The sequence below is a fragment of the Phalacrocorax aristotelis genome, chromosome 5 (genome assembly GCF_949628215.1).
Source record: "Phalacrocorax aristotelis chromosome 5, bGulAri2.1, whole genome shotgun sequence".
NCBI lineage: Eukaryota > Metazoa > Chordata > Aves > Suliformes > Phalacrocoracidae > Phalacrocorax > Phalacrocorax aristotelis.
In genome coordinates, this window is record NC_134280.1 from 68,767,876 (window position 1) to 69,040,784 (window position 272,909).

The following is a 272,909-nucleotide window of genomic DNA, read 5'->3' on the forward strand; positions in this document are numbered from 1 at the left end:
TCGGCCAGGCTGAGGTTTCTGGCTGTTGCGGGAAACGCGGCAGGAATCATGAGAAAACCTTGACGCCTGACTTAGTGGCGCTGTCTCGGGGAAAGCGTGTCGGGAGTGCTCACGATGACAGGCGAGGTAGGAGCTGATCTAGGAGAACATCTAGAGTCCAGTAAGACTTCTTGTAGGCTGGCTGTAAATCAAGGTGGAAGATAGTAGGCAAAACTAAACTGGATTCTTCAAGCAGACTGGAAATTTACTATTTAGCTGACATCTTTCTAGAGCTGCCTCCGCTGCTTTCCGAAGGCCGTAGCAATCCTTGCTCTCTTGCCTGTGAACTGGGTGCACTGTACTTGCTGTGAGAGCCTTGGAGGATCTGAGCTGCGTGTGTGCCCTCCATTTCTGAGTGGGAGTTGTATTTGAGGAAGATTTTGCTATTTCTACAGAAAACGCGTGTATTCAGTTGAACCGTTCTTTTTCAGGTTTTCCGTATGCATTTTATGATTCCTGGAAGCTTTTTGGATTCCTCTGCCTGTCTATTGCTCTTTGAACAGTAAAGTGGAAAAAAGTCCTCAGATACTAAAATAAGTAGGAGATGTGGATTTTTATTTTTATTTTTTTAACAAGTCTAGTCAAACCACATTTTCCTCTGTCTGTGCTTTCCATCAGTCAAGCTGGGTTAAAATTCCAGCTAGAGTACGGGCTGGCTGAACGCAATCCAGCAACAAAGCAAGGATACATGTCTTTCTGTGGCCAGAAGAGCACTCAAAATGCCATGCAACATAGGAGCTGAGAAGGGGGCGAGTTCTGTATCCTTGAATTTCGGGGTCGGGTTAGTTTGGTCGGTTTTGAGCCCAAGCTTTACTCTGACTAGAGCGGGTTCCTGGTCTCTCCGTACCCGGATCCCGGCAGATGGGGCTGTGCGAGCCTGGCGGAGCCTGGTGTACCGCTAATTGCAGCGCAGGCACTTGACCGTGGGCAAAGCCAGCTCGGGTGGCCGTGCCGCCTCCGTTCCTCGTCAAGGGGACAGATCTTTGCACAACCCTGTAACCACATGCGTTAGTGCCTCGGGCCTTGTTTTAAACCTACAAGGTCAGCTTACGGCCTTTTTTTCAGCACTCCCTGGATCTGTCACGTTCGTGCAGGTTCGCTCTCCTCCTCTCCAGTGCCCGGGCGAGCTGTTCACCTGCAGCGATGGAGCGCTGTGGCTGATCCGGAGGGAAGTGGGAGAGCCACGTCTAGCCGAGCAGCTCTCTGCAGGTGGCGGGTAGATGTGACCTAGTTGTCAGTGGAATCATCCTGCTTGCTTGGAGAGCCCTGAGCGATTTTGACAGCTGGAGCGAGCTGACCTCTGCGAGGTATCCCGGAGGAAGTAAAACCAGTGAAGCTGAGGCTCTTTGCTGCTGCGAGCTGGCTGTCCTTTCAGGAGGGGTCTTGCCTCCCACAGCTGTGTGCGGGTGAAATGAGCTGTCTGGAAAGCAGAGGTTGGTGTATTGGATAAGGGCAGCGTGTAGAAGGGGCAGGAGGGCGTATGTCTTTTCCATTTGGCCATTGTGATATTGCCTTGGGAGTCTTTTTTTTGCTTCCACAGCTGGATTTTTGTTTGACTGTGTCACTACTTCTCTGTGTAGTCTCTGAATCACGAGCCTGTCTCTTGGTAAGGGCTCAAAGCGACAGGCATCTCGTGGCGTGCGTTTTCTAACGCCTGCGTGCTGTTAGCAGGCATGTGAAGGCTGAGGATGGAGAGAGGTGGCAACAGACACGCTTCGCCTTCTGCCTCAGCTAAACATGGAGACCGGAGCGTTGGGCCAAATCCCATGCTCGGTGTAGCAAGCCGCCCGCCCAGCGAGCGTGGAAGTGAGCAGCGAGCTCCGACTGCGCTGTGCGTGAAGGCAGTACTCTAGCCGAGCAGCTGTGAACTGGCCCGCTCGTTTCTAGTCACCAATGGTAGGAAAATGGACAGCACTGAAATGACCCCAGCTCTCGGGGGCCGGGCGTTGCTGCTTAGCAAGGCCTTTTTTCCCTGCTGTGCTGTGATTTATTTTTTTTCCCCATCATACAACAGAACCCTTTTTTCTGCCTCTCTCTTACTTGAGCAAATAGCGCCGACTGCAACATTCTGTTTTCTTTTCTGTGGCTTAATGGATCCCTTATACTCAAAGCCGCCCTTTTGGGGAGGCAAATCTCGCGTTTGAGTCCTCTTCCCTGCCCCCAGCAGCGGTGACAGCAGCTTGCTGCCCCGGCTCCTCGAGGCAGTCGCCACTCCCCTCTTTCCCCCGCTTGCGTCCCCTGGGCTGTCCCCGTTTTGGCAGGTGCAGGAAGCCGGGTCTGTTGCTCGGGCAGCATTTCATGAGGGCAAAGGGCCAGGTAGTAGCAGTGCTCCATTAGCCAGCGCTTGCCTGCTGTGCAGAGGCTTATTGTAAAGCAAAAAAAGGTTTTCTTTTACCCGGAAAGTCATGGAGCACGTTCAGGCAGATGTGTGAGCTCTGTTTATTCCCTCGGCACCATGAAATTATGGCCCGCAAAGTTTTGTGCTTCCCCAAAGCTGGATGAACTCTGCTATGTTACTTTCCAGGGCTCCAAGGGCAGCGCTGCATAAAACAGAGGCGATCTGCAACTAGTTTAATAGAAATTTCTATTTAATCTACTTCTTAGCGTAAAAGTGCTCCAAAGGGACCGTCAGGTGTTTGCATTCCATGATTCTTGAGAGCAAGGCGGGGTGTGCGTTGGTGGGTTTCCAAGCGCGCCATGTAATGGCATGACACAAGAGCCAGCAGCCCTCATGCGCCCGGCCCAGCAGCACTCGCTCAGGTGACGTAAATCAAATGCTAAGACATGCTTGTGACGGTGGCTTATCATAAACTGCATTGCAAGCCCTGCCGCACCAGAGCGATACGCTGCACGGTTCCCTTTCGTTATGTGCGTGGTGGGAAATCGCAGGAAAGCCGCGATTACAACGAGCTTCTCGGCAGCCAGGTACAGGTTCTGGCTGTATTAAGGGTTTCCTCTGCAATGTGTCGTGAGAAAGCGTTTTGAGTCCTCTAGAGGTAGCACCAAGCCTGGAGTCACAGCTCGGCCATTACCCCCAAACTCGGTAGGGGTTTGCAAGGTTTATGGGGTAACCTTGGGGCAGGGAGGAGGTATTTCTGGGTCGAGTTCTTGCTCCAATAGCAGAATTAAACCTGGATACCTCTTACCTCGCAGATAAATGCCCTTGGTTGCCACGCTGTCGCATGCTGACTGCGTGTGGCTGTCAGAGCGTTAAATGCTCTTTGCGCCGACACGAGCCCGGCTACTGCCGCAGCGAAGCGCCCGGCGCCGCGCCCCAGCCAGAGCCACTTCAGCCTCGTGGGCTCCGAGCGACTCGGAAAGGGAGCGTTACCTGCTCCTCCCCGTTCTGTTTGGGAGCATTTGGGAGGGAGTGAAGCAGATGTTCAGCTTCTGAGGTGTGCTTGAGTCCTTTTACGTTAATAGTTGCTTTAACCTTCTCTATCTCTTCTGCAGAGAAGAATCCTAGAATTAGGATTTTTCTGGAACACTACCCTCTGCTGCTTTTTGAGGGAAAGCAGGTGAACTTGCGTCAGCTGGGAAAAATGCAAGTTAAACTCTTTTTTTTGAAGTAAGAAGTTTGAGCCTAGGAGGGGGAAATGAATGCCTCTCTATCCCTTGGTTTGAAGGATAACATTAGGTGTATATATCCCAAACCAAATTAAAGATGCTAAAACTGCAACTGCCTTTTCCACCGAAGAGTCGTTAAATATGGTTTTTCTCTTTTTTTTTTTAGAAGAGCAGAATAAATAACAGCAGCTGTGTATTTTAAAATTACGTTGTTAATAAAACCCTGATACATTTACATAAATGACAACATTAATGTACAATTAACAAAGCGTTGTAATATTACAGCAACAAAAGAGGACCTACGTATCTGTACAGATAGCTGGAGCAGCTACTTGAAAATATTTTCCAAGATAAAGCCTTTTGTGGTATTTTTTAGGCGGACCAGTGATAATTTTGAAGCACCTGTATGGCTTTCTGATAATAAATAGGGTTATTGAAGCTGGTGATCTTCAAAAACTGGCTGTGTCCCTAAAGCACAAGTGGCGCGTGCCCTGACCAACGTGCCTGTCCGCGTGCCGAGCCCAGGTGAGTCGTTCGTGTCCTTGCATGCAACTCGCCTCTGCTGTAAAGCCCTTAAGAATGAGGCGATGTCAGATTTGGATGGGTTTGCTGGGAGATGCTGTAGTTCATCCTCCTTCCCTTCGTCTGCCTCAACCACGTCTACATCGTGCTTTGGAGCTTGGGCCCAGCTGAGCCTCCTCCTTCCAGTGTGTTTAGTTACAGAATTAATTGTTGAATTTCTAAGAGGCAGTAATTCTCCACTGAGACCTTGGCTTCCTCTTCTCCTTCACCCACCTATAACAAATGAAAGCGTCTCAGGCAAATGCTTTTGGCAGGTGCCAACGAAGGTCAGTGGGAACAGCTGAAGGTCTTTCCTTAAAGCTGTTGCTAAGAGCGAGGTCTGTGTTTTTACACAACTAACCGCCTTCCTACGGTTGGGATTATTCAAAATAAAAAGAACCACACACAAAAACATTGCTTCAGACCCAGAACTGTAGATTGACCTGTCTCCTCAGTCAGCTAGAAGGCGGCCTAGAATGGGCCCTTGTGGACCAGAAACATCTGCCTGCTGCGAGCAAAGGGAAAATGTGAATCTTATGTCAATCTTGGGCATTTGAGGTGAGGCATCTGGTTTAAGTGCTGCTGCCTAAGTGTTAGACTGCAGCCTACCTGCAGGAGCTGGCCGGGTGTGCGCTACGCCCAGCCCCTGCTGAGGCAGCCTGTCTGTGGAAACAGCATCCCACGGATGAGGCTGTGGAAGTGGAGACTAGAGGTCAGAGCTTTTAATCCCAACTGGCTCCAGAGAGAGGCCAAACCATCAAGCGCTACGTCCCTCAGACTCTGAGGGAGATTTTTATTGCTATTTATGCTATTGGACACTTTTTCAGCATAGTGCTAGCTCCTGCTACACCTGAGTCTTTTAGAAAGCATCTTTTATGGTGTTGGGTCTCACAGATAATGTTCAGAAACAGGTTTTTAAGATGAAAGTGACTGGGACTATCAAACCTTAATAGTGAAAGGGTAAACAGTCTTTTTTTCCCCTCCTCAAAATGGATCCAGATTAACAGACAGTATTAAAAAAATAAACCAATTCTCCCCTCCCTGCCCCAGCTTGGTTCTTCATATTGGGTTTAAAGAGTCATTTCAGAGTTGGTATTAGTTTCTACTCAGCTTTGAACATCTACAAAATCTCTCTCTCTCTCAAGGTGCAAATGGTTTGGGGGGAAAATTTATGTTGGAGTCTCTTGACAGTGTAGAGACCGGTGTTTATTACTACAGCGAAGTAGCTTGTGCACACCAGCCTTTGCGCTCAGGCAGGTGACTCGTTGGACGGGCAGTGGTCCGCAGGATTAGGGAACTCCTTCTACGCAGCCTTTTTACAAGTAAAACACCTACGCGTATGAACTAGGTGGCCATTGCGGTGTGTAGACAGACACGTAAGACTACAAGTTAGGTGTTGGGCCTAGGTAAATCGCCTCGCTTCTCTATAGCCCTGCATTGTGCTTGTGTAAATGGCAGCAGTGATGGTCTCTTCGGTTCAGGTTCTTCGCTTGCACCCGCAGTTCGTGGTCGCGCTGTGACAGTGTTTCTGTGACAGTAGCAGCACAGAGAAGCCAGCTCCCGCTCCGTCAGTGGGACGAGGCGCAGCACCCTTGCCTAGGGGGTATCTGTTGTAGGGGACGTTCAGCAAGATCCGGAAGGCAAAGAGGAAAGCCACAGCTTTGCCTGACGACACGTCCCCGCGCAGTGTGAAGCAGCGCTCCTGCCGCTGCCTTGTTCCTGCCTCACACCCTGGAGGTGACGTACACGGAGTGCAGGCGGCCGGCCAGGGCTGTCTGCAAGTCCCGCAGAGGGTCCAGGCCTTGCACTTTGCTGTTCCTGCTGTAGATCAGCTGTTTGAACGAGTCCTGCTCTAGAAGAGAGCTCATGTGCTTGAGGAAGAAGCCTTCGCAAAAAGAGGCTAGTTCAGGCGCGTTGTGAATCTGCGGGAGAGAGGGAGATCAATTAGCCTTTTCTGTATGTCGCAGACCTGAAGGACATGCCTGAGCCTCTTCTCGTTTCTAGTGTGTTTCCCTTTGATGTTTTCTAAGACAGAAGAAGGACGGTAATAACAGTAGAAAAGCACTGAAGGTAGGACCAGGGATGGCTGATAATTTCTTTTGGTGCTTTTTGCGGGCACAGGTGTGCGCAGGGAGGCATTCAAGCTCTTTAATTCCTTCCCCTGATGGCCTGCTGTTGGCAGAGCCACTGGCCTGCGCTCCTGCCTCTTCCTCTTAAAGGAGCAGAGCAGCTGGCTGCTGACGTGGCCAAGATACCTGTTTGGCCGCGCAGGCGGGGAGTTCGTGTGCCGTAGCGTGAACCGCTGCGCTGCCAGATGGCGCGCACAGCTCATGGCGGTAAGAAGATGGTTCACAGGATGCAAGCCTAACTCCTAGAAAAAGGAGCTGAATGTAGGGGAATAGGAACGTGACACTTCTAAAGCACGTTAGGCGGATTTCTGGCTGTGATCTGGTTCCCTTTGCTTCAGAACCAGAGGGGGAAGCTCAGTAATAGGAGGACAATGAAACTCAAGGTTGGGATTAAGCACTGTGCACACGCGCACGCACAGAGCTGTTTCTGAGGACTTTGTGCAAAGAGTAATTTAAGGAAAATTACTAAAGGACAGTAGGAAATGCTCCCTGCCCTCTCTCTATCACTGCATACTGTACATTCTAGGTCCTGAAAGAAACCAGCCCGAGTTCTGTGGAAAAAAAATGGCCCAGCGTGAGAGGCAGGAATCGAAAAGGATCGGTGCGACACTACCCACGAAGTAAACAAGCCTGTCGTTACCAGCCCCTGCTGTAGTCTTTCTGCTTGTCTTTAAGGGCTCTGCTGCTGCGGACTTCCAGGAGGGGCAGAGTGTTTCTTCGTGATTTAATTGATAACATGGATTATTTGCTACAGAGGCGAATATCTGTGTCACACAAAGGAGTACATGCTAGTTCTGGAGCTGTAAAGAATATGTTTTAGCAGCAGGAGTGCTAGGAAAGGGTTTACTACTTAGCTGCTCTACTACGATCAGTCGCCCCTGCTGCTCTGAGGATTTGAGCCTCCTGGGCTTTGCTGGACGATGTTGCTGTATCAGCCAGCTAAGACGCCTCTCCCCTGCTCTGTAGGGACCTTGCATCAATTTCATACATGATTGCTTTAGACAAGAAAACATACTAGGGCTGTGCAGGACTTTACAGAGTGGAACCTGAATACATCTCACTCGAGGCTGCGGTGGGGGTAGAGGTACCAGCACAGCAGGTGCCCGCTCCGTGCCTGTTGTATTTAGTTACCAAAACGAGACCGCAGGAAGCATATGTCCTGTTTCATCGGGATTCTTAAATAAGGCGGTTTGGTGTGTACCTTTGCATATTTATAGATGTTAACAGAGTTCTCCATGCTGATCATCTGGGCACAGAGGATTTCACAGTGTCTCTGGAGGCCGTCCAGTTGAAACAGGCTGGCAGCCGACAACAGCTATCAAGACAAAAGAGAAGCTATTTGAGATCATGAGCCTTGAAAGGCTTTTAGGGAAGGGAAAAGGACAGAACCGGTGATTTCCTCTCTTACCAACCTCCGACTCCCTGTTTTAATGGCTGAGGCCTCATGAGAGCAGAAAGACTGCTCAATGCCTAGCTAAGGCGACTGGCAGATTACCTTTCTTAGCAAAAATATGCTTCTCCTGCAGGAAGTGCTTTTGTGCTACCTTCTATCACCATGATGTATGAGCTCCAGGCTGCTCAAAGCTCCCTCTCCTTTCCTCAGAACAAAATAAATAGTTGTGTGTAGTCTTTAGCTTAAAGCTTTAATTTCACCAGACTACTTGTGACCGAGCAGCATTATTGTAAAAGGGCCCATCTGTAACACAGAAGTGCTCTTAGTCCAGTCTTTGCAGCACCATCAGCTGCTCTGCAGAAGTTCAGCTTGAAATCAGTCGTTTCTCTACAATCTTAGACTTGAGGATCCTAGAGATCCTTTCCAACCTTAATAATTCTATGATTAATAATTCTATTATCTCTAGCCCCTTGGTGTCTGGCCTGCTGTGGGCACCAGAGCTGCTGAATCAGCTGCGCCGTTTCTGTGCCCCAGCACAAGTGCAGCACGCCTGCTTCCTTCTCCCAGGACAGAGGGGACATGGTGCAAACGAGGCTCCCACCTGCCTCTGGGTACCAAAAGCACTGTCATGATTTCCCTCCCTGCTGCTGCCTCCCCCCATCCCAGCATCTCATGGACGTAACAAAACATGGTCGGTAGCTCTTTATTTCTGAGCAAGTGTTTTGAAACTTTAAGCCCATTTCAAAGTGTTAAGTATACTCTGGGATCGGAAGCTTGCTCTTATAGCTCCTGGATTTTGCCTTTCAAGCTCAGTTTGCACCCCAGTGCACTTGGCAAGACGTAGAAGACAACACTCTCACCTCCAAGATATCACTGGTGGGAATTTCCATAGATTCTGTTCCTCCATAGTATAAATACTGCATCAGCATCTGAAATGGGAAGAAGGCCAGGCATGAAGCTGTTATCACTGAAGTCGCAAGGGGCTGTGAATGGCTGAGCAGATGGGAATCGCGCGGTATGCTGGCTCTTGCCTCCACTGTTGGCTTTTTTTTTCCCTAGTGTTGCAAATCTGCAGCTTTCTAATACTCTTCTTCCTCGGGCTCTGAAAAGGGTCCTGTTGAGGATTTTAGGCCGAGGGGTGACAATGTGTCTCTAAGCAACACAAATGTCCTTGTAAAATGGTTCCTTGGATCCGGTTTTGTAAAGCCTTGCAGGCTGGTCGCACGCAGAGCTGCCAGCTAGCTGGAGCACTGAAACTGCTGCGCCGGGAGCATGTGTGTCTCGGGGACCTCCCAGCCACTTGCCTCCCCTGCTGTGCTTCTAATCAGCTTCCAGCCCCTCATCAGGGCCAGAGGAAAGGACCTAATTGTTTGCAGGGAGAGCAAGAGGCAGCTTCTGCTCTTTGATCTACATGTGTGCACCCCCAGCTAACCCAGTGCTGTCTTATCTAGGGAGCGACTAGATTTGGTGTTGGAAAGGAAAGCCGTTCCAGTGTCCTGGGTGGTGTGTGAGAAGGGGTGGGGATTGCATGCTGTGCTTACCATTTCTCACTCTAGTGGTAATAAAACTAAGCTACTACTTTTAATATTACCTTATTTGTATAACAGAATTACGGGGGAGCAAAGCTGCTTTCCAGTAGAGCCCTGAGCAGAGCGCAGAGCTCTGGTGGCTCAGCGTTCTCCACACACCATAACTGAGATTGCTGTAGGATGCCATCATCTCCTTACCTTGTCTGATTTTATTTACCATCAGATTGTGTAATTCCATGAAGTATTTCACTGATTTAATTCTTTTTGATTTGTTGCTCTCTCCAGAGAAGCAAAAGCTTAGCTTTAGAAACCTTTTGATGTAAAAATGTTATTAAGGAGGCTTGTTTCAATCTATTTTTTCTGTCGTGGCCTGAGCTGCAAAATGTGGATGTCATCTGTGCAACGCAGAACTTGTATAGCCCCTTGCAAGCAGAGCAAATCTGTTCTGGTCAACTTCATTCCCTCTACAGGCAATGAGGGTCCTGCGACCAACAGCTTTGCTGTGTCATTTGCTTATCAAACGAGAAAAAGGAAAAGCCTCAACCCTGCAGTGGGACAGTTAGACCGCCTGTTCTGCGCTTCACATTTCCCTGTTCTGTACCTTTCTTCCAACTCTTATTCCAGCTTTCCAGATCTGCATTTCACTTAACTACCACACTTCACTGGCTTGTTTTTCTCCTTGGGTGTGTGTTAAGTAACCTGCTTTCTCTCCATTGTGAATGAACCTCCCTTAGGTCCATTAAATATAGAAACATCATAAAAGCAAAGTGCAATTCAAACTTTTGAGCCACTCTTGAAAGGGACACCACTGATTTCTGATCAGCTGATTAGGATTAATATGAAGCCTGGCAGTCTACGTGCTGTAAATAAATCTACTTTTTGCTTAGCACAGCCTGAAAATGGTATCTTAAAAGTACAAAACCACTTTCAGCAGACGGCCAGTCTCTCCGGCTTTACAGAAGGGTCAGCTGCCTAGGAAGGGAACAGGCTGGAGGTTTCTGCTTTAAGGTTGGTCCTGGCTGAAAAGTTTTGTCAAAGATCAGAATACTCCTGAAATACAAGTGCGGCAAAATGAACTCCATCTCTACTTACACATTACCTGCGATACTAAGCCTTGGCCCTCTTGGCTTCCAAGTACGTGAGAAGGTGAAAAGAGTAAAGCAAGGCAGAGTTACATACCTTGAAAATATTGTATTTCATATCGCTGATTTCAACGGTCTTGCTGCCATGGCTGTCGTGTTCTGTTTTATTGGTCATTAGCGTCTTAAACCTGAGAATGGTTTTAACAGATCTCTGTATTAGTGCTTCACATGCTAATTACCTATTGACAAACAGCCCAAGGAAGGGAAAAATAAAGATGCTTCCCCGCTCTTGTTTCCATTTTCAACTTGCAAACATTTCTTTCAATTTAGTGACAGTTCAGAACTTTAGGGACAACTTAACCTGTAAATCGGTTGGCTCTGACCCAGTCCCACCCTGTAACAGTTGCAAAACACTGTTACTGTGCCAGTAACAGAGAAAGGAACGACTGCAAGTGTGCCAGGTCAGGGGTGAGAGTTCCAGGCAATCTGGAGCAAGCGTAGCTCTAGCTAGCAAACCCTGAGAGGGGGAAGGGAGGGGCGGTGGGTGGCTGGATATGTACACTCCAACTGCAGCACAGGTGTTTTGGGATAGTTACTGGTCGGTTAATGTCAGCAGAGCTCTGCAAACCTCTAACGCATACAAGGACTGGCTAGAAAACCACATCTTTACTCTCTTACTATTCTTAACAGTAGCAAAGATGATGTGGCTTGGTCCTGCAGACCTGAATTATGGTCTGGAATCGTGCCCTTAGCAGCTGCCTTACTGCAAAGGGTGACTGGCAGCTCGTCACACAGACGAGAGAAAGGAAGGTTTGGGCCTTCAGTAACACTTAGCTGTGGAAAGCGACTCACCTGTTAGATGCAGTCACCAGCAGGACTTTGTGTGCGTAAAATAGCTTTCCTTCTACTAAGAAAGTTACATCAGACATTTCTTTATTGTTTAGAAAGTGAGGATCTGGTAGGGTAAGAAAAAAGAAAAGGAGGGTCATTATTTTTTGAAACTGTGGATGCTTTAAAAAAAAAAAACAACCAGTGACGAGAATGTCACCGTTCAGGTGAGAAACTTACCTAGCCGAGCTGGCAGTGTCTTTCGGATTTCAGGAATGCTGGGTATCGGACTGCTGCCATAGCAGTGGGTGAAGATGGAGGCAAGCTGCTGATTGATAGAGTCGTTCTGTAAGGAGGGCGGAACAGGAATCAGTGGGCACTCTGTATCGACCAGGTTTCAAACGTGCTGTGTAACAGTTCGTCTGAGGCTAATAGCGACTGCACCCTACAGAATTACCTCCAAAGGGAGGGACAAGCGCGCGGTCTGAACAAGCAGAATGCTCTCAGCAACAGTTGATGGGCCAACCTCTGTCAGGGGAAAGAGTCCACCAGCAGAAGCTCATCCTTCCACTTGCTCTGTAGCACGTAAGCCCCCTCAGCAAGATTTGATTCATTATATTAGCTCAGTGTCGGATACCAAGTTCCAGTTCCTAGTCTGCAATTGGTTTTAGTTAGCCAGTTTTATCTCTTCCTTTTAATTTAAAGGACACTTACGGTGTATGTTGCAGTGACCAATTATGGGGAGATCAAGAGCTGTACATACTCCTCAGCTTCCCCTGTTCGTGCATTTCAAACGTATCCCGCCTACAGTCAGAAGGCAGGCATCCCCCTCCTCACATGGAGGACAACAGCCTCTTGGAGGAGAACGTGGTAGAGACCGAGCGAATTTATCTGCAAAATGGGACAGCTAAACTATATACCATGGATCAAATCCGTTCTAGACGTGCCTTGAAAAGCAAGGGGAAAAAAAAAACAGTCACAGGCAACCTTTAAATAAAAGGAAGATGTAGAAGGAAAATGTTGCTGAACAAAGGCATTGTTCAGAGAACTCCTAGAAGACACTGAGAGAACCTGAACTGCCCAGTGCTGTACTGGTAAATCTTCCTCTTACATTCACATCATTTCAAAAGCCAGTGGCTGAACGGGCCTTTAACAGAACAGCTTTCATTTCTGTTGAAATTAATGCCTTTGCGGGCTGGAAATGAACTGAGCTAAATGCTACCAGGGCTGTTCTCATACCGTAACTCATTAGGGACTTCGCACAGGCATTCACGTGTGCTTGCTGTGCGCTACCTTCTCCAATAGCAAAAACCAAACCACTTGATTTTGATGCTGTTACAAAACTCATAATTACTTTGCTGGTTCTGAGGATGTCAAACATGAGCTGCAACCCTTCGTTAACCAATTCTTCATTGTAGTCCTCTTCCTTAATGGTGACGAATTCCCGTAAGAGGGTCTGTACGACTGAGTAACGGGACTGGTAGAAGGTTGTCCGTAGTGACTCGATCCACACGTGGAGCTTCCATGGGACTCCTGTAGCCACAGCAAAAAGGGCAAAGATGATGATTTGCTGAAGCACCTGTGAGTAGATGGTTCCGCTGCTATTACTAACACTTAGCGGCACTGAACTACATCTTTACATGCACCCTAACAGCTGATACATTTTTGTCTTACTATTAAAGGTGACTGAACTGGGTCACTGACAGATTAAGTGATGTATCTACAACAGCAAAGGATTGGTACCAGGACCAGAAGTTGGAACTTTCTGCTGCTTCTAAGGACCAGAACCTCCCTATTGTGTATTTAAGCCTCTCGATTAGTCAGAACTACAAAATAAATTTGAACTGAATCCATGAGAAAACCCAACCCTATGCAAACATGGCGCGAGGTCTTTTCTTCTGGTTACCTGTAACAGTCTAGACACACAAGCTTCAAAGCTTCTCTTTCCTACCTTCAGATCAGATCTGCTCTTTCACCTTAAATGACTGAATCGCTGATGTTATCTTTGGTTTTGAGACCAGCCTCTTTCTTTAACACTGAATTTCAGGTGTCAGAGTATCTGAGGAAGGGACGTGGCCTTTGCTGTTAATACTTGGGAACAGAGGATCCAGCCAAAAGTAAGGGACATCCTCGATCAGTGGGAATTTGCAAAGAATTGTGAGGAGCCTTAAACACTTTTTAAATTAAATTAGACAGCTAGTTTCCCATAAGCTTGGGATAGCTTTGCAGTTGGGTTTACAGATTCTTCTCCAAGTGAAAGGGGTAGAGGAAAAAGCTTTTCACACCTTAACAGTGCACAATGCTTAAAATAAACACCTTACCAAGTGCTCTGAGCTCCATGGTGATGTCTACGTAGCCGTGCTCAGCACTGTAATACATGGCCTCCTGCAGAGCCTTCATTCTGGTTTTACAGAGCCTGACTTGCCCCTCGCTGGAGCTGCCCTGGCTGGAGGTGTCACTCTCCACTCCCTCAGCTAAAATCTCCTCCAGCGAGAGGACATCTCCCTTCAGTTGTTGGGGCTGGGTCAGGAGCTTGCGCAGAACGTTCCTGAGGAGGAAGAAGAGATACCACTTATTAATAAATGAAATATCAACAATTCAGACAGGGCTATGGTGAGTTGGGTTTAGGGATCTGGCTTAGGAAATAATAATTTCCTTCCAAAAGACAGACAGCTGGCAGATACGGAGCAGTATTTAAAACGCTTGTCCTTCCCTATTCCGTGTTCCACATCGAAATTGATGCCCTGGTAGGAAGGGCAAAAGAATGGAGTATGCTCGGGTACCTTAGTGCTACCAGGGCATATTTCAGAGTGTTAGGGCAAACTGGTTTGTACTGCAGTCCATACTTTGGCATAGAAGCACGCTTCCTTCCGCCAGACCTCAGTGTGGTAACATCTGAAGCTCTGACGTAAGATTTACCAGAGAGCATCTGTTAGAACCCTTGCTGTTTTCCCAAATGCCCATCTCCAACCAATTGTTATGTTGTTTTAGTCAGACTCGCTTCCTGTGTCAGTAAACAGAAACCATTAAAAAATGATATTTCTGCATCGCCAAATCCGGGGAGAATTATTTTCGCTTTGGAATTTCACACAGCAGTTGCAAGGAGGAGGCTTGCTTGTTTGTGTCCAGCCACTTTAGAAAGCTTGCCTCCCTGGTGTCCTACAGGCAGCTGGAGCCATCTGCAGCAGTCGTTCCCCATCCCAGCACGTCCACCCGAATGCTCAGCTGTGACACTGAACTGCCACTAGCTGGTGCTCTGTTTGCACCCACACTACTCAGTATGAATTAAAAAAACCGTTAATTTTGTGCTTTAGGATCACCCTGCCCTCTCCGATTGGAGAATAAGCCTTCAATTTCACAGTTTGCACGGTTAGAAGTTGCAGAAGTCTGTGGGAGGAGAACAGAGCTGGGAACAGAACCGTGTTTGTGTAGTTTTGCACTGTAAATAACCGCATTAGGCCGTTCCAGCTTTGCAGAGTTTGGGCCTTATTTGAGCTTGGGATATTTTCCCCAGTGTATCCAGATGTGCGATGTACCTGGACGTGCAGTTCTGGCACCGCTGCAAAGCACAGCTGTGTTCAGCAAAGGTGGTAGCTACTATTTAAGATGCTACTGGAAGGGCCAGCTGTACTGCTGTAAGACCCTGTGGCTCACTCTCAGCCCATCGACACGGGCGGTTTCAGGGCTGTTTTAATTGGCTTGTTACGCTAACATTTTCTTCTGGGAACAGAAGGATTTCTGGATGAGTTTGTAAGTAATGTCTTATTTCTAAATAACTACCCTGAAAACAGGGTTGGAAAGCCCAGGTTGGCTCTTCAGCATTTTAATGACTGATCTCTTGGTCAGCCAGCTGAAAACCAGAGGTGCAGTCAACCCAATTCTGCTGCAGATTATTTCTGCAATCATTAATGCAGTTAGATTCTGTCTCAGAACACGAACCACAATCTCATAAGGTGGAACTTAGTCTGCTCACGTGTGGCCCAGAACCAGCTCCTCACCGTTAGTGCTGCAGAGCTAGGCCAGCAAGTGAGAGAATAAGAAAAAGCAAGCAAAGATCTCTCTCCTGTATTTTGTGCTTTTGACTAAAATATAATCCCTTTCTTTTATCAAAGTTATAGCTGCTGAATAACAAAAGCCTTGCATCATTTTTTTCTCAAAGGGATGTAACAGAGAGCAACTACGAGTTTAAAGAATCTTTTGGTTCCCCAAAATGCTCAAAAGGCGCTACCTGCATCAGAATCGGAATAGTCTGAGAAACTGCACTGCACTAAAAACGGGTGCTATCAGCAGAGTCAACACCACGAGGATTTGGGTATAGGACACACAATACAAAGTCACATAAAAGTACCTACAGCGACAGCCTTTGGCAAAAAAAAAACCCTGTTCTGAACACGACTGGAGCTTCACCTGTGCCCGTGTGCAGCCGAGTGACTGAAGCAATTCATATCTTCATGAAGCGATGAAGACATACCGTTGACTTCCAACATACTCAGGAGTGGGTCGGCACCCCTGCTGAGCAATAAGCTGACCAACTCGTAGTTCCCTAGGGAAAAATGGACAGAAAAATAATGGTGATTCCATGTCTATTACCTCTTTGAAAGCATACAGCGTAGGACTGGTAACAGACTGTACCGGCAACTCTCATGCTACCAAGGCTTTCAGAGCACCCTGCAAGCATGCACGAGGCTTTGTAACATCTCCGAGAGAGAAACTGAATCACAAAGCACTTAAAGAACACGCAGCTAGCCAGAGGCAGACTGAAAAGAGAATTAAACTGGTCTGGCGCTTCCAACACGCACCAGCAGAGATGTACGCAACCAGCTAACTAGGAAGAGAGTCTTGGCCCTTCAGCTGGTGGATGAGGTTAACAGAGAAGGCTGGACGGGCGCTGCTCTACGCTGCACGTGCTGACCACAGCTTCATAAAACCACCCCGCAGACAAGTATATCGGTGCAGTGTTGAAGAACACTTTTAGGCTAGCCCAGACTCGTTCACAGAATGCTGAACTTGTCTCATGACAGTTAGGTAGAAGAAATGCAGAATTTTACTTGTATTTAATAAATTAATAAACCTAATTTCTTTATATAGCAGTTATTTTTCCCCAGGCTGAATTGAAACTTGTTAATTTTTGCATCTGGAAGTTATTTAGATCCAGGACATGCCTAGACTAGACAGTAGCTGGTTTACGTTTCTCGACAGCGCAAAGGAGTTGTTTCAGTCAGCTTTACTATGGGGGCTGCTGCGGGGAGGTAAGTGTTGGGCCTAGGTGCAAAAGCAGACGCCCATTTAGTGCCCATCAGGCTCTTGCCACGTGACGACAGCTGGTAGTCGCTGCCAGCCCTGACGGGGATCCTACCAGTGTAGGAACTGTAGCATGCTAGTGTTTAGAAATGAAAAAAAATGCTGACTTTTTGGTAGCCAGCTCACCACGCCACTCATCGGATCTCTCCTCTACCCACGGTACCTTAGAATGCCGTGCAAAGTGACTCCTAACACGTTTTACAGACACCGGACCCACGCGTGAATCGGTTGTGGTTATTGTGTGGTAGCAAGAGGCAGAGCGTGCTGAGGCTGCGCTGAGCTTACCTGCTGCTGAAGCCAGCTGAAGCGGAGTCTCAGCGTAGTTGTCTTCCCCACTGTTAACGGCAGAGCCCTCAACATGGGCACCAGCATCCAAGAGCAGCTGCAAGAGGCACAGGAAAGACACGGAGTTGAGAAAAGAGCAATTCAGAAAGACAAGACAGAAGAGGCTGTGTTCGAAAGGAAAACCAGTAGATTCATAGGGAAGAGCCCATGCGCACAAATGGACCATCTCAAAGGCTAAAGCAAAATACCTATTGCAAGCCAAATTTCTCTCGCGTTTCCTCACTCAGCCTAGGGCTAAATTCTCCGCTTGAATGCCAATCCCCAGCTTTCGTATTTTCTTTTGCTTTACGGTGCTTTCAATAGCGAGTTTGTGCTGGAAAGGTGCTCAGCTGGCAGCTTGGAGGACATCACCTACTATTTTTATTAAAATCTCCTTTATGAACATGGTTTTGCAATTGTAACTTCCCAATTCTAAAGAGCTCTGCAATCAGAGCTTCTCTTCAGCGCAGGAAGTCCATCCTATTTAGCTTCACGCTGTGCTCAGGAAACGGGGTTCCTCCAGGGAATTAGCCCTGGAGGCCAAACATACCTCGCCGAGCCTGCGTGAGGAGGCCCTGGCAGCTGCAGTGATTTGCCACACACAGAACCTGCTTTCACTGAACGCACCGAGCTGCTCACAAGGGAAATTACCCCCCTCGCAGATGAAGGCGAGAGGGTTACAACGTGATGGGGACCCTTTATGGCCAGGTAGGGCTGGCAGACGGCATCGGGGCACCCAGAGCACCGCTTGCAGGTGCAGGCTGGTGGGCGAGCCCTGCCTGCGTGTGCATCCCCAGTGCTTGGCTGCCGGAGGCTCCTGCGCTGGCCGTAGGAGTCCAGCTGGCTGTATTCCATGCGAGCATTGCATGGTAGACCTTAACTGGAAAGGCGATTTTTTACACCGATTTCAGCAAGAGCTGGCATCTACCCTTTTAATAATAGTTGCCAAATCAAAAAAAAAAACACGTATGCAATCTTTAGAAGTTTTAACCAAACTACAAGAAACAAACACCGTGGGTAATGCAGTCCATCAGGAGCTTTGATATGCTTGGCTGCATCTCCTGAGAGAATCACGCTCTTATCTCACACGTAAATTAAAGCTGTCCGACCTCTGTAATGCCAAAGGCTGCCCTGGCAATTTGCCAGGTGGCATCTCATCTTTGTAATTATTTACAAATGTACACAAACAAAAAATGAGCCTGTGCAGCCTTCATTCGCCTACATATTCCCGCCCCCTTTAGCAGAAGGTAAATTAAATTCACCAGCAATTGACTATCTCCTGTGATGAGTCTTGAATTTCAGGTAGGGTTTCCAGGCCTCCATCCCATTCTGCTTCCCCCCCATGTTAATTCCACAGAAAAGGGAGCGGGAAGGATGCGAGAGGCTCAATTCCCACGACAGCTTAAGTCTTGTTCATGCAATTCTCAAGGATGATAAAGGAAGTTACAGATGATTTGCTGCCATTAGAGCAGAAATCGGCATACACTGAGTTTTTGCACATGTAAATGTATAAACCAATTAACATCTGATGTCAGAAAGCATCCTGATCAAGCAGTCTACCTGTAACCACTCCACACGAAGCAGTAGTTTATCTAATACCAAAGAAATGATTGTGCAGCATTGCTCTGGAAGTGGTAAGCCTTGGACCGAGACCGAAACCAAACAAAAATAAGGAAACATGCTGGGTTTTATTATCAAGGCCTCGCTAGGAACTACGCCATCAATTCACAGGTCTGCAAGAAAAGCATCGGTTACGTTCTCCTCATTTTCCAAACATACAATTTTTCACTGGTTTCTTAGAAAGATTCCATCAAACTGCACGTGGAGCCTGCGACGGACCCGGGCACAGGAAGCCTGATGGCGAGGGTGCTGCCCTGCACTCAGCTCGCAGGGCTGCACTTCAGCCCCTCTCTGTCTCCTGTAAAGCCCCCCAGCCAGGGGATTTCTCTGCTTACCTGAACAACAGAGATGTGCCCATGTAGCACAGCGAAGGTGAGGGCAGTCCAGTGCCGGCTGTCGGGATGGACTGAAGGGTACCGTGGAGAGGTGCTGGGAACCTGCGAGAAAGGAACCAGGTTAATTACTAACCACTGCAGTCTCTGTCTGCCATAATCTTTAGGCTTGTACATAACTGGCTTTTTTCTTTTTAAGTGACATCCCCAGGGAATGGTAACTTAGGCCATTTAGAGAACACTGCCAGCACTAGTCACTCTGCCCAGTCCCCCGGGCCTTTTTAATGGGCTTATTGGTTTCTCCCAGTGGCAGCTCTTCCAGGAGGGAGGCCCCTTTATCCCCACCCATGCCTATTAGACTTGCCGATGCCAATCATAATTGGAGCCACTGAGCGCTCCAAGAGGTTTTGAAGGTTTTCTTCCCCCCTCCCAAATCCCTGAAGCAATGGATTCTGAAAGGAGTGGCTTGCTCAGAAGCTTCCAGAAACGAAGCCCTCAGTTGCTAGAAGAGGTTTCATAACTGCTCTTGCTAGTTAACAGGTGAATAATTATGGGGGGAAGGTCCCCTATTACTCACTGGTATATCTAAATTTGCTCCAGCATCTATAAGCATTTGGACCATGGCTTCATCTCCAGCAGCACAGGCGTACATTAGCGGGGTCATACCCTTCAGGAAAAGGAACAAAAAAGAAGTTACCTTTCTATACCTATCAACAGTGAAACAGTGACCGACAGGGCAAGCTGGAATCTTAACGTATAGAAGAGCGTGTGTGCAGGCGTGCACGTGTGTAGGGACAGCGTGAGCGTATGCTCAAAACGATTTGGTTTCAATGCAGAGCGGGCACAACGCGCTAGTTCTGGAAAGTGACGTGGACAAAACGTCATGGGACAAGATTGCAAGAAGGCAAAAGGGATCACTGAAAATCCCAACCGTGTATTGTCCGCAATTCTTCAGCTTTCTCAAGGCTGCCAAAAAAGAAATACCATTTCTTGGATCGTTTGTGGCCAGATGAAGCAAAAGCAGAAAACAACACAAAAATAAAAAGATTAATTTATTTGGCAACTTATCCCCATTGCTAAAATCCTATTTGCTGTAATATTTCAGCATTTCAATCCCATAAATCTCTCTCCTTCTCTCTACTTAACCAGCAAACCATGACAGCTCAGAGATGAATTATGAGAGAAATGAGCCTTACTTACAGAGTTCATTCCAGAAGTAGCCAAGGACAGAAAGGAAATGGCCTCGTAAAATCCATTCCTGCTTACGCCCTACAGCCTTACCCCCCCCTTTAATTATTATTGTGAGCGTTCGAATTCTTCTCTGCGGCTCGTTGTTTAATACTACAGCTTCATCTTTAGAGACAGACACGTGTCGTAAAACAGAATTAACATCTCACACCGAGGAGTTCTATCTTTTATCTGCAAAGGTGTCTTTTCAAAACAGCCACAATCCCAGCCTCCCTGCATCTGACGCAGTTACATTCGCAAAGATGTTTCAGGGGCGGGGGGGGGGATGGTGGGTTTGGCTTTTGGGGGCCTTGGGAGGATCCACTCTCATTATAGACAAGTAAACTTAACTGGGAATTCAAAACTAGGGTCTGCAGGCACAAACCCTGCCACAGTCAGGGTTCTAAAACTAACAGGTTTGTATAGACTTAGCTTGCCTTGTTTTTTAATATTTTAAAAATTATTTTTAATATCAGTTTTGCATTCCCTGCTTGTTCCTCAGTACGCAACGGGAAGAACAGATTGTTTTCCTAAACACCTCAAATCCTGCGACACCAGAGCGCTGCTTGGCACCCACTAGAAGCGAATACAGGGTCCTGCTCCAACCTCATGTTTCTGAAGACACGTTCCGAGTTCTCTCCCTCGCTCTAAAGATATCCCCGTGCACATGCAGGTGGAAGGGGGTTGGAACACGCACCTCGGCGTTGGACACGCTCGCATTCTGGGAGCGGTCTAAACGTGAACCTGGATCTAAAGCCTAGATGTTAAATTAGTCCAACAGTTCTGTCTATTGTAGGATTTACAACAAAAACTGTTGCGGTACTTGCCAGGTGAGAGATGGTCACACCTGGCTGCGATGCCTCAGAGGTGCCTGCCTACTGTGCGCTGTTGTAAGACTGATTCATCGGGAGCTAAAGAAATCAAGATATATAAACTGAGCTTCACCAGGTGCCAGTGGTAAATGTCCTGTCCTACAACAGGACCCAGAGACCTGCTTTCTGTTGCCGTGCCTATGTCTGTTGTCCCAGGTTTGGGTATACTGGCTTTAGCTCTTTCCTTCACAGAAAGGGCAAAAGCAGCTGGCTGTGAAGTTCAGCTTTGGTTTCGTATTCCAGCTACGGCAGAGTCACTGCCAGAGCTTGGATTTAACGCTTCTGTGATGGGTAGCGCAATGGAGGACAGCTGCTTAGCTGCAGAGATGAGTTGCTCCAGAATCACTTAAATGGAGAATTTCAGAGCAATAACATCTCCAGAGGGAGCCTGTCCTGCCCTCCTCCGTCAGTGCCAAAACACTGCTTTTGAGACATGGGAGCAGCATTCTGCGAAGAAGAGAGAGCCGCCAGCACACCGCGACCCTCCTGTTCGCAGTAGGACTGGCTACCGGATGACAACGAGACCAGAAATAAGTGACAGCAGAAACTCCTCAAACCTTCCAATGGGTTGCCTACAGAACGCAGGGTCTTTCGGCGTACAAAAGCCACAGAGCTCCCAGTTTGCTGGCTGGCTGAAGAGAGGTAAAAAACATCCCGCTGTGAGGAGTGATGGTCTCGGCACCAGCATCTTTGGTGTTAGGATAGCAAAGCTCACAATGCAAAATAATCTGTTCTGAGAAAACAGAAGGCCCAAGGCTACAGAAATAGAACTGCAAAAACTTATGAAAAGGAAATTAAAATAAGTAAGCAGCAGACCTTCGTAATATAGATCTGCTCCCTTTAACACTTCAATTAAGTCAGCATCGAGGGCACCTGGGATGTGATACCCCACCTCTGTGACCACAAAGCTCCTTGTATTGGATATGTAAACGAGGGAACTACATACCCAAATATAAGCCTGTGCACGAGTAGTTTCTGCTTGTATTTGTGCACACATTCACATTTCCTTTAAAACTGCAGGATGGTGGAAAGTACCACGGAAGATGTGCCGGTTTCAGACTTTAGTCTGAAATGCCACTGCAGCAAAATGCTGTGTGTGAGAAACCCTCTCTATTTGAACGTAAGTCCTCCCTGCTGCTGAATATCCTATTGTTTCTGAGACATGACAGCTCATTCTCATTGCTGTGACAGCTATAAGGAGTGTTTATTTGGGAGAGGTTTAGAATGGTTTTATTTTTTAATTAAAAAGGTTATTTAAATTAAAAGCTAATTCAATGCACTGAACGATGCCCTAGAGAACAGACTCTGGTCTTACTTGATGGGACTGACAGCACAAGCAGAAGCACCTAAAGACTCCCCAGACTACCAAATCCCTGCGGTTCAATGCAGCTGAGCGGGGAGAGATAAAAATGAAAAAACAGATGCATCAGCACGACGGACTTTCAACAAAGCTAATACCGACTGATACCAACAGCACTGGGGTTCTCGGAGCCGCTTCTGATACGCCAGACTGTACTGAGAACGTGTAACTCCGCACAGGCAGCCCGTAAGCCATCAGGCAGTAACGCCTTTTGGTCACTCATCGCTGACCCAGCCTGGATTCGGGCTGTTGAACCAGAAGAGAGCGTCGCTGGGAAAACCCACTTTGTTTTGACGTTGTCTTAGCATTAAGACAACACCAGACTTTCCATTCGCCGCCAGCGTATTAACCTGTCTTCGTCAGTGCCTGAGAGAGGCCGTCCAAGGAGCAGGCCTACATTCCAGCTGATAAAGAAACAATTCACTCCAGGCTTTGCCTGGCTTTTGGGGGCGTTATTTTTCTGTTTTTAATGGATCCATTTTCAGACTAAAACACAAGCTAGAGTTAGAAAAGGCTAGGAGAGAGGCAACTAACATGACCTCGCGTATTGATTTGCCACGCAGAAAGGAACATGCAAGCTGTTCATGCAAACAATTTTTATACGGCGTACCTGATCATCCATGGTGTTAACCCCGTCAGGTCCCAGTGCATCGATTGCTTGGTTGATCAGATCCGTCCTCCCACAGTTCAGCATTCGGAAGCCCAGATCCTGCTGGAATTTTTCAGTAGCAGCCTTAGCATCCAGTCTCCGGAAGGAACTAAAGCAGCACTCAGGTCTGTGAAGAACAGAATAATTTCTGGATATTTTTTTTAAATTTTTTTTTTTAAAGCCCCAGCTCCTAAGAAATCAGTCTCATGAATTTTCATTATTTTACCTATCGTATTCCATCCCTACTGCACAATCATTTCTGAAAAACCTGGCTAACTTCACTCACACTGAAGATAGAAGTTTTAGTTCTTAGAGAAAGACACTAAGTTCACGTAAACACTGCAAAAAATATTTTAAAAAAGGTGTCCAAGTGGAGAAACCTTGTCGGTGCCCTCCTCCGAGGAAAAGGCAGGGAGAAATCCTCACTCCTGGTCAAAAGTGGTAGTTTCCACCCAGCCCTTCACTACAGCTGGTGGGTCTGGACCAGGCACCGCTCCTGCTACATCTTACCCAGCAGAAGTGAAAGGGGGTGCTGGAATATGCCCGAACCATGATGGGCAGCGAGCGACTGGGGTTACTGCAGCAGCGAGGTTATTGTGGTGGGGCCAGTCACAGGCTGCAGACCTGCAGCAACCAGGTTTCCTTAGTTCTGCTTGTCACAAAAACCCCCACCAAAATCTGGCTGCTTTCAGTAATTAGCTGTATATATTTTCTATACCGTGTTTGCATTTTCCCGCTTGTTATAGGATAGCATCCATCGAACGTACACAAAAACATACTGCAAGGTGAAGAAGGAGATGGAGAGAAAGTGATCTAATAAAATACCGGTGTAGTTCTAGGATGAAACAATTTTGCTGTCGGTCTATCAGACTAGGTATTATTTTGACATAAAAGGCATTTCTGAAAGAAGATAACAATTCTTTTCTGGGAGAAAAAAATCAAAATAAAAATGTGAAATAAAAATCAAATTCGGGGAGTGGAACATTCTCAACTTCTTTTTAATGCCCCAGTAAAAGGAAGCGTGTTGACATTTCTATGAGGCTCTGTTAAATCCTTAATCTTTAGATGACTATCAAATGACCTTTACTCATTTGGAAGGAGCCCAGGGATTACTGTAAATCCTCTGGTTATCTGCTCAGGGACTTCTGAATTCCAAACCTCTAAGGGTATCTCCTTTGTTGAAGAAACGTTGCCAAACTGGAGGTGTTCCCTATCTCAGCTGGGCACTGATATGGTCAGCCCTTTGATGTTATTTCAGGGTGAATGCCTTCTCTACTAGTTGCCTGGTTTTCAACACAGGCTCTTGTGCAAACTCTCAGCAAGTCAGATATCAGCCTGCCAAGTTCTTCTGAAAAATGAGATTCTTTCAATAAGGCTAAGCTCTTCTGGAAACTTGGTATGGCCTGCCAGGTAAGTAAAACGCTCATCACTTCGTGTAGAAGATTCAAGATGAATTTTAGTCAAGTTTCAATTCAGCTGGTCATCTTTTAATGCTCCTGAACTTGCCTTGATGGTGGATGACAAATGGTGAGCAGATGCTACGAACAATATGCTGAGTTAACAAAGATCCCTCCGCAGCCTGGTGACCAGTCACACTGTACTGGGGAAACCAGCATCTCACCGCAGCTGCTTTCAGAGGGGAACTACATCAGGGTACAATTGGGGAACAGTCAGCAGGGAAGCAAAGTACCAGTCTTGGAGTCAGTAGCTCTTTGGAGATACATCTGCAAATCAAATGTGTCTCTGAGGCAGCCAGGTACATCAGAAGACAAGATCTCTGAAGCACCCAGACACTCGATGAGGACACATCCAGTACAGAGCACAAGAGGATAGTAAGGCAAAAGGCTTAAAGCTAGACACATACAAATCTTAGGGCTAGGCTAGTCCATTAATAATCTCGTTCTACTAAGGTAGTTGGTACAGTATTGTGATGCTACAATATTATGTAGAATGTGACGCAATGACTTTGTATAATAATGATGAGAAGGAGAAGCATCTATGCAAAAGAAGTGAAGTACAGTGACATCCCTTGAAATCCAGTGACCTTCAGAAAATAGAGGTTTTTGGAGGAATGATACCTCTCTCTGCATATCGCTTCTATTTTACTAACAGGCACGATTCCACCCAGTGCTATTTACAGGCACTGTCGGAGCAAGGGTGGCGGGGGGACAATTCACCGACGAGCCCTGCAGAGCAAACAGCAAAACACAACAGTTGCACAGAGCTGTCAGAGAGAGCCAGCAAAAAGGTGGCCGGTGGTTCTTGGTGTAGAGCTGCCAGGAGGCAGCTGTCAGGAGGCCAGTTCACACGCAAGAACTTGAAGTTATAATTTGTGAGCTTTACTCCTGGGGGACCTGCAGGCTCAGCCCATACAGAAGTTACCGTACGCTTGCTGTTCTGTAGCGGTACCTTGACAACATGCTCTTCTACCATAGATGCAAAATAGCTTTTTCTTTTAGAGTGTGGTAAAAGTTAGAGCATCCTACAAGAGCTGGCAGGGGCAGAGCTCACATACGCACAGCTGCTGTGCGGCAGCTGTAACCTCAGCAGGTTTTCCATGGGTGAGTTGTTATCCTGTGGAGAAGAGAGGCAACCTCTTGCACGCTTCCTAGAGTAAAGCCCATGCTCCTGCAGTTGCTCAGGTAGCACTCCCACGTACACCCAGCTGAAGAACTGAAGGTGGACGGAGAGACATCGGGGAGGCAGGGCCCAGAGAGCAGGGAAAGGGATAGGGCTGAGGTCCTTGTTTGGGAAGGGGTAGCTTGATGAGGGAGCAGGAGCCTGCTGTGCTCTTTGGGTTTCATAAGCAGTAACCACCACTACAACTACTAGTATCGAACCTTTTAATAACAGGTGGGAAAGAAACACAGTTCTCTGGAATCTAGCATTTCCCCAATTATATTATTTCACCAGTAAGAGTTGAGCACTGCAGATGTTTATAAATCATCTGGCAGACATAAACTGAGAGCATCCTATTAGAAGGCTTCATCCACTAAGACATAAACAGTTTTTGCGGAAGCCTATACTGCCCAAGCAGTCTGTGTCAGAGAACAGATATTAGAGGTCTGAATTTCAGGTTATACTAATTATACTTTGTTCTTCTGCACAACTCCTCTTTCAGGGATTTCAACATACCCTTCCCTGATGCATCACCCCTGCAAGGAACTATCATTATATGACTTTTAGCCTGTGCATCATGAGGAAAAGCGGGTTGTAATTTGCCTATAGTCACAGAGGGACCCAGGGATAAATTTGGCTTCAGTTCCAAGATTTCCTTTTCCCCTAAATGTGCTCTAAAGGCTGGATACAAATGGCTGCCTTAAAGGATCATATCATGGGCACGGGAAATGAGGCACTGCTCTCTCCTCATGTTTTTTTTTTCAGTTAGTTTAAATCTGTCATGCAGCAAGAAGACAATGCTCTTTCCCTCATACCACACATCACAGAACACCCTTAGACCTCTGAAAATAAAACTCAGGCAAGACAGTTCAGAACAAAGACCTGATCAAACTTAACTTTGATTTTTTTTGTCCTCTACTACAGAGATGACGTTTATTACTTTAGAGCAGAGGTTGATTCACCTGCAGGGAAGGCACACTGCGTGTAGTCCCTACGGAGGAACAGTTTGGTGAGGTAAAAGGTAGGAAAGGATCTTAGTTTTCTTACAGAATTGCCTTTCTTTCTGTAATAACAACAAACTGGACAGACACCTCTAACATACTCCTTCCCTAGGCTAGTACTGCTAACCCTTAACAATCCAGCCATTGAATTATCTTATGCCTGAGTATCCCGCATGGTGGGGCTGAGGCCCTCTATACCTGCTTCTCACTTTTATTTATTGCCTACATTATTTTGGACTTCCTGGGTTTCTCTTGAGACCTTCATTTCATAGCTGTATCATGATGGCTTCAGTTTTCAGTTACTGAGATGAACCCCATTTTCACAAAGGCTGTCTCTAAGCGTTTCCTTTTAGCTCACATAAGTGGCAAATCAAGCACCCAAATCCCCGCCTTCTTTTTTGTTTGTTTTTTAAGGTATACAATCTATAAAGTAAGGGGCTACCTGTGCTTTGTACATTAATGCACATGAAAAACAGTGCAGCGAGAGGGTGGGATGCCTTTGAAGTGGAAGGTTTGGATTTAGTTTTGAAATCAAAAGCTTTCCTAAAGGAGAGACTGAAAGAAAAACCACGGAACTGACTGGAAGTACTTGTGATTAGGTCAGTCTTCTGGGGTACTGTTCATCAAAGAATTTCAAAGGTTTTGGCAAGCATTAGGCACATATGTAAAATTAGTTTAGCCCACATGAAGCTGCCTACACTAGCACCTACCCTCCACACGTTAAGCCAGAGTAGCCTGTGCTTTAATTGACACAGAGCACACGTACACTGGCAGAAAAAAGGCAGAAGGAAAGTGTTCCAGGAATAAGTGTACAACTACCGCTTTGTGGACACCAAGTCCAAGCTCAGCTGCTCCCTCCCAGTCTGAAGCCAAGGGGTTTAACCAACTGCTGAGGATCATCTGTGGAACTTTACTTTTAAAAAGACTGGCAGCACTCTCAGTCAGTCAGGTACCACGTCTCAGGAGAAAGGCAGGAACTGAGAGCTGGGAATAAGACTAGGAGTCAGCGGCAGCCACCGAAACATTCAGTCATCTAATTGCACCGGCGTGCTCGCCGACTTATTTAGCTTCGTGTTAGGTTTTGTGGGTAATAAGCACTACCCTTCAGTTCACAAATGGGGAGACAGAGATGCAGCAAAAAGCAAGAGCCTTTCTGGCTGCCAGAAGGAAAAGGTAAAAAGCAACAAAACCAGATGCAGGAGTCCTGATTAAAAGCCTCTTGTTGCTTTTATTGTTCATGAAAAAATAATTCTAAGAGTAAGGGTGTATTTTTATCTTTTCAGGTGATCATTTCATCACTTAAGACCATGAGAAAGTATTATTTATTGTTATTAATGTGTCCCGCCCAGTCATTTATCCCCCAGATATACGAGGGAGAAAATTCACTCAAGAAGCAAGAATTTACCTTATACTAAACTTCAAGACGTAACCCTGATATCAAAAGTGGTGCTAATGACAGCAACTTAAAGAGCTACAAACCTGAGTAAAATAACTATGATGTGCTAATGAACCAAGCTAATTATAAATCCCTGTTCTCTAGAGATATATATATATATATATGAAGGGGAACTTGTAAGAGGTACTGATACTTTTCATCAAGGTACCTCAAAAAGCAAAGACTAATCTTGTAATTAAGGCTGAGGAATAAAAAACCCCAAATACCTGTATTTCAATCTGTCTCATTCCTCCTGTGTAACTTTTGGCCAAACAAAATCTTTCTACCCCAGCTGCGGCATTTGGCCAACGTTTCTTTATCTCTTGGAGTACTGAAAGGTTAAACATGTATTGCCTGCGTAGTATTTTGGAATCCGGCTCCCATGAAATACAGTAAGAAGAACATTGTAAGAAGTTGCAACTACTTTAGCTGCTTATAAAACTTAGTGCACATACTTGAGCTGCCGGGGCTCGCAGTCCAGTCCAGGTAAGAGCAGTCTGGCTGTCTGTCTGATATCATCGCTGTCCACAGTTAAACTGCGCCGGTGCTCGGCGTAGGTGATAGCCACTCTCATCCACTCCATCAGCGGCGGCAGAAGCATGAAGGGTCTGTGCAAACAAGGAAAAAAAAATCCATCATAGTTAACATTGGCCCGTTATCTTGTATTGCCAAGCAAAAGCACACTTCATCGCTTCCTGGGCATGCTTGTGGGAGGCTGGCATGGATAACACCCACCTGCAGGGGCTAACTCTGTCCCTGTGCTCAGCAAGACTGGCAGGTCACAGCAGGTGGAAGGAACTGGAACTGCTCAGCCTCGGTTATCTGAACTGCTTCTTACCCAAAATGGGGTCATTCTGGGACATGCTGGTTTCGTGCAAAACATTTTACCCCGTGGGAAACAGGGCCAGACTGAATATAAGGGACCTACTTCTGCTATTAGCTCTAGGTCAGGCCCCTCTAGCTCAAGTGGCCAAGGCTTTGCCTTGGGTCTGAAGGGCTCTCATCTAAGGAGTACAGCCTTTGTAACGAGTGTGTCTGTTATTCTAAATAATCCATATGCACAGGCTGCTCCACTGCTTACTTAGGAACACTGAAAATATTGTTCATTATTTGAAGCTTCAATTAAACTGGACTAATTCAGTACTACCTCCATTGAGTTTTACGTTACATTATCATTATCCGACAGCTTTTCGCATCCTGCATTTCCCACATGCAGAACTCAGGCCTTCATTTCTGCACAACTGACCCTACAGACCGCAGCAGAACTGATGCAGCTACGTTGTAACATGAACCGTTTTGCCGGGGAGGAACGAGTGGAATCAACGAGATAACAACTAACAGGGAGACATCTCTGTGCAAGAATAAATGTACATTACTTAAGTTGTAAATACTTTGTGGGAAAGCAATCTATCTGTTCCTAATTTGTACAGCATCCAACACAGTGAGGTTTTACTTGACGTGAAGGGTTGCAAGGCGATAAAGGAATAAGGTAATAATATCCACAACAGCCATTTTGTACTCGCTTATGAAGAGGCCCCCTCTTACTCCTGCTGTAAGAATAAACACAGTACTGAGATTACACATTAATATATGGGTACCATAACACCCTCATACACAACATATCTCATCCTTCCTCTCAATATACAGCCAGACTGATCCATTTTGTGCTTGATTTTTCCCCCAAGGATACCTGCCACCCTGGTGGAAGGCTCAGAAGTGCCGGCTGTAATTGAAAACACCTTTCCTATTTCCAGTAATGACTTTATTAACGTTGGAAAAAAAAAGCCCTTTTCATTTAAGCATTCAAAAGAAAATAACTGAGGGAAGAAGGTATCAATTCCTTTACAAAGTTCAGAGAGAAAAAAAAGATACATACCAGAAAATATAAAATCATTTTGGCATTAATGAAAGCAGCTCAACACATGAAAGGCACTTTCAAAGCTGTGCTTGTGTATGTGTGCGCACATATGCGAGCACAGTAAGAGTAAGCAGCACCAATCCCGTTAGAAACCATTTATCAATAATGGGATTTGCAAGCAGAACTGCCTCTGTATGACTTTGAACATCCTTCAGGGTGGAATAACTCCACTCTGTCAAATATGTGCCATCTGCCTTCCCTTTGGCCGGTTGCAAGGTGTGCTCTAAAACGCCACCATTATCTCTTCACAAACACGTGCGCTCTTTTCCCCTCTGCTCCTTCTCCTGAGTAGCAAAGCAGCATCTACAAAATCAGAGGTCTTTTTAAACATCCGATCAATCCTGGATTGCCAATCGAGGATGTTTTTAACAGGGCATCTACTTAACTGCTTTTACCAGCTTACTTCGATGTCAAACAACCATAATATCAGAAAATTACCCAGTAGCTCATCAGTTGAAAGACTTTCTGGAAATCCAGCGTGAATCCCCCAACCCGTCTAGGCTCTCTAACTTGTCCCACGCACATGGGATGGGGTGAATCCCTCCAGCCCAGCCAATGCAGAGTTGCCCGACTCCCCTACGGGAAGGGCAGCAATCCGAGGCAGGCGTTTGAGAGATGCCTGTCAGCAGCCTGTCCCAGAGAACTTCAACCCTCACCCGGCCTACAAAAGAGGCATTTACACCTTTTAAACTGAGGCACTTAAAGGAGGAGCCTAAATTAACTATCTAGACTTTCTACCTACCCAGCAGAGCCTCTAGTGTAGGGTTCAAAGCTCCCGAGACATGGTGAGGACAGAGAGGCAGGCTAAAAGCACCAAAATTGAATACTCAAAAGTTAGACAGCGTAAACATCTCAGGAGCAACACAAAAACTCATCTTACAAATGATTATATCTACAACCTTTCGGGGCAGATAACTCTTTTAGGCCACATCACATCTTCCCTGACACTTTCATGGTGGGAACGCTACTGGGCAGAGACCTGCGTGGATCCAGCAGAGTCCTGATCGTCCCACCAGGTAACGAGCCAAACCTTGCTAACTGTTACACACGGCTCGGGGCAGCAAGAGACTGTGGTCAGCCAACAGAAAATAGCACTGAGTCTGCACCAGAAATTACACGTACCATGGAGAAATTTCCATTCTGTAAAAAATTCACGTGTGCCAGGGTTATAAATGGCTTGCATGCACAAGCAGACCCGGAATGTGGAAAACCTGGTTTGGGAGGAAGGAGAAAGATTTGGGTTTTTTGTTTATTTTTTTTAATCTCAAACGATTTTTCCAAAGGCTTTAAAACCCACAGCTCAACAGACTGCCTTGTTGCCCTGTGCCTGAAGGACAGCAGACTTTGGATTGCAAAAAGAAATATCAGGAAGGATGTTTCCCTCATACTGCCATCCTAATTTGTCCAAACCCCACCACTCGCATTCCCAAGTTGGATAAATCTTTCTATCAGGAGTGACTGTAACGACTTCAACTTCTATTTTGCTGTAAAAGCTTTACTTGTCTTGAAAATTTCTACTTTGAGGACGGGCTTTCTACTCTCCCCCCGACACACACGCACACACTTCTTTTATCTCACTATTTCCTTTATTCACACCACGGGCATGCTCGCAGGAGCGGCGCTATCTTACTTAGCTCACTGACACGGCATCAGATAAGCAGTATTATCGCGATCTAAGCAGAGAGAGAGAGATGCAGTTCAGCTGAATGAAGCGCCAACATTGGGCCGCATTGCACTAAGAAAACAGATGCAATTATTCATTTTCTAGCAAATAAACGCAATTCTTATCCCTGTGGCCCTTAACCTGGGCGTCTCTCTGCCTCTGGGGAAACACTGATCATTTCACACTCTGAAAAACACTGGAGGAGGGGAAGGGGAGAAACCTTCATGGAAAATTAAATGGGAGATGCTGCAAGCTAAAGAATTAATTTCTGTCTCTACATTTCTGTCTGTGCCGTGTTCTGTGCTGTGCATTTTCCTCTGGACTTTCTGACATTTAGAAGCATTTGGCAGCTCATTAAACCCTGCACATGAAGTGATCCATCCCTGGGAAGCTGTCATACTCGCAGCAGCGGTTCACTAGGGACACATACCCTCTGATTTCTAGGAAGAAGAATGCCACCGTTGCTTTGTCCAGTTTCTTGCCACGAAGTTGTCTTCAAGTGATGCCACATGTAAACTGGGGAAGTACACAGCAGTGGAAAGGAAGATGGACACTGCTCATCCACTACACACCTTGTAAAGGATAGCAGTAACGTCCGATATGGCCATGTGCTGTCAATATTTTATCCATCGGTTCTTTGAAATTTTCTGTTTAGAACTGGACAGCTGTTCCACTCCCAAGGGGATCAGCCTGGAGCTGGGCGAGACGTGCTCGGAGAAAGAACGGACTCTATCGTGGGCTTTTTCCCCTCATTTGAACTAAAACTTGTTTTATTTAGACATAACCAAGAAGGACGGTGGCAGCAGCACTTGGCAGAGGATTTATAGCAAGCTGTAACTTTGTCTTGGAATATGTACTACGCTCATTTGATTAGAACAGCCTAGGACACGACCGGCGTGTGGCGATCATGTGCGGCAGCCCTTGAGGAGGTGCCGCGGGATCCCAGACTCTCAGTGTTAACTCATGCCTCACAAAGAAACTAGTCCCCAAAGTGAGCTTGTCTGAGGGTTTTTAAGAGCGCAGGGGCCAAGCCATTTTTGGCAGAGGGAAGTTAACTGTATGCAAAAACGAAAGAGCTCCAGAGGAGTTAGAAAATTGTGTCATCCTTCCTCTGCACTGAATGCTAGAACAACACACTTGGAGCTTGACTTTCAGAGGTGAGGAACACCTGCTGTCTCAGGTGAAAACAGCAGGTCCTCCCAGAAGAAACAGCCACGCCATCAAATTCCTCCCTCCCGCCTGGGTCCCCAGGAGGGTCCAGTGACAAGACTGCAGAAGGAAGGGGCAAGGGGAGGAGACGACATTTGCCCTGCAGCCACCTCTCTTCTCCTCCTGGGCTGTTTTTCATCTCTTTCTCTTTTGCTCCAGCAAAACAAAGAGGGAGCCAACAGTGACAGCAACAGCAAGAAAGAAACCCTTATTCTTCTGAACAAGAATCTCCTTCTTCTAAAGCAGGAAAGAAAATACTGTCCTAATGGCAGCAGGTGAGAACGGCAAAATTTGTCTCCCTCTTGGCAGTCCGAGCCGGTCCTGAGCCACACGTGCAACGGGCAGTCTCCCATCCAGCCTGTCCCACGTTCTTCTAAATGGTTTGACTAGACAAGCTTTCTCTTCCCTTCCTCTGTAACAACTGCTCTATAAGCCCCTGCTAACATTTCAAACACATGTAAACTTTAGCATCACAAAACACATGTAAATATCGGAATACCTGTGGTTAGAGTAGGGTAAGCCACGACAACTCCAACTGAGTAAATCCAATATTGGATTTACTGAAACTATACAGAGGCTACCTGCAGAGAAGAACCCCAGATCTTTAGAGATCATTGTGGTTTTTTGCAAGGGACTGAAAAAGCAAGGCTTGCAGTGCAGTGCAGTGAGCTGATGTTTGAGTTTAATGCTGGAATCAAACTCTGTGGTTCAGTCCCATTTTACCCTAAAATGACAGAACCCAAAGTCGCTACCACAGAGCGAGTTAAGAACAGCTATAAAAAGCTATAGCCTAGCCTCACCTGATCTCTCTTCATTTGTTTTTTTTTTTGAAGGAATAAGCTTAAAAGTCACATTGTGTGTGTGCACATGGAGTAAGGTGACTAGCAGAGATACTGGGGGTGCTTGCTGGATTGCCGAGTAAGCCAAGCCAGCTTCTTCCTAGCTTTTCAATGCTCCTAGTTAGGGGTCCTGGGAGACCCACATGCAATAAGCAGAACTATGTAGGGGAAAAATGGTGGGAATAAGACTAATCTGCAACAAAAGGGTGAATCAGGTAGGAGGGTGGCTAGAAGGAGATGCGTTGTTTGAACTTGACACCAAGATGGAAAAATCCCAAGGATGGCAACAGAGTCAAAAAGAAAACAGCGAAGTCTCATTAATTGGAGAAAGGAAAAGACTCTGAGGCAAGACAGAGCATCCAAAACCTAAACCATGTCATGTTGATGTGGAAAACAGTGGCATATTTACAGTTCGGATTCTCAAACACTAAACCCCTCTTCAAGCTACAGAAAAAAAAAAAAAAAGGTCTGAGTATATAGTTATACATGAATAAAATAACATCAGAAATTATGATTTTAAAAAAAAAAAACCCACAAAATCTTTGCTCCGAAACACAACCAGTCTAAGTCAGGAGCCTTTCAGATTGAAAATATTCTACTGAATTTCCAAAAACCTCCCACATTTACAGAGAAAAGATAGGAATTATCATGCTGGATCTGATTCAAGAATCATCTCAACAAATGCCACGTCTTTCAAAGCAGACACTCCCAGATCTTCACAGAAAAGGAGGAGGAAATTTAATCACAGCCAACTGGCCCACAAAGAAAGTTTTCCTCTGAATTCCCTTGAAACAATGACTGGCTCACATCTAAGAAGATAAAAGTTCTCAGTTTTTAGTGGATCGTTATAAAGGTACTAAGGTCTTGGCTTGGATATGCCATGACACTAACTTCCACAGTTTAGCAAGTTATCCTTCAGTCAGACACTAATGGAATAAAAAACATCTGGTTGGTATTATATTTATTGGGATCTTTTCTCCACTAAATCTGCCTTCACAGTTTCCTCTGCTTATAGAATATAAAATGGTACAAGAACAGTTTAAATCTAGGACTGGCAGCTCTGATCTCTCTTAGCAACCACAGACAGAAATACCACCTTTTCCACCCTCGCTGCAAACCGCGCTTAGAAATAAGGTGCAGCATCAGACAGGTTGTACTTCATGTTAACTGCAAATCGAAGTAAAAAGTAAATTCAAGCTCACAAAAAAAAAAAAGGGCCCATGAAGTAATCATCAGGAACTCACTCTGAATCTTAGAAAAGTCTGTGGTTTATTTATTATAATCACATTTTACAAACTGTTTTGATGACAGGGGAAAGATTCCATTTTCAGGCTGAAAACAAGTACTTGTGCTGCTCTGGAATGTGCCATGTGTCTCATTAGAAAAACATATTTGTAACATCTGTGTGCTGTGGCAGAAGGAACTCTTGGTTTCTAGACAGACAGAAAATAATTAAAACCAACTTCAACTGTATATAGTTGATGATAAGACTCAGATAGATATACATGATAGTTTTAACTACAACAATATGGTCAGAGTTACGTGGTCAAGGATGTGACTGCCTTCCATCTGCTTCCCCCAGATGCACACCAAGCTGTTTGATCCCTGACAGGCACTGCGAGTAGCCACCTCAACAGAAGAAACGCGGAGGAAGGGAAACCACTGATCATGCTCCTCTTGCTCCCCCCAACTCCTCGATGTCCTAAAACTTCCTGTAAGCTGAAAACTATGGCAAACAATCCGGGACATGAACTACTCTTGCATGACTCTGGACAAAACTGCAGCCTTGACTTCAATTAATATATAGCTATATGTTTAAATCCCTTGCAAGATCAGATGCAGCTATGAGGACTGACTTGCTGTTACATCTGCTGAATTGGGCACAGAAAATAGCACTTGCCAGTGACCTGTGTGCGTCAGATTGTACCACCAGACTTGCAGAGGTCAGTTCTACAGATCTCCCCTGAAGGACCTGGGCCTCAAACGCCATCTCTGACCTGCCGAGAGCATCTTCACATCGTCACTGAGACACAAGCTCTTCCCACCACAGAACGGTGGCTCTGGCCAGGTCATTTCCATCAGATCTGTTAAGCCTTTCCCAGCTCTTATAGAAAGGTGACTACCCTGGTTTGCAAGCCTTCCATTCTGCAAGCACAAAGCGCTTTCTGGACAAGATCTAGCTGTGGCCCAGCCCTTTCACACCAGATGCTCTGAAGGAAGCAGTGCTTGCGCCTGCTGGGCAGGTGGGGTGGGAATACGTCTCGCTGCTGCCCTGCAGGCCTACCCAAACCCGCAGAAAGGATGCTTTGCATCTGCACGCCCCTCAGAAATTGCTGCCTGTCATTTCTGCTTTTGCAGTTTAAGTTTCTAAAAGCCCAAATGTGCTTGTGCTGAGTTACGCAGCAGGTCAGGTCACAAACTGCGCCTCAAACTTCAAAATCAACTTACGTGGAAAATCTTAAAAAGTCCCTTTATGTCCTTGTTTTAAATACTACAACCTTTTTTTTTTTTTAATTAGCACCATTGACTAACAGAAAATAAGAAAAGAGAAAGGCCGTTCTTGGGGATTTGCTGAGTTAGTTGGTGAAAAGGGTGCAGGAGACTTGCAGGACCAGAAATGGCCGGCATGTCGTGTTCCCCCCCAAAGCAGTCTGACATTTGGAGGCCCGCTACCCACGACCCGCCCCAAGGAGACCGACCCGAGGAAACCTTGCCACGTGCGACAACTGCTCCTGCAAAGGAAAACACCAGAATGGGACATGAATACAAACTACATGTGTTAAAGAAACGAGCCTGTAATAGGCAGAGATAAACACGGGCAGAGAGCCAGAATGGGTTGTCTGCTATTCTTGGATTAGCCTTGATCCTGTGGGCAGAAAAACCGAGAGGTAACTCCTATGGTTCATTCCAGCAGTGACGCTGGCAAACTGAAAAAACCATTGCTATCTGCAAGCAGATTTATCCGGGGTCAGTGTGGTTCTTCACTATCCAGTGCTGTTACTACTCCTCCCTCATCATTTTTTTGCCCATTATACTTAATTCCCAAAAGCACTAGTAGAATTGAGATAACAGGCCTCTTAGTTACGACTTCAATATGATTTGCCAACATGCATATGTTAAAAACATATGTTGATTCTGAAGCCAAAACCGATCTGCCAGATTAAATCACAGAACTAATTTTCAGGGCCCAGTTGTAAAATCCTGAAGGCAGAACATTGCCATGCTTACGAAAATTGCCTGAAGCTCCCGAGTTACATCTGTGTGAACAAAGAGCCAGAAAGATAAATATTTTTGTGCAGCCCTGGAATACTGAAAACTGTTTAATTAATTAGAACTGCAAAAGTTTGTTCAGCTAAACAGAGACAATCCTCACCAAAGCAAAGGGTTTTCACAATGAGTAGGGAAATGTTTCATATTTACCTTGCAGCGCAAGCCAAAACCTAACTAATGTTTCAAAAGAGAAATTTTCAAACACAAAATAATGGTATCTAAACCATTATTTTGGTATTATTATGGTATTATGGTATCTAATATATCTAATATTATGGTATTATGGTATCTAAACCAGAGGCTAAACATTTCAAGGTTAAAAACGGATTCTTTCATTTTCAGGACTACAAAAAAGTTGATGAAACTTCTATTTTTCTAATGGCTTGCCTGATGTTACACTTCAGCGCCACGCCACACCACCGTGAGCAGGGCCGTCGTATGACGTGAGTCTCACCTGGTGCTGACGTCAGGGTCCTCTTAATGAACACCTAAGTAATCTTTTGGCTTTTCACATTCCTGGCATCTGAGAAGTTCCAGAAACTAATTTAGCATGAAGGCATGAGGAGCATGCCAAGATGTACAGATGAAAAGAACCGATTTTGGAGCTCTCTTGGGTACAGTAACGTAATGCGTGCACTCAAATCAGGTACCCACTCCACCCAACAGTGTGATTATACAATCCCGGTTCTGGCTGCTGTATTACAATCACAGAAAGTCTCAACAGAACAGCCAAAATTGAAGAGTCCATTTTCTTGAATAAAAGGGAATCAAGCCCACAGGACGTAGCATTTGGGAATGAACAGGCAGGAGTCGTCTCCCTAAGTCGGTGCCAGGTAAGACACATAACATCTGTCTTTAATGAAAGATTAGGAGGAGCAACATCACTGCTGGATGAAATAGATGCCAGCAAGGCATTTTTTTAGTTATTATTTTTGCAAGAGAACATCACTTTGTCCTAATGGCAAGCTGCTCATTGAACATATTTCACCATCATCTCCAAGGAGCTTCTGTTTTGTTCCTCAGTTTTTGTCTCAAAATATTGAAGAGTTGCTGGGCAGAAAGGAAAAGAGAGTGCGGTTTCATCCAAAGGTGTTTGGTACCAGTGGTGAATGAAGACGTTTCGGTCCTTTACTGGAAAGCGCAATGAGTTGTATGTTTGCATTTTACCTTAGATAATTAAATAAATAGTGTAATGTAAGTGTATAGATATGAGAAATATAAGCAACAGAATTGTCCTAAATATAAAGAAAACCACTGTTGTGATGAATTCTGTCCTTCTATGCCAGACTAGAAACCCCCTCACTCTTCCATTTTGTGTTTAATATTGTGTAATCTCACAGTTTCAAACTCTTTATGCTTCTATCACCGTGATTTTTATGGTCGTATCAGTGGGTATCCATGAACCTAAGCAGCACTACAAACAGCAGGCAGAACTTAGCTATGGGATTCTGATAAGTGGACTTAACTGGTAAAGCTCAAATTCTTTCCGTTTCCAAATATCCTAAATTTAGAGCACGCATGCATTAAATTTCAACATTTGGAGCTGTAGCCCTTCTCAGCAGATGCCACAGATTCCAGCTATTAACTCTGCTTTCAGCACGGTTACTTAGATCTGCCTGCACGGCTGCTGAACAGTCTCTTGCTTGGACTGTTACAGCGTATGAACTTTCAGTGATTTTAAAATAATAATATTATGTTCCAATACCTCAGGATATACCTGCAGGATATTTTTCAGCAGGGAACAGTTTGATCTAATCAAGAACGATACAGACAGGGCACACACAAAGTTAAGCTAAGAGGATTTTGCCACCTCAGGTATCAGTAGCCTCCCGACATCTCTACTGAACCATAACTGTGTTGGTTTCTCTTAGAAAAAGGTCCACAGATCTAAGGCCAGAGTTGTAGAGCCGCTATTATAATGAATTTGCGTGCTGCAGACAATAGCCATAGCTGTCAAAATATCATGAACTTTGACAAGTCTGGTCTCAAGTCTTTCAAACGCTGTTGGCCCATAAAGCTAAGTCACTTAACCGCTCTCCCAGTTTCTCCAGGAGGACAATGTTATCCACATATGCATTGCAGAAGCTAGCAGGTAACTTCAACCATTCCTCAAGACACATGCCCATTCTGCACCAGAAGTAGGGGGAATCTTGCAAAGGAGAAAGGTAAAGGCACTGACGGTCAAATCTCGACACCACCACACGCAGCTGCCGAGCCTCCTAGCACAAACAGGAGGCCAGCAGCATGCACAGCGGCATAAGCAATGCTTTCCTACAAAGCAATTCGTTACTCTACCCAAGTTTTATATCTCATGTACTCTGAACCACAGAGTTGCAGATTTTATGCTGAGTTTGCAAATGACTGAATAGGACACTAGCAATGCTTGTTTGTACCCGTGACATCTGCAGGACAGACCAGGAGGTAGATTAAAAAACCCAGCTGTCATACAACTCTGTGTATCAAGGTTATCTCTTACCCCATCTTGCTCTCTAAAAGGGCACACTTCAATAGCCTTATGTTACTAGATGAGATAAATACTGTAATGGGGGGGTAAGAGAACGGAGTTTTCTTACGCACAGCTAAAACCCGTTCTTGCAACAGGCCCAACCTGCTTCACTTTGACCATTGCAGAGGGTGAAGCACTGTGGTTACTACAGGAACGCACGGAGGAATTTCAAGCTCCAGCTACCCACTCCGCTAATGACTAGCGTGACAAGATGATAATTTTTGTTTCTAATACCGAATTACAAGGAATTTTTTTTCTTCTCAGCCCCGTTAAAATTCTGCTGCCAGAAAGCAGATCTAAAACCACAGAAGCATTGATGAATGCTATGTTAAAAATGACAAAGTTAAACATGCACCAACTCTAACACCAAGCACAACATGCACAATTTTTTTTCAGCTAGTTGAGGGAAAAAAGCTCATTTAAAATACTAATCTTCTCTACGCTTCATTACCTGTTGCTTGAGTAAACCTTTCTATCAACACCCAGTGCTCTGCGTTCCAAACATGACGGAGGAGTAATCAACAAAATGTTTACGAAACATGGGAAATTGATATCTTTCTTCCCAGAGTTTTTACCTCAAAGAAAACTGAAGAAACAAAATTATTTGAGAAATAAACTCATTTTCGTTTGCCTTTCTTCACATCAGGTACCTCTGAGCCCTGAGTATGTGAGTAAAGCCGCACATAGCCAAAACTGTAACACATCACTATACGGGGCAAACGCCCCTTCCCCGTGTACAGTCAGATTAAGTTAGTTTGGCCACTTACCCTTAAGTATATTGAGTGTCTCAACACAGACAGTTTAGCAAACTAAAAGAGGTTCCAAAGTGAGTTAATTAAACTATTGTAACTTCTTATGGAAGAATGGGATGCCCAGATGGAAAGTCATTTAAGGAACATATGTTTCTGTGATGTTCTAATGCATCGGCTCTTCAGAGAGATCCTTCCTGAGTAATTTGGCAGCCACAACAGGGAACCGAGCACCAACTACCTGGCACACTGCAGTGCTGCACAGAGGTAACTCTTAAACACACAGGCTGGATGCTGGAAGCAATGTAATTACAACGAGATACATTCTGAGCAGGTTAGATTAGTTACATTAGTAGACCTGTTGTGATTTCATGCTAATACGCTTATATTCCTCTGAACTCGCTTAACTATCTTCCCCCAGTGCTGCATCATGGACAACTCATGCTTTCCTACTAAAAAAGCCTATCAATTCTGAAGCACCTGGCTCAGAAGCAGCCCGTGTTTCTCTGGAAGGATCTTTTGCACTTCTGAAGGAAGCTGAAGAGGTGAAGAATGGCTGAGTGAATTCTTTACAGCAGCAGAGAGTTTTCCAGCAAGCCTAGGAACAAAAACTTACAGGTTCTGTCTTCCCCCTCTGTTCTCTAGCCATTACGATATACTTTCTAATCCACAGAAGAACAAACTTCAGGTACAAACTCTTCAGTGGAACTGGAGTTCCCAGTAGCTTGACTCCAGACTGAAACTACCCCTTTCAGCAGCATCACTGCAGATTTACACCGATAAGCAGTAAGAGCAAAACACAGCTCAGCCTCCTTCCTCTCGAAGCAAACACGTTAGGCCAGCATGCATTGTATCAACACAAAGTTGTTCAGCCCCAGAAGAATCCACGAAGCTGAATCAGCTCAGATATGCAACTCATTTGAACAGGATTTGTCCTGCAGAGCAGACGTGCTTTTTAAAACAGTCAGTTCAGCATTTACTGTAAAAACGTGGTGAAAACAGTTCAGTTTAGCTTCGTAAGTGACCACCAGGTCATGGCGGTACGTGCACTCGTAGGTATGGGACAAGGAGGCGCGAGCTGCCAGGGTCTCCCTTAAAAAGGAAACAAAGCAGAGACATACCAACCTAGGATTACCCCTGGACAAGCTTGGTTTCTAATCTCCACAAGGTCAGAGAGAAAGAATGGTTGTTGCTATTATCATAAATTACACCCAGAAACATTTACTCTTCAGAAGAGCTTAGCTCTTAGTTCTCTGTTACAAAGACGTCAGGAACAGTAAGAGCAAAAACCCCAACCTGCCAGCCCTGGCTGCTGCACAGCAAAAGCTCAGAATTGCGTCTTTGTTTAGCATGGCCTTTGTTAAAGCACCAGCTAACTCCTTCCTCAGGAAACAGGCAAGTTCTGCAAGAGAGGGCCTGTAATTTAGTCCCATAGGAAATAATATTAACTTCAATTGGAAAGGGTAATTACTGAAAAACAAGAAACTTGTTGGCTTCTTACCATCATCGTTCTTTGCAATATGCTCAGAACCTTTCATCCCCAAAGTTACTGCTTTTCACTTGTATTAGTTACAAGAGCACTACATGGGTGTCATGATACTGTCTTTAAGGATCTATGACTAGGAAAAATGGAGACAGGCTGATATTAAATGACAGCAAACCAGCCAGAGTCAAGAAGAGAAACTGAGACTCTCAGTCAGACCTCTGCTATTTCAATGGGCAGCCACAGGTGGAAAAAGAATCCAGAAGACCTTGTCTTACTCGTTTCTGTGTTTCTACAATGCCTTTTTAGTAACACATGGTGTATCAGTTTTGTTTTAACTTTCACTGGATTCTTCTTCCTTCATTTTTGATGCTAGCTTGCTGCTTCTTAGTCTTCTCATCATAAACCAGCAAACAATAAACAATACACAACACAGGGTGCCTACAGGCACTGAAGATTTCTCTTTGTACCAGCCGTGAGAATCCAGGCAGCTAAGCTGCCAGGCTCTCATTTTCTTGCACCTTCTTTTTTATCTGAACAGATGGAAACTTCAGAGCAGAAGCCAAGAACTCAACATGGACATCTTTACAGTAGTTACAGTAATTACTGTAGCTGTAGTTACAGTAATTGCAGGGTGGTAGCGCGCACACACGCACAATGGCTGCCATCTCTTCACTGCTAAACAAGACAGCCAAAGATGATCTGTCTAGTTTTCAAACAGTTTTACAAATAGGGGACATTTGCTAGAAATGGCTTAGGTCAAAGACAGTCTTTTCGGTGATTTCCAGCAAGCACTGAGGGCAACTGTAAAATGCCTATGAAAGCAGAAAACAGTGTTTTTTCAAACAAATGTTTCGTAACTGACAGGACAGACTGTCAAATGCCTTATTACTTCTCTAGGTAGGTGGTAAGGATCAACTACTGCCTGCGGTCCACCTGAACGGCCAGTTCTAGGAAACAACGTACTGATACCTCTCCATGACTGGGAAGCTACCAGGCTGACAAGGTAAATCAACTTTAAGGGACAAACACTGTAATTAGGCCTCAAAAGCACCGAACAGCTGCAGTTGGAAGGCACCCCAGGAGATCATTTAGTCCAAACTCCCTTGCTCAAAACCAGGGTCAGCTACAGCCGGTTGCCCAGACCCACGTGGAATTGCTAACCTGCCAGGGGACCTGTCCCCCTGGATGCTTGTGTCTGTGACATCTGAGGCTTCTCAGACCATCCTTAACTATTGCCCATGGAAACCAGGGCATAAGAAGCAGCAAGGTTTCAAGACAGCCTAAAAGCCTGACTTTTTGGCACATGGCTTCACATACAGCCATTAGCATAAAGTTTTGTTTCACTGTGTATGCTCTTTTTTACCCATAATGCTTTCCCCGTGTGCCAAGGCTGGCATAAGCAGGCAGTCTCTTTACTCTCCGTGAAGTCTGCTCTGTGCTGCTTAATTTTGTATACAGTGAGATTCTTCTCCTTGCCATTTTGCAGAGAATTTAAATAATCTATGTTTGTACCACGCCCCTGCTCCAGTACTGAAAGATCAGAAGATAGAGGCTACTTTGGAAACGCTCCAACGACACTACAAATTGCTTACAGCCAGTAATATGGGAGAAAGGCCAGCCTTTCCCAGGTGTGAGATACACGGAGTTAAAAAAATTTGAGCAGTGTTTGTTTATACAAACAACATAAAAGGAAGGGGGGGGAAATCTAATTCAGAGTAGACTGCATTGCCAGGTTCAGCAGTTACACTTGGATGAATTCGATCCTCAGGGTCTGCTATTAATTCCCTTCACTACTGCCAAGGTCACCCCTCACATTCCAATTTTGCAATCTTTGAACTATAAAGAAAGGAACAATTAAAAAAAATTACAAGACTTAAAAATACCTCAATAGATGATGCCAGGCAAAGGCAGGAATATTTCCAGGAACCCAAATCGTAACTCCTATCTGTCACCTATTGACTTTAACATGACTTGTTTTTAATTCACTTCACATACCCAACGTGATGGTGCTCAGAACATGCCTGGACACACAGACACGGAGTAATAAAAATCTATGACAAATATTTCACCCTGGATCTCACTTCGGTCTTTCAGTTAGGACACCAGAAGCACATATGTAAAGGGAGTCCCACTCGCACAGCATCCGACCCTGTTAAAGAGTCAGCAGTTTCTAAGCGTTCCTGGTGTTTCTGGCTAGATGTAGCTGCTGTAATACGTGCCGAGAAGTCACCATAACGGGCAGGAAGGTGAAAGTTGCTCACCACAAGTGTGATAAAGCTACTGACTCCTCCTGTTAAATGATACATGTTCTCAAGTCTCAAAACTGTGGAAAATAATTATTTAGCAATTTAGTACGGGCTCAACAAATACATAATCCTGCCTAAGGTCAGGAACAGCACCGCCAGTGAACAGTTAATTTTAGTCAATAGATACATGTTGATTGTAGCTTACTGGCCTCTGAAATAGGGCTGTTCATTCCATCTTCCTTGTGAACGAGCATCTCAAAATCACAGTTGAGTCTGACATTAACTGGTCAAAGACTGAAACAGGCAGAAATACAGCTTCTCTCCTTAGCGTTGGTGAAGGAAGCTGATTTATCCATTTATAGCCTGCTTATGCTTCTAATGAATCTACCGAACTAATCTTTCATCAATAGCAAATTTCTTTTCTTTAAAACAAAGAGGGACACATTTTTATGTCCACTCTGAACAAGCAATGCTGTAATGGCACAGTTCAGTGTAAGGCTTTCTTGTGTTTCCCTATATTTAATCAGTATATTTATATCAAAATAGCTCGAGGGGGAAAAAATAAAAATCAATGGCATTATTGCATGGGGGTGGGACTGGAGTATGCTCACTGATACATCTTTCTGCAATCACCCTGTTGACTCCAGGGATACTCTGAGTGGATATTTGTACTGTTAAACATGAATGTATGATTACAGCATTATTCTCTCTCAAGGCAAATGAATCAGGGTCTACTTTTATTATTCCTATATACCTATTCTTGACTGGTGAGGCAGCTGTAGACAGAAGAGAAAGGTATTAAGATCTCTCAGACAAGAGATCCCAGAACTTATTTTATTGCAGACCTTTTCAAAGACACAGCTCATTGAACTAAGTGTATCAAGTTCTGTTCCTGATGCGGCATGGTAACAATAGGATAGGGTTGTAAAATAAAAGAATTCAGACATAAATATATTAAATTTGAATTAGGAACGGCCAGGCCACAGATAAATCCAGCAGACAGACAATGATGTAGCTATGGCACTCAATAAAATTCCATAAACCTGCAGTTAAAAAGAGTAGAGGGGAAAAAAGCCTCATGACAGATCACTGAGAGTCTGGAAATATCCATCTGGAGAAAAGATTTATCCTGAAAAGACTCAGCCAGCTCTGAAAGCACTGATATTTCTCAGTGATGTTGAGGATGCAGCTCAAGCAAGCACAGGTCTCAGCAGCAGGCTCTGCAAGTTATTCCTGATTTTCCTTCCTTTTCTGCCAGTTCGATGCCCATATAACACAGAGCAAGATATTTTGGAGACAATTCACATTAATAACTGGGATGTTTGTATTCTCTTCAGTATGAATTGATATTGTTGAATAAATTTGATCCATCTGTCTCAAGCACCTTCAGAATGACCATTTAGTTGTGCCAAGTGTTTTCTGAAAACGGGAAGAAAGCAGCTAACCGCAAGGGAAAGAGCTGAAGGCTCTAATTATTTCTAATGGTGCACCTAGAGATCATCAAGTAAAAAGGTACTAAGTAAGATCAAAGCAATGCTTTTTCAAAACGTGAAATTTAGAAAATACGAAGAGGCAGCCACCTCCATCAGATGGTCGCTGGGGCTTTAGAAACAGCCAAAGCACAGGGGGGCTCTATTTGCTTCAACCACTGCAAGACTCTTGATAGGGAAACTACGCCAGAAGGCTCTTGAAAGTAGTGCTCTAGGAAAGCTTAGACTGCTTGGAGATGGTTTTACTTTCACTAGAAGTCAGTGGCATGTCTCTGATGTATCAGGACAGACTGAATTTTACAAAGTATAACAGATAAAATAAGGTCATACGGCCACTGCGCTACTTAGGCTGGTGTGAGCATGAGTATTTGAATCTAAACGCATAACAGGCTGAGATGCAAAATTGATCACCACTGAGTCAAGGGATGCTTGGACAGGATTTTGACACGGTATCAGGAACTATTAGCTTAGACCCATCTCTGGTTTCCATGCTAGCCAGAGTAAATTTGGATTATACGCCACAAGGCAAAAAATACCAAGTGTTCTAGCTAATGATGATTTAAATCAATAGCTCAAATATAGGAAGAATATAGTATTTTAGCAAATAGCACTCAAAAATAGCATGGAAGGGCTACAGTCTTTTCTTCTGGCAGCATCAGATGAGTTTTTTGTCCTTTCCCAATAAATAATGTTTCAGAGCAGGCATTGCTGGAAATCCTCCACAGCGAGAAAACCCAAGTAGACAGCTCAGCTCCTTCCTCCTCCTGCCCAGCTAACGCAGCACAGGAGAGTAGGCACTAGGCCGTTTCTCCTGCTTGACCCTATTGAAAAATATGCTGTGCACGCTTAGCCATGGGCCCTGGATCGCGCAAGGTAACAGATGTCACGGGAGGACTCCGAAGCAGAAAGAAATTTTAGGTCACTTTTGAACCTCGCAGATAAAAGCACCCATCCAGCTGAAAGAACAAGCAGCAGCCTTTCTGAAGGATTTCATGTGACAAGGGAGAAACTGAGCGTCCCCAGGTTTGTTTGCAAACACATGACAAAACAGGCTGCTCTAGAGAAGCAGCAAATCTGAGGCAAGCCTTCTAGACGCCTGCACATGGAAAACAGAATGAAGCTTTCTCTTTCCTTATGAGGTGGCCCCCTGTGTGACTGCAGTTGGCTTCTTGCAGTGTCCACAGCTTTTCCAGCTGAAAAGCTGTGAATTTCCATCAAATCGGCAAGCCCTAAATTTTACTGTTGGCAGCTGACAAATCCTATATCAGCTCTGAAACGTCACGAGCGTTTTACTGGATTTTCACCGACAGTCAGCTGGGTACGGTCTGTGTGCTTCTGCTGATGTAAATTGTTTTACACTCATTGACATTTGGAATAAAATAATGCACCAGCAAACTCAAACAATGTGTAAAACTTGGCATGTCTGCAACATGGATAGCTCAGAAAGTTCTGACATGGCTGAATCCACAGGAACTGATGGAAAAGCCCAGAATTACTTTTAGAACGTTCTACAGACCAACAAGAACAACCATGGGCAAACACAATAGGTTTTCTTTTTTTAGAGTACCTGGAAGAGGAAGAAGCTCAGCCTACCAAAGACATGCAGATAATCAGCTGCACAAGGAAGCAGGATCCAACGTTTTTTGCCTATCTTAGGTATTAGATCATGTTAACACGTTAACTTGCCTACACTAAATGCTGTACGCACATGATAACCGAGAAGAGATACGACAAGGGCAGTCAATAGTGTCTATTCCTAGCTTTAAGGCCAGACCACTATCCTGGCCAAGTCAATTAACCTAGGGTAGACTGGTCCACCCAGCTGTAAAATGAGACTTATAATGACCTCGATTTGTGCTCTATGGGGAGCAGACAAACACTCCCTAAGTATCACTGAGAGCGCATTCTTGCCTTGGCACAGCATTAAAAATAAGACAAAAGCTTTATATTTCACTTGGGAAAAAGTGAAGAAGGGAGAAAGAACCTTCGTTTACCTTTGGATGGCCCTTCTCAAGTCACAGTATCCCAAACAATCCCAGCAAACATGCTCTGCTGCTCTGGGACATGATCTCACACCGTGGCAGAGTGCTCCCAAGCTCAGCCAGCCTGACATAAGCAATGGGAAAAAACCCAGAGCAGAAACAGAGCAGAGAGAGAGGGAGTGCCACGCGTCTGCTGACTCTTCATGGTCCAAAACGACATTGTCTGACCTCTGACACAATACAGACTATGATCTTTGAGAAACTCTAAAAATCTTACTGCCCAGCAGAGACACTTTTTTGCAGCAACACAGACAGATGTGCTCTCTGAGGACACAGACAAGCTCTTAGCCTTCAGGCAGTCAGGTGTATCATTACTGAGTAGAGCAGCTTGTTCTCACCTCAGGGTCTAATTAGTTTGCCAAAGTATTGCACAAGTGGCACACTCTATTTGCAAAACACTTCCTCAGGAGGCCTTCCTGACACCAAAGAGCAGATGGTTTGCTGTCCGTGCAGCAAATACGGTCATTTCAGGGTTCAAAGTGGGTCATGGCTTGGTCATACAGCAGCCAGCTGCATTCGCTATGGACGTGTTTCAAATGTTTTGCCTATACCTGGGTGTTTTCTCTCTAATTCTGCCTCCTCTCCTCCTGCTTCAATGCTTTTACCTGGAGGTAAGTATCAGAACCAGATATAACCAACCCACAAACTTTCCAGAGTTTCTATTTATTGGTATCCCAAATCGTTCACATGCTGGAGGCCAAAACAGAAAGCTCCTCTATCTGCCAAGCTCTGGAGAGCCAACTACATCCACCCCATTCCTGCAGGACTCCACAGTTCACCCACCTCAGTTCTTCAGTTGCCAAGGTATTTACCACGGAGAAGGCACACAGCTTATAGGAGTTTAAACTGGCTCTGCACTGGGGTGCCTTGCATACCTATGTGCAAGTGTGGATGTTTTTGTACCTTGTACAGCTTGCTGCAGGATATGTCCAGAAGGTCGGCTAGATTTTTAAAGCCCTTTATGGCATATGACACCCTCCATTAGGCATGGTTTCAGAACCTGAATTCTATGCTTGCCTTCATGTTGGAGTGAAGTACAGTAAAGATCTTCCAGGCCCTACGGTGTTATGATTTTCATAGCACTTTGCATTGCAGTGACACACACGGAAAGCTCACAGAAAGCTCACAGACAACAGAATGCCAAGCAAGATGGACAGTAGGCTGTCAGGTCTCTAGGTGTACTGAACAACTGCAGTTCCTTCCATTGAATCAACGTGGCTCACAGATCTCCTCAAGGTCAGTTTTTAGCAAGTCTGCAGCTCTAAGAGCCTCTCTGCTAAATTTCGAATTGGTGTTCAATACCGACAGATTCATACAGCAGCCTAGAAACTGAAGCACATGCAAACGCAGAATAGGTCAGCGTTACTGTCCTTGTTTGCGACTGAGATTTTTTTCAGTGGAAGACAAAGCGGGATTGCAGCGCACATAACAGGTATATTCCAGAGAGAAAGCATAAATGCACAAAAGAGCAATGCAGAGTTTGCAGCTGATTTAGCACAGCCCTGGAAAGAAGAAAAAAAACTGGGCTGCACAGCTCTGCCAAGTCACATTAGGTGAATCAGTGCCCTCACCTATCATGCCATGAGCCTGGCATCTCACACGCAGCCTCAACCGTCTCTCCTCTTAAGCTAGGAAAGAGTAAACTGCCTCCTGGATAAAGCACTGCTAGCAGTATTTATCCCACTGGCTACACTAAATAACATGTGCAGAGTCAATACAGTAAGACATATACAAATATATCTTGGAACAAATGAAAGGTAGGGTTGGATGTTCATTTCTGGTATACTGGACAATATTAATTTTATTTCCAGCTTTCATAGACTTCTCAAAGCCAATTGTTTAAACCGATAGACCTCAGGTTCTGTTTATTTCCCCCTCATGTCAGTTTTTGCTCCATTTTAATATATCCTCTCTAATTTCCTTTACAGCTAAGTACTGGTCAGAAAAAAATGGCAGAAATTTCCCTTACACCAGCTGTTTTAGGATCTAGTGTGGATTTTAAAACAGAATAGAACTGCAGTCTGCGTTCCAAAAAACCTCCAGTGAACCATGTGAAGAGCATTGTTTGGGAGCAATTGGAGAGATAACTGCACTCCTGACTTAACTCATTTATTATCCTCAGTGTACAAAACAAGTAGCTGCAGTAACATCATTACACTGAGAGTACTGAAAAGAACCCAACACAAAATAGAAAGCTTAATCTATGTTTCTGATACAAGCTGTTTGGCAGCTTCAACTGTACAACTGTGGGAACTAGCGGTACAACTTTACAGAATCTGGCCCCATGAAAACTCATTTTTTTGCCCAGTGTGCTAACATGAAATGCAAAATAAATCATCTTGCACTGGGTAGGGCATTTCAGATGATATTCAAGAAGTATTTGGACAAGGCCCTCAGAGCCCGGTGTGAATTTGGGGTGTCCTGTGCAGGGACAGGAGCTGGACTTGATGGTCCTTGTGGGTCCCTCCCAGCTCAGGACATTACATTATTCTATGATTAAGATTAGTGAACCCAAAAAACAGAACTACCAACAGGCTCCGAGTTGTGCAGCCATGCCTCTTCCTATTCCTATTTTATTCAACTTCACTTAATTCCTCTTGGTTCTTCACAAGTGTACATCAATTCCCTCGGATGCTACAGTTCTGCTCACAGACTGTTCTTTTTGGAAGGATTTGGGGGGAGGATCAGACAAACAGAAAGACAGTCTTTTTTTACTTTGCAAAATAGTTGAGCTCCTGCCAGACTGAGACCTCAAAGAAGTCGGTCCAGTACAAGCTACAATGAAGTACGGAAAGATGGTTCAGCAACCAAGAGTAAATGAGAACAAGCGACCAGTGGAGGTAGCTACGCAGACCAGCCATGTGCAAAATGTTATGGCAGAACAGGCAGCTTAAGAGCGACAACTTTGTATTTTTTTTCCTCGTTTGAAGTTTCCCTTAGCCTAAAGTAACTTACCAAGACTGAAATTATAGAGGCTGCCTTCCATCCAGTGTGTTTTCTCCTGCACCCTGGCCTGAAAATCCAGAGCCCTAAAAGGAGACAGTTCAATCTACTCTTAGTCTCAAGAGGACTTCTCACTCCTGACTAGCCAAGGTCTGGCCATGAAGCCATCAGCCACAGCTCCAGTGGTGGTGAATGCAGCTACAAGAAGCCTTTAGGGCTGCTGAAATCAGCTGGCAGGCTTGGTGCAGGGCAACGTAGGTTTGCATGAGACGGGGTTGACTTGCCACATCAGAAATGCGCAGACTGAAGACACCAAAGTCTGAGAGCAATCACGTGTCTTAATAAAAGAGAAAAACAAACCAAAACAGGCTACCCAGCACGGAGCAGAGGAAAAAGCACAATAATCCCACATGTGCAGAAGAGTATAGAAAGAAAAGAGAAAGGGCTAACTTTTGTAGGTTTTTTAGAATTAATTTTAAGAATTAGTTCTTTGTATGTTACCACTATTTCATACCAACTTTAGAAGCTGGGGCTCGGCACAGTAAGGCCCAAGGTGGGAAGAAGAAACCACGTTATTTACAAAGCTGCAGAGATGTTCTCTTTTCCCTGCTCACCTGTCCAACAAGCACCTTGCTTTTTTTGTTTTGTGAATGTGACCTCCCAACACCTCACCATGCTCTGAAACTGCCCAACCACAGGCTGCTTTTGGGAAGGGTCAGGAGAGAGCCATCGGCCTGATGTCCAGCAGGCTAAAATAAATCCAGAAAGTAAGCTAGCGTAAATGCTGAACCAAGTTAATCAGAAACCAGAATTTCCCATTTAGGCAAGATTTCTGAAATAAATACAAAATTGGATGTGCATTTCAAACTGGGGAAACCTAACAATCCCAGAGAAGCCTGGGTCTCCCCGCAGGATGCTATCAGTCTGTCTTTGAGCTGAGGAGCAGGAGCTGCCTGACCTGTCAAGGAACTCGACTTGTGGCCAGGGCTCTGAGGGCTCCTCAGCTCTCCGCTGCCACCAGCCTGTGAAGGCAGACTGCCAAGGAGCTGGGCAGGAAGGAAATCAGGGAGGTTTCTAACAGAAAAAACATCCCGCTGGAAAATTTCTGACCCACTCTAATAATGGATCTACTTTCAGAGCCAGTTGTGATGCTGGCAGAAGGTCGGGAGACCCGCTGCATTTTCTGTGTAGTTATTGGCTTCCTATATAAATTTCTTTCTATACCAGACACACAGCATCAACTGAATTAATCCTTATGAAGGATGTCCATAAATCCCGTCAAACCTCTCCCCAGCAAACGACATGGCTTTTCCCTAAAATGATGACAATTGTTAATTGGTGCTATTTAGAAGGTAACATTTTCTTTGGTAAGGTCTCTACTGCTTTAGGCAACCACACGTACTTTTGGCAGCATCTCTAGACAAGCCTTGCTGGCAGCACACAGCATATGCCTTGCTCGGAAAGACTGCATGAAAAAACAGCTCACTTTCCAGGTCCAATTCCAAGGCTTCGTAAACTTGGCAAGGCTGACAACATAATCTGGCTTGACTGCAGGAATAACTGATGCCTGATAGGCAGCATCCCACAAAGTGGCCCGAGCTGCCCAAGCGCACGCAGTTACTCTATAAAAGGAGACCTCCTTAGCCTAACTCCCTGACTACTCACAGTCGACCAACCGACATACCGTTCATTGTTCAGGGTCATTCTTGGAGGGTCAAGGTTGGGGTTCTCCATGGACTCCATTTGAGGACAGCGTAGGAAGTAGTAGAGGGTGTGGAGAGCATCGGGGGACCAGGAGATGGGTTGTTGCTGCCGGGTTTGCCGAATGGGGCTCATTCCTGGGCGGATGGTGTTCAAGCACTGCATGTGGTGCATTGCTCGTGATACCAAATCACCTGCACAAAGAGAAAGAATGCGAAAGCATCCCTTTACTATTCATCCACAGTCATCTTAAGTACACTTTTTGAACTAAATAAAATCTCTCGCAGCTAAGAGAAACGTCCTTTGTGTGAGCACATTCCTTTTTCTCCACAAAGGCGCAAGCTGTCCTCAAGCTGCCACTTTGCAGGTTGTTGTATGGGAAATTTAACTTTCTTTCAAATAACAAGTTTTAATTAGAAAATATAGTATGAAACTTGTCTCAGTCACCCTACATTCAGAACAACAGCTTCACAGTGATTTTTCTATCCTGTTTTAATGCTGGTTTTCTCCTCTTTCCAACCACGTGTACCGGTTTCTTGCCTGCCTACAAAAACTACCGATACCTTTGTATGATGTCCCACCTGGGAGGATAGCTTTCACAAGGCAAAGCCAGTAACACCAGTAACAAATAGTTTACTCTCATTGCCAGCATCACCATTTTGTGTAGGAGATTGTTCCCATTTCTTTCAGTTGGGTTATTATTTCTACCCAGGTACTTATGACAAAGAAATGATGTTATATTCAACATGGAAATCCCTTCTTTTAGGGGTCTGCTTCTCTCGTTCTGACTCTAGCTGGACGTTTCTCCAGAATAAAAAGACCTGATTCTCTTATTAAAAAGCCAGCCTTTACCATGCTGACTGTCACAAGCTGTGCCAGACATCTGCCGCTGAGCCTTGTGAGAAGCTCAGTCCAGGAGCTTTCTAGGCTGTTCAGTCCTCTTGGTCTTTGAACTCAAGCCAGCCTGCCTCTGTGTCAGAGGACTGGTGGACTTGACGAGGCCTGGAAGAAGGCGACCTGTATTACACAGATTCTACTCAGAAAGGATTGTAAGGCTGCAGATTTTTAAAAAAGTTCACAGAGCAACGACCCCAAGACAGCAGCTCTGCAGTCACATAAAGCTGGTCTTTGGGTAATGAGCTTGCTTTGGGCACACCCTGTTTGCTCTGCATTTATTGTGGTGCACTACAAACTCTCGAGAGCTTTGCAATAAAGGCTTCAGACACTACATCTTTGAGTAGTGTGACTACCATACCAGTGACCTGAACGATTACTATAGATTACTATACGTAGCTAGGATCTATTTTTTCCTTGGGAGAATCCTCTGTTGCTTTATGTTTTACAGGCCCTGAAAAGTCTCACAGGAAACGTTATTCTATTGTGGCCTACAGTTACAATACTGGGAAAGGATGGAACTGAAATAGTCGCCCCATCGCAAAGCTGGCTCCTGAGAACCCTGAACTTCACCGTGGCACATATGAATTAGTCACGCCTCCCTCTAAAATTCTTAGGGAGTCGTTATTTGTTCATTTATATCTAACAGCAATACATCGAATTTGCCAAACAACCTCCAGCTGAACCCACGGGGTTCTAGCGTTACCCAAGTTAGGGAGGAACCCCCACAAAGCTACTGTGTGTCTAAACATGACAACATTATTGGTGGTTCAGATCAATGGAGTATTAAGAATCTCAGTTTGCAATGTAAAGCTGTGCCACTCGTTTGTTGCACACCACATTCAGCTTAAGGACCCACTTCAGAACGAAAAAACTTTCTAATATCTTTGCCCTTCACTTCAGTAGCTCCTGACTCTCCAGGTTCTAAACGTTTTACAGGAGCATCATGAATCCTCTAGCGTTGGTACCAACACAGAAGTCTGCGCAGTTATAGCAGAAATGCATCTGGAATTCAAATTTTCAGCTCAGAATAACGTTCCTTCTCCTTTGCACACTCACTCTCTTTATTTTTCTGGCAAAGTACAGCAGCATTTAAAAAAAAAAAGTAGGCAACTGTATCAGGAGATCTATTCACTAGATGTAATGACCAAGTTGGCCAAAGCAGGGACGGGGGAAGAGAGAGAGGAAGCTGTATTCAATCTTCAACCCATGCTACAAATGTTCTCTTGTGTTCCAGGATAAATAGAGGTGTGTTGAAGGAATTTGAAAACCTCAAATTACGGCAGGTTGCAAAATAAATGGCGAAACCCACAAACTCCTTGCTGGCCCTGACATTCATTAGCATGCAGATGGTGGAGACTAAGAAAGCGATGCCAGCAGAAATGTTGCAAGGGAAAAGTAGACCGGGAAAACACAAATCATTTTTGTTTACTTTAAAGGGTCTTTGTGAGTAGTCTAGGAGCGAAACACTGCATTTTGTTAGCGTTTAAAAAAAGGTTTTGAAGAAGTTTTTGTCACCAAAGTGCTCTCAGATTTTTTTCTTCCTCCACTTTTTGTTCTTTAAGTAACCAAAAAGCTTTTCCTTGAATATCCGGCACCCTTGACATTTCCACTGCGCAAACACTAACAAAGAGAACCCTCTTCGCCATCTGAGGGAGGTGCCACTGCTGTATTCCATAAATGTGCAAGAAAGCCTCCAGAGGCACCTAGGCAAAAGCATCCATCTTCTGTTGGCACTAACGCCACTAACTACCAAAAGGCTAGAAAAGCCACATCTTATACGCGTCCAAGGTGAATTAAATATGAAGTAGTCTGACGAAACAACCTGATTTTCATAAACAGCACCACGAGGCAATTAAATCTTACTCAACGTTAGCCAAATACTGCGCTCACTGTCAACAATGGCAACGCTCCCACTGACCTCAATAGCGGAGGGACTGGCTCTCCTGCTTCACCGAGAGAATCCCACGTTCCATTACATCTGAAACTTACTCAGTTCAGAGATGCTTCCAACGCAGGTTGCCAACAGAGACTGCTCTAAAGTTCGGAGTTCCAGCTGGGCGTAAGCATCAGCCCGTCCATCGCTGCACGCAGAGCCATCGTTGTATGGGCTAAAGTAGGCAGGCAGAGACAGCACACCTGGGGATGAGAGCAAAGAACAGTCCTGTTATGGGTGAAGTTACAGCAGGGGAAAGCAAGTCGCTCTACTGATAGGAGTGATAGGGAGCTTGAAACACCTTTGCACCTTTCTTGCAGGACCTGAGGCCTTTTGAACAGTTCAAACAAAATCAAACAGCGCTGTAAATACCACTGGAATGGCTGAAACAGTGAAACTACGCTCTAGGGAGTAAGGCTAGATGTTTCTACAGCCTTTAAAAACTAGAAACAAATTGCAGTTAAGATAAAACTACATGAAAAGCTTTAGTGAAGCCTCTAATGTTGTTTGTACAACAACCGGGCTGTGTACACACAGCTTGCTTTTGAACAGCTGTATGCAGATTGCTAGATATAAGGGCCAGATTTTGAGAGGTGTGGAAGATAACCTCGAGTCCATTTAAGGTAAATGGTAGCTGCAACTCCAAAAACAAAACCACGGGCTATGCCAAGTTCTTTGAACCTGCGTGCAGTTTCAAGTGTGCAGACTGTGGTTTCTACATGTGTGAACCTCGGGATATGCCAAACTACGCCCACGAGTTTTGAGGTTGACTATATATTTTCAACTCTATAAATGACCCTTCTATGAGAGACAGAGATTAGAAGGATAATTACATCGCGCACACGCGTTTACCCCACACATACTCCTTCCATTTTATCTCCTTGCACACATGAGCATTAATGCTCAGTAACTGAACAAAACGACGGATCTGCAGGCGGGTTTGCGTCGTCGTTATTGGGACCCCATCCTACTTTGCGTGTATCCCTACAGCTCATTTGCGTTGTCAGCAAACTAGGGACCGTTTGGGCCATTAGCTGGGAACAGTAACGAAGACGCGGATGCTACAAAAAACTGGATGTGGTTTCACATTAAGATGCAGGCAGTCTCTAGAAGGGGCAGTCGTTCACCTCCCCCCAGTCATCTTTTTCACCTGTTACCTTTGGTCAACCATGGCACATCTGCAGCCACGATGCAAGTCAGTGCCACAGAGATCCAACAAAAAAAACCCTGCCTACCCTGCTTTCGTCCCAGAAATCCATCAGTTGAATAGTTTCTCTTCAAATTAGTGAGCTGAATTTTGTTGCCCTCTGGCCACATGATTGCTCTGTGTGGCACATAGGGAAGGGTGGGAACATGACCGCTATTGCTGATGTGAGGTGGGGAGCGCGGGTATGTGATGGAGGCTGGGGTGGGAGAGTGGACCTGCCTCCTCTGGTGGCACCCTGGGGTGGAGCTGATGAAACACAGCGTGACACTGCGTCTTTGGACAGCGTTCGCTGTGCAGGTGGACTCTGGAAAGCCTTCTGCAGCCCACACAGCCAGTGCTCCTGTACCCTTGTGCCTACCATATTTTCAGTTGTGTTCAGTTGCTACCATATTTTCAATTACGGCTCTATCCAACAATTCCAGTAGCACACCCTGGCCCAAATCTTCCGTGATTTCAGACGAGGACACTTATAGCCACGACTGCCTGTGCTCTTACCCTGCTGCATCCTGTATTTTTTCCTTGTCGACTTTGATCCGTGCACAGCCGCTCCAGTAGATTTCAGCTTAGACCCACATTTCCTTCCCACCCTCACCTTCTGACCCCGCTTCAGCCTTAGATGCAGAGATACTTTACTCGTGTCACATAAGTGCTGTGTATTCTTGTGAAACAAAACCCTGCCTGCAGAATGGCAGCGCATTGTGCACGAGCTTTGTTTCTTTTGTCTTGACGTGTTCTTTTAAAATTTTATGCTGAGTTAATCTCTCCTACCCTTTTCACATCCTCTTTGCATCCTGCTTGGTGGCAAAGCCAAGGGCCGCATCAAAAACTTCCGGGATATTTTGAGGATAAGGGAATGATTGATCCTGTTGTGCTTCTTCACTGAGTTAATGGAGAAAACCCTGCCAATGCCCTCTGTAACCTGAATAATTAGGAAATCGAGGCTTTAAGAGCTAACAGAAGCAACGCATGCAAACTAGAAGAGCTTGCTTTAAATACACTGTAGCCTCCTATAGAGAGCCTAAGCCACTTCCTTTTCCATGTTAAAGCTATGAAAGGATGTTTTAAAGACATATGGATTGAATTTATGGCAGAGGGAGAATGAAAATAGACTGATTTGTGAAAAGTTTCAAATAGAGGCATATAATTCTACAGAGGCGAAAACGGAAACTGGCAGTTTCATTACTAAGTCAGGCAGGGAAAACAAAACAAAACAAAACAAAACAAAACGGGGCACATTTTCTCTGCAGCCACTTTCAGTTGGTTCTGTTTTCTATCAAGGGATTAAAAATAAAGATTTGGAGAATGCTTTTTAAGCTGGCTCACAAATGAAACAACATTTTCTCAGTTTTTCAGTTAGCAGCTTGCCAGGTGCTCTGGGTAAGAGGAAACAGGGACAATTTATGTACTTTTGGAAAAATAACTCATACAAGATAGTTGCGGACGAGATTTATGTTCTCACCTGCCTTGGTACAGCTGACAAATACCCTCTATGTACGAGAGAGAAATAAGGAAGTTACTGAGACTCTGGCCACGTGCCGAAGCCCACTGATGCCACCGGGGATCTTCCCTGGGATGGCAGCGGGGTGTGAATCAGGCCCTCATTACATAAGATTTCACAAACGCTCCCGCCACGTCCGGCAGGCCCTGCTAGCTACGAGCAAGCCTGGGAATGAGAAAACACACCTCTCGACACTGCTTTTGAGACAGACGGCGAGCATGTGACCGGACGGGCAGCAAAACAGAAACGTACCCCACAATTAGTACGTCTTGCAGCACGCTAATCGTGATTTCCTCTTCTGTATGTTTCCAGTAACGTAAGTTGGGAAAGCATCATCTTTGCTTTTCAGATCAGAAATTCATCTGCAGTCAAGCTTTGCCCACTGGTATTATAATTAGGAACACGACTTAATCTTTAATGCCAATTAAAAGCCTGTTGTTTGATTACAGGGACAGCTGCGTTGGGATGTCTACCTGTATCCCAAATGGCGGTACCTGCTCTCCTCCCACCCAAATCAAGAAATTTGCAGTCAAAAGTTGTTATAATGGTACAAACCGTAGGGGCAATTTCTATTTCTATCTGGCGTTCACATTTCTGTACTTTTATATTTGTGGCAACGCTGGTTTTAATCATGGCTAGCTAAATAAGCAAAACTGTAGCTGAAATAAATCACTTCATGTCAAAACACACTCTGTTTGAGATCACATTAAAACTGCCGATTTATTTCCTGACGTTCAAGAACACGTTTTCCCCACAAAACAACAATGTGAACCAGCACGTAATTACCGTGCAGGAGCGAACCATTCAGGCATGCACACCACTGTTATTGCAATATTTTCTCTGATGTGGGCTACGCTGTGTTTCCTACACATCCCTGGCTGTATCCTGGCATTCTGGTCACGGGTTTCTTTTATAATTAACCAAGATTTTAAGTATGGGATCCAAGCCCAGGTGAAGTTTGTGAGAGCCTATTAATCTGAGCATGGCTTAGTTCTTAGATCAAACCTCAAGAGCACAAGGAAGTCACCTCTCTAGAACGGCGTGAGGCAGCACCCCGTAGCAGCCCCATTGAAAGCACGTTTGTAGCACTGTAATTAAGGCACGGCTGGCTAACAATTTGTTTCTGATATTTCCATAGCCTTTGAAATAGCAGCTGGAAATAAAGGCATATTTATTCTACCTCAGTTAATACATGAAACCTGTTCACGGGCTCTTGCTGCCAATGATCTTAAAAGGCAGTCACGACTGGGTGGAATTCCAGTTAGGCAGTTCCTTAAACTCAAATTATTCTCAGTGCCTAAAGATTTTGAAATTGTTGTCTGTAATTTGATGCTTTTTAATAGCAACTGAAAATGTTTCCACAGTCTGAGCTAGGTCCAGGGAAAAGTCTGTTCACGGTCTTGGACATCTTTCTGCTTTAAGAGGTGTAGCAGTTCTGCTGACAGCTTTGGCTAGAACATGATGGCTCCCACGAGGAGGGCTGCGCAAAACTCTGCGTGGTTTCCCCGAGCCGGGCCATCGGTGCAGTCCTCAAGCAAGGCAACTTCTGTAAAGAGCCCTGGGTCCATCCCTGAGTGTCCCGTGATATTTCAGAGGCTGGCGTCAAGTTCTTCTCCTTTGATACCAAGATACAAGCAAATGCAGACTTTTACCTGCATTTTATTTTAAGATCTGAATGTTTAAAAACCTTATTTCAAATAATTTTTAGAGTACCCACGTTACCTTCACACTTCATGCTGTTTGCATGCTACATTCATGCAAAAGCACTAGCCACCATTTGTACCTCGCTGTAACGATCTTCTCGGTGCTTTCTCTACTTTAATCTAAATCCTCCACGCTGGGAGACATCATCACAACCCTAGCGATTAACTCATCAGCCATTTGATGACTTTCAAACACTTACATGATGTCTGGAGGTTAAGATGGGGCCACTCGCAAGCGGCAGAGGGCCAAGGAGACTTGTCTGGAAAGCACTCGAATTCTGCTGTCTGGAATTCCTCACGGAAATGGCCCAGGGTACGAACCCCCTCATTTCAGAAACGCACTGGCTGTATTCATGACAGGTTAGGCACAGAATCAGAAATATTCTGATATTCAGAATATTTCAGAATATTCAGACAGGGGCATACACCGTAAACTACTGACACAGAAAAAGTGCTTTTTTTTTTTTTTATTTTTTTAAATAAACCTAGTAAAGTCTATGCGACGATACAATGTATATTGATTTCTGCCTTTGGCCATAATAAAAACAGGTTTTCTGGGCAAGGATTCTCTCTGCGCATTGTGTTTGCGTTGCACCTAAAACAGCGGCAACCGTTACCGAACGCTACCATAATTCAAATTAGCACAACAGGGAGAAATATCTATTTGGCAAAACCAAACAGAAAAAAAAAGCCCTCAAAAAGTTCAGCATCACCTTTCCGTGTTAGAAGTTGTTTCTAAAAACCCCTAATACCGCAAAAAGCCACACGTGAAAAGAGAACTGCTGCGAATGTGCTACGAAAGTGTCTTAGGAAACCAAGTAAGAAAAAATGGTCTTGGTCTCCAGCACCAGCGCACTTTTGCGATGTTTGGCTTGTGATAAATTCTGTCAGAAACATTCTGCGAGGTGAGAGCGATGGCTGACCCCAGTGAGCTGAGCCGTGATTTGGGAGGCCAAAATTCTGCAGGCAGATGGTGACAGCCTGACTACACTGAAGCGAACAGCCAAATCCCACCGATTTCAGTGGAGCCGGTAAAAACCTCACCCAATTGCAACTGCAGTTCCCACACTGGAATTCGGCCGTGACATCAGGAGAGCTGTCACCTTGCACAAAGTCCTGTAATTCTTCATGGCAAGGAGCATTCAAGGCTCTCCTTGTTTTTTGTTTCCCATTCTACCAAGCAACACAATGCCGTGCAGCTCCTTCTTGCCAATCAATTCAGAGTCCAGAGCACCACCTAGAATGAATGCCAATTCCTGGAGCTCTGTTTTCTCCTTGCTGGACTGCCACTGCCAGAAAAGCTCAACTCTTTTATTTTATGAAATGAGACAGAATCGTTCTGACAGAATATAAACAAACGCTCCCCACCCCCCCAAAAGCCAGGCAACCAAAGTGTTCCTGATGTAACTCGCTCAAATCTAAACACATCACGCTCTATAATCAACTACAGTCATGCTATAGATTGTGAGAAAGACTTGTGATCAGGAAACAATGCATATAATTGCTAACATATAGGAAAATAATGTGGCTTCTGCTATAAAGCAGGCAGGCATCTCTCTCAGTTTGTCTCTGTCAGCAGTAAGAAAAATGAAACACAGTTGCTTGTATCTGCATCCACATTAAACAGTAATTCTGTAACTGAAAACAGGAGGACAAGCAGAAGAGGGAAGAGCTTCAAGCAGAGAGATAAGATCTTTAAAACTTCTGCAAGTGCTCAACTGACTCTCTCCATCGAAGCACTGCTGTCCTAATCGGACACTTCTGGACAGATGTGACTCGCACAGCCCTCACGTGGGCTCCCCGGTCTCGGTCTAACTGCTCGCAGAGACAACGTCCCCTTCAAATTAACAAAAGGCAGTTTGCCCGGACTTCAAGAACATCAGCAGAGACGTGTTGCCTTAAAGCATGCAGTCTGGTCCTTCATGTGGCTCAACGTCAACAGGCGTTGCTTGACTGAAGTATCAGAATACCTCAAAGCAGAGTCTTAAAGCACTTTCAAAACCCACTACCCCCTTTTTCTGGGGTGCAGGTCACCTCGTGTTCCAAAATCAGGTGAAAGCAGCAGAGCTCACAGCTTGTGCAGTGCGACGTGAGCTGTACCACCACCCCTCCGTATGCACCGCCAGAGAAAGAGCAGATGCGTACTGACAGTCACTACGAACCCTTAAACGCCTCCTTGCTCCCAGGTAACTGACTGTGCCCCGTCTTCATCCAGCACTTGCAGATGTTCGACGTACTGTGCCTCGCTTTTGCTTTGAAAATGGTGGAATTGGGGTTGAAGTTAGAGGGGAAAAGGTAGGAAGTATCTGTAAGAACTAGTATATTTGAATCCAGCTGTGATATACAGGATGCAAGTGACTATAAATGTAGGAGAAAGGCCTTAGTTTAGTACTGAGTCAGTATTTACTGAGTCATTAATCCCATTTCCATATCCCTGTGGTCTTCCGGACAACCACTAACCTGGCTTTGCCCCAAGTGCTTAATTGAACATAAGCACAAGGAAAGATATCCTTGGCTTGTATTCTAGCAACTGCCAAAAAACACAGCAAATTTTGTCTTTAGCAGCAGCAGCATACATTGCAAGATAAAAGGTATCTGTGGTTTTATGAGATGATGATTGCCCTCGTTTCCATTTCCTAGATGGAGAACCAGAGACAAAAGGAGGAGAAGCAACTACCAAGCTAATGCACCAGAACCAGCGTTTTGCAAAGTCCAGATAGCCCAGTTCAGAACCCCTGTGCCATTAGACCTTGCCTGTATGAAACCGGCCATCGCGGAGCCATTGGTCTCACAACCTGGATCCAGATATTTGAAATAAATGGCATGACTGTGAGGCTTCAGTCTAGGTTTGCAGAACTGTGCTACTACCTATTTTACATGTCATAATAAAAGAACTTTGAGGATATGATGTGTAAACGCTTCCTAGTATTATGGCTACAACCACTTTGGAGAAGAAGGGTGTGTGCTATCATGTCCACAAGTACTTCCCTAAAACTAGGCCGATCCATTACAACTTTGCACAGATGGCTTTCCAGGCGTGGGATCTTCGACACAAGGTCTGAGGTCAGGCAAAGACCTGCACTGGACTGTAATGTCAGGCCGAGGGACAAAACCACCTACATTTCTAGGACTCTTATTTTCAGGATCCAGTAAGGCGCATTAAAGAGAAAATCCTCTACTGGACTATAAATATCAAGAAAAAAAAAAAAAACAGAGAGAAAGTTTTACAAGGCGTGGTATAAATAGATTATGAACACTGTGAAAGAAATACAAAGCAGAATCCTGTGCCAAAACATTAATGTGGTCCAACAGGCAGAAAACCTACCATTAACGAGTTGTGTAAACTCCAACCTGTTTACTCAATCTTAGTGTCCCAGTTCACTTCCCTGGAAAATGGGGATATTGCTTCATTCCTGTTAAGGGTAGTCTGACAGAGGCAGCGTTTTTGCTTCATTTCTCATTCTCATCTTACTCCTTCATGCTCCTCAACATCTCAGCAGCGTCCCCATTTCCTGTATGCGTCAACAGCAGAGTTTTTGTCTCTTCACAAGAGCCCATCTTTCCTTTACATAGCCCTTTTTACCTCCAACAATCCCAAAGCCCTCCGAGACATAGCTGCTTTGGAGATGAAAGGACACAATATTGTGACAATATGTAATTCCACCTCAGTGGAGCTTATGATACATGAAGCGACGTTTCACCCAAGTGAGAGGGTTAAGAAAGGCAAAATGGATTTAAGCCTAATAGAGATTCTGATGCAGATACAATATCAGGACAGTTATTCTGACAAACATAACAAAAATACTGTAAGAAATTGTAAAAAAGAAGCTATATATATACACACATATACAAGAAATGGCATAGGCAAGCTAAAAAAAAAACCCCAAACCTTATTTTTTTAAAAAAGAGAAGAAAGAGATACGACAGGTAAACAATGGCAACTCCAGAAACACTGAGTACTTTAGTAGCATTACTGTGGGGAGCAGAGGTTTATATCACTTTCTCCCTTCCCTTGGAATTCTTTAGAAGCCTCCAATTTAGGTGCTCTTACAGTAAAACCAGCTTCATCTGCAGCATAAGCCTAACAAAACTGCAGGCACCAGCTACAGCCCCCGTACTCTCTACAATACCCTCTTCTAATCCATTCCTTTTTGTTCACTGTCCTTCCTGAAATATGGTCTTTGAATCATGCCCAGTTCTCCAGATGTGGTCTGACTAAGCTCTTTGTACATGCCATAATGACTTCTCTTTACTTGCCTTCAATTCTTCTATTTATACATCCGATGATCTGTACGCTTGCCAAACACAGAGGATAGTAAATTTATATCCTCTGTCACTCCCAGTTCCTTTTCTTAGGGAACATCTAGACGGAGAATCTGACCAGGGCAGTACTCCAGCATAATCCCAATGCAATCCCTTCTCAGCTGCTCCAGTGTTATCTTCTGAAAGAGTTTACTCTACATGACCCCTGCCCATCAACTTCTTCATAGAGTTGAGCCCTTGGCCTGATAAAATCTACCCCGGTTAGACTCTCCTGGCTGTAGTAAACATCCCATTAAAATAAAATTTTAGAAACTGTGGTTGCTTAATAAACATCAAGACTGCAATTATGTAAGTTAATGACTTAAAATATCAGAGCATCGTAAGAGCTGTTTATTCTATGCTTATTTTTATAAAAAAAAAGCAACGAGGAAATAGGAATTCACCGGTAACGGAACTACTGCTCCTGAAGGACTGGCCTTTTTTACACAACAAGGACCGTCTCCATTAGCTGTCAGCAACACCGGCCCTCTGATGCACAGCTGCGCAGTTTTCATTTTGTCAGGGTGAAATATGCATCTGTCACTCAATATAAGATTGAAATTTTATCTAAGTGAAACACAACACAGCACAGTCCTGAGACCATAAAGTCTGACCTCAAGAGGGCAAGGTTTGGAGTCTCGCTAGGATGATCACATGCATACCGTGCCTCTAGACGAAAATGATTCAGGTTTTGAGTCACTGGCCAGACAACAGAAAACTCTGGGTGGGTGTATCCTGGGGAGTTCATCAGACAAAAAAACCCCAGTATATTGTAGATTTGATACTTAGAGTTTAATCTCCAATACTGCCAGTGTAGCTACATTAAATTGCTCATACCAGCATTTACCTACATAAGTAGTTCATGGATCACAAGCTTTGTCATTTTTACCCCAAAACTTCCTGAAAGCCAGTATTAGCTTTGGTGAGCGCAAGCTGTTGGGCCCAGTATAAACACAAACCTCCTCCATACAGCTAACAATGTTTGTGTTTGACACACACCATTAGACAGGGTTTACTGTCTAGGAGTATTCTGATAGCACTAAAACCCCGCAAAAATTCTATCTCAGAACAGAAGCTATTCCTCTTTTATTTCCTCAAACAAATACTGGGAAGTATTTGGCAGTTTCTTCCCCACAATACAGCAAATCAGTCTCTTACTAATGATAGGGTTTTGCAACTTTCTGCTTCCTGACATCAAAGCATCCTGGAGATCTTATCAACAATGACCAATTGTTTAGAGAGTTTGGAGTTGAGGAATTCCACTTCCTCACCAGCTGCTGAATTCTGCCCTCTATCTTTGCAACACCTTAGCCTATTTCTCACATCATGTGTGGTACTAAAGGACCATCTCATACCATCTACATTCACGCTTGGCTTTCTTCCGCGATGCGTGCCACTTGCTCGGGCTTCTAGCACCCATTTTACTCTCTACTTCTGCACCTGCATTCTTCTTTCTTGTGTCCCATCCCCATCCCCGACTCATCATCATCATGATGCTTGTACTGTTCCCAGGACCCCTTTCAAGGCTCAACACCAGTTACAAACAAGAGTAAGATTCAATATCTATTTTTGAACGTACCCTTTAGGGATAGCAACGCTGTAAGAATTTGGCAATATTTGTAAAGCTAGCAGAAAAAAAACCCCAACAACTCCGCTGCAAGGCTCTGGCCTGGCTCTCACATTGCACAAGTGCCAAACGCGTTTCAAAGTCTAAGTCTCTTGGCTGTAGCCATTTATAGTTTGTATAAAAAGCATAACTTGTACACTTCCATTAGAGCCCTAAATATAACTGCCCTAAGCAAGAATTCACTTTTCAAACAGTACCTCTTTGAATTTTGTGTTCAACGGAATGCCGTTGCCGCTATATTATTTATAGACATTTACATTAAGATCTAAATACTTGGTCAGGAAACCACTCAGATTAATGGATCCCCAGCATTGTTTTATAATGCTAAACGGCTCAGAAGAAAAACAGGTTGTCTATATTTTCATTCGAGAACAGCATCTTTTTTGCGTAAGCATAAAAAGCACCAATGTTTACAGTGCTCACTGCATGGGCATGGTTCTTTGAAGAATCTGGAAACACTACCACATGCTTCAGTTTTCTAACACAGCATCTGCGTAAAGGATGAAAATTAGATTCTCTCTCTTTTTTTTTTTTTTTTTTTTTTTTTAACAGGGAAAATACGTTTTCATATCTTTATCACACCTGTGCACCCTATCTGTAATGGATTTGACCATTCAACCCAATTGATTTTGCCAGCATCCTATCTTCTTAATGCTTTCTTGCACTTGATTTTCCAATTACACCATTTCATAGCCTGCAATTAATTTCTTGGAACGTAATTATTTGTAGAGGTGACCTCCTTCAGGTGAGATGATGGAAAAAACAGGAAAAGTTGCCTTATGGCAGAAGTAAAAAGGAAAGTATTTTTTAAAGCAAAACAGATTCTCATTGCTTTACAACACTGCACGCACACAGAGACACCGACGGTGTCCCCAGGAGGAACAGTAGCTCAGGCAGCGAGGACGCACGTGCCAGAACAGCTTTGGCAAGAGCACAGCCAGCGCTCCAAATACCAAAGTGGCTGCTCTCCCAGACAATAAGCAAAAACATGGTGATTCTGTGCCCACCGTTTTTACCAGAGAGAGAACCAAGACAATTTTCTTTACATGCTATGGAACCCTTGCTGCTAACTGCGAAATAAAGTGGTAATCCTTGCACTTGTGCCAGAAGAGCCGCTCAGCCCCATCCCCATCGCTGCTGGCAAATTCCGTGGGACCTGAGGTGGAGGAAACAAACTCTGGAGTGCCTACCTGCTTATCCGCGACTGTGCAGCCTGTCCTAAATACTTCTCAAAATCAGGAAGCCAATTATCCTTCAAGTAATCTTGAATTATACAGTGCTAAAATAACCTGCCCACAGTCACAGTCAAGGGCTATTCAAATAGCAGGACCACAGCAACCCACTTACTAGAGAAGATGACCTGAGGAAGGACACAAGCTGACTGCAAGGAAAAAAAGCAGCAGCCATTATCCTCTTGCATTTCCCTCCCCCTTCTCAGTTAGCACCCATTTCCAACGCTGAACAAGGCTGCTCCTACGTGTGAAGATGCTCCTACGGCAGCATCTCGCAGACTGGTGGTGAAGGTTAAGATTACAGGGAACATTCCTACGGTTCTTAGGAAAATAATGGAAAACTGGCTCTCAGAGAAAGATCCTTTCATTGACAAAAAATAACATAGCTAGAAAAGCTTTTCTTTTTTTTCCTTTTAAATAAATGATCATAGCATTACCTCTGTCTATAGAACTTCTGTAGTCATGAGGCTGTAAGATAAAATTAATATTTTTTAGTTTGTTGGTTCCCTGCTGACCCCAGACTATGCTGCTCTACATTGCCATTTTCTCTCTCATGGCAACACGCGACATCTCTACCGCTGCCTAGCAGAGACGCACAGCATGGAAGTACTTGAAAAGCAAAGGTCCATACCACATAAATAATCCCATACCACATAAGTAATCACTTTTTGGATCCAGCTGTTTGTATGCAACCGCTATATCCTACTAACATTAATAGCTTCGACTATTGCCAAGAAAAAAAAGTCTTGGAAGGCTTCTTAAATTTGTCATGGTGGAAGGCAAAAGCTAGGACCATGGCAGATGCAGATTTGGGGAGGCTTAACTATCTAAGAATACTTTCTTCCCCTCAGATGGCACTCTGTTCCTTTCATCACATTATTGAAGCAACAGTTTGAATAAGATACTGTTCTCTTAAAAAAGGACAAACTGGTAAAAGCTAGAACTAAACTGCACTGCAGTTCCATTCAGGGAATTTCAAAATGCAGATAGGAATAAAGACTGGAATAGGAGACAGGACACATCGCTCAAATCTGAAACCCGGGTGCTCCGCAACGTAGATTTATTTGGAGTTGAAATTTTACTTTAGACCCATATTTTTCCCAAGTGCAAATACAACAGTAACAGGGAAGGGAAAGGAGCACACAGGAGACTCAGAGAGGCTGGAAGAAGATACACGGAAGAAGGATGGTGGGAAAGGAACAAGAAAAAACCCTCAAACATTCCCTGATGAAGGAATTACTGAAAGAATGGGAGAGTGCTGGAAAACACTCCAATAAATAAGAGCCACTTCTACTGTCTTATCCTGGAAATGTTTTATTTTTCCTAAGAATTTTCAGGGACTTGAGGCACTTATAATGCTCTATACCCTTTAACCCCTGATATAATTTGTCTCCCTTCCCCGAGAAGTGGCATGATAAACAAAGGGTGATCCAGCAGAGCCGGACGTGCCTCTTCGTAATACCGATGGAACCCGATATCCACTGTAGCTATCTGGGCAAAGTCATTCCGTTCCCACATGTACCTTCACGGGCTAATTTCAAGATCACCCTAAGAAGACACAAAGATAAAGGAATCAATTTTTTACTACTGTTCTTTGAAACCTGAAGATACTGGGTTTTGTTCTGCTTTTGCTCTTTAACAGCTCTTCAGGAAAGAATAATCAGACAAACACGAAGAGAAAAATGCTACAGTCTCCTAACTACCTATTTTCTTCAAGATCCTCTTCACCTTCCTGCCCTGTTCTTACTAATAAATCACTGATTTCCTGTTACGGCCCTGCAGGCCCAACCACTGCTTCTTCATCTCAGTAGGAAGCCAAATGATGATTGAGATGCCAATATATTAGGCTGGCCTGATTCAAAGAAGGATAAGGAACAAAGCATTTGTGCAGAGCGAAGATAAATGAATATAAATCAAGCACTGAGCCATTTTCTGTGATGGATTAGCACCTTTCTTTGACCTAATAATGTCAAGGGGTCTCCATGCTGACAGCAACTAATGTGGAAATCTCTGTGCTGTGTAAAGCCAGTAGGAATTCTTCATCTCCAGCTGCACTGTTACTCCAGTTGTATTTTGCTGGGTGTCTCTCTCAGGTGTAAGCAATCCATCTCCTTCATCTCACCTTGAGGAATGTCACTACAGCATCCACCAAACTATCTCTAGGGTACATGAGAGACATTTCTTCCACTCCTCCTTCAAGTTTCTCCCTATAATCCTATTTTTACCAGTAACCCAGCAGGTCATAGATAGTACCTACCCAGCTGAGGACCGGACAGAAAACCTTTCTCAGAGCCTGGGGATATTTCTAGAGTATAAAACCATAAAAAAACAGCAGCAAAAAGCAGATGTTTGGATCAAATCTGACAACTGCAGTTTTACCAAAAACAAGATAGTAAAAAAATTAGTATGCACAGAGGAAACTCCAGTGGGAGTCAAACCCAGACGTCTCAGTTTTGGCCATATGCAGTAGCTAGAGCTATGTTACAGAGTGCTTAAAAACCCACTGTGTCACTGACAGGTGGCAAAAGCTGCAGCGTTTGAGAGCAGGAAATACAACAGAGTCCTGCAGCTATTGCACCCTCCACTATTCTCGTCTCCCAGATGCAAAAGACTCGTCTCTTACTTGTCCAAAACTGTCAAAAAAAACCCCAAAAGAAAAGAGCAATGCTTCTCCTGTGTTTCTGTTTGTGACACGAGCCTCTATTCTAACTTAGATGAGGTGCCTGGACGCTCAAGTCAGTAAAACCAAGCTTTCTGTCCCTCGGCTGCTCTCACAGCTAGCTCAGGGTCTGCAGCGCCAACAAAAGGCACGGGACACACAAATCGCAGCTCTCACCTCAACCTAGCCCACAGGTGACTGGCACTTGCCTAACCTGTTATCGTTGTCTGGAGGCTGAATCACCTTTCACCCTCTCTATGGCTGACCTGGTGAAAGATCATCATTACAACGTGCTTCGGGCCAGACTGCACCCATCTGTCTCCACGTTACCCATTCTGTGCAGACTGACACAGATAAGAGGTAGGATCTCAAAGAGACCCAGGGCATTAATAAGGAGCCGATGGCTTCGTATTCGCATTACACTTACATCGTTTTAAACTTCCACTGAACCACCTCCAGTATTAGAGCAGCTGTGCCCCTGCCTCTCTGCTTTGGCCCCGAGCTTTGCGGTCCTGGCCTCTGCTTTTGTCAGAACTGGATTTGTGCGGTTGTATCGTAAGATGCTTCAGGAAACAGAGGGATATCCCCTCTCTCTCAGTAGGCTTAGCTTCGGTCACATCAATTCGTTGCCTTAGCATATGCACTGTATAAACACACAAATGCAAGTGCAAGCATAAAATGGGCAGCAGGAACATGTTTGGGGCAAAAGGGGATGGGTGAGACTGCAGCAACCCCCATTTAATTTGGCTTAAGCTGCCACAAAAATCACACCCTTCTATTGCCACCATGTCTTGTAGAAGTAATTGAAACTGCCGAAATAACGAAAATCATAAATTAAGTAGGATCCTTTGAATCTCTCTCTTCTGCTTTTAGAGAAAATAGTGAGAGACTGACTTTTAGAAATTAGTAGAAAAGTGATCCGCAGTTTTGGCATTCTAAGACAAATTTAATTTGCCAAGTGCAAGAAGTTGTTTATAAGAAAAGAAACAGAGAACTGGAAATGGTTCCAGAAAATTTATTATGATCCACCTGATTGTAGCCAGAAATATTACATCAGCCTAGATAGCCTGAGAACTGGAACAATATTGCTCTCAAATTAGCAAGTTGCTTGGTGCAACAGGCAGGGAGAAATGGTTTTGCAGGAGGTCTGGGTTCTCTCCCTAGCTCTGCTAGGGACCACGGGCAAATCCGCTTCTCCGTCTTTAAACATACTACCTGCAACCAGAAATGAAAGACATTTCTTTCTCTTTACTCCTCAGGTTGGTTTTTGGTTGGTTGTGGGTTTTTTGGGGGCAAGGGACTGGTGTTTGTTTGTTTTAAAGCATCTTAAGATTCTTAGGACAGTGAGCACCCCTTGCTACCACTTCTAGAGTTTGCAGTTCTCGGTCATAAGCTTTCCTGGTTCATGCCTAAAGATGGATGAACGCAAAGTTGCTCCAATCCAAAAGCCACAGAGCCGCTGATGATGAATTAGACCTAAGTATAGTGCCAGGGGATTCCACGTGTGGTGCTGTGTTTAAAAAACACAGGCAAAAGGTCAGGTGATGCTTAAATATTGTAAAGATCATAATTAGAGAACACTTTTTCAATGTTTAGACAATTTCACTCCAAAATAAAATACAGCACTGATCTACTTACAATACGACAGACAGCTCGTCTAATACCGTTCTCTTCTTATACCAATGCAACCAAAGCACGCGTGTTCCCGACTTCAGCTGGAGGGTGATTCCTCTCATTTAGCACAACTGATAAATTACCTATTTTATGAAAGTCTGAGAATCCAAGACTCAAACCCTCTGATGTAGCTGGCATGCCATCATTAATTCTGAAACAGCGTTACAGATACTTTTTATCCTGAAGTATCTAAAAAGAACTTTCTTATACATTAAACAAGGTAGGTCAGAGGCAGAGTTTCCTGGAAAAAGGAAATACAGTTGCTGCTGGGGTGAAAGGAAAACAAAAACCCGTAGCTGCCCACACACGGCACTGCTGTCCTACCAACTAAGAAAGGAAAACTACTAAAACTACCGACTACTACCCACAGACATACCAAACGTTCGGCCATTCTTACAAACCAACCTGGGGAATGCCGCCAAGTCAGGGCTGGGCTAGTGCGTTTGCAAAGCCCAACGCACTTCCCAGTGCCTCAGCTCATTGAAGCCCTAGCCTGGTCAGAATCCCTCCCCTCTTCTTCCCCACAGAGAGTCGCAGGGAGGTGGGAAGCATGGAAGAGTCTGGGCCAGCCAGTGCATCTACTGAAAAGAGAGGAGGCTTGGCTGCCACGGGTAGTCCAACACCACCACCAAAGTGTGCTGATGATACTCTGAGGGTCTTAGCATTGGCCTAAAAAGCTTAGGAGAGAGCAGTCATTTTAGAATCACTTCAGCTAGGCAGATGTTCCTATAGCGTTTCAGGCCCTGACGACACGATCTCAAGCTTATTCTTGTACCATCATTTTCAAATGAAAGACAAAAACTTTCACGTAATTGTGCAGACTCGGGATTCACAAGTGAGCTTTCGATGCTTGTGACTGACTCTGGCCATGCTACAGACTTGGACGTAACCCACAGGCTATTTTTTCCCAACTTTGAACCATTAATTTATTTACTAACACGGTGCCTTTGCGTACTACGTTCCTAGAGGTACAACTGCACACGCTCACGTCGCTTGTTTTCTGAAAGCTGAAATTTTGACGGAATGTCCCGATGCAGTTTAACGTGAACAATATCTTTCCAACTGCCTAAACTCATTTGTGACACGTGTAGTTTGAAATTGTCCTCGTTTCCTGGCCTAACCTGTAGTGTAAGGTTGCTGCTGTGTGCTTTTTAACAGCCGCCACATCCAGCCCTGAAGGCTGCTGTTAGAGGGCAGTTAGGGAAAATGTGATTTCTGAGTATCCTCGACATTACTCACACAGATGCACCGACTAATTACTCATCTTAAAACGTGTTGCAATTCTGGGTAAATGCTGCGGAAGTACAAACATTACTGTTACATTATGGAAAAAGGAAAAACTTCTGCAACAGAGGAGAAGAAGGTAGGAAGTTCCCTGCCCACACACATGCAGCTTTTGTTCCCTAGTATAGCGCAAACGTCAAGACATGGGAATGCAGGCTTCCATGAAACTTGTTGACACCCTCTGTGCAATTTTTTTTTCCCTAAAATTTGTTTCTGTCTATATAGAAGTTCCAGTTGGCAGCATGTTACCTCTTCATAAAGAGAATCTTTAGGCAAACATAAAAGGGTTTATTCCGAAGGACTTTTTCTACCCTCTCCACCTCTCCCCGCCCCATACACACTGGAGCATTCTAATGAAATAAGACATGAAAAGAGGTTCAGCTTCTGAATATTCATTTCTTACAATGGTGAATCCTCTTAAACAGCTCCAGTAATCTCCCATTAATCTCCCACCAGAGCTAACATTTGGGGGGGGAAATAATCTCTTAATCCTTCCGAGCTGGGGGAAGGTCCAGGATACAACACTGAACCAAAAGCATTTAGTGTCTGAGCTAAAGTTTTCATTAAATCATCAAGTATCTCCCCAGGAGGAAGAGGCTTCCCCCAAGTTATCAGCAAGTTTCCTCCCTGTCAGATATCTCCATGAATACCAAGGGCATCCCTGGATGGAAAAATACAACTCTTAAGTACGCATGACAGAGCATTTCAGACAGAATTACAGAAGCTGGTGGGCCTTCCCTGATTTCAGTTCAGTGATTTCATGCATTGACTTGAGTAAGAACTGTGTTGCATCAAACCACAGAGTCCAGCTCTTATAAGCGTGATCACATCATCCCTAAGGTCCGTGTCAGGTCTAAAATTGTACCGTAGTTCATATTTTATTTTTTTTTATATCTATACAGCATATAAATCTCATAAGCAAATAGCTAATGAAAAGCAGAACGCAGGAAATCTTACAGGGCAAACAGAGGTCATCTATCTCAAAGAGGCTATGTCGTCTTTTTGATTTCTGCTGCCAAATGTCTTCCCCACAAGTAAAATTTAAGTGCAGTTGTTGCATCAGGTTTTATTCCCAGTTTTGGGTTGGGTTTTTTTTATTTTATAATGAAAGGAAGTGCACTTTAGATATATTAGCATTTCTCTTCTCCCCACCAAGCACTGAGAAGGAAAATGCTTTTTAACCTACACCTGCACACTGCCTGAAACCTGAGGACTGGATTTCAAACTATCGTGAAAGGCCGTGGCGAAGCACGTGAGCACTACACAGACACAGTATATTTGTCAAATTTTGATTCAGATTTAGGCTTCACCGAAGACATCATCGACTCCTTTTTCAAACATGGTTGAAGTTCCAAGGTTCAGGTCTAAATGGGACCTTTAGGAACCGCTTCCAACTCTTGTATTTCTTCGGTAGGAAGGAAGCGGTCTCTGAATCTCTTCTCATCTAGCAGACTGAAAAAACAAACCAAGAATTCCTCCTACCCTTTCTTCTGGGATGTAATGAATAGACCTAAACCCCTCTTTGCGGGAACGCTGATTTATGTATTTGAATCAACTTAGCCCTTCCTCCTTTTAAAGTAGGTCAGCAACTGGAGTGGAAGTTTTAAACAATACCTACAGAACCCCTTTCTTCAGCTACCCCAGCTCCCGTACAAAGGAAAGATCAATATCAGTATCTTTGTTTTTCAGCTGGAGAAATGGAGGCAGGGGCATCAAAGCCCTTGCCCAGCATTGTTCCCCAGTACTGTGGTGGAGCAGGAAACCCACTTCTCTGGAAGTCAGACATGCTCCAGGGAAAAGGGTGGGAGAAGAGAAGTGGTGGTCAATAATTCTTTTCCTGTTTGCGCAGTTACTGGTGACCACAGGGCACCTGCGCAGCCTCCAGGTGAAATACATCTCCACCGAGCAGTTTTATGCAACATACTGCATGGTACCTGGTTGACAGCCCAAAAAGCTCAAGGCATTTCCACATGGATATCATTTATTCAGTGTTTTCAGCTGGGAGGTACCAAAAAAACCCACATTTCAATGCTAGAGTCTACCCGAGTATCATTCTGGTTACCCTCTGACTTGTTTTCTTTACGTTCACTTTCTCCTAAGGGATAGTGCCAACAAGACCTGCACCACCACAAAAAAAAAAAGAATGAAACAGAGTCTAGAAGGAACAGATTCATTAAGTCTGCCACCTCTCATATTCTCTCCCTTCGTTAAATAAGTGTCGCTCTTTTGCTTCATTGCTTCTGTGCACCAGACTAACGGCTTCCAAGATTTTTCCACAACAATATCCAAGCCCCTGTTCCAGCACAGTATTCTGGATGATTTTTCCAGTGCACGCATATTCCCCCAGCTGACTTCTTTCATTTCCAAGTTATTGTACCGTTAGAATGACAACATCAGATTTATTGCATCGTAGACGTATCTTAAATAACCCAGAGAGGCGCTGACATTCCCTGCTCTGGATGGGGCCTGTGCAAACCCCCCTCTCCTGCTGGAAGGACAAGCCGAGATCAGATTGATGTGGAGTTTTTCAGCAGGGGATGATTAAAAATAAAAATCTGGGGGAGGGTAAGTATTTTGAAGAAAAACTTCTCTATTCTCAGAAGAAAAGGAAAACTATTTTCAGGCAGCATTATAAACCATAAGACTCTGCTGAAACAGAGGTTACAGTGGGAAAAGACTTAGCAGGCTGTAAAGGCAACAGTAGGTTTAGTACCGAGCTCATGGGACCCAGCAGTAGAAATACTGAATTTATTCCAGTCTGCCACTAAATCATGTGACTAAGGCATTTCCCTCAGTTTTCTCATCTGTTAAACAGTTAACAATACTGCTTCCCACTTATGATGCCTCAGAGATGCTTGGAAAAGACTCTGAGATGGAGAGGAAGGAAGTGGTATGGCAGACAAAAAGCTCTCAGTCTTCACAGGGACAAGATCCTATCGTTGTGAACATGATCCACTGAGATGAAAGGCCAGGAGTTAGCTTGTTGCTTCTTATAAAACATAATGCTATATAAAAAACATAACTATCACCCTCAAAGCAAGGCTACTTCATAATGCTGTTTTTCCTCCAAAGGACTCTTGGGGGAAAAAAAACCCAAGCAGCACGACAACCCTCAGCAAACACACAGAGTCATGACAATGTTAGCAGCTTTTTCAGTACCAGTGTTCACCTGAAAAGCTGGCAGTTTATTGTCCATGGCAAGGCGGGTGTTGCTGCAGCTAGAGGTTTCTGCTGTTTCACAGTTAAACCCCGAATTCTCAACCTGTGCGCACCACGAGGCAGAGCAAGGGAACAGCCCAGAGGTGTTCTGTCCAGATCCACCACGGAAGCACGTGGGCTGAGTGCTGCCTCTACCCTTGTGGCAACACCTGCGTCCTGTTGGAAAGGCAATCCTTCTATATCGACAGAAAACGTTTTCAAACCCAATTATTCAGCAAAGAAGCTGTTTTACAGCAAATCAGGAGATCAGGCTAAAATCTATCTGCACTCTCCTGGGCCTTTAAAAGACTGAACGGAGAGGAAAGGCAAGCCCGGGCACGCCAGTGGAAGCAGGCAAATGACTTACAAGATCACCAGTTACACACATAGGAAATTCTCTTTATTGCCTGTGGCTGACTAGACTGGAGAAAAAAAATCCCAGCCAAACAACAAAAACTGTTGTGGTTAGACTGAAAAACACACAGCTTCGCCGGCCATCTCCACTTCGTGCTTTATACAAAGCTTCGCTATGTTTGAAACTTTGAGTCCAGCAGCAAGAGATGAGCCCAAGGCTTGGTCGGTCACAAGGCAGAGCACAGAAGGATGCTGATCCAGACACACAAACAGGACATTACACGTCTTGGATTATATCCCCAGCTGGGTCTTTTGTTCAGGGAGCTTGGGACATTTTACTCCATGCCTCCTTTTCCACACCTAGGAATTGGGGAATAAGATGGGCGTTTTCATTACGCATTTGCATTTTCAATATGCATTTTTGATACGGGAGAATATATTCTTTACGTGTAAGGCTCAAGTCTGCAGCACAGATTATCTCTGAAGACTTTTTACTGTTTCAGATTTATACTGGTTTCAAATACCGGCTGAGCCAGGCAAAATAGGGAGAGGGAAATGAGTACCCTGGAAGAAGGACGACAAGTAAGAGTCGGAGTGTGTCTCACAGGAGAGCAGGTTCCTGCAGGTGCTCGGAGAGCAGAGGCTCCAGAGAGGACAGCTTACCATAATCCTGCAATGAGTAATGAATCCGTGTGGCTTCCAGCCGGAGCATGTGATCCATTTAACTTCTTAGCGGAGGAAAAGGCCTTTCCCCACCACAGCCTGACTGGACTGTATCAACAGCTATTCAGACGGTTGAGCTACGCTCACGTGCTCCGCCGTCACCTCTTGCATGGAACCGATCCCCACCGAAACTGCACTGCATTGCTTTGTTCGTGACTTAAGTTGTCATCTTTAAAGGAAAGTTATTTCTTTCCTTGCAGCTTGCTACACTCCCTGCCTGGTTCTGAGCAACTTCAGCTTCATCTGATGCTAATGACATCACCCCTGTTGGGACCTGCCGCTCCATCCCCTTGGGGGGCTCTGGCACAGCAGGGCTGGACTGCATCCAAGTTTGTGACAGGCAGAGCCGTCCTTTTCTAATATTAGCCAAAGAAAAATGGTTTATTTCATCATGTAAAAGAAACTGATTTTTTTTCTTAAATTCCAAACCAACCCCTTCCAAAAATAAAAGGCAAATAAATGGTGAGTTCAGCTTCTCTGCTCCCTTTCACAAGGCCATGACGAAGGGCTGGCCGGCGCACAGCCAGACTGTGAAAAGGATGAATTTTCCCTCCCCGCTCTTTAAAAAGTGTAACATCTTGGCTCACCCTAATGCCTCTTTAATCTCTTTTCAACATTCTTACATTCTCCCGACCAACTAGAATGCAGTTGCTGCTGCATAGTCTATTTTTTAAAAATAAATAGTCCTTGTTCATTTTATTATTCAACATCATCTGTCTGACCATGCACTACGGAAGCAGAGTGATTTTGGAACGCTCATAAATCACACCACATAAACTGGCCTGAAATAACTTTTTTTTATTATTATTAATTTGTTTTACAGCCTATCATTGCAACCAGCTTATCCTGCCATGTATGAAGTCTGGACAGCTATCTGTTTAAAAACCAAACCCAAACAAGAAAACAACAGAAGACCCAAGGTACTAGCTGTAGCTCATACCACTGGAAGCAAGGGCTGAGGGAGCGACAAGGAGGCAGCCCTTGCTGTCATTTCTACATTTACATTGCTCCACAATAGTAATAATCATAATATTTTAAAGTTCATTTCCCATACTATAGCAGAAAGATAAATTCTATGTGAAATTATGAGCTACTTAGAAAACCATAACTGACTTCCTCAGCTTCACACAATTACTGGTTTCTCTGTCGTAGCAAACACTTAGGAGAAGAGGAGTCAAACTTGTGCTGTTTGGCACAGGGAATGCCAGTCTCTCTTTCCTGATGCTTTAGTTTGGAGGCTTTGCTTTTAACCTGCCACTTTCCCAACATGTCATACAGAAGCAGTCTAAGCGTCACAGCACTATATTCCACTTGGTACCACTCTCGACTCGAAGCAGTTTTACAGTCAGCTTCACTGGGGTATCTTCTGCTTCGTACTGGCCAAGGAAATCCAAAACATGCTCTCGTACAGCCTTTCACCAACTAAACTGTACAGGATTGCGTGGTTCAGAATTATTAAGGCAGCACCTAGAAGTGAAACAGTTTCTTGGAGATCTCTCCACACCTTCTGAAAAATTAACACTGGGATGAGAGTGGTTCCCTTCAAGTTTCTTAAGGCAACAAAAGCCTACTGGGAGTCTGTTTGGCAATACCAAATCAGAGAGCTAAAATAAAGTATTACAGCTACCAAAGAATTGGGGGAAAAACCCTCCTACCAAAAAAACATTTGCTGTATTTTGCTCATTAGATTGCATCGAAATAAAGCCTCATGGAAAGGGGAGCGAAAGGGTTAATTCACACTCTGAATTCTTTTCCAGTTTTTGTGGTTTACCAGTCACGTTTTCCTGCCTGACACTTAGCTTCTCTGCTCTTCTGCTTAGGGGCAGAGCCTTACAAACAATAACATGCTCTAAATGATTACGCAGAGTTTCATTTGAAATAATAAAACCATAACATTTCAAGAAGAGCTCACACTGGGCTGCCAGTATATCTGTACTTGAGCCCTATCCCCAAGTCTATTACCAGACGTCTAAATCTGGATCTCCGTATGGGCGCCAGCTCCGTGGTGGACGAGGCAGCCTACAGCCCATGCTGGGCACGCTGCTCACTGCTGAGGCGGCGTCCTGCCGTTCACCAAGCGTTTGGGGTTGGTTGCTTTACATTTGACACTCAGCTGAAAACCAGCAATCACACACAGAGGTTAGTCTCCCCTTGGACAGCGACACTGGCCGTATCCGGAGCACCTCCGGTAACAGCCTCTCAGTCCCTGCTCAGGTGGCTTGTGCCAGTTGCACCAATACCCTTCCCCCGGGCTACAGCTTCAGTTCAAAGTTGCCCTAAATGACTGCCAGCTGGCTCCCTGAAGATAAGCAGGATCCCATCCGACAAGGAGGCAATATGCACAAGCTCAAGCCCAAAGATAAGAGACCACGGCAGACAACCTTCATGTTTAATTTCCGTGAGACACTACCCTTCCCCACTGCAAGGGAATGACGGAAGATAAAACTCTTAAGCTCAGATACAAGAGCAGCATGGGCTGTTTAAATGAACGGTCCGACTTAAGTCGCCAACGTAACGTCAGCCTGCTTAGCTGGGCAGCACCAGCATGGGTGCTTTTGGCGCGCTGGCAGGAGAGACAGCATCTTTTGCATGAGTTTTGCAGAGGGGACTGCAGTAAGGTACAGAACACGCACAAGGCATGTATTAATAACTGAGCTTGTGTTCGTAGCCGAGGAAGAGAGGGAACAGAGCAGGGATATAGTGTAATTGGATCCTGGCTTAGGAAGGAAAGACAAGGCTGTGCTGCTCTGTGTGCATGCATACATGGAGAGGAAGGAAAGCCAGAAAACCTTGCCGGAGTTGACCACACATGCTTTCCACAACTGAGGTTTCCAGCCACCCTTTTTACTACAAAAGAAACAAAATAAGTGTAAGCAAAGTAGAGGATTTATGCGAGCTCTGTGGGCGTGGGAGCAGGACACATGACATAAGCTAGTATCACAGCGGGACTGTGAATCATATGGTAATCAGATGAGAAGTTCCTGCCCAAACAATAAGCACAGTGTTGGGCTACAGGTCTTGTAGGCAGCAGCTCACTAGACTGAGAGGTAGAAAAAGCCCACAGTACTGACAAAGTGGAAGCCCCTAACACACACAATGACCAGCGAAATACGAAAGACATCCTGGGCTCTGTAACAGTCACATTTTATCTGTCTACAAGAATAGAAGAACCTCAAATCTACAGACAAAACTTTTGCTCCTACTTCACCCCACGATATCTCTGCTGAAAACTCGCCCCAGAACTTACATGTAATTAATACAATAAAAAAAAGGTTTAAAGATCCTCTCAGATGCCTTTGAACGCCACCAAACTGTTATTTACTACCTTAAGTAAACTCCCAAACACTTCAACTAAAATTACCAGTTTTCTGCTATCTTTCACCAAACAAAAAGTCCCTGGCAAAGACAGGACTGAGGATTTGTCTTAATATTTTCTGTGGAAAAGTCACCTTCAGAGTAGGACTTCCAGCTCCCTGGCAGAGGAGCCTTTTTTTGTCAGCACAACCAACTCGGCCCTTTGCTCCTTCTTCAGAAGCTCAATCCATTTTCACACCGCTCAGTGCAGGTCACCCTTCCAGCCGAAACCAGTAAAAGCCACACTCCTGAGTGCAACCCGCGGAGTTTACAGATTCCACTGTGGGCATTCAGATATAGCACCGATGTGTGAGAATTAAGACAGACACACTGCTTGTGCCATTTGGCACTTATGGGGCAGCTTTAGCCCAAAATACTTGTTTGTTTTCAGCCTTTGCCCTGACTAATCCTTTCAACAGCCTCAAAAGGCATTTTCTCTCAATTTAGCCTCCTTCAATTTAATCTCTCTCAATTTAATCTCTTTAGCTTCCAATCATTAAATGCCAAAATCGGTGTGTGATCAGTATTCAAAACATTGTTCAAAGCCGGAAGACCCTGGATTTAGTACTTTTTCAGGTTCAGAAATGGAATAGTAACAGAAAAAGGCAGCAAAAACTCCGAGTCAAGCAGGAGATGCCAAGCAGACTTGGAACGTGGCTCTGACCGAGATCTGGACAACTGGTGCCATGTACTCATAAGAAAGACAAAGGCCTCGATGTCATCTCAAAACAATCCCACAACTCAAAGAAGTGACACTCCACAAAATGCAAGGAATATGCAAGCTTAAACAGTAAATACCAGAGCAGAAGATTAAAATAAATCACAGCTGAAGCAAATCTAGGGAAAACCACAGGGATAATAAAAAACAGACAGAAAAACACAATGTAGCTGGGTCACTAGCTATGAGTTTTCTCTGATAATGTTTCCAGTAAGTCCCAGAAAATAAACCTCATTGTGGAACCTAAGGACAGCCCTTCTGAGTTACAAGAGTATATACATGCACAGACGCATGAGACCGAGAAGTGGGTTTTAGGAAACAGCGTAGGCTATGATTTCTACCAACTAGTGTAGTCTCCAGAATAACGTCTGTAGGCACTGAGGGGAGGCAGAAAGGAAATATGCTCCTTAAAAACATGCTCCGCTTCTTTTTACAAGGAAAACCACATACACACTCTACCACTGTTAGCCCCTACTATACGGCTGGTGTGATCAGCAGCCCCCTGAGGCCTCAGGCTCTCTTATTTGAACATTCAAGAGTCATGGGAGACCTACAGGAAAGGCCACGTCCAGAAGCTACAAAAGCAAACAAACCCCGATTTGTTACGCCCTTTACAGCAGTCCTGCCTTTCCCTGTGAGAGGTTATGGCACAAGCTGGAGTTGGATTCGTGGTGCTGACCACACTTTGCCAGTGCGAGCACTGACAAGGCAAGGGATATACACCTGCCCGGGGCACACGCAGGGAAAAGGCAAGACCAATTTCTACTGACAGCAGTTAGCTGAGCTGATCTGCCAAGCTCAACAGCCAGAACTGCACTTTTCTCTACGTGCAGCCCCTCTTCTCCTCTCCTTAGGCCATCTCCACCCACCTTCTTTACTTGTTTCTTCTTCCATGGTTGTCATAGCTGCTTGTCAGAGCTCATCTCACACTGAAGGCTCTTTTGGACAGAAGATGCACTGCCTCATACTGAGTCTTGATACATAGAAACAGTGCCCAGAGGTGAACTTTGAATCTGGTGGAAAGCTTATGACAGGCTGATCCTGCTTACGGTGCATAACAGCGCATCTTTTAAACAGTTGCTGCAATATGTAGCTAAACTACCTTTCTCCACTGTAACAACAGAGCACGCTGGACGACTAAACATTCTGCCTAAACTATCCCAAATGGAGCCACAGACATATTAAATAGCCCTATTAATTGCATTGAATTGGCACACTGAAGACAGCCCACTGCAACACCAGGACTACCCAGGCAGTAATATTCAGAAAAGGCGACTCTTTGAAGTAACAAAGGAATGAAAGACCTGTTCCTCCTCTCGTGTACACGAGGATGCTGCAACGCCACCGGCTTATGCAACTTATGTACCGACATCAGTATGAGCAAAAAGAGACAGACTCAGACACTATTCTGGCAGATAAAAGGCTTTGCAAAAAAGCACAGGCAATAGCTGAGCTATGCAGTCTATACCATTATCTGCAGACATGCTTATTAAAGCTTTTGCAGCCTCCAGATCTCTTACCTTAAAGAAACAACAGTAATAACGTGCGATGCAGTTTAGTAATTGTCACTGGCTGGGCAAAATAGGCGTAAGTTAAGCACACACTTTTCTTTCCTCTTAAAAATGGAGAATGCCCCTACCTCACTGTTCAACAGGGAGACAAACACATACCCACCTTGCATGCGCTGGGCATTCAGCCAGCGCTACGCTCCTAAGCCAGCTACTGTCAGGTTAATACATCAGACTCGCTTCTGATGGCCTATATTCCTTTCTGCCTTACTGACACATCACAACTCGGGAAAGTCCTGGTGAAACCAAGTGAAATTCCCAGTAAACCATTTGCTCATCTTGAAGAGACTGAGAGTCTGGGTTGTATTCGTAGGAGGAAATGGTGAGAGGCTTGCAAAGCCAGCCTTGCATAACCTCGCTAACATCAAAGGCTTGCCAGGATTTTAAATCAGATCAAAATTTGACTATGCAGCATTTGCACTAGAAACAATCAGAACTCAGACATCCTTAGAAGCAATTTTTGATTCATGCCCAAATTTTAACCATGAACTTTCCTGTATAATTCCTGTGCCTTATTTTTGATAAAGCAGAACAGTTTAAGATAAGATTATTCATATTTAGTAAATCAATTTATAGGTCTTTTTAAGCAACTGCTTAAAATGTCTGGGCCCACGCAGAGAACACCAGAATACTAAACATCTGACATGTTCATTGAAGCATTTCTATAGAGAACTAAGAAAAGATAAGAAGGGTATGAGGAAAGAGGATAAAGTGCAATCAGCGGGGGAGGGGGGGACGCAACCTATTGCTTGCTAGGTTTTTTGAGACACAAATAACTGACCTGAATGAAAACATAAATACCTGCTTACTGTATTACATTTTGCATCATTAATAATACATAAACCTCCCCTCTATATTGAAAATAAAACTCTCACTTGAGCTTTCATGGTTACTGTGCAGCTGGAGAGTCTCAAGATTACATGACATCCTTAGGTTACAACTGGAAAACATGCAGTTTTGTAGCTTGTAAATGAAACAGTTTTGTATTTTCGCCATTGTCCCAATTAATGAAAAGCATGGATCGTAGCTAGAAGACGTTCACTGTCCACGGAGGGCGAGGTCTTTGCAAAGAGAGGCCATGTTCGAGAGCCAGCCTAATCCAAACATCGCAATAGCTCCCAACCTCCAAATTCACAGGTCCACGGGTTCATGGGAAAAGCTCCCACATACAAGGTATGTCACTCGCTGCTCACGTTCAAGAATCACACCGTATCGGCAGACCACATCTCCCCAGCAACCACATACGTGGGAACCTGGCACAAATTCCTAGCCTGGTGCCAGCAGCAACGAGAGCCTTGCCCCCCATTTTTTCCAGAGTGTATAGAGAGGCTGAACCTGCGGGAAGAACGCCTACCTTCCCGCCGTCACTCCAGCCCCAGGGCAGGCTGCATGCATGTCCACAGCACCCGCTTCTCACTGACACCAAGAATAAATAACCCAGTCAGGCTCTATAAGGCATGCACGGAAAAAATTTACAGAATGTGTGTAAAGGTAGAGACATATTACTGCGAAACAGAGGTATAGGTACATCGCAGGAGCAGAAGTGCTCGATACCCTGAGGATTAAAAGTTGGGGTCACTTTCTCCATGGACAGGAGTTCATAAATGCCTTTGTTCTCAGTCACCTTGGTACGACAAATTTACTCAGATGGAACAGATATCTGAACAGCAACAAGGATTAATTACCACATAATTAATTAATGGAAACATCTGGATGAAATGATAAACCAGTGGAAAGATTAAAAAAAACCAAAACACTGAACTGTGACATAGATCCATAGTAAACAGATCCATTTATTACCATTAACACACAGAGACACCATTACTCTCTGCCTTATAAAGTTATAATTAATTATGCAGTACAGCCATTGACACCTGAGATCGATTCACTATCAGCTATACTCTTACTGGGCCAGACTCTTTGAGAGGAGACAACTTTGTAGATACCCGAGACTGCCTCAGCATCTGTTACCTTGGCACATTCATCTGCTTCACACGGCAACACCTCACGTGGCATGTTACAGATGCGGGGAAAAAAAGGGGGAGGGGATGTACTTCATTTAAAAATACGCACTTCATAGTTTATCGCATCCATTTCACAGATAAACGCAGCGAGGCACAAAGGAGCTCGCTGACTTGGGGCAAGCCGTTTGACCATGCCCTGCTTTTAGCACGAGCTTCCTTTTTGGCCTGCAAGGTCCCGGAGTTTGTTAGGCAAACGCAAGTTGGCTACGCCGCACATCACTGACACGACGTGCTTTCTCTCTACAGCGGAAGAAGATACAACTTTCACTTCAGAGAGTCCCAGAAAGGAATAATAAAAGGGTTGTGAGATTAAATCAGCCCAAATTGATAATGAACTCCAGGTTTGTTTTGAACTGAGCTCACTCAAATTGCGTCCCTTGCGCTAAGTGACTCAGGGGATTGGTTTGGAATCAGGAATGTTTTGAATTGCTACGTTCTGGATTTCATTCTTCCCCTCCGGGCAAGTGGATGCATTTGAGAGCTTGAAACTTCATCTGTAGAAATCCTGCTATAGCTGGAAAAGCAGGAATCAAACCAACCAGGACAGAATACGCGCTGATGCCTCTGAGTCAGCATTCAAACTCCTGTTCCGCTTCAGCATTTAACAAGCCTGGAAGGGGCAAGGGGGAGAAAGAAAAAGAAAAAAAAGAGGCTTTCCTTACGGTACCAGCAGCACACGACCACATGTGTGGTATGGGAAACAGTCTTAGTCTCTGCTTTTCTGAAGCTTTTTTCTACGTGAAGAAGCTCATTGTATAATACTTACAACTCTATTCCTGTTCCTGCCTTACTCTGTTTCTTACCCTCCTACCAGCTGGTGGCTGTAACTGCTGATATCTCACCCTTTAGGGAGAGGTTAGTATTTTACCTTTTGACAGGAGACTTGTTGCAGCACGTCTGATACATTTAACATTCTTTCTCCACGGTTCATTTACTAACACACAACAATTAGCTTCCAGAAACAAGGGGTGTAGCTCAAAGGACTTGTTCACTGAGATTTGTAACCAAAATTTTTAGTCTGAGCAAATAAGGCGGGGGGTGGGGGGGTGGGGAGGAAAAGGAAGACAAAGCATGTGTTCAAGATGAGACTTGACCCAAGGCCTCAGCACTGTACAGCGCTGAACCCCAGGTGATAACAACGAAGGAATGCACAGAAGCAGAAAGCTAAATTCTGCAGTACAAGTGAACCTCAAATGTGACTGCAGTTATGTGGAAGATACGCTTCTACTCCTTATAGCCATTGTTTCTCTTGGCTCGCTCCCAGCAATAGTCATAGAGGTTTTATGGGCAACTCAAATATAAGATGAGACCAAAATTTAACGGAGATACTGACCACACACACGCCATACATTCAAGATTTAAAAGACAACTGTTAGTGCTCTTCTTTTCTACAGCTACCTGCCTTCCCAAGGAACACGCAGCAGACAGCAATTAAGTCCTTAAGGAGTTAAAGTAAATAGATATGGGTCTGTCATATTTAAAACAGGAAAAGAAAAAAAAAAGTACTTATTTTGGAAGCAGTGGAGACAGACAGAATGTTCTCAGGGGTTCGAAGGCAGAGGCGGGAAAATGAGGTGGTGACATGGCCCCCAGGTCATGGTTTGTACAGTAAAAGTATTAAAACAAAAGCTTTGACAGCTGACTAGGATCACCCTCAGTGCGGGTTCAATGGGGAGATTTCAAGAAGTTCGAGCGAGAACATCCCCTGCCCGGTTGGAGCAGGCAAGTGCTGATTGTGCAGAGAGGGAGGGTTGACTTTGAAGACAAAAAGTAAGATGATATTGGGGTTCAAAGAACAAATTAAGCAAGAGACCTGGGTCTTCACCACCACCTCAGATAGTTTCATCTCCCACTTGATCACTACTAGCTGAATTTTCAGAACTCCTTCCGTACAGCATCTCACACTGAAAACCATAAGTGGCTGTTGTGAATCAAGAAATTCAAGATCTATCTTTGCCTGGCTCTTCATGTTTTCATTTGTAAAGTAAAGGCAATAAAGATCTCAGTACTTCAAAGCACTGAAGGGCTTTGAGATCCTCATAATGAAAACACTAGGTAAACTACAGTTACGCTCTGCTATGTGATCACTAGATGAACGGCACAAGCTTGCTCTCAGATTTACAGCTCCTTTACAGATCATTCGTTTTATTGCTGAAGCTGCAGCTGAAGCAGCTGATGACTAACTTACTGAATGCAGAAATGCTACTGTACTCCTTGGAGTATTTCTTCCTACATCTCTTCCCCCACCCCCAGACATATGTTAGTAGTTAGAAGCAGCTTGCTGAAGCTCAAAGTTTGACCGGGGTGGTGGGGGCAAGAGGAAAAAATATCCACGTTCAGAACACACCAGAATACCTAAAAAGATCCCCCCCTCCCCTTGTCTCTCTACATACACACTTGTTGCCTCTCTCTAAGGTTTTTAGTTAAGGCCAAGGAACATCTAAGCAACTGAAGCAGTAAATAATTGAAATGGCCCCTACTATATCTACTTCTCTCCTTGAATAAAAGTAGTGGTTAAATTATGAAAGAACTCAGATTTTGGGAATACACATGCACTGCGTTGGTACGGATCAGAAGGAGTTATCCCTTAGCTTTAGCAATGGCAGTATCAGCACAGTACCTATTGTCGTTTATCCTGCCTTCACTGGTGCGGTGGGAGTCTCACAGGAAGGCCGAGCCCTGTACCCGAAGCTGTGCGGTACTGCCTGACGGATGTTGTGAGGAAGAACGGGGAACAACAGAACAACGCACAGGAATAGTACACGGAAAGGAAGAATGGCAAACCTGCTGCGAGGAATCCCTGAGAGGCGACAAAAAAGCTTTCCTGCCTTCCAATTTCTCTTATGCTGGAGACCTGAAGACCACAGAAGGTAAAGAAAGAGGTAAAGAGCCATTGACCTTTCTGGGCCAAGGTCAGGAACGTACAGCGATCAGGATCCAAACGAGAAGAAAGAGCGTGGTTGGTGGTGAACATGCCACCAGGGCAGGGAATACCATCCTGCAAAGTGCTAATTCCAATCGTCATCGCTGCGGCACAAAAAAACCCCACCAAAACCCCCCGGAATTACAGCCAGCCACATACTTTTAGAAGTATCACTTCAGAGCTGTGAGATGATGGGAACCTCAGGAACAGATGCCAAAATTGGTGCCTACTGTAAGACAGATTTATACCTCATTCGCTTCCTCAGAGCACATCTGTTACACAAACTCCCAGAAACACTGGCATCCCGCCCAAAGAGCACTTACTCAGCCAATTCAATTAATGTTATCATTAAGTCACAATATATCTAATGAATGGGACAGCCAAGTTACTACAGATTATCACAGCATTTCTCTTCGCAACAGTGTTAGTGACGGGATGCAGGGGGGACATTCTGATGTACAGACGGCAGGGAGTGGGTAAATAAAGCTAAAACAGCCTGGACAGATCAGCTACTCTGCTCCGACTTCCAGAACTCGTCCTGGCAATAGAATTATCACCTTAGCTTTAATTTGCACTGGGCCTACAGCAGACTTTCTCCTGGTAAGAAGGGATTCTGAAGCAAAGAATTAAAAAAAAAAAAAGCAAAAATATAGCTTTTCAGATTTTTAATCGGTTAATTAACCAGAATACTGACGACAGTATTCTGGAAGCTTTTATTTGGTTGCCTTTTTTTTAAAAAAAAAAAAAAAAAAAGAGTAGAGGAAACGCACTCAACTCCACATCGCATCTTTTTTCACATTTAGTTAATTGATTGGCAGCACACATCCTGATGAAAACGCTGCCTGTACATGTATTGCAGTTACCCAGCACAGTCGCAGCAGGGGATTCTTGGAGTTTCAGCAACACTAACAATTTCAGTGTTTTTATTCCACTGGGATTGCTTTCTAAACCCAAGTTATCTCAAAATTAATACCTCCAAACAGAAGCAATCTAAAAAAAAGGTTACATTTAAAGTTTGAAATCTGCATCTCTCTGGATCTTAGCTCCCTTTGTAGACCCTCTGAGATGCCCTAAAGCTTCAAGCTCTGCTGTAAATACAACATGCTGCTGAACATGGACCGAGATGTTAAGAGTTGTTCTGCTACAGCTGAAGCTCGGTATGGCAGAAAGCCGCAGGTAAGCCACGAAACGCTGATGGGGAAGGGAATGGAACTGGACATCCATTCCTGGACTATCGCTGTATTTCAGGTTGGGAATAAAATCCTGTAGGGCTCATCAGCATAGGTAACGAGGCTTGGCAGAAGCCTTATTTATAAGATCTCATGTATGCTTATAATCACAGATGTAAAAAGAATACAGGATTTTGCATTGAAGTCCTAGCTCCAGACTTTCTTCAGAAATTTAAGTGCTCCTCACTAAACTAATAACTTGGGTATTTCCCATGCAATATGATGAAGGCTTCATAGCTGTAATTTCTCACATGTGGTTTCGAATGTACTGTTTTGTTTAAAAAGGACATTTGATCCAGTTCTCTGATCAAACCCAGTGCCTGGCAAGTTAAAAGCCATGATCAAGGCTGACTTCTTCCTTAACTCTACAGACCAGAGCTCAGGATTTGCCCGATCTAAAAAACCTGCACAAATTAGAGCATTTTGATTTTAGGTCTCCATCTTATTTAACTGGCAGAAATACCGATTATTGCTGTTACTTTTGCTGATACTGTTTTCTAGGAAAAATGCTGAGCTGACTGCTGAGCATTGTAGATATGCTTGTGATAAGTCTGAACAAGGTAGCCTCATCACTGGAAGCACAGTAATTGCAATAGAGCACAGCGCTAAACATGGGTTAATATACCCTGCTAGGACTACCAGGATAAATTTGCCTGCAAGGAACTCCAGGGCACCACAGCTACCCCTTCCTCAAATACTCAGGTCAGCTCTGATATATGCTGTGGCATAGGAACACCTGGAATCTGAGAGAAAAAAATATCCAGGAAAGGGAAAAGGTATTCATAATTAACTGGGAAGTTAAACTAATTTCTCTTGAGTTTTCCTACTTAAGTTTTCTCCGTAGTTTCTGAACCTTTAAATAGTTATTCCTAAAATTACAGATCAGAAGGACCTCGGAAGCCTGGGACAGTATTTTCGCGTCGGTGACCTGAAAAGGCGCGTGCTAGTGGAGCCTGCGCATGCAGGATGAGTCAGTAGCAGCTGTTTGCCACTGCCCTCTTGGGTGCTCCAAGGGCAGCCCGTGGGCAAGACCAACGTGTCCAGGGCAGCTCTGCTGTGCTAGAGACGTTGGTCTTGCCCACAGGCTGCCCTTGTGTCTCTGCTGGGATAGGAACAGAGGAGGCTAGAATATCCATGCAGTGTTGGCTGCGGCCCTTCAGGACTAACTCCTGAGTCAGCCTAGATCCAGATTGGTCTACAGATTTTGTAACAGATAAGGAAAGCTTGTTCGTGTGTTTCTACAGCGTGCATCTGTGATTTGAGCTCCTGGGCATTACTGCTGTATCAATTTAGGTCTCTCAAATTACAGTAATTGAAACAGACAAGACTCACTGGGTTTCATCTTCATCTCAGTTCAGGACTTCTTCCTCGTCTGGGAGATTTTCAGGTTTCAAACAGCGGGGCTTTCAGTACTTCTCTGCAAGTCTGCTTGCCAGAGCAACAGATCCACTGTCAGGAAATTCTTCTCCCTCGGTATTCAACTCGGAGTTCCTTTTCGCTTCCTCTTTTCTCTGCCAATTACCTCTCCGGAGCACACTAAGCAAATCCTTCAACATTTACATCTTTAAAATAATATGGCATAATTAACTCCAGGGGAACAGCTTTCACCAAATTACATATATTTATCTCTTTTAATCTTGTGTTATTAATTTAACCCCTCCAGCCAGTCCCTGAGTTGTTTGGGCTGCTCTCCTCTGAGCTCATGCCAATTTGTTAGCTTTTTTCTGGCGACTCAAATAAAGCTGAGAGCAATGTGGTAGGTGTGATCTCTTCTGAGCCACAGAGAAAAATCTCTATGGTTAAAGTCCGTTCTGAGCCATGAAGAACTACAGCACATTAAAATACTTCGTAAATGGAAACTAACTCCCATACCGTCTCTCTGAGGAAGGGAAGTAAGCGTCAGACCTGTTTTATGGATTGAAAACAAAACATTTTACCTGGGGCCACAAGGAGAGAGTCTGCGTGAGAACACTATCTGAAATTCAGCATTTTCCCCTTAGTCTTGAGTTTAGACCATTTCCGTTGCTCCACAAAACAAGCCCAAGGAGTTTCAGAGAGAAAGTTTTCAGAAAGAAGCAGCTTAGTCCCAACTGTCCTGTAGTTTGGCTTCTAACCCTCTGCTCTTACGTTATCGTATCAGCTCTGCTACCAAGTACCACTTTGCTTCCCCCGGTTCAGGCACTGTTGTGTTCCTTGACTTCCCTCCCTCATTCTCACCCATCTGAAGTTGTAGTCTGAATCTACAACCCTCTGGAGCCAAATCCACTCCAGCTTTGAAGCAACTGTCAAAGTATAGTACATCAAAGCATAAGACTGAGAACATGTAACGTCTCTGAAAAGCCACAGTACGAGAGAAATACGTTTCTTGAGAAAAAGTCAGAGGTGTAGATTTGTAAAAGGAACTGAACAGAAAGCAGTTCAGTGCAGGATCCTTCTATTTGGGAAAAAGTTCTGGAACGTTATAAAGCGTTGGCTCCATTCAACTCGTGCTTCGTACGTTTCCGCAGCGCTGTGTTTTTTGCTGGTCTTGACAGACGAAGCAATGTCAAGTCCGTAGGGAGCGCTGCAATGGAACTGTTGCATGCCTGGCTGCAGAAGGAGCAGCTGCAGAGAGAGACTGTATATACTAAAGAAAACATATTTCAGGTTGATTTTTTTTTTAAAGCCATTTCTACACCACCTACACATGGTTTGTTTCCTTTGCCCTCTCACTCACACTCCGAGAATGGCTGCTCTTTGTGCCCGTTCCCCCACATGACTAATTCTATAATCTTCTTCCAAGAAGCTCAACAGAACATTCTAAAAACCATACAAGTATCACAGTCCTATATCACCATACTAGAGACAACTGCAGATGATTCCAGTTTAATACCTTTGATCTAAGTAGACAACCGTATCTACATGCTTGATAACTAAACAGGATTTGAATAACCTGAAGCAGTCCCTAAGGCGTGGGTGCACTTTGCCTAGTACTTGCATGAGTTTCCAAGAAGCGATGGCAGCATAAATGCCAATGCTGAACTAGGCACAGTTAAAACCGGTGCCTGATGCACCATGCACCAGGCTAACGTAGATTTCTTTACTGCAAATATTGGTGGCACTAAGGAGTTGAAAAAACAAAGAGGGTAAAAAATTGGGAAAAAATACCAAGCTGAGGCACTATTCTAACATTCAGGAACTTTCAGGTTTTGGCATTTTTAGACTACACTCCATGGTTTTTAAAACTTCACAGAATCCCAGGCTGGAAGGGACCTCAGGGACCATCTAGTCCAACCTTTCTAGGCAGGGCACAGCCTAGACAAGATGGCCCAGCACCCTGTCCAGCCAAACCTTGAAGGTGCCCAACGTGGCCGAGCCAACCCCTTCCCTGGGGAGATTATTCCAGTGGTGACTGTCCTCACTGTGAAAAATTTCCCTCTCGTGTCCAATCGGAATCTCCCCAAAGAGCAACTTGTGTCCATTCCTCCTTGTCCTCTCCATCTGAACTTCTTATCACAGGAGCTAAAACCAACTTCTTTTGTAGTGAAAACTGAAGTTGTCCTGTAATTTTCTAATTATAGCAGCAATCACTTAAACAAAAAAAACCCCAAACACAACTGTTGAGGAAACAGAGCTTATCACTCTTGTCATAAGAATGACATCACGACACCGTATACCTTTTCAGGCTTGGAGCAGGTTGCAAGAGGCATCCCATCTGTTTCTTCCCCCCTCAGTCCCACGTACTCTTCACAACAGCCTTCTTAAGCGTTTGTATATCCCCTGTCTGAGTTAATTTGGGAGCTTACACAAGACAAATAACCCTATGGCTTCCAAAGCCACCACCTCTCCATCCACACCCCTTTTCCAAAACAGCTTTTTCTTCCCACAGTGCTGTCGCCCAATTGCTCCAGCACCTCCCGTGCACCAACCTACAGCCCAGCCGTACAGAGCAGGCACTCCTCAGCCTCTCTACCCATCGTAGGCCCCACTACTAATCTTTCAGAGGCTTATAACAGGGGACTCGAGGGAAAAAAAACATGACAGACCTTTCAACCTTCTTTGGTTGTTAACTCGTACCCCCGAAACGTGGAGACACACCAAGCTACAGAGACTTATACAAGGTTGACTCTGTTCTCTAGATAGAGTTTTGCAGTGACTGTGGAAAAAGCCCATACCTTCCACCAACACAAAGTATAAAAAGCTGGAAGAAAAAGAAAATAAAAATTGGACGTGGTGGTTAAGAGATCCTAAAAGAATCATCCAGAAGGGCAGAATCTCCTGATGACACAGCCTTTCCAATCAAGGCAAAATAAGACACCTGTAAAATTGTGTAAATTAGAACAGAAGCAATAAATACTCTCAATTCTCTTTCTTAACAGGTAATCATCATGCCTGAATCTGGACAGGGAAGAACGCCATTTGAGGGGAGATTTCATTTATCCTGGAACCTAACCTTTCCCTGGGGAATCTCTTTCATAAAGTTAAATACAATACCTCTATTCATTGACAGCCTTTTCCATTAGTTGCTCTGCTTTAGGGGGTCCATTCCCTGCTCAGCCCTTTCCTCCAGTTCCCCCTCCTCTTCCCCGTACCATCACACCATCACTTTGTGAGCCATGCTACTTTCTTCCATTCTGTTATCCTTGCAATACGTATTTGATGTGTTTGGCGTACAGAACCGATGTCTGTTTGGATTAAAACCGTGTTGTAATCTGGAGGAAAAACATACAAAGCCACGGCTGAGCATGACAGAAGAAAGCTATCCCCAGTCTGGGAAGCTGCAGCGTGTCCCTACTGGGAATAGCCTAGTACCCTGTTTATTACGTTAACCAGAAACAGGGGAAATGGCTGAGGTTTCACTGCTCTGTACTGTACAGAGGCCAGTGCTCGCTCCCCCAGCTACGTAGGGTGAACATATTACATATACTCTCATTTCTACTTAATGGTTCTTCCATCCTTTCAAATAACTCTCTCCACTCTGGCAAGCACGTGATTTATGGAACCTCAGCAGAAACGAATGGATTACACAGCTAATGAATGAATGAATCAAACAAACCCAAGAGGCCACGATCACACGATCAGCCGAACGGGACTGAGTGTTTTAAGTGGTGCTTCTACTGCTTGGGTCTTTGCACTCGGTTATACTAGGGTTTCAAAGAGCCAGAATCCAGACAGATGCTGCATTGTTTAAAAAAACGTGGAATTTTTCAATGCGAATCTGCCTTCACTGACATCTTTCAGCAGCATTGTCTCCATCGGAATTAGCTGCAATTGATGCCAAAACTTCTCTATGACAGTGTGTACAAAGCTTTGGATGGAACAACTTTGGGAGCATTCTCTCTCTCAAATATCTAGGGCTATGAAATTTTATCTGCTCAAAGTTTGCCCTTTTAGTAGTAACATCAGTCTGAACTTTGAAGCTGGCTGCATACAAACGTACCCTAAGCATGGCCTGGAAAGGGTGGGATACCTGGAGACTCCAGGAGAAACGGCAGACTTTGCCCCAGACTTGCATTCCAACGACTGCCTTTGGTAAAAGCTTTGCCTTTACATCAGCCCAAAGCAGCTCATCCAACATCACAGCCTATTAGGCTCATGAATGTAAAAAAAAAATAAATAAATACAAAAATCTCCCTTTGGACGTAAGTAGTAGTAGCCTTGTATTACAGAACAGGGTGTAATTCTGTGCTAAGACTATGCAGAAAGTCATTGGAAAACCGAATAACTTCGCTACAGTCTACATGTCCCAGCCTCTTAGCTAACGCAGTAACTTCACAACTCAGTTTACAAAATACAAGGCTCCAACAGGAGCATTTAATTTCATTAATTGTGCTGATATTAGAGGATACATCCCCTAACTGTTCTCATTTTGTGTCTCAGGAGTAAGAAGAATTCGACACATACATTTTCTCATTATTTTTTTTTTTTCAATAAAGCTTTAAGGTTTTTTTTCTACAGCTTTTGACTTAAGGAAATCATCATTGACGGACACACAAAGCCAGTGCTTGGGTTGGATTTGCAATATCTTATCATGCATGTTTTGATTTTGTGTGATCAAAACCACAGATGGTCTCGATTCAGGTCTAAATTTATTCAATTATGAAAGATGTTTTTTCTGAGAGTGGAATTGAGGGTGGTGGTTTAAACACAGCTCCATTTCTAACCTATTCCTGAACACCTATTTCATATGGTGGAGACTGGAAATAAGTCTACGAACAGCCCAACTTTATTTTATCATACCACAAGAATACGGTACAGACAAATCAAGTTAGTGTTCTCAATGCCAGCATTTACGTATTGAGCTACACGTACAACTTCGGTCTTACTATCAAATTATTTGAAAAACATGAAAAATTGTTTTGTTTTGATTGAAAGTTTCTTCAGGGTTTATATTAAATGCAAGCAAATTTAAAATGACAATTCATATTGACATTAAAATCTTTGTCTTTTAAATATAAAATGGAAGTGTTTAAACTTCAAATTTTAATCCTACGTGTTAGGCCTATGCTCTGAATTTGATGAATACCCATTTTTAGCTAAAACTAAATTGCACTTTTGGGGAATGAACTATTTGATAAATATTGCCTAGCGTTACTCAGTATTTCTTCCCTTCTGCCAAAGAAAGGTCACCAGAAGGAATGAAGAGATTCAGCCGAAAACTAGTTTAAGATAATTATTATACATCTTTCAGGCTCCTCCTACGTACAAGAGAACAAATATTACTGACACAGAAGTTGTTTTATGTGCATAATTTGAGAATATATTTTGTAGAACGAAATAGAGCACCCAAATAGGGCGCTGTAGTTCACATATTCAGCAAACATGCAGCAACAGCTTTCTCCCCCTCGCTCTTTCGGGGTTCTTTGACTTATTCTGACTGGGTAACTCCTACAGAGCTGAAAATCAATAAGTTGGTGGCTTTTTCGTTAGTACTACTAAGGGAGAGAAATGTTACCTCATTGAGTGGTGCCTTGTATTTGTGAAAAGAGAAAGGTAAACAATTTCATACACGACACTACCGGATTTCCTTAATGAGACTTCACCATTCTGAGCTGAAGATCATCTCAGCAATGTAGCCGTAGGTCCTTACCAAGACCAGCCTTTTCACTGCCCAAACACTGAATTGTTTTTACTTAACATTGTCTTGGAGATTCAGCATTTCAATATCAACCATATTTATTCTTCGCTACCAGCACTGAAATACAAAAACTACCACTACTGTTGGAGACTAATACAATTGGTTGAACCCCGCTCTGCACTTTGCCATGTGGAAAAATAAGTGGCAAGTAGTATTTCTCCCTTTCTCTCCCTACAAAGCCTGACATTTCATTTCATCTGAGCTTTTTATTGGTTCTCACATCTGGATTATATAAATTTAAAGCACAGTTTTCAATATCTGTGTTGCTTAAGGTTACAGTATTTGACAAATCCTATTCGCCTGGCTGTCAAATTAAATTAACATGGGCAATGGGGGGGGAACAAAAGAATAAAGAGGCTAGATTTTATTCCCTAGTGCTCAGAAGTGAGACAAAATTAACCCCTCTGAAGGGGAAGCACCAGCCCCAACAGACAAGCCTGCCAGAGTGGTAACAGGCAACATGACATAAATGCAGAATTATGTTGGCTGGCATCCCGGAGATGAACTGGCCTTTACCAGGCCATCAGGTTCCTGTAAACACCTGTAATGCCTTTTTGGTTGTAGCATCAACAAAAGTTTTAACCACAAATCAACGGCAAAGACACTGGGTGGGATACAACTAACGCTTCTTTCAAGGATTCTTACTTGCATTCAGTCAGAAACTTCTGAAAGACACTGTGAACTCACCCGTGGGACCGAAAGATTAACTGGTCCCGTGTTTGTTTAGCCGATTAGAAGAGTCAAGTCTCAAGGGTTGCTCTTCATATCACTCCTTTGAAGATTCTTCCTATGCAGTTGCCCACACAAAATCTTTTTTATCTTATCCGCCAGGGTGGCTTTCGTGCTGACACCATGCTTCAACAGCCATATGCTGTGGAGGGCACTTACCATCAACAAACAGAAATGCACGCAAAGCCCAGAAAAACAGTCACAATAGAAGTAGAAGTCAGGGGGCTTGTCTGCATGAACCAGCTTAATTCATAACAGGTCCTTAAACGCAGTGTAGCGCTGATGAGACTTACAGGCGAGACAAACTCACAACAGCAATCCTGCACGTGACCAGCACTTGCTTTTATCCGTTAGGAAAAAATCTTGGATGATAGTCTGCATCAAGATGGCATTTGAAGGTCTCTGCAGGAGGCAAGGGGGAGAATTCTTCCCTCAGAATTACACAGGGGCCCTGCAATCACTACTGCGGGAATTTCCCAAGGTCATCTCAGAAATGAAAATCCAAAACCTTTACGAGCGAGGGAGCCAGATCCCAGAGGTGGGACCAGGTGGTCTCATCTTCACTCTTCCTGCAATTGCATTTTTGCCCTGACTGTCCTCCTGTACCCCAATCAGGTGTGGATGGATGGACTCCATACATTCTCTTTTTGTGTTTGAAACTCTGCAATTCTTGTTGAAAACAGAGACAACTCCTCTCGTACATTCCATGAAGCTCATCTAAATGTAATAAAATGGGCTCAGGTGCTAAGCCCACAGCTGTCAGTGACGAGAGCGACACAGCAGCTCTCTAACAGCAAACCTTAGCAGTAAAGCGTTTTGACAAAAAGGACTGAAAACACACACCAAGACAGTTTCAATGTCTTCCGGTAGCTCAGCGTAACAAGGCTGTCAGCCCAGCTGAGCTTTGGTGACTCTTTTAGCACGAGACAGAGACAGCTTTTAACTATTTACAGAGTATTTAACTGTCTGGCTCCCAGTATTAACTTCCATATTACCTCCTTAGAGGGTTTCAGGGACAGCACGTTCACAGCTATTACGGCATTTCTTCCTACTATCTGCAAGTAACTTGGGGGGAAGCAACTGTTTAACTACTTCTTCTTAAGCTCTATGCAAATCAGTAGTAAACTTGAGTAACACCTTTGTATCTTAAACACCTTCCTGTTCACGGTACATACATTACATAGACTCCCTAGTGAGTAGCCTCATAAACTGGGGACCTCCACTTTAGGAAGCGAAGGAAACCATATGGCTTGGTTATCAGGATTTGTGTCTTGGTTATCAGGATTTGTTGTTGTTGTTAATAAAGTACGTGTATGTACGGGTTGAACCTTCCCGTAGCTTCATGCAAAGAGTTACGGGAAGTCCCTTGACATTATATTGTCATCGTCAATTTGATTGAAGAAAAAAAAAAAAAACAAACCAAACAAACCGGATAATAAACTGCTGTCACGATCCATGCTGCCATTGCCGTGCTGAAGGGCAACGATGATTGCTCCTTCCAGCTTATGATTTGGAACATGCTTTTGCTTATCTCAACTATCTGCTGACAGGAAACATGCATAAATGGGATCATCTAAACATAGACATTGGTAGATTTTTTTTTTTTAAACCACCTCTTTATGGAAAAACTAAGGGACTGAGAGGCAGTAAAAAAGAGCAGAGAAAACATTCCAGCAGTTACACTGTTCCCCTGAGATACAGTAAAGCAAGACATATCTCTGGTGAGATAAAGGATCACAGGAAAAGTTCTAAATCTTTTTTTTGCATGTATAAATAGATGTACTTATATACTTGACACCATACTGACAGTCTTGTTAAGCATTCTTATATACAGTCATCGTGATGTCAAAACGATATCAAGGCGCTCTAGAAGCCCTGAGAAGAACTAGCATGTTTCCCTATGATCAAAACCAACTCTCAGCTGAGATGAGTTAAAGCTACAGCCACTCCTTGGGTATTTTTCTAGGCTTATAACAGTGACAAAAACTTGGAGATGATTCATAATTTTTGTCCTCTCAACTCGTCAAGTTTCTGCTTTTACAAATATCGTAACGCGCTCCCACTCCCCCCAGACCTGTATATTCCACCGAGTCATCGGAGACCTCCAGCAAACCAGTACTCATTAAATCACTTTAGATACCCATTTCCTCAATAAAAAGATGACAAGATTCAGACAGCACGCTACCGGGCGCAAAGTTCAAAACCGAGCAGTGCCAACTACAGCTGAAATCACAGCAGCACGTCATCCCTGTCCGTGTATGCCTACAGGGACATGACAGCTACCAGAAGTTGTTTTATAGCAGCCACATTTCACATAAACATTTACCAAGGGCTCTTTATTGGCAAAGGGCCATACTAGGGAAGAGACAAAGAACAAAATAAAGCAGCAATAATCCAATATACTAGTATTCGCGAGTACGAGGAAAGGAGCTATGAAAAGGTAGAAAAGCCAGTGAAGAAAGGGAGCCTGGAAGGACAGGGAACAGCATCTGAGCACATCTTAAGAATGGAAAGAGGGTTTAGGGAAGGTCACTGAGATCTGTTCAGACAAAGGGCACTCAGTTTGCACAATGCAGTGGGTTTGGAGTTGTGCTGAGGGGGAAGTCACTAAAGACTCCTAACTATGGAAAAGTGAGATTGAAAACAGAAGGGAAGAAGGGAGAGGTATAGCTATGTTTGGCAGTGGGGGATCTAAGAAACGCCACAAGCACAATGTGAAGGGTTAGTGGCTAGCTTCTATGTCAAGGCGAGTCTTTTGGACAGTGTTTAGATTCATTTGTGCATCCTTAGACACCAAGCTAGAATTAGAGCAGGCAACGTTTTGAGACCAACGTATCAGATTAGATTTTTCTTTCCCAAAAGGAAGATAAAGTTAAAAACTGACTTCGAAAAGAGGCAAGATCCTACTTACTTCCTTATCAGTAATTTCTTATCTGTGCAAGAGGGAGCGGATCTCCACTGGCGCTGCATTCTGAACTCAGCAGCTGGGAGCCCCTGCCTCTCTCAGATACTGTGCTTCAGATGCTACAGCTTAAGTTCCTGGCTGTTGAGTCTTGCTTTACACACGGAAGACCCGCCTAAACGCTCTCCTTTGCGCCTCTTCTAATCACTGCAAACCTTTTGGGTCAAGGAGCATTACTCCACACCTTACAGAGCCTGAGAGACCTAGCTGACACAAGAATGATACAAAAAAGCAGTGGATAAGTTGTTGCAGTAAGCATTTACTTCTCTAAAGGATTGCTTCTACCCAAGAATCTGAGCCAAGAACAGAAACACTTCAGTTAGGAGTAAAACAAAGGCTGTCAAGCACCCACAGAAGAACAGCTGATCGATCGGTATCTGAAGTCGTTGGGGATGTAAAACTTCAGTGAATGACGCAGATCACTCAAGCCAGATGCAATCAGAAGTTACTCCTACGCTCTGGCACGATGGATAATGTTACACAAGGGTTCTTAAGAACGTTAATAAAGATCAACATAACGATCATTTATCTGTCCAGATCAGCAATTCTTTGGGGGCATTACATTTGCCTGGCAAGAGAGAATCTCTGTCTCCATTAGACCTAAAGGACTATAAAATAAGAAGAAAAACAACACATGGCAACACTCATACTTGTTTAGAAGGAAAGATTTTAAAATGAGACCATTTAATGGACTATTTATTCTAGGGCCATTTATTTTTCCATTAAAATCAGCTTTATTGTAGATCACTCAGAGAGGAAATTAGCCTTTCCCAAAGCAATTGGAAAGAGCAGAAGCACAGAAAACATTATTGTTATTCAGCAAGGGTCTAAACAACACAACTACAGACTTACAAGTTTTGGAACACAGGAATGACAACCGCCTCAACCCCTGGACCTGAAAACTATTAAATCTGAATTTGGAAAATGAAGGAAGAAAAAACCCCACAACACTCAAAACCAAGAACCACCTACTCCCACCCTACCGAACCCTGAGCAGCGACACAAAGAAGGTCACAGCAGCTACTCCTGCGTGTTCTCTTCCACGCTATTATCGGTCCCACTCTCATAGGATCGTCGAAGGGAGATGGCAAGATCTGTTCTTGTGCGGCTACCGATACCAAGCGCCACACGTATGGCAAAGTACAGTAAATAAAAACCTGATCCCATCAGCCTCACTTTGGAAACAAAGTTTTTTTTCCAAATCTGCTTTTTGTGGTTTGCTCCAGTCCTAAGATAAAACCACGAAAACACACATCCTGCTGGAAAAAAAATAATTAAACTGTATTTGAGAGTGATTGAACCAGGAGAAGGAGGAAGGTCAAAAATGCAAAGAAACAACAGAAAATATTCCTGCTTTCAAAATGATCCGTATACCAGCTCTTTATACTACAATGCACAGATGTCATGAAAGCTAAGTGCAACTCCGTTAGGCATTTCACATTTCTCCTAGACATTTATTATTTAGACATCATTTTTCTTTTATGGCTTGCCTGGAAGGTCACGACAAATTTTCTCCCATCACCTCCAAGGCCCAGGTTGGTAATGAAACACCTACCCAACAAAATAATTGCTGCATTATATGCTGTAATGCTCCATTTGAAAAGGGGAACATGAAATAGCTCTATCCTTCAGGGAGCAGGGCTTCCACTTAGAACACCAATGGCTTTTGCATTTCTCTCTTTTTTTTTTTTCCTTCCTGTTTTGCAGTATCACATATTTCTGGCTAGGGATTGCACTGAAAGAAATCAAACCAACTTTTTACACTTTCTATGCTTTTCATCGATCAGACCTGGAAACTGAAAATTAAGAGATCTACTAATTGTAAGGAGAAAGGCTTATGAAACTGCCATGTTAGGAAAAACTGGAGTTTTATACAATAATTAATAAGATTTTCTCAGTGTTACAGTAAAATTCAGTACTAGGAAGCAATACTCCCGATCTTCTGGTGTGTGCAAAGGACCAAAAAGCATTATCCATCTGAATTTCCCTTTCAAGAGTCAAAGTGCAGACTCTGCTCTTGCTTATACTGTTGTGACTCGGATTTCTTTTCATTTACAATCTTCATAAAAAAGCCTGGCGTTTGGCCTTTATATTTGTATTTGTTCCCCGTGTATTAATAATGAAGTATACTAACATTAAAATGCAGCTTCAAAAAAGCGTGCTTGTGCGCATTAATGAAGCCACAAGGGGCAGTTTATTATTGTTATTCCCTGATTCTGTAACTGAACAAGAGCAAGCAGGTAAGCACAAGGATTTTTAGCACAGCCATAAAACATTTTTGCAAGGACAGGCTTTGTACACCAAGCGAGGATTGCGCCTTCTGATTTCCAATGGACAGTCAGTTCGTATTTGATAGCACGATTTGACTTTTTTTTGCAGTTTTTACTGCAATGTATGTGCACAGGCCAGTTAAAATGAGTGTCCTGGCATGAGAAATTTGCAGGTTCCCTTGAATAGCTGGGAGGAGAGAACTTAGTGGGGAGCTCTCGCTAGAATGTTCAAGGCAAACTGCTGTTTGTGTGATACCTCCACACTTGTGCTGCGGCACAGCTGCCCTCGCAGCCACAGGACTCGACTGCCCTTACGGTAAATGGGGAAATGCTTAACTGAGACAGATGTAAGAACCAGCCACAAAGCAAGGTAACCTGATAAAGCTCTTTTTATTAGCTACTGTAATAAAGAACATTGATCTATAGAGCGCTGGCTCTTGAATGCACAAAGCAGAGTGAATTTCTAAAGCAGTCCCCCTAAAAATGTACAAAGGTCTGCTAAGTGCGGCTTCACTCCAGTGATACGAACTTCTCCGGGGAGATGCACCCAGACGGGCTCTGCTCACAGGTCTGTGATAGACCTAGTAGGGCTATTCCTCTCCTGAATGTGGAAAATTAATTTCTTTATTCTATTTTCTGCTGCCAAGGGGCAGGAGAGCGAGACAGACTATTTACGACACTCCACAATTTTAAGTGCTACAGCATGTTTGTTACAACATACTGTTTTTGCGGTACCTGCTCCCACCATAAATACAACTTGGTCCAACAAGCCACAACTTCCGCTGACTTAAGGTTTGATTCTGCGGTGCATATCCCATCAGGTTACCTGTAGGGACTACTTCTGTGAATACAGCTAAAGGATAATGTTTTGCTCCATAAATGCCAGAGTTCCTCCCGATCTATATCAAAGCGAATGGAAACAAAGTGGATCAGAATGAGATGAGATCTTGCATAAAGCTTTTAGCCAAAACAAAAAAACCCAAGTGCGTCTATCCACTAGTTCATGTATTATGAATTGGAAAGGTTAGATCAGTCCACAGGAGTTGAGAGGATAAAGCATTTGTTTTCACCCTGGAGACTCTAGACTCCCGCTGGCTGAGTCAGTCACCAACTTGCAAAAGAGAAGAATTCACCCAGAACACTAACCTGGGTTGTAGCAGGCTTCTTCCTGCTTGTCTGACTCAAAGGTGTTTAAAGACTTGTTCCACACCCTCTGATACGAGGTTACACTGCAGGGAAGTTTCGTGTTTATCTGCTTTTTCTCTAGGAAATACCCATGAGGTAACAGATGCTCAGTCCTGCAGGTAATGCGCTGGCAAGGAGTGAGTCAGTGATTCCGAGGATGTTCTATTTGCCTGTTTGAATTCCACCCATTTCAGCAGTTCAACGTGGGGTGCCATAACCATACAGGGTAGTTCACATCCAATAATACAGAATCAGGATCTCACCCTGGGGGTGCCAGCTGATGTTTTAGAAAGATCCTAAGTATTCTGCATATTTAAACTAGATGGAATCAGAGTTTATAACCCACGGTCACAGTTTCACGTTATGCCGGCCGCTGGTGAAAGGTGAAGCCCTATTTTCTTTTCCCTCAGGTACATATTCCCACCCTCAGCCTTGCACAGGGTTATGCAGTTCTGTCTCAGGTCTGCGACCCAATCCAATGGAAAACTTGCTTTTATTTTTGAAAGCAAGTTTTCCATTAAGTCAGCAAACTGATCCAACTTGCCCACAGTCACAGAGTTGCCAGAACAAACACAAACAGTGGAAGCACATGGCTGGCCCAGGGAGAACAGGATCTCATTTCATTGGCAACCTAAACTTAGACTGAACTCGGTGTAACATAAAACTGCACCCTGACTCCTCTATGACGCTGTTTCCTAGCTGTGTTCTGCGACTCACAGGATACTGAACGGTATCTCCGGACGACTATAAAGAAGTAGCTGTTCACATGTGATGATTCCTCTTCCTCCCATTGGAAAAACCTAAATATACATACGCAGCCTTTTGCTGGAACAGTTTTCACATGCAAGCGGTTACAGAGGTTGGCACAAAGCTCCCAGTGGAGAAATAGAGGAGCGATGTATCCAGAAAGCGATCATGAGACATTTTTGACGAAATCTGGTCCACATACTGTAAAAATAGTGTCCTGCCTTCTCATATAAGCTAAAACACAGCAAAAGCAAGATTTACCCAAATTATTAGTTGTTATTACTAGGGCTATGGAAGCTCTTAATAGCCTTCAATGTCAAGTCAAGACTCCAGTACGGTAGTTTTGTCATTTTTTGCCATTCTATTGCAAATCGGGGAGTTTCTGTGGTTCTCAAGTGCATCTCCCACAGTTTTAGTATTAAATGAGAAGAAGAATGGTCCTTAAAACAAAAAAAAAAAAAGGCAAACAAGACATCCTTCCTTTTATTCTTCTCATCTGTAAAGAATGGCTTAAACACTGCAGGCTAAAAATACCAGAAACCAAACCTAACCAAAACTGGTTTGTTTTGTTCTGTTCAAAAAAAAAGAAAAACAGTCTCTCAACCTCAGATAGCCAGGTTAGGATTCTGAAAGATTGAACATGCTCAAAAAGAGTCCTTCCTCCTGCAAATTAGAGCTCTTTAGTATTCCAGGACTACATTAAATATCTAAACACTATATAATGTATTTTCTGCTAGAAGGGCCCTGCTGAGTTAGTTGGATTTGAAAGGCTTCAGCAATTTATAAGTTCCTTATATTAGTCCTCCTTTCTGTGGTTAGTAACTGGAATGTTAGGAGGATCCCAACTGTAAGCATGAAAGCTATTTTATACTATCATCTATTCTTTTCTTATTTTTTATTTTGGTATCTGCATCTTATTTAAATTATCTGCATATAATGCATTATCTGCATCTTACCAGATTTTCTGAGGAGAAAATTGGGAATTTAAGAATTCACTTTGTAGTTACCTTACTTCTGCCAGGCCCATCTTCACGTAACATTTTCCATTGAACTAAGCTGGCTTCTGGTCAGACAAAACCTGCCTACTTTGCGTTAAGTGATACTTTGAACTCCAGTTGGCCTCTTCAAAACCGAGCAAGCGGTAGATCGGTAACGATGGCAGTTTTGTGCAGTTTTGAAAGCTGGGCCAGAAGTTCGGTCAAGGTGCTGCAGCAAGTGTTACAAGTCACTAACTGCTAGTCTGAGAGCTCCAGTCGGAACAGCGTTTTGTCAAGCACACCAACTTCAGCACACTCTGAACTGGAGCGCTCTTACTGGTGAGGGAGGAATCTCAAACCGTAGCAGATGCTCGTTGTTCAGATGTGCAATTCTGCTGCAGAGTATTAAAGTTCTTTTCTCAAACTGATTTTCTAGAGACGAAAAGAACCCTTAAGATGAGAAACAAACCAGTCACTCCATCAAGGAGGTCTGCTTTGGGGTCTAATTCTAAAGGACAATGGTCTTTAACACATTTGCAAGTCTTACACATGCTTTTCAAATGGCTTTCACATTTATTTTTCCTCAACATCGCACACAATACAATACAAAACTGCCTGAATTTAAAATATGCATTTGATTTCCACTACAATGGATATATCTTTCTAGCAGATGCTGTTTGGAATATCTAGTGACTGTAAAATGTCTTGATCGAAAGTGAAGACTAAACGTGTACCAACACCCTTTTATACCCTTTTTCCCCCCCTTCCTTTCTCCCATGAGATTGGTTTTTTGCAAATCTAGTTCCTATCATTGGGCACATCAAATGCACAAGGCCATTTGTGGGACAGCCTTAAAGCTCAAACCCCGGGCACCAAGAGGATGTGTCAACATCACTGTATATTCTAAAGATACGAATTAGTGAACAGGGCTTCTGATCTCTAGGCCAAGATTTCTCAGCATATCAGGTTTCCTTATTTGGAGGAATGGCTTATTTAGACAACTGCAGCAATATTCCTCCTGGAAAACAATGACGGCAGTTGTTTGAAAAGCAGAAGCTGACCTGCATTATCTGAGCGTCAGGGCAAGAACTTCAGCTGCTTGATGTAATTTTTAGTAAGCAGTCCAGGAAAAATGCAGAGCGTTTGTAATAATAATTGCACAAACACGCTACTAAGTTGTTGTCTGCTTGGCCTTTGAAAACCTCTACTTCAAAACTGGAATATTTTGAAGCCTAATGCAGGTATTAGCGTAGTGTATCCCATGCTAATATGATGTCTAATTTGCACTGACTGTTCTAACAGTTTTTGACAATCCTGTGTTCGCCGTAGCATCAGAAAACCTAGACACTGAATAACTGCACAATCAAGTTTTCAAAGATTCCACCTGTAAGCAGCGGCCTCTGCATATGAAAATCCCAGTCTTGTTCAGAGACTGATTTAACTTTTGTTATTACGCTCTCAATTTTTCTTCCAAACCCTCCCACTCATTTGCTTACACAAGTAATGGTTATTTGACTTCCCACATGCACATACCTGTAACTCTCATCCCGGTCTCTACCATTATGTGCTGTTCAGAAAATATAGTATCTGTTCTTCATACAAATATATGGAAATTGAGAACAGCTTAAAGATTTCAGAAAAGCAGTTTTTGCCTTTTCTTGATTCATTTCAGCAGATGCATTTTCTTGAGTTTTTCTGAGGGGTTCTAATTGCTTTTGCTAGTAGCTATTTGACGCTTCTGTGATAATTTATCTTTGTTCAATATTAGTTTAAAAAAGCCTCTTCAACAGACTGAAAACGCTAAAAAAAAACGTAATGAATCACGCTCCTGTTTTGCAAGTTCAAAGCTACTTTTTTAAAAAAAAAATTAGATGGAAATCAGCCATAGCTATGATCAGAATTAAATTAACTTTCATCGAGAATTTAACATCTGGATTTCAATTAAGCTTAGAGTTAATTGTTAACTGTCTTAACTCATAACCCATCAAGGAGTTAAAAAAAAAAAAAAACAGAAAAAAAGGGAAAGATCAGCCTTTGATGCCAGTTTGAAAGTCGCTGAGCTATTAATCAGTAGTTATCAGTTTGCCTTAGATGACTAAAACTCATTAATATAAACGAGAAGCCTGAAAGGATCACATTAGCGCGCCATCGGTTTCATAATTTACAGTACTGAAATAGCTAAAATACTTAAGCTATCGCACACTGCGTAGAAGGATAATTTGGCATCATTAATTTTATTCTGCCATTTGCTGAACCTAATTGGGAATGATCAGGGCTCGTAAATCTGAGTTTTCGCCTACATCCCCTTTTATCTCTTCCCCAGAGTCCTGGCATTTAATGAATGAAATAGCACCAAAAGCACCCAAAGGGTTTAATAACTTGGATTTTGGCTATCCACCAGTGCCACCCATCTCTGTTCCCCTTCCGCTCATCTCCAGAGGCCACGTTATTCTGCGTTTGAGCCTCTCGCCCGCAGATACTCATCCAGTGAAGCGAGCCTGCTTTTTGCTAAGGTGATCAGAAGATAAAGGAGCTCTCGAGTTGTCAGCAAGGACGCAGAGGCTCTCAGCAGAGATGACAGGAGCCGTTTAGCCTGAGGAAAGTTTTACATTCCTTTTGATTTCAGTGGCTATATACTTCAATAAAAGCATAATGCTGTGGCAATTATTTCCAAAGCTTGGGGTGGTTTTTTTTTTTTGTTTCTATTGCCCTTCTGCGAGCAGGGTAAAAACTTTCCGCTCCTCACCTTCGTTACATGCAATATGCCAGCTCTCAGATACAGAGCTATTTACTGTTGGCCGGTTACTAACAGGCACACAACTTAGCCACTCGCCAGATATCTTCAATACTGCTCACTGGCCAAACTGTTCATTCTTAAAGGGACTTTTACTCTTCTGACACACAAGGAATATTATGAAATGGAAACAGTTTCTCCCTTGCTAGTTAAAAATAAGAAAAATCTACTCTAATTTTCAGTTTCTCAATTCAAAAAGCAATAGCCCAGAATTCATCTTGGGGAAAAAGAGAAAACAATATATGTACCTAGTCATCAAATGGTTATGTGCTAGACCTTGAAAGCAGTAAAATAATGTCTCTCTTTTCACTCAGTTTGTGTATAGCCATATACACAAACTCAGAGGGTGAGCACAGCAGCACACTCAGCCTTGCTACCGCCAGATCTCTGCCTTTGAGTAAGAGCTTAGTATTTATCTAGCTCATGACTGAAAAAACTGTAATAAAAACTAATCCATAAACACTAAATTTGACCATGACTAATTTAAATATTCAGATCTAACCTACTTCTGATTTCAGGCTTGCAAACTTTTAGTTAGACCAGGGAGAGCAATTCTTAAGTAAATTCACACGTGGATATGCCTATTCTAGTTAATCTTTGCTCCTGGTCACTTTAATTCACCTAAAAAAATGTAAGCAAAGCTAAAAGTGAGGTGGCGTCCTAATTCCAGAGGTAGATAACCATATGCGGGATCAGGATTATGATTAGTTATTTGCACTTCAAGCTGAAACTGTGTTATCCTTCAACTGTAGATCGATGCCTTGGATCTGAAAGGCTCCATTCATTTCAAGGAATCATTCCCAATTTGAACCACTGATGGGGAGGAACAATTTATACCTGTGCTTCCTAAAGAGGTGTCATTCACCACATAGAAGGAAAGCATTCATTTTTCACATTTTGTTACTGCACAGATAATCCCTTTAGCCTTTGGCCTGACATACTTTATAAAAATTCAAAATAACCATCCACTAGACTTATTTCATACTGCAGTCTTTTATGAAGCTCTTCAAAGAGCATTCTTATTGCAACGAGATAAGAGAGTTCTTTTGTCACATTGACATATAGAGTTTATTATCCTTTAATGGAAACTTCATCATCTGTGGCAGTTTTGAACCTAAGGAGGTTGTGCTATTAGACACAATAGACATGCTACTTTTAACTGTAAAAGGTTATCATTCAAACAGTTGTTTCCACTGGTTTTGATATATTGTGATGTTGGGTAAGACATTTGCTCTTTTCTCGCATTCGGTTTTCATCACGAGAATGATCAAATTAGAGTCATTCAAAACTTTTTAGTGAAAAAAAAAAAGCCCCGATTTTTAAAGACAAAGGAAAACCAAGGGCTTTTCACAGCTACCGGTCCTGAAACTTAGTATTATTAGCTCCGCTTCACACACTGAGAAATAACGATCTGCAAGCCAATAAAGAAGTCTAAAATGGAAGCCACTCTAGGGGATGGTTCAGAGCACGGAGCTGAGGGGAAAATACCTCTCCAAGTTAAAATTAACCTTTGCGAATATTACTTTTAAGCCCCAGGTCAACGGTGTCTACCATTAAGAAACATTGCCTAATTAAAAAAAAAAAAATTACTTTTCACTGTGAATTAGCTTCTGAAATGCGCCTTCCTTCCTACCCCCGTGATTAACCAGGAGAGCCTCGCTGCAGTCGCATGGTCAGGAGCCTCTGGAAAGCGGGCACTGGTTTCTCAGCACAAATCCTGTGCAATAGGATCTCGGGCAGCCAACGAGCTAATGATATAAAGCAGCTTAGACAGCGGTTCTTTTCTCTGTGTGCACACGTTCAAAACTTTTAAGGGACGGTACATTTTCCTTTCTTTAAAATTATATACTCAACATCAATATAAATTTTACTCTATTTTCAGTCCATCAGGTTACAACTCTATCCATCAACCAGAAGGATTACTCATTAAATCTCTCCTTCTGAGGTGAGGAATCAGACTGCCCCATGAAACCCCCGCAGGCAGCTGTGGCCAGCCTCCTGGGCATAAAGGTACTGCTTTGTAGCAAGCATTTCCATGCTGCCCACAGCTTGCTAGCCTGCGGGTCAGAGCAGCTCTGCTGCTCTCAGGTTCCTGCTCTCAGAACACTATTTCTACAGCTGTAAAGCTCATCACTTAGGAGACCCCAACAGACACACCTTAACGACAGCAAAAGGTTTTCAAATGAAGCTTTGAGCCCAGGTTTTGATCATCTATCATCACTAAAGATGAGCGGCACTACTGCAAGGTGGTGCTTTGTGCTGGCCCCTTTGCCGTACAGGTCTGCACAGTTCAAATTTGCACACACGGTTGAAGACTGCAAAGCTATTTACAAGGACAGATTCATTAATATTCTCAACACATTTACACTGGAGACCACCGTCCTGGAGACAAAGATGTATTAGTGAAACTCATGTTACCGTGTACAGCAACAGATCGGCTGGGCTGTTTATGATTCCTTTTACATTGGCATGGATTACGCATCAGGTGAAAAAAGCTATCATTTGCTTAGATTAAAATATATAAGATGGTAAGGAGGGACAAATTCTTTCCCAGGAACTCACCAACACTGAAGCTTTGTTAACCACAACTTCTTGGATTTACATAATCCCAGAGTTTGAAAATGTAAAAAAACGTACAGTACCAGGGTGATGTTTGTGAAAGTATCTCAGAGGAACAATTTTGTAACCTGCTGACACTGTGTAAACACACCAGTCTTGGGGGGCGGTTTCAAAAACTTTTGGTGCATTTTTCACTCTGACCAAGTAATATAGCACACACCAAAACATTCTGGGGGTAACAGAAACACCCCTTATTGTTCTGTTTTATATAAAAAGACATTTGGTTAATAGTAGGAATAGAATGTTCCTTCTAGCAATAGAAACTACACTAGTAGGAAAAGAATAAAACCAGTAATACTTCTATGGTAGTGGTAACATAGTTTTGCTTGTTGTCTTATAAAGTGAGGAACAATCTGACAAGTTTCACGTAACTGAGAATCTGGAAGACCCACAGTGTCTTTTATTTTCATTAATATAATTGGCTGAAGGAAGACAGGGTGAGGGGGGTTGTTCCGAGACCTTCAGGGTGCTTGCGGTACAACCAAGGAGGAATTCAGGTACATCTCCCCTCGAAATGCCGGAGTTCCTGTGACTCTTCTACCCACAGCCTGCACCTTTGCATGCAGCAGGTATTAGGGCTGGGCTTCCAAAGATAAAAAAAAACAAACCTTACCAAACCTGCTTCCAACCTGATTGTGCTTCCCAACCACACAGTGCTACCGAGGTGAAGTGTTCATAGCAGAACTGTCAGGGGTTAAATGAGGAGTCTGAGAGATAGGTGCTAATTAGCATGGTCAGAATGGTATCCACACCCAGTACTGTTTCACACAGCATCGACAGTTCCTCATGCCTATCACTTCTAACACTGGATACTAACTAGTTCCTTCAAGAACCATGAAGTTTTTTGACACTTCTTTAAAGTCACCTTTTCATCCTGCACTTGCACGGTAGGGTTAAACTGAACCTAGACTCCTCGGCCCACATAGTTACGTTTCCTATCGCTTGAGAGGATCCAAGTCCTGCAGAAGCGGAACAGGCAGTGTGAGAAGTAGGATTAAGTCCTGGCCATGCCATGTAAACAAGCAGGTTTTGACATACAGGGAACAAGTAGGTAGCACGCAGACACACACAGAGAAAGACAAATTAATTAAAAAAAAAGAAGTCTGGAAAAGCAGAGCTTCCAGAAGAAGCAATCTCTGTTCACAACACAGCCAAGCAAGCGAGGGGTCAGTGCACAGAGTGTGTAGTAGTTTAGTACAGGCATAACCACCTAGTTTTGGGCTAAAACCCAAGTTAGATCCAGAGGTAAGCTTTCTACTTGGTCATACAATTAAAATCTTTGTCAGAAGATGACATCAAGTTTGGGATGTGTGACATATTCCAGTAAGGAATACAACAGACAAAAGTGATATGCCCTTTCTTGCAGAAGGTGGGGAGGGGGGGGGAATTTGGAGAGACTCCAAATATCAGTCATTAGAAGTGTCCCATGTTTAAAAAGTGAAAGATTCACAACCAAAATTCAGTACTGCGTTCCCCTGCGGTGTCAGGGAACGCAACGCCTCCCATAGCTACATCAGGTCTGCCAAATACATCAGCTCAGCACATATTCAAGTCAAGAGATGGCAGCTGGAAACTGCTCCCACAATAATGCCTCGAATTCTTCTACCCTGGTGCTGTCAGTACCAGTCTGTTTGGAGTATAAATGCATTTTGGAAACACACCTGATGATAAAAAAATGACAGCCTCTATTTTTAAATGCAATTATTATTTGAAAGGTGCTCATTATTGCTAAATGATTCCTCTTTGATAGAACTAGTACCTGCAACACGCACTGGTATTCAACACTTCCACTAGTGAAGAGCTCTCTAAACTGCTAATTAATGTGATAAAACAACTGCTTTGCTCAGATATGCTGTAATTAAATTTAGGGTCCATAAAGAATAAGCTCTACCATCTGTATCTGTAGAGAGGGAAGTGCTTTATTTTGACAGTGACAGGGATTTTTTCTTTCTTTGGCCAAAGGGGGAACCCTCTAACAGGGGACTGCTTTCTGCGAACTTGAACCCAACGTGTTTATGCTGATGGTGTTATTCCCTGCCACGCTTATGGGAAGTCTGTCAAGCTCTGTTTGCAAGTTGTTTGCAAATTTTCTATTTTTTTTTTTATAAAGCATTTGTGCCACTGTTTTTTCCCCCAAGCAGTTCTGAATAATTGATGCGTTTTTACAAATTTCTTAATTAAAAGACCTACTGGAGTTACTATAGTAACAGGGGCCTTTGGAAATCAATTGAATAAAACAAAAAAATGGGGTCGATTGGTTGGCTTTGATCTTTTCTCTTTGTTCAGTAGTATTAAGAATATTCTGAAAGATCATCTTTTTTTCTCAACCACAGAGTTCAGTAACATTTCAGGGCTTACACTGTGTAAGCATTAGCATTCATCAGCAAGCCATGGCATAAATGTAAGCATACAGCAAAAGTTGTCACCTCCTTTCTGGGGACAGCCCTAACAAATGCAGAGCAGCTCCACTTACAGAGTTTTAAAATAACGTTACTGAATTTTTACCACCACTTACTTAGCATTGAAATCCCCACGTGGAAAAACTCTCAACAACAACGCACATTTTAGTAATTATTCCTCAAAAAATAAAACCCAGTTCAGGTTACAAGCACACTCAGTGCTCATTAATTTCAAAGCCAGGTTCAACTGGATGGTACAAGTTCGCTTGCTCTGTCACAAGTGTTCTGTTTGGTTTTGGTTCCACTAGCACCTGACTTGTCAAGCTTCAGTTTAAGTTCAGAAAAGTGTTTCTCTTTGAAAAAGATTTGGAAGAAAATTTGACTACGAAGCAACGACAACCTCTTACTCAGCAGCTCTGTTCCTTCTCGCGCTCTGTACGGAGCCAGATCATCTGTTCTTAGGGCACAGATCAAGCCTTTCTTGCTTTTCTGTTCTGTTAGCAGTTCAAGAATCAATGCAAAGGAGAATGTGTTTATGCTAATCATTATAATTTAACTACGCTGACAGACAATATAAGGCCTTGTATAATAACACCACAGCATGTTAAATTAGAATAACTCCTCCGACAGAGAAAAGAAAAGGCAGTACCCATGCAAGTCACTTTGTCTCATTACTTGACTGGGTTTTTTTCCATCACTCACCTTATATCTAGTGGAAAAAAAAAAGTCTGGATCATAGGCACATGAGAAGGATGAGACTGTATTTACCACGTTCCATTCTATTGCACCTAAACACGGGTGTTGCTTGCTTTAGGATACAAACCCATCAACGGCGGCATAAACACAACACGATGCAGTTGCCACCCACGTTGGAAGGGCATAATTTGTACTCCAGAGCCTTTCTCAGGAAAGGATGAACCCGGCTCAGTTCTCAGAGCCAATAAACAGAGCCAAGTTTGGACTCTGTTGCAAGCAGCCACCTACAACACTGTTTCAATTTGCAGTGGTGAAAATGAAACTTTTTTCCCCCCACAAGAGACAATTACCTTTCATTAAGCTCTTCGTATTATTTATTGGCATCTGCTTGAAAAATACCTTTTATGAACAGTCATCTCGTTTCCGTGCAGAAGAAAGATGAAACTATGAATCTGAATGTCAGAATACTGTACCTATCTAAAGATATGGAAAGTTCTGCACTTTTCTGGAGTAACCACCACCCTATGTTGGCATGGTCCCATTTGGTCCTCATCATCAATCACGCCTAACCTACAAACCAGGACTATTCCAGGGACTCCCTGCAGTCTTATTTCCCCAACTATGCAGCCGTAAGTCTACTGGAAACTCCTGTTTTCCTTCGAAAAAGAGTCAGGTGCCCAGGCAACCAGGCAGACTGGGGAGGAGGTGGAGAGATGCACACTCAAGTCCTGTCCTGCCTTGTGGTAGGAACATCAGGAAGGTGTCAGACCAGATCTGCAAGGCACGCCGGAGAGTAAATCCACCCCACAGCTCACGCATAACCAGCAAGACCAATAATTTAAAGTGATGTGGAATCATTTTTCTCCAGGGGAAGAGAGAGACCTTAGAAGAAATTTCACAACATGGAAATTCAGCCGCTGGTCAGTCAATAACATTTCCAGGGGTTTAGCACACCCCAGGAAAAGCTGCTCTTTAAAATGTCTAATTTAAGACTGTTGCAACACATTTACTAAACCAGGCAAACTTATGGTCGCACACCTTTACAGAACAAGCCTACATTTCCATGCAGAACTTGATTTTTACCTTAAATAACCAAGTAGTTAATTTTTATCAGTCTAAAGGGCAATTGCTTAAAAGAGGTTTCATTGTCAATATGCTCTTTTCAGATACACCGCTGTAACTAAGATGAACATCAGACCAATTTTGTGAAGTTAGAGCCTGATTTGAAAGTAATAAATTGAAACTTTGTTTTATATTTAAGTTATGCTGGTGAACTTCCTCAGGCCTTTGGATTTTTCTATTTGTAATTTAAAAAAAAGAAATACGATTCATAACTGATTAACGTAAGAACTCTTTTAGTTTAGGTAAAACCAGGTTCTGACTTAATGTCACATTGAATTGTGTTCTGGTCCTAAAAAAAGCCATGAACGCAACAAAGGATCAATTTCATGCATTGATTTTTTTTTTTTGTTGGTAAAGTTTTAATAAAATAGGCAATAACGTGCTCTTTCTGCAGCCCCACACCTGCAGTAGGCACGAAAAGAGAAACATGCAGTAGCAGATGTATCCCCATTCATCTTCAGCGTCTACTATAGGGGAGTAAAGAAATGAAAGTCCTCTTCTGGGAAGAGCCAAATGGAAACCGACTGAGCTTTCACTTTCGACATGGAAAGGAGTTCAGTAACCAATTCACATGTGACACACTAAGAATTTGCTCAGTTGGAGAAGGCGGCCCCTGTTCTTGGCTCACGCAGTTGCAGGAGCACGGCTCTCCAGCAAAACTCACTGCAAGACCTCTAGTCATAATGATTTCTTGAAACAAATTGTTAAAAATCTCTGGCCTAAGCACAGCACAACCTTTTATCTCTAAGTCTCAAGCAGACCACCCTCTAATAACTACTCGATATCAGACAGAAGGTCAGGAAGACAGCATCCCATTTCTTGTTTGGAGATGCAACGACATGCTGCAGATGCTGGGCTCTGTCGTGTCCCCCCTCCGCCGTTTGTGGGCTGTAAATTCACGCAGTCCTGGGGTTGCTCTAAAAACCCCTCCGTTTTGCTACAGCCTCACAGTGCCTGCTGCGCTGGCCAGGGAGCACCGAGTACAGCAATCCCGGACACTTCTATTTCAGTTCTCGATGAGCTGGCAGAAGCCCTAAGCGAACAGCACACCCTCCATTAGATAGCACCACAGTATCAACGGAGGCACGTTTTAGGATTTTCTTTCCAGTTTTGCCACTTCGGTTTTTTGCGTGACTTTAAACAAATCACTTCTCCTGCACACGTTTCAAATTTTCCTGTTTTATTTGAAATTTGCAATGTTTTTCTGCCTTAACAAGGTGCGACAAGGCTTATTTAGTTTTTGTGAAATGCTAACAAAAAAGTACTTTATAAAAATCACAAGTAGTTTATTGTAACAACAATAAGCTTTATAGCTTCTGGCTTGAGTCCTTGCAATATTTTGTAAGCAGCGTACGAAGTAGAAGCAGCATACCAAAACTCTCGTGTGTCAACTGCTTCACAAGAGCTTCTCCACCTCTTATTACACTGCCTATGGTGCTTAGTGATCTGTACAAACACAGAGTGAACTAACACAGCTTCTCAGTAGAGCTGACAGGGGAAAGAGAGAGGTTTTCCTCATGTGTATGGTATGCCCTAATTCTACTCAGCTGCGTAATATTTTAAAAAAGAACAATGACAAGCTTTCTGACGTACCCAGCCAGAGTCATTACAAACGTGAGACAAACCAAATCCAAAAATAGATGGCTTCAGAAAGAAAGAGAAAGAGACCTTCCCATCATTTGCAATAAGGAAACCACCTTAGCTTATCATAAAGCAGAAGTCGGATTGCTGCTGGGCTCAGCCATCATTTGTCACCGGACGGGTATGTGCAGGTTGTTGCTGGATGCGATCCGTGGTGAGCTGCACAAACACGTTTCTGTAATGAGTACGCACAGTGGTTTGCTTTTGTACAACGTGGAAATGTTACTCAAACGTGGCTGATTGCGCAGTGAAAAGTAGTCCTTAAAATATGTCATCCTGGTACACTGAATTTATTTCTGACACCGCCACAGCTGAGCAGAATGTAAATCCTTCAAGTTAACTGGCTACTTTTCACCGCTCTCCTTGACGACTGTCCCAGCCTACAAGGCCAGAAAGAAAATATCGGACAAGCAAGCTGCTAAGGAGAAGTTGTAGGACATATTCCGAACACCAGTGATCTTTGCTGCGGCACAGTTTTTGCTATTTTCATTGAAGGTTTGATGCTCACGGTATAAAATCACTCTTAAAGAATCTCATTGACGACTGGTGCTCTGCTGAGTGTATCTTGCCCTCCATAATCACAAGCTCTAAAATTACAGCTGGACAACAGAGAACGCAGGGGGAGCGCAAAAGCTCCAAACTTAAAACAGCCAGAACATCCAGAATTCAATCTCCGCTCTGACACTGACATTAAAGGTGGCCTTGGACAGTTCAGCTGAATTTTCTGTGCCACATCAATACAGTGAGTATGGGTATGGTGCTGTACTATTAGCAGCAATATTCAACTTAAATGAAGTCCAGCCTCTCTAAAAAAACAACGGTGACCCCAACACAAGCAAAGCTATCCCATAACATGGTTTTATTTTCATAAAGAGATCTGTTTTCCAACAGAACAGCCCTAGCAGCGAATGCAGGTCCCACGTTTCCAAGCCTTGGCTGCCGCTTATCGTGTTTATTCACCCACAACCTTCCACGTACTATTACATTCACACAGGAACGACGTGGCCAAACCCAGAGAGATCTGCAAACATTTTGATTGCACCCAATGATTAACTCTTACCAACCGGCCGTTCAGACAACATAAAAGCAGGAATAACGCCTGATCCTTCATTTGGAAAGGAGGAGACACCCCCAGTCCCCCCTCTCTCAGTTCCATGCTCTTCATGGGGTGCTGCTACAGAACTCACTACAGTGAGTACAGCTTACCACTGCTGTAGGGCTATGCTGGAACAGTAACTCCACTCAGTGCTGGGTTCCCTACTCTTTGCTCATAATAATTCCCATTTTCAATCATCCTTCCCCTTTTTTGGGCGAGGAGTATGAAGGAGGGGAAGAATTTTGAGCAATTTTTTTTTTTTTTTTCCAACCTCTACACCTCCTTATGGGTTTCCAAACTGGAGTCTGTATTCACATATTCACACACCAGCTCTTCCACAACGTGCAAGAGCAAGCCTTATTTTCAGAAGAATGTATGTATCCATATTTTATTCACAAAAGAAAATGACATTTGTTGTACGTGTATAGGTTTTTTGTGTTTAGCAAGCATAGGTGTAAAAGTTAAGCTGCTGTTAGTAGACTGTTACTGGTACCAGTTAAACAGGTTTCTCACAACACTCTGTAATGCACTCTCCGATTGAAACCGTTTAAAGCACGTTTTATTACCAATTTCTTAATTTTGGTATTTATGATAAAACTGTAAAGATGAAACCCCTCATTTTCAAAGCCAGAGCTAAAGTACATAGCCAAATGCATAAGCTGTTATGATTAAGAACAGCTGAGCTGCAAAGGAAAAATTACAACAGAATAAAAGAGGAAAGTGCCAAGCCAGATCAAAGAAGAGGTTGAACAAGCCTGGAAAGACCTACTTAGCTAGGAACCCAAACAGCATCGCAGGCAAACAGTAAGAGATCCCACTGCAATCAGAACGCAGCACACCTTCATCCTAACGCTGCATCTCTACAATAAGGGCATTTCACAATTACCAGAATTCCTAAAGAATGGCAGGGGCATTATTCTAGACACAGTCAGGGGCTCGGAGACCTTTAAAGCCAGTTGGGTGTACACCCAACATTTAGGAAGCAATGCTCATATGCCAGTTGTCCAGGCTGGCCACCTCCTGTTCTGTCCCCAGATCCCTCCAGCTAGTGACTTGTATTTGAACCAAAATGTTTTAATCTCCGATTAGTTTATTCTGAGATGTACACAGCACATAATAAAAGAGAATGTTTTTTATCTTTGCAATCCAAAACTCAACCCCCACCGTCTCAACTTCATCAGTCATGTTTTGGGGAAAGCTTTTTGATTTTTCTGCCCATGGAAAAGAGGCACCAGATACCCACAATGAGACACGTTTCTGATTCTATGGTAGCTGTAGGCACACAGCATGCTGGGTAAAACCTGACAAGGTCCCTCTTAATCTTAATGCTCGGGAAGGGAAAGGAATTAGCAGCAAGACTCAGTTCTGCAATGAGAAAAGTTTAATTAATACGTTTCAGCCTAACAAAAAAGTGGTTTCTCTGTAATCCTTTGCTAAAAGTCTGGGACCAGGAGAGGCTGGGAGAAGCTCACTCTTTCTGCCTGGCGTTACAAGCACTACACCTGTACAAACCAGCAACTGAGACTCACATCACAAACATCCCACCAGCTAAATCCCAGGACACAGATGACTAGCCATACAGGGAGTCTGCATGAGGTTGTATTGCTTTATGAAAGGGTTTTATTAGCACACTTTTTGGACAACTGGAAAACTCCATAGTGGCTTCCTGAATAACGTGGCTGGCCCAAACTCATACCAATAAAACTTTTATATCAGACCAAACTGCCACCTAGTATTTTAACATCACCTATTACACAGGGAAGCTGTTTTAGAGAGCTTTAAATGCTATATATTTATTCTACTTCCTCCTGTCTCTGGTGATGCCATAACCGCCAGGAGCAAATGGTACCCAGCTGTACAGTTAGAGGTACAAACATCAGCGTTTCTCAGGTCGCTTTTAGGGAGTTAGTTACTAAGGGTAAAGATGAGAAGCCTGCCGTAACCTCCTTCCGCTGTTGCGCTCTGCCTAGCCCCAGAACGCAAGGGCCCATTTCTTGGCCTGTATTGCATATAGGGCTTCTCCGTGGCAAATTTACAGCCTGAACCTGGTTTCAGTATGTACTTCTAAATTAGCAGAGCTGTATCCAGCAGCATACAGCAAAGCAGGCAATCCTGGCTCTCAGCCCTCTTCAGCTTCTGAATCCTTGTGTGCAAGAAATGAAAGAGCTGGTCACATCCGCAGAGTGGAATGAATTAGTTACAAAAGATAACATTTTACTCAAGAACACCGTTCACTGATACTGCTGAAAACATCTGCATTTCTGTAACCTGAGTGTGTGTTTAAGAGTCCCCTCTGGATAATCTGCATGTAAATGAGGCAACATTAGTTGCAAGTATCTCTGGAAACTTGAACTGGCTACACATTCTGGAAGTTAAGTAAAAACAGAACCATGGGAGAGAACCCCTAATTACCACATAGCGAGGGTATTGATTAAAACCATCAGGGCAGGGATCCTGTGTTTCATTATATAAATACACCAAGTTCAGCTTTATTGTTATTTTAGCTGATGAAGGAAAAATAAAGTCTACCTCCACATGCATGAAATTACTTAAATTCAAAGACTCACTGGCAACAGACTTCGAATAGTGTAGCATTTTTTTTTCCTAATGTTGTATTTAAGTAGCTCACCACGGTTACTTGGGTTAATACGAAATACTGAAGCACAGTTAACCTCCAGCATTTTAGCATTCTATATAGAGCCATTTCTTTGGATTTCACGTGGCAGGGTGGAACTAATAAACGCAACTTTAGAATACTATTTTAATTATTTTTTGAACTATAAGCAGAGAAGCACTAGAGACCATTTTGGTATAATGGACACCACCATCTCATTTACTCTCTCGCTCATAGGGGGTTTTGCTGCGTTCTGGCTACTGCGTCGAGTAGTCAAAACTGATTGCCAAGAGTTTGTGCTAACAACCTCAGGGAGGTCATTTCTGGGTAGCAATTTCACAGAGGGTTTACTTCAATTAAAGAAAGACAGACATGAATTTGTATGTAGGGAGCAAGCTTCCTCTTGCCACTACCAAACTCAATTTAGTTACACTGCTCAAGGCAGGAGAACACCGTTTTCTGGGGTATACCAGTATTTGCAGTCTATACCTCATTAGTAAATGAAATATGTCAAAAAGATGTCTCTCTACTCTTTTCCCACCAGTACTGCCAGCCTCAGCGGGGACGCTGCATACCCAGAACTGATACGGCTGGCTAATGGGATCCAGCCTCTTTGAGGAATATTTCAGCGTAATCTCAACATTTTCAGGAGGAAGAAGTGACAACCCTGGTCAGTTACTTTCACTAATTATTTTAAGAGTTCAAGTTTTGTTAAGAGCTTTGCTCGAGAGCTGAACAAAGTTAATACAGAGTAACTTTCAGTGTCCTGGTCTCCATCTCGTTCTCTTCAAAAGTTTATAACCTAGAAGCAAAATAAATGAGAGATGGAAGAAGGAAGCAGTGTGGGTACACTGAAACTTGCACAGTCACCAGCACTGTTATTTTAATTGGTATAAAATTTCTTCAGCTGCTTACCCATGTATTATTAGTCCATTAATATTAGTCCATTAATTTTTGTAGGTGACGTTCTGGTTTTAAGGGTTATGTCAGGCTACAACATAATCCAGTACCTGTTTTCCTGGGCAGCTGGTGTAAGGAAGAAGGAGCAGCTAGTGTTTAGATCCAATATTTCTTTGAAAAAATGTGGCCGAGTCTTTGCTTCGTGAATGTTCCACATCATAATGCAGTAGGTAGAGCAACTAAAACATTTGCTTCTCAGTTCTCCACTTGCACAGAGCAGGGTGACTCAATTTTCCAAGTACGTATAGGCAGCATTCATGTAAGTGAGACTGCAACTTCAAAAAGGGCAGCCAGTGATAAAGAATGACAACGAATCTAAGTCTGCCGTCTGCTATAACCAACAGATCCTACTTTCCCCATCTCTTAAGTTTAAAATTATCAGGCAGGTTGTGCCTTCAACACTGGTTGAGGGGGGCAAGAAAGGAGCAGAGGGGCAAGACAAAAAAATAAACCAAACAAAAAACCCCAAACAAACCACACCACTGAAACCTGAGACTAGATCTCAGGCAGAAGCAGAACTCACAGCCAGACTTCACACTCTTGATTTTGAAGAGGTATCTGGACAGTGAGAATACTGATATATGCTGCAAAAACATTGACATCATAGCTCTGACTCAGTTGAGAGAGCTAATGGAGTTTGCAAGAAGTGTGTGGTAATACTCAACTGCCACACAGAAGACTCCAGGGATTTTTTTTTTTGTTGTCTTGGTTTTGGTTTGGGTTTTTTTTGGGGGGGTGGGTGGGGGTGGTGTTATTCTGGTTTTTATTTTTATCTTAAAACATCAGAAATAGTTTTAACTTTGCAAATGGCTATAATGGAACTTAAGAATCACTGCAAGCTCACCCTCTAGTAATGAAGTCATTCTCTTTGGAAACTCCCTAGAGTGATGTCTCAGTTTCGTGCTCGCAGAAGGAAAATTCTGCATCCAAAACCGCTCTTTTGCCGTACTACGTCACTGTGCATAAAGCCACAATCTGGCCCACACTGCGTCAAGTCCAGGACTTCGGCAACACCGGGACTTGCCCCTCTCCAGCACAGAGCGCAACAGCGGTCGCAAGCGCTAAGCCTGGACCCAATCGGACCGGGCTCGTTCTTGCTTTTGCCATGGGGCTGTCATATAACACTTCATCCCCCCACGCTTGTTTCTGTCCGACTGCACTGCAAGTTCTCTGGCTCAAAGATGACACCTAATAAAGCACTGGCATCCAAGCCAGGGCAAGCATGCGCTGAAGACGGGGTTTCCAGGTGCTTCTCTAGTACAAACAGCACACCAAATCAAAGATGAGGCGACACTGACATACAATGAGAGGCATTCTGTGATTGACAGGGGACATGACGGCAGCCAAGTACAAATGCGTGGTCACAAGGCAACGTAACGCACTTGTTTCTGAAGTTCTTTCATTCACTGAACTTTAGAAACTCTCCAAAAGATAGAGGCATCATTAGCTTCAATACATTAATTAATAACAGACACAGACAGAGAAAAAAAAAAAAATCACAATGCCAAAAAGTTATACAACAGCTCAGCATCACAGAGAAGCCTAGTCTTCAGAAACCAGACTGGATTCAGCAGACCTGGGAGTGCCAACCACTTTGGAGCGAGCCTCCCAATTGCTTCCTCCTCCCTTGCCGCACTTCTGCCTCTTCATCACTGGAGCCCTGCCACTGCTTCCCCGCACTCTGCCTGCCAGAAGTCAGCAGCAGTTTCTAACCAGAACAGCCTTTCCGCACTTAGGGTAGGCAGAGATGACAACAGACCCCATAATATACAGTTCTGTATTATGTATACCGTATTTGTTTGGCAGAATGGTAATGAGCTGGGCTTGAATAGGCTGGCTATAAGGACCTTAAAGGCCAATTTAAAAGGAGCCAACAACTATTTGAAGGGTTGCTACAAAAATTAAAGAGTCAAATTCTTCTCGGGAGCGCCAGATGGGGCACCAAGGGCACTGGCATTAACTGTGGCTTAGAAGGCTCAGAATGGACATTAGGAAAAAATTCTCCACTAAAAAGTGACCAGGTTCTCAGGGAGGCTGGGGGATCTACCACACAGACTTTTTCAAGATTTAGAGAGGCAAAGCCATCGCCTACCTGATCTAGTTCTGGCAGAAGTCCAGCTATGAGGGGGAGATTGGATTATAGGACCTCCAGGAGCTCCTCCTAACCAGGATTTCAGTCATTCTAATGTGACCAAGTATTTATGCAGTGCAGCCAAGATTTCCAGCTCCTACAGAATTCATTTATATTCCTCCTCCCACCCTTTCTTGAGTCTAATTCATAAGCTCACAGTACTTTTACAATGAATGAATCAAAGATACTTAGAAAAAACCAAAACCCAACCCAAACCACTAGGCAGTGACCTGCTAGCCCACGCAGCTTTCCCGATGTCAGTGGGGATGCTGGATGTAACAGAGCACGTAACATTGATGAAAAAAGCCTAGAAGATGTATCTCTATCAAACACCTCATTCCTTAAGTGCTACTTTTGTCTTAGCTTGTCATAAGCTGAGGAAAAGATGGGGCAAAGGGGGGGGAGGAAGCACATAATTCGCTGCCCATAAAACTAAACCTAAGATTCATTAAAGACCTGAATGTTCTGAGCAGAACCAAGTACTTTAGCAATGCTTAATGCCTTCAACACCACTGCCTGCTCTGTCTGCATGCTGTTACTGGAAAGTGGCTGATCACTTACATTAGGAAGTTGAGGCCAAAGAATAATGTCTCCCAAAGCAGCTAACTGGAAAAAAAAAATCTGTGAACAGCTGTGTGATGCTGCACAGCAGTTGTGGGAAAGCAGTGCAATACAGTCAGATTCTGATCCGTTGCGTCGCTGCGCATTGAGACAAGCCCTATTGCAGACAGAAGCCATTATAGATGTAAATTAAGCTCAGAGTCCAGTCCACGATCTGTAGGGTAGACAGAGTACAGCTCATTAGCATAGCTACACAAATGCCATTATCCAAACAAAATTATTACTATGTTTTTCTTGACCTCAGCTACTTGCTGTGACAAGCCATGCGTATTTGAAGAGAAGAGGCAATTCCGACCCCAAGAGATCTCATTCTGGTTCACCTCATATGCTTCTACTAACTGTTACATCCAATTAAGGCTGCCAGTTTCATGCACTTCTATATATAAACAAATGAACACCACAAACATGGCTATACCCTCCCAGTAAAATGTAAGGAAAGTACACAAACAGCACTTTCAAGCTGGATGAACGCTTGATCCTGTGGCTATGATTACATTTCGGTTTGCAGGAATAGCCAGCTGTATTATGCTCCTGTGCAATCACAGGGCAGGTTTCTGACCAAATCATTCAGACTTTTCGAAAAGTCATCTGCTGACCCCTTCCTCCACCTCAAAACTGATCTAGGTTTTAATGGCCGATACTTTTATTCACAGTACCCAAAAATCTCTGCAACAAGTTAACATGATTATGACACAGTAAGCTCTTCTGATACCATTACGACTAAACAGGGGATATGTAAGAAGGACACTGCACCAAGGAACCTGGAGTCTCAATACAGAATTGGTTCTCTTTAAAATGAGAATTGGGATTTTTGAGGGGAGGGGAGATGGAAAAGTTGGTTTATTCCTCTTTTTTTCCCCTCCTGAAAGGCCTGCAGGAAAGAGCGAGGGCTTTTGTGTTGGCAAGGATTGAACAAAGACGCCACCACTATCCCAGGATGAAAATGTACACATCGCAACTATGGAACAAGATGAGAGTTCACAGCAGTTCTTTATTTGTGCAGGTATTTATACAGACTACTTCTACTCCTGAGAATGAGTAGAAGGAGAGCCAATACTTCAACAGGAATCCATTTTGGTTTTGCTCCTGATTAGAACTTAATTTGATGCTTTTAACCTGTAGATCTGAATACATAACATATTTCTTCACATCCCTGGCACTCTGAAATGAACAACAGATGCAAGAAGTTTTTTTAAATAATAAATTAAGGTCAAGCTAAGTGATTAATGGGTTCTTTAATGTGTTATGCTGATTTTGTTCCAAAATAAGCAGCTGCTTTATATAAACTGCTTCATTTCTCTTCAACAGCAAATCACAAAAAGTAGAAGAAATCACTCCCACACGAGCCTTTTAGACTCATGTTGTTCATCACATAACAAGTAACCTGTTGCCCCTGAACAGAAAAACGTCCTCAGATGAACCAGTCCTATACAATGAATTTTTACAGATACTCACTGAGCAAACTCCTTAGTAACAGTTAAGAAAATAGCAAGGTTGGGAGAGCAGCCGATTTGTAATTCATATCCATATACGGACCCAAAAGTCAAGTTAGAATTTGTCTAGCAATCCCCAGTTAAGACAAAGCAAATACAACTTTTCTGTCATCTTCTAGAAATCACTGTGGGTGACAAAGTCAGACGAAGGCAACCCATGCAAGCTTCATGAATATTTTTAGGCAAGAAATATTGTGTCTGGCCCCACAACTGGCTCAAGGGACTTGACAACAAAAGATCTTGCACCTCGAAGGAAAACACAGGTTGAAGACACAAGCGACAGTAGCTTCTCACAATTGTGGACTATCAGAAGGAGCTATAATCCACACCAGATTGTTCCCATCAGCCTTACTCAACCACGCGAGCACTTCTTTGTTACGTACTCTCAGCAGAGCAATACTTGGCAGTGTTCACATGTAAGCCAGCAGCAGCTTTTTGGATCACCTCTTTTAATGTAGAATCAGCTCAAACTTTACAGAATTATGATGTTCCTCTAGACCACTTTTCAGAAATACAATGCGCTGCTGAAGACTCAGGCAGATGGCTTGGCTGAGACAGTTCCCAGTTTGAAAGCTGTCTCCAGGCAGATTTTATTCAAAACAAAAAATTAAAATCAGCAAGTCTTTCTGAAATGATATTACACACAAAAAAAGCAGCAGTTACTGGAAGATACAGGGTCATGAAATAGGCTGCCTCGTTTGCTGATCCCAGCGCAGGGTTAAACGCTACCCAAGTTATTTGATTTCTAAATGGTATTAATTGGTAGCTTCAGTCTCACTCTTGGCAGGTACATCACCATCGCATCCAGCAACATTTGGCACCGTAACACACAGACCTCACCTGACGCCTGTTCGCCGTTCACTTTTCCGTGCAGCTGAAAAGGGACTACATACACAGCTAAGGCAAGCAGGAAGCAGTTCTTACGGCCAAATAAAAGCTATGGTTGGAAAATGCCCAGAGAACAAACCACCCTCTTGTACAGCTCCCTTCAGTCAGAATTCAAAACCACAGATGGGCCTGTGAGAAAAAGTTTTAGTTCAGGTTTTTGCTAGAAGAAGTTTGGGGAGCTCCTATTCTCTCAGTCCAGAACACGTCACTAGCATGACGCTCAGTGTTGCTTTCTTGTTATTTTTTAGTTAAGAAGCATCCTCTATACAAAGATCAAATTGGCAACCGATGGACAAGTTACTCTCGCCCATCATCTGTCAAGGGACCATAAGCTGACCAGCTGCACACTACTCTTTAGACCACTGGAAGCTTGGCAAACAGTGCCGTTCATTACCTGTACGCTATTATGCTTGCTCTCTCGCTGACAGGTAAGAGAACTGTTTGCTCACCAAAGCAAGTCACCCCAGTATTCCCTGTTTCAACCTACAGTTTAAAGAAACACATCGATAACACTGACCCTATGACCCACCCAGCGCTAGGACACGATCCAGCTCTGCTAACCAAACACCTTCTGTGTCCCTGTCTCTTGACAGGCCATACACAGAGCCTCCTACGGCTAAACGCCGCACTCCTCATACAGCGCCCGCGCCTTGTTCCCTGGAAACAAAAGCTGATCTGAAGGCAGTGGCGAGTCCGGGGTAGGAAGCGGAGGCAGAGGACTGCTCTCCTGTTTGACATGCCGAGACAAAGCTTCACGTGTGGTCAGGGGCCTGATTCTCCGCTGCTTTACTCTTCTTTCAGACCAGCGTGACCAATTAAGAGAGGGTTGAATCAGACCCCTCATATATAAATGGATCATTTGAAGTTATACACGTTACTTGACATGGAAAAAATTCAAGCTTTTAAAAAATGAGCATATAAAATATAAAGAGACATTTAAAGTGCGCGTGCGCACACACACGAGTCAGTTTTACTTTGCACTGCCTGTTCAGTAGAACAGATAGCCTGTTCTCTGCCTCTCTTTTAACTGCAAACCTTATACTAGCTGTGTATGTTTTGGACCCTTTCCCACCCTACCATGATTTCCTGTCTGAGTCTGCAGCCCGTGGCAACAGCAGAAAATTGGAGCGCGGGCTTTGCAGATGGTGGTAGGCCAAATGCCCTGTGCCAATTTAGAATCTTCTTCCACAACATTTGCATTATCTAAGTCTTGGCTATATGGCAGGAGTTACCTTCATGCTAATAAATTATAGTCATTTTAATTTATAAATTGTGCTTGCCTTAGGGAAGCTCCGGCCTTCTGCAGAGAACATAAAATACCACAATTACACAGCCTTACATATACATCATCATACTATAAAAATGAAAATTATATTCTGAACCGCTGTCAAGGTGGAAGAAAATTCACACCATTTTATCACTCAATTCCAGCAGGTCACTACAACCGTTTAAAAACAAAGTAAACCAGTCCCCTCCCCAAATTTATTGATGTGCAGCACATACATCATCCCACGAAACAACCTATGATGAAAGCTGTATTTCCACACATCTGCAACAAAAATACGAGACCCAAGATTACATACACAGGGAAAAGGTGCCAGAAACAATTCCAGGGTTGCTTTCCACCGGGAAATGTAGTGTTAAACATGAATCTTCCTTGAGTGGCTTTAATAAGAGACTCTGCACCTGGCATTGCCCTGGGAGAATGGGGCCAGGGGTAGTGGGGGGAAGGAGGCGCTTTTTTCCAAGGAATAACGTTAACAAGAACGCACCAGTCACCCACATCGCACCCACCGGCGCAGCTACAGAACTGCCTCGGTGTATAGATGCTTTAAATCCCCCCTGCGCCCGGCACACACGACAGGACATCCAGGTTTTCCATGGAACGACCATCAAAGCTTCTCCCACCTCAAGGTGTAAAGCCCTGAAGTTTATTATTATGAAGTACTAAAACAAAGCTACCTCTGACAAACACGTGGCCTCAATCTAAGTGATTTCAGCAGAAGAGCCCAGGCAACTGCTTCAGAAAGAATCCAGTCTTTTCTGATAAGCAAAATAATTCCTTTGCTATTGTAAGGAATCACAGATTAAAAACCATCAGCCGCTGCTTTACTCTATAATGAAACACTCTGGTCTCTCAGCACTGGTAAATAAACACATTGTATTTTTCTTCCCCCGCCCCAAGCCTAGTTTATGACTCTGATCCATTTTCTTGACTTTCTCCTTTCTCTTCTACCTACACCACACCAAGCAGAAGCATTACTCAGAACTAAGAGCTCCACAAACCTATTCTGGATACCGATCAAAACCCCATTAAAACTAATGGAAATTATTCCTTTGGCTCCAGCAAGATGAAGCTTCAAGGTACGCAGCACTTCTCGCGTGGATTCTGAGCCTGCTTTCAGTAGCAGTTCATGGACAATAATTCTGACAGATTTCCTTCTTGATGATCTCACTGTCGTCACCCTAAAGTATCTTATAAGTTCAAACAAAACTGATACTCAAGCCAAAATTTCCACATATACGGCTAAAGCATAAAGAGGACTTTTCATAACACTTCTTGAAAGAAAAGAGCCCACAGACAAGCTTTAGAAGTCTTTATATATTGACAATAGAATGAAATGGTTTATTAAAAACAACTGATAAAGGTGATATGTCTTGGTTGCCTCTATTAGAGTTCTCCATCTTCTTCCCTCCACTCCAGGTTAAACTATCACTTCAGAGAAAATATCCAAAGACACCTTATAAATTTGATGTAGTAACTTAAAAAGTACCAGAAACCATACTAAGACCATAATAAAACTGTACCAGTTCAACTCTGGAGTGATTTTTATGATCTCTAGACTAAACAAAACTGCCAGTGCAAGTTGAGCACAAAACAGGGTGGGGGGTGGAGGGAAGATAACATTCAAACCAAAGAGCAGAAATTCAATGTGCGATTAACCAGAATTTATATCCACCCCCACAGAGGAAATACATTTCATTATTATCTTGTATATTATTACAACATACATATGTTTTGGTTAGACCTGCGGTATTATCTTAGGAAACTGCACAAAAACAGAGACATAAAAAGGAAACCTCTCAGCCATTTGTGACGCAGAAACAGATGAGCACTTCTGAGGACAAATTTACAGCGTGCACCAGTCTGTTCATGTTTCTCATGACTCGCGTTACCAATTCTTCCCAATCTCAGCACATAAAACAGTCCAAAAAAAAGACACCTCTGAAGTCACACTCCAGTGTAACTGACCCGAGGGGTGCTCTGCACGCGCGCACGCCAACCGCAGAACCACCACACCTGCTCCTCACAAGCCACAGCAGCACCCCGACACCGCCTCCTCGCCCATCCGGAAGGCTGAGGCACTCACTGTTTCAGGTTAAAAGAAGCTGCAGGATCATCAACGGATCGTCCAAGTGGAAACTAAGTGAAAGAGGAGTGAACTGTCTGCAAGTAACTGAAAAAAGGGCTTTTTGCTTTAACATACTAATTTTGACATCAGTTTGTGCTGCATGGAGTATTGGGTAGTCATCTAAATGCAACAAGCAAACAATATATTGATTTCTACTAAATTCTATTAAAACATCAAAAAATCCACAACAGTTTGAAGAAAGAATATGAGGCAAGGCTGGCCTAATTCCCCGCTTCAGCTGTTTACCGATATTCAACTCTTGCCCTTCAGCTGAAGAGTAGTGAGCTTTATTCACAAGCAATAAAATGTAAGTATTAGAAGAAAATCTATTCACTGTCATCTTGAAATTAATCAGGAAAAAAACACAGCTATAAGATCAAGAACATAACATAATTATGCCTCTGCGTGTTTATCTTTTTAATGTATAAAACCCAGCATAAACATGCAGTCATATTTTCTCCTTTATTCTCCAAGATCCAGGCAACAGACTGCAGATTGGGTTAGAAATGAAAGTAACAGAAGTATCCAACATGGACTGTAATGTTATAAACACTAAAGAATGGGACAAGCAGATTATGTCTTCCATAGTGTTCCTTTCCTCTCATCCCTGAAATATCATAAACATTTACTTTGATCTTGCACAGCCCCACAGCAAATTTATCAGTTGTTATAAATCTACACGCATGAACTGAAAAAGCTGGTCTGAAATGTTTATTTGGCTTCAGATCTTATTCTCTAGCCCATGATTACACCACAAATACCCAGAATCATCTCAAGCATTTTGGTGTCACTACACAAAAACTACAGCAATTACTTAAGCACATTTTCCACAGTTTTCCTTTTTTTTTTTTTTTTTTTTGCTTATGTCAAGACTTTTTCATTTTTTGGACAGGGAGAGCCAGATGCAGCCTCCTGAGGCACTGTAATGCTACAAAAACATCACTTTGGTCACTTGGAAGCTTTGCTAGCTTTCTTCTGATTTTTTAAAATAAATTAATAATAATTAAAAACAAATCAGGGCCAAGATTTCAATTTCACTTTCACAAACCTAGCAGAAAGCTTGTCAAACAGCTGACTTGATATTTGTGCATAAGGTAAGCAAGCAAATGGAGACACACGTTCTCACTGTAAGACAGCACAGTTAGCGTAGAGAGAAAGCCTCACATGAAATTCATGAGCAATGTACATTGACCCAAGAGGATTACGAAGAATCTTTGCCTTCTACTGTCCCTGTCACTCCACAGCCTGAAAGCACTTTACCCAGACGACGGACTGAAGCCTTGCAGCATCCTCCGGAAGCTGGTGTTTTGCTCAATTCAGACGCAAAGCAGGTTAGGCAGCCTGGTGAACATCAAACAAGTTTTAAGAAAGAAATGGTTGAGGTGTAATAATTAGAACAACCAGAACAAGATGTCACGTGCTCAGGCTTACAACCGACCTACGAGTTGTTGGGGTCAAACCCATACAAAGAACACCAGTTTTAGCTTGGTCGACAGGAAGGTGGTACATTCACAGCGGTCCCTGTGACCTGAAGAACGGTTCTCACAGGTTACAGTCCACAATCCCAGCTTTGCTGAATGTCTGTTTCAAAGACACATTTCATGTTAAGATCATAGTGAAGACCAATCCAAACAATTGCCTCCTAGAGGACCACCACAATAGTTAATGAAATCACATCATTAAGTAACAGGTTTTGAGCAGATGAGGAGGAATTTTACAATCCTGAGGGACTTTCATCTGCAAGTAACATATAAGCAAGTAGGTTTTAATAGACAAGGATTTTATAGCTCAGAATTCCATTAAACCTGAACTGAAAGGACTGATCCTTAGTTTCCACCCCTGAAGACGGCAGTGGTTACAGCACACCCTTCCCTCAGAAGTTACTTTCACGCTATTAATTCTACCCCACATATTCCAGGCTCACAGAAGCTGCAACCACCACCCTAGCAGGCTGCAAGCAGCCACTTTAATTACAGGTTGACAAACAACCCTCAGCCGTGCCCTGCCCACAGCCGGCCTGTCCCAGTGCTGGTCTCTCCCCGCTCCAGTTGCCAAGCATACCAAAGTCACACCCGCCGTAGCCAAACATTTCCTAAGGACCAGAATGAGCTCACAGTCCCACCTGGGTTCGTGACTTCAGTCTGGAGGCAAGTCTGGATGTGTTTGGGTGAAAGGAACAAACCTTTCAGCATTTGTGCATCCTTTCCACTTTCTATCATTGCTTTCTTGCGATAAGGCCTGCTCTGCCTTATGGAGCAAGAAGGCTCCATTTAAAAGGCTCTCCTCTCTCAAATGCACAACTTGGAAGCCTTAAATTGACGTAGATGCTCCTAACAAGGTCCGGCAGGTTTGTTTGGTTTTGTTTTGAACATAGCTCTTGTTCTCCTAGGGAAGGAATCAGAGCTCTGCCAAAATATTTTTGTCCCAATTTGTAAATTAAGAAAGCATGAAGCCACCATTGTACTGGTTTTACCATTGCCTCAGGCTTGCTTAGATGTAACCAAGTGTCTTGTTAGGCACTTATGTTCAAAATAACATGTAAATTAATCCCATAAAACAAGACCAGCATCAGAAATGATGGGGTTTATTCTTTTGTTCATCAGCTTGAATTCTCATAGTTCAGTGCGAGCAAATGGACATTTTCTTCTGTTGGCTACTGGTGGAGCAGAATTTAAGTAAATGAGAGAGGTTTTTCTTAAAGTCCACAGAAGACCACCACAAAGCAGGACTCCCGAGCCTGTTACAATGTGAAAATGTTTATAAATAAGGGCCACATATTTACTTGAAAAGCTTAGCATTGACTAAATGCAAAAGGAGAACTAAAATATAAACAAAGAATTTTTTTGATCTCGTTTCCAAACATTAAGAATAAAGACTGCTGAAGGATTTGCTGGGCACTGCTGAGTGTCTGGTGGTTTTAGTGTGTTCAGAAGCCTTTTTCTCTTCTTTTGAATTCTGCTGGCACAATGGACACATTGCGCAAGATAAACACCTGTTCATTTTACTGTAAGAAAGGAAAACATACCAACTTAGTGAAGATCACAGGATTAATATTATCTTACAGCAATGTAAGAAAATGGACAAATGAGGCCAAAGGTGAGTTCTTTTTAAAAATGAACTTCTAAGTTCACAACATTAAGATCTTGGGTTTAAGCTTCCAAGTGCAAACAGGCACTTTTAAGCTTCAGTTCTTTCTGAAGTTATTTAAGCACTTGAGTGCTAAGCCCATGCCCCTCTGCAACTTAGTAATGGTTTAATAAATGAATTTTATACAGTCTGTTGTAAGCAAGTATGTTCAGTACTTTCCTTCTTACATTTCATATGACAGAAGGCTTTAAGCTTAAACATTTCCCTTGCAGTATCGCATACCCGTGCATTACACCACCAAGCTGGCGAAAGGGACAGAAAAATGAAACAGATAAGGAAGGAAGCTCTAAACGGACCATTAACCAGACTAATTGAATCACGCCAGCTACCTGAGCAGAATTAAATTACTACAACATGAAAACGTTACGTTAATACCCAAACAAGATTTTTTTCAGTGTAAAAAGATCTTTCATCTCAACCCCATTATCAAAACACAATTTATTCAAAACTCACTGCCACCGTGTGTTACTATTGCAATTAGTTTTGGCGTAGCCCCAAATTAGGTGGGATTAAGATTTCAAAGCAGCTCCAATATATACAACATCCATGCACTGGGTGAGTGCTGGTCTCAAGAAAGAGGAGGCGATTTGTAATGCTAGAGATCAGTTAGGGAAGTTCACTGACAACCATCAACTCTCCGCAGATCAGATGAGTTTAGGTTTCAAACCACATGAGAAATTAAACGGGGTACATGGGAAAAAAAAAAAACCAACACTCTGGTGGCTCAGTTCAGAAGGATCAGCTGACTGGCTTTTGCAGTAACAACAGACTTCAGCCTTGACGCAACAGGTCAGACTTTTCTCTCCAAGAGGTTCCTTATTCACAGGCCTTGTTCCTCAGATTTGCAGGGATAAACCATCACCAACACCGATTCCACTTGAAATCCAAATATCAGCATTTGCTGCTAGTAGTTATGCACAGAGGGACTTCCAGCACTTGTTCTTTAACCGATTGAACTGAAAGGACCCAAACTTTATTGCCATGGTGCATTATCAGCAACTTGAAGGTTTAAATTTAAGATGGCATTATTACTTTATTAATGAAGTCTTCCATCACTAAATGAAATACATATACACACACAACACCCACTCTAAGGAGAAAAAGGCATTTTAGCTTTACTTGATCTACCCTTTAACACAAGCAAGATGCGTATCTGCAGATGCTGGTATTTTTAATTGTGCATCTAGCGGTTTGCATTTGTAGGAGAGGTGAGCATGTATATACAAGCACTAACATTAGGCTTAAAGAATTTCTCCCTGTGGTTTTGTGGGTATAAATCCAAGTTGTTGAATGTATAGGAGAAGCAGCACACAAGGAACACTGGGGGTACATTTGTAGAGAGGTGAACGAAGGCATAGTTCAAATAGGATCATAGCTACGACCAGCTCATCCGACACGGAAACGCACACCTAGCTCTATCAGGTTCCTCCCCAGGAATCCCCAGTAAGCAATGCTGTGTTGTCATATCTGAAGCAGAAGACAGAGGTCTTAGTTTGATTTTTTTTTTTTTTAAATGATTTGCAAACCACCTGTGGTACGGCTGTACTAGCCCTGTACTTCTGCTTAGCCTATGGATTGCATTTGCAGCTCTTCCCCAAAACGCACCCCTTCTACCATGTGGTTTCTTCCTGAATAGTTGTGAAGCTGATAGCTTATTAAAATTGATGAGGCTCTCTACAAGCACAACAGTTCGTTCAGTTCAGATAACAAAAGGGCATTCCATTTATTGAAATGTCAATTTTCTTTTTCATGCTGGATTTCAGTACGGTACCATGACTACACTGAAATAAAAAAGTTTAGATCATTTTGATAACTATAAAAAGGAATTACAATATTGGCTTAGCTCTGAAAAAATCCTCAGTGATAAAAATCAGCTATAACTTTTAACCTATATTAGTGCAGTGAGAAATATAAAATAAAATGGGGTTAGTTAGTGATACTAAATCCAAAGTCCACGCTTGATGCTTGGTAGGGTGTGCCGCTATGTATAGTATCACAGAGAAGGTAATTCATGCTTGGTCTAATTTTAGCAAATCCAAACCATTCTCTCCCACCGTGAGGAAAGGTTACACACTTCCCCCCTTAACCCTCCTCAACCCCTTTCTAAGAAAAATCTCTCCAGACGCAAGTAGAGCTTATTTCGGACTCTGTTTCTACTAATCATCAGCTGAGCAAATCAACGGGCCAGTTCGTGAATTAGTTCGTCCACAGAGATCTTCAAGTGTTTCAGCTAAGGGGCATGTGAAGAAACAGCATTACCAAGCTAAATTCTGCTAAATTCCCCCTTCCTCTCCCTTTTTTTCCCCCCAAAACATCTGTCAACACTTATATCTACAGAACACCAGGATGTGCTGATGCATTAAATAGCACAGCAGGTGTATTGGCTGTCGTGGGAGTGCTCGGCTGTAACCGGATAGTTAAGTACAATCTAAGAGCCGCAGTTAATAGGGCAATAATATCAAAACGTATTTGCAGTGCTGACAGTTCAGGTTCTAATGAACCATGCACCAGTCAAACACAGGAACATCAAGTAAAAGAATCACATTTCCAAGGTAAGTTCACATTTCTCCTCGCCTCCCAACATACATTTTAAATTAATAGACTCTAATATTCCAAATTAGCATGTCTCAAAATCCCTGTGAAACTACCAGATACATTCTGTAGCTCTATCAAAAACCAATGCGTATCATATCTCCATCTAATTAAAAATAGAAAATAAAACACGTGTTCCAATTTACATACTTTTTTTACCTTCCAATAGCTGCTTATCATTTTTGCTGCTCTTGTTTCATTTTCGTTCCAGCTTGCACTGCATTATTTTTACAACATCCCACCTAGGCTGTGTCTGAAAAGACTTTGCCCTCGGACGCATTAACACACCCAGAGAGCTCCCACAGATCTCCGTACAGCCACAAGCTCAGATGACATTCCTCCTTCCAAGGCAGAGACACGGAGTCCCAAGCATGAAGTCAGAACTACTAACAGCAGAATATGTCTCATAGAAGCAGCAGAGAATTGACTGAAGAACAGCTTCACAGGGTGAATAAATAAGCCACAGATAGATTATTATTTATTTTAAAATAACATTAAAATTCCCCTTACGCATTTACGGAGTTTTAAGCTTTACCCTTCACACACCAGGTGTTGATCAAAACATGTTTGTTACAACACAGAATATTAAGATTTCAACCTCCAAAGTAAGAAGAGTGGCTGGACTACTGTCTTTGATGGGAGATTAGTCACTGAATACAGGTCTAAACCTCAGCCTCTTGAGACTTTATGAAGATTTATGTGTTTACTTACTGTTTCTTAGACTCCAAAGAAGGATGCTATCCTGATCCAATAATGAAAACTGTATTCAATAGATCATAATGCCAGAAAGGTCCATTATGATAATCCAGTGCAATCTTCTGCATAGCACGCTGCCAGGGATTTCAGCCAGCGATTGCAATGCTTGACTGGAGTTAGAACTTAACCTCTAAGTGCTTTTTATCTCTAGCATCAAATTCAGCGCTATAAAACAAACCCCAAACACACACATGCCAAGTTCACAATTTACAAGTACTCCATTGAAATGTTCTTACTATAAAAGAAAAAAAAGTGACAGTGAAGCAAGTTTTTCTGTTCCTTATACTGGAATAAATCCAGTTATTTTACCGCTAGATCTATCTCAGATTTAAATTAATGTAAAAGACAAGATAATTTGAAGGCACTGTGGAGAATGATGTGAATACTACTAATTTACAATTCCTACAGGGAGAAAGAATTAAGAAGTTATTTCAAGCTTTTTGCATCCATATAAAAGCATTTGTGGTCTTACACCTGCAAAGAGATCCATTTAGAAGATTCACTGACTTGTGTCAGGTAAAATACTAGTGACAGACTGTCACAGGAAATCGCAGGACACCTTCATGTGCCATTTTATTCAATTTTCAGACTTAAAAAACGCATTCAATTATTGACAGGATTGATCTGAAAGAGAACAACAACAGAAGAGGCAACAGAAGCCAACCCTTCTGTGGCCAGTGACTGCTTGGTATCACACTATACAAGCCTTATCGTAACTGACCATTTGGTGGTTTGAATATTTATAAGCATTTCCCTGCACAGGCACTCATGTTTCAATTGAGCATCAGCTTCCATTCATTCATTGCAATTTTTTTCAAAGAGATTTCTCAAGAAAGAAAAAAAAAGGAAAAGCTCCGTGAGGGACTGACTCTTCCTCTCCATTTCACACACAGAAGCACCAAGCAGAGAACAGCTGAAGCACATTTTACTTTACAGAACCACAGTATTTTACTCCAGCAGCCCTGAACAAGGAACAAGAGAGGAAAGAGAGTCCTCTTTTTGGACCTGGTGGCAAATACCCCCATGGCACACAAAGACTCGTGACAAGTGTTTTGGCAGAGGACAAGACATCCCCGTACTTTTGCAGTCTTCCATCTAAGAGCTCGCAGTTAAAGCAGATGCCTACGTTTGACTTTTAAAGTTACAGTTGTGTCTTGTACCAGTGCCAAGAGCACATCCCAAAGGGCTCCTCACATTTATTTCACACACATTAAGTGACACTGTCAGTGGACAGAGGGCAGACAGAGCGACCGAGAGAGGTTTTGTGAGCACCGCAATAGCGGGCGGCCATCCTCTCACACTGTAGTGTGAGCCAGTCTCTGCCCCTACCTGCTAGTGATCTGGATGGCGACATTATTGCTTTGGTACAGGATAACTGCAGGAAATCAGCGCACCCAAGGGTCAAAGGTTGAGTTGGCCCTTCTCTGGCAAAGTGTTTCATTACTAACATTCACCTAAGGTGTATTTTTCCCCACAAAGAAAATCTGCTCCTCTACTTGATTCTTGGTATGAGATAGTCTTTCGACGAGAACCAAGCCACTTGGTTTTATAAACAGCTAAATCAGATATTATGCATGGAATACCCGTCTGTAACAACGAGGCCAGCAACAGTCACAAAACTGTGCATGGTATACAGAAGAGTTTTCCAAGTCAAATGTTTCTCTAAGTTTTCCATGGAAAAATATGGTACTCCTCAGTGTGACAATGCAAAATAAACAGTACAGCATCTTAACAGAACTGTCATGACTTCAGCCTTTCAAATTACTCCTCAGTCTCATAGGAAGACGCCAACATTCCTCTATCTACTTAACTGTTCAAAAAGTCTGCTTTCTAAACCAATTACAGAGGTAAGTACCTTAATGCTAGGTTATTCTCATTACTGAGGCACCATCCAACATACTCCCTTCGGCAAGCCAAGCACAAGCTCTCGTGTACTGCAGAAGTGTAATTACAACACAGGTTTCTGCTAAACTAGAAAGAAGTCTAAATAAAATGGAGTTAGAAGGCTTTGCTCAGAAACTGAGTTTTACTACCGCAAAGGAAAAAAAAAACCATTGTTTTCCCTCTCCAGGCCGCATGTGGGAATAGCGTCTTTAAAATGAAACGGCAAGGTTTTCACTGTAATATAAACTTTGTTTAAAAAAAAATAGTGGTGGTTTCTGCAGAGCAGCTTGTAAAGCACATTTCACCTTATGGTTACAGAGAAGCATCTTTACATGCCAGTTATAGTAAAAATGCTCAAAAGAGCAGCTGGTAGAAAGTCAGGAGATATTTGTTAAGACAACAGGGCTTGGTTTCCCACAGCCTCCGCACCTTTTATAAACTGATACACCTTAAGAGTAAAGCAGGATCGCTCTTGCCTGGTCTACTTTACGCATGCACAAACCACGACCAGATCAGATGAAAAGAAAAAACAAGAAAACCCCCCAAGCCCGCAGAAATCAATTATTTTACTGTAAAGTTTGCAGGTACTAAGATCAGCAATCGTAAAAGACAGATCTTACCATTGGCGTTTTTCCCACAGATGAGATGCTCGTAAGGTTGCAACACTCCCCAAAGTTCAGCATCGTTGTTGATAACCATCTCCAGGATTTCAGCTGAGATCTCCCCTCCTCCACCATCTGGGCTCTGACTTGCCAAAACCCTAGCCTTAATCTCTTCGACAAGGTTCTCCATGCAAGCGGTTAAAGAAATGGCTGCATACTCATGGATCCTAACTGAGATCCTAGTGTCCACCATCCACCTGAAAAACCTCCCCACTGAAAAGGTGAGGCCGCATCTAGCCGATTTACCTTTCCTCAGTCCATCTCCAGCACTCATGCTGTACAGAGAGAGCGCCTTGACAGTCGCCAAGACACAGCTTTCCGACAACGACCAGCTCTGGATGAGCTTGATTGCACTCTGCACCTCAAACCTGGTGCACTTGGAGTGCATCACGCTCAGCCGCTGAGCTTCCCTGGAGACCCTGATCAAGACGCGTCTCAGTAACTGCGAGAGCCGCCTGACAGCTTCCTGAGAAAAGGTTCTGGTGTTGCCATCTCCCTTCCCTTTTCTGAGTATTTTTCCAATGTCCTCATCAGTCCAAGGGTATTCCTCTAGGTCCGGCAGCTTAGGACACTTGGAAAAGATATCTGCAACCTCGGGGTCTTCTGGCAGAACAGTGTTCACGGTATCCCAGCTATTATTCCTACTGTTCATGGAGCCCGAGTAGTACCACCAGTTGCCTCTGTGCTGAGAAGAGGTGAAGGCTTGGGAGTTGGACTTGGAAGACGAGAGACTAAGGGACCTGCAGGAATCCCCTGCCCCATAACCAGAGTCCAAAGTTAAATCCTCCAGGGTCTTCAGAGTAGAGCTGTATATCCCAGCCATAGGAAAGACTGGTTATGCCAACCGCGAAGAGCACGAAAGGTGAGGCTGGGACAGATCCTTCCTGCGCCTACCGAGACAGAGCCGCCCGTCCCGCCAGCGGCGCGGGAGGATTTGCAGCACGGTGGGAACGAGCCCTCCCCGCACGCCGGCTCTGCCGAGGACCAGCTACCTCCATCCCGCAGGGACGCTGCTCTCAGCCATCTTCTGCCTCGGGAGCGAGGGCTGGCGGCAGCCGGCGGCGCGGTGCAGAGCCGAGCGGAGCGGAGCGGAACGGAGCACCGGCCGTACAGAGCCGAGCCGGCTGCTGCCCGGGCAGGGCGCGGGGCCCGCGGAGGGCGCGAGGCGGCGGCGCGGGGAGGGGCGGGCTCCGCGCGAGCCGCTCGACGGGACACTTGACGGCGGCTCCGACTCAACTTCTCCGCCGGGCGCTCCGCCCCATCGCATGCAAATAACCTGCGGGGAGAAACACCAATCAGCGACGCCGACGGAGTCGGTCTCCGCCAGTAAAAAACGAGTTGGGCGGGTAGTATGCAAATGAGAGGGGCGGGAGGGACGCTGAGGGGAGGGGGGGAGCGGCGCCGCCGGTTTGCGGGACCGGGCAGCGGCGGCGGGCGCTTCGCTGCCCCCCGGCCCCGCTCCGGGCAGGCGGGGACCGCGGGGACCTCGGGGCCGGGCGGTGCGGCGGTTCCCTGGGGTGGAGGTCGCGCACGCCTGGCTCCCCGCAGGGCGGAGGGGAGGGGGGGGTCACCGCCTGAATGGAGGCTTGAGCGGGCGGCCGCGAAGCTGGCTCCTGAAAGGAGCCTTTGTGCGGCGGTTTACACAGCCCTGACCTTGAACCGTGAGCTGGGTAAGAAGCGGAGGTGTCTGGTTTGGTGCTCCCCCCGCTCCCTCCCTCCGGCCGAACGATGGTCCCGCCCGGGCCGGCGGCGCGCGGGCAGAGGGCGCCCCCCATCGGCTGCACCGGGCACCGGCCGCGGCGGAGGCGGGCGGGGGGGGGAGAAACCTTCCCGCCCGCATCAGGTTCTCAGGTTCATAGAGTCATTGGGTTGGAAGGGACCTGTGGAGGCCATCCTGTCCCACCCCCCGCAGTGAGCAGGGACATCCTCAACCACACCAGGTTGCTCAGAGCCCCGCCCAGCCTGACCTTGAGTGTTTCCAGGGATGGGGCCTCCACAACCCCTCTGGGCAACCCATTCCAGTGCTTCACCACCCTCACTATAGGAAATTTTTCCTTATCTCCAGTCTAAATCTCTCCTCCTTTAATTTAAAACCATCACCCCTTGTCCTATCGCAACAGGCCTTGCTGAAGAGACTGTCCCCATCCTTCCTACAGCCCCCCTTTAAGCACAGGAAGGCCTCAATAAGGTCTCCCCGCAGCCTTCTCCTCCCCAGACTGAACAACCCCAGCTCTCCCAGCCCGGCCTCGCAGCAGAGGGGCTCCAGCCCTCGGAGCGTTCTCATGGCCTCCTCTGTTCCGCTCCAGCAGATCCATGTCCTTGTACTGAGGGCTCCAGAGCTCTTGCAATTCAACTTTTAAACGCAGTTTCCACATCTTTCTACAAGAAATGAACCCCTCCCCACAAAGATCACCATTCCGCTGCTATTTACAGCCACCTGCCCATCAAAGCGCCCAGGCAGGCACCGTATCATGTCACAGGCCACAGAGCACTAAATTACATCAGCCCTAAGTGACAAGGGTCTGACACAGAGAGCAAAGGTAGCCAAGAGTGCATTTTGTTAACGCCCAGCCTCATTTCACCCCTCCATACAGGAAACTGCAGTGACTGCAAACATCTGTAACGTGGCATATTTCAAGCATTGGTTTTTCAACAGCTTATTTACAAACCCAGCATTTTACTTCTACTCTGTAAGATACACTGTGCTTCTTTTCTCTCTAAAATTATGTTTGGTATTTAGAACCTGTGGAAGGAAACCTCAGTCATGAATTTCAGCACTCACTAACCTAAGCCACCCCTGTGAAACCTCGCTCAAAGCAGGGGTTCTCTCCACCTTCTGTAGGTGGCATCCTTCACTTAGGTGGGAATTTCTTGTGCTTTTGCAGAGTATTTTTCTTTGTTCTTCAACTAAATAGATTCCAATCAAAAATACCAAGTGTCATGTCCTGTTGTCTTTTGGTTGTACGAGGCCAAAAGGTTTCACTTGAAGTCGTCTAAAATTTAGAAGAGCGGGCTGACCGCGATGACACCCACTTCACAGGGCAACAATGAACACGCCAAATCCTTTGACTTTTTTTTCCCGTTGTTAAAAAAGTGCCTAGAAAGGTGCATTTAAAACTCTAAAAGGTAAATATTTTACAGTCACACTCTCAGACCAGAAATATATTCTCAGACTGTGATACTTTCCCTTCACGACGACTTGCTATAGAGGAAGCGGAAGGGTTGTATTTGCTCACAACCTGACCTAGAGCGCAGCGCTTTCCTACAAAGGCTGGAGCTAACAAATGCTTTGAGCAGATGTGGCTGTGGACCACCCGTTTGCATGGCTAGCAAGTCACTGTTCCACAGATTCCCCCCCCATCTAGGCTACAAAATATTTTTCTACTTCAAAAGCATAACACCTTACGGGCTCTCCTTTTGTATTTTCGTACTGCAGTACTCACTTTGCTTAGTGGCAATGACAAATATATCAGAACAAATATTAGATTTTAATTAAATACTTGAAAAATCATATCTTTTACTTAGGCACTTCTGCTCACAGGAGCAAGCAGCTTCCATTATACTAAAAGACAAAGTACTTAAAGCATACCAACTTCCCACTCGCTGACCCTCAAAACTGCTTTTTTTAACATTACATCTTTCTCAGACGCAAGCCCAGCTATAATTCAGGTCTTTGCTTTTTCATAGCTTCTCCCCACAAAAGCATGAACATGAAGCATAAGTTCTCTAATAAAACTAGACATAATTCCCTCAATCATTCCAAATTATTTGAAAATCATAACACTTCACACTTTGTGCTCCAATGTCAGTTCAGAAATAGGTATTTTTACAACACAATTCCGATACCTCACTTGGTGGTTATTTTACAGATCAAAGCTAACTCTGCTACTTTGTCATATTTTTCAGGCTTGAGCACTGTTCTTAAGAGTTTCAAGCCCAGCAAAGACAACAGAGCTGACAGTACACGTGGTAAACAGGTACCTGAATGTAGGACAAGGTGTTACTGATTCAAAGTATACAGCTTTGAGTCTCATGTGTTTGGCGCATTCAATCAATACACTTCTTTTTAAAGATATGACCATTCCACTCTTACATCTATATTTAATCCTATATAGTAGGTACCATGGGCTACTATAGACTTCTTAACCATGACTTTTGGTAGGTTACCACATGGTGTCCGTCCCTACATCTCTCCACTGCCTCCTCAAAACAAGGGTACAACATGTTAGTTCCTTGTCCAGAGCTCTAAGATCATACACAGAAACATCCTTCCCCACCCCCACCCCCCCCCCACCCCCAACTCTTGTCTTCACACTGAGCCCTGTACAAATGGGAAGGCCAGGCAGTAAGAACAATCTCTACCACCTCTCTTTCTAAAAAGCTTTTGTACTTTGTTTTGTGATGCCTCTTTGCAAAAAGCTTTCTCTAAAATTCATCCTGTTCTGTCTACCTCTTAGGATTCATTTCAATCGTAAAAGCGAGCAGAAATCGCTACTGAGAATTGCTACATAGTTGGCCAACGGGAACTTGACATTATTTGGGAAAAATGCAGCTGTGCAAGTACTCGACAGATTTCCACAAGTCATTGCTATTCCTTCCGTTTACCACACTTCTCCAATACACCCACACAGTTTGTTTTTCCTACTATTCCGAGTAATTTAACAATAGAAAAATCACCCAGCTTAACAGCAGTGCCTGCTTTCTTACTTACCTCACGCAGTGTTTTCTTTCTGTTAGGAGTTACACTCCTTTCCATTTTTAGAGTTTCATGTGTAGCATGAATACAATAGCATGTATACAATAACACTTTGCCTGATAAATCCTACTCTCCCCCTGCTGCTAAGGTATCACCAGCCTTTTCCAAGGGAAACCAACCAGGGAACAGAAGCCCCCAGGTATGGGCAGGATATTCCTTACTGAGGATTTAAACGTCCCGTTCCAAGATATCCAACACAATAAGAACTGGGGTAGAAGCAAGGGGACCAGACAAATCAGGGGTCTCTACTAGTGCCTCTCAATTGCATGTGCACTGCTTACCTGTGACAGAACAGCTTCATCACACGCTCTGTGCCCTTCAGTGTTAATTCACTCTCTGCATCAGCCAACTAGAAATAGCCAGATTTCTAACAGGTTTCCAAGAACAGCTAAAAGCAGCATGAAGAGCGGAAGGAAGTAATCAAATTATTTTCTTTGTCTGAAAAAGAAGAAAATAGTTCACTCTCAGACCAGGCACGTATATTTGTAACAATGGTATAGACCATGCTATGAAAACTAAGGTATATTTCCAGAAAGCAATTACTATACTGGGCTACCACAAAATTGCCAACCCAACCAACCAAGATTACAAGTCCTACATCAACACGCCGATAAAAACAACTTAGTATTCCTTAATCTATAAGCCACGCTAAATATTGGGCTCTTTTTTGCATATGTTTCAACTACAGCCATTAGGGATTGCAAATTACTTTCATGCAATAAAAGTCAACTTTCTATAGACAGATTTTCTCATAACCATTTCTCTCTAAAAGTGAAGTGTTAAGAAACTAGAAGGTGGCAGCAGACTTTCAGGAACACAGGCAAAACAGATAAAGAAATTCCCATAATAAACAAAAATACAGCACTCCAGAACCCCCATCTTCCTTCATGTAAAGAGCTCAGGTACAAGTGTTATTCTAGCTCTGATACACTACAGACTTTGACAGAATTTTAAAACTCTAGTTTTCAAGTACATCAGAATTAATTCAAATTAAAAAGCAGCAGCATTCTCTGACCCACAAACAGCACCAGATCCATCTGAAAAAATAATTAATCACTTGCTTTATTTTTTAAGGAAACATTTCAAAGCAAATATAAAGCCCCATATAAAGCCATGATAAACTTAATCTGTACCAAAGACTCCAAATCAATACTTTTTACAGTAACCAATAGCTAGATGAATCTGTTACTTATTCAAACCACAAAATTCAGTGTATTTCTAGAAAATAACATTCACGTATACACTCTTGAGCAGCATAAACATCCCTTACCACTACATCCCATAGGACATTATTTTACTCACCTGAGGTAAAGAAGACTCAAGCTTTTCTACCGGGGGGGGAAAAAAAAAAATAAATAAACCCCAGAACTACCCTCAGCAGAGCACTCCAAAAAGCTGTTGAACACTGCACCCAAACTCCTGAGGTAGTACCTGCACAGCACCTGGCAGAGGAGCCCTTTCCAAGCCTTATTTACTGCAGCTGTGGGTGAGGGTGTTAATGAGCCCAAAGGCTCAACAGCTGGCAGAATTGGCCCAGTTATGGCTTCTCCAGGGGCCGTCAACTGCTTCAATGATTATTGCTAGAAATTTCCTTCTCAAGCTGCTGTCTCTATTGTGAGCAAGTGCTAATTCCGTTTGCCCGCTGTCAAATGATGGCATTTTCCTTATATAGCTACTTAATTTAACTGCATTTTATCTGCAACATTTGGAACTTTTTTTTTTTTCAAATAAACTGTAGCTCTGTTAACAGTTGCTGCCCAATACCTGAAAATCAGTGTGAGCCTCTACACCAGGAGATGTGGGGGAAAAGCATGGCTAGAGCAGGGGAATCACATATCAGGTCTAAATGAAATGCAAAAAAGGAAAAAGTTTATTGCAATTAAGAGAATACACTTTGCATATTTTCAAAACAATGCTGATTAAGAGATAATGTGCATCTGGTGTGTTTTCTACAGTACAGCAAAACCCCCAGCCAGCAAAGGCCCTCAATTTATTGTCCAGTTCAGCAAGTTACCAAATACTCACTGCTGACCTCACCAACTCCCAAGTGCTAGTGGAAGTACCAGCTGAAGAGAGACTTTCTCCCCAGTATATAAGAAGTCAGCTGCTTCTCCCATTCATTTTCAACCTTTTCAAAGGCTACAGCACTTACTTTTCAGAATATGTTAACTGGTAATTCATAGGTAAAGTTACTTGATAGCACCAATTAAAATTTAAAAAGAGAACACAGATCTCATTAATGTAGAATTTCAGGCCAAGCCTTTGTTCTTCAAGGAATTCCTAAATAACATTAATCCTTGTGCAAACTTTCAGGTGGTTAGAACTCACCAAAATCTTCTACAGAGAGTACGCTGAAGAAATCTCCAGGCTTTTTGGTAATAAATGGTGATCCTACCTTCTCCCCATCTCGGTTTTATCTGTGATTTAGCATAGACTAAAACTACGTTTTGCTATTAACAATTCCACAAAAACACTCCTACCTAAAAAATCCTGCCTACTTTTTCTACCATCCCAGTTAGTCTAATAAATGGCATTACCTGTCCTTACAGAACTTGCCTCACTGATGTCCTTAGACCGTTCGCTAAAACAGAATTTCTGTTTTAAAAAGATTACTCTTAATTTTTTTTTCAGTAAGTTTGCTTAGCACAGGAGATCAGCACAGATTAGCTTTGCTGTTATTTGTAATGACAGATAAGGGACTACTTCTCAAAATTATTACTAATGGAGGAAAAATGAGGAGTCATGTCTATTATGACTAATAGTGACTGTTAAGCAAGACCACTTAAAAAACTTCAATTGGTGAAGATTTTCTACAACAGCCTGCTTCTGACACACATTTTCAGATATGAAAAGCATAAGATACATTGAGAATCCATTTTTTAAAAAATCCTTTCTACTTCCAAAAGCTGCCTTTTGTAGTAGGTATAATTAGAGAGATAAGGAACTTGGGAGTGAAATCTCTGAGCGCACGTACATCAGATTCCTGAGATGAACAAAACGTGGTTTGCTGCTGCTGCTGTGCAGACAGCTGAACTGGCCAGCTTTGGCTGTCCTGTGCTCCTCCAGAAGTCATTCAACGCTACTAGCTACAAACTGGTCGGACTCACCTTTATCCTTAGGAAGCGGATGGAACAAATAATCCCGGAAACCAGTTGCAAACACATTAAGGACAAAAAAAGGTGATTTAGAGTAGTCAGCATTGATTTATGAAAGGGAAATGATGCCTGACTAACCTGACAGCCTTCTATGATGAAATCACTGGCATGATAGATGAGGGAAGAGCAGCTGATTCTGTTTAGCTTTGCTTCAACAAGGCTTTCAACACTTGCTCCTGTAAGGTCCTCACTGGCAAATTGATAATTATGGCCTAGATAAATGGTCGGGAAGGTAGACTGAAAGCTGGCTGAGCTGCTGGGCTTAAAGGGTTGTAACCAGCATCACAAAGTTCAGCTGGAGGCCAGTTGGCAAGTTTGCAGGTGACAAAAAAATGGGAAGAGTAGTTGATAGAGTAGGTGGTGGTGTTCAGAGAGTCCTAGACAGGCTGAAGAAACAGTCAAACAGGAATCTCACAAAGTTCAACAAAAATAAACACCAAGTCCTCTGTCTAGGGAGGAATAACCCCATGCATCGCTACGTGCTGGGGACTGAGCAGTTGGAAAGTAACTTTGCATGAAAAGACCTGGGGGTTGTGGTGGAAAGCGAACTGAACATGAGGTAGCGGTACATCCTTGTGGCAAAGGCCAACAGCATCCTGGACTGCGTTAGGAAAAGCAATGCCAGCAGGTGGAGGGAGGTGATCCTTCCCTCAGCGCAGCACCGCCAAGGCAGAGGCATCTGGAGCGCTGAGTCCAGTTCTGGGCTCTCCAGTCCAAGAGAGATATGGACATACTGGAGCTGGTCCAGCAAAGGGACACAAAGATGATTAAGAGACTCGAGTTGCTGTCATTTAATGAGAGGCTAAGAAACCAGGGACTGTTCAGCCTGGAGAAGGTGAGAGAGTAACTTTGTGTACAAACACCAGGTGGGGGCAGAGTAAAGAACACAGCTTGGCTCTTCTCAGGGGTGCCCAGTGAAAGAACAAGAAGCAATAGGCCCAAAGTGAAATTTAAAAAAATTCCATTTCAACATTAAAAAAAAAACAACCCACCTTTTTACTGTGAGGGTGGTAGGACGCTGGACAGGTTGCCCAGGGAGGTTGTGGAGCCTCCATCTATCCTTGATGATATTCAAAACCTGACTGGACATAGACCTTGGCAACCTGCTTTAGCTGAACCTGCTTTGAGGGTTGGACCAGATGATCTCCAGAGGTGCCTTCCAGCCTCCACAACTCTTGTGATTCATAAATCCCACCTCTCTGCGCTGGGAAGGACACCTCGATGAACCCTTCTCAGCACAACTTTCCCTTTCCAAAGTCAAGTCCTCTGCCTACGTTAGGAATCCCTCTCCTCACCAGCATTTCTAACACTGCTGCTGAATCCTCTCATCTTTAAACATTTCCGGGTAATTTAGTTTTCACTCTCTCTTAATTCAGCACACATTTTATAGGTGAAGACATCTTTGAATCAAGCACTTTCTAAGACTGAAAGCAGTATTGAAGATGCTTCCTGTACTTGTTAGATGTAGGAAATAGCCTCTTTCCTCAGTAGCTGTTTCATGTATAATGTATTTATTCCGTGTTTGTTTTGAAAACATTTTTGAAGTAGGAAAAGCAAAGTAATCTTGGAAATAACCAATGAGATTTCACCTCGTTTAAAATTAAATCCTCAAAAACCATTGAAAATTTCTGTCCAGAAATTTGGAGTGTATGAAGACAAGAGGTGATATAAAAATACCTTTTACTTTTAAATGCATCAGACAAGAGAACAAGTGTTACAGTAGGCCTTATTTGGGAAGAATATGGAACTACAAAATTATGGCTCTACATTTGATCCTTTTGTCCTATAAATAACACAATAAAATTATTGTGATGACAAAGGGTGGAGAAAACTGTCAGAATAAGGAAGACCATCATCTGAAAAATGCATTAAATTGCTGGATGATAACCTGGTACAATGTCAGACTCTCTCAGTCACTAGCAGGAAGGTCTTACCAGCGAGGGTTGGTGGGAGGAATCATTATACGGTCTGGAATCAGATCAAATGAAGGGGATAGAAGAGCATTTGCCTCATCACACGACATTATTCAAGACAAGTGGTGTACTGAAACTCACTGAGGCCTACTTTCCCCCCACTTTTCTTCTCATTTCATCTCTTACTGTTAATTAAAATTTTATAGTGTCTGCATTTTCTTTCTTATGCAGGGATGAAACAACTAGGATATTCCTAGCGTCATTAGGCATTGCCAAAATAGCTGCAAATAATGATGTTGTTCTTCAGCATTTAACAGCCATTAATTTATAACATCTAGCTATAAAGTTACAGCAGGATAAACTTCCCTAGGTCACCTACATATCTAGCTCTGGTATAACACCAGGTCTGACAAGTCTATATACGACCAATGTAAAATAACTTTTTGGAGGCACTTCCAATAATCTCAGTTATCTGGTCATGGGGTCACACGCCATGTTTTCACTTCTATATCACGTGTGTGTGGAAACCTATTACAGTCGCATGTGCCAGAGTACTCACATATTTGGACAAACTTCATGTCAGAATTAGACATATCACTATAGCCATTCACTGGCTGTAATGTTAACCTGTCTCATGAGGCACTTGACAAAGCAAATTCCATACACAGATTGCAACGGATGTGTGTCATGCTTCCTGGCACATGTGTACCGAGTAATGGTCATGTCCTCGACTCTCTCTTATTAGCCAGTAATACAGTATTGACGATAATATTATCGACTCAACCACAGTGATCACAGAGTCGACAGAAAGAACAGCCATACAGACAGACATTTATAGCTAAATATTGTATTTTTCATGATCCTTAACATTCAGGAAACTGTCAGGAAGCCAAAATAAGTGTTATTCACTAACATTGCTATAAAGTCGATGCCCCAGAGTGTATCAGTCCATGCTGAGAATAGTGTTTATACACAATGGCAAACAATGCTCAAAAGAATGAAAGACAAATGATAGAGGAAAGGCAAGGGCAAAACCCAAAGACTTAAAAATGTTTTCTACCTTGTTTGGAAGCATTCAGAACCTTAGGAGAACAGCTGCAGTATTTGCTGTGGTACTGGCATACACCAGCCTAGCAACAGCTTCCTAGCTGATGCAGGATCTCACTCCACAGGTTCTTACCGGCCCTCAGAAGGGCTACTACCCCACCCCAGCCTATACAGACCACGTGCACAAATTCTGCTTCCCCCCAGTTGTGCTTAGTCAGAGCTTTATTTTCCCACAGAACACCAAACCTTTTAGGATGAGGCAGCTTCACTGTACCACAGTAACCTGCTGACTCTCTCTCGAGGCTGGCTGTATGGAAATACTGCAACAACACTACTTAAACTGCTCCAGGATGTCTATCAAACGTGTAGCAAGTCAATGCACTGCAAAATGAGGAATGCTCAGGGGAAAGAGGAATAGCAGCTTTCCTACTGCTGTGTGAACAGCTGCTGTTTGACACACCTCGTGTAATGGGGGTGCATGTGAACACTGATGAGGCACTGCATACGTGGCACAGTTTCAAACAGATCACGTCCTACGATATGGCACTATCGCAAGGTATCTCGCCTCACAGGGTGATCAACAAGTGCACGACGCCTTGCATACATAACTGCCTGGAATAGTTGCCAGATTGCCCAGCGTAACATCTGAACTGCATGGTAGCGAAGCCAATGACTTTCTATTTATAAAACTAGAAATAGAGATCTGCTTTCTTTCCTTACCCCTAGCATAAAGTCTCTGGAAGAGGGAGCACCCCTTTCTGTTCACAACATATTGGCAAGACAGACACAGCGTAGCGCAGTGTTGCAGACACAGATGCTCACAAAGACAAAACCTGCAATTTTCCATGAGGAGGAGGTTTAAACTTATTCATTTGCAGATCATGTTCCCAGAGCAGCCCCTGCCGAGGTGGCCCATCATGGCAAGGTGCCATGCCTACCGACCTAGGCACCTCTTGGTGCAGTAACATGCTCCTGAGCAAGAAAACGCAACTGCAAGAAAAAGGAAGGAAAAAGTGAGACAAGGACAGGACAACAGAGGATAAGAATCAAGCTGACACATACTATGAGAAGTGCAATGTGGCAGTGGAACTTTGCCGCTGTATTTTGCTAACCCTCAGTGAGGAGTGAATCAAAAACTTTGTGACGGTTCAGGTGCTTTGAACTGGAGCACGCCTTTGAGATGATCAGCAGTGTCCATTCCTGTCTGCTGTGGAGCTGGTACACACTGCCCGGCTGCTCTCAATTAATTGTTTCTACCACGGTGTCCTACCAGGCCTCCTGGGCTCACCGTTGGCTAGCTCTTGGGTGTGCAGCTACCTTGGATGCCTCCTGTGAAAGGAGAAAAACCAGCATTCCCTATGATGTGTGAGCATATCTGTCACCATGTACACAGTATTCCAGTCAGAAACAGAAATCCTAGGCTGAAGGTGAATGAGAGAAGGCAAGCTTGTGTTAAGTTCTCCTGTTTCTGTCCGTGTTTTGAGACCGCCCTACACCAGAAGGTCAGTAGTACCACCCCTGTCTTATGCTGTATACTCTGTAATGCTTGGAGCATTCTCCCTCCCCTCCTTGCTAGGGTGCCACATGTGGCCTAGGGTGAGAGGCCCATGGAGAGTTGTCTTCTGCAATTAGGAACCTTCAGAAAGGGGTTGGATAGGAAATGCATGTGAAAGCATCAATAGGAAAAGACAGGGGGTGGAACAACTATCCTTTCACCAAGATGACGTCACATAATTTATATAAACTGCATTCCAGCATGTTGTTGATGTTGTTTCCATAGGAAGTATGGGTGGAATGGGGTTTGTAGCCAGGGAGCACTACTTCTGATCTGCACAGAAAAGATTCCAAGGGGGCGCATACATGCATGGGAATGTACAGATGCTTGTTAGGGCCATTTCTTGCCAGGAGACACATGCGTCCTACTGTGTTTGATGCAGTCACATGCTCTCTTTCACATATATTCTGCTTTCATTTTCTGAAATTTAAAATATCCCTGCTCACCACTACTGACAGAATTCAGGAGTGTCAAGCCGCCCTAAGACCTGCTAGCAGTGTGTTAGGGTGATGGTGCTAGAAGTGACACTTCCCATCTAGGCCATCTCCAGGCATAACAGAGCTATGCCCAAGTCTTCTCATGAACCCAAGCCAAAATGCTATAAACCCTCGATGGTTTTGTGTTCAGACTTACTGGGGTTGTTTTTCAGGTTATCCTGAGCAGTGACAAGGTTGCTGGGCAACCCTCCAGAAAGCCATACTGCTTAGGCTAGGTGTGGTATACTCTAGCACGGAATAAGGCAGGGTATGATGCATACGAGAGTATGACGCCTTCTGGAATGGCACTGGAGGACAGACAGGCAGAGGTAGCCAGTCTTTGTGCAGTGCCCTCCATGCTGTCTTTACAATTGTCTTGTAACTAATTTCAAGCATACCAGGGCTTCATCAGCAAGAGACCTAGCATATTCAATCCAGAGAGACCTCAGGAGAGAACAAAGTATACAACTTAGACCATGGTGTGAGTTGGTTTTGCTCACATGGTCTCACTCCAGGGAGTGAGAGAGCTTTGCAAAACGACGGTGCAGATGCATGCAGGGAACCCTCAGCACAACAAAGGACTAGAGCAGTCATCTGGCACACACGGCTCTTTTCAAGTCTTGTCTAACTCTAGCATTTGAACTTGATTCTTCCCATATTCCATGAAACCATTTTAGCCACCAACTACTTGCTGTTCCGGTTCGGTAAGTGAATCAATAATAACATATTGAGCCAGCATAGCAGCAAAGGGCAAGCGAGTGAGACAGACAGAGTGCCGCAGTACTACTGCCATAGTGCTTATCTGGAAGGTAGGAGAGAAAAGTTCAGACACATTTGTGGGAGAAACTACAATGAATCAGTACTTCCAGCAACAAAATAATTACTAAAAGAATGCCAAAGGTGTTAGAATAAGGGGGGGAAAACCCACAACAAACAATGTCTTCAGTTGCAGAATTCTCTCTTCACTGAGAACATCCTATCTTTTTACTTTGTGACCCCTGATTTTCTTTTCTCTGGTTTCTCTGATACACTCAAGAGATTTGAGCCATTCCCAGTAGATACTAAAAACTTTGCCTACCTGCACATAAACCTAGAAGATAATCTTATAGATTTTTCAGTTTGAGCCATACTTCATATTGTTTGAATACCTCAAAGCCAATATAATGCTAATTTAGTAAATAAATGAGTGATTGCCCAAAATTAGGCAGAAGTTTTAATAAAATTACATCTAAAATTTATAAGGCAAATGTGAAAACTGCTATATAACTTGCCTAGCATGTCCATTAATATTGGCATTTTTATGAAAAACAAAGCAGAAAACAAAGCTTTGTAACACTAGTAGGCCACTGAAACATGAAAGTTTGAGAGAGGTAAAATCTTTGTTTCTCTCTCAAAGACTCTGTAACACAGTTTCAAAGAAACCTTTTTACTCTACATAACATCATAACAGCACAGTAACTAGTATTCTAGTACTCACCACCAAATTATATTGCCCATATTAAAAATTTTAAGAAAAATCCTTAGACTCATAGAATCATTTAGGTTGGAAAAGACCCTTCAGACCATTGTGTCCAACCATAAACGTAGCTGGAGCAGGTATTTGTAGTTTCACACTAGTTGCTCGAGTGAGTGTACTAATGAATGGAATTTCTGAGTTTATATGATGGTCAAAAAGTACCTCACGTAATGCACTGTTCATGCCTTTTCAGTCTGCTTGTTCCTATTTTTAATGCAAATGAACCATCTCGCCATTCTCGTGAAGATGCTGAATGACCATACCCCAGTGTTTTTGCTACAGCAGCAAAGCATGCATACATCCAACCCAAAAAGTAAAATCATGTGAAAAGCGGTAGGGAAACAATCACAATATAAGGTTCCAAAATTCATCATCAGTTCCATACATGCACATGTAGCTGAGTTGTTAATTAGCACTATTGGCTCACGAACCACCAAGTCAACGCACAGCCTTAATAAACATAACACCGTCCACCTTCTTATATACCTAATTCCAGTTATGACACAGGGTTCCTTGTTATCATATAACCCAGGAATATTTTTCCAACAAGGAGACCGCTGACACAGGCCAATTTGTTATTGCCGCTCAGGATGAAGCATATGCTGTAAGCAATGGGTAGGTAATTACCCGCTCCCTTTTTTTCCACCTACGTCATTGGGAAGGCATACCTGTGACACATCATCTGTAATGGAAATATTGCAGTGCTGTATAATGTTCTTTGCAGAGCACATCTCAGTAACTGGTCATGAGAAAAAATATAAGAATAGTCTGTATGATTCAGTGAAAGAGGGGCTAGTACCAGGGTTAGGAATCATGGGATCCATCAGTGCTCAATGAAATGATGAATCAGAGATGTATCAGATGCTGACAAAAGAATTAAATTAAATGAAGAATGGTGGGTGGATGTCATAGGATAAGTCATTAGAACTCAGTCACAACAAAAGCCTCGTCATTGAAATGTATTAAAATACAGAGGGAAAGACTGCGTTCTGTCTCCAATCCATTGGAATACATTTGGCAGTTAACTTTCAGGTACAATGGAGCCTTTTGTGAACAGGTTATATTGGTTACAATCCCTATGACAGGCGATCAGAAAAAGGAGCAAAAACATCAATACGGAAGAAGACGGTGAAAAGCCTCTGGAATCTGCCATGCAGGCAGAAAATTAAGGTACCTCAACCTTCTGTATCTCGAAACCTATTTTCAGATTTTAGGAAAATATATGAATAAGAATACCGAACAGAAGAGGTATTAGCACACTGTAAAAACAAATAAAGAGACCCCCTCCCATACTAATAACAAAATAAAATAAAATAAAATAAAAACCTGTTAACCTCCTCAACCAAATACTATGACAACCAGAGCACTATTGAAAAATAGCTTTTTTCACTGTTGGTCAATCGCAAGTAGTTGGTGGTCAAAACTTGGCCTAATTTACATTTATCAAACATTTTTAGACTAGAAGTATTGAAAAAATGAAGGCAGCATATTCAGTGAAAATGTGTATTCCTCTTAAAATTGTTTAGAAGCCCACATTGTGGATCAAGACCCAACTGTGGTGTTCAAACACAGAAGAAACGCTGCTCTTAGCCCAACAAAAATAAGGAATGCGCATAAACAAAGCTGGATAGGAATGCTGATAGATCACTGTCGACCTTTTTAGAAGGTTTTAGCCTGTTTCTAACTGTGATGGTTTGTAAGATATGATCTGTATTTCATTTTTATCCCTACATGATAAGGTTCTTGGCAACGTAAATGGCTTCTAAACCTCTTACAAATATCTGGTAAATGGCCAGGCAGGGTGCAGGGGGGAATCAGTAGCTAGAAAGAACTATTTCAATATAATTAACCTGGGAACTCACGATCAACCTCCAGAAAAAAACCCAACAAACTAATTCTCTGTTACAGTTTCCAGATAAGTTTCACAACCTCTTTGTTGTCAGGAAACAGCCAAGTTCTGTGCTGATACGTCAGAATAACTATTCTCTCTTCTAGCAACTTTTGTAAAGCAGGCGCACATTTAAAAAACATAGTTCTCCATACATGTAAAAACCAGAACTTTTAGGATGTCTAAAAGTGATCCCAATGCCTGACTAAATGCTGTAAAGACTACTGTAGTCACACAATTAATTTGCCTTTTTTAGTATATTAGATGCTTCCGTAATTTCAGCTTACCTATTTGAGGCAATGGGTTTTCTATGAAGAGAAAACCTTAGAAAAATGAGGTCAAACGTAGCAAAGAGAACTTCAGCTTTAAGAATAGTCATACCTAAATGCATGGAAAAAATTCTGCTCCGTTTATTTTCCACGCATCTACCTGCGGTCAAAACAGTCATCCAGGCCTTTCATTCTACTTCAGCAGAAATCAGAAGTAGCCCCTGGCAATTGTGTAAGTCTTAAACAAAATAATGGTCATCGTTGCAACCTATAATGATACATAACTAGTCAGTGTGAAAAACTGATTTTTATCAGAATGACTGGAACAACAACAACTCAAATGCTGCCATTACACGAGGCAGCTGGGGCAAAGGGCGTCAGCAAGCTGCTGGCCATATGGCAGGCCCCGTGGTGGACCAATTATTCCAGGCTAGAAGAGCTGTTTTGTATTTATCTAATATGCTACTAACAGTGCTGTATTTCACGCTGACTGTGTCCCTTGATTCTTCGAATCTCATAAGACCCCAGAATTTTTTGTAGTCTTTCTTATTGTCAAAATTAAGATATGTAAGCAGATGGTATGCAGACTTTTTGCCAGCATTCCATCCTTAGATGCCCCCTATTATGATGTAAAATATACTGAGAATGAAAAATATACTGAGAATGACAGCCACTTAAAGTGAAAAAAAAAAGCCTAAAATATTCACACCAAAATAAAAACAGGTTTTCAAAGGTACCGAGAACCTACAACTCCTATCAATTCAAACAATACTAATCAGTGTGCTAGTACCCTAGGATTAATTAATTATTCCCTTGGTTGTGTTCGTGACCATCTCAAGGGGCAAACCTCAAGTCTTACATCTATTGCTGTTATCCCTCTTAAACAGGGCAACTAAAGAGACTGCCACACTTCTTCTTCTATAATAAAGCAGATTTTTAAAACTGCATTTATTTCACTATTCATTGAAATGATCTTTAAAAATCTGAGTTATGTTCAGCAACTATTAATCAGCTAGCTTAAAGACAATGAAAATGAATCAGTGATGAGCTTGCTTCCATTAAATACTTGAAAATGTATTTGTATTTTCAGGATGAAAAAAAGTGAAAGAGAAAACATATTAAGCTACACGCCATGTTAAACTTAAAAAATATTATTATCTTACTGGGATCCTGGCAGGCAGTCTCTGGGATCTCTGGGAATTTGCAACAATTACCTCGAGGTGGTTCCATGGGAAACTGACCCATCAAGTCAGCACACTGGATTATTATATATGTAAAATGCTACTGATACTCTAGCATACAAATATCACGTGTACCTATTACGATTGTCACATGCATTGTAATAGTCTTTGATGTATCTCTGCTTGCAGAGCGTCACATCTTTCAAAACTTACTTGAATAGAATAGATAGATAGAAATAGAAAATATCAATCCAGCCTTTCTTTAGGTACCTAAACACTGCCTAGAAGCCTAACTTAAATCTCTCAGGTTTAACAGTTTTGACGTAGTGACTACATCATGCATGGAGAATTTCTAGCTACTTGCCTACTGATTTCAAAGATTGTGACATTTTCTGTTTTCATACCTTACAAATGCAACATACCTTCTTTGTCCTTCCTTGTTTCCCAGGGTCTGCGTTTGCTGTGGTTACAGCAAATCCATCTCGTTTGTTGCCATTCCACTGGCTGGTTGGTTTGGGTTTTTTCTCCATAAGCTCCCTACGATCACAGTATCGTCTCTTCCAGTCGTAACAGTGACACTGCATTCACAGGAGAATTCAGAAATCACCGCTGTAAAGAACAACGTGTGATCAGAGGACAAATTTTAACATTGTTTTAGTACCAAAACGAACTGAAAGTTGAAGTATGAACTGTGCCTAAACTCGTCATTACTGGTGTTATTCACCTCGCAACCTAAACGTCAGTCATGCACTCAAAATGCCACTAATTAGGGTTTTTCTTTCAAAACGGAATGCCCAGATGATAAAGCAGTGTTGACAGTGTTACACATATATGCAATCTCTTTTGTTCACTTCACATTCTGTAGACCTCTAACAAAGCATGCCTCAGTTACACCTTCCCACTTGCAGCGTGGAATTCTGTGTTTTAATCTGAAATATTACGCTGATATTTTTCAGCACAGCATCAAACTCTTCTTTCTTCTGCTTACAGATCACAGAACCTATATAATGGGCAAACAAATTCTGCTCATGCATCCAAAGTAGCAGCTTCAGTTTAGTTCATTTTATTGACATATTAATGAATTGTATGAATAATCTCTGTATATCAGTCTAGAGCTGTATTGATGCATTTAGCTACGGACATATATCCAAAATATTCAAAAGCACGTATTTGATTTTTACTGGCAATAAAATAATAACCTGATTTTCCAGTCCTGCTGCCAGCCAACACCTTTAATTGCCTTTAAGTTTCTGAAAATTCAATTGGTTTGAAAAACTAGTTCATTTAGGATTCACTTCTTTCTACAGAATTAGAACATATAAAATGACATCTATTGTATCAAGGTATCTCTTGGATCAAGCAGCTGTATTTATACAGGCAAACATCCAGCACGCCAATTAAGCACTTGACTAATTTAAAGCACATGTGACTAAGTCTCACCGGATGGTTGACCCACTTAAAAGATTAAGAGCTTCTGATTCTAACAACAGAAAAAATATTGCTGTGTCTAGCTTTAAATATTTTCTTACGCAGAATGAAGCATTAACGGGCAAAATCATGTTTCAAAAGAGAGGCTTTATTAACTGCTATTAGGTAAATGCTTCAGACAACGCTGCTACTAATACAGAGAACATGCAGAAAAACATTTGTAAGCTCACTTACTGGTGCTCTAACTTGAAAGAAAATCAACTAAAAGCAAATGCATTAACAAAAGAAAACTGTATTTCTAGAATGTGAAATAATTTCACAATATAGTTTCTAGAAATAAAAATACAAAACTGAGATATCCAGAATGCTAAATACATGTTTGAGTACCTCACCACCTGACAAGTGCTGTATTTCTTATTCTGTTACTGTTCTTTCAGTTATTTCAGAAGTGTAGCGCAGCTATCTTTCCAGCACTAAATATGAAGCACAACTTCTTGATGACGATCAGGACTACTCTTTATGAAAGTTAATAAATTATTGTAAAACATGAATATAGCTGAATGAAATTCTCTTTTTGGTAAAAACACCACAGAATTTATTTTACTCTAGGATTGGTTTATCCAGTGACATTCACTAGCCACATACACGATTAAAGTTTGAAGAAATGTTCGCTCCAGAGTCACCGAAGTCTTTATTGCCCATGTAGAATGAAAGAAGCAGAAGAAAAGAAAAACATGTTCTTTGAGACACACAAACTATTACTGTTCTAACACACTTTTCTATCTCTGAGGTTAGTCTTTTTCTCTAGCAGTTTAAATTAAGACCTTGCCCTAATAACTACAGCAGAGGGTGGCGGAAAATTTCACACACAAAAAAGAGGTTTCCTATCTGCCTTTTCCTGATTTTCTTCTACGTGTGTTTCCTCAGAAGTCCATGTTTTGTCTCCGCTGTGCATCTCAGTATCTCACTCTGGCACAATATACATGTGTTATTTCCCATAAAAGACAGCTTTTACTTCCTGCCTGCTTACCTTTTCCAAGTGTATTGTTCCCTCAGTCATCCCTTAAAGTCCACCTCCTCTGAAGATTTCAGTGTTTTCAGTGTCTTCCATTAGATCTGATGACTGACAATACAAAATTAAAAACACTACATATAACACAAGTTATTAAATGACAAACTTATTGTCATGATAGCTTAACCAGTAACACATTTTCAGACATAACTTAGAGTAAATAGAAAGATCTCAGTTTATTATTATCTATCTCATAGTCCATCTCTTCTTCTCACCATATACTATGTTTAACGTCTCAGCACCTGTCACCCAGACGTTGGCTGGCCTTTAGTAGCGTGGACTTTGTGTCCATCTAATTGCAAGTTTGCTGTACAGAATCACGGAGTGGTTTGGGTTCAAGGGACCTTTAGAGCCCATCTAGTCCAACCCCCCTGCAGTGAGCAGGGACATCTTCAACCACACCAGGTTGCTCAGAGCCCCGTCCAGCCTGGCCTTGAGTGTTTCCAGGGATGGGGCATCGACCACCTCTCTGGGCAGCCTGGGCCAGTGCTTCACCACCCTCACAGTAAAAAATTTTCTTCCTTGTATCAAGTCTAAACCTCCCCTCCTTTAGTTTAAAACCATCACCCCTTGTCCTATCGCAACAGGCCTTGCTAAAGAGACTGTCCCCATCTTTCCCATAGTCCCCCTTTAAGCGCTGTAAGGCCACAATAAGGTCTCCCCGCAGCCTTCTCTTCCCCAGGCTGAACAACCCCAGCTCTCTCAGCCTGTCCTCGTAGGAGAGGTGCTCCAGCCCTCGGAGTGTTTTTGTGGCCTCCTCTGGCCCCACTCCAACAGCTCCATGTCCTTCTTGTGCTGAGGGCTCCAGAGCTGGATGCAGGACTCCAGGTGGAGTGCTGGGATATAATGGAGTACTGGGATATAATACAATGCAATAATACAATATACACCCAGAAATGTTTTGGGTGTATATTGCCCCTTCGGAATCAAGACAGACAAAATGTTCCATCTACTGTATTACAATGGACATTAACCTGTTGTTTCCATTAATATTTCTCTGTTTTTCTAAAATATAATAGCAACCTTTTTCTTCTGACTGTACTTCCCATACCTACCCCTCAATATCTGTCATGGAAGCAAACAGTTAAGTAGTAGGGCATGTTCCTCTTTCAGTGCTTCTTCTGTGCCCTGATGCTTATATCAGACGTGACAGCAAAATGACCAGCGGAAGAGTCATCTGTAGAGGTTCCCGAGGTACTGTAAATATCCCAAGGTTGGATATTTGTAACAAAGACAATTATTATTTCAAGCCTTGAGAACAGTTTCATTATATCACTCATTGGAGTACATGCCGAAGATGAGTTTGTTTCATGACTGAAAATACATTCGGTAATATCAATTATATTTTTATGACATGAGCATTACATAAAACAGTGTCTTTTATTTTTTTCTTTCCGATGTCATTCCTTGCAGCACAGGTAGAAAACGTAACCAAGCCTCATCTCTAGATACATAATTTGGATACTCTGGAAGATATAAATTTGAACATCTTTAGTAGAAAGGGAAAAAAAATTAAGTGTCCCAGTTCTGTGATAAATGTTCTCACCAATAATCAATTTAATTAAAAACATGGTCTCTCTGTCTTGGGTTTCTCTTTTCTGCTCTTTTGGAATAAAAGTCATTGCGGCCCCCATGCTCTGTGTGGAATTTACATGCTTTGGCTGTGTGGTAGAGGCACTCTGAGTATACCTACATCATACAAATCTTGTAGAGAACATGGGAATATTTATGAATCTGATTTAATCATAAGGAAGAGGTAGGTACCAAGACAGCCAGCCGAGATGGCTGATACATGGCAGCATGAAAGCTTTAGGCGCTCATGTAACTTAATTAGCAAAGCAACAGACGTTATTGACCTTCTACCTGACTAATTCTAGATCATTCCCTTGGGTGTAAACGACTGAACTATGCGTAAATTTTATACACAGCACGATTCTGTGTGTGCACGTGCGAGTGAAACCGACCTTGTAGTTTGTGTTTAAACACACTTTAAGTACAGAAAACAAAACACAAATGCTAAGTATTATGACTTTTAATCTCTCAAAATCTTAATTAAGGGTGAAGTGTGGTTTGAATTATGCCTCAGAAGGACATGCAGCAACATAGAACCAGTCTCCCCAGGTAAATAAAGATGATTAATTTGGAATTGTTTGAAGTTTGTTTACTCAATGCATATATAACAGGAGGCTTATGCAGGCAAATAAGATGCCGCAGGAATCAAATATCAAAATAGAAGGGGGGGAAAAGAAATAAATTAAGATACCCACAACAAGATACCTGTGGAATTTAAACCAGTATGCACTGCTTTCTTTGCTGAAAAGGCCAAAGATTAAGGTGAGATGAGAGAAAAAATTTGTATCTGTTTCACATTTAACCTAGCTTTGTATATGCCCTTTCTTATCAAATGCAGTTTGCTTGGTGTTACTAAAGCTAAAGTGCAAACATTTCTGAAAATACATGCCATCGATGTTACCACCCGCTCTTTCTTGGAATTTTTTTTGCATATCTTCTTAGCCAATATTTAATCTCCTCTTGTTGTTTTAGGCACACATACACATGTATACATACACATATACCTTTTCCTCTAGCATTACAGTCATAAGGGTTTCTGGGAAATGAAAGAGACGCAGTTTTTGCAAGTTACTCTTATTTTCAAACAGATTTGTGGCAAGCAAGTTTATCTACACACATCTATTGACAGGAAGTGTTAATCTTTAAAGGAAAAGCAAACAGTAACTCTTCATGAAAATGTCCACATTTCCATCATTTTGCTGGTTAAGCAAACTGAAATATCAGTTACTTGGTTTAAAAAAATGTGTGTATGCACTCCTTATATTAAGTGCATAGGACTTGTCCATCAGTCTTTTCTTACAAAAAGACTAGTTTGTTTTAGAAGTAATCTTAAAAAATAAAAGCCATATGAAAGAACACCACATAAGCCTGAATGAGTACCTGAAAAGATCATTAAACATTCTCCGAAACAGCTGATGGTGAGGCCTACAAACTCAGTTTGCAGAATGGGAGCTAGCATCTTGAAAACAAAGCTTTCTGTGGGTTAAGACGTTGTTGTGAAGCTCAGATGCTTTTCTTCTTTAGCTGGTATTATAGAGGGTTTCTTGCTCTGTACAAAGACTGCTTAGATCTTTGTGGATTTACTCCTGTTTAGCTTTACCAAGGATCTTCTGAGTGCAGTAGAAGTCTGGTGCATGGAAGTGATCAGTGTTTGCACAGAGATGCAGTAGTAGGTGCAGTCTGATGATGTATATGTAGTATAACAATATTAGAAACACAGGTGATTGACCTTTCTTACTCTTCTTGATTATGTTGGTTATCATGTTGAGAAATACAAGATTATGAGGCATGGAGACATGAAAGAAATGTCCCAAATAAGGCTGAAGGAGAAAAAAGGGAGTTCACTGTTCTTACCACTGAGGAAAGGAACATCATTAGTGATACTCCCTGTGTAGTATGGACCTGAATTTGGGACTCTTAGCCCTCTAATACATAATAGCACATACTAGATAAAGCAATCGCCTGATTGAAATAATGAGTTAGACGACTATTTGTATCTGTTAAGAGAAAAAAAATGTAGCCATAATCTTGCAGATAAGCATTTTCCCCATTTCAGTTCTTTCTGACAGGCTATGGGTAAACAGAGCTGCTCCGCTTCGTTGCTGCAATATGTATTCTGTAAAGAACCATACTGGGATCCTTACCAAGAATGATGGGGGGTGGGACCGAACCACCACACACAAACTTGCTGACTCAGTTGCTTTTATAAACCAGTACTTCTGAAACCACATTTGGGTAATTTCTGTTTGTTTAGACAGGTGTCCTACCTGCTATGATGGGAGATGTTATGATTGTCATTAGGGAAGAGCTAATAAGCGAAAAGGTATATATATTTTAGTTTTCTAGCGTGTGTAGGTAGTCTTACCCAGCTGGCTGGGTCCAGGAACCCCATACTGAAGTACGTGCCATGAAGTGCAAGGCCACAGAATAACTGGTAGATAGAGATCTTCATCTTTCAAGTGCCCAGTGTCATGTAACCTCATAGTTTAAGGTAGATTATTCACATTGGTGAAAGGCTTCGCTTCAGAAATAGGGAAAATAACTGCATTTTAACCACTTTTATCACCTATCCTTCAGGCAGGTAACCAGGGGACCTCCCCTGGTATATAACCCAAGGAGTTTTCTCATTAATTCAGAAGTGGTTGGGTTTTTTTAAGGTTAAAAATTCAGGCCTGCAAAGAAATACTGTTTACAATTGGGTGCATATGAATTATGACCAACGTTCATGTACCACCTGTGCCTCATTTGAGGTACAGTTACGAGAGTGAATATTTAACTGTACACTTGGTCACTTCGATTTTGCAATTTAAAACATTTTTTTTTTCCTGCTGAAACAAACCCTGCCTCTGAAACTCCCAACTTTTAGTTTTTGGTGCCCTCATCCTATAATTTCCTCCGCCACTGAACAACTTCTCGCCAGTCAGCAGCTTTAGAAAGTTCCGATGTCTCAGAACTGAAAACACACACCAAAAATCAGGTTACTTACACACCTCCACAGGGCTAATTACACACACCCGAGTAACAAGGGACCGCGGCGACCCGCGCTCCCCTGTCACCGCCCCTCAGGCGGCGGGCTGCCGCCGGCACCATCCCCACCTCCTCACACAGCCTGATTGACGCTCCTCTCGTCCATTCAGAGCTCACGCTGCCCGCTGGGCGCAGGGCTACTGGCCGAAGGGGTAGCGGGGGGTGGGCGCAGCGGCGGGGTAGGAGCCGCGGGTGCCGGAGCTCCCGCTACCTGGTGGTGCTGCAGGGCGCGGCGGCCGCGTCTCCCCGCGGGGTGTCCTCTCCAGCGCTGCCTCCTCCCCGGTGGCGAGTACAGCCCCGCCGGGCCGCCCGCGCTTGCTTCTGTCCGCACTTGCTTCTCTCCGCACCGCGCTTCCTTCTTTGGGGGTCGCCCAAGCTTGCAAAATGGCTGACGGCCGGGACGACGCCTCGGATCAGCTGAAGCAGTGGCGGAGCCAGCGGGGCTCGCAGGTACCCACCTCCCCCGGCTCCGGGGCTCGGCAAGGTCTGAGGGGCTGCGCCCCTCGGCTCCCCGCCCGGCCCGGCTCGGTTCGCTGGGCAGTGACGGTCCGGGGGGGCAGCGGAGGGACGATGGGCGCGGGGCGGGATTGCCCCTCGTACCGCGGGGCTGAGGGGAGCGGGTGAGCCCCGGTGCTGGAGGGCGGCAGAGCCCGGGGGGGGGGGGGCGGGGGTGTCCCTCGGCCTGGCGCCTGACCTGACAGAAACGGGCTCGGGGGGCCGCGGCGCCGGCTGTGCCGCTGGAGAAAGAGGAGGAGGAGGAGGCGGCGGCGGCGGCGGCCTCGGCCCCTAACGCGGAGCTCTCGGCTTGGTGCCGTGCCCGGGGAGAGCGGAGCGCGAAGGGGCTGGCGGCGGCCGGCTGGCCCGCCCGCAGCGCCAAGGGCGGTCATGCTGCTGGCACGGCTGCCTCGGCAGCTCTGCCCTCTCCTCTTGGGCTGCAGTGGGGCTTGTCTGCGCCAGGGCAGGCGGGGCCGTGGGCTGAGGTATTAATTTTTTCTTTTTTTTGGTCTCAAGTCAGTTATGCACATTTTAAATTCAGCGGTCGCATCGGTAGAACCCCGTGAAAACGTAACTAGGGAATAATAATATAGAAAATAAGGCGCGCTCAGCAATATGTGGAGGCTTGTTTACCAGGTTGAAGTGGATTGGGGCAAGTGGTTGGCTGAAATCATAGGAATGTGTAATCAACAGCATGGCAGACAGCCTTCTGAAGATGTGGGATATACCCCAAAATATTTGGGTAAATGTATAAATTCTGCAGGAGTTGAAATCATAAGAGCGTGTAATCAACAGCATGGCAGGCAGCCTTCTGAAGATGTAGAATATACGCCGAATTTTTTGGGTAAACTTATAAATGCTGCAAGAATCTATTTCCGTACATCATCAAATCACTATGACAGTTTTTAATCTGTATTTTCTGACAGAAACGTGTATTTGGCATTAAACACCTTTTCTGCTGGTTATATTAAGCAGCAGTTTTACAAGACACAAGTGGGTGTCTCAGTTCCCACTGTGTGCAGTTGTAAAGTTATCCTGATTTTTTTTTTTTTCCCCCCCCTTGGTTCTAAAGGGTAATCTGTGAAAACTACCTTCCTGGGATGAGTTCCGACTTTGTTGTATTCTAGCATGTGTCATAATATTTTCTTTTTGTACTCTGAGTAATAGTTTTTGTATGGATGTCGGCTCTTCTGTAACAAAGCAGTATTTGAATACAGGCCAAGGTTAATTTGAAGATTGGGAGGCAACCCAAAGTCTGTGTTGCATAAGGAGTCATGAGACCTTAAGATAGAAGGTAGGGAGGACTTATTAGAATTTTAAAGTGACTTGTATAAGGTGCAAAGTATCAGTAATGCCTGGTAGTATGTACTTTGATGTATGGTGTTTACAACAGCTGTGACTAAAATTCTCCTGGCTTTGTTTCCCTTCTTTCTGTCATGGCAGGTTAGCGCTGTACTGAAATACACAGGCAGGCTCAACAGTTCTTATCTTTTAAGGTTTTGACTGTATGCAGCTCCCAGCTGTATGAAAATACAGGCATCAAACAAACTCAAGTCCAAAAGTAGTATGAGAATTCTTCTTAAAAGTACTGGTTGTTTTTTTCTTTCCCTTCACACTGCTGGAACTCATTTTACATGCCCCCACATAACTTTATCCTGAAACTGAAGTGAATATATCCTACCATTTAAAAAAAAATAAAATTTGTTTGTAGGGTGAATGTTAGAAAGAACCTTTCAGAAAGTCTGCCTACACAAGATACAGTACAGCCACAAAGCTGTTAAATTTTTTGATACATTTAGTTTCAAAAAGTTGTGATTTTTAGCGACTACTTCTAGTAGTCTTAAATGTTGGCGTTATAGAAAAAGTGGTTTTCAGACAACAGTGTAGCCTGTTGGTTTGAGAAGCGCTGTACTACCTCTACAAACCTTTATTCTTTGTTGCATGCATAGTTTACAAATAATATGCAAGGGATTTTTTCTACCCTTGAGGTAATCATATGGGAGGTATTATAAAGGCATAGGTGAAGCAAGGGGACACCAAAAGTCTCCTTAAGGCTAAGGTTTCAGGGTTTTTTTGGGTGGTTTTGGTTTTTTAATTTTTTTCCTTTTACCAAGCTCTTGCAAGGATTTTGTAGAGTGAAGGGTCGTATGTGTAGGTATGTGTGTTACAGTCCACCACTGCGTGGTTAAACCTACTGGGCTGCTTAGAAGTTATGAAGAACTCCAGGATAAACAGGGCTCTAATTTGACAGAACTTATGTGTTTCTGAATGCACGACACTAGTATTAGCGACTTTAAAAAGTCACTGTATGGACTGGAGGGTTCTTAAGAGCTATGTTTCATGTTAAAGAAGAGTTACCAGAATCCACTCCCCAAGTTTGCTTTTCTTAAAATTATAGTGGTCAGAATTCATATATGGTGCTGAAGCTGTACCCAGGGTTTTTGCATCACAGGCTGCCTTAGAGCAAGGATGAAGTGGAAGGCTCGATGTGTACAGAGAACACATGGGAAGGATAGAAATGTCTGTAATGAATGAGAACACAAGGGGGTTGGAGAGGAAGATGCAGAAGCTTAGGATGTCCTTGGCTAGATTCTGTTCTTTTTCATCACATTACAATGAGCTTGCTCATGAGTATACAGAGTCATCACTATGGGAGGAAAAAAAAGAATTTATGATTAGCAAAACTAACGCATTGGGTTTTATCTGTGAGAAACTTGAAGCTTCCAATCAGCAACACTAATTAAAATGCAAGCAGTGCTGGAAGCTGGGTTAAAAAAACCCAAAACAGTAGTCCTTCCTAAACAAACTCTGAAAAAACTTATTGACCAAAAAGTTTAATTAAAACCGTGGTGATGTGTGAGCATTTTAAAGGGTCATCATCTTCAGTCTGTGCTGTGTCCTAAGGAAGGGCTCCTCAAAGCAGAGGCTTAGAATGGGTTTCAAGATGGGTTGCTTGTAGCTTTTGTACCTCAGGGCAGAAAATACGTCAGGATAATGAGCTGATAAGGTAAGTACATTAACTTGTGCTGGGTGAATTTCTTGAAGTAGAGTTTTGCACTTACTGAACTGAATCATAGAATGGATGAATGAGCTTTTTCCTAAAGTTCCTTGAATATGGTGGTGTCCTTCCACTATAATACATTAAATTAAATTACAATTCAAAAAGTTCATTTGTAATGGCAATTTAAGCAATTTCTAGTTTATGATAGCTAAAACATAATAAAGCATACATATTTAAAGGTACTAAATTATATGGGGCCTGCGTGTTAGGATATAATTTTAAGAGGTTGAACTCTTAGACTGACTCAGGATGGGAGAGCTTCCTGTATAGCCTGACTAGGTGATTTCTCAGTGACCAATGAAATAATTTTCTTTTGGCTCGTTTAAATCTGAACAAAATATAAGGTAGGAAGCATGTGAGATATCGGCATTTGAAAGAATGCTGAGAACAGTTTCTACTCTTGCATATTTTCCTTGACAAACTATAGATAATGTTTTGACTTAAGCAGATGTTCCTTTGACTTAAGAATACTTTAAATAAAGCTGAAGTAGTAACTCTCCTGTAAGTTTCTGAACATTATGTTCCTGTTTGTAACAGTATATTGTCTTTTTTAAATGCTTGTACAAATTTCAGTGCAGGTTAGGATTTCAGGCGTCCTGAAGGAGTTGAATTTATGCTTATAGCTTTATAGCTTTATGCTAATGAAGTGGTGAATGAAGAATAAAGAACCTAGATATTTTGGGAATTCAAGCCAGCTAGAGCAATGTGTGTTGCATATTAGTAAGAACACATTGGAAATGCAGTTATCCTGTCAAGTGTCTTTTATGTGGTTATTCATGTACGTGAGTTAAACAAAGGTGCATAGAAGTGCCTGTGTACTCCACCTCATCCAGGCCTCTGGGTGTACATGTGAATAATTGTTCTTTCCCCTGCCTTTGTGAGTTGCCTCTTGAAAAAAAACCTGGAGGTTAGTCCAGCTAAGTATACTCTTCCATTAGATACAGCTGGGAATTTTGCCTGTTTACAGCAACTAAAACCGTTAAAGCAGACCTTAGTTCATCAGTGTAAAAGTTGGAACCGCATAAAGTCGCTGATATAATAGTGAAGGCCTTCTCATCATGAGTTACTTCTTCCTTCTCTTCACCATCCTTTTTCATTTAAAGAACTTTAAAAGAAGGAGAACTAGTCAGGAGGGGGTGAGTGGGCTTATTCTGCAGCATTTCCTGTGGTTCAGGTGTGTGGATGCCACTGGCAGGAGAGGATAGGATGGTTTGGACAGGGGGCCCATATGGATGTAGGTCAGTTTAGTGCAGCATGTAACTGAGGATTTAGTGTTAACTGGTCATAATCTGTGGCTCAGATATTTGAGCTCACCCTGTTGCAAGCTTTTTTCTTTTGGGTTGGTTTTTCTACCTCTGTAGTAACTTCTACAACTTTTACAGCTCATGCCTTAGACAGGCATACTTTTTGTGCGGTAAAAAGCTGGCTGGCTGGCCAAGCCCAGAGAGTTGTGGTGAACGGAGCTAAATCCAGTTGGTGGCTGGTCACAAGCGGTGTCCCCCTGGGCTCAGTTTTAGGGCCAGTCTAGTTTAATATCTTTATCAATCATCTGGACAAGGGGGTTGAGTGCGCCCTCAGTAAGTTTGCAGATGACACCAAGTTGGGTGGGAGTGTCGATCTGCTTGAGGGTAGGAAGGCTCTGCAGAGGGACCTGGACAGGTTGGATCGATGGGTCAAGGTCAACTGTATGAGGTTTAACAAGGCCAAGTGCCAGGTCCTGCACTTGGGTCACACCAACCCCCGGCAACGCTCCAGGCTTGGGGAAGAGTGGCTGGAAAGTGCCCGGCGGAGAAGGCCCTGGGGGTGCTGGCTGACAGCCGGCTGGGCATGAGCCAGCAGTGCCCGGGTGGCCAAGGAGGCCACCAGCCCCCGGGCTTGTGTCAGCACTGGTGTGGCCAGCAGGAGCAGGGCAGGGATGGGGCCCCTGTGCTCGGCCCTGGTGAGGCCCCACCTCGAATGCTGGGCTCAGGTTTGGGCCCCTCGGGACAAGAAGGGCCTTGAGGGGCTGGAGCGTGTCCAGAGAAGGGCAGCAGGGCTGGGGCAGGGGCTGGAGCACAAGTGTGCTGGGGGGCGGCTGAGGGGGCTGGGGGGGTTTAGCCTGGAGAAGAGGGGGCTGAGGGGAGCCCTTCTCGCTCTCTGCAGCTGCCTGAGAGGGGCTGGAGTGAGGGGGGGGCTGGTCTCTGCTCCCAAGTCACCAGTGACAGGATGAGAGGGAACGGCCTCAAGCTGCATCGGGGAGGTTTAGATTGGATGTTAGGGAAAATGTCTTTACTGCAAGAGTGGTCAGGCACTGGGACAGGCCGCCCAGAGAGGTGGGGGAGTCACCATCCCTGAGAGTGTTCAAAAAACATGTAGCCATGGAACTCAGGGACATGGTTTAGGAGGCCTGGGGGTGTTGGGTTGGCAGTTGGACTTTGGTGGTCTTCGAGGTCTTTTCCAACCTTAATATTCTATGATTCTATTCTGTTCTTCTGAGTGCTTTACCAACATCGCCCTGGCTCCTAACAAAAAATATGCTCCAGCAAAAACTGACACCTGCAACCCTCGGGTCTTTGGAGCGGATGTACCTTTCTCACTGTGTTTTTTACAGTACCCAGTGAAATAGCACTGTTGCCTTTGAGGAGCATATGACCCCATACGTGATGCAGATCAAGTGTTTTCTACCTGGAGCTATTTTCCATAGCTCTTCCAGACCAACAATAATTGAGTACCCCCTTTTAGTCTTTATGCTGTGTGACTCTAGCTCTTTCCTTGTGCCTCCATCCCTATAGTGATGCTACCTTCTTCCTCTCCTTTCTCCCTTCTTACTTTCTAGTAACTACTGCTTTTCTAGCTCGCTGTCTTCCCATCCTCTCCTGTTGAGGTGGGTGGCAAACTGAACCTTAACTCATGTTTTAAGGTTGACACTTCATATTTTTCTTGAAGTAAGATATGTGGTCTTAACAAATAATATTTCTGAACTGTGGAAAACATTCTTGGATTATACATGACTTGAACTCCCATTCTTAAATAGCACCAAACACGTTTTAACTGTGATGTAGTTAAACATCTTATATTTTCCATAAGTAGTTCCAGAATCTAATGCCATTTAGCTATGTACTTGCTAATATGTCCTGCAACCTGTAACAGTTGAACAGGCATGCACGTTGTGTGGCTTGAGTATAAAGGGGTTTTAATTTCTGGTGTTGTGATACTGATTGTGTCTTGCTTTCAGAAGCCAGATGTCTTGACCACCGGTGCTGGGAACCCAGTAGGGGATAAGCTTAATGTTCTGACAGTAGGGCCACGTGGACCTCTTCTTGTTCAAGATGTTGTTTTCACTGATGAGATGGCTCATTTTGACAGAGAGAGGATTCCTGAAAGAGTTGTGCATGCAAAAGGGGCAGGTATGTTTGAAAACACATACTTTTTTTCTGTGTAGAATTAGATTTTTAAAAGCTTTTGAGTTAACATGTAGATTGACAGAGAAATTATATCATATTACCTATAATTTAGTACTGTAGGTTATAAGAAATGATAATACATCACCAGCAGTGGTAGGGCCTGGTTTAGAAGAACTCAATGCCAAAACTTGAAGCACTGAAAAACCCTTCGAAAAGAAAAAGGGAGAAAATGTAGTTACAGCCCTTAGATTTTTACTGTATTTGCCTTACCCTCTGCTTCCTCTATCTGTTCCTCCATAGTACCCCATCCCTCTGGAAGGGAAGACTTGCACATCTCTATTTGCATGTCTGTTTGTCTGTTATTTTATGGAGGTTCTTGTCTTTGTATCTGCCTCCCAAAGTAAGATGGTGGTCTAATATTTAAATTAAAAAAGCCTAAACCAACTAATTTTGAAATTTGTTACTGATCTTAGTAGGGTAGAACTGGCACCTCTGATTTTTTTTTTTTTGTTACGTATTGCCCTACAAGATGATGATACAGGACTGAATTTTATTATAATGTAAATGTACATGGGAAAAATCCCTTTGTGGGGATGGGAAGAACTTTGTTTCTTCATCTAGCTTACAGGCAGACCAAAAATTCTGCAACTCATATTGGATTTAAAGAAATACTTGTCTTGCTCGGAGATAAACATGCAAATCTTGGCAGAAGAGCATCCAAAAAGCTACTGTTTGTTATTTTGCACAGTAGAAGTGAGGTCTGTATTGCTGCTGGGAGCTGTTGATGATCAGTTACGGAGGGGAGAGCGAGCACCATGCAAATAGTTTGGGTTCAGTAAATTTTGTTTTGCAAAAACAAACTTTGGGTTAGTGCACAGATATAAACTCTGTTTAAACTCATGTATTGCCACGTTTCCCGTTGGCTTAAAGTTGTATGTTGGACCATAATGGAATAATAGGCATGCCCTGAGTGGAAAGAAGGTATCTAGGTCTGATATTCTGAAATTACTGTTTTCCAGGAGCCTTTGGCTATTTTGAAGTCACTCATGATATTACCCAGTACTGTAAGGCAAAAGTGTTTGAACACATTGGAAAGAGAACTCCGATTGCTATACGGTTCTCCACTGTTGGTAAGGCACTAAAGCTACTCTGTATCTTCTTAGGTGTGTACCGCAGTTATGCTGATAGCAATGTTTGCGTTATGGAATTCTTAACGCACTTAAGGCAGTTTGACATGCTTTCTGCCAACCAGTTCCTCTCTGTGAATTTCACTTAAACTGTAAGACCTCAAGCAGCTTCTGCATCTTTTTGCCAGAGCTCTCTGTAGACGCTTTTCCCTCTGGAATGTAAGGGAAAGGATAGTCTGAGCCTTTCTTTTTTCCCTGATGGAAAGCTTGCTTTGTATATGGATGGATCATAATCAACATTTGAATGCTGCAGTTTAACACTTGAAAGTGAAATATCTATAGTCTCTTAGGCTGTAGGAATAATGGTTTGGGGATGAAGGCTGTAAAGTAAGTACTAGGCAAAGAAGAATAAACAATCTTCCATAAAAAACCTTTTACTTCTTGAAGAGGTGAGTGCCCAAACTAGCAAAATCTTAAATTATATTAGTTAAAACATGCATTATGATTAATAGCTTGTCTGACAGAAAAATGATCTTTCAAAATGGATGTGTTACTACTCTAATGGTATTTAAAAGAAAAGAAATCCTAATAAGGATTGCATTTGGGAAGTAGTACTGGAGAGGAAGTAGTCCAGCAAGGCTCTAGGAGTGCTGGTTTTGGCCTACCGGCTTTTCCGTGTGTCACCAAAACTTAAGGAACCATGGAATGTTATATGGGGGAAAGGCATGCAGCTGAGTGTGATCTGCAGACGGTGTGCTGAAGTGGGTCGTTGCATCCGTATCTTTCCTTTCCCTGCTCTGTTTGAACATGTTTCTTCCTAGGTATTCTGTAGTACACAATGTTTTTCAAATGAGAGGAGGAGTGTCCTTTTTATTTGATCAGGATTTTTAGCATTAGCTGTTCCTGAATACTTCTGGAACCCTTTTGCTTAGGCACTTCTGCTGTGGTGTAAAGTTACCCATTGAAAGGACTGATTGGATAAAGCAAGATGGGAATTAAAAGGGTTGTAACTCTTCTATAATAAGCTCCCCTTTTACTAGGCGTGACGTTTAGATTGCTGCCTTCCAAATGAGAGCTTTCACACTGGGATTTGACACACAGAAACTCGTGTGTGTAGCTGATTTACTCTTATAATCCGATGTTGCCTCTGTTAGTGATAATGCAAATTTCACTCTTAGTTGGTTCAAGTGGATATACTTGGGGTGTTTTTTCTTTCTTTTAACTGTGGCCCAAATGCTTGGCTGGATGTCTGTTCACCCTTTGGAAACTTCAGTGCCTGAAGTATTGTTGAAAATATGCCAAAAATTCCTTGATATAAAAAAAGACACAAAATAACGCCCCCCCCCCCCCCCCCCCTAGAATTTTATGACGTATTCCAAAGTTCGATGTTTTTATGCTTACAATCTGTATGCATTTCCTATCGTAACACTTCCATATGTTCATGTGTTTCTTCAAGCTGGAGAATCTGGGTCAGCTGATACAGTTCGTGACCCTCGAGGCTTTGCAATGAAGTTCTATACAGAAGAGGGTAATTGGGATCTTGTGGGAAATAATACTCCTATCTTCTTCATTCGGGATGCAATGTTGGTGAGTAAGCACAAAAGATGAGGGTGCTTTGTGAGAGAGTCCAAAAGTTCATTCACATCTTGTTCTTGCTTCACTGAGAAGCAAAAGCTGTTCTGACACAATTAAACCTTGTTGTTTGTTAGATGGTCCAAATATTTTTGACTTGAAAAGGTCTGATTTAAAAAAAAAAATAATCAAGAGCTAATGCTTGATTACTTTTGTGGTTTCATAGCACACACGTTTAGTTGTGTTTGCTAGCGTATACGCCACAGCAGAATAGCCAGCAAGTAACTACATTATCATGTGTTTAACTTCAGATCTGATCGGTGTCACTGGTGTTCAAATTAGCTGTTTAACTGTGTAGACAATTTTTTTCATTCTGAGGCTACTTTAAAAAAAAAAGACTTAAAGCTTGCAAATTCTTTTTATTAAACTTGTTTTTTTTGGGGGGAGGGGGATGGTGTCTTTTAGTTTAAGTTTAACAGCATTTTGTAGGTAGAGGGGCTTTTCTTGCATAGAGGAGTCCTGCGCACATATTTCATAGTACCTCTGTATTTGCTTAGGAGTCAGATATTCAGTAAAGTTCAGATATACAAATTTGAAAAGATTTGCCTCTCACTTTATTGGTCACAAAATGGAAGCGTTCTTTAGCTTTGAACAGCCTGTTTATCCTAATTATAAATATTTCAATTTACCCTAATTTTACTTGTCTGTGAATGCGTTTGATGGCAGGAGGGGTATGACAGTGGAAGATTTTTTTCAGTGATCTTACAACTTTGTCTCATTTTTCAGTGTGCTGTTCCTTTCACAGTTAAGTGTATTGAAAAAACTGTTTGTCTTGTTTTGTACCAGGAGTTGCTTAGTATAATCCACATAATTTGGAGGTGTTACAGAACTTTTTTTCTTTTCTCTCTCCCTCGCTTCTGGACAAATTAGTTTCCATCCTTTATCCATAGCCAAAAGAGGAACCCTCAGACTCATTTGAAGGATCCAGACATGATGTGGGACTTCTGGAGTCTTCGCCCCGAGTCTTTACATCAAGTAAGGTTCTCCTTTGACTTCATTTTGTATGATTAAGAAAATCACGTTATGAGAGCATATATTTCTGTCTCTTTTCCGTGCTGTATCTAGAAGTCTACATGATCTTCTAGGAACAGTAAAGGTGAAAGGCCTCCAATAACTTTTAAGGCTATTAGTACGTGTATCTAGTTTTGCCTTTTTTCTTTTAATGACTCTATGAAAAGGGTGGGATTCTTCTGTTTTCATAATCAGACTTTATATAGGGACGAAGGGGAAGTTGCTAGGTTTACTAAGACTAAAGCAGTGGAGATACTGATGGACAACAAACTGTATATGTTACCGAACAGTAAAACACTGGGAAAGTAATGCTATCACAATAAGTTTATTTAAAGCTGTATATTGTATAGCATATTAGATCAACTCCAAAAGTGGCTAGAATCCACAGTGTGTTCTAACTATTCTGAAATGTATTTGTATCTGAATGTTATACAAAAAAAGCTAATATAAAATTAAAAATGCAGTTGTGATTTTTTTTTTTCTTTTAAAAGAAAATGGGTTCATACAGAAGCCTTCCAGTCGTTACTGATTAGAAAAAGAATTACCACAAGCGTTGCTTGCAGTCATAAACCTAAAGAAAAGCAGCATTTTGAATATGTTTGCACAGTGGTATGTTTACTGCTTTTGAAGACTTTGAAGAACTAGTCATTAAGGATTTCAGCTTTCAGATTTTGTCTTCAACCTGTAGAGAAAAAAATCTTATATTTGTAACTTAAATTATCCATGCTTACCTGCTCTGCTTGTAGGGGAAATCATAACATCATCACTAGGTTGATGTCTTATACTTCCTCAGATATTTCATGTGGGCATAAAACTTCACATAGGTTTAATTCACAGTTGTTCTTTGTGCAAAACCAAAGCAGCCTTATTTCATTAACAATCTTAGAACTTAAACCAGAAATTCCTCAAAGAATTGATAACATTAAGATAGCTTCCAGTGATACAGATTAATGCAATAAGCAAACTGTGTCTCGAATGGCCCCTTTATCCGTAATCTGGTGAGTCCATTAATATTGATTGATCTCTCTCTTTAGGTGTCTTTCTTGTTCAGTGATCGTGGTATTCCAGATGGTTATCGCCATATGAATGGATATGGATCGCATACTTTTAAACTGGTTAATGCTGGTGGAAGAGCAGTTTATTGCAAATTCCATGTGAAGGTATTGATATTTTTTCCAGTTATCTATTGCAAGTATACGTCATATTGGATAGAACCGAGTTTAAACAGATGGTCTAAAAAATGTTCTGGGACTTTCCAGGTTTAATTCAGAAAAGACTTGTTAGTGCATAGAATCAAAAAGGTGTGGGTGTTTTTTTTCAGTTGCATGCCTTTAACAAATGTGATGGGCATCATTGTTCTTGCTATGACACAATAGGTGTTTACTAGACTATAAAGAACTCCTTGGGGAACTGTCTCTTGTTATTGGAGAATTCGGTTTACTTGTATGGTGAGCCCTGAGCACCTAGCTCAGCTTACTGCATGTCAGCCTCATACCACTAGGTGTTTTGGGCGTGAAGCTGTGCAAGAACTTCCTATCAGACTCCCTTGCTAGCACTCAGTGCAGATGCAAAAATCCGCTAGTCCTTTGGAAATGCCTTTTATTCAGTGTGTGATATGTTCATGGATACACAGTAGTCTGGATTCAACAGGTGCTTCTTCAGGTAAAAGTTCTCTCAGTCTGGATCTTGTTTTTGTTCCCATTTATCTTCTGGATAGAAGCTGTACTGATCTAGTATTTTTAAGATGGCTTAAACTGTATATCAAAATATAAAAACTCTGTTTCAAAGAGCTCTGCAGCTGAAGCTCACAGAACCTCACAGAACTTCCACACTTCTCTGAGAAAGCAGTCTCTAGCATATCTCACTTGGAACAACTTCCCTTCAAAGGCAATACAGCTTCTTACCTCATTAGACTTTTTGGTGGAGGCTGACATCTACCTTTGAAGGAAGACATTATGTTGAGCTAAGAGGGATTGTATGGCAGCTTTTAGCCTTCAAGTTGTCAAAAGCTTATTAAAGTGAGATTTTTAGTTAGTGCTAAAGATTTCACAGAGATAGGGGTGGGGGATGAGAAACTGAGATTCATGTAGAATCCAGAACTTTTAGCCCTGAGGGCTGTAACCGTTTCATAACTGTGTTGGCATGTGATCTGTAGGAAAAGGTGGCATGATGGGACAGTAAAGGAGCACTCCATCCTGCAAGGGGAGAGGAGAAACATCTTCATTTGATGTGCTGCAGGGATCATAGCTTCATGTTTGATGTCTTATGTAATGCTACACTGCAGAACATATTTATTTCGCTTTTATCAGAGAACTAATTTTATCTGGAATGCAGCTGTTGAATGTACTGTTCTTCTGAACTCAAATTATTGAAGATTGGAAGACGGACAATCGCATTCTTGGATTCAAAGTCTTGTTAAAGCACATTCTTATTTATGATTTCTGTAATACTTTCTGCATGTTGTAACTGGTGCTACTGCATTTTTTTTGTGGCTTTTTTTGTTTGGTTTTTTTTTGCTTTTAGACTGACCAGGGCATCAAAAACCTTCCTGTTGAAGAAGCTGCAAGACTGGCTTCTACTGATCCAGATTATGGACTACGTGATCTTTACAATGCCATTGCCAGGGGGGACTACCCATCATGGTCTTTCTACATTCAAGTCATGACATTTGAAGAAGCAGAGAAGTTTCCATTTAATCCTTTTGATATAACTAAGGTATCTCTGATATTGTTGTGAATATTCAATTTCAGCTAGTTTAAGAAAGATCATGAGATCAAAATGTAGCAAATGCCATAACTGGGCTTATCTATAAAAAAGGTGTAACAGTTTCCATGGAGTAGCACTGTTTTACTAGTCTGTATCACTAAACTTCACTCTGTCCTTTTAAAAAACAGAAGGGAAGAATAAAGTGTAGTCTTTATTATATGGTCATGATGAGTCAGAAATTCTGGAGATGAAGTTATATTGATGTTGTATCTGATGTTACTCTTCCTCAATGAAATATGGATAGGGCTTGATTTCAGGCCTGTAGATTACAACTGCGCTGCATTTCCTAAGCGTGGTCTCAGATCATGTAGTCACACCCTGAGCTTGCTAGTTTTAAGTGTTGTTGACAATGTAGCTTCTGATTATTGGTCTGGTTTTTGTCAGAATTCCAATTGCTGTTTCAAGGAATGGCTTGTTGAAAGATACTGATGTAAACTTGTATTACTTCCTCCCCCCCCCTCCCCCCCCCCATATTGCTTTTGCAAAATGGCAAAGGACTTTTTTGAACTTGAAAGTACAGGCTAAGGTGACAAAGAAAAGGCTAGTTAAGCTGGCTACATTTTCAAGTAGCTGAAAACAGCCATGCTACCAGTTCCACCTACGATACTGTGTTCCTAGGCAGCTTTTCAAGCACCTGTGGGTATTTCATTTAAGTATTCGAGTGCTGAGATTATGCTGGGATGATGAAATAGTTGCAAAAGACTTCTTAAGACATTTCTCAAAACATTTGTTAGCAAAAAATTAGTTTCTTCAGTCATGTAGTTTCTCAGTCAAGACTTTACTAGGCAGCATTTGCCTGATATATTACTTAAGCTGCGTAATACTATAATAATGTTGATTTTTTTAATGTGTGTTGTGTCTTATAGGTTTGGCCACATGGTGACTACCCTCTCATCCCTGTGGGAAAGCTTGTCTTGAACAGGAATCCTGTCAATTACTTTGCAGAGGTAGAACAGATGGCGTATGATCCCAGCAATATGCCACCTGGTATTGAGCCTAGCCCTGATAAAATGCTGCAGGTAAACTACAAAGCACATAAGATTTTACCTGAAAAGCATTATGTTTGCTTTGATGTTTTTGAAAGCATTCCTATCACTGCTGGTATAGCAGCAGTAAAATAACCTGACAGATGGAAAGCAACTGAATTTTGGGGGTTGGGGTTTTTTTTTGGTGGTTGTTCTTAATGGGCACTGTTTGATGTGCGCATCCAGAATTTAAACGTGAAGAGAACAGGAAAGAACTAAAGGGATAGGAAATCTAGAATTTAGAGGGCATCTGCAACAACTATCAAAGTTGATGGGCGAGTCTGGCAATAGGTACAGGATAAAACCAGAGCAGCAATGCATATTTATTCATGCTTTTACAGTATATCTTAGAATTTTAAACCCTCATGAGTGTGAGAGGTGGACTTCAAATGCTCTAAAGCGCCGGTATAACTAATCCCTGATACAAACTGCAAGACTATGCTTAAGAAGTAGTGACAGATTTCTTACAGGTCAAAATATCTGGCAAGACTCACTGGCTGCAGTAGACTATACTGGCTGCAGAGCCATGGATGTTTGCATGTTATACTTGTCCGATTAAACCCAGGTGGCTGTTTCAAATTGTATTGATGAAACAGAAGGTATTGCGTCAGTTCTGACTGGATAAACTCATGAACAATCATGTAGTAGTTCTGTTTTGTCTCTCTCTGCTCCCACAAACTTCGTGATCAGAATCGGTCTCTTTTCTTGGCATCCAGATGTCAAGAACTGCTTCAGATTCAGTTCCGTAAATAAATAAGGGACTACCATATTTCAGGTGGAATCAGTTTTTAAATCTAAGGTTGAAAATAAGTACGCAAATGCTATATTATTCCTTAGTAATAGTTAGCAGCATTACAGTAACTTTCGCCTATATGTGTGTAACCATTTTCCTGCTTCAGAATAGGTGTAGCATTCTGAAATTGAATTGCATTTATGCAGCTTGGGTATTTCCTACCAACCTGCCATTCTTCGCTGGTATTCCAGCAAAGTTGGCTTGTGGCTGAGTGTCACTTCAGACATAATTTGGACTATGTCAAGAATATGTACAGAAAGGAAAAAGTCTTCTCCCTGTAACTATTTAATGTACAATGCTTTGATTTGGGATATACCACTGAAGTGATCTCTTTCAGCAAGTAGTAGTTAATGTTTGTGATAAATGTTTTAGGGTCGTCTTTTTTCGTATCCTGACACTCATAGACACCGTCTGGGACCGAACTATCTACAAATTCCTGTGAACTGCCCCTTCCGAACTCGTGTGTCCAATTACCAGAGGGATGGACCGATGTGTGTTTCTGACAACCAAGGTAGTAATGAAAAATATCTTTAATGACACTTACGCATGCACTGGAGAATTCTTTTCTGTTCACGGGAGGTTTGAGATACTTGCTAAACAGATTGGTTTATTGGATATTACAAACTTAGTATATTGTGAGAAATGCTACTTTTCTCCTCAGGTGTTCAGTGTCTCTAGTGCCTTTTTTCCGCCAACTCAGGCGGAAGTAGAACGTCTGTTATCTTTATGTACTTGTTTAGAACAGGTGGATACCTCTTCTATTAATCCAGGAAAGCTCCGGGTGTTTGGACAGGGGGTTGGGAGTTTAAGTGTTAAAACCAAATGAAGACTAAGATGTGTTTTAAATATTTACAAATAGACCTTTAAAAGAAAGGGGGGTTGCAAGAGAACACCCAGCCACAGGAATTCAGTTCTGTCCCTAGTTTATGTTCCTTTGAAGACTTCTAGAAACATGCTTGTTAAAGGGGACCTAATAGAAAAAGTTCTAAAATATTATTTATTTAAAATGAAGAAATATGCCTGAGAAATGATTTCATAGAAGTTAATTGCTGCCTCTTTGTTTCTATGCCTAGGCAAAAAATCTAATCTAAAAACAAATGGCTTAAATGTCTGTGAGAAATTTGCATTTGCCTCTCCTAAATTAAAAGGCTGACTTTCATATAGTCAGTCCACTTTGTTAAACTGCTTTGCTTTCTGATTTCCAAGAGAGGGCAAAAGGCAAGCGTATAAATGCCAAGAGCAGAGCTTTAACTTTGCCTCTGTTCAGCAGGTTATGTTCTGTCAGCTTTTGCTCAATGGTGACCGTTTCACACCAGAGAGTAAACAAGGATATATTTAACTATGCCTCGTGCCAGAAATGGTGTATTCCTCTGGGCTATGAATTGTAATACTTGCTGAGGGAGGAGAGGAAAATATCTGGAAAACAAAGACTTGAGAACAGCTGCTCCTGTCCAGGAAGAGATAAGAAGTTTATGCAGTTCTGTAACTTTGTTACGTGTTTGAAATAAACCTCCTGCATAGTTAAGATTAGTAGTACTTCAAATATGCAGATGAAAGTGTATTTATTACAGTGCCTTGGACTAAACTTTGAATAATTTCCATGACTTCGTCAATTAATTGGCTGAGCACTGTTGTTGTGAGAGTGGCCAGACCTCTTTATTTCTGAAACAAACCAATTTTTGCCTCCAAAAGCTATTGAAATTCTGTTTGTAATAAGCTCTGTTAAGTACTGGCTTGGAGACACGGTTCCTCATGTTGAGCTGTGTGTTGACAAATACTGACCACTGTTTTCAATAAAGTGAATCATAACTGGGTAATTGCTTTAGGGTCTTCTGGGCAAAGCACGCTTTCTGTCTTCTGACTTAATCCCAGAGAGCGGGCATCTGATCGTTTTGGTTTTGTGGGTGTTTTTAAAATTTGTTTTCAGGTGGTGCCCCCAACTATTATCCAAATAGTTTTACTGGTCCGGAAGATCAGCCTTTGGTAAGAGAAAGCTGCATGTCCGTTTCGGGAGATGTGCAGCGCTTCAATAGTGCAAATGAAGATAATGTGACTCAGGTATGATGTATGAAAGGTTTGATATTGCTTATTACATAAGATAAATTTATAGGATGTGTCTAGAAAGTATTAATAAGAATCATTCAAACATGGCTTCTCTGAAGCATCTGGGCTAACCTGAAATTCAGCTCTCGTGAGAGCCTGGGAGATCTCCATACAGCCTAATGTCATGAATAAGTGAATTTTTGCTGACAGGACAGCTAGTGAATTCTCACAGGCTTTTGCCATCCATATTCTGAGCACAGATACCTAGTGGTTGTGACTTTGTCATCTTGAGATTAGCGTCTGCAGACACTCAAGCTAGAGTATGCATGTAACGTCGTGATCATCAATTCATGAACTGGGCCCCAACAGCAATATTTGTGTTCATTAATACAATAAGCAACAGTTATTTCACGGTATGCATAAAGAGTTGTTAGCAGGTTTACCAACCTTCTTCCCCCCCCTCCCCCCCCCCCGACTTGGTTGGCTTTTGAGTTTAAGTATTTTGAATGTTTTAAGTGTTGCCTGGCCTGTAAGTGAAAGCTTTTCTTTTCCAGTAATAATGAATCCTGAAAGTCTAGTAATTGTTATTGGCTGCTACAGGTAGAATGACTTGCTTTTGGGAATTTCAAAATAAAACTTCGCGTCTCATCATCAGGTGCGAGAATTCTATACCAAAGTGCTGAAGGAGGATGAACGCCAAAGGCTGTGTAAAAATATTGCTGATCACCTTAAAGATGCGCAACTCTTCATCCAGAAGAGAGCTGTAAGTGGCCTGTCTGGTTTTGCCTTTACTCTTTATTTCAGCTTTTCTTGCCGTCCAGTACCTTTGTCAAAATGGCAAAGGAAGATCAGAAATTCGTCTCTGAGAAGGCAACTTCTAGGTTTTTATTGCGCAGGAATTACCAATACAGAACACTTAAATGTGTGTGTGTTTACATAATATAAATGATGTATAACATGTTAAAGTAACCTCTTCCTGATGGGAAGAATGGGTTTGATGATGAACATTGAGGATGTCATTAAATGTTTAGCTTGGTGTTTCAAAAATCAGGTGACTGCCAGTGCAGTGTTTTGCTCTAAACCAGGAAAAAGGCAGTGAGGGCCAGGGAGGGATTGGTTCTTTATCCTTCCCAGTGGAACTTTGTTTAAATCAGTAAAGAGCTCTATGTGAGATAATGGCAAGAGTGAAGAGATGTTCATAGCTCCGCTCTGGCTGGCCAGAATTAGACTTTTAGAAGAGAGTTTTCCTGCTCCTTTCCTACCTTAGGATATGCACTACTTGTAGACTACAGAGCAGAAAATGTGTGAGGCGGAGGAAAAAATTATTGTTGCCTTTTCTGTTCTGTCTTCCTGTTTAGGTAAAAAACTTCACTGATGTTCATCCTGACTATGGTGCCCGTATCCAGGCTTTGCTGGACAAATACAACGCTGACAGTGGGAAAAACGTATGCTAATGATTTCTGTAGTTGAATTCTGACTGGCCGCGCGTTATCTTAGCTGCTTTTATAAATGCAACCAAGTGAGAAGTCTGGTCTTGATTCCCATTTGGTTTAAATGGCAGAAGGCAGTGGCTGTGGAATTACAAAATCAGGAGACATCACTAATTACATTTAATGAAATGGTGATTAACCAGTGATGTACAGTTCCTTTGGGTTTTTGTAAGGCTTCTGGAAGATAACCGTACCTCTGGAGTGTGTTCAGGTTGATTCTTCAGACCAAATGTTTACCAACTCCTTGTAATGGTAATGAAACACTTCCACAAGTCTTTCCTGGGCTCAGTGCTTGCTACAGAGAATAACAAACTGTTGCTTCAAGTACTTCCTTCTTTCTGAAGTTCCCCTGACTACCTGTAATGGAACTTGCTCTGAATATTTCTTTTTTTTTCTTATTTTTAGGATGTAATTAGGACATATACACAGTCCACATCTCGTGTGTCTGCCAAAGAAAGATCCAACTTGTAAAGCGTGCTGCAGAGATTTACTCTGTGAATCTTCCGTCCTTAGAACTGCAGGGCAACCTGTTGAAGATGTTTATGAATGTAGCAGACTTCCGCACAAATACATAAGTGTTTTACAGGCTTGATTTGTTGAGCTTTCAAGTGCCTGTATCTGCATTGGAAACTAAGTAACACAAGCTAACAATCCTAGTGCCTTTCAACACTAGTTCTTCACGGCCTGTTAACAATGGAGGGTGTTTTTAAGGAAATTAATGATTAAATTGTCTTCATTTCTAGAAGCAAACATAAATTTAGTCAAAATACTTTTTAATTTTTTTTTAAATTGTAAAACTTGCCTGGCTAAATCACACAATAGAACTTCTATAATGACACTGTGATTATCCCTATGGATAAGCTTGCTCATGTTAAAAAGTTGATGTTGCTTAGTATTTTTAATTACCATAGCTATCTCTGTATTTCTAGATACTTTCTTTGGAATTCATTTTTTGGCTTTCCAGAAGTAAAATGATACACAATATGTAGATTATGTCTCATTCCTCATGTTTGAAGTGAAGCTAACTAGAAAGTTTAATCTCAATATATACAAATTTTATTCCCAATATATATTTTAAGATAATATTTGCTTACTAACGCTAGGTTGGATATAGCTGATTTAAGAAAATTTCCTATCTCCATTATTACATACACTTTACAACTAAATAAATTATATCTTACAGATCTTTGCGGGGGTGGGGGTGAATTGTTCTTTCTAATCTGTAAGAATTTAAATAGAAAAGTACTAATTTTCCAAGTGACTGAGAAATTAACCTCTAAATGAATGAATATTTTTATCTTGGCTGCATTCAAGCTCAAGCACTTCCAAATTATTCCCCATCGTTCTTGAAACTGTGTTATTTGACTGCTATAATCTGATCTTGCTGTCTATTGATCAAGCCAGAGCTGGTTTTCAGAGTTAGACTTCAACTGAAGTGGCATGTTTGTATGAGCGCGGGTGTCTGTAGCTAGATGTTTGTATCTAACCTGGTTTTAGGCATGTTTAATGTTGCCTAGTATTTGCAATTTAGTTAATCGGTGCAAAAGATTTTGGAGCCCTCTGGATTGAAAAGTGTTCCCAGGTATTGTTCCTTAAGTCCAAAGGAGTTTCTCTGGCTTAGTAAGATTTCTTTTTTTATCTTCAGTCTTGGAGTACAATCTTTAATCAGGTCTTACTAATTGGCACATAATAAAAGTGTTTATATTTGAGAACTTGGAGCAATAGTTAGATGATAATCATGGAATTTCTGGACTTACCTTGGTTGAGGTGAGTAGCGGTCACCTAAGGCAGCACATTGCCAGCGTGTGGGTGCTTTACTACACGAGCACACAACAAAACCAAGACTATTGTTTTTATAAGGGCCAAAATCCCACCTAGTGTTTTTTTCTTACATAGTTATTTGGAAAGTGTTACCCAGTTATGGGCTAATTAGTGTCAAGGCTGGAGTTCTGAATAAAAATCTCTGTTGTACCTGTTGCATGTGGAAGTTAGTCCTGACAGACCAAAAGTTTCCAACGTGTGCTCAGTAGGATCAGGCAATTCCCCATGCATCCAAGGTCCTGGCAAGTTTTTGGAACTACTCTGCCTGTTACTTCTTCCCCTTCCCTTGCCAAAGAGAAAGATCAGTGTATATGTGTATTTAGCGAAGATCCTAGTTGCACAGCATTAACCCCCCCCCTTGAAATATTTGCTTTCCTTGTTTGCCTGCTGATGAGGCACAATCAGCACTTGAATGATGATGCAAAGGATTTCAGAGCCCAGCTACTAGCTCTTAAGCAAATGTTATACAAATTTCAAATCATAACAGGGCTTTTTTCTCCCCCAATATTGCTGCATTTATGGGTCTGTCTTGAATTGTATTTTGGAGTATTTCCTGGTTTGGCATTGAAGTGTGAACTGGCGTTCCAAGAAGTAATGGCAGATAGATAAAGAAGAGTACATACTAAGTGCTGTTCCATTAAACTATAAAAAAAGCTACTACTTCTCCAACTCATTTATCTACTAACCTATTGTGAAAACTTAGCGTGATAGAGACGCAGTAAACTAATATGAACTGATAACCTACTCTGTTCTGGGATTCAGTTTGATTTTTAGCTGATCAGGCAGGTGGGAGCTGGAAGAGCTACATGAATGGGTGGGAATAGTTCTTGTTAGAACAGAGAATCCTAGGGCATTTTGGAAAAGAATAAGCAAGGCTTAATCTTCAATTTTGGTTGTGTCTAAGTGAATTGTCTTCCTCTTTTATTTCTGAAATAAAACTGAATTTAAAAATCTCTTGGCAACGTGTTGTCTGTTTTCTGTGTGAATGATTTCAAATAGTTTAATCTAGGAAGTTCATACCTTCATCTGCTTTTTGGAGATTGTACAGAAGCTGTTGAAGTTCTGGGTAATTGGTATCTATTTCAGAACTTGGTTACTTGAGCCCAGGGCTTTTTGTTGGCAGTCAGGGCCTGGGCAGGCCAAGGCTGACCCTTGGAATTCATGTGCAGGGGCCAAGCACTGCGTTCTGCTCAGCTCAGGTGTGTGAAATTACTTGTTAGGAACCTTCCCTTTAATTTCCAAAGCCTTCGGAAAAAGGGAATGCTGTCCATGTCTGTAGAACAGCAGTGCCTACGACTGCATACCATATGAAGGGGAAAAAAAATGCTGTCCTGCCTTACTGTGGGTTTCATCCATGATGCCTTACTTAAGCCTTTCTTTTGTTGAAGAACTTTTTATTTTTCATCTCAAATTTTTGGTGGCAATTTATAGAATTGTCCCAAGGTCATCTAGTTTTTCATCGCAGGTCGCTCAAATCCTAGGGAAGGACAGTTCTTGATGGTTTAACAGAGTAGATAGGGTTAAATGCAGCACCTGAAGTGTCTCAGAGCTACCATGCTGCCTTTCAAAAAGCTGTCGGTACAGAGGCTTATTCTCCCATCTATATTACCCAAATGTTCAGCTCTGCTTTTCATATTGCAGTTACTTTTTTCCTAAATAACTACTTTTTTTTTTTGTTTCACAGTAAGGAACTGGGTGACTTATGCCTCATTGTACGGTGTAGGGTAACCTTTACAAAACAGCAGATGAATACACCTTCTGAAGAGGTGGTGGAACGGGCACTGCGACGTGACCTGGTGGAGGTTTTGGTAGAGCATTTAACATGGACAGCTATTTTGTTAACTTTGTCCAGGTGCCCTTTATCTGACCACGCCCATAAATTTTAATCACTAATAAATTCTGGTGTAAATTCTGCTAGTTTAGAGTAGAGGTTAGGCTGAAATCTGGTTGGTGTCAAGTCAGAAAAGAAAATCCAGCACTAGGGAATGAAGGAGAGGCAGCATCTTGCACAGTACTGTTAAGAAGACGTAGAATGGGCTGGGTGGGTAGTACGTACTTTGGTTTGAAAACTCACAATTTCAGGGTAGTTGTTTTTAAAGGCTGACCTATATTCTGTGCTGCTAAACTGACCAGGATAAGTATTACACAGTAAAACTCAGCTTTTTCAAAAGGCACTGAGAGGGTTGGGTGAGACTGGAAGAACAATGATGCTGTTTGTTCAAATAAACAAGGTGATAAATCCATTTACAGCTACTTACCATGAGTAAAAAGGCTGTTTACGTGACATGACACCATCTCACTTGTGCTCTGACTTTGTGTTCTGCTCAAGTAAAATCAAATATTCCTTTGACAGGTTGTTGCAGTATGATTTTCAGTTACGTGTAAGGGAGAATTGATCAACGTTTTCTTATTGTTTTATATTAGCTGCGCATCCGTAACAGTGGAATTGGGAATGGATTTGAAATTAGTTTCTCCTGGAGTACCCCTCCTCCTGATGGGCCCTTCCTTTTGATTCCTAGGTTGTTTTCCCCTTTCCAAAATGTCTGGACTTGAGCAGCCAAAAACAGCAGCAGGTTCCAGAATCAAAATGGACGTTTGTTGAAGTGGGCTGTGCCAGGAGGTGAGTGAGCGTATGGAGCTTCTCTGTCTTCTCCAGGGCAAAAAGGGTGAGGTAGGTGTGGATCAGAAAGTTACTTTTTCCAACATACTTGAAGTGGTAAGCCCTGAATTCCTTTCTTGAACCCAGCTAGCTCATTGCCTGGTGAAAACTGTTGAGGTAAGTTGTCTACTAAGCAGTGTGTCGGTGTCCATGACTTTAGTGTCCGTTAACATTATCTGGAAAATCAACATGATTTAGTTATATACCTGCTATTAATCAGGGAGGAAAAGGCTGTTTGTTCTCCATTTGGAGATCTGACACATGAATTCTCAGGCAGGCATGAGAGCCACTGTTTTCTCACAAAATTATATCGAAGCAAGAGTCTTCCCTAATACCACAGGAGGAGTTGGTTGCGGTGTATGAACGTTAAAGCCTGTCTTAAGCCTGAGAAGCCACATTTCGTGTATTGGGGTTCCATTGATCTTCCTTTCTAAACCATTTCATTTTCCTCTGCAAGTTAAGTGTTAATTGGTGAGAAGGAATGTCTGCTTCCTTCCTTTTCTACGGAAAGAGAAGTCGTCAACATCAGCGTTACAGGCATGAGTTCATGGTGCTAAGAAAGTAACTGTGTTGGTCAGCACTGCAAGCCGTGTAGATGTGCACTAGAGAAGAACTTTAAAGCACCTACCTGTTTTATGAGTTGCTAGGGTTCAAAGAAAGTATCGGGCTTAATGACTGGTATTAGTTTTGAGACCTTAAATGGCTTAATCTAAAGGTCTGCCACGAGGAGACTTTCCTCAAAGATGCACATAGCTTGGGACTTCATCACTAGGTTGGACCTTCTTAAAAAATGTATTAAGAACGCCTTTTAGCATCACAGATGAGTTTCAAATAATGTCTGAAAGCTTAGTCATGAAAAATGTGTTCCCTGTGTCACGACAGGGCTTCGTAGCCTGCTTTGCCTGGATGCTGAGAGGAAAAGAACGCCACAGATTTTTTCCCTCTAATTTAATAAGCTTTTAACTGAAGTTTATAAACACAACCACCATCATTTTGGAAAGAAGAAAGTAATGTTCTCAGTTTTTTCCCCTTAATAAATATTTGAAATTATTTAATGCAGAAGAATTTTACCCTTGAACTACCTTTTTTTTTCTTTCTTTCTCCAATTATTCGGTCTTCATTCTGCCTGTGGGCTGGGTCCCGGCTTGTGTCCTTCCCTTTCTTCCTTCTGTCCAAGGGGAAGATGACAGATGTGTGCCCTGTGACTGTATTTCCCAGCTGTAAACGAGTAGGAGCTGAGGAGTCTCATTTGAATACAGACGCACACACACTCACGGTCTGGTGTTCTGGTGTGCAGTATAGGTCAGAACTCATCATTCAGCCTTCGCGTGCCTTCACTCTGCAGGTTTTTAAGGGCAGTAATACCCTAGCCTCAAACCCAACCTTTCTGTTCCTCAGCACAGGAAAGACATGGTCCAGTTAGAGTGGGATCAGAGGAGGGACACAAAAAATAATCCAAGGGCTGGAGCCCCTCTGCTGCGAGGCCGGGCTGGGAGAGCTGGGGTTGTTCAGCCTGGGGAAGAGAAGGCTGCGGGGAGACCTTATTGTGGCCTTCCTGTGCTTAAAGGGGTCTAACAAGGAGGCTGGCGACAGACTTTTTAGTAGGGCCTATTCCAGTAGGGCAAGGTAATGGTTTTAAAGTAAAAGGGAGTAGATTCAGACTAGATGTAAGGAAGAAATGTTTTACAATGAGGGTGGTGAAGCACTGGCCCAGGTTGCCCAGAGAGGTGGTCAATGCCCCATCCCTGGAAACACTCAAGGCCAGGCTGGCCGGGGCTCTGAGCAACCTGGTGTGGTTGAAGATGTCCCTGCTCACTGCAGGGGGGTTGGACTGGATGGGCTCTAAAGGTCCCTTCCAACCCAAACCATTCTGTGATTCTTTCTGCACTTCACATTGTATTTGATGTGGGGTTTGGGGTCTCAAACCAGTACTGCAGAAGTGGATCAATCCACGGATATGTCGCACGTTCTTATCTCTGGTTGATAGTAGATTACCTGAAGATATGTATGGCAAAAAGCTTGACCCTTCCTCCCAGGCAATATTGCAGAGCTTAACCTGAACTGCTTTGTGGGCTCACAGTTGTGTGGTTGTGACACAGGCCATGACATGCAAAGCTGGACTTGAGCATAGCCTTGACTCAACTGACGTTGAGGATGTAATTTAAGCAGTTGCATATGGCCGTTTTGGACAGAACTTGGAGAAGAACTAAGGCTCCGGTTTGACTGTAAATGACACAAAGGCAATTTTGCCAGATTTGTGGTTTGTCTGTCAGTAATTGCTAGATTCCCACTTAGCTCTTGGATCCATACTAAGAGCTAAAGACCTTTATAATCTGTGCTGTACCATCATCTCACAAACAGCTGTTTGAGGCACCTGCAAAGCATCTGTCACGTTCCTTTTCTATTCTGTCCAATTAAGAAAGTATTAATGTACTTTTCTTGTGAAAACTTCTCTCACGTGAGAAGTTCTGAGGTCCTCCCCTAGTTCAGAACAATTTTTTAGTTGTGGGGATGGATTGTTTAGACTGAAGTAGATTCCTGAAAAAGCCCTGTGTTTGCAAAAGGTTGTAAAGGGTTGCATAGTTACGTAGCCTGGGAAAGCTAATCAAGGCTAAACAACGAATCAGTGGTGTAAAAGTAATAAGTGAAGCAGCCTGATACTCGTTTTACTGGTGACAATGACAGTTTTGCAGCCTGGTCTGCTGCGTAGAGCCTGTATATTTTAGTTATGTGATAAAAGCTTGAACTTTGTCATGGTGGAGTTCCACCCAAAATCGAACTTCATCCCCAGGGCAGCTCCAAACCTCACAGTTTTGCAGTCTGAGAGTAAACAGGCCCTCAGGAGCTGTGCTGAAATTTATTTCCAGGTCACATACTAAAGCTTGGTAAACTGATAGCTGTACTTTTTTAGTAAGAACAAATAAAACGTTTTTGCATCCTGCTTACCAGAGCAAAGTAGCTGCATCAAGGAGGTCTGGTACCGTTACATGAGCAACGGTGGCATCGTTCAGCCTAGAAGTTGGAGCCTGACGTGTTTCATTAAATGACGATACGTTGCTAAAATAGTAGACACCAGTTATTTTGTGTTTTTTTCAGAAGAAGCTGTAGGCAATGTCGTCAGAGTTTTTCCTGAAAACCTCAGAACTGTTCACCTTGATCTTAATCCATCTCATTCAAATCCTTACAAGGTTATAAAAAGTGTTTTGCTTGGTTGCTGTAATCACAGTTGCATCCAATGATCTGATCCAAATACTGTAAAGCTATAATGGAACAAGTCAGAAGATAAACCTCATTTTTCCTGTTTCATGTGCTAAATCCCAAAAAATGGTACACAGATTTGCTGTGTCTGTTAACTTCAGTGTTTATTCTGTGCTCATTCCTCTCGGATTTTATCATTTTAAAACTGTGACCAGTATTGGGAACTTTATTTTTTTAAAAATCGATTATTTTTTTTTCAGAGCAATAAATCCTTGTCTCACAGGGGTGGTTGATTCAAGAGTGACAGTGACAGCATTGACACACAAGTGGATAGACTCTTCTACAAACACATAGCTGTGGAAGAATCATCTCTTTCCTGTTTTCTACACTTAAGTCTCAGGAATCTTTCCTTGACCTTGTACATATATGTTGTAAGAATTACTGAGGAATAAGGATGATGGGAGATACTGTTTACAGGCTAAGTTGCAGTTACAACACTCCCCAAACAGAATGAAAATGTGAAATGCCTTAAGACAGCCTTCCCTGCCTCTGTGCTAGGGGTGGCAGCTGGGCGAGTTTTCAGCTTCAAGTCTGGCTTTCACTCACAGATGCTGCTGGGCTTGCCATTGAAAACGCGTGAAGAAGCGGGTAGCTGAGTCCTTGTGGCAGCCGATAGCTCATTTTCTACACTCAGACTGTGTTGGTATGTACAACTGTGAAAGGGTGAGGGTCTCCAGGAGGCAGAGACCACTGGGAGACCTAAACCCAAACATCAGTCTCTCGGCTTGCTCTATTCAGCCCATTGCAGTTACTTCAACCTCGCGGATCACGTCCAGCCTTCTTTTTGGTTCCTCCTTACTTTTAGAAAACAACTCAAACATATTTATTCTTCGCATTCACATTCTCCTGCTATAATAGATCAAAGGAAAATACATGGAGTAAATTGCCTGTTTAATCAAACATCATCTTTTGCTGGCTGCTTTAGCAAACAGCTGACCCCTGCCTGAGCGAGGGCTGCGCGACCTGTTCCCAGCCCGCTCTGCTGAAGCAGCAAGCTGGCCAAACCAGCGCTGCTTTAAATTACACAACACTTGCTCTGCCTAAAGGTGTAATCTTTAACAGAAGTCTAACATATTTTGCATGACTTGCATTTTTTTCCTCTGATTTTTCTGTTAAACCCAGTTAAATAAGGCGGTAAGTCTGGTGTTCCTTTTTGTGTAGCTTGGGATGAGGGGGAAAAAATCAAAATTAGCACATACTAAGGAGGTGAAACCACTTAGTTCTGCCTAACCATAGCTCTCATATTGTCTACTGGGTCTTGACAATGCTCTTGACTTTGTGGAGGGAAAGTGAGAATGAAGAAATCCCCGCTCATTTTCCATGCTCTACTTATTGCATATGTGCAGAGTCCAAGGTGCTTTTAACACTCATTACTTTTCCTAAATGCTGCTCTTTCTTTAGATTTAAAATAAATAACTTACAAGCTCTTTTTTAGGGAAGTTATGCATCTGATAGGTGTATATGTACAAGCTTGTGAAGACTGCAGGATGATGAGTAGTTTCAACACTTTCATGAAATGAACAGTGTGATTATACTATAAAAAGTTTGGCTAAGATCTGACAACCTTGTAACAGGTACAGCTTTTTGTTTAAAAATTAAGGGTTTCTTATTATTTACCATTTGGCTTTATAACACAGAAGACATTCAATATTCTTCTTTACTTAATAGCTAGTGAGTAATACAAGGTGCCATGTATAAAACAAAATTTGTCAGGCACACTGGTATTTCTTAAAATATGCCCTTCTTCAGAGAGAACTTCTTAGAAAAAATACTTCATTTAAACTTCCAAATTTCAAGATTATTTCCAGGAAACTGTCTGTCCTGGACTTTTGATTTCAAGATACGACCATTGGTAAAGAACAGAACTTGCATTTCACAGTTGTAGGAATGAAGGTTGTATTTTAGGATAGTCAATATTTTGTATTATTTCCATCATTCTTCACATTTAGAGAAGATACTGCAGTGGTGACGCTGATTTTACTCCCACTCTGTTTTCATGTACCATAACTTCTTTGCATAAGAGTCATTTCTTTTATGCTTTTCTGTTGGGTTGTATAACTAATTTGTATATGTTTCCTTCTTTGGCCCTCACAGTGATATCTTCTGTGTAAAATCTCACCAAGGTATTAAATATTTTGCTTCGGCAAGACAGGCAGCCTTTCATCTAAACCCCTGCTGCCTACCATACTGATAAGATTGGTCGAAGATACCTGGGGAAGATTTGGCAACTCCTCCTGTTTGCTCTGGTTGTTGATCCATATTGCTTAGGCTTTATTCCACATTTATCTACAGCCCTTCATCTCAATCTTGCTCAACCTTCTTGCACACCTTCCCTCATTTGCACACTGTTGACTCCCCAACTAATGAAAACATTTGCAGCTCTTACTTTTTTTTAATTGCATTTTGACTTACAGGGGTCCTGACTGCAAACTGAACCAGAAGCACAATGATGTTGAAGGTCCAAAAATGAAATGCTGGTCTTCAAAATCAGGCCTCTCATCTACCCAGAGAAATTATTTTAACAAACTACTTAAAGTAATTTTAAAAGGCTTTTTCAAATAGTGGAAATGTGCTTGTGAATAATTGACAGCATTCCGAGTACTGCTTCGCTCCTTACTTCCCCCACGGAGTTTTCAGGGATCGCTTCTTTGGCTCCCATGGTTCAGGCATCGTACTTTGTGCTGTTAACCTCTAAACATAATTGCACATTTTCCAGGGCACAAATTTTTCACATGTTCTGGCTGACTGTATTGGATTAAAGGTTTTTAGGTAAAAGTCAGTGCTGAGCACGGCACATGTAATTCAGGCAATTATTGCATAAGCAACACAAAGTCCATTCGTTATGTAGCCAGAGGCTTTCTTATACCTTTTTACCAGGTGAGATCTCTATTTATTAACCTCATCGCTTCTCCTTATTGTAAGAAAGTGATCTTAACTGCTGACCACTTAACTAACTCGAATTCTTTTGTCCCCAAAGTCCCCTTTGCAAAAGTTAGTCTTTTCTTTCAGAGCCTGAGTATGCACTCACCGTTGTACTCACTTCAGACAAAGAACACACTTTATTAATTAATTAATGGAGAGATATTGCCCCCTCACAAGGGTTATTCAAAGCACCCAGATCAGCCTCTTTCTCTGACTCGTCTTCTGACTGGCAGAGCCAAAGTCGGAGCCCACTCAGGTAATTTAGTTACTCTTGAACTCTCAAAAGTGTCTTAATAAGCTTGATCTTAATAAGTTTTGACACAAAATCCATGGCTCACTTAAAAACTTGAGTCTGGATCCTGTACTGTTCTTCCTTTATAGTATAGAGGCAGTGCTCGAGTCCAAAAGGCTGGTATTGCATCTTGTGTGATGCTGATTTAAAAAGTAGCTAGGATGTAGTCTGGAGCAAGAGCAGCTCTGCATCGTAACAAGTTCATGCAGCTGTTGTTCCTGCAAGCCAAACTTGCGTAAGAAACTATCCAGCTCTACCCTTTTCCCTGCTTTCTCATCCCACCTTCCTCGCCTGATTTTATTTGTAATCCAAACTCTCAGGTTCATTTCTAGAGCTGTAAACCTCACCAGGAAGCAAGTAAGCTTACTGCCCCTCAACACTTCCTAGGGTGCTTGGAAACATGATGTGGCCTTCTGTAATTTTACAGCATGAATGAGCTGCAAAAATTTTAATATAAACTCTCCTGTGTATCAAGGCATAGGAAGTAAAAAATGCAGGTTTTATTTCATTTAGTGAAAAAAATCCTCAAATCTGTTTGTTTGAATGGACTAGGGTTAGGTTTAGTGTTAGAGACATTAGGGTTAAGGTTAGGGTTAAGTTTAGAGTTAGGGCCTATTAGTGTTCACGTAAGGGGCTGTTAGTGTTACAGTTAGGGTTAGGGTTAGGGACTGTGTGGTCTGGGGCCATTGGGGTTTGGGTTAGTGCCTGTAAGTGTTAGGGCTGGGGTCATTAGGATGAGAGTTATGCTTAGTGTTATGGCCTATTAGTGTTACGGTTAGGGACATCAGAGTTGGGTTGGGGCCATTAAGGTAAGGATTAGGTTTAGGGTTAGTGTTATGGTTAGGGCCTATTAGGTTTTGGGTTAGGGCTAGTGCCTGTCATGGACTGTTGGATCTCTCCAAGTTACAGGACAATGTACTCTGTGATTTAAACTTTATTTGACGATCTAAGAAATATTAAAAAATATGACGAAAAAACCATGACAAATGGGACTCAATCCCCTGTTGCCTAGACTGGCCTATCATGTGAATTCTATTCACCACTCAGGTCATAAGATTTCATAACTTATAACCTGTAACTCTTCATTAACACACCTATGAGGAAAATAAAAATAATTCACACCCTAGCTGATGGTAAGAGTGCTCATGCTTCCTTCTCCATCACGGTGCAGGTGTCCCTTGTATCACACCAGGGAGCATGAAAGCCTTGACAGTCCAGCTGCTGTTGGATCCACTTCAAAAGCTTTTTGGGTAAGCTGATCTTTTATACCTTCCTGTCAACTTCTGTGTGGGAGCTCTAGTCGACAGGTGTCTGTTTTGGACCTGGACTTGGGCTAATCTGATGCCTTGCACTAACTCTGATACCCCACCCTAAACTTAGCTGTTATGCTAATCCTTATCTCAGCACTAACCCTAGAGCTCATTGACCTGCAGTGGTCTACCAGGGCTCTCTGACATGTCCCAGGGCTTTGCAAGTGCCTTCTGGTGTGAGCAGGCATCACCTAGAGCCATCTAAAGGGCAGGATGGGCATCCATGTGCATTTCTGTGCTGGGCAGGGCAGTTGAAGAGTGCCTTTAGATGTGCTCCAGGCGCCTCCAAGTGCCCTTGGTGAATATAGGCACCTTGCAGTGCCAATCCTCGTGCTAACCTCAATAATTACATGAACCCAACCCTGAACCAAACTCTGGTCCCCCACCCTAATCCTGAAGCCCTACCCTAACCTTAACCCTTATTCTAACCCAAAGTCTAACCCGAACCCTATCCAGTGGTCTACAAGGACCTTCTGATGTGCACCATAGCTTTTTGGGTGCTTTTCAGTGTGTTCAGGCATCACCCAGAGCTATCTGGTGGGCAGGATGGGCACCTGTGTACACCTCTGTGCTGTGCAGGGTTTGAAGGGAGGCCTCTGAAGTGCACCAGGTGCCTCTGAGTGACTTGGTGAGCACAGGCACCTCGGAGTGCAAATCTCTAATGCTAACCTCAACCATAACACAAACTTGACCCCGTAGCCTATTTTTCAGGGAGGGAGCAGAGTGAGAAAGAGAAGGTTGTGTCCCCATGGAGGCACTGTTCACCAATAGCTACTGCTGTGTGTTATCAACAGCCTAAAACACTGCACCTTATGGGTTTTTATGAAGAAAATGAACTCCACCCCAACCAGACCCGGTGCATCTGCACTTCCTCTGAGACAACGGCCTCTTCTCTCTGTCTCTTGACCTAGCAGCTCTGGCTAGGGGCATCTGCCCAGAGAAACACCATTTCTGCCTGCGTTGTTTCTAGTCAGTCTTTTTGAGTTGCCTGCTAGGAGCCCCCAAACTTCTGCTGCTGGGAGCAATAAAGACAACAGCTTCAGCTGTGCAGGGAGCTGAAGCAGCTGATTCCGCCTGGCCCCAGCTGCATCCTTCCCACCCCTCAGCAATGCCACTGCTGGGTGGAGCAGAGGCCAGGGGAGCCCCAGGAAAAAGCGCAGAGATCGGCATCACCCCTCAGTGATGCCAGGTCAGCGCGTGGGGCTCTGCCCTGCATGGGGCTCCAGGGAGGAAGGAATCTGTGGAGGAGTCTCCCTCCTCCCTCAGGTCCCCCTCCACAGAGAGAAACCTAGGAGATGCTGGGGGCCTGGGCATGAACCCAGCTGGTGAGTGGGTGCCTTTGTTTTAGATAAAAATGGCTATATGAGCTAAGCATAACAATCACTGTGGAACTGTTTGTCACTGACAAAGACATGCAAACTTAAAACAGGACAAAACTAGTGTTATGGGGATGCTTATTCTTAAAGTGTATATGTATTAGGCTCATAGGATAAAAGCAGAGCTATGACACAAATAAATAGCATTTTTTATTCATGGAACTATATTAAGCATTAGCTTATTGTTCTATACCTTTTGGTAGAGCCCTGTCATTCTCCAAGTGAGTGCCCTTACCTGTTGTAACTTCACCTATGACTAGCATCTGGTCAAGGTGCTGTGCAAACACCCCAGGCTCCAAGGCAAGCCTGAGGAGCTGAGACACACAGCCTGCCAGAAGTGTCTTGCTCAGCAGCACCTGCAAGCCTCAAGCTCCAGGTGAGTACAGCTTACTCGGAGACCCAGAGGGTGATGAAGAAATAAATCTGTTCCCCATCATGAAGTTCATTGCACACTCTTCAACTGCAGAATTGCTGAACTTGGTTCTAATGGTTATAACAGCAATTCAGTGAGCGTAATGGTTTTATGGTTTATATGAACTGTGTGGAGCCAAAGAGTAGCTCAACTTCATATTGAGTTTGCAAAGCCTCACACTTGAGGCTTGTCAGGCTTGCTCAGCCTGATCTTTTACTGGACCATCTGCAACTTGGTTTTATTTGTTTTAGCTGCAACAGCAACTCTTCTATTTGACCAAATGTCTATGGCTAGTTTACTTTTGGTTTATCTTTCTATAGTATGATCATATTCTTATATAGATAGCAGTACCAAGCAGTTACTTGCTGTAGAATGAGATATAGCTGTCTGCTAATGTAATGAAATACAGATCTAGTATAATAGTAGCAGCTTTGAGATGTGAAGACCAAGGATGTGGCGTGAAGGAGTACAGGCATGAAGTGTTTAAGAGCATTTTGGGGCACAGACTTGACAGTGGAGACCTAATGGTTATAAACAACTCAGCCAGCTGAGCAGGGGGAAGCATATGCATGGCTCAGCCCAACTAAGTACAAAAAACCCAAACAACTAACAAAGAAACCTTGGAGAGAGCAGTGGGTTTGAGCTGGTTTCAACCCATGTATTTCTTCCTGAGAGCTGGGGATGCCTGGCATTGTGACAACAAGGATGCTCTAGAGAAGAGAAATGTGTTTCCCATTAATGTTCTTATTCAACTGCATATTGCAATTGTTATACTCAAAGTGTGATACATAGTTGATTATAATTTATTATTATTTAAGCGCATTGCTAGAACACTAGGTTAATTCAAAATCCTGTACAATTTCACATGACTTCAAATAAGCAAACATTATGTTAAGCATTAAACCTTCCACATGAGGAATATCTAAAAAAAAAAACACTGGTCAGAGGACTCCAACATGAAGTTAAGTGTGTGCAGCTGCACTAGCCCCTAATCTGGCTTATCTGACTTGTCTTGGCCATATTTACTCAGACACAGCTCACAAAGGGTTTCTCCTGTTCTAACCAGTCATCTCCTGCTTGCCCTATCCACTCTTAACATGTCGTAACCAAAACACCAGGAAAGACTAGGAGTAAAATTCAGGTAACTTCATATCTATTGGAATCATATCCTTCAGTTCTTATTTTCTTCTGCCATAGAATCTGTTGCGGTCCCTGCTCCTCAGCTTGCTGGGAATGCAAAGACATGGCAGGCTGTGAATGGTACCATCAAGCCTTGTCGTCTTATTTGTGTAGGTAGGCGTCAAGCCAGAGCTCTCCTGAATTCTTCAGAGAGCTAAGAGAGAGGGAGAGAGCACAAGAGGCCGCTTATTCAGGGTTGCTCAGGAGAGCGTTGGTGGGGACAGGGGAAATGGGAGTTTCTGTGTGTTGATTTGTAAGAGAAGAACAAGCCAACTTTTGTTCTTAGGCTTCCAGTCCCTCCTACATCCTTCTGCAATGTTTTACCAATGTGGTGTTACTTACTGCACAATGTCTGCAAAAGCTGTGAGCAGCGGCTTACATTGGTACTCAATGCCGTGTTTGGCACACAAGGACTTCACCAGAGGAGCCACCTTCCAGTAGTTGTGTCTTGGCATTGTGGGGAATAGGCTGTGAAGAGAAGGCAGATGGATTTGCTTCCAGTGCTCCATCAGAAACACCACCTTTCACTTGTTCATATTCATTAGTACTTCCCAGGAATCACACAGCTCACACTGAGTTGGGTCTTCAGCTGCTCCTGGCTCTTCTTTACCCTTGGTGTGCTTTTAGCACAAGGAACTCATGAGACTTTCCTGCTTTCCCCTTCCATTATTTTCCACAGCTGTCCCTAGCATCTCTGAAGGAACAGTTCTCTAAATTAAGTGATGCTATAAACTGGAAGAATTGGCTTCCCCCCCTCCTCTTCCTCCAGTAGTAACCATCTCCATAGCACAGAAAAGGAGATGAGCCCATCCTCCCATTGCATATCTCAGTCTCTAGACTGATAGTGTCAGTAGTCAGTACAGGTAGGCTTGAACTACTATGTCAGACTATAAATAGCGTGCCTTAAAACATGCATTTTCACTAATGCTTCAGAGCTACTGCTTTGGATAGACCCTGTTGCTGTCCATATGGTTGCATAGATCCTGTGAGGTTCAATTTTCCCTAGTCATTCTCACCTTCCTATGGGTCCAGCGAAGGTTTTGAATTATATTATGATTATTTTTAGGGTTTTCAGTCTTTTTAAAGACAAACTCATTGATGGCCCACATCTCTTTGTAGAATTCAGAGCAAAGACAAGTAGGGGAAAGAAATAAAAAAAACACAACTATTTTTTTGAAAGAAGAGGGAAGAAAACCCTCTCTCAGGGTGTGTACTCACTGGTGTTCAATCTGGAAGTTCAGATGCCCAGTAAACCAGTCATTGAACAGAGACTGCTCAACATTGCATGTTGCCTGGAGCTGGAGGAGGGGAAAGGAAAGCAAAGTCAGTGCAGATTGGTGACTGCAGCCTCTCTCATTTGTCTAAAGAGCACAGTATGCTGTGCTACTCTACCCTGTTGTTTTCTTTTAGCCTAAGCTGAGCTACCTCAAGCCAGGGGTCATATTCCTCCTTCAGCTTTGTGGACCAGCAGAGGTACGTAGGCTGGCTAACATGGACCATGGTAAAACTAGGAGTTGGCTCTGTGCTCCTGTGAATGCATGTGAACAGTCAAAAGTTCCTCCTGTGTCTTCTCAAACCTATGTCTGCAGAAATAGCAGAGATGGCAGGGCGCTTCTGTGGTGGTCAGCCTTTACTGCCCTACTCCAACAGGTGCCTCTGCAAAAAGGGGACACCACACTGGCATTCTACTCATCCAAAATCGCTCAGCAAGAGCGGGACACAAACTTCCATCTCTGCATAAGCAGGAAAGGTCCAAGAAAGAATGATGCAATATGTGGGGAGGTGGGTATGGTTAGGAAATAGAGCTGGAACCTGGCTTTGGTTTTAGATTGCCCACAAGCGTGTCATCACTGTCCTCCTTTACTGCTACCATAACTGAATCCCATTATCCTATTAACCTTCACTTCCCAGTTGCCAACAGGATTTCACCCTTAATGCAATAGAGGACTTGCTTGTCTTATGGTTGGAATTTGTACCTGTATAACCACAATTCTTAAGAATGGAAAATATTTTACCTGAGTAGACACCCAGTCCAAATTGTTGTCATAGTAAATATCCATAGGGATATGGTTCATCTGTGAAACCCAGACAAACCAGCTGCTCTCCAGCATCCTGTGCAAGCAGACAAGAGGCCAGAATTCAGTACCAGGTAAGAAAGTCAATGATGAGCCAGACTTAAAAACACACTGCTGAACACCAGCCTTGCTAATCCAGCACCTGAAGAACTTCCAAAACCTGGAAGTTTCATACTTCCTTATGAAACTCATGATTATTTAATGTTTTCTTATGAAACTGAGGTAGCCTGTTATTAATCTTGTTTTATCTGTAGCCAAGGACCAACTAATTAGAATCAGTAAAATGATCCAAGCGGAGATTTTATTGTCCGCTCAACCTAATGCTGCTGGATAATGCCTGGGTTTTTGCAAGCCCTGGCTAAGATGTGTCTGTTAAATGTTCTCTTTCTCTAACCAGTAGGAGACCCAACACCCAAAGCACTGAGTGAGAAATGCTTGCCTCACGTAACAGTTTGGTCAGCACCCAGTGAGGTGTTTTTGCTGCCAGAGCCAATGAGGCAACGTGAAACTTGAACTAGCAATTAAGCAGGAGAGTCTTAGTTTAAATTTGTGGAATTAAAAAGCTAAGCAAAAATATGAGATGGTCATGGAGAACATGGAAAGATAAGCAAAGGCAGAGAAAGGCAGGCAGGCAGAGGTGGAAAGAATATGTAGAGGAAGGCTGAAGAACCTTCTAAAGGGATATCACCTGAATATAAAATAATATGCCAGGAGACTCTTTATTTCTAATAATGATCCATAAGTATAAAAGAATCTGATATAGAAGGTCAGCATCCAGGCCAAGTCCTACCAAAAACAGAGACAAGAAAAGAAAATCATTATAAATTACATTTGCTTAAGTCTTTTTCTAAGCTTCATGTTATATGTACAAAAGAACAATCTACATTCGTCTTCTGTAGTTTTTTTGCTAAATTGGATCATCTGGAGCAATCCAAGTTAACATAAGCTATAACACTGTCTTTCACAGCTTGCTGTAATAGAGATGAATCTGAGCATTCAGGCCCAGTAAGCAGATTAATATATTAGCAAGTGACTCTGCATTCAGAAACATGAGACTTGATCAGATCATTGCCCAGGACTCCACAGTGCACTAAGCGCTAGACCAACGATCTCATTTTTGGCTGGAAGTTGTGTTACACACACAGGAAGACAGAACATGTAAGAGAAGGAAGAACGAAGCAGGTCTGGCTGCCTGGCCTAGGAAGCAACGCCAAGTATACGCACACTGCTGACAAATCAAGGACAACAGTTCCTGTAGACCCACATCCTCCCGTTCCTGACCACTATTTGCTCCCCAAACCATAGGAGACAGCACCCTTCATCGTTCTGCAAATGAGGCAAAGCAGTACAAGCCAAACAGCCTGTTGCTTGTTTTCAGGCCTTTATCATCGAGCTGGGGAACATAAAGGGTTTAGCAGAAACTACACGGAGCCACTGAAAACACTGCACCAAGCTGACTGTCGTATTAGCCTTAACTGAATGGCACAGTGTCACACAGCAGGGACTCAGCTCTGGGCAGAAGTTGGCCCCGTGTTCAGAAGAAGGGTTGAAGGCCCACAGCTGACCCCTCTTGGTTGCACAAGTAGCAGTACTTACCGCCCAATACCTTTTTGTGTATGCAATATAAAAGGTGTGGCAGTGGAAGTAGGTGGGAAACAGGAGCGGAGGAAGAGCTGTAAGGGAGAATTCATTATCACTGGTAATGTCATGGACTGAATGGCAGATAATCAAACTGGAAGCAAAGGATCCCTGAACGGCTACTCAATATGGAGAATATTCTGAGAAGCTTTAGGGCTGCAGGATTTTCTGGATGATATCAGTATGGACCAACGCAGACAAGCCATAAGCAATCTGGGAGCCTGCTGACCTCAAGAGGTAAAGCAGAGGTATGACAAGAAGCTCTCTGAATCTTGACTGTGGACAGTTCCTGCTCTTCAGCAGGACAGCCTGCTACTGCTTATGTGAGCTGCCAACACAGGTATTACAGCCTTGCATTTCCTCGTGGAGAGCTATGACCACAGGTTCTTTTAGAAAAGAGTGAAAACAAAAAAAGGATGTGGAGAACCCTGAAAAATAAGGAGAACAAGACCCCATAAACTTAGTAATAATCTTGAGTACCACAGTAACCACTTTGCAAGAAAGCAACTGACTGATACTGGTTAGGAGGCTATGCAGGGCTCTGAGCAACCTGATCTAGCTGAGGGTGTCCCTGCTCACTGCAGGGGGGTTGGACTACACAACCTCTAAAGGTCCCTTCCAACCCAAGCTATTCTATCATTCCATGATTTGTGCCTCTAAATATTTCTAGGTCTGTCCATTAATCTGAGAGTGCTCACAAATCCGAGATTTCATTTTAGGCTTCTAACCGAGGAACAGCCACAGAGTAGTATTTCGAGAAGTGGCTTCCACAGCCCCAAAGCATAGCTGGCTCCTCATTCAGTCATTCAAAGCAGGGGAACAACAGGAATACATGCAAAATCGCTTCCCTACCAGGGATTTTTGGATTGCAAGAACTCAAACTCAGCCTTCCAAATGGACATCTCACTTGTACTTAATAAAACAACAAAAACAAACCCACTATTATTTAAATTCGAATACTACTGAAGGATGTGGTATGACATTGTACCTCAGAGTCACTGAGGAGGTCATGAAAGATCTGGGATAGGATCAGCTTAACTAGGCATCTCAGAGTTGCCTGAGATACGTGCACCTGAGCTAACCCTGCTAGTTCTGTCTAGCCACTTGAGACACCAGCCGCTGCTGGAGTGCGGTTCCTGCTGTCTGCAGAGGTCAAGGGGAAAAAGAAAGGTCAAATGAATCACACCTTGAAAGTGCCCATTTATGCTGTGTTTTAGGGTTCAAATTCATACTGTCCACTTTCCAGGCAAGCATCCTAAGCAGCAGCCTTTAGACTACTCTGGAGAGATGCAAGGGGTGATACCTCCTTGTCCCATGTTGAAATTGTGCTGCTTTGCAAAAGGAACAAAGCTTCACTAAGATGGGAAGAAGAGCACAGGAGTGAGCCTAGAGGTCAGGGCACTGACAGTGGAGAAATTCTGAGTTTTTACTCTGCTCTGTTTACATGCTTCGTTAGCCATACATTATACAGCTCTTGTAAACAGTCCCCAGAGCCTTCATCTCACTCTCCCGAGTAACTTAACTAGTGAGTTAAGAGTCTCTCTCCTTTTCTCTGTCTAAATAGGTATAGACTTGTTTACAAAGCAATACAGTTTTAAGATGACATAGGATAAACATATCCCCGTACTTTTTCTCCCCTGGAACAAACATAAGCCATTTGGCTAGAAATTCTCAAACCAAATGAATGTGTTTCAAGTCAAGAAACCCGACAGAAGCAGGTTTCAAGCACAGAAACCCAATCTCACATAAGCTCATCTGATAATTCAGGCTGGAAAGGACCTCAGGATCTCAGAGGAATATCAGCTATAATGTCAGACCAGGTTACTCAGGGTTTTACCCAGTCAGGTCTTCAACACCTCCAAAAATCAGACGCAAACTGATTATTACATTCTTTGATGCAGGCATCTCAGTTCTGCTGAAGTCCTGCAGGTCAAATTAAGATCTACAAACCCCGTTAGTACCCCTCGTTGTATTGCAGGAGAACAGAGATACTCACTGATGAAGAAGTATTTGTGTTGGTGATTGTATGGCATGTATTTTTTCTTTTTGATCCCAAGCTGTGAAAAGAAACCGCAAAGAATACTAAGCGGTCTGCACAGGTAACTTGTTTTCCACTCTTTCTCCCCCCAGAAGCACTCTTGCCACAACCCTCACTCCTGCTGTCTCCCTCTTGTCTACCTGTCCTCCTAGTTTACATACATAATATACCTTTTCTATAAGTCTTCATTCCATTAATGTAAGGCTTCGATGCCTTACAGCTTTGTGAAGTCCTTCAAAGACAAACTGCTAAGCAAGCATGAGATTTCTCTAGTAGGGGAAAAATAAGTGATTCTTGAAAAGTAATTCTAGCTGTACTTATGCCAAACCAAAACAGAGGAAACAGCCCATAAGAAAAACCCGTGTTGATATATTGTAGGAAGGAAACTGCTCTCACAGGTACCACCATTGTCTGGGTTGGAACAGAATGATGGAGTGAAAACTATACCAGGACATTTCATCCAATAAAAGATGGTGTGATCTGTAAGTTATGACAAAAATAATTTTGAAGATGGATAGAGGTGGATTTTAACTGCTGAATTTCCTTGGTTTTGTGTTCTTACCACATTCATAATTCATTTGGTGAAATATTAGATATTTCAAGGCTAAGTTCTATTATTGGTCCAAAATAGTCAGATGTATTTTTTCTTTTCTCCGATTCTGTACATTTAAATGAGAGTTTCACAATGGCAAAGGTCTTCTAAGGAGAACAATATTTCACTGCTGTAGCTACTCTGACAGGGTCTCAAGAACTGATGAAGTTGTACAGCAAAAGGGGTTCCGCATCGTCTTAGGTTGTCGCTCCTGGAAGCGGCCTAGAACTGAAGCACCTTATGTGGTCAAATGACTTCTGCCCACAAGAGGGACCCGCCACCAACCAGTCCTACCGAGCTGCAGGAAGAGCCCTTGGTTTTCAGCGCTGCTGTGCTGGCTGCTTTTCTCAGCAAGGCTTCTGCTTCTCCTAGAAGGCATAGACATGCCAAAGCCACCTGCACCTCTGAGCCTCAGACATTAATGTTAAGTAATTATCACAAGCCAACAGCAGACATGCTTTATGGGCGTGTTTACAAGTTATCTAATAATCATTAATTACTGACTTGTTCTACTAGGTCATTAAGCTGCTATAAACATTAATAGTCTTTTTGCTGATGGATTTCTCACCCTACATATGATGCATGTAGGTCATCTCTAATTTATTTACAACTACTTGTCAGCTGTTCAAGAAATTTTTAAAGGAACTTCATGTGAACTGTGACCTGCTTACAAAGGCTGAAGAAAGTAGACACAGATGAAAGCAATCTTCAGGAACTGTCATCACATCTTAGTTTTAGGTTTTCACGGTACAGTGTGCTTTTTGTTGGCTAGGGTGTTCTTCCCAGCCCCTGCTACATGAGCATGCACACACACACGCACACACACTGACCTCCACAGAGAATTTCTTCCCCAAAGTAAACAAGAAGGGGTGCATATCAATATCAGGATCTTTCTGGAAGCAGTTGGGTTTGGCATGGTGCCGGGAGTGCAGGAGAGTCCACCATTTGGCCGATGCCCCCTGTTTTAGTGAAGAACAAAACATGAGAAGTGCAATACTTTCAGAGCCAGAGTCTCTCAAGCAATTCGCCTCCCTCACCCAACGCTGAACACACCATCCTCCACAGAGCGTTCAGAACACATGTTTTTACAGGAAAGCCCATCACATCTAAGAAGTTTTCCAGGGTCAGGTACTTACAATCAAATGGCACATCACAAACTTATGCAGCAAGTGGTTCCACTTGGTCTCCCTGAATACTGAAAGATGTCCTAAATCATGCTGCAACCATGAAGCCTGGACCTGGAATTGGAAAAAGAAAACATTGGGAGCTGAGGGAAAGGGGAATTGAGACCAGGACAGTGCCACTCCCATCTTTGCTTTGAAATATCACTATTTATTTCTTGGACAGTGCTCCAAAAATCACGGTCAGAAAGGAACTATGAAATCCTAATATTCTTGGAGCTTCCCCTAGCATATCTCTTACTGAAAGAATCCCAGACTAGGTTTAGCAGGAGCTCCCCACATCCAGAATGTCTTCTTTATATCTTCCATAAAGACATGCCAAATAGTGGTTGTTTTCTCATGACAAAGGAGAGCTATGCCAAGTAAGGAAGTGGGGGACTACGAAACTGCTGTAATATTATGTGTATGAAAGTTGATGCAAGTCTACGTGCACATGTCCATGTTGTGGACTTAGTTGCTTACCTGGGAAATGGTCAGCACCACCAGAGAGGCAATAAAGGGCATTAAGGATGTCCCAAAGTAGAAGAGAATGAGCCAAGCAGCCGTATCCAGCAGGAGGATGTGAGCGAGGTGCAGGAAGAAGAAGAGTTTATTTGGCTCCAGAAGTCCCATTTTCTCCACACTGGCACGCAATTCACGGAAGTCTTTCACCAGCATTTTCTGTGGGAAGCACAGGTGTTACATGTTCCTTGTTTCTAGAGTGCAGCACTGCAGCCTCAAAAGCTAAGGACCACTTTAATGGAGGAAAGAAAGAGCAAAGAAAGAAAGGCCAAATGGGCAAGAGCTGGACTTGCATACTAGTAAACTTTATCGTTGCTCTCCTACAGCTTCTCTGTGTCTTTACCTGATAAGGTACACAGAGCAGAGGAGCAAGCAGCTGCCATCGCAGAGCACGATGGCCGAACCCCCAACCCCTAAGACTATATCTTTGGTGCTTCTTCCATCACCTTCTCGGCAAGTAGCCTAGGGCTCAGATGAGAGTTGTGTCGAGTGAAAGGTGTACTGTACATGCATGAACATAGCATGCCATCTTGTGGTAGGCCTTTGGGATGAAATTAGTCCTCTTCTGCCAGTTCCAACAGATCAACACAGGTTTTCACTTTACCCTTCCCAGGATTAACAGGGGAGTGTCGAACACCTTCATGAAAGTGGCACCTACAGCCCAGCTGGCCTCAGGCTGATGGGCACTGAGGAAGGAGGATAGATGAAGAAATGAGCGTGGCACAGGTGCTAGACCAACTGATCTTTGGCTTTGCCAGCTCCGCAGATGCCTCCCAAACCTGACTCCTGCCTCCACACAACCCAACCCAACAGAGCTTGCCAGCCTACTTTCTCAATCATTTTGGGGAAATTGACTTTGCATGGAGCCAGACTGCTCTGAATTGTGTTTTTATGTCCAAGTTACATGGGGTCATGTGTCATCTCGTCCCCCTTCCGCATGCAGTGTGGGACTGTGCAAAGGAAAAGTCAGGACAGGCTAGATGGAACAGGGAAAAGATATCTTGGATAATGGGAAGCAATGAGGACCATACAGCCCAGGGAATATTTGTACTCCAAGACTATTCCCATCCTGTTGTCTGTGCCCCTCTCATGAGGTTTCCTTTGACATCACAGATTGGCACTGAGAGAGTAACCATCAACAGTACTTCTGCGAATGACCTTGAGACTGGTGCAAGAAGGCTGTCCAAAAAGGCAATGCCAATACAGCCTGTGAAACTCAATTCAAGGCTAAAACTCTATCTTCAGTCTCTTCCTACAACAGAAGTCAGTACAGCCTGAGAATTTACTGTCAGCTGGAAAGAATTACTTAATGTTTGGTCAGCTCTTTCTCAAAGCAAGGGAAAGAAAAGGTGGTAACTGTGGTATTAATGAGAGCAAAACAAGGCTCTGCTATTTATGTAGAGTTGCTGTGCTAAGGAGGAATCTTCAGAAATTTTATTCTCAACCACACAATATGTATCTAGACTAATATTCATGTATTGTTTCTGAGTAATAGCACAAAAAATTGTGACGAACCTGGATCCCTTTGTTCCAGGAGCTACGCTGATAACAGAAGAACAAGGTCTAATCTCAGACTATTTCCCTTTAATCTACCTTTGGTCTGATTTACAAGGATAGACTTACATTTTTAGTGGGCTCAATACTGGGTTGATCTGGTGCCAGCTCACCAATCTGCAGTGACTTCAAGTACTTGCTCACCAGCACCTTGTCAACATGGAACGCTACAAAGGCATCCTGCGAACGCACAAAAGCAAAGGAAGAGGTAAGAAAAACAAATGCTGTGTTACTAACCTCAATCTGCTGGGCACAGCAAGACATTCACTATGGAGGAACCTCAGTAGCAAAGAGGTCTGGTTTACCTTTCTATCTCCTTAAGATTTTGTTGACTTTTTTCTTCCCGTGTTTATCCTGTGCTCTTAAGTGAGCTCTTATTTCAGCTGGCAAATGGAAGAGGTCTGAATCCCGCTACTGCAATTACTACGGGTATGCAAGCTCCATAATACAGAATAGAATTAATCTCCATTGTATGCCTAAAGCAGGGTCTACTTCCCTTGCCTTTCACCTTCCCGCTCTTCTCAACCCCAATATTAGTGACTTTTCCATCTTCCTGGACATCCAGGTGCCCAAAAGGCCTTTCTTATCAGCAGACCAGGAACTATTTTGTCGTACAATTTGTCAAAAGAGAAAATTGCCCTTTAAGTCTGACCGCTTAAAAGAAAAAATGGCATTCCTCTTTATTCACCGGGTAGAGAACTCCACTGCCAAATTAACTAAGGAAGCATTTCATCAAGGACCAAGCGATACCAGACAACTTTCTATTTTTCTCTAGTACTTAGAAGTATTCAGAAGGAAATGAATGCGAGGACACAATTCACAGGCACAGGCCCGGTGTTACTGCTCTCTCAGAGATACAGTCACGAAGAAGCCATGGTGTGACAGCCTCTAGGCAGGGCTGGGGACAGAAAGAACAGGATGCAGAAAAGCAGAAGAGGAGACAACTGTGTTGACAGAGCACGATGGGGGTGGTGGGAGCCCTGAAGCACAGCTGAGCCTGAGCCGAGCTGTGAATTCAGTCTGTAGGAAAGGAAATTCCCCTGAAGGTTCTCCAACCATTCAAAACTGCTTTGTACATCCATGCCTTCAACTTACTGATCTGCTTGCATGCCTGCTCTCGCACCATCTTTCACCCAATTCAATTTAGTCTTCCTAAACAGACCAGAGTCAGTGCTTTACTGCGTTCCAGCCCCAGAGTTACTCCAGGCAAATGTTTATTAAGAACAGTTGTGTGACCAAATGAAGGTGTTTAGATAATCTCTTTGAGCAAACTGCTACAGAATTTCTGTCCTCTACTCCAAAATGATATAGGTCTGGGCAACTGCGTGACTAACACTGAGGCATATATGTAACATACAGCGGGTTTAAATACCATGCAAATAATTGCTGTCACTGATGAATCCAAACATCAGCAAGCAGTTTCCCTGCAAAATAATCTACTGCAAGTACCTGGCTATTTCATGATGTTGCAACACCAGATGTTTTTACAGTCACCAAAATTCAACCAAATTTTGCCAAATTCAGCCAAAAATTCCAGTCTCAAGATTGTTGCTCCCACTTTTTGAGTCACCTCATTCCTTACCTCTGCTCTTCTATCCTTCGTGATAAAACACCAGAACAAAAAGCAGCAATAAAAGAACTCCAGAGTTTTGTGCAGTGTCACCCTTACTAATATTGTGGCATTAATTATACTCTGTTTTCCATCCCTCAGGTTCTTTTCTTACTAAGAGCCTTCCATATTTCTCATCCACTCCTAAGTTATCATCCTTCAAGGCTACATGCTCTTGGTGCAACCTTCCAGTCAAACTAAGATATTTGTTTTTCATGCTATACATCCAAAAGATTAAGCAATTGACCTATTCCAAGACACACAGACCTCACTAAAATCTTATGGAGTTTCTTAATAAATGCTTCTTTCACTTCCTTTTCTGTCTGCCTCCCAGACTAAGAGCCTACTGAATTCACACTGTCTCATAAAACTGCTCTTAGTAACCAAGAGGAGTTTCTTACTTCACCCACAATGTCCTGGGAATATTCCCACTGCAACTCAGCGTGGATATAACCAAGTTTGCTCTCAACCAGATAATCTGGGTTCACACATAATCAGGCTGCACAGGAGAGCACAGAACTCCACACACAATAATTTATATGGGAGATCAGGGAACTATTTGTCTCGGTTTTTTTCTTTCAGAATACACAGCAAGGAAGCAATCCCATTTGTGATGTTAAGTTACATCACACAGGTGTTGATTTACCGCTATTTTCCACCCTTCCTGCGTACACCAGAAGGCAAGAACTGCAAGGAATTTGCCCGAACGTTTTGGTGCGTGTTTTATCACAGGTTTCCATGGTGTTAAAATAGCAGACAGGCAAGGAAGCACGATGAGCAGAAGTCTTTTTGCAAGTCAGAACTGCTCACTTGCCAGCAGTTGGACAATTCTTAACTGATTCTTTCCATTTTGTTCACCTCAGGGCTCAGGAGGACCATATGCAATAACTACAGAGGCTTTTCTGGAAGACCGCTTGGGAAAGCACGCTGTCTTTGCGTTCGCCCCACGTTAGGCCGGGCGGCATTTAGGAGGGATACTTTTCCCAAAGGTACGGTTCTGGAAGCAGCTGCTGCCGTTGCCACAGGGCCGATGCACTCGCCGCTTGTGGCTTCTTCCCCACCTTACCCTGGCTGCAGCAATCACTGCCGTTCAGGGCAGCTGCAGAAGCAAGATCCGCAGATAAGAGTAATCCTAAAGACTTTAGCTGGATAAACAATTACAGGCTGGTTGCCCCAGGGGCTAAACCGTTTTATTTGCCTATTTCCATAGCATGAGGCTGGAAAGACTGCGCAGAGCGGCGACCCTCCGTACCCCCAGACCCCGCTGCTGCCTACCCCACCCCCCCCACCCCAGACCCCCACCCAGTTCCCCCCGAAGCCACCTCCCAGGTTCCCGCCGGATGATGCTGGCCGGGTACCAGCCGCCTCCTCCTCCTCCTCCTTCTCCCCGCATCCCAAAGCGCGCCGGTAGCAAAAGCCCCCCCCCCCCGCCATCCCCGTCCGTCCGTCGGTCCCGCCGCTCACCGTGGCGTCCTGCCCGGCGTGGCTGCCGATGAGCCGGGCCCCTCCCGGGTGCCTCCGGTAGAAGTGGCTGATGTCGTACACCTTCCTCTCGATCACCAGCCAGCGCTCCTGGGGCGGCGGCCCCCGCCCGCTCCGCTGCCCGATCTCCTCCCAGGTGAAGCGCCGCAGCGGCCGCCCCGCCTCGGAGCCCCCATCCCGCCCTTCACGCACCTCCCCGGCACCCCGCAGCGGTACCGCCATCCTCCTCCTCCTCTTTCCTCCCCTCTCTCCCTCCCGCCAAGGCATATAAGGGTGGGGCGCGCCCGGCCCGCCCCGGGCCCCCGCCCTCCTCCTCTGCCCATCCCGGGAGGTCGGCAGAGGGGCTCTGGGAAAAAGCGAGTGATGCTGGCAAAGCCGCGGTGCCGAGCTCCTACACAGGCTCCAGCAGCCCTGCGGTTCACCTTGTCCCGTGTTCCCCACCCCCACCCCCCAAAAAAAAAACCACACCCGCTTTTTCACTGCCCCGGCTCCAGCAGCCGCAGTGCGATCCAAGCAGGCAAAGCACGGCAGGGCTACAGGTGAGCAGTATCCGACCGCCTAGGGTTTTTTCTCAGCTTGCTCATTGTGGTCCCAGGACAGGCTTACTGGGCTCTGACAGTCAGGGAAAACTTCACGTAAAATACTCCCCTGATCAACCCCTTGTTAACCAGAAAAATACTATCACTCTGCAGCTTAGTTTAGATGTTACAGTCCATTAAGCCCTTTGGACGAAACAGGAGTTACGCACGTTCTTATACCCAATTAAAAAACCAAACAAACCATGGCAATCTCTTAAGAGCTCAGTATTATATTTAGAACCTGATGAAAACCCCATATTTCTGTATTTGCAGTTCCCCAGCCCGCACAGCAGGGCCCGGGCAGGGGGGAGGAGGCTTCCACGGTGCCCTTTACAGGGCCAGTCCGATTCTCAGAGCTCTGCACCTGATGCTTCTGTTTCCTTGGACAAGCCTGGGGTGGCACAAAATGTTATACCAGCTTCTGATGGTAGGTTGTGAAACTGCTTTTTCTTCCCCTCCAGCCTTCTCGTTTGTAAAATTACTGAGTAAACTATTGACCTGGGGGCTGCAGAAAATTAGTATTAATTGCAAAGCAACACCTGTTTTTCCTACCTTTCTAAACAGTCATAGCATTCACAGAATTTTCTCTTTTCAAAACAGACAACGAAGTCCTGAAAATATTAAAAAACCATGACGGGGTCAATGATTTCTTTATTTCACAGAAAAACACATGTTAAAGCCCACATCAGCATCAACCCACATGGAGGAGCCCACAATTACGGCAGAGTTTTCAAAGCTGAAATTAATTTGAGTGACTATTTTTTGGCAGTTTGCAGTATTTCATTTCAATTAATTCCTATACATTTGTAACATTGCTCACACATCTACTTGCATTATTTTTTCATTTCATTTCAGTGCTTGTTTGCTTTTGAGGCTAGTAAAGTTCTCACTGGTTAATAACTCTGCAGTCCATATTGCAAGTTAGAAGTTCTGATCCAAAGACCCATGAGAAACCTCATATAGTTATGACAGTTAAGTTGTTTAAACAGTGTTTATGGCTCTCCCCGTTCATAAGAAGGTGTGAAAAGACTAAAGCTGATATCTCAGCCCAGCTCCCAATGACAGCCAATGCAATGAGATGCCTTAAAAAGGAGTTTAATAGTCATTATCAGCAATCTGTTTCTTTGCTCCTCCCCTGTCATAGTAGGCAGTCAGGAAGCATCTTTTCCTTCTCGTTCCTGGGCTTTGCCATCCCTTAGGCTCATGTCTGGTACTTTTTTACAGAATGTGTTTTTATAACATTTGAGATAAGCCGCCTCCAGTGCACCAGTACACACCTTCAGGAGTACAGCAGGACTTGTTCTTTTTAGCTTCCCTCCTACACCGAATACTCAACATTGAATATTCAGCAGAAAAGGAGGAAGAATTCAGCCTCCCTTGCCCTGTGTTCATACCTCCTTAGCTGCTTTTTCTGACCCTAAAATCTTGCACAAAGTTAAATACCTCCAACATCACTGTGAGTTTTCCTTTTCTTCTTTTTCTCCACTTTTCTGAGGATATCTAGGGCAATCCAGCAATACGCAAGGGAAGTAAGTTCAAATCCCCTTGATATTTTATCTTTTTGGTGAAACACAGGTTGCTGAGTGAAATATAAAATTGCCTTCTTTTCCTGTCCTCTTTCATGTGAACCTGCAGCTACCACTGGGTCAGTAAGCCAGGCAGGGAAAAGCTTTTTCCCCCCGAGGTTTTTAGAATACTAAGCACCCAGCTGCTCAGCGGCCCCCAGTAAGCTGCTTGACTGGGTGAAGGATGTGTGACTGCCACGGGTGAGGTTAAAAGAGCAAAACCAAAACCAACTTCTGTGTATGATTCAGAAACTGGTGCCTGGGAATTTTAGGGAGAGTTATTTGGCAGCTCTGGGAACTTGGCGATTTCAGGACATAGGCAACAGCTTAGCTGAGGCTGTAGGTTTTAGGAACCACCCTCAAGTACCGAAAATGGTAGCCAGGCTGTTACGTCCTTTCATGGATGTATGTCAAACCCTTGGATAACTGAAGCTTTAATTACTCAAGAATGAGCCACATAACCCATTCAGAGAACGAACTGTTACGTGGGTTGTATGGCACCCATGTCATGTCTACTCTATCAGCCTGTAGACATTGACAGAAACGCTAGTAATAATAATTGCTATTATATCGACCAGTATTTACAATGGAACAACACGTTTGGTAACAAAGAGTTAATTCATCTGAACCACAGCTACTACATCAGGTTGCCAGCTACTCAGTGTTTTACTGAAACCCCCCATTAAGCTAAACTTAGGCATTTCCAGTATTGCAGCTCTCTGCTTTGATGTTTTGCAATCTGTCTTTTCACAAGAAATATTCTCAGCTGCTAAAAAGATAAACATCCAGTTATGACTGGATATTTACCTGGTATCGCCTTGTTCTCTCACATACCCCACATTTTTCTGCTCTGTAAGCCATTCTTCCTTTCCTTGTGTCAGGGTGAAGGGGACCAAACCTGCATTATGGTCCTTTCTGGAACTCTTGTGTTAGTTAATACATATGTCATCAAGCCTGCACGAAAACGAACAACAAAAAAACAACAAAAAAAACCCCAAGCCCCCAGAAACCCCCATTTGGGGCAGGGCTAAATGGATCTCGTATGCAGGTTAAAATCTGAACACTGATTGCTCTAAACTGAGCTGTTGCACCTCATAGGTGGTTAATATATTTGCTGACTCTGAAAGGAACTCTATTAGTTCCCTTTCTGCATGCCATGGATGTGGCAGATTCTTGAACACCAGAGAAATACTAGCTAGATGAATGACACCAAAGACATGGGGAGGTGAAGCACCTTCATATTTGTACAAGCAGGAGCTTTCTCTTCTCTGGTGGCAGGATAGAACAGAACAGAACAGAAGAGTTGAGTTGAGTGAGCTGAGTTGGAAGGGAGCTACAAATGTCATTAAGTCCAACCGCCCGACCACTTCAGGACCAACCAAAAAGTTAAAGCATGTTATTAAGGGCACTGTCCAAATGCCCCTTAAACACCGACAGGCTTGGGGCATCGAGCACCTCTCCCAGAAGCCTGTTCCAGTGTTTGACCACCCTTTTGGTAAAGAAATGCTTCTTAATGTCCAGTCCAAACCTCCCATGATGTGGCTTGGAGCCATTCCCATGAGCCCTATCACTTGATCTCAGGGAGAAGAGCTCAGCACCTCCCTGTCCGTTTCCCCTCCTCAGGAGGCTGTCGAGCACAATGAAGTCACCCCTCAGCCTCCTCTTCTCCAAACTAGACAAGCCCAGAGCCTTTAGCTGCTCCTCATAGGACATTCCTTCCAGCCCTTCCACCAGCTTTGTTGCCCTCCTCTGGATGTATTCAAGTTAAATTTCATGCCACTGACAATCACCCAGTGCTCCAGTCTATCTACATCCCTCTGCAAGGCCTTTAGACCCTTGAGAGAGTCAACAGCTCCTCCCAGTTTCGTATCATCACAAACTTGCTAATGTTGCTTTCGACCTGTGCACCCGGATCATTGATACCCATATGGAGCAGAACTTCCCCTAGAACTGAGCCCTAAGGAACACTGCTGGTGACCAGTCGCCAGCCAACTGTAGCCCCAGTTGATGGGCCCTATTGATGTAGGATCACTAGTCAACTGTAGGATCCTATCTAAGGATTTAAGGATCACTACCTATCTCCTTCTTCCATGATTTAGGGAACTTGACAGGATGGGGCCACGTACAATTTCGGGTGCCATGTGCATCTGGGAACAAGAATGCACGATCATATTTGATTCAGAAAGTCTCAGGTGTGCCAACATATGAGGTGGTATTACTGCAGCCTCCGTTAGCCTGCACAAATGCTGAAAAATTAGAGTTTAATATTTCCACATGGAGTACAACCTGAATACCCACGGACTCCATAACCAGTTCCCATGTGTGGAAAATGTCCCAGTAAGTAATCCAAGGAGATTAGGGCTGTGTAGTGCCTGCATTCCTGCCTTGCTTTAGGCTCAGCGTGTCCCTATCTACATACACTATCTTGTGGCATAGGCTTGTTCTTTTAATCCTGGCAGAAGAGGCAACTGCCAATATATTTGCAACAATTTGCCTCTGAAAAACATTTTTAATTCTGGTGAATAGCAGGAAAGAAGGCAGGGTATTGATTTGCCTGATAAGCAGCAGATCAGACTCAATGTGCCTTCCTCTGCTGTTATGGACTGGTAGAAAATCAATGCAGTGGATTGCATAGGCTGGTCCTGTTGGTACTGTAACTCAGTAAAATAATTTTAATGGGTTCCTCTTTCATTATGGTCGTGTGTGCAGCAGAAACACTTTCAGTAATAGACAATGCTATGAATTTCAACAACACGAGTAACCGAAGGATATGACCAGAGCAGCCAGCCACAAAACATACCCCAAAATCTCCATAAACAGCGGTCTCTGAAAACAGCACGCACACACAAAAAAAGAAAATAAAAAGGGAAAAAAAGAGTGTTAATTAGGCTGAGTAAGCCAGAGGGAAATATAAATAAACAAAATAAATCACGATTTACAAAAATGCAATATATAGGGGGAGAATGCACCTTATATCCATAAGTAATTATTTGCGACCTATAACTCCTGTTCCTTCTTTTTCTTTTCTCATTCCTCCTGCTCAAGTCGTGCAACTCATTAGAGGGATGAGAAGTAGGATCAGTGCTACTTCTTGGAGTTTACAGCAACCAGCAGGAAAGACTGCCGTATTAGGGACTTGAAAAGGTCCTAATGTTCTACTGAGGACTTCTGATGTGGGACCGTTCAGCCAGACTGGTGCTGTGGCTAAAACATTGTACTTTCCATGGGTCTGAAAGATTTTTGGATCTCCTGATGCACATGCCTGTAAAGCTTCATGCTAGTTGCCTATGCCTAAAATATGCTTTAGTCTTTCTGCTCCTCCGCTGACTTCATTTCAAAGCATTATGAACCCAAGGTTGATATCAAGGATTTAAAACTACTAAAGAATGTCCCGAGGAGGCCACGGAGCTGGGGAAGGGTTTAGAGGGGAAACCGTACGAGGAGCGGCTGGAGTCCCTGGGTTTGTTCAGCTGGAGCAGAGGAGGCCGAGGGCAGCCTCATGGCGCTCTGCAGCTCCCTCCCAAGGGGAGGAGGAGGGGCAGGGCTGGTCTCTGCTCTCTGGTGCCCAACGCCAGGCCCCGAGGGAACAGCAGGGAGATGTGCCAGGGGAGGGTTAGGCTGGGCATTAGGAGAAGGTCCTTCCCCCCGAGGGTGGTGGAGCCCTGGCACAGGCCCCCCAGGGAGGCATCACGGCACCAGCCTGGCGATGTTCCAGAAGCACTTGGCCAAGGCCCCCAGAGACACGGTGTGAATGTGGGGTGTCCTGTGCTGGGACAGGAGCTGGGCTCGATGGTCCGTGTGGGTCCCTCCCAGCTTAGGACATGCTATGATTCCATGATTCTATGGTCTATCAACAAGTATATCAGGATGTTGTCCACGACCTTTCAATATGTAAAAGGAGCTGATAAGAAATATGTAGAGAGACGTTTTGCCAAGACCTCTAGTGACGGCAATGGTTTTAAACTGAAAGAGGGTAGATTTACATTGAACATAAGGAATAATTTTTTTATTGTAAGAGTGGTGAGACAGTGGAACGGGTTGCCCAGAGAAATTGTGGATGCCCCAGCATTTTCATCGGCCATTGGTCAAGTTCACAAATGTAGACAGCAATGGATTTGTGTAAAAGTGTAACAGAAGATCTCTTAAACTTCTTATAGCTTTCAGGAAAGCTGATTCCAAGAACACTGCAAAAATCCAGAGAGGTGGCACACCATAAAAGATGAATCCATCTTTTATGCTGCTGCTGCTCCATATTCCCCTCCAGTTCAAAACATTGCAATTGTTGCTTCCTGGGGCTACTTGGTGACCATGAACTCCCCTTTTTCTGCTACGAATTGAATATCATGTTTTAGGGAAGAGATCGCCAGTGACATGTAGCTTAATCCAAACACTTCCTCTAGAGCCACGCAGCAGAGTCGCGTTGTTGGAGCAATAACAATGCTGGCAAGGAGCTTTAGTAAACCTTTAGAAATTCTTCACTGCGCTTTTTTCATGGTCTAGAAAAGACACAGGTGAGCAAGGCTGTGATAAGTAGTGTCTTAGTGCAGCAGCTGATGTGGCACAGAGCCGATGCCAACCATATTCTTGCCAGATGTTCCCCACTATTTGGGTGTGCTCCGCTAGTTAACTAGCACCGTGTTGAGAGGTCCTCTTGATACCGACACAATAAAGAGGGTTCCTGTTTGTGCTACTTTGCAGAAATTTCTGGAAGATTAAATAATGCAACCCAGTGGAGGTCAGTAAAGAGGCAAAGAATGTGTGAAAAAGCTGGAAGTTCAGAGGAAAAAACCCACTGTATTCTGACGGAAAGTTCTTACGCTCATGCCTAGAAGCTTGCGGCTGCACACCACCCAGGATGGTCACATAAACAGTTGTGCTATGGCTGCCGGCTTTGCATGGGATACCTATGCTGAAACAGAGCTCTAAAGGTTTACAGTATGAATGGAAGAGTGGCGGTGACAGAATTGGATCCTTCATCTTCATGTGACGTAACATCTTCTTTCACAATAACAGATCTTATCTACTGCCCGCCAAAAAGCATCAGTGTATGACTCAAGATTTGCAGCACAGACTTGCTGAATAGAAAGAGTGATATAATCTCTTCTCTCTCATTCCGTGTTACACCCTTTTTGGCTAGTACAGCTGATTATGCCCTGTTTTGGTTATGACTGCATCTGCAATCATGGGGTGGGTGCCTTAACCCCTTGAAGAAATAATGGAAGCATTCTCCCACCAACTTTTCCTCACTTTTAACAACTTGAACTCGTAAGAAAACCTTGCATTATTCCCATTTACTTCATGGCGTCTTGCTTGGCAAAGCACCAGCTCGCCACACTTCTATCTAAATCAAATTCAGTGCTGAAGTGGCTCTAACTACGTGGCTCTGCACATCTGAACAAGGCAAGTAAGAATGTCAAGATGAAGGAGAAGCTCCCCAGAGCCGTGGCAACTCAAAAGTAATTTGAGCCAAGCTATGAATACTATGTCACAATAGGGAAGAGAAGAACTTGAATAAAATACATGAAGAATGTACATTCTTTGTGGCATGGTGGTTTGTGGGAACCGTTACTGTATGTTGCAGTGGGGAAGGGTAGCTCATTCAGCACCCAAACGCTCTGACTTAAATTTTCCAAGTTTCTCTCCAGCTCAGGCAGCACAGCAAAGGGAACAGGCGTTCACCTAACACTCTGCTTCCTGGGCTACGTTAACATGGAGGAACTTCTGGTACCATTAATAGGATAAATGGAAGATAAGCTGAGAAAGAGGCTGGGTACAGAAGTTGGAAATGTCTGTACTCAGGTGCTTAAAGTTGCTGCGTAACGGGAGAGGTTTTGTAACATTAATGGGGAAGTGATTTCTCTTATCAGCCTTGCTTTTCACACCTTGAACTTTACGGGGCATGACAGCAATTACCTCGCTAATACAACAGAGGACAGAAAGGGAAAACATAATAAAGAATCACATACCACCTCTACTCAAACATACACATAAAATTAAGTGCATGATCACTTACTCCCACAGGAAGAATTACTCTCTTATTAGACAAGAAGGAGGAAATTCAGCAACCGAAAGCTCTATCAGTCTATATATCTTTCCCCGGAGTTATCCTGTTCCATTCAGAGTAGCTGTTCTACAAACTGAAACACCAGAAAGTCAGGAAATAGTTAAAGTATTTCAAACTCAGCCATGTGAAGGACTGAAAACAGAGGTAAGTTATGCCCAGATCTTTATATTACGTGAATGACGTCCTGACCTACCAGTCCCTCTCTTTCTCTGTCTCCTGCTATGTACAAAGACAGTCTTACTTTGTTTTAGAATTGCAGTGAACAGGATTTGTCTACATTTTCCCTGCAAGGACAAATGTTTAGGTCTAGACTCATCAAATGGAACTTTAAGTGTCTAACTTCAGTTAACTGCCTATGTTAAGAGGCCAGTTAGACTCTCCCTGGCCAGTGCAAAGAGACATAAACTTTGTGTGGATGATTCAATTTATGTGACCGTAACTTACCCCGTACAGATTACTACACTGTCTCAAAATTTGGATCCTTTTAGTCTCTTGGCCGGGATCCCGTCACGACTCTTTCACCTCGCTACCATCAAATGCAAAGATCAAACAAGAACTGCTTTATTCCTGGTAATCTCCACATCAAGAGAATCCCTGTTTCCTGCTAATTGATATAATCTATGCAAACCAGCACAAATAAGAGTTTTGGCTGAGTATTTGAAAATTTACATGTAACACTGTCCTCTGCACACAAAAGGGTCAGAGAGAGGCTGAAATCCCATTGAAAGTCTGGGCTCTTCCAGATAATCCTGTGTCACAGCATTGCTAGACTGGCCTCTCACCATCCAGTTCACCAGCTGCTTACATGTTAGGTGCACCTGCAATATTCCTGGCTGATTTCCACTTCACATTGCCAATATGTGAGGGAGAGAGGGATTAATATTCCATACTTAATGTCTTAGTCCTTGATTTTAGAAATAAGTCATGACCATAATTACTTCCTTTCCCAATCACCAGAGGGTGACATTCTGATGAAGATAGTATTTGGAACAGGACAGAGAAACGGCCTAGCAACTCCAAATATGTTTTAGCAAAAGCAACAAAAGGCGTTGGAATTATGAAAGGAAAGGAACAAAACTAATCTCAGATTATGTGGTATAGAAGGTGAAACACGGATCTCACTGGTGCTGGAAAATCAGCAGAGAGGCTTCCTAATTGTAGTGGTTGTGTTGCCATCACACCAGTGGCGAGGATGGAGAAGTGCAGAAAACCCTGGAACCACTCATGTTCTTAAAGCAAATCTCGAGAGAAACTTGTGAGAGTGTCCACAGTAACTGCACATATTCTCCTGGAAAGGAAGAGAAAGAGAGAGGCATTCTTTACGTATATGCCACTGCACCCCCCCTGCTTCCTATCCAGGACGAATGTCAAGGGATGAAGCAGCACAATGTTTGTAAGCCAGCAATGATTTCTTGCACATGAAGCTTATAGACTGTGTCCACACTTGAGAGACTCACAGATATCATTTATAGAAAGCTTCGCCCATGCTAATATTTGGAGAAAACTTGTTATTGCAACTTGCCTCGTAAGATAAAGATCCACCCAGCCTTCCCATCTGAGGTATGTCAACAGGTACAGACAAGTCCCATCAAATACTAGGTGAAAACACATTACACAACCCTATAAATTATCTTCTTGAGAAGTCACGTCTGTAACAATATGGGCATAACTTGCGCTTCTTTCACTAGGTCTCGTGAAAAGTACTTCCTCTCTTTAAGCTCTACATCAGTGAGAGCAAACGTAGTATTTCTTTGTACCTACCAGGCTCCTACAAAGAACAGCCAAAAATCATATTGTTCTACAGAATTTAAATACATGTATATAAATTACAGCCGTATTGGTTCCTGACTCTTCATTTGGAGAAAAGTACTGGATATATCACCTGAAAATTTGTGAGGTTCTTTTAGCTTCCATTCATATGATCAACACAGCATTTCTCCAGTCTACCAGGGAGCCCTCCCTCTTTAGTTTTGAATTAATCTTTTGCACAATCATCTAGAAGAGATTTCCCCAGTCTTGTACAAGACCACTAATTTTTTTCTTTCACTACTGATAATTCCTTGACTGATATAAGTTTGATTTTTTTTCTTTTTCAGAGGTGCACCACAGCATTGGCTTGTAGACATCGTTGTTTTCCCATGGCTTTCCCCCACCTTCTTCCTTGTAGGTGATTATCAGACGGTAGCACTGTCCCTCTCAGGACATCGTTAATGAAAACAGCACTTAGGATCTTACTCCAGGATTTGGAAATTTATTGTGTTCTCTCTCAGCCTTTGAATTCCCATGTGATCCTAGCCAGATCACGTTAGGGTCACAGAACATCTCAAGTTGGAAGGAACCGGTAAGGATCATCGAGTCCAGCTCTTCTCTGTTGACAGAGAAAAACCCAGTGCCCATGTACACATACCCTAGACACTCTACATGAACAAGAATGAGTTATCTTGTGTAAGGCTGAGTTCATATCGCTCTAGACTTAATTCTTTCAGGTAATTCAGGCATTGGAAGCAGTAGAGCCACGTGACATTTTCCTGGGCTAATATAGCCAATATGGCAGCACTGCAAAGACATTTTTAAAAAAAGGCATATTAAAGTTTACTTACACTAAAGGGTGCTCAGCCAGTGTACACAGGATACTGAAAGTGCAGACTGTATAAAAGAGTACTTTTAATCTGAGCTTCCTTTGCTGTTTGTGACTGACTAATACAGAAACAGAATGACCTGAAGATGAAGGATGGGAAAATGTGGCTACAAAATCATAACAAAAATAGAGGGAGTCTTAAACATCGCAGCAGGTAAACGTAAAGATTTGTCACTTGTCTTTATTTCACTATATTGCAAGTGGATTATTTCCTGTAAGAAACTAACTTCTTTTTATCATCTACAGGTTTAAGGATTACGCTGTATGGTGGCACAGATAAAGAGAGTGCTTCATGGCATCTCTCTGTCTCAGGAAAGGATGATGTGAGCATCAGAATAGTTCAGATACAGTGAACGAGTTCATTCACTTAGCTGTAGCTGTCTAGAAATGCATAATCTAAATGATTTATTTATTCTTCCTCTATAATCATTTGAGAAAAATGGACAGCATAAATTACATCTAGAGGTGGCTGTCTCACTTCATTGACAAGAGAACCTAGACTCTAGCTTAGACTGAATGCTTAACCTGATAAAGCTAGGCAAGATGAATCCTATTTAATGAGTCCTTCAGCGTCAGGGTTGATAATGTTTGTTTTCTGAACAGTCATTGTTGGAGGCAGTACAAGTTTAAGATTTCAAGAAAATGGAAGCACTTGAGATCTACTCAGATTTTCTTTGTATTCCTTCCATTTGCTATGGACAGTGACCAACTTACCTCTTCATCTTCTCTTTCATAAGTGAAATAACAGAGTTCTTTAAGGAATTGTACTTTCACCACCTTTTCCTTTTTTTTTTTTAATGATGGAAACAAATTTCAGAAAAAATCTGAAGAAGTAATGGAACTAGGAAATCAAACAATTAAAATCACCTTTTGCAGAATTACTCTCTTACAATTATCTCTTACAATTACCGATGCGCATTCACTATCCCTCACCTTCATTAATGAGTCTACATGCTTTTTCTTTATCCTCCCCAAGGGAGGCAGAGTATTAAAATCACGGTCAAGTTATTCAAGCAATCTCAACCGAGAATTGGCACGTTGCTTAGAATTGTCTTACAAAACCCTGGACACCCACTCACTCTGTGAGAACAATTCAGTCACTTTTATTTGAGGGAAACGAGGGGGAGCAAAGCAGGGCAATACAATTCATCTGTCAGTTAGGAACCTTTATCAGGATTAAAAGGGAGGACCTGAATTTTGTAGCTGGACCAGTTCCTTGCACAACCTGTGCCTAGTGCCTACTAGGTTACTTAATTGCCTTGTTTCACCTGAAGGGACTGGATCCACATTCCATCACAACACATCCTTTCTTTCAGGATCGTCTTTCTTCTGCTTCCCCACTAAGGGGAAAGAAGCAGGAACGAGAAGTTAATGCTAGCTCTTATGTTAGCCAAACCACACAAACCATTCTTCTTGCCAAACAGAATTTATCAGGTTAACAGAGACTTTGGCATGCAGTTGCATTGGGAAATGTAAATTTGTATAGATAGCATAGGAATAGGATGCACACTAATTTACTTCGTGTCCCCAGGCCCAGAAGTGCAGCTAGCTCTGGAAATTACATGGATTTATGAACTGCAACTTCAGGGTTGTAAAACAAGGCTCAAGTCAAACAATCCATGCCATGTAAATCACAGACAAGTCACCCTCGTCTGCGCCTTGGAGTATGTGTAACAATAATCAGTATTTACTGAAAGCTTTTTACACATTGATAAAGAATCATAAAACTAATTATATAATTATAGTTCCTTTATAGCAGAAGTGTAGTGGTCCAACATGCAAAGAACAGGTAGTATAAGTCAATTAACCAGTATGAGTGTGTTAAGTAGTTGAGTGTAGATAAGTGAATTTAGATAAGAGGGTTATTATATTAGAAACATCTTCTTCCCTGTGCGGGTGCCAGAGCAGGGGCACAGGCTGCCCAGGGAGGCTGTGGGGTCCCTTCCCTGGAGACATTCACCCCCCGCCTGGACGCGGCCCAGTGCCCCTGCTCTGGGTGTGCCTGCTCACGCAGGGGGTGGGACGGGGTGAGCTCCAGAGGGCCCTTCCAACCCCCACCGTTCCATGATTCTGTGATATAAGGGCAGGAAATGGTCATATGTTGTTGCTCATCCTCAGGGGCAAAATAAGCAGTTGCACATTGTTCCGTTAAGCTTGAAGTTTTCTCTGTCCCTCTTACCTATAATCAAAGTTCCTTATTTTTCAAATGGAACTTTTGCCTTCCCCAAAACCAATTTTTAAAGAATCTATAAGGTTAAAATTAATAATTCTATCTATAAACATAATTGAAGGTAGCAAAACCACTTTCAGCCCCTTTGTTTCTGTTTGCTTATTTCAGACTAATATAGGAGGCTCTGTGCGTACTCCTCGTACTGTCCTCAGCCAGTCCCAGCCACTTCCTCCCTCCTTTCAGTCCTGTCCCCTTTTCCTTCCCCCTCTCTAAGCCCAGTTATCTGCGATGCTTTTTGTGAGGCCTGAAGAGCCCAAGGATGGGGTAGACCAAGGGTACCGACCAGACAGAGGGGAATGAATAGTCTTGGGATTACTACCTAAGGAGGACTGCATGGTCCCTAAAGTTTGCAGAAAGGTTCTAATCCACCACACATAGTCCAGGAGGGCCAGATAATCCCTGGAGTTCAGAGAAACCAGGTTTGGACCAGGTGACAAGAGGACTTAGACCTTGAGCACAAACAGGGTATTATGTTCTGAGAGGTCCAGGACAGGTACCATGTGCCAGGGAAACCCATAGCTCTATCCATATCACCGCACCATAGGACACTTCCACAGCCCGCGTTTGGAGGCATGCTGCAGGGATTATCCAGGCATCCACCAATTTCCTTCTGTAGCCTTGTTTTCATGAAGGGCACCCTGCCTGTGCAGACCCAAATGCCAGCAGAACGCAGAAAACCCCTGATCAGGATGGCTGCCCCCTCTATGGATGCCTGTAGGACATGGGACCTTAGGACACAGGTTGAAATGCAAAGACAGAGTCTATAAGAACCTGAAACCTGACAATGACCCAGTCGTCAGTGTGTTGTTCAAAAGTTTAAAAGTCTTCTCTTCCAAATTCAAGCTCTCTGGATGTGAAGAAAATCGTGAAATGAAGCAAGCGTGTAAGTACTGCAGTCCTCAGCAGCGTGAAACATTGAGGCATTTTCCCTCAGCGCTAAACGTTCGGGAACTTGTCTGAACCATCACAGTTACAAAAATGTCTACTGCAAAAGTAACTGAGCACGTAGGACAGTGTATACAGTAAATAGAATCTAGTCTTAGAAACAGCAATGTACAAGTTAGAGCTGCTATTGGACTGTTATAAGCAGTTTCATACCTACTATGGTAAAATTTTTATTTCATGGGTGTGCTGCCAGGGCCCTTATGGCATCAGGGGAGGGTTAGGTTGGGTATGAGGGAACATGTCTTCCCTGCCAGAGCGGTCAGGCCCTGCCCAGAGAGGTGGGGGAGTCACCGTCCCTGGGGGGGTTCAAACACCGTGTAGACGTGGCACTTGGGGCCATGGTTTAGGAGGCCTGGGGGTGTTGGGTTGGTGGTTGGACTTGATGGTCTTAGAAGTCTTTTCCAACCTTAATATTCTATGATTCTATGATAAAGTTTAAATGCAAGCTATTCTACCGCAGTTTACGCTTAGCTCTCTACCTACAATATTAGGAACATGGGATGGAAAGTTTGACAGGTCTCAAACAGTCATTAGAAAAAAGATTCATAAATTCTGACAAAAACTATTGTATTTTCTTGCACAATCCCTGCATAACTCCCATGGATCAACTGCGCAGGACTTTAATTTTCTTTTCTGATGTCATCAGATCAGTTAGCTCGAGAATCTAATTATTTGATGTAGATACTCAGTTGCTCAAAGTCTAAGAACCTGCTCTCACTTATGATTATTTATGATTACCAGATTATTTCATGCTTGCTTGTTTTTGTTAGAAGGTTATTTGATGCTCTTCATTTAAAGCTGACCTGTATTGTTGAAAGAGAAATTGGCAAAAGTACAGGAATTTAACTATTCCCAGTTTGTTTTACTTCAGCTTTTACAAATTGTGGGTCAGCAAAGGGTAACAAAGAGAAACTGTTCACAGGACTTTTTTCAGAGTACACATAATTTAAAATTATCTGAGCAAAACTGAAGCTAAAAAGGATTTGGTAAAAAAAACACAAAAAGCATCCTTAAAAGATAAAAAATGTTACAACTAAGGCAGATAAAGCAGCTACTGAGGTAAGAAAAAGTATTGCCCAGACTCAAAAAAGGAGCTGGAAAAATTATAATGCCTGAAAAGAACAAAGAACAGGTAGACAATGTGGACTTAAGGAGGTGAATTTTAATGCACCTCTGAAGTACCCCATCTCCCAGTTCCTGAGGTTCCCCGGACAGCGGCCATACGGAGAGAAGGGACGCTGTGCAATTCCTTGTAAATACCTGGGGAGAAACAACATATACGTAAAAGAACCCAGTTTGTCCTCATCCTTGTCTGCATCCCTTTTCCGTTGCCAGCAAAGACTCATGGACTAACCGATGTTATGACCTGCATAACTTGCATCAGAGCCTATAGCGAGTCCTTCACTGAATTTCAGGCACAGGCCCGCAGCCCATTTCTTTTCAGGTCTACATCCTTGAACTGATGGATCAAGAGCTCTCTCCTAGCTGAGACTAGCTCACTGAGGCACAGCCCCTAGATCTTTATTTGGATTTGTGGATCACTGGTACAGAGGGTAACTAGACGGAATACTTTTTTCTTCTGTCTATAGACACCAGGTTCTAGTATGATATTTTCTTTAGGTGGACCATGAGCCACCCGGAGGATTAATCCTGGGAGGAAATCGATTGCATTTTAAAACCACATATCCTAAGTGTTTTGTGCCAGCCCAGCGTGACAGATATTAGTGGACATCGGGCAAGTATAGCATTTTACTTCTCTTAATTACTCCTAATCCTTGATTAGACAAACAGAGTCCTTGGACTCTGCCTGTGGAATACTTCTGAAACTCCAAGTGGAGTACTAATCGTTTAATCCTAGCCCTGAGCAGCTGCTAGTTGCTTATATACTGATTGCTCACAGATTATAAACCTAAGGAGGTGGCAGTGCCGGACACACAAGCCACTCCACAATATACTGGCCGGCGCAATGCTGCAAGTGCTGTCTTTTGGACATGAAACATAAAGCTTGACAGCAGCTGAGATTATGCCTGGGAGATCTGGGTCTTGAAATATGTCCTTCTGTATGGCAGGATCTCCCAGTGTCCTGGGACAAAAGGCTATGGGCAACGTAATTAAATTAATTTGAAACTAAAGGGATTGTATCAGAAACCTAATGCAAATTCATTTCCTTTTGAAGGGGGCATACTGGGCTTTGTGAGCTGCAGATCGAGGCAAAGGAATGAGCTTCATTAGCCTAGGCTGTTGGAGTCAATCCCAACCACCTCTAGCGTGTCACAGGGTATCAGATGAAGCAAGCTGAAGACTAACCCTAGGCCATGATACCACATCCCTTCTCTCCATAAACTGCCCCTAGACATAACCTATTTAGGAGAGAGCTGAAAAACTTCTGCTATTTCTAATGCCTTTGTATTTAGCCCAAGACACTGACCTATGTTGTCTTCTTTTGGGATGCATTGTCAGTGGTGGTATCTGCACTTGCTATTCTATCGCGAGCCTCGCAGTTCTGGGTATTTTTCTTGACAGTTCTGGTCACAGCAGTTACAAAAGTTTTTTTAAAAAATATCCTGTATTCATGGAGTAGAGAGAAGAAGGGGGAAATGTGCCTTATGCTTCCTCAGAAACACTTACCACTTTGACTTCTGTGCGTAAGAGTAACTCCAAAACTGGTGGGTGGTGGGAGAAGGTTTTCTTGGGACAGGCAGGGGCAGGAGAGGGGAAAATAACGTATTTCCTTTTAAGTTGTTAAAATGTTCTTTTAATTTTTAAAATATTGTTGGTATTTGCGGGGTTTTGATAGGAACATCCCTGCGTTTCCACAACATTCATGAGCCAGCTTGAAACAGGTTAAGAAATTACAATTTTACCACCTCAGCCCTGAAAGCAAACACCCACTGCAGTCACTGTGATGGTGCCAATAGTTTTCCAGTGTGGACCAGGTTTTGATGCCCTGTGAGCATCACACCTTAAGGAATCTATGGACCCAAACATGACCCAGCCCCTTGTCATCTCACCCTTTACTTCCTATTCTCCTCTCCTCAACCAGGACCTTGATGTAAGTACCCATACGCAGAATTTCTATACAGAGCTTCTAAAACATTCACCTCTTTTTTTCCGAGGCAGGTGCAGAGCTTACACGTAGCAATTAGTTGTGGAAAGTGGATAGAAAATGATCATGAACCCTCAAGAATTCACACTTATGACCTGAGCTACTTCTGTATTTGCTGCACTAACTCATTATCCAGATGGAGCCTTCAGGTAGGCTGCATTGCAGGTACTAAAGTAATGCAATCTTGCAGGGGACATCAAAACAGGGCAAGTGGGGAGTGTCCTGAGCAAGCCACAGGTCAAAAGGATGAGATCTTACTGCCTTGGTTGGACATGAGAGAAAAGGACTGGTTTCTTTGCTCTTTTCTCTCCTGTTTCATTTGAAAAATAAATCACAGCTAGTACGTCACAAATATCCCCTTGAGATTTTTTAGCTTGGTTTTCCAAGAAAATTAGATTTAACAGGTGTCTACCTGTTTCTCAGATCACTTTTCCTCTCAGCCAAGAACTTTTGAACTTACTGGGACCTCTACACCATTACAAATTTGATTAAAATAAGCCAAGACTAAGTTCCTACAAGTTTGTATAAACTGACAGCTGGTTCCAAAAGTTCGTTCAGGTGTCTCCACTGAGGGCCCAGCTATTATGAGACAGAGAAACTAAAAACCATTGGAAAAAATATAAAGAAAAAACCTTTCCACTGGAACTTGCCGTTAAGGAAAATAAAGCTACGAGAAGCTAGGCGCTGTTACTTAGACTCAAACTCCATACTCCAAACACTGTGATCTCTCTTGAGACTTCTGTTAACTTGCTTCGCATGTTGGGCTGGAGTAATATCCTTGCTTGTAGATTTATTTGAATTAGAAAAGGCACAGAATAACTAAATATTGACCTTGGCTAGGCTAAGCCTTTGTCAGTGTCTCGCTGACTACTGCAGTTTTAGGTCAAGAATTTACTGTCAGACCAAATCCCTTTCCACTTTTTCCAAGATGTATTGAAAGAAGAGGCTACTTGTATAAGAGGCCATGTAGCTGTTCCTATACTCCATTTCTTGGAGAAGAGTTTTTGGAGGAGTCTTGTGCAGGAGGCGACTCAAGGACTCTGACCTGTCATCTAGACCCTGTGTCTTCCCCCCTCAGAAAATGAGCTGGTAGCAAAGGACACCTTCCGTGTTTACAAAAATAGTTTCCTCAAAGATGACATGTGTCCTCCTGCACACTAGCAAACTCCTTACAGTATCCAAAGCTATGCAAAAAAAAAAAAAAGAAGGTGCTAGAGAAACATGCCTGTTGCTTGCACCTTTCTCCACACCACGTTGAAAAGCAACATTAATTGCATGTGAGGTGAGAATGCTGAACCGCCTTGTTCAGGCTTGCAGGCAAGGAAGGTGTGTAGGCAAGTGTCTGCCAAGTTCTCTAGTTTATAAGCAAGCCCTCACGGTTTGTTGGAAAAACATGTGAGTCAAATTCATTCAAAGAACAAGATGCAGAGCAGTCAGGACACGGAAAAAACTGCAGCAAGGCACTATTATGAACGTCACGCCGTGAATTTCCACATGGACCACTGTGCTTGTAGAGGTGCTGGAATGGCTGCTCTAAGTACACAGGTTTTGGCTTAAAGTTGTGAATTTTAAGTCCCATGTAGTCCTGGCTTCCAAATACGCTGCTATTACCAATTAACCCACAAACGATGTTAGTTTTTTCATCTCATCTTTTCTCACTTTCATGAGCTGCTTTCAAACTGGTATTTACCAGTGGTCACAGCTAGCGCCACACCCAGCATGTGGCCTACCCACTCCCCACTGCGGGGTTTGTAACTTGTCCATTGTCCTGGGGAAAGAGAGCTGTCAGTGTTTTTTGTCAAAGCCTTTTAGCAAAATTCTGAAAGAATGATATTTTTTTTTATGGCTTTCAGTCAGTTGTGCTTTCTAAAAACAAATAACATAGAATTTGGCTTTCTGTAGCCTGCATTTTCTTAGGCTGGGAATCAGAGGCTGTCAAAGATTTTTCTGTTGTCTATTTAGATGAGTTTATTACAGCTATTGGCTGCAAAGTTCCTTACTTCCTAAGAAGAGTGATAGCAATGTGTAATACAGCAACAATTTTTAAAAGTCTGTAGCCTGGTGTGGCTTTTACTTTTGGTTGTGCATGGTTTTGTTTATTGCTGAAAGGATACCAGAGATCAAAGGTACCTGGTAAGCAAGCTGAAGCTTTGCTCGTAAGTCCATCAGTCTCAAAGAATGTTGTTCTGGTCCTCCGTGGGCATAAGATTTTTCATATAACCGCCAGAGGATGAGGTTCTCTTTCACCCATGGGAGGGGGTTCCCTGAGAAGAAAAGCCCATAACTCTTTCCAGAGCCTTTCCCTGTAATTCCTTATATTTCCCTGAAAATCCTTATATTTCAGCTATATTTTTGATGTTTGTTGGCTTCCTGCTCTCGAACAATACCATACACTCTTGCTGAAGAATATTTGGGTTCTTTTACACACGGGCCTGTGCCTGGATTGACCAGCTCCAGCTGCATACCTGTGTGCTATAAATTAATCGTTACGATCTCACCGCCTTTTTGTTTTCAAATGCACCTAATACAAATGATAATAGTAGTAATCCAGGAGAAAGACATTAAGGTTTTTTGTATTGCCATTACACTTCTTTGGATAACATTTCTGTGTTATGCCCGCAGGACTTCAGTGTGGGAGCACTGCGTTGTAGGATCAGCTATTATCAGGCAAAACTGCATTCTGTCTTTGTCCTGGCTGAACAATGCTGGCTGGCATTAAGAGTCTCCAAAACCACAGCTGAAGTCCTGAAAGGCCAGGGATGCTCTAAGGCATCTGTCTTGAACACAGCTATTCCAGTCTCAGCAGCAAACAGGGAGGAAATCTTATGAAGAAAAGGAAAAAGGTGTCCATTTCTAGGTGTAACAGCGAGACTGTACCACAAGGAGGCAAACTTGGACTATTTTTTCTAATCCTTTCCTATTTTTCTCCTTGAGAGAGGCTGTACCTCTAAATGGATTGCCTATAGAAATCCTTTTTGCCTATAGAAATCATCCCAGGATCTTCCACCTCTTCTAGCGCTTCAACAAGAGGTCGCAGCACCAAGCCTGTCAGAGTTCAAGGAGAGTTTGGATGATGCTCTTACCTGTATGGTTTAGTTTTAAGTAGTCTTGCAAGAAGCAGGGAGTTGGACTCAATGATCCTTGTGGGTCCCCTCCAACTCAAGATATTCTGTGATTTTATGTGAAATGAGCAGGATGCAAGTCAGATCAGAAGTCTGCAAATGCTCTGGGAAGCTTCTTTGGCTAGTCACAGAAGGACCTGGATGGCATTCAAGGTGTAAGCCATAGCTGCAGACCAAGAGTAGTCCATCAGGGTGCAGCCAAGGCGGGTGGCTCCCCACAAGATGGAGAGCGGGAGGGCCACAGGCAGCAGGGCCATGTCAGCTGGGGCCTGTCTCACTGTAGCTGAGACGTCAGCAGGGCAGGCCTGGGGTGGCAGCCAGGTTCAACCAAGTCCTAAAAGCTAGGAAAAAGCTTGTGGTGATGAAGCAGGTCAATGGGTCAGGGTCAATAGGGTCCATGGACAGGTCTAGCTGAGCTCAGGGAGGGACTGAAGACCCAGAGCTGAGCTTATAAGGGGACCCTGGTCAAGATGTGTGTCTCAGGTGAGGCTGGTCAGGGCCATTAAGACCTGTTAGTGTACTCAAGGCTCTGACATAGTCCACCTTTTCTTAGAAAAAGAATAGAGAAAGAGATGCTGTCTATGATTATGAGGTTATAGAAGTAGATTATGAGGTAGATGCCCCTTCCCTGGAAACATTCAAGGTCAGGTTGGATGGGGCTTTGAGCAATCTGATCTAGTTGAAGACAGTCCTGCTCGTTGCAGAAAGGGTGGACTAGATGACCTTTAAAAGTCCCTTCCAACCCAAACCATTCTCTGATTCTATGACGGATAGCTAAAAACTCACTCAAAGCTGTGCCCCCCCACTTTTCAGCCCACTCCCTTCCATATTGAAAGAAAGAAGTCCTTTACTCACTACTAGCAAGACTGTCATTGTGCAGCAAAAGGTGCAAGATGTATTCAGCCAGAGAAAGACCAAACAAGTACAGAATTCCACTGGTACAGGCCACCAATTAAAGATTTGATCCAATGACTAAGATTTGATTGAATACAAAGACCGTAACCAGCCCTGAAAAGTGTATCAGTACATACTGTACCACTCAGGATGCAAGGATGCCTTAAAGCACCAAACTGCATCCCTCTCTATATGTTATTTGTGGTAAGCTTATGCTACTAAAATATATTCAAGTCAAGTGATGTACAAACTACTCTGACCTTCTCAACCCCCCCACTTTCTGACTTAAAATTCCTGAGGCTCTCTAGTCTTCCTCTCATTAGTTGTTCCAATATTAATCAATTATAAACTCCAACATTTCTCCCTAGTGAGTGAAGAAAGACACAGTAGTCTTCTCCAGATCTGGATGTAGTCAAACACTCCTTTGAAAGCACTTTATAAATAATAATTAAAAAAAGCTTTGATTTGACTTCAAGTCATAAGGTGAACTGCTGACTCCTGCACTGAGGTAAAATGCGCCCAGTAGCTGAGGAGTACACTCCAAAATAAGGTAATTTCACATTGAAAACTATGTCTCCATGTTGTCTGGAAATGGTTTTCTCAAAGAAGAGCCTGAGAATTTACACCTGAAAGCCTAAGAGAGGGGCAACCTTTCTCCCAGGCACACATTAAATGCTTATCTCCACAAAGAAAATGAGATCGCATGGACAACTGTGTTGAAATTATTAAGCACCTGGACCTCTTTTTTCTATAACTAAGGAATGCCTTTTTGGTTTTAGAAAATGTAAAGTAGAATCATGGCATGTATTTCATCATCATTTTAATGCATTTTCCACTGGGGGGAGCACATTGCCACGGCTACTATTTGGCTTTAGTAAGCACAGGAGCTAGACAGCACCTGAAGAGGCAGGTTTTGCTCCCAGTTCCAGATAGGAATGATGATAAAAGTATCAAGCAGTGACCTAAAGGACAAGTTCAGCTGGGAGATGAGCAACGTGCAGGGCAATGTAAATGGGAAGATCCAGTTGCTTGTAAACTGAAGAAACAGAAGGAAGTCCTACCGTCCTCTGGCAGTCCCACTCTGCAAGCACTCATTTAAGACAAATGGAGAATTGTTTTGGGCTCAGCGCTTGGCCTTATCAGGTGCCAGCTCACCAGTTAGCACCAGGTTCATGTACTTTTTCGTCAGCATTAATATCACAATGACATGTTGTGAAAGGATGCTGGAATGCATACGGAGAAAGTAGATGATAGAAGTACCACAAGGTAGGCCGAGACACAGAAGATCGAGCCAGGCAAGAAAGGATTGAGCCCACCTCTCTTACCAGTGCAAACATTCATCTTCAAAGATCTCCAACCTGTTTCTAACTTGTAATTTTGCATTTCTTTCTCATCTTTTTTACATCTGAATCTCTCCCATTTGTATCAACAGACACATCTATATGGCCATTTGCTTTCACAAAGGGTCCGGTGATGCAAGAAATTTGGATTTAGTTACGTTCTCTGCCACAGTTTTATAAAAACAAGTGACTCATTGTACACTCGAACTGTTTAGAGGCAGATGTTGAGGCTTCTATCCCTATAATGGATATAGCATTTTCCCAGCTCCCAAAAGGATTATGAAGATCAATGAATGAAAAAGACATGTGGGATGATCAGCTACTGCTGTTGTGGAGTTACAGAAGCTTCGAGTCACTGCTTAATTTTTCTCTTCATCTGTGGAGCTCTTACCTTAAAAACCCTCACATTAACAAACCAAAGTCTAGTCTGGGCACGAAGATGAGTAATGGTCTTCTGGATGCCCCATCCCCAGAAGTGTTCAAGGTCAGGTTGGATGGGGCTTTGAGCAACCTGATCTAGTGAAAAATGTCCTTGCCCATGGGAGGGGGTTGTACCTTTAAAGGTCCCTTCCAACCCAAACCATTCTATGATCAGAGACGACCCCTGATTGCCTCACCACAGACTTTATGTAAAAGCCATGCAACCTTGCCCTGTGCCCAGCGAAGCTCTAACAGTGGGAAACACGTCAAGAAGGGTTTTTTTTTATAGTGACGAGATGAATTATTTTGCTGTCAGCAGATGCAGACACCACAGCAGGAAGAACGCAAGACACACCCCAGTTCATGCAACTAAAGAGTGACAACACACTCATGGATAACTAGTCTGTATAAACAAGGCAGCGATGCCTCAACCTTGCTTTTAATATCTAAGGTCATATTTAAAAACTTGCTTATCAAGGGAGTGTTCCTTTTCCAGGAATCTTCTGCTCCACAAAAATTCCAGTCCTGAAGAAGAAGCAGCAAAGGAAATTATATTCCACATAATTTTTTTTCCAAAGCCACACTTTTATCAAGAAAAAGAGGGAAGGCAGGCTTTTATTCCCATGACCAGCCCCAGCCACAGTGACACTGGGCAATCGATCCATTGCAGGGTAAAGCGCGCTCCAGTCACGCCCTGTTAGCAGGGCTGGGAGGGCTGGAGCTGGAGGGAATCCGGACGGAATGGTGTTGGGGAGGCACAGAGAGAAAAGGAGGTAACAGGATCCCTGAGGTGGACACAGAAAGGTTATGAGAATACAGACTTAGGGAATATGACCAAGGGAAACAACCGCTCAAGGAGAATGCTGGTGAGAAAGGAGAAACCACCCTGGCACGCAGAACCAAACACGGGTTTCTCGCTCCTGCTGCAACAAGCAGGTGAGTGGAGAAGAGCCACTTGAGTTGAATGAAAAGGGCAACATAAAAGGACAGCAATCAATCCTGATCAAGGCCTGAAAGGTATCGTAATACAAGGACAGGGAACAGGGGTTTTGTACTTAGATTTGTTACCCTTATCTCTGTTACTCTTGCCATACTTTCACTAAATTTGCAAGGAATTAGCTGGGATCTCTTCTCTGCTGCACATAACACATTGGGTGTCCTTGTTGTAAGAAACAACAAAAGACTTTTATAGAGGACAGCTCACACAGACACAGTGCAACTGCCTAAATCCAGGCATTCTAGCTGATATCCACCCAGTATTTCGAATTCAAATATATTCAAAGTATATAAAATCACCTTACCGTGGGAAGAAAGACTGGCAAAATACCAGGAGTAACAAAACTGGAGATAGTAGCCCAGAGGTAAATCCCTTCACAAGTTGTTATTAGCAAGAGATGAAGGTGGCAAGATAACTTACACAGATCACATTTACAACTACAATGAAACTACCTATTGATATTCAGGTTTTTAACTGGTAAGTGTAGCAAGGGTGCAAGTTAACAGTCCATACTGGAAAAAAGGAGATGTTGGTTAAAAATAAAACATATTGCCTTTAGTCACCAAATATTTTAAAATATAGGTAGTTAAAATGAGGAACTCATGCCCATGATACAGAGAATTAAAAGGATTAAAGCAACAAAAAGATGAGGTTTTCCATGAAACTAGGTCCCTTGGTTCATTGGAGAGGACACATTTTAGAGGGATGGTCAAGCTGTAAATCACAGTCCAAAGAACATATTAGTTGAGTCAGGGAAAAGTTTCCTCAGTACTTTTTTTAGTACGTTATTGCACACTGCTGAATTTAATCTCATGCCAGAGAGCACAGAAGTCAGGATGTGCTGCCTTAACATCCCCTGGATAAAAGGCAGATACCGATTCTAATCAGAAGTGGCCAACCTTCACACTCCAACCACTCCTTTTCACCTGTTCACAAAGTCTGTCCAAACCAGAAAACAGCACTTGGAGTTTGCGCTCAGCGTAAGTGGTTTGTTGCAGAAGAAAGCTAGTAAAGAAGGATGACTTAGGCAGGAAATACTGCAGAGTTTTAGACACAACCAGGGAGAGGCAATGGAAGACCCTTTTCCAACGCTGTGCTGATCCCAGTCATTTACTACATGCATTAGACAGTAAATAATTGCCGTGGACTACTAACTTGCATACAACCCTGCTTACAAGCCTTCCTGCACAGTAAATAAAATTCACATACATGGCTTAGGTTTACAACCTATAGATGTTCCCGTAAAATGCAAAATTCTCCAACCTCATGCAGCACCTGTGAGGCTCAACACTGGACTTGCAGGCTTTCAGGCCACATAGCCATCACTCCTCGTTCATCCTTCATGCAACATACGTTAGAGACCACTAAATGAAAGTGGAGTACTTCGAAGGATTAAAGAGCAGGGCCATAAATCCAATTTCAATTGGAAGCTTTTAATATTTTATTTTCTTTTTAAAAATCTAAAATGAATGTAGGACACAATTAATTCATCAAAATGAACATGACTTCTGCAAGTTTAAACCTGCCAGTAGGCGAACAGTGGGGACAACCCATGCTGTTGCAAAACCACAAATGCAACCTTGTGTGAAGAAAGCTGTAAAAGAAGCTACACATATGAATTTATATTTTGCGCTATAATGCAGGCTGCCTTTTGAAGTTCTTTGTCTTGCTTGTGTCTATAAGAGCTTTTTACCATAAGCAGTAAACAAAAAATAGCAAATCATTTGTAATGCATAAGGCTGGCAAGTGAGGAATGAATAAACCATGATGAAGTGACTACATCAGTAGACAAGGGAAGAGCTACCGATGTCATCTCTCTGGACTTCTGTAAGGCCTTCGGCACGGTCCCCCACAGCATCCTTCTCTCTAAATTGGGAAGATACGGATTTGATGGATCGACTGTTTGGTGGATGAGGAATTGGTTGGACAGTGGCATCCAGAGAGCAGTGGTCAATGGCTCAATGTCCGATGGAGATCAGTGACGAGTGGTGTCCCGCGTATCGGGACCAGTTCTGTCTAGTATTTTCATCAGTGACACAGACGGTGGGATCAAGTGCACGCTCAGCAAATTTGTAGATGACATCAAGCTGAGTGGTGTGGTGGACACTGATTTTTTGCACTCTTTACACAATTACACAGTGATTGGCAGAGTTTTATCTCACTGGCTGTCCACATGTCACAGCTTCTTACTGAAGGTACTTTTTCATTTAAAAGTTGGTAAGGGCAGTCAAAAGGAAAAGTGAGTTAATAAAAAAGGATTAAAAATTACCTTGAGAACCTCTCTTTCATTTTCACACACCCACAGCTTGCAACTTTATTCATAGGGTTAAGAAGCTTACATCATCATCCCATACATTGAGCAAATTTGCTGTGCTGCAATATCAAACTTCTAGATCTCGTCCCACAGCTGACATTTAAAGCTATTATAATGAGTATTCTTATGGGCAGTACATGCCTGTTTTGCTTTGCTCATTCCTGTGCATGGCTGATGTATAAAAGTGTTTCTGATTCAGCAAATTGGAACTTTATAATGGTGTGTTGAAACAGTGCATCAGAAATCCCAGCAGCCCCTGATAGAAAACAAAATGCAGCATTCAAAAATTGGTTGACTCTGCTGACCCTGACATCACAGGAATAATACAGGGAATCAGTGCTGTGGTTTAACCCCAGCTGGCAACTAAACCCCACCCAGCCGCTCGCTCACTCCCACCTGGTGGGATAGTGGAGAGAGTTGGAAGGGTCAAAGTGAGAAAACTCATGGGCCAAGATAAAGACAGTTTAACAGGTAAAGCAGAAGCCGCGCACAAGCAAAGCAACCCAGGGAATCCATCCCCTCCTCCCCACGGGCAGGCGGGGGCTCAGCCATCCCCAGGAGAGCAGGGCTCCATCACGCCTAACGGTGACTTGGGAAGGCAAACGCCATCGCTCCCAACGTCCCCCCCTTCCTCCTCCTCCCCCCAGCTCTATGTGCTGAGCATGACCCCACGTGGTGTGGGACATCCCTGGGGTCAGTTGGGGTCACTGTCCCGGCCGTGTCCCCCCTAGCTCCTCGTGCCCCCCCAGCCCCTCGCGGGTGGGGTGGGGTGAGGGGCAGAGCAGCCCTTGGCTCTGCGCAAGCCCTGCTCAGCAGGGACGGAGACACCCCTGTGTTGTCAACACGGCTTCCAGCACAAATCCAAAACGCGGCCCCGTACCGGCTACTGTGAAGAAAGTGAACTCTCTCCCAGCCCAAGCCAGCACACTGATTTGAAATCACTTTTTTGATGGCATAGCTGTCTATTTTTAAGTAAGCTCCTGCTGTAATGTTATAGTTAAGAGTATGCATTTTCTGAATACACAGGAAGGAAAAGTCACACAGAAACAAAGCAGGATTATTTTTTCCATATATATTATTACTGTGATGTTTTTTTTTTCTCATGGTGTGTGCAGTTCTAGTGCCCACTGCAACAAATGTTAAAAAATGAAGACAAACCCTTTTTCAGCTTCATGAGGAGCCACAGCCTGGTAAACCCACTTCTATTGCAACAGGCCAAAGTGTCTTAAGCTATTTTGTAATTCAAGAGGAATAACAGAAGGCTAGGCTAACACTTGGGACATCCAGCAGGAGGGTGGGATCTCAAAGGTCCTAGTAGGTCATTGGGAGTGGAAAGAGTAATTCCTGAGAAGAGCTATCCTTTAAATCACTGCCAACAACAGTCTCAGTGGCCAGAGCTGCTATTATTTTCCTTCCCACATTGGTTAAGTCACCACACATTCAGTCCATATGATAATAAAATAGACATTGTAATTAATCCCTATTGCGTCTATTTTTATATCCTTCTTCAGGCATCCACTTTTTAGACACTGAGCTGGCTGGAACATTGCTCTGATCTAACATGGTCTCTCTTATGCCATGTCATGCCTATTTATTGGTCTAGGTAGCCCCGTAGACACAGGTGGTTGAAGAGTTAACCAGTCTGTGTGATGCCAATCTTAGAGGTTGTAAACGGGTAGAAAAGCCCACGTAAGCAAGCCTCAGTTACACAGCGAACGGTATGCAACTCCCATGCACAGTTCTGTTCACAAAAATGGAATTATGAGTCAGAGTGAAAATTAAGGTCACATAGATATCGGTACACAGCAATTCCTGCAGAGTATATAGGCTTTATTTGTATAATTAGCTTGTTCTTACTCAGTGTTCTCCACACTGTGCTGGTATAAAACCGTGTGTATCAGCACACTGTTGTTTTGGCACAAGAATATGCAGTGATAAATAGGTAACTCTAAAATACGTAACGTTTTTCATGCTGGATACTTAAACCAAAGCAGAGTGAAGCTGCTGTCACAAACGGGCACTTAGAGACTCAATCTGAGCGACCCTTGGATACCACGTGACATAAGAGTCAAGTCTGATAGAGCCCAGCAAACACGATCCCATATGTGAGAGAACCCAACAATCAGCAGTCACCATACAGGGATGGCTCCCATTTAAAACTGAGCCTATAGAACTAATTCACAAATTAAGCAATAAGATTAATTCACACTGGAGTTTGATGCTGGAGATTCTAGAGGTTCGTGTCAGGCTTCCTGGGTATTATATGCAATAAACAAATCCAAAAGGAAAGGAATAGTGCTTTTAAAAATTGCTGTTATTTTTATTTCACTAACGCGTGTAGGCTGAATCTCTTCTCACCCATCCTAGATCAGAAAAACAGCTCTAGTGGACATCCTTGTGGGAACACCCGTGAATCAATAAACTTCATTAATTGGCACAAAAAGATAGTACGGATCGCTGTACTTACGTCCACTAGAATGTTTCCAACATTCTAATTTTTCAACATATCACAGAAACAAGAGCTCAAATATAAGCATATTCGCTTATGCTAAGCATAACCACCGTGCTGATAAAATACACAGATAGTGGAAGTATTACTTGAGTGGTAAATATATTTAAGGAGAGGGCAGTCAGTAGGGAGAGATCTAGATTGCCCGGGAACCTAAGCCATCCCCAAAAGATGTATTTTCACATCTATGTATATGTGTTTTCAAATGTTCTTTGTTACTTTCAGGAAGGGACGTAGGTCCTTCAGGGGAAAATTATTTTTTTGGAGCATATATTACCAGATTCACTTTAGTGGCCAGTCAAATCCACCAAGGTTATTTCACTTGATTCTCATTTTTCCTCATGTATCTTCAGCCGTAACAGGCATCCATCTTTCTGATAAGCTATAAATACTCTTAAGGGACCACGGGTCCAAATGAGGAACATCTTCACAACTCATCAGAAAAGAATACTTGAAGCATAGTGATATCATTCATATTCTGATACCAAACTGACACAATGGAAACCTCCAATCCACTGAGGGGACGGTAAGTATGCTGAGAAACATCCTTCTCTGTCCAACTGGAAGCAGCAAAGTCCATTAGGCTGGCTACCAGCTGGAAATGTTCTGCTGATTAAGATTCAACCTGAATCTAAACGTATGTAACGAGCTCTTCCTTGTTAGGAATTGCTTCATGATTTCCTACCAAGCTGCCAACCTTTACCTGAGTTGCAGTCATTACCGTATTCATTTTACTGTAGCTATTACAGTATTACTGACAGAATTCTGAAAGAATGTGTCTTTCCATCGTCTTATCCTCTTAATGAGCCTACTCAGTTTCTCCAGAAAGTAAACTTTGGAGCAGGGGCAGCCGGGGTGTCATGGTTTTAGCTGGGACAGAGTTAATTTTCTTCACTGCAGCTGGCAGAGTGCTGTGCTTTGGACTTAGTGTGAGAATAATGCTGATAACACACCAATGTTTTAGCTGTTGCTGGGCAGTGCTTGTACTAGTCAAGGACTTTTCCAGCTTCCCAGGCTCTGCCGGGGGCACAAGGAGCTGGGAGGGGAGGGGGCACAGCCAGGAGAGCGGATCCAAACTGGCCAAAGGGATATTCCATATCATGTAACGTCATGCCCAGTGTGTTAATTGGGAGGAGGTGGCTGGGGGAGGCAGGCAGCAATCGTGGCTTGGGGACGGGCAGCGTCAGTCGGCGGGTGGTGAGCGGTTGCATTGTTTCTGGTTTTTTCTCTTTTCCTTTTTATTATATTATCAATATTATTATCATAATCAATATTATTATAATTATTAATTTATTTCAATTATTAAACTGTTCTTATCTCAACCCACAAGTTGGGTTTTTTTTGCTTTTGCTCTTCCAACTCTCTCCCCTGGCCCACAGGGGTGGGGGGAGCGAGCGAGCGGCTGCGTGGTGGTCAGTTGCCACCTGGGGCTGGACCACGACAGAGGGTCAGACTTCATCAAGGTCCAGCTGTTCATTAGTGCCCTTGTTAGTTCGGTCATGAGGAAAGATCATCTTTGATTATTTCTCCCTCCCGAGCAGGGTTTTGCAAGCTGAGTGTTTCTTGGTATGAAAACCAGAGAATTCAAGCATGTAGGTACCTTCTGAAACGTGAGTACTGACTCTTTTTTCACCTTTACTTTAGCAATATTTGTTGATTTCTTCGACGTGCAAAATCCCAGTGGTGAAAGCAGGTTTTAATTTGTAAGAGCTGAACAAATTCATGCTATTTAGACAATTTTCTAAGTTCACATTAAAGTGTTGAGGAAACGTAAGCTACGTACACCTGCAGATCTTAAAGAAAGCATATCTGACTTTATCTTTAGTTTCTATCGTAGTTACATACATCAAGCACGGAGATTACACTAGTCTCATGGAAGTGCATTTGGCAACACCCCTACGCACATTGTCAATACAACAGCACTGCCAGTCCTAAAGGAATGCCTGCGTTGCACGACGTATCACATTAATGTAGAGTCACCACGCTGGCCTCTTCCCCACTTTATTCCCCTGAGTCCAGGTAACCACTTGAACTCGGCAGTTCATTAAAGAGCCCATTACTGGCTCTTGAAGATGCTGTAAGGCAAAGTTGGCATGTTCAGCACCAAAGACATTGCTGAGAAGCAGAGAATTAGCACGTCGGCTTCGTTCAGACCCTGACTTGCACATGCAGAGCCTGACTTGCAGCTGACTTTACCAGCACTGCGTAACAGAAGACATCATATGCCGTAACAGATGTTTCCAACTACCTCTTACAACAGCATTATAAAAATTACCATTTCACACTGTACAAGCTTCTGTAGGGTCTCCAGAAATCTCTCTGGTTCTCACTCCAAGTTTGTCCTGGACTTCTGCACACAACTATTCATCCTCTAGTATTGAAGGCACATTGTTGTTTTATTCTACGTGTCAGTAATGAGTGCAGAAAGGGGGGACAGAAGTGGCACTATCCTGATTATAAATTGCTTCTTCCTGGTACCAGAGACCCATCACGGTACTTTTCAGGCTGCAGAGTGTGCACAGGGCATGTCCCTTCATAGCAATTTCCTCAAAAACGATACTGAAAAACATTTGAACCATTGACTCAGTCCTGGCCCATCATTTTCTAGTTCCTTGTGGAGTCTGATCAAGGATGGGCTCAGAAGTACAACTTAAGGGCCCAGGATGCCTAAGATAACAGCTTAGATACCATATCGCTCTTACGAGTGTAATTACAAAGGATGGAACTTGCTCTTGCAATTATGAGTAGCGATTTAATCTAAGGTGTAGAAATCATCTAAAATGGGGATCGAATTCCTGTCCAACAAGTATTCTAAGAACCAGACAAGAAATGCCATAAATGAGAGGCCAGTTCTGCCAGTCTGGAATGCTTTGCTGCACTGAGGTACACCTTCCAAGGAAGAGACATGTCACCAGCCTGTCCATACACGGGGGAGAGGTGGGCATTATGCCACTTTTGCTGGGGAGAGAATAGAACCGAGGTAATCAGACTGCCATAACAACTGTATAACCACCGCATCAGGAGAAAGTGGAGGATCACCTCTTCCAGATCAGTTTTAGAAAGAATATAGCACCAGTATGTCAAGCATGTTCCGAGAATGCCTATGAGATCAAGGCCCTCAGGGGATATGGCAGACAGGAAAACCCGATATACCCCACCCTTAGGTAGGTGATAAGAAGAAAATTGCTCAGACCGAGGCAGTTCCGTACATGCACAGGGGCCTAGCTCAGCACTTAAAGAGCTTTAGAATAATCGCTGAACACACCTACTGAGCCAGCTGTAGGCGACACCTGAAGAAAAGGTATTTTAGATGGTAGGCTGGAATATAGTCACCTATGTCATCAGACTTCATCGTAGATATCGTCCTTACTGCTGCTTGGCTGTCCCTTAATGGATATACATTATACATATACATTGTAATTCCCTTCATGTCAGCTGACAAACAAGTTGGCCACCAATCAATTATTTAAGAGTTTATGCAATAACACTGAAGAAATCTAGCAATTTTTTGCAGGGGTGGGTAGTAAAAGGAATCACTGACCAAATGTTACAGGGGGAATCATTTTACCCTTTGGTGGGAGGGGAGAGGGCAGGTGCTAAGCTGAGGTCCTGCCTCAGAGAGCGAGACATCAGTAGAAAAGGGAGTTGTTCTTTCCATTCCTAAACTCTTTCAGTCAGATTCACCTGAACCATCTTATCCGATTGCACCCCTTCGTGTCCTTTAGCTTGGTCAACAGGTCTCAACTCATCTGTGCCAGTCTCTTGTGTTCCTTTCTTGATTTCTTACACTTGGGTATCAAGAGCTCTTGCACTCTATGGAAAGTGTCCTTAAAGATCTGCCAGCCCTGTTCTGCTCCCTTGTCCCTGAGAGCAGTTTCCCTGGGGGGTCTTATTGACTAACTCCTTGAAGAGCTGGAAGGTTGCTTTCCTAAAATTCAGGGTCCTGACCCATATCCCTCAGGCTGCGAACTCCACCAGTGCATGATCACTGCAGCCCAGGCTGCCTCCAATCTTGATGTCACCGCTTAGCTCACTTGTGTTGGTGACAAACAGGTCCAGTATTGCATCCTCTCTGGCAGGGCTGTCAATTACCTGGCTTAAGAAGTTATCCTCAATGCATTCCAGGAGTCTCCTGGACTGCCTATAGCTCGCTATGCTACTTTTTCAGTGGATGTCTGGGTGGTTGAAGTCCCCCAGCAGGACAACAACCTGCAAGCACGATGCCTCCTGTAGCTGCGGTAAGAAGGCTTCGTCAACAAGCTCCCCTTGATCGGGCAGCCTGTAGTGACACCAACCACAAGGTTCCCTTTGTTGCCTCAGTCTGAGTCTTACCCATAAGCTTTCAACCTGCTCATGGTTATTCTTCAGAGACGGCTCTTCACACTCCATCAGACACAGTCTATCAGGCAGCACTTCAAACTCCATCAATTTCTTAACGTAGAGGGCAATGCCTCTGCCCCTCCTGCCTTGTCTGTCCCTTCTGAACAGCCTGTAGCCATTGATCGCTGCACTCGTCATGGGATTCGTCCCACCGAGTTTCAGGAATGGCAACTGGGTCATATTTTCTCATTAAAAAAGTCTAAACATCATCAAGTATGTGAAGTGTTTGATGATGGAGGGAGACAGACAGACTCACGGTCTCCATTACTGATTTGAGAGAGAAGCTTGCTGTGAGAAGTGACCCTGATCTGTCAGTTAGAAGAAGAGATGAAGGGAACAGTCGCTTGAAGAAGTGACTTGGCATTTGGAATAGAAAAAGAAGGAATAAAAGTGATTTAGTTCTCTCTGCACATCAGTTTTAAGAATCCTCTCTAATATTGCATTTCACTCCAATCACTTAAAACCAAAAAGGCGTCCGGACATATGACCTAGACATTCAACCTTAGCTGCGCATTCTTATGTTTATTCTTATATGTCAGATTACTGAAATGGAGTATTCAGGAGACTGGCTTTGGTGTGATTTTTCTTCAAAACTTCATTTTAGTAGAAGTTGGGCTTTTGATGACTTTTTTTTTCTCAAAAGTTTCTGGTTTCTTTGAAATTCTGACCTTTCAGAAAGGTAATACCTTGGAAAAAACTTTTTACTTGGCAGGCTGTGTAATTATGAATTTAGAGTTACATTAAATCCCTGAATCAAGGCAAAGGAACTTTGAGGATGCAAATACAGCTGGGTATACAAGCTGGACAATATCAAGGGGTTTAGTTCCCATTATTTCAATTAGAATTAAACATTGAATTACTATAAGAAGCTGGGCATAGGATTGCTGCATAATAAAAAGCACACTGCATCACTCTGCAGGACACACTATATTTACACGAGCAGAATTCAATTCCTAACCGCTGTCAGTGACTGTGCCGCATTTCTTTTGCTCTACCTGTATTAGAGAAAAACACTTCTAGCAGAATCTCAGTATCAACTCCTGAAGCAAACAGTATTCTGCAAACTATTTCCCTAATTTCCTTGTGCCTTCCAGGTATTCCAGTTTGCATATATTGTCTTTCAGGGAACATTACAGTTATGAAAAAACATGATGAATAGGATTACAGCCTCCAGAAGCCTGTTTAAGCACAGAGCCTGTATTTCAGTGTTCTCAGCCTCTGTCATATAAGTTTTCTGTTGAAGAAGCTTTCACGGAGCACATTTTATTCTCCTCCTACAGCAGTGTTACAGCTGGGACAATTTCCAATTATTACTCATCAAGATGAGACTATCAGAGACCTCGGTATTAGCGTGAATGCGCCGTGGAGTGGCTTGCTGATGTCTCACCAGGCGTTACCCTGACCCCTTGAAGTCTGTGAGCCACGTTAGAATTTGACAAAGGTAAACCAGCTTAGTTGTTAATAACCTTTATAAAGCAGATAAAGAAACAAATGAATATTCACACAGAGCAGACTGTCGAATCAATTAAAGAGATGGAAACATTCTAATTAAAATGAGGTTGCAGAAAGACAGACACAATAGATTACCACATTCAGATGAGTAGAATGCTGACCTAACACAATAATCCATTTGATTTATGATACCACAAAGTACCGGTTTGTGTCAGTCTTGTGTTTAGAGGATTTCAGTGGGACTCAGGATCTAATCAGAACAGCTTTCAAGTCTCACCAGTAAGAAAGCACAGGAATCCTTAAAATTTATATTACCTTCACCAAGACGTCCATTTGAAAATATCTTCATGTATTACCAAACAGACCAGGCAGTGAAATCCCTGCATTCTTCTTAAGACAGTACTATCACTTAAATACATATAAAATGTTACTGGTGGTAAACATAATTGTGGATATCACCAATCTAACCAGCCTTGGGTTTGGGAACACAGAATTGTTCTAGGTACTAGTTAGAAAGGATTTTCAAATTACATTCAAAGCAGATTTTTAATAACTACTTTTTAAATCAGGATCCTTTTCATTGCCATTTGTCAGCTATTATTAGGAAATAGCCAGAGCAGTGTTATTAGTACCTGCACCTACACACAAAAAAGTATAAATAAAAAGAATAAATTGAGATGTTCTTAAAAAACAAAGGCAAAAAAAAAAAAGTCCAAATGCCTTCTGCTTTGTGCATTAGGCTCGATATTATGTGTTACCTAGAAGGCGGCTGTTGTTGTCTGTAGCTTGTAACACATGTTAGTTGCTCATCATGTTGTTCATGGCAGTATCTCACTTTAAGATCTGTCGCATTTTCCTCCTTTGGGTGGTTTGTCCGCTGAAAGCTGGGGCACGGAGTTCTGGATGTGAATGGCAGAGGAGAACCACCACTTTTCTTCCACGTGGTCTTTGCTTTTATGAACAAATTGTCTACTTATTTGCCGTTACAGCCTACCCTCACGGTTGCAGGACAGTTAGGTGAATATGGTACGATACAGGTTTTGCCAGTATGGCGCAAGTGTCTCATAATGGACTATATTAGCTATAAATGATGTTAGAAAATATCATTGAATTATCATTTCTTTGCAAAATCAGCAAGATTAATCAGAGGTCATACACTCTTTCTGAAACAGGCATTGACTTTCAATCTAAAAATCATAAAGAGAAGCTTTATTGATATTCTTATTTCTCTTTTTTCCTGTATTCTAGCTTTTCCAAATAACCATTATCACCACTCAGATTTCCCCCTTCTTTTTTCCTGCTATGAATTAATATCCACACATGTCCTTGTTCTTTCATACATCCTCTGTTCCTTTCGTCTGTTATTCAATGCTCATCTCTCCTCATTTACAGTTTACCTTTCCCATGAAGTTTAAAGCACTTTCAGTGAAAATATTCTACTGTAGGCCCACTCCCAGCTTCTTCATTTTGTTGGCTCTCTCAGAAACCAATCATATTCTTGGAGAGCTACTGTGCCTCTACACAGGTGGTCATTACACCTTCCACTAGTGGAAGCTGTCCTGGACCATAAGCAGGGAGGGACTAGGTCCTTCTTGGAGCCAAACAGCTAAGTACTAGGTACAAAACTGGTAAGAGAGAGTTCTAGGAAAGGAGCTGGTTCTTGGGGATGCTGCAGGAGAAGAGAACTTTGCACAGCCTAAAGAGGCCCTCATGGGATGACAGAATTAGGTATGATTTATTTCCTTTTCTGGATATAGGAATAAAGCCACAAATGTACTTAGTTGCCTAACAACCAATGTAGATGTCCACAGGTCCTTGGAATCACTGGGAAGTAAGCATTTAGATAAAAACGAATATATATAAAAACTAATGAAAGCAAAAGTACTCTAAATACCCTTGCAGTCTGGACCTACTCCTCAGTGCCTAGGCTTCTACATCTAGACCTAGGCTGGCCTACATCAGAAAGCTGATCAGAGAGCACAGTCACCACTCAATTAAAATATATACATATATTGATGCTTATAAATAATACATGCTATATAGACTCTTTGGACTGTATTCAAACCAGCTATTCCAGGTGTAAAACTTAGCACCTAGTTACCTGCTTCCCTATGCAATCCATGAACAGTACGTTATAATGCCAAAGTAGTTAGAGCAAGTAGTGTTGCTAGTGACGGGGACATTCCCCAGGCCATCTTGTTCTTTGCATACTTATTCTATCTAGTCTAGAATATCCCTTAAAGAGCTCCCCTGTCCTAATGTGTCCTGACTTTCTGCAGTTTGCTTTGTCTTATCCCATTTTCACCAATCCACTGGACCAAAAACACTAAGGAGACCCTATTACAGCCTTTCTGTACTTAAAGAGGGCTTATAAGACAGATGGAGAGAGACTTTTCACCAGGCTTGTAGTGATAGGACAACAGGCAACAGTTTTAAACTGAAAAATGGTAGATTTAGATTAGATATAAGGAAGAAATACTTTACTGTGAGGGTGCTAAGACACTGGAACAGGTTGCCCAGAGAAGTCACGGATGCCTCATCTCTGGAAGTGTTCAAGGTCAAGTTGGACAGGGCTTTGAGCAACCTGATCTAGTGGAAGGTGTCCCTGGCCACTGCAGGGGTTTGGACGAGATGATCTTTAAAGGTCCCTTCCAACCCAAACCATTTTATGATTCTATGACTCTGTGAAGAATTTAATTTCAGGCTTTTTGCATAAGCAATGAGTTGGCACCTCCAATGAAGTAAACTGATCAAGCTGATTCAAGAGTTACTTCTCCCCAGTTTGAAGGCCCAGTTCATCATGGCTCTAAATTCTGAGATTGAGAGCAGGAAAAATAGAGGTTCATGGTTGGGATCAAGAAAAAAATGTATCTTTAAGCCACTTTCCCACCATTCTTACTGAAATTAGCTTTGCCCAGCTCCCGAGTTTCTATGCCAGAAGACACACACACACTGATGGTCTGTGCTGACTCTTTGCAGCAGCTGTCTGGTGAGGAGGCTCCCTTTGAGAGCTGCCAGTTTCTATCCATGCAGGTACGCTTCAAGCCAGTGCTCCCCAGAATCCTTCAGTGAACTGCAAGTACAGAAAGGAAAAAATCATTTATGGGGAGACAATATTCAACTTCATGGGAAGCAAACTGTAGTTTAGATGTAAAAAGAAGGAAATGGGGAAAATATGAATTAAAAGCTGCATGGACATCTCAAAATCTAACTACAGGGAATGAACTGAGAGGATTTAAGGAAGAGAAAATAATCTCTGAAAGTTTGAAAACTTTTTAAAATTAAAAGTGCCTTTAGAAAAACCTAAATAAACTCTAGGTTCGATCTCTCCATGGATATTGATTTGAAATGGTTGCCTATGTCCCTCCCTTGCATGCTATTACAGTGCAAAACTATCTTGTCAATTGATACTTACTGCAAAATATCTACAAAGGCTGTCAGTAAAGTCTTGCTTTTATACTCAATGCCATGCTTATCACAAAGGGCTTTCACCAGAGGAGCCGCTTTCCAGTAGTTGTGTCGAGGCATTGTGGGGAAAAGGCTGTGGAGTTGAATGAGAGAGAGCTACTGTAAGACTGCTTCCACCTCCGTCTGTTCCCTCTGTTCAAAATATTTCCCTGCCCACCTCTAGAAGGAGAGCAAAGGGTCTCCTGAATGCTTTCAAGTGAGACTACATGGTCTTTCTCACTTTTAAGTGCCCCATATTATTCCCGCTCTTCCCCCCATAATCATACTCACTGGTGCTCAATTTGGAAGTTCAAGTGCCCAGTGAACCAGTCATTGAACAAAGATTGGTTCACATTGCATGTTGCGTGGAGCTGGGAGGAAAAAAGACCAAAGAAATACATGATTTAGCTTTTATTTTTCTGGAATTCTGAGATTTGAACCGCAGCAATTATTACCCATCCTTGCCTAGCACAAAAGGCAACTTAGTGTCCCGGATTATAGGTCTCATTGCCCTGAAGAATTAAACAAAGTCTAGATTGAAGAGGGTTGCTGGGATATAGGTTCATTTAGCCAGCTCTTTGCTCAGAAAGAACAACTTCTTCACTGGCATGCACACAACTCCAACTGTGATTCTTTTAAGAGGTTCTCCTCACATCTTTCACTTGGATGGAAGGAAAAGATGCCCAATAAAGAAACAAAAGCCATTCTTCTGGCCTCCTCCAACCAGTACAAGTGGAGTCAGATGCAAAAGTATGAGGACAAACATCTGTGCCCACAGGCTTCTTCTCACCTAATTTAGACACCGTTAGTTTGAAATCTGCATCTGAGCTCATTACTTTAGAGTCAGTAGAGGAAAATATACATTTTTATGATGCCATTCATCTGACCTGATTTAGATGTCTATTTTAGAGTAAGATGAATCATGCTCTAGAAAAGGCTCTCTCTTGCCCATGAGTGTAGTGGTTGTTCAGATGTAGACATCCAGATCTGGTCAGATGAATACCAGGCTGGGAATTTTTCCATTAATATAAAGACAAATGTTTAGAACCCACTATGTGGGATTATACTGCTGGAGGTTATATAGATGTGAGTAAAGCTTTATTCACATACTCATTTTTATCAGACCTAAATTTTGTCTAATGTATCTTATCTGCGGTAAACCTGTAACCTGCAGGGTAAAAAATAAAGGTATCCAATCCCACTTTGCTTCTCTTCAGTTGGCCTAAAAAGGAGTTTGACTGCTATTCTATGAGTACTTTTTAATAATATGAAGGGAAATGTGTTGTGAAAAAATGTTTCAAAACCTTTCAGGGAAAAAATAAATTTCTTTAAAATCTAGATGTCCTGATTTCCAGCTAAAGTTTAGCATGTTTTGGCTACTACAGGAATGCATGCCTGTACAGCAAGGACAGACCTCATCAACACAGCATTAAAGCTAAGAGAAGAACAATGTTGTCTTTGTCCTGTAATTCAGAACTGCAGACCTGCTCTTCCAGAAGAAGGGAGATTCTCACCTGAGTAGATACCCAGTCCTTGTTCTTATCATAATCAATGTCCATTGGAATGTGATTCATCTGCGACACCCAAATAAACCAGGTACTCTCTAGGTACCTGGCCAGAGAAACATAAGGAACACTTATCATATCTCTAATCCCATTCAAATTTATGATTAAAACACTTTCCTGAACCTCGTCTTAAGTAGAAGAGCGCTTTTACATAATTCTGGATTTTCTTATCCATTCCTTTGCCTCCCAGCTTTTGGAGTTTCTTTTGAGAACCACTAGATTTGTAGTTGCAGATGTCCCTGAGCAGCCACCGTCCCCAGCCCAAGTTATGGTGTTTCTTCTTGGCTATTTATTTCTGAGAAAATTTTAGTGAGTATGACTAGTTTTCATTTATTTCATTGAAGCTCAACGCTGTTTACAAGTCACGGGGACTCTGGGTATGCTGTGTGTTACCTGGACAGCCAGTAATACACCATGAAATTGTTAAATCCCATCAAAGGAATATACATGAGACAGACTCGGATGTTGAAAGACACAATCAATAACAGGTCCTGTTAAAAAAATAAAAGAACAAAACCAAACAACAACAAAAGATTAAAATAAGCCTTTGTTGATCAAATCCCTCCACTCCCTCCTCTCCCCTTTACTTGAAATGCAGCATAAAATGTGTTCTTATTCACTGATCTCTTATGTATCCAGAGTAAGCTCCACACCATCATTCTGCCTCAAGTTGAGTGTATCCCTGTAATATTCACACAACGCTCACTTTACCATCAGTAATTAAAGACCAGCAAACAGCCCTGTAATCACACTCTGTCTAGGTCTGATAGTTTTGTTAACTTTTATTCAGCTGCTAAGAGGCTAAAAAGCCTCTTCTAAAGAATTGTCCCTGGACCCGTTGACTGCACTCCTGCTGCAGCAAGCCTAGAATCAGCTTTTTCTGTCTTAAACCCCACAGTCAGCTGAGGTGAAGGTTAATATAACCGTGGAGAGGTGACATTTTTTGAAAGTTTTCTAGACAATGCAAGTAGTGCTTACCAACCACTTTTTCCTCTTGATTGAAAAGTAGAATATAGACAGCTGGAAGAAGGGTACAAGTGCAAGTGGGGCCAATACTGAAGGAAAGAATGAAAAGAGAGAGACATTTATAATTTCACTGCGTCATAAATATTACAGAATATTCTTCATAAGGAGAAAGATTCTTATTTCCAGGAGAAGAAAAGTCGCTGTCTTCCATTTACACTAAATTTCATGCATCCACATAATCTCTTCCTCATTTCATCTCACCACTTCCTCATTTCTTTCCCATCCCTTTCTTCCTTACACTTGATTCATCCTCATCTACTACCTAACGTCACATAACCCTAACAGAGACATACGGGGCAATTCCTCCTCACGTGAACCCTCTTTAACATGAAGGAAGCTTCCTGAAGCTGTGACTTCAATGGGAGTATCTTTAAAATCTTTATTTTGAGGAGGAAATGCAGTTGTGATTTTTAGGTGAAGCTCCTACAGCACTGCAAGGAAGGGGGGATACTCACAGATGAAATATTTATGCTGATAATTGTAAGGCATGAACTTCTTCTTCTTTTTTCCAAGCTAAAAAATGAAAAGACATTGTAATGGGGCAGTTGGAGACCTGAGACACTTCATAACCTATTTCTTATTCCTGTCTAATGAACACATTGAGAACTATCTTTTCATCTCTCTAAGTCAACCCCTCTTCTTGAAAAGCAGGTGCTGAAGTTCCAAAGCAATGGAGAGAAGTGGATTTCATCTGAGCTTCTTTATCCAGATATCAACGTTATGCCAATGTCAGAACACAGCCATTTTTTAGGCGAGGTCCAAAACTCATGGCAGGATACAAAAATGCTCAAAACTCCCCAAAAATACTCACAAGTCATTTGAATTTTGTAGGGGAAGTTTCCAGTGATGGCAATGAAAGTCCAATCTAACCAATTCCCCGTATTCACCATAGAGTGCTGAGACTATGGGTCTCAGGGAGGAACAGGGTATTAACGTGAAAACTGAGACAAGGAACTTGATGGATGACGAATGCAGGATGAGTTTGCTGTGAAAGCTACATCTGAATGTCTGTATCAGATGAGATAGGATGCAGAAATCCCAAATTTTTGAGTAATAGAAGAGATAGTGACCAGAAATGGCACGAGCATTTGGATGCTATCCTAAAATGACTCCGAGATCAAAGTAGTAAATACTCTATAAAGACATCTGCCTTTTTGTTTTGTTGGATACTTTGCCTTCAAGTACACGAAACAGCAAAGAGATTATGTATTTACAAAAAGAACAAGTAAATTTATTTCTTCACAGTCTATTTTTTCACTATTTGCACAGGTTCTTAACATCACTTGCAAATTTTGTGCTTTTGATTCTTCAGAGGACAAAATAATAAGGTGGTAAAGCAAACTATTTCCAGAGCTCCCCTATTAGTGAGGGAAAAAACCTTGGCCACCTCAAAAATGTCCTCACTGGCTCAAAACTGAAACAAAACAAATGAACTGGACTAAATGGGATCACCGAAATCCATTTTGCCCATCCACAGCGTGCCTGACTTTTTTCTGTTAAAAAGCAGGAAGACATGAGATAATTTCCTACATTTTTTCACTTCCATCAAACCCAGTCTAGCACAGCCAGCCCACTCTAGGTGCTCATGCTAGTACGTGGCCATGAGAGATCTTTTGGAAGACCACTGTCATAATCCTTCCCAGTTGCAGCCTACAGTTTTCTATGAATAAGTATTTTGTATAAAACCGCTTTACAGGAGTCTCTCTGACACAGCAGGGCTGGAATTTTTCCACTTGCATTAAAGAGCTGTAATTTCTTTGCTTATTACCAGCTGAAAGGGACTGAGACGTCGTTCTGAGAGGCTGGTTATCTAGCAAAGAGGCCCATGAGTAAACAGAATTGCCAGAGAAAGAAAAAGCAAAAGAGACCCTGCCTATCCTGATGATATCAGAAGCCACACAGATATAGTGACGGTCTGTTCATGGTTTTTACTTTTATGAGAGCCATCAAATCTGTGATTAAGAAATAATTTGCTACGTTTGTGTTTTGTGCATAACAGCTATTCTGGTCCTGAAGGATTTAGGTGCCAAACAGCTCCCGCAGCCAGAAGGACCCAGAGGGAACACCTGACTCGGTACCTACAGGATCACTAAGAACATCTAACGCTAATGCAAGTGACTGACTCATTCTTCGGCCTGCCTTTCAGGCATTTACCTTGCTCTTCCAGCAACACAGGGAACTTAAGCACTGATTTTAAGACTTTGCTTCTCAGGAGCTGGTGCCTAAGCATCATAATACCCAGTCAGTACATGAGAATCTCAGACCTTCGAACACTTTGGAAATTACCATGAGATTATGCAGAAAGGCACAATCTGGGGTATGATTATACCTCACTCTATAGCTTTCTGCCTTCAAAACCTTTGCTTCTCCAGCCATCCCAATGCTCACCTCCACAGAGAGAGTCTTTCCCAAGCTGAACAGGAGAGGGTGCATGTTGAGGTCAGGATCTTTGCGGAAGCAGTTGGGTTTGGCATGGTGCTGGTTGTGCAGGTGATTCCACCAGCTGGCTGGTAACCCCTGCAGGAAAAGTTGAAGACCAGGGCTTCAAACTAGAACAATATCAACAATTACATCACTATTTATCCACCTGTTATTGATGACTGCATCACACTTCCCTCACAGGCAATATTGCCTGAATATAGGGACACTCCCATTCATTGCTTAGGCTGGATTAGCCCCAGACAATATTCCCACTGTGAGGCAATTACCTTCAGAACATTTATCACAACGATCTGCAGAAGTCGATTCCATTTAGGCGTCTTGAAGACAGAGCAGTGTCCCAGATCGTGTTGGAACCAGCCCATCTGGATCTGGAAGACAAAAGGATCACTGAGGAAACAGAATCACAGCAGCGTTGCGTTAATTTGCCTCGGGAGTCTCTGTAATTCATAGTTCTTCTGGTTTGGGGAAGGAACACTACCTGCTATCCTACGTGCTCAATGCCAAGAACTTCCTTCTAGGCTACTGTCAGCTAAAGCTGCTCAATGCCAGATACTGGTTTTATTGATTTTATTGTGGCAGCTAAAGGGAAAGCAGCAAAGCGCCATTACAATTAATTTGGCTGTTACAGCGTGGAAGTCTTTTGCTCCCATTGCAAATACATAATTTCCAAGTAACCAGCTAGAAAGTGTAAGAATTTCCAGATCCATAGCTTCATTGCATTTCATATTACCATGGAAATACAAGAATGATCTTTGAGGAACATTTGCCTTAGCAAATATTAGGCAAACAGAATGGATTCTTTAAAAAATTAGTTACTTCACTCTTGCTCCATAGATGTCTGGACAAACCTAAGGTCTCAGCACTACTAAGGAAATCATGCTTTCTTCCACCCCTCACCCTCCAATTTCTCCTACCTAAGGGCCACGAAGTCCTGTTCCCTCCTTCCCTACACCAACCCTGACAGGTGTAGTACCCTTCTATGATTCAGTTTACTAAACCAGCAGAAAACTATTCAGGGCTAGTGAGTGCGATTGGCTCATAAAGAACCCAACAAACACCAGAGCCATCAGTCAGCAAACAGAAGGAACATGGAGCCAAAAGTGGAGCTGAGAATGAAATAGTCCCTCTTTTGCTGGGGTAAGTGATTAGATCAGCTCATCCCATCTTGTGAAACTGCCAGCTCCGCAACACCCCACCAGCCCTAGGAGCAGCTTGTCGGCAAAACTAGATTTGCTGGAGGCAACAGAAATTGTGTCCTGTTGTCTTCAGCCATATTACAGGATCTAAGAAGAGGCAGTAAAGCAATGACTGGGATATGAACGTTTCATTAATCCTCTCCATCTGGAAGAGCCAAACACGTCTGCAACGTGGAACGGCTGTCAGCAGTTTACCTGAGCAATGGTGAAGAACGCAATGCCAACCAGGAAAGGCACTAAGGATATACCAAAGTACCAGACCACAAGCCAGGATGCAGCATCCAGTACCAAGAGGTGAAGGAAAATCAGGAAGAAAAAGATGTAATTTGGCCTCAGAAGTCCCATCTTCTCAATAGTGCAGCGCAGCTCACGAAAATCCTCTAAAAGGGATTTCTGTGGGTAAAGTGAGTATTAATATACTGCCTACTTTGAAAAGGTAACATAGCAGCCCCAGGAATCCCAAAGTAGCCATGGAAGGCAGAGGAGACATTCTATCAGAGGGGTCTCTGTGCAAAAAAATGAGCACGAGATCAATAGATCTTAGTTTTGCTTTGACACTGGAAAACAAGGTGCGGCCAGGCTTTGTTACCGGGATGTCACAGTGGGAAGACCTGAGCAGAATTTGGGGCTCTGGGTCTCATTCCTCACACCGAGGTGTGGATTTAGTGATTCTGGGGCAGTGCATGTTTCCATGCCCAACTGCTGCCAGCTGCCTCCCCACCACCCAGCCTATGGCACAGCGTCACGTGTGCTGCTTCAGAAATTATTTCTGCTAGCTCTCTTATTTTCCGTCTCATCTCATACTGAAACCCAAGCCATTCCCACAGGTGGATTTTAGGACACTCACTTTTTTATTAGACTCGAAGCTGGGTTGATCTGGTGCCAACTCCCCAATCAGCAGAGATTTCAAATATTTTTTCACAAGAGACTTGTCATTATGAAATGCTACAAAGGCATCCTGAGAAACACACAAAGAAAGGCGGTAAGAAAAGGTATGTGACTAAACACCAGATGCTGAACCTCTCCTCTTCCCAGGTCTTTGTTATAAAACATAATCCAGTTTCCTTTGTCCATTTTCATCCCTTTGGTTGCTCCTGTAGTTCTTTGCCATCAACTGGAGCTTGGCCTAAGGAAGCTGGAGAAGTTTCAAGAAACTAGATTTCATAAAACTACCTGGGCGAGGCTGGTAATAAAGATTAAAGTGTGTGATGAAAAACTCTTTGCGGAGGGAAACATGCTCTTTCATCTGCTTGTTTCAGCACAGTCCTTCCCTAGAAGGCTCCAGCCAGCAGCCCTGCCCTATGGATGGGATTTTTCCTTATATTAAGAGAAAACACGTCAATGAATGAGGTGTGTCTTTGCCATGCTTAGGATGATGTTTTTAAAATCCTGTATTTATTACACTAGGGCCATAAGAAATATATGCTGAAGCTCCACACACAGCAGGACTAACTGGGTATCTCTTATAGTGTCCTGTAAGTTTTCAGACTGATGTTTTGGGGAACTGAGTAACAGTAGTGACACACACGGGTCTGTCCAAGAACCATTTGAAATACCAGTTTCAAAATCAAATATAAACCATGGAATAAAGGATGAAAATCCAGATAAACCAAAACTCTTCTTTAGCTCATGTCCTCAGTCAATTTTCCAGAAGAAAGGTAAAGAGGCTGATCATACTCTTCTGTCTTCCAGAAAGAGTAGATCTAACAAAATCCTCAGTGTCTGAGCAGCCAGGCACTTGCTGGTTTTGGCTCTGAAGATCAACGCGAGTGACCACATCACACAAAAATTCTGGTCAGGATTAAGTCCCTGGAAGAGGACAGGGAACTTCCCTTGTGCAGTCTGACATGCCTCTGGGGTTTCTTGTTTAGAGACAGTCTCTCTCCGAGTACTTTAGCCTAGAAGAAGTCAGAGCAAGGTGACTTTTTGGACAGATTAGCTTTCTACGGATATCTAGTGACTTTGCCACAGTGACAAATGAATAACTCTGTCCAGAGCCAGAGGACTGGGGAAATCTTTCCATTATGATTCTGTGCTACTCACCCTACGGTTTTTTTCTACATTTTTATGTAGCTCCCTCTTGCCAGGAATTCTAAAACTGAGCCAAGCTCTACATATCTAGATTGCAGCTTAGCAACAGAAGTCAGAACCCCTTTAGGCAGAATTTCCTATCCACAATATCAGTATCACAGAAATGCAAGCCTTTCAGTCCTGCAACCTGCCTTTTCTCCTCCCTGCTCTTAGGCCCTGATTATCATCTTATGAGATATTAACTTTAAGGACTACCATCTGCAACACACCTAACCTCTAACATCTGACATCACTGTAATGTTCTGCAGTGCATATTGTCTATATTTTCAAAGTAATCTGCACAGAGGAAGGAAATCCTCACCATATATATATAAGTATGAGCTCTAGAGGAAGATAATTCTCACCGTATATATACAATTATGAGCTCTGGAGTAGTCAAGAGTACTTGGGAAAAAATCCTGGAGCCTGGCTTTAGGCAAAGTCATGCATCAGGCAGTCTTTTGAGACACCTTTCCAGCCTGCTTTTCTGTAAAAGTGTGTATTTCTCAGAATATATGAACATAGCAGCATTTTAAAAGCAAAAAGAATGATAAGGATTAGCAGAATAAAAATCGAGAGCAAGGCAGAAGAATGTTGTTACGATGCAACATAATTCCACAGTGTATCCACAACCTACTGCATGTAGTTCTGGTCCTTCTGTCTTCAAAGGGATGTAGTACAACTACATGTAGTAAAAGAAGATGAATAGAGTTCTGGAACAGCTTTCGTATTAGCCTTGGAAAAGAGGTAACAGGTTAAAGAGTTTTAAAAACCCATAAGTAGCACTGAGAAAATGATGGAAGATTTATTCACTGCTTTCATCAAACAATAATGAAATTATCAGGGAGTAGGTTTAAAATGTGCAAAAGTAATAATGAGGAAAAACAGATTGTAACTGTAAATAGAAGTAAGATCAAAGGTCATTCTTTAAGCTCATTCATACCAGACAAATTCACTGTGGTTAAAACCCCTGGGTGTCTAAAATGCATAATAATCTAAATGCAAATCCTTACACTGGTGGGGGCAGAAGCTGGGAAGGCATAGCCTGGGGACAAATCGTTCCATGCATTCTGTATTCCTGACTCCCTTTGTGAAAGTCCAGTAACAGAAGCTGCAGGAGATGGCACCAGGCTACAGGGATCCCTGGGCTGGCTTGGTATGGCTGGTCTTACGTTCTTAAGAGTGGCAGCCTCAAGGTTTGTCTCTACTGCTGCAGTAAGCTCGTTACAGCATGGCACAGAGCACCATCTGAAAGGGTTGTGTTGATTTAAAATTAATCTTTAAGTAAAAACACAGTTTTCATTAAAACAATACTTTTAGCATGCTTAAAGCCCCTTTAGAGGAGACTACGGTGAATTAGCGCACACAGGAGGTTTACTGGAACAGAATTACTGGGGAGCTAACACGTTGGTGAGGGAGCTGGCAGTGGTTGGTGGGCAGGACGAGTGGGCCCCTCTTCAGTGCAGCACTGTTCGCAATCCACATCATGTTATGCAGGTGCTGCGTAATGGACTCAACCCACTCTTTAAAACAGGGCTGTATCTGCCAGTCAGCGAGCTAGAGAAGAAAATCAACAAGGCTCAGAAGCCTTCTTTTTCTTCATTTGAGAACACTAGGCATTTTTCTGCCTCAGTTTCAAGTAGGACAAAAGGAGTAAAACGTGAAAAATAACCAATGTGATCCTTTCTGGGCCATGAGTTCAGAAGTGCTGTCCCATTTTGCAGACTGAAACCTGAGGAATTAGGCTAAGCAACTTCTTTGAAGTCAAAAAGTCTTGTCATGACAAGAATTAAATCTGGGTCTCCCACACCATAAGTTTATGCCATAATCTTGGTCATCTTCCTAATGCACATATTTCTGACTACTCAGAAATTCAGTGTCTACTTTCAGCAAATAGTCTGTGACTTCTGCTTAGAATTTATTATTTCTGCCAACAAGCAACAAATTATTTTAGAGAAATCCACTAAACCAAAGAACTTTGCAGGAATCTCTGGAAAATCTATTTTCAAATAGTGATTATTTGTAGAATCTTTCCTCATCTTCTGCAGCCAACCGTCATTCTGATGCTTCCCCAGTCATTTTTCCTGTATTTTCTTTCTTACCCCCCCAGCTTTGAAATAGCCTTTTTGCTCAAGACTCCCTTCTCCACTTAGCTGTACAAAATAGTGCCACTTCCTTGAGTACCCCCTTCTCTTGCTTCACTGCCCCCAAAATGACTTTATGTTTGGATATTACCTCCTCCATATCTGTCTTATCGATCTACCTACCCAAGCTCTATCTTTGATTATCACTGATCCCATCCACGCGACACGGAACGAGAAGTCTTTAAAGTAAAAATACGCACTGAGCATATTGTTTCCTGCCCTCTTCCCTTTCTCACGGCTACAACTGAGACGCTTTTCAAGTATCTGGAAGGTGGCTTGCCTGATCACGCCTAGTGGCAAGACAACCTGCATTGATATTGCTTTGTTTACAGCAGGGCGTAATGAGCCTAGACAGAGCTTTACAATTTGCATAGCAGGTAACTCTGACCTTCAGGGTAACAAGAAGAGCACTTTTACAGACAGCACAGACGTGTCCCCTACGTTATCTGACCAACTACCACGAGCACTCTCCACTGGAGTCCCACCATGTCATCCTGCCCTGACAATGGAACCACCTTCCTCCACTGTCCTCCTAGACCTTACCGTAGCATCTTGCCCAGCATAGTGGCTAATAACTCGGCTGCCTCCAGGGTGTTGTTTGGAAAACCTGCTGACATCATAAACCTTCCTGTCAATCACCAGCCATTGCTCCTGACCTTGACCATGGCCATTGTGGATTCTGATCTCTTCCCAAGTGAAAAGCTGTAGAAAGGCTGAAACAGGTCGCGTCTCCTTTTCAGTGGAGCCAGTCTGGGGAGCCATCTGTACTGGTAGATGGGCAGTCAGCACTGAGGTTCACTAGTCTGAGCTTTGCAGCACTGCGTCCAGGCAGAGGGTGAACCATCTCAGCCTGGCCGTTATATAGTCCCACTCCAGGCCACTCCCTGTATTTCCAGGGCTGGTTGGCTCCCCTTGCCCAAACACACCCTTCCCTAGCTCCCTCCTCTTCCACATCCACAGCGGACACTTTGACACACCCTTGAATAAAAGCCCTGTTCCTTCTTGTCTTTTCTGAGTTGTCTTTGGAATGTCTGATTACGCATGAGAACTGTAGACTGCTTCACCGAATACAAATGTGCATAAACAGAAAGACTTAGGAAAATTATCTGTTATTCAGTTAAATGGGATGGCAAAATGACAGAAAGAACTATTAAGTGATCAGCTTCATGGAGCATTAGGAACTGGCCAAGGTAAGCTGTTAACTTGCTTCCACACAGCTGAGTCAATATGGGGCTTAGCCAGAAGAGAAATCTGGGGAAGGCTGTGGGCAGCTCTTCCACAGCAAATATTCAGTGACCTTAGAAAACTGAAGCACTGTCAGCATCCTGTAACCCTTTAACCAGTCACTAACATCAGGAAATCCTGCATTTACCATGCAGTGGAACTTCATAAAGTCATACAGCACCAAAATGCAAAGCTGTAAAGGAGCTTGTGTGGCGAGCCAAAAGCTGCTATTAAATATGTTTGCTAACGTCTCTCATTCAACTGTAATTCCTGCCTTCAGGGCATAGAGCCAACTTGTACACTGGCACGGTGGAAACAGCAGAATGCTCCAAGGTCTGCGGTCTCCCCACAAAGTATCTCCTAATGGTCCCATCGCTACCCAAAAACTTCAGGTTGTCCTCGGCCTTTGAAATTTACTGAGTTGACCCTGGCACACTAAATTCACGTGCCTTTATTAACTAAAAGCACTGTTGATCAAAACACCACCAGATTAAAGAAAAAAACACATTAAGAAAACATGATTGATCTCCTGTTAATTCAGCTTGCACATGGACAATGTTTTGTCAATGTTGTTTTCAGAGTTTCCTGTGTTTACCCCAGTCATTCAGTCATCTCATTGTTCAAGTAATTCATTCATAAGTCAACAACAGACATTAAGAGATTTTGGGGTTGAGAATAATAACAACAACTATTAACACCAAGTTTGGCTGTAGATGAGGAGTTTCTAAAACCGTGTTTAATGGCACTGTTTACATAATTAACTTCACTTAAATATTAGTCTTGTAGAGCCAAAGTCTAAACATTTCTGATGTTCAGAGAGGGTCTGCTATGCAGTAAAGAGGTAAGAGTTCTCAGCTGTAATAAATAGCAAAGAGAAGGTGATGCCATGATTCTTGTGAAGTCACATCAATTTTGCAGGTGACCCAGAAAAAACTAAGCCCACATATAGGAAATATTGCCCTACTTGAGATTTAGGATTCTCTTAATCTTGGGGGGGTGGGTTTAATCCAAAATTACTAGCCGTGGGTGCTTTTGAGGAAGATACAAGCAGTAGGCAGGGATGGTATAGTCTGTCCTCATTAGGTTTCCATCCTACCCCTTTATAATGCAATACTGAGTTAAGTCCCGATTCATGTTTCCCACCTTACCCCAAACTTTTTATTTCTGTTCATAAATGTATTATGTTTGTAACCACAGATATTGTCTACAATGATGTCCAGTCCCTGTGTGAAACCTAACAAGTTCTACGCCTCAACTACCTCTCGTGACAGTGACTTTCACAGACAATTCACCTATTGTGATTCAACAGAAAGTGGTGGTTGTGATGAGCTCCCAGTTCTGAGATGGACTGAAAAAACTCAGCTGAAGTTGCAGATTTCAGGAAGGACAGAAAGATAAGGAAGCCAACCTATGTCCCTGAGCAAGGTACCCCAGCAGGGTGAGATGAAACTATGGCTGCGTTCCCTGTCTCCCAAGCAGACGGCATGCAGGAAACCTAGGCGAGAGATGATCAAAGCAGAGATGCTCTGATCGGCCTCTGCATCAGGAGAAAGGCAGCACTTAAATTATGTAGAATAACTTTATTTTGAAGAGTTTGTCTTTAAGGGACTCTGGAATGGCGTTTACAGGGTATTTGTGATATAAGCGACCATGAAGCTTCTCAGCTTACAATTATCCTTCTTAGCAAACTCCGTTCAAGTCTCAGGCTGCACACACAGTGGCAAATGTGAAGCCTTGGTTTTCGGCTGCCTTGTGTTTCTCAGTGAATTAACAGTAGCCCAAAACCTGTTGGATAGAGCGAGCTGAAATCTCACATAGCAGAGACACCTACCTTGCCCTCAGCCCTGCATGGAGTGGGCAGTCTTTCTGGCTGACACAGAACTGTAAATTATGTAATTCTAATTCTTTAAATCGTGTAGCATCTTGCAAATTAATCAGTCAAGCCCAAAGCAACCGTTTAATGTTCCTGACATGTGGCAATGGTTGAACCACCCTAGGTAAAAGAGAAATTCATTAGAAGGCAGTGATAAAAGCATGGAAGGATTTTCTATTGTGCTGTCACGTTGCATTTTTTAACCCTTCATCCTGCTCCAAATAAAAGTTAAGAGTATCCACACTAATGATGTGTTCAAGTTCTAGCATGGAATGTGTGTAGAGTCTTACATAAATCGTGTTCAGTACTTGAGGTGGTGGTAATAAAATATGCAATATTTGTTGCAAATTTCTGCATATGGGTTGTTTTTTTTATATATATACATGTAAAAAATTTCAAGTGACTCCATAGCTGGCTGAAAGTACAAAAAACCCTTCCCATCGTCTTATTTTCAGACTTGTAAATGTAGCAGCTGCCTGAAAAGAAGCAGATAAAAATGTGGGTTTAGATTCTGGTCTACGAGGAGCTGGAGAATACAGAGCCAGGATCATATGGGAGTGAGCAAACACAGGATGTCTCTGCCTATACACAGTATAGGCTTTCACTATATAGGCTTTCACAGTATAGGCTCAGTAATCATGGCTTTCACTGTTACACACTGTGGGTACCAGTAACCACCAAACCACTGTCGTTACTTAGATGAATTAAGTTTGGGAACTCTACGATAATTGTCCTCCATATTAACAGTGTGCATAGTATTTAATGTCTGAATTTATTCAGCATCAGATCCCATCCAGAGGTCCTGTAATGCCTATTGATATTACATGACATTAAAAAGCCTCAAACAAGTCCTTTCCCGATCTGAAAGCAGAAGCTGCCTCCGTCTATATTACCCAGGTCACCAAACAAATTTCAGACTTGCCTGGAAGAGCCCAGATAGACAGTGAAAGCCACCTCAGTCATGCTCACCCAGAGAAACTATTGAGAAATCAGTGAATATAAATTTACACCATACTCAGCGTTCTGCAGCAACTACCCACACACCTGCCAAAACCTATGTCATACGCATCTGGGAGCTAGAATACGTGCACAGAGCTATTCTACATCGCTGCTTTTGTGACTAAGAGCCTCCTTGCACAGGCACTTGACAGACAGAGTTTTGCAGATTTCCAGAAAGCTAGTACGTGACTGATGAAACAATAGTTATTGCGTCAACATTTTTATCCAGGATCACGTAAACGTTTGCCATTTACACTTAATCCACTGGAGGTAAACTGGCACAGAGTGGTCCAGAAGAGAATCTAGTACTGAGACACACTGAAGAATGTTGTTTCTAAGAAAATCTCTTGTTCCAGCCAAGTCCTCTAAGTACTGAGTAATTTTGTCATACAGGATGCCACCTATGGTTCTTTTGACCACTTTTTCTATGAAAACTAAATTTTATATGAAATCTGTCACACGTGTTGTGAGAACACCTACCACACTGTGTTCAGTTTGGGCCCCTCACTGCAAGAAAGGCACTGAGGGGCTGGAGCGTGTCCAGAGAAGGGCAGCGGGGCTGGAGCAGGGTCTGGAGCACAAGTGTGCTGGGGGGCGGCTGAGGGGGCTGGGGGGGTTTAGCCTGGAGAAGGGGAGGCTGAGGGGAGCCCTTCTCGCTCTCTGCAGCTGCCTGAGAGGGGCTGGAGTGAGGGGGGGGTCGGTCTCTGCGTCCAGGTCACTAGTGATGGGACGAGAGGAACCGGCCTCAAGCTGTGTCAGGGGAAGTTTAGGCTGGATATTAGGAAAAACTTCTTCACCGAAAGGGCTGTCAAACATTGGCACAGGCTGCCCAGGGAGGTGGTGGAGTCCCCATCCCTGGAGGTATTTAAAAGAAGGGTAGACGTGATGCTTGAGGATATGGTCTAGTGGTGGACTTGGCAGTGCTGGGTTAGCGGTTGGACTCGATGCTCTTAAGGGTCTTTTCCAACCTTAACAATTCTATGATTCTAAGTGAAGCTCCTGGGCAAGACTGGATGAAGAACATCTATGTTATGAGCTGTACAGTCTTACCCAGAAGGAGGATTTAGATACAAGATAGACAGACAGCTATGGGTTGTACCTGTCTTTCTTCGTTATGAGGGCGGTGAGGCGCTGGCACAGGTTGCCCAGAGCAGCTGTGGCTGCCCCATCCCTGGCAGTGTTCAAGGCCAGGTTGGACGGGGCTTTGAGCAACCTGGTCTAGTGGAAGGTGTCCCTGCTCATCACAGGGGGGTTGGAACTAGATGACCTTTAAGGTCCCTTCCAACCCAAACCATTCTATGTTTCTATGTCTTCAGTGTTAGATGTCAGCAGCACAGAGAGTTTAAGCGTGACCTTGGAGGCAAGCATCTACAATTACAGCTGCACTTATCTATGCAGGCAGACCTGAGACGCTCTGCCCTGCCCTGACTGCTCCGAAGCCATGCTGGAACAGCACCTTCCCTTTGTGCAGGGCTCGTGGATGCTCTGCCCTAAAGTGGCTCTGACCACCGGCAGGGACCTGACCTGCACCTGTCTGATCCCACTCCTGTAGGCAGAACCTGTGTTCCTTCATGGACCCTCATTCAAGACTCGCTCTTCTGTGTCTATGGTGTGTCTCCTTCCAAACACAGCAAGGAAACTGAAATTGTTAAAATTATTTTCTCTCTGGCACCAAACTTATTTGGGAATCCATAATTCAGGAAAAGGCTACATTCTGATACACCTCCTCATTCTTTTCAAGAGAAAATAACTTTTGCAGACTGCAGATTTTGTTTTGAAGAAATGTTTTGGAGAAAAAAAAGAAATCCAGTAATTACTTGCTTCATAAGAACATTAAAAGACGCTGTGTGAGTCAGAAGAAAAGGATGAGGTTTTCCTTTTTTTAGTGTACCCTGAATTAATGAGACACCACCCTGTGTCTTGGATAGGGTTACTTTTCAGGAACATCATATACTTTCAGAAATGGGAAGAGAAAACAAAAGCAAAACCAAGCTTTTTTTTTTTGTAGGGCACAGATTCAGGCCTGCAATGGAGGCCCTCTTCACTGCCTCGAGGGGTTTAGATATTCAGAGGTAAATTTGAGTCCAGATTTTCAAAGTCTTGATTAACTTTGTTCCATTCCTTAAGCCAGATATCAGTAGTAAGCTAACGCATGGGTTCTTTCCTCTGTGAAAGCAATTCTTATATCCTTTACAAAAGAGAAAAGAACACCCGTGAAATACTGCTGTTTGGGTGGTGGCAAACTTCGCTGTCACTCCTAGCTTTGGGTTGTGTTTTATGGGTAAACAATAAAAGAACAAGATGGGTGCCATGTTAACGATAGCAACGTGTAAAATTAGGTTCTGTAATAAGTACTGTGAACCTTCTCAGCTAAAACTCCCCACAGACCACTAAGTTGCATTAAGGCATTGAACAATATTATATAAATTTTTTGCACTCCTAAGTTATTAAAACCCCTACACAGAAGATGCTGCAATGCTGCACAATGAAGCTGTAAAACTTGACATGATTTGCTGTTGCAATTCTGATGTGACCTTCTCATACACACATCGCCTGTAATTACACACCCCAGATTCTTTTTAAGGAGGGACGATATGAATCTCTTTAACAATCACCGTGCACTTTTCTGTTTTATCTCATTTAACTGGCTATTCCTATGAAATATACCTTTCACATCCTCCAACTTCATGAAAGTCAGAACCCCAGGGGCTTTTCTGTGGCTTTAAGATCTAAATTCAGCTGATCTAAAATTATAAATTCTAATTTAGCAGCTGTTAAAAAGCCCCTCTCTCAAGCACACAGGTAGCATTATATATTGTTACAAAGAAGAAATAAGACACAGCATGATCCAAGCTAAATTTGTTAAATGCCTGTTACAAACCCGCTTTGTTTTTCCACTGTTATATATTTGGGGTTGTTTTTTTCAGACCAGTCAGCATTTTTATAGTATTTTCTGTGTTCGGTGCAGAGCACACACTGATTACAGACACACTTCTGTGTGCTCTGGCTATCCGAAATTGTGCATCCACAAAAGAAAAATTCTACAAAAGGCGACCATGCTTGAAAGGTTTTTTTAACAGGTGGCTTGTGCAACACCAATTAGGAACAACATGGCATAAGCAAGGATTAAAACACCCATGGTGGTTCCACAGCCTACACGAGAGCACCTTCTTCCTTCTCTTCTTCCTGCGCGTCTTGGGCCGCCTTCCAACCTCTGCAACACACGAGGCAGGGATCCTGCAACAACTTGCCTCCTGCACGATTCAACCATTAATCAATTCTCTGGCCCTCACCATCTCCCTCCTACACTATCCTTCCTCAGACATATATTGAGGTGTATATTCTCAGCAAGGCAACATATGCATTTTCACTCAGAGCTGTGCATCAACCTTAAACTTTTACATCCTACCCTCTCCACGAGGAGGTCAGTCATATTTTTCATTTACATGGCTGGAGAAGCTTTTGCTACTTGCTTTAATTTCTTTTGCAAAGTTCAATTTTTTTTGACACCTTAGCAATTCCTACTTGCACTTCCATGACCTTTTCCCTATTCTTTGCATTCCCAATCTGCTTCACACATAGCTCCTTATCAGTCTAAGGTGCTTTCCTGAGTTTGTTTCTCCCCTCCTTGCTAGGGACATTAGCCCCATAAAGTTTTTACCCCCTAAGGCTCCGCCATACTTTCGTCAGAACTAGCTGACTGCAATGATTAGTTTCTTTCATTTTTCAAACTTTGCTCTTAAATAAAAGCAGCAAAGGCTCAAGTGCAGGGCAGCTAAGCTGGGCCACGTAGCTCTGATGTGGGTGCACATACACGCCTAACTGCCAGTTCTTTTATCTCTGGTGGCAGACCGTAACTTTCAGCCACCAGCTACTCTCTCACTCCAGACAAAAATGTTCTGGACTCATTTCTAGGTGTTCTATGGTACAAAGGCAGAGGTCTAGCGTGTTCAGGACGCAGGGACCCGAGACTGCAGCAATACAAACCGCTTGGTATTTTTCTGTTGCATTTGTTTTGCTTTTAATTTTTTTTTTTTTCTTTTGTAAGAGCTACCATTGTCTAATGAGGGAAACCAGCTGCACCTCTCTGCAAACAAGGGAAGCATGCAGAAGTGCTTTCAGATGCAGGTGAGCAGTGTGTTTATATGCCTACGAGGGCTGGCATATAGCTCAGCACAGGTCATGGGTTGCCTGCAAGACGACTCTAGATGGAGTTTGGTTCCAAGAACAAGAACATACACCCTTCTTTGCTAAAAGTCTAAGAATATTTAAGAGAAGGAATTACCAATCCAGAATGCTTTCATCTGATCCCTGCGTGGCCTCATAGGTGGTCAGCGTCAAGCTAGTTTTGACAGTGGCTCATTACAAGGGACAATGGATACTCCAGATCTGTATATGAATGGCTGGTCAATAAGAGGAAATGGTCAAGCAGCAGAAAAATGATCAAGCATCAGGCAAACACCTACAATCCTTGTAAGCAACCTTGTAACTCTCTAGTTTGAGGTTAATACATAGAAGTTATACCCTATTCCTGTCCAATTTCTAGAGTTCCTGAGTTCTTGTTGACCATAGCTTTTCTCTGTTGAGACAGTTTTCAGGCAATGTCAAATTGATTATAGTTCTGGACCTGTCTCCAACAACTATGGTGAAATTCTCTTTACATTTTACAACCATATGGCATCCTACCCCTGCGTGGCACTTTTTCCTAGAATAAGTATCATGAGCTTTCATATGTAGGCATTCAGATGTATTAGTGGGCAGGCACTGTCTCGGCAATCTAGCGACCATGCTTCAGACCATCAGGCACTCCCTGCTGCAGGAGCAGGGTCTGTCCAATGTCAATCTATTTCCACTTTCTCCATCCAGGTTTCCCATAAAGTATGTAGTCTCCTGGGGTAGCACGCTACGTTCAGCAAACACAACTGCGCAGACCTTTGTCACTGGCCAAACCAAGGCTTCAGCGCTACCCTAGAATTTGAGGCAGCATGGAGTAGGTGTATGGCTTTTTATGTTTGTATATAGGGTGCGTAAGGTCTGTCTTATGACAAGAAGTTCAGTCGCTATACATTTTATTCAAGAAGGCATCATACTAGATCCCGTTTTAACTCTGAGACTAGAACATCCATCTCTCAGGCAGTCAACTTCCCAAGTACAGTTAATTCTACAGCAAATGGTCTGAGCCAGCATGAGTCTTATTCATGCATTAAAAGCATGAGTAAGAATTTTATACCTCCCTAAGATAGCCTTTGAGGGCTGTGGCATTGCCAAGGCAATCCTGCTTTCCTCCCATATTACAAGAAGTCCAACTCCTACTGCTGGGCCAGACATCACCCTGGTTCTCTCTGACAAGTACCACAGGCTGGAACACACCACGGCTTCAGTTCCCCCAGTACAAAAATCTTGAACAAACTAAGACGAGAGAATCTTGATGAGTCCTATTGTTCTGATATGACTTTGGAAATTTTGCAAATTTTCTCTTTTTAATTTTCAGAAACAAATTCCCACATGTTCCGCCTCTAGCCTTCCATCTGCTGACACAAAGTTTAGGAATCTATCCCAGTCTATCCCTGCCTTGACATGTTCTGCCTCACAGCAGTTATGGGTGGTGACTATCGTTGTTAAATTGATGTTGTTGTTCGCGCAGAAGAAAAGTTTTGTTCAAGAATTAGAAGTTGTCTATAAGACACAGACCATAACACAAACCAGCTACACAGAATGTCTGTTCTGGAATATGAATTACACTCCAGCAGGCCTTTTCCCCGTATTTATTCCTCTAATTCGGTAACTTTGGAATATTTGCTCAAGACAGAAATATTTGTAGCTTTCTAGTTTCACATGAAGTCACATGTTTCTGATCTTCGTCTTGGATGAGGGGAGAAAAGGGGATAAAATAGAGAGAACCTCAAAATGACCAAGACACAACCTGAGCTCATTGGCAGCATCTTCATTCGTCTTTTCTTTTACTTGAGCAACATCCAGCATTTATTACTTCATCTTGTTCCTTTTTCATAACTGATTGTGAGATGATCCTAGAAAGGAATTCAAACTCACTTGTTAGGGCATTTGTATCTTTTCTTGCCAGAAGAAGTTATGATTCCATCTGGCTTTGTTTCTCTCTGGCTAAAGGTTTGGTTTAGAAGCACTCATGTTCATCCCAAAAGGTCTGTTATGCAGGACGTGACCTAATTATGATAACACTGCCCACAGGACTTCCCCGACTTCTTTCTGAGTCAAACAGCCTCAGTTTACAAGGAATCATCTTCAAGAAAATTAAGTTATTCTTGAATTTTGATATTTCCCTTAGGGGACAATCTATCACTGCTCCTGCTATATTGAACATTGGGGTAATTAACCTTGGTACTAAGAATTTGCACCTTTTGTATAGCTTGAACATGTTTCAGCTACTGAGTATTTCTTTATCACTAACAGATTGAAGTACTGCCTGCTATAAAATTTCTCATTTTATGATCAAGTCACTACTTCTTTTATTGGGCTCAGGGAGCTCCGAAAATTTATTCTTCTACAATAAGGAACTTTCCTAAGGCTTTAGGTTTTCCTACATCTCTGCCCTATATCCTCTTTAGCTCTTCAACAGTGCTTTTGTATTGCAGACACCACGCCTGACTAAAATATCCTGATAGCAGACATGTCCACATAGAACGTAGGAACTCTTCCCTATTCCTGCCCCTTTTTAGCCTTTGTACATGCAAGTCCTTTTTTTTTAGGCATTTCAGAAAGCATCATTCAGCTGGGAGCTCGTGGGCAAGAGGCAACGTACAATGACTTCCATGTCATCTTCTGTTCTGTTCTCCTAATTATCTCAGATAATTAGGAAGGGCCAGAAAACCAAAATGGATTCAATTTCTCAGCAGTGGCTGGTTCTGCTTGAATTGAGTTTAAGATAGCCATTGGAATGGGTTTGTTCTTATTCTATCTTTTAGGAGAAACAGAATTTTGTATTTCAGTAATGAGCCGTGCAGGCAAGATTCTGCACGGGAACACTCCGAGTAGGCAGGGTTGCTTCATCTACCTCCCCATGCTTTTTACCAGAGCCTGTGTCTCTCGCTGAGGGCAAAATCTTGCTCCCTTTTCTGCAGCTTGGGCCAGTGTGAGGAAAACAGCAAGTGATAAAATGGAAGAAGGGAAATCCTGACAAAAGTTTTCTCTACAAAGGTAATTAAGCTTTGGAAGACATTGCCCAGAAAGCCTACCGGATCTCTGCCCCTGCAGGTTTTCAGGACTCAAATGAATAAAGCCCTAAGCAACCTTGCCTGAATTCAGTATTTACACTGTTTTGAGCATGAGGTCAGAATATATGACCCTGATATGATATATGATACATAAATATATGATGTCCTTTTTAACCCGAACAATCCTATGATTTAGAGGTCCTGAGGCCCTGTTTGCCCAGAAAGACACAGCCTTTGGCATCCATACAGGACATATTTGGGCTATCCAGGCATCACCTTCAGTAGCTGTAGGTGTTAATAACATCTCTTATACAGCAAGAAACATGTATCAGTGAAAACAATCTTCTTCCCAGAGAGCTGAGTTTCGACAGTAACGGTCATCTAAACGCAGCAGTTTAATACGAAGTGAGGCATCTAATCTGAACTAGTTGTGTGTATTCTCCCTATAGAGCCTGAAGAACAACAAGCATTTCCAGAGGTAAACAACTGTATTTCTCTTAGATTTTTAATTAAAAGGGCATCTGGAGTGCCCCCCTTTACCTCCAATGGCTGTAGAAGGAGCCAAAATGCTTAATTTTTCAGATAGTTATAACTTCGAAGAGATTCATCCTAACCTAAGCATAGGACAACTTTTACAATGTTCCCATGAGGCTGCTAGATTAGCCTTACATGATTCCACCTCCACTCTCCAAAGCCTTCGTAGAAGGGGGAAGGAGGAGATGGAAGAAAGGACAGGGTTGGCAGTGGAGGCAAAACAGTAAGAAACCCGGCCTCTAGCAGGCCCAGAAAGGAGTTCCAAAATGGAAGGAGCATCACAAAAAATATTCATGTAAAAGCCTCCTGTTTTTACAGGGAAAACATCAGGCTATGTGCTTCTGCTCGCATGCTTGACTATCAAGCAGGTTTCTGAGCACTTGACAAGTCACAAATCTATGTAAAACCAACTAGAGCCGTGTGAAGCACTTTTCTTTCTGTTTTTAATGGCACAAACATTCGACCTGCTTTTTATGCATTAACAGCAATAAGCTACCATGCAAGAACCATGGTTCAGAGGATGCAGAGAGACGTAGTTTCTTGGGGTGGGTGACTCAGTGAAGAACTCTGCTTGCAAACAAGCAAGGAAACTTAATCTGTTCTAGAGAACTAAACTGCCCATGCACTCTTTGTAAGCATGCAGGACTGCCCCTCCAAAAAAATAAATGACAAATGTATATATACATATATTTTAAAAAATCACCAAACTGGCAAGAGTCCAAATGATTAACAGCAAAAATCAAAAAGCCAAGCTAGTTCTTGGGACCAAAGACAAGGGAGACTAATATGGATCAGTTGGAGCTTTGGAAATGGCCTAACAGCTTTCTCTATATTTGTGATTCCATTTCACCTCTTTTTGCCTCCAGGGATCAAATGTTGTTTTGCATTCAACATGCGAGACATTTTCCAGTTTCCCCCACCTCAACAAGACCTGAAAGACTGTCACCAACTGGCAAGCAAGAACCTGTGAAACAAAGCCTCCAGCAACCAAAATGGAAGGGCAATTTTCACCATGATTGAGTGAGTCTCCACAGTATTCCTAGAACATCTACTGGAGGTGTCAGACACACATAAACTTCGTGTTCTAAAGACTTTTGCCCTTAGACAAGCATTCCAGTGATTAAAATTGCACTGCTAGATCATATTCTACTTGTTGTGGTATATTTATAAGCTAATTTTCCTGAAAAAAACAAAAACCAAACCATTGTGTCATTTGATCCTCCAACTCTACAAAACTGCTACTTCTCACAGAAGCAAGCTACTTTGCCTGAAGGACACCATCATAATCAGCCTTCCATATAATCACTCATTGGTGCATCATTTTTTATTGCTGTTTCAAAACTTTCTTTGTAGAAATTCCTCACCATTTTCTAAACCCTTACTATTAGCCTCTTTAGCAGACATCACACAGAAACCACATTCACCATATTCACGCCAACGAACTCCCTTCCAGTATAATGCAACTCTCTTTCTTTCCCCACCCACGAGTAGTGTTGCGTTAATACATTAGTCTTCTACACCTGACCTGTTAAGAAATCACTTTATATTCCTTAAAAAAAGAACCTATCTCAGGAATCAACAAATCCTCCTGAATAGCTGAGCTGTATCTGTTATCTACCCTTTATGGACCTACAATCATCTTCATTTCTCCTTTCCTAAAGATGGAGAAATTTCCATAACCAACACAGCTCACTCACCTCTTCAGGAATTCAGGCTAATGGAAGCAAACGCACTCAAGGATTGGGCAAGGATTGCAAATCCAGATCATTGACAAGTCAAAACGGGTGGTTGTTGGGAATGGGAAAGCTACAGCATTTTCCTCTTCCAGTTGCTCTTACCTGCTTTAACATCACCTTAACATTTTTGTAAATCCAGCAACTCCACTGCTGAAAACGTTCCTCTCTGATTTGAAAAAAAGTAATTTATTCTGGGCTGGAGCCACCTTTTTGTCCAATGATACTCCACTTAACTGGATAATCCTCAAAGCCTTTTGAAACTCAGACTGCAGTTGTTAAGACCCCTTGTAAATGCCTAATGAATTTGTCCTCCTTTGAACACCTTTGGGGTCTATATCCTTGCCCAACATCCAAATCCCCTGGAGAGGCTGAAGACTAACAGGCTTCACCTTGGGTGTAAATACTCTGTCTTCATCCCTACATACGCTTTGTTACAGTGCCAGGTGTTTTTTAAACAATTACCTTATTAATTAAATCTCTCCTTACACCATGTCATTCAAATAGCTCATTGCTTAACCTGCCACATCTGTGGCAGAGAAAAGAGCATGTAAGTACAGGATATGTGAATGCACCACACAAAATTTCAGAACTACCATCTTAGCGGTCACTTGGCTTTGAACAATTACCAACAGCAGAAGATTAACCAGTGTCTCCTACCTCATGATTTGATCCACTGCAGACATCTTCAGAGAGAATTAATTTTTATGTTTATTAAATCCATACTAGATATTTAGCCCACCTTTCATTTCCTAGTGTTTAGGCTGAACTAAAATAAAGACCAAAAAGGCCCAACAAGGTATTCCTGCTTACAGGCAAAGGTTATTTTAACATAGTCTTACCTATTACAGACGGTGAGATGGGGATATAATGTTTTGGTTAGTGAGTTTTAGGAGTTCCATTCTCACATCAGCCAAAAGTTGCTTTCAGCTGTGCATTAATTTCATATTTATTTCCTCTAAGAGAACAGAAGAGTAGGATAATAGCAAGACAAGAACCTTTAAACACTCAGGCTTCAGTTCCAAGGGAGGTTGGATGTCCTCCTTCCCTTCTGATGCCTGACTGCCACCCTGTGGCTATTCCACAATGTTCAGGTTCCATGTTTTGAGACTGAACTGTAAAGCCAAAGGGCTTCCCCTAAATGTCAAGTTTGGGGCCGCTGTGGTTCCAAAAAGGTGCATCTCAATGCGCATTCAGAGAATCTGAAAAGGGTTTTGGACTTGCATTTGAATATTGTTGTAAAATTTCAATATTAGAAGTTGCAGGGTAATCTGTCACTGTGGACTATAAACAGCCCAGAGTAATCACAGAAACTGAAGAAGTTGTCATACCTCTTATTTCTCCTCTAAGGCTGTCATACACCTGGAGAACTTCCAGCAAACTCAGCTTACACAAGCCTGCTTATGTTGATCCAGGTCCCCTTTCGGTCTTAACTTTTAGGACTGAATCAGGACATACATGTTATTTTTCCTGGTTAGTCAGGCAATTGGTTTATTGTATTGTGGATGTTTCCTGTTTATCATGGCAGAGAAAACACATGGGCCTCCAAGGTCTTAGGCACTAAACGGGAACTTAGACGTATTATTCTCTTCTGTTAACTCCTAGATCATCCTAGCCCAGGGGGTAGCTCAAATTTATTTGCATTTCAAAATTAACCACCCAGATAATGAATGTTCTGACTCTGGGCATTCAAAAAAAAGCCACTTGCTGGGCAACACCAAGCACTTCAACATTGCTGAACACTTATGGCCCACGTGACCTACAACCAGCATTTCTTCTA

The 272,909-nt window shown here is 43.0% G+C and overlaps 4 protein-coding genes and 1 long non-coding RNA gene across 5 annotated transcripts; 1 reads left to right on the plus strand and 4 right to left on the minus strand.

Annotated features, from left to right (window-relative positions):
- Positions 1-3,770: 3,770 nt before the first annotated feature.
- ABTB2 (ankyrin repeat and BTB domain containing 2) lies at positions 3,771-138,795 on the minus strand. Its single transcript, XM_075095032.1, has 17 exons — positions 137,511-138,795; positions 54,817-54,963; positions 51,914-52,124; positions 28,324-28,476; positions 22,775-22,940; positions 19,283-19,372; positions 18,709-18,810; positions 16,715-16,811; positions 15,536-15,671; positions 13,450-13,676; positions 12,483-12,661; positions 11,369-11,474; positions 11,153-11,255; positions 10,398-10,488; positions 8,550-8,618; positions 7,498-7,611; positions 3,771-6,089 (listed from the first exon to the last, which is right to left on the minus strand). The coding sequence occupies exons 1-17, from the start codon at positions 138,373-138,375 to the stop codon at positions 5,892-5,894; spliced, it is 3,054 nt and encodes a 1,017-aa protein (XP_074951133.1). The 5' UTR covers positions 138,376-138,795; the 3' UTR covers positions 3,771-5,891.
- Positions 138,796-155,789: 16,994 nt separating this feature from the next.
- LOC142058007 (uncharacterized) lies at positions 155,790-158,953 on the minus strand. The gene is made up of 3 exons (XR_012660838.1): positions 158,864-158,953; positions 157,767-157,859; positions 155,790-155,917 (listed from the first exon to the last, which is right to left on the minus strand). It is a non-coding gene; the product is annotated as an uncharacterized LOC142058007 (long non-coding RNA).
- Positions 158,954-162,561: 3,608 nt separating this feature from the next.
- CAT (catalase) lies at positions 162,562-184,016 on the plus strand. The gene is made up of 13 exons (XM_075095034.1): positions 162,562-162,857; positions 169,178-169,349; positions 170,366-170,476; positions 171,930-172,060; positions 172,976-173,080; positions 174,151-174,276; positions 175,640-175,831; positions 176,749-176,901; positions 178,073-178,211; positions 179,628-179,758; positions 180,399-180,506; positions 181,102-181,188; positions 181,639-184,016. The coding sequence occupies exons 1-13, from the start codon at positions 162,792-162,794 to the stop codon at positions 181,702-181,704; spliced, it is 1,587 nt and encodes a 528-aa protein (XP_074951135.1). The 5' UTR covers positions 162,562-162,791; the 3' UTR covers positions 181,705-184,016.
- Positions 184,017-196,564: 12,548 nt separating this feature from the next.
- Positions 196,565-209,354, minus strand: LOC142057045 (acyl-CoA (8-3)-desaturase-like). Its single transcript, XM_075092526.1, has 12 exons — positions 209,115-209,354; positions 206,111-206,221; positions 204,449-204,646; positions 203,942-204,043; positions 203,636-203,764; positions 202,172-202,232; positions 200,134-200,210; positions 199,226-199,323; positions 198,478-198,574; positions 197,681-197,760; positions 196,805-196,930; positions 196,565-196,616 (listed from the first exon to the last, which is right to left on the minus strand). Exons 1-12 carry the CDS (start codon positions 209,352-209,354, stop codon positions 196,565-196,567), a joined length of 1,371 nt encoding a protein of 456 aa, XP_074948627.1.
- A 37,302-nt stretch (positions 209,355-246,656) lies between these two features.
- LOC142057138 (acyl-CoA (8-3)-desaturase-like) lies at positions 246,657-258,338 on the minus strand. Its single transcript, XM_075092606.1, has 12 exons — positions 258,120-258,338; positions 254,210-254,320; positions 253,558-253,755; positions 252,433-252,534; positions 252,113-252,241; positions 250,180-250,237; positions 249,677-249,753; positions 249,092-249,189; positions 248,648-248,744; positions 247,425-247,504; positions 247,102-247,227; positions 246,657-246,759 (listed from the first exon to the last, which is right to left on the minus strand). Exons 1-12 carry the CDS (start codon positions 258,336-258,338, stop codon positions 246,708-246,710), a joined length of 1,347 nt encoding a protein of 448 aa, XP_074948707.1. The 3' UTR covers positions 246,657-246,707.
- Positions 258,339-272,909: the final 14,571 nt, after the last annotated feature.

Coding starts and splice junctions, on each gene's coding strand:
- LOC142057045 (XM_075092526.1), bottom strand. CDS start 209,354: ATGGCGGTACCGCTGCGGGGTGCCGGGGAGGTGCGTGAAGGGCGGGAT. Junction 202,233..203,635: donor GGAAGAAATTCTCTGTGGAG/GTCAGTGTGTGT, acceptor TTCTTTTCACAG/CTTGGGATCAAAAAGAAAAA. Junction 199,324..200,133: donor ACACAAAAAGGTATTGGGCG/GTAAGTACTGCT, acceptor TGTTTTTGGTAG/GACTTGGCCTGGATGCTGAC.
- ABTB2 (XM_075095032.1), bottom strand. CDS start 138,375: ATGGCTGGGATATACAGCTCTACTCTGAAGACCCTGGAGGATTTAACT. Junction 52,125..54,816: donor TGGAAGCATCTCTGAACTGA/GTAAGTTTCAGA, acceptor CTCTTTGTGCAG/GTGATTTGGTATCACGAGCA. Junction 22,941..28,323: donor TGCGAGCCCCGGCAGCTCAA/GTATGTGCACTA, acceptor TGTTCTTCACAG/ACCTGAGTGCTGCTTTAGTT.
- CAT (XM_075095034.1), top strand. CDS start 162,792: ATGGCTGACGGCCGGGACGACGCCTCGGATCAGCTGAAGCAGTGGCGG. Junction 173,081..174,150: donor GCCCCGAGTCTTTACATCAA/GTAAGGTTCTCC, acceptor CTCTCTCTTTAG/GTGTCTTTCTTGTTCAGTGA. Junction 176,902..178,072: donor GCCCTGATAAAATGCTGCAG/GTAAACTACAAA, acceptor TAAATGTTTTAG/GGTCGTCTTTTTTCGTATCC.
- LOC142057138 (XM_075092606.1), bottom strand. CDS start 258,338: ATGGCTCCCCAGACTGGCTCCACTGAAAAGGAGACGCGACCTGTTTCA. Junction 248,745..249,091: donor GTGTATTACTGGCTGTCCAG/GTAACACACAGC, acceptor TTCTCTGGCCAG/GTACCTAGAGAGTACCTGGT. Junction 246,760..247,101: donor GCCTTTGTAGATATTTTGCA/GTAAGTATCAAT, acceptor CTGTACTTGCAG/TTCACTGAAGGATTCTGGGG.